The 250,537-nt window shown below is 40.3% G+C and overlaps 5 protein-coding genes across 10 annotated transcripts; 2 read left to right on the top strand and 3 right to left on the bottom strand.

Annotated features, from left to right (window-relative positions):
* Positions 1-11,986: 11,986 nt before the first annotated feature.
* On the top strand, positions 11,987-26,890 carry TARS1 (threonyl-tRNA synthetase 1). The gene is made up of 19 exons (XM_051804438.1): positions 11,987-12,052; positions 12,338-12,418; positions 13,284-13,474; positions 14,530-14,653; positions 15,692-15,813; positions 16,021-16,138; positions 16,941-17,005; positions 17,087-17,165; positions 17,724-17,870; positions 18,762-18,860; positions 19,616-19,782; positions 20,321-20,483; positions 20,575-20,712; positions 21,216-21,293; positions 22,834-22,934; positions 23,046-23,150; positions 23,817-23,889; positions 24,628-24,742; positions 25,681-26,890. Exons 1-19 carry the CDS (start codon positions 12,032-12,034, stop codon positions 25,827-25,829), a joined length of 2,136 nt encoding a protein of 711 aa, XP_051660398.1. The 5' UTR covers positions 11,987-12,031; the 3' UTR covers positions 25,830-26,890.
* Positions 26,891-43,955: 17,065 nt separating this feature from the next.
* On the bottom strand, positions 43,956-184,961 carry ADAMTS12 (ADAM metallopeptidase with thrombospondin type 1 motif 12). 2 transcript variants are annotated; one of them, XM_051804437.1, is made up of 24 exons: positions 184,776-184,961; positions 179,659-180,020; positions 134,528-134,702; positions 114,244-114,440; positions 112,302-112,385; positions 110,513-110,637; positions 109,011-109,160; positions 106,339-106,482; positions 105,528-105,672; positions 101,426-101,518; positions 101,045-101,190; positions 100,040-100,209; positions 90,447-90,580; positions 82,830-82,950; positions 77,169-77,413; positions 75,676-75,817; positions 70,414-70,540; positions 63,520-63,730; positions 59,779-60,927; positions 55,044-55,196; positions 52,331-52,504; positions 51,472-51,618; positions 49,592-49,745; positions 43,956-47,800 (listed from the first exon to the last, which is right to left on the bottom strand). In XM_051804437.1, exons 1-24 carry the CDS (start codon positions 184,903-184,905, stop codon positions 47,565-47,567), a joined length of 4,914 nt encoding a protein of 1,637 aa, XP_051660397.1. In that variant the 5' UTR covers positions 184,906-184,961; the 3' UTR covers positions 43,956-47,564. The 2 variants fall into 2 exon arrangements, with proteins under 2 accessions (XP_051660397.1, XP_051660396.1); XM_051804436.1 differs by lacking the exon at positions 184,776-184,961 and adding an exon at positions 184,467-184,739.
* An 8,461-nt stretch (positions 184,962-193,422) lies between these two features.
* Positions 193,423-197,960, top strand: RXFP3 (relaxin family peptide receptor 3). The gene has a single exon (XM_051804585.1). The coding sequence runs from the start codon at positions 193,610-193,612 to the stop codon at positions 194,945-194,947; it is 1,338 nt and encodes a 445-aa protein (XP_051660545.1). The 5' UTR covers positions 193,423-193,609; the 3' UTR covers positions 194,948-197,960.
* Positions 197,961-198,825: 865 nt separating this feature from the next.
* Positions 198,826-225,276, bottom strand: SLC45A2 (solute carrier family 45 member 2). 5 transcript variants are annotated; one of them, XM_051804583.1, is made up of 7 exons: positions 224,479-225,276; positions 223,236-223,412; positions 219,627-219,946; positions 215,690-215,833; positions 214,288-214,411; positions 212,856-213,061; positions 198,826-198,957 (listed from the first exon to the last, which is right to left on the bottom strand). In XM_051804583.1, the coding sequence occupies exons 1-7, from the start codon at positions 224,915-224,917 to the stop codon at positions 198,937-198,939; spliced, it is 1,431 nt and encodes a 476-aa protein (XP_051660543.1). In that variant the 5' UTR covers positions 224,918-225,276; the 3' UTR covers positions 198,826-198,936. The 5 variants fall into 5 exon arrangements, with proteins under 5 accessions (XP_051660543.1, XP_051660540.1, XP_051660541.1 ...); XM_051804580.1 differs by lacking the exon at positions 198,826-198,957 and adding an exon at positions 205,776-208,992; XM_051804581.1 differs by lacking the exon at positions 198,826-198,957 and adding an exon at positions 205,776-208,992 and having other exon boundaries at positions 219,627-219,841.
* A 1,341-nt stretch (positions 225,277-226,617) lies between these two features.
* AMACR (alpha-methylacyl-CoA racemase) lies at positions 226,618-245,825 on the bottom strand. Its single transcript, XM_051804451.1, has 5 exons — positions 245,525-245,825; positions 242,773-242,916; positions 240,335-240,495; positions 235,114-235,300; positions 226,618-227,408 (listed from the first exon to the last, which is right to left on the bottom strand). The coding sequence occupies exons 1-5, from the start codon at positions 245,802-245,804 to the stop codon at positions 226,999-227,001; spliced, it is 1,182 nt and encodes a 393-aa protein (XP_051660411.1). The 5' UTR covers positions 245,805-245,825; the 3' UTR covers positions 226,618-226,998.
* Between the last annotated feature and the right edge of the window lie 4,712 nt (positions 245,826-250,537).

Below are 250,537 nucleotides of genomic sequence, written 5' to 3'. Positions count from 1 at the left end.
GGAATAAAGTAATGTGAAATGTGCAGAATGCTTTGTGAAAGAGGCTTTGGAATACCTGATCCTTTTTGACAGCAAAATCCTGAGGGATGGCTCTCTGTGGAGTTTTCTGTGCCCTGTGACAGCACATATCCTCGAAGCCAGGAGCAGGGCTGCAGGTTTGATGTTTTATGGTTATTCAGACAGTGCCAGGTTTGCATTCGAAAGGTGAGCGAACTGCTTCTGGCTTTACAGAAGGGGGTTGTTTAGTTCAGCACAGAGGTCGTTGTCAGGGCAGAATGTGTAAACTCAACTTTTGTTGCTGCCTTCACTGTGCAAGCTATGAATGGGAAACCTGCACTCCTGGGATGACCATCTGCTCACCTTTAAGATGCCTCTATTAAATAAAGAAAAGCTGGAAGTGCTTTTGCAATTACAACCGAGAAGTGAAAACAGCAGATAACACGATGTACAGAAATAATCACTGGCATTTATCAAACAAGGCTCGGTAAAATAAAGAAGCTCAGAAATTCAAAGATGGGTTGTGTCTCTGAAAAATGTGCCTCTCATAGTTTTATTTGATTACTGAATCAAACTTCAGAGTGTTCTTGAAGATTACATAAACATCCACCCTGGTGAAGCTGGTTTTGTGTGTTCCTGTGCTGTAAGTTATGTCAGGCATTTTTTGTTGTAAATGACTCCGTATAACATAGCAGAGATTAAGCAGAATGTTACAATATACAACACGCCAGCCATCTTCACCACAAAGCTTACAAAAACATTTTCTTAAGACACATTTTGAAATGCTGACCTTTGTAGTCATTGCTTTATGGTGACCCTACAGATGTGTTTACAACACTGAAATCTGGTCAGATCTCTCTTGATTTCCTCCTTCCCCCACCAGAATATCTTTTTCATTTTACATGTGAGCTCCATACTCTCCTAGCTGTCTTATTTGAGCATAAGCTGTGTAAACACAACGGAAGAGATAGTAAGCCCATAAATCACAGGGCTGCTCTCCCTTCACACGAGCTGCTCCTTGTGAGGTAAAGTACTGCTGGGAATGAAGAAGAGTGGGAGAAGCAGGGCTAGTATGAGGCAAAAAAAAGAAACAAAAGGCATCTAGCCAGTACTGTGTAGCAGTACTAGCATCAAAGTCCAATTTCAGTGCTTTCATAAAAACATTTGGCCCACAGTATGTGGTCCTTACTTACCTGAGAAATTGCATTCAATGTTAGGAGAGTCACAGTGTTTCTGTGTGCTCAAAATGTCATGAACATTTCTGTTGTTCCACTTTATCCTAAGAGGTTTTAAAAGGAAGAATCCCAGCCTGTGATTGATTTATTTTTCTGAGCCAGGAAGTTGTGCATGAGAATTTACTTGTTAATCTCCAATCGAAATGTCACTTAATCTGCCTCATCGTTAGTTCACTTACAGTATTTTCCATAGTTATAAATTCAACATTTCTCCACAGACATTATTTTTTTCAGCTACATAAATGCTTTTTAATAGGAACAAATCCTGCAGTTGTGGATTTGTAGCAGGCAGAATGCCCATGGATTTCAGTGAGAACAGAGATCTCAGGCTAGTCCTTTAGGACTAAAGTAATTTCGGACACGGGCTATTTTTCCCCCAGAAATAACTTCAGCACAAGTCAAGAATCACTTGACTCACTCCAACTAGTGTTAGCAGCAGCCTGAGCTGCCGATGCACATTTGAATTTTTTTCACAGATAGGTTCACTGAAAACACAGTCCCACCTACAGGCTGAAAAGATGAAATACTTCAATATCATCTGTACTGCAAACACACCCTGCCACTCAGACTTGCAAATTCTTTCCCTGTTTTTCAAGAAATTTATTATCTTTTTATTTTAAGGAATCTATGCTCTTCTTGAACATATCTACGGGATTTGTAAATGCAACATGATGTATCTTGTGTTTCTTCTTGTGTTTTGTGACCCTACCTTCATATACTTAGGTTATGTAAAAATCAACACTGTTTTCAGGTGAAAATACTGCAGCATGAAAACTCAAGATGAGCCAATCTGATGCTAAAAAACAAATAAATGGAAAGGGGACATATTTACTCATTTTCCTTTTAAGTGACACAAACTTCTGTGGAGATATGTACATAAGAACAAGATCACAGAACTACACACAAAACTTGGGCATACACACATATATAGAATAATTGCACTTCACTATTCTTGCTGTCTTAACAGCTTCTACTTCACAGCACCAAGTATGGTAAAGACAGGCAGGTGGATGTCATTTTTATTTTACAAATGGGAAAACCAGGAGATGGTAGGATGAAAAGACTGCCCCCCACTCCTTTCTCTTCCATAAATAATTAAAATTAAAGTTCTTGTCATGACAGTTTAAGGAGGAATAATACTTCTTGTCTGCTGCCTGCCACCGCAGACAACATACAACATGGGCAAAAGACAGCTTTATGCACAGCAAATGTTATTTGCATTAGTCATTTGTGTTTTACAGCACATGCATGGCTCCACTGAAGCTTGTGGAAGAACATACCGATCACAACTGGACATCAAAACCTTCAAGATTTTATTTCTAAGATTTTATTTTTATTTCTAAGAAGAAAGATGTAATTGTTTTCACTTTGAACAAAGTATCACCACATTTCCTCTGGTTTTGCAAGTATTTTTAGTCATGAGAGCAATATTGAGAATGCAACTCTTGCATCCTTTTTAACAGTGTAACTTTATAAATAACCTTGGCTCATACTGCCTGTCTGCAAAATTTACTTTCCTCTTCTGCCTATATTACATCACAAAATATTCACTTTGTTTAGGCAACCAATTTCTGTAATTTTGGATAATATCTGGGTATAGAACAGACTGTTATGCTAACTAAATTAAATTAGGAGGATAAATCATCTTGGTTTGGATCCAAGCATTGCTGTGATTTTCACTTGTTTTTCATTTCCATGTCTTAGATAGTTCAGCCTTGGATAGTTACTGCAGTGCACGGGACAATGGCCACCTTGTTCCTCACATAAATCTGTCTCCATCAAACAACTATATCATAGTTTGAGATAAATAGCAAGTGGTGAAATACAAATGTCTGCTGTGCCTTACCAACATTATGGCACTTCTGTCCAGTGGACCCAAAAGGCTTTGGAGAGCAAAGAACATTTCTGCTTGAGATTAAGTAACTCTGCAGTAGGTACCCACATTGCTTGTAAAAGAAATGTTAGAAATTGGTGTTCCTCAAAAACAGCTAGGAGCAGACATCCCAGATCCACTGACAACCAAGGAACTGGATTGTTGTTATGTTGTGTGTAAACTCAAAACAGGAACTATCCCAAAGTGCTACTTTCAGATGTATTCCCATATAAATGAAACATTTAAATGAAACATATAAATTCTTACAATATAAAGAAACCAGACATCTATGCTTTGTCTGGATATTCAGCTCTACAGGCAGTGTCAGTTTACATAGTAATATCATCCCAGGAACTGACTGATCTCTAAGAATATTCTGAGGGGAAACATGGGTTATTTTTTAAGCCAGATCAGTTCTTTGATAAGGTTTGCAGTTGTGTTGGCGTGGCAGAGGAAGAGATCTGAAAGGACAGCAGAAAGATGCCAGAGACAAGAGGCAGGAACTCCTTAGAATAGAAATTAGTGCTGAAATCTCTGGCTGTCTTTTCTCTTGCATGTTAGTTGATGATTAAAATATGGGGAATGCATGGAAAAAACATTTTTAATAGTGTTGACAGATCTTATTCCAATTAGCTGATTTAAAAAATATTTTAAATATTTAATTCAATAAAAATATGTGCTTCAGGAGTTCTGTCATTTCCAGTTTATTAAAGCACTAATGCGATTAAAAAAGTGAATGTATGGACTTAGTGGAATACACATTTGTCACTTGTCATCACATCATTGGAATGGGAACAAATGAGATTACTGAGTGAGAAGGACAAAAGCTCCAGGAACAGATGGATGGATGGAGGAAGACAAAGCACAGAGCAAAGAGTGGGATGCCAGTAGTCTATAAAGGGTTATACAGCAAAGCAAGTCAAAAGAGGAGATCTTACTGTTAATGAGGAACTGGCCATTTCGCACAACAGTTAATGTCATTTAATTAGGCCAAGATGGATAAGGGCTCAGCAAACAAAATGGACAGAGGTTCACAGGTTCTAGTTCCTGATAAAAGGCGGGCACTCAGCAGTGATCACTTCAGGCTGCCAGAAGCAGAGGCAGAGGAAATAGAGGTGTCCTCTTGCTTTATGCAAAGACAGAGAGGCCTTTTGGAAGTGTGGCTTCTATTTGCACACTGACAACAGACACCTCTAGGAAGTGATATCTTTATGTGCAGTTTATCATGTATTTCTTAAGAGCCTGCTTGTTCTTTCTTTTAGATGTGTATTTTGCTTTTGCTGACAGGGTGTTTTTGTCACATACATACACACAAAAACCTGCTTGATAATATTTAACTCGTTCTCCTATATGTGCACTTATAGACTAAGGTCAAAAGAACAGAAACACTGCTTACATTTACAAAAAAAAAAATAAATCCTAATGTATTTTGCTGCCAAAACATACAGAAAGAGCAAACATATGCAGTTGTGGAAATGTTAGCAGGAATTAGACACCTTTTTGAAGAAGTAAGTAATTTTAAACTTCTTTTTTCCTCTCAGATTTTCCCAACAGTTTTCACATAGGAAAACAAGGACAGAAAATACCAGGTTCTAATTCTTTTTGTTTTCAACACTAATTGTTCCACTGTTCTTTTAATACCAGACAGATCTTTTTAGGCAGATGACTTTGGCCAACTTGTTTCTCTCAAAGGCAATCGAGAGCTGGTGCAATGTAGGGCAGAGCAGAGTAAGACCCCAATATAATTTGTAGCTGAAGTGGGACTGTTGGGTTCTTGTGCACAACTGTTCTTGCCAAAATCAATTGTACTGCTGTGAGTAAAAAAAAAAAAGAGGCCAAAAAAATGGCTTCAAGTCATGCCCATTCTGGCAGTAGCTGATGTAAAAGAAGGGGCTTTGGGAATGGGCCTCCAGCCCCTAACTGGCTGTCTGGCTGGGTTTTGCTGCCAGACTTTACTGCCCTTCCAGATATGTCAGAACAACTGCACGTGTAATTGCTACTTACCCTCATTCTGTCAGTATGATTTGAGTGTAAAAGGTGTTTCTGCTAAACTAGGTCATTGACAGAACCGAGCTAGGGAGCGGCTCCGCATGAAGAAATGCCAAGAGCCTGGAGGGGGTGATAATCTTTAGTGCAGAAAACAGCTCCAGGTGAGTTGCAGCTACAAGATGGCAGGTGACCTTGATGATAAAATACACACACACACACCCCCTATATATATAGGTATATGTGTGTAGAAAATATTTTTTTTTTTACCATCTTTCCTTCTCTTGTGGTTAACCCTTACTGCCTACATTGAGCAGTGCCATTGTTTAAAGGGGTGATTGACCCTATGATGTTTGTGAAGGAAAGCTTTATGTACACAGCCTAGCAGCACAGGCAATGTGCAATGAGCAATGCAGTACTTTTCAGGTATGAGAGAATCACAAGAAGACAAAGCCATAATCATGACAAACTAATGAGGAGACATCAGGGAGACATGAGAGCAGTGAGAAGTGCAGCCAGTTGTGATAATAATCACTTTATGGAGGCAAAACGGTCTGTATTAATATAGACTGCATTAATTACTGAACACTTGCATGACTAGATGAAACTGTGTTAAACCAGAGGGATATTTCAAGCTGATTATATCCTCTATTTTGTTCTTGTCCAAAAAGTCACTAGCTGTATGAGGGAGGACGGAGCACATGTTAAAAATCTCTGACCAACAAACTGGAGAGGTAGTTTGAAGTCAAAGAAGCAATTTGGTAGTGTCCAGTGCTTTTCCCTTCAGGAAAACAGTACAGAATGGAGCTGCTCATCCTAATGAGCCACAAACTGAAGAAGAGTGAGCGATACAATGCTGTTATACTAACTGAAGTGCTCTGCCTCAGCTCTGAGCAATAGTCTCTCTGCTCTGCAGGAGTACTACATTTTAAGTATTATTGTTTTGAGAGAATCACAAACTGGAGAGTTCAGAACGGAAGAACCAGCATTTGAAAGCATGTCCCCCTGAGACAGCTTCAAATATTAAGTTTGCTTAGTACAGAAAAGAGAAGACTGAAAAGACATATTGTTGTCCTTCCATATGAAGCAGATGTTTTAAAGATAGTGATCAGTTGGGTTTTTTTCTGTTCCATGCTATTGCAAAGACATCCCATCCCATTCGTCTAGGTAAACTGCAAATAAATAAAGCTTTGTATGTCCCCTGGGAATACCTTTTTCCTCTGATCAGCACCTAACAATGGAGTCCCTCAGGAATCCATCTTCCAGCAGCCACTGCTAACTAAGGAGTTTTCTGTCCTTTCTCCCTGTAGTTATAAAACTGTGAAACAATTTAGCAGTTTAGTATAATTTTTAGTAATATTCCAAATACTTCCAAGTGAAAAGGACACAAAGGAAAAAGCCTTTATATAACTTGTCACAAGAGCTTTGACAAAATTCACAGTTAAGATGTCCCTCTTTTCATCAGCTTTCATGTGTTTCTTTATTTGAAACAATGTTACTGGACTGTGTCCATGAAGCATCGTTAAAAAGGGATGTTAATGAGAAGATCACCAGAACATCTGAGTCATAGCTGAAAAGAGAAACTGAGAACAGACTTTTCAAGTAAAATAAGTTTCACTGGAAATGTGTGAAATTAGATTGTAATGTCAATGAAAAATATGGTCAAAGGAAACAAAATCCTAGAAAACAACTTCCATGTAGTCTGTCATTTCCCCTCAAAATTATCAGCTGGAGCATTAGCAGAAGAAGCTGATGCAAGAATTTTTTTGTCCTTTCTCCTGTATTTGGAGATCATTCCCAGTGCTATGGAGTAGTGATGGAGAATGCTTGGAATAAGAAATCGAATCCGGAACATTGAAAGTTATGGACTGTACCAAACAAATGATTAGGAAATGCATTTCTTGCCTCTAGTTACGCTACGTAAAAAAAATCTCCATGTGCCATGTCATGCCATGACAGATGAAGGAGCAGTTCAATCTCAGTATTGTGCAAATCACTACTTTTTGTGTAAGAGTATCAGGAGGATTCTCTGACCACCCTAATTTTATTTTTTTTTGGTGCTAATTATTTTCAGTTTCATAAATTGTGAAATTTAACCTTTAATTGTATTGGTATTATGTAAGTATATCCATTGTCTGCTGTTATAGGCACAGAGAATACTATTCTGAGGGGAAAAATATCAGAGGCATCTATAAGGAAAAAAGGGAATTCCATTATTACAAAAATATCTGACAAAACCCACACTCTTAGACTTTGAATTCTGAAATACACACTAAAATGAATGATGATACTTCTTTGTCAGGAAAAAGATTAACAAAAAACTGGTTTGTATTCTGGAAAATTCCATATATGGGCAAAAAAGTTTTATGTAGTACAATAGCTTGGTGATGCTCAGTTATAGTAAAAGCTAGTTTAAATTTAGTTACGAAATTCAAGGATGTGTCCAAGATCCAGAATTTTGGCAAAAAATGTATCAATGTGATATTTAACATTAGTTTGTTGTAGTAGTTTAAGTTGTGATTAATGACAGTCAAAGACGTGATTTTCATTTTTTTTTTTTTTAGTTTATCACTCCTCCTCCTCAGTATATGAAATCACTAACATTTTATTTCCCTTTTTAGATGACTGGTGCCTCACTGTTTTATCTTAAGCAAAGAACAGGAAATGGAAGGCAGGAGCTCTGGATCCACATCTCACAGCCCAGTCACAAGACTGAGAGTGGAGACCAGAGTGGGAGTCACAACTGCAGACAGCACATCTTTTTCTGAGATCAATATCCAAAAAAGGTCTTAAATGAAAAACAAACAATAGTTTCAAGTTTTGAAGTGCAAATCTTTCTGGAAAATTGGAGTAATCTGCTATAATACTGTGAAGCAGGGGTAGTTTATCCTGAAGGCAAAAGTTTGGAAAAGTATCTTAATCTTAGGTACATTAATAATGTATATAATTAATGTACAGTAATGTATAATTAATAATGGATTAATAATGTGCCCCTCCAACTGACATGTTGAACTCTATGAACTCTATGAACTCTATGAAAAGAACACAGGAAGATCTGAGTTAATTGAATGTATGCACACCTACTACTTTTGATGATGTGAGACAACAAAATATTATTGACTCAGCTAATAAGTATGCTAGAACATTTTAGCCAAGTGTATTAGGGGTAAAATTGACAAGCAGGGAAATGAGACATGAGTTATAATTGATATGTTTGTTACGAAGAAGCAGAAAGCCAAATCTAATTTTATTGGAGGAAGGGCGGGGAGAGGAGGGGAAATCACCCAGCATGTCACTTCTTTGAAAGGCCCAAGGATTCCTAGTATAAGTGTGCTGCTTATCTGATGAGAAGGAGTGAACCCTGGTTTAAAGTTCCACCCAGAATTTTTAACCTCTCATCTCAGCATCTCTAACTGTGAACAATGAAACTGGGTGTCTCCTACATTTGACAAATACAACTTTTATTGTGTTTTACTCAAAAACCCTGCCTGGTAGTGGAGAACAAACTGACGCTGAGTAATTTGAATGCATTATCTGCACTGCTGCAGGTATGAAGGGGGTAAGAGAGGCAAGTGAAGAGGACCTGCACCCCAGGGAACACAGGTGGGATGAGGCTGTCTGTGAAGTGCGCTTCTACAGTCTACAAAAGGTCAGCGAGATTTCTGCTATCAGTGAGGGTTTTCTCCCTAGCAAGCATGAGCATGCAGCTCTTTTGAAAAAGAAAAAAAAAGCGCCTGATATTTGGTAAACCTCGTGGTAGCATGAAGACTGAGGGACTATATACAGCAGAGAGTGTACACAAAGCCATCATGGATATGGAAAAATCAAAACTTGTCTCCTTCTTTGAGTGAAATATCAATTTTTTTTGGTCCTCCTAAAAATATAACTATTTTCTTTTAATAATGAGGCCCCAAAAGTTGAAAATATATCAAAAGTCACAGCTTAGATTCAGTTTTCCTAGCATGTTCCAGTTTGAATCAGGACTTCCGTTGTTTCCACGAATATTTAAATTTAATGTCAACTTAATTTTTTAATTTAACTTTACACATTTTTCAATTTCTGAATGTACACGTCTAAGATTGCTAAACTGGAATTCTAAGAAGTCTAATGCTTTGTTGTATCAGCCAAGGTGAAATTAATACAACAGGAAACTGCACAAAGATACTTCAATTCTCACACCTGAGATTGCCATATTTGTATGATTTTGTAATGGGAGCTGATAACTATTTGCTTGAAGTGGGCTTATGGAAATCCACTCAACTCTGAATTCAAATGGTATATTTTGAGCCCTGTATGTAAATGGGCGGTGTTCATACAGTTTGATTTTCAAATTAGATGTGAGTTTGAGAAGTTAGTATATACTCCGCAGTCAACAGTAGATAGATTTATATCTGTGATTAAATAGATTTAATGTACTCAAATATAAACAAATCCAGACACTTTACAGAAATTTCAGTGCTGTATCACAAGTTAGATGGTTTCCCTAGAGCAGTGGTGCAAATAAATGGTGTAAACATATTACAGATTGTGAAATACTTTTCTTAGAGTATCATCTCTTTCTCCTTCCTCAGTTCCATGTATGCTCATTTACCTTTTGTTTCACACTTTTTTTTTACTGTCTTCTCTTTTCAAAACTTCTCATTAGCTTTTTTATATATTTCTTTACTTATATTTTCATTTATTATTTTAAATTTTTATTTGCATTTTGATTTCATTTTAATTTTTACTTTTCCTAAATGAAATATAAGCCAAATGGCACTGCAATTCCAATCGGAATTTCTGACCACATTTTTCCCAAGAAACTTCACATGAAACAGCAACATCTATTCATTCGCTTGCTGATAATCATTAAAGCATACTGAAATCAATTTATACTATTCAACTATGGTTGAGTTCAGTCACATATCTTTAAATACGCTGCTTAAGAGTGAAGCCAATGAAGAGCTGTGAGCAGGGTCTTTCTCAGAATATGTCTTATTAGTTCACCATGTTTCGCTACTGCCATCTTCTGGCACAAGGGATAGTTCTCCTGCAGTTTCCCAATTGCTTTTGAAATACTTAATCGTTTTTTCTCTTTAGCAGTATCAGCATAGTTTTTTGTTCATTTTGGCCTTAGATAATTTATCTCTAATTTTGCAATGTCCTTTTAGCCACCTGTAATTCATCCACCCAAAAAAGATTGGAGATATTGCAAACATAAAAATTAGTATTATAGAACAAATATCCTTTGCATTACCAAACATTGTATTGCTACAGAAGATGTTACATATATTATTAAGTGTAGCTGTTTAATAAATATTTTTGCCAATATTTATGCTGCTCATATTTTACTTTCAGACAACAAATTAATTATTCAGATCTAGGCCTGATTCTGTCTTTAAATTCCTATTTACTACACCTTTCTATTTTCATATTTAAAATATAGATAAAAATATTTGCATTGTTTAAGCTCCTACATTTGTGATCAAATAGCACAGTGATGTTCTCTCAACCATCTTTCACCACTACATAATCAGTATTTGAAAGCTAAGCAAAACTTCCAGCACTTAAGTTCGTGGAGCCTGAGGTGCTCTGATGTCCATCTGAGAACATTTTCGCTGACTGAAACACTCTAAGCTCCCAGATCACTTCTGCAGATAAGAGAATGCTGCTATTCTGGGAGGCAGAAGTGGTGTTTGGATGCTCTGCAGGTGGCAGAAGTCCAAGCCAAGCCCTGACCTGTGATTTATCCTCTTCAAAGCAAGGATGCTATGCCAGGATTTCTTGAAAACATGAAATCTTGTAATGAACATCTTCCTCAAACTAGGCTACTAAGTGACTTCACCATTACACCTAATGTTACCAGACACACCTCAGGCCTTGGGACTGACCACTCTGGGTGTCTATAGCCACCATGAGAATGTGCTGAAAGAAAATAACCTTCCTAAATGAAAACATTGTTATTAGAGAAAAACAGCAGCAGGGAAAGGAGGGGAAGAAGGTTACAAACTAAATGCTTGAATATCACATCCTTTTCTCAGAAGCGTCTATAACTTCTAAGGCATTAAGCTGAGCCTTCCCTCAGGACAGCTGTGGACAGTCCTGCACTTCAGGTCTGACACAACCACCTCAGAATCATTTCCACTTCTTCTCTGCGCACCCCCACCCCCCTCCCCCAAAATCAGACATTGTTCAGTCCAATTTTTATTTTATTTTAGTCTCTTTTGCAAAGAGTACTTCCATTCACTGATCCATCCTTGATGAACTTCTGCCTCAGGGGAATGGTAGCCAGGTATCCCTGAGTGCTGGAGTGAGCTCAGGGAAGGGCAAAAGAGCTGGGAAGGAGACTAGAGCACAAGTCCTGTGAGGACCAGCTGAGGGAGCTGGGGATGTTTAGACTGAAGGAGGCTCAGGGGTGACCTCTCACTCTCTCCAACAAGGAGGTTGTAGCCAGGTGGGGGTCAGTCTCTTCTCCAAGGCAACCAGAGACAGGGCAGTGCTAAGCTGCACCAGGGGCGGTTTAGGTTGGACATTAGGAAGAATTTCTTCACAGAAAGGGTGATTAGACATAGGAATGCACTGCCGTCCCTGGAGTCACCGCCCCTGAGGGTGTTAAAGGAAAGACCGGAGGTAGCACTTCGTGCCATGGTTGTGCTGGGTCACAGGTTGGGCGCGATGCTCAGAGGACTTGTTCAACCTAATTCACTTTGCGATTCTCCCAGAGGCAGCGAGGGGAGCGGGGGTACGGAGACACGAGCCCCGCTCCCCGCTATCACGGGTGCGCACAGATCCTCTGCCATCCCGAGCTGCCGGAGCCCCTCACGGGCCGCCTTCCCCCTCCTACCCCCCGCCCAGGGCGGCCCCGCTCGGGCCGGGCCGGAGCGGCCGCCCCCGGTTGCATCAGCCGCGGGGCCGAGCGGCGCCTGCGCGCCCGCCCCTTCCCGGGGAGCTCTGCGCGGCCATGGCGGGAGGGGACGGGCAGGTGGGTCCCGCGTCCCCCTCGGGCTGAGCCGGGGCGGCCCCTCCGGCCCCGCGTCAGGGCTCGGGAGAGGGGCAGCCCTGTCAGGAGGGCGGGTGCTGGCGGCGGAGGGGGCTGGACCTCTTCTGTGGGGCTTCCACAGCGGTGGGATGTGCCCCAGGGAAAAGGAGCTGGGAGCGGGGATGGGGCTTCCCGGGGCGAGGGCGTTGGGTCTGTTCGCCGGATGGGGGGCTGAGGGGGCTTAAAGCGACTCCTGGAGAGTGAGGAAATGGTGCTCGCCCTCCGCAGGTGGGCAGTGGGGAAGAGAGGAAAGCAAACTGCGAGAAGAAGAAGATGAAGGACGGGGCCGGCGATGGAGGGCGGTCGGAGGTGAGCTGCCCCTCGGCCAGGGGGTGGGAGATGCCGTGTCCTGGGCGTGCTGGTGGCATTTGCTACAACTCGTCCTTCTAAAGTATTTTATCAGGCGATACAGTTACATCTTTCCCAGATTTTGGCCTGAAGTGACGTTGTCGGGTTCTGCACCAAGTTTCCTTGGGGTAATGGGAGGGCAGCTCAGATTGGCACAGCTGCGGCTCGGCGATGCTTTCCACCTGTGACCCTGTTTGCAGCGGGAGGCAGGAGGCAGATCTTTGGGATGAGGAAAGTCTGCATAAGGTGCTCTTGTCTTTTCCGTCTTTATGGTGGGTAAAACACACATCCTTCTGACTGCACAGAGGGCCAGCTGCGAGCCAGCAGCAGTCCTGAGCCAGCTGCGGAGCTGTGCAACCTTGGCTGTGCCCAGGCAGGTAGTCCTGACGTCAGTACACGTGTGTAAGCTGGAGTCAGTTCCTGTCTGGCTGGACAGAAACCGGCATTGCCGCAGTTTTTTGACTTAATAAGAAAAATCTGGTTTTACATTGCTCTTACACAGTCTTTTCAGGTTGATTTTTGCCCTTATTTAGGTTATTAAACAGGTGTTTAATAAGCTGTGTAGGTGGTTGGTAACATATGTGGTTTATTAAACAGGTGTACAATGGTATAGTTTTCATTCAACTGAAGCCTTATGACATTATGAATGATGTAACTAATACTACATAACCTGGAATAATGTTGATTATTTTTTAGATATAGTACGTATATAGATACCGTCACGTAGCTGCTTATGAAAAGTATAACTACTGTTTGCATTCTTGACATAACGTGCTATCAGATTAATAATCTATAAACCATTTTCCTTTCTCTTTATTCTGTGTAGCTGAATCCTTGGCCTGCATTTATCAATGAACGTTTAGAGATGTACAATAAACTTAAAGCTGAACATGATGCACTCCTTGCAGAAAGAGCGGCAAAGGATAGTAAACCCATTAAAGTTACACTACCTGATGGCAAGCAGGTTGATGCTGAATCTTGGAAGACTACTCCTTATCAAATTGCTTGTGGAATTAGGTACGGTTCTGTTCCGCGATACACACAATCAGGGTCAGAGAGTGGCTTTGAGGGGATGGGTAATGTATGATTTCTTAGTCATTTATCTCTTCTCAAAGCACCTTGTGTACGATGAACTGGAGGTAACCGGTTGGGTTTTAGTTTTGGAGTGAAATTTTTTTCTTCTTTATAAAGGTACAGTTTCTAAAATTAAATAAGAATAGAATTGAGGTCTTTTTGATACACATTACTTGCGGATTTTCTCCTGCAAGTACTGCTCTTGCATTAAGACCTGATTTGCTAGTAAATGATCAGATTGAATGTTAGCACTTGCAAACCAGCTTGCATTGGCCTGAGGAGGACAACTGCTGGGTGATGTTTCAATTGATTTCAGAGAAAGGTAACATATGAGTATCTCTCACTTAATTGTACTTTTACTTGCATGGGAGATACCTATCCAAAAGAGTATTGCACATCTACAGGTTACTCATACTGGCTGTGGGTCATTTTTGAATGATACACAGTGAACACCCTGACAGTTAAAATTACAAAAATTGGATGATTCCTAAAGGTGAGATGCCTTTTTTTGTTTTCTTTCTGTCCCATCCCCCCTCCCCGAAAGGTGCTATGACATTGGAATTTATTTACTTTTGTGATTTGGGATCAAGAAAAGGGTATTTTGCCTAGTGGATACAAACTATAAAGTTACTACATCAAAAATGGTACTGGATAATTTTTATGAGAGAAGTTCTGTGTTATATTGCAACAGGATTGGGAAGTCAGGTTAGTACCTTGAGGTGGCTGCCTCTAAGTCAAGTATGTTAAAAAATGTGTGAATGTTGGGTATATAACACAATTTACTTTCCATATCTCTGAAATATAAATAGGATTTTTCATGAGTGTTCAAGACTAGCTAAACTGCTTGTTTATTTGGAATTTATTTATGACATTGTGTCCACTCTGAGCACTCCTAATCTTATTCAACCTGGAGGGGAAAATCCAGGGGACTTCTACTGATTTCAAAATACTGTATACTTATTATGACTTATAATTGTACTTTTATGTTTATTCTGTAGTCAGGGATTAGCTGACAACACTGTTATTGCTAAAGTGAACAAGATGGTTTGGGATCTAGATCGTCCTTTGGAGGAGGATTGTACCTTGGAGCTGCTTAAATTTGAAGATGAAGAGGCTCAAGCAGTGAGTATCTTCTACCAAAACTTGTTTGCCCTTGGATTTACATGAAATTCAGCCTCTGGTAGTTATTTGCATATTTACTGTGTTCAGAAGATGAAGAGGAAGGGACAGGTTTGCAGTGTAGGTACATCTGCATTTCCTAATAGTTCCTTACAGAGTGGTTTCGGTACTACAGATAATGTACATTCTGCTGTGTATTTGTAGCCAATTCTGCTCACAGTTGCTGTAGATTATGTCAAGTTTATTCTTATTAAAATTTTACATTTACAACCTTTGTGTTCATATAAAGGAGGTCTTTTGAACTGACCTCTTCAGCACTGCCTTTGAGAACAAAACAGTACAAAAGTACTGTCTACGTACAATGATAAAAGTACTGAGTGGGCTCCTCTTTTTCTTTTTACATGCAGATGTACCTACTTTATTTTGCCTACTCCTTCAGATAAATGTGGATATCCAGTAAACTGATAAATACTATCTTTAGAAAAAATGAGTTGGTACAAGAAGCTGCCAGTCAAACTCATCACAAAAGTCTTGCATTCAAACTCAGAGTTTTCTTACTGGCTAAGTGAGGGCTCCTGATTTGTCTGTGCTAGTCAAGACAGACAAACTCTTACAGATTTAGTTTTGTCAAAACCTCAGATGTCCTAGAAGATGGAATGTGCAGGATTTCCCGTGCATAAAATCTTTGGACTAGGACAACAGCCTAATGTTGAAAGCACACCTTTTGGTCTTTATGCAGAGTTGACTGATTGAAGTTCTTAGGAAGAAAAGGTTTCTGAATTAGTTTCCAGACTTCTTAAAATAATTGAATAATTTCAACAGTAGTTGGAAATAAGAATTGTTTGCTACCACAGTCTAAACAGGTTTGTGGTGGAAATGCTACCTTTTGGAAACATTGGTGCTTGGGCTGAGAGCGTTGCTGGGCAGGTCACTTCTCTTCTCCTGACTGATCTAGTGTATCCTTAAAAGCAAGAGTTTCAGAAAAGGTTTTAAATAAAACAGTTGAAATGCACTAATTCCCTCTTTTTTTACTTCCACTAGGTGTACTGGCACTCAAGCGCTCACATAATGGGTGAAGCAATGGAACGGATCTATGGTGGCTGTTTGTGCTACGGCCCACCAATCGAAAATGGATTTTATTACGACATGTTCCTTGAGGAAGGGTATGTTTTGTATTTTTCTGGTTTTTTGGAGGTGTGGGGTGGCAGTCACAGCAAAATTTCTGTTACGTACTTGTTTCTGGGACATCATCTCTACTGCTGTAGATGACTTTGTCCTTTGTAATGCCTCCCATCCACAAGCTAGTGGATCACAAATTGCGAATGGAAGCAAAAATTATTCACTTCTGTGTGTGTGTGTGTTTATTTTAGGGGTGTATCAAGTAATGACTTCTCTGCTTTGGAAACATTATGCAAAAAGATAATGAAGGAAAAACAAGCCTTTGAGAGACTGGAAGTTAAGAAGGAAACACTACTTGAAATGTTTAAGGTAGGCTGTTTTAGAAGGTTGTTTCTAGCCTCATGCAATTAGTCTTTAAGTGTTTGTAACTTCAGTGTATGTTCTATTAGTGGTAGAGGAAAGCCTATCAAATTAACTTTTTAAAGTTCTTATAAACTCATTTGTGATATCTAACAAAAAAAGAATGAGCAAAGGTTTAATTCTTAGTTTCTTGAGAATGTAAGAACTATTTCTTCCCCTGAGTGACCTTCACAACATCTGTGAACTTGCATTCTTCATTTATTTCCCAGAGATACAAATTTGCAATGTATTATGTGCAGTTATGTTGTATTATCTTGGCTGTATGATACTGTAACTGTATGTGCTGCTGCATTCAGAAAGCTTCATAAAACGTTTTTTAAAATAAGGACTTCTGAGAAAGTCCAAGCAACACTAAAAGTTCATGCTTTCCCTTTAGTATCTAGCAGCAAATAGTTTTTTTGAATTCCTGAGGTAGACGTTACTGAGTTTTCACTGCTGGGACATCAGGAGGATCATAGTGTCATTCAGACCTACCTCTGTAGGTCTCCAGTCCAATATCATGCAGAGGGCATGGGACCAACACTGAAATCAGACCAGGCTTCCGGCTGGGCCTTCAAAATTTCTTAAGGACAGAGACTGCACAAACTGCTTTCTGGGCAGCTTGCTCTGCTACTGCTCTGTGCTTCTGTCTGTCTCTTCTACAGTCTTCTTTTGATGCAGCATAGCGTCAGGTTAGCAAATAATTTAAGCTGCTGGCCAGTTCTCCTGCTTAACAAAGACTTAACAAATATTTGTGCTGCTTTTTTCTCAGTATAATAAATTCAAGTGTCGCATCCTGAATGAGAAGGTCAATACTCCAACTACTACAGTATACAGGTAATTATATGTGGATCATAATATTACTGGATTTATGAATCTAGGGTTAAATATACCAAATAAATGCTTTCCTATTCTTAGGTGTGGTCCCTTGATAGATTTATGCAGAGGGCCTCATGTCAGACATACTGGCAAGATAAAGACCATAAAAATTCATAAGGTAAGTGCTAAAACTTCCTTAGACAAATGTTTTCACTGAAAATGTGTTGCTGTCTTTGGGCTGAGGCAAGAATGTACTGTGAAATGAGTAACCTGGCTAAAATCTCAGCGTTGCAAATTGTGGAAAGGTCGTGTGCTGGAATGATATTCACATGGTGTGAAGCCAGCTGTGTTTCCAGGGCTTGCACTTCCAGCACAGATAGGAACGCAAGTTTAGCTCAAGTTTTGACTGAGCTGTGTCAGTTAAAGTTTATAGTTTTTGCTCAGCTGATGGTTATAGCTATTTGTGACTAAACAGTTGGAAAAGGATGGCTACAAAGAGAGCAGATAGGCTTTGGAAGAAGACAGGAGAGAGCCCGAAACCATATTTGCTTAGTGTGTTCACCCCTTCTTTCTGGATTTTTCTGATCAGTGCTCTGAATTTACAATTAAAATTATCTATACGCTTTAATTGTTCCACATTAATGGTTTATTAATAATTATATGCCTTTTCATAGCAGGCTGTAGTAGTGGAGGCTCCTCCTTTTCTTCAGTGTTACATTTATTTTTTTGCATGCAGAATTCTTCTACCTATTGGGAAGGCAAGGCTGATATGGAATCCCTACAGCGGATCTATGGAATTTCATTCCCAGATGCAAAAATGCTGAAGGAATGGGAGAAATTCCAGGAGGAGGCTAAAAGCAGAGATCACAGGAAAATTGGGCGGGTGAGACAGTTTTTCTAAGTAATGCTATTTCAAAAACACTGTGGATTTAACCCCTTAACTAGAAGCCTCTTGAAGACAGTGTATTCTTTGCTGCCACAATCAAGATGTGACACAATTTTATTTTGAGTTGCAAAGTCAGTTACTTTTCTTTCAAGCATCAAAGTCCTAGAAAAATAACTTTTTGCTCTTTTAAATGGAATGACATCCTTATTACACAGATCAATCAGAACAGAACAGAAACACTTCCATCTGCAACACATCAATGCCCCACTCTGTGGGCAGTGCTCATTCCAACGCAGTTTGCTGTGGTCTGTTCACACAGTTCTTTTCTTCTGTGTGATTTCAGAATCTGTAATACAGAGCTATGTTTTTTGGTTGGTTGGTTTTTGGGTTTGTTTTTCTTCAGTAGATACCCCTGTCAGATAACTGATAGTTCTGAACAGCATTATAGTGTCTGCTGCTAGTACGTCATGAAAAAATACAGAAGAATTCACTGTGCAGACCTGAAGCATGTCCACAGTGTGTCACATTAGCCAACTGTAGTTCACACAATCATTTCATGTGCACATAATTAGCTGCAGAAGCAGAACTAAACATTTACTTGTCGATGTACAAAGGCAGCTGTGGGGGCACAGTTGAGAGTTAAGTGTGAAGTTTTGGAGCATCAGTAATGAAACACAAAACTGAACAATCCCCTTCCCCTTTAACTACTGATGGACATAAAAATACTAGTGAAAAGGCATCTGATCTATTGGATATTGTGGGGTTTTTTTCCAGGTTTTTCTTTTTGAAACTGATAGTGATGCCCAGTCAGTAGTAATTCATTTGTGAATGTTAAGTGAAAAAAGTAGGGTGCAAATACTGAGTTTTTCAAGTATTATTTTTCTGCAGGACCAAGAACTGTTTTTCTTCCATGAGCTTAGCCCTGGTAGCTGTTTTTTCTTGCCAAAAGGAGCTTACATTTATAATACATTAATTGAATTCATCCGGGTAAGTGCTGTCTTTTGGAAAGCCTATAGAAAAAGTTGCATGATTTTAGAAAAATGTGTAACAGCATGCTACATATAACAGTATTAATAGCCTTTCATTTCAAGTTATTTTAATCTCTTAATTCTATAAGGCACTAAAGAAACCTGATTTTTTTTAAATTGGTCTTGTCACAGTCTCTGCAAAATTACATTATATTATACAAGTGCTTTATATCTGCAGCTAAAGCTGTGATAAATGTGCTTTATAATATGAATTCGTTGACATCTAATAGTACAGCTAAGCTCACACTACTGCTGTTCCACTGATGCATATTGATTTATTTTAATAAACTTACTTAATTTGGCCCTGTAGACCTATTAACTTTGAAAATACATGAAAAAAAAAACCCCTGATCTTCCTGTTGTAATATTTGAAGTCTTTGTTTTTACTGTATATTTGGGCTGCAATGTACTATCAAGTATCATCGAGTAATTAGAGACTGCTGCTTTGCTTGCAGGGAAGAAACTTGTTCTTCTTGCTTACTACATGCCCAACTTGAATTTTTCTCTTCCCTGCCTCCTTCCCTAAGTTGTGGAGTTTTGTACCGCAGCATTTGTATATTGTTATGGCTGCGGATTGAAGTCTGTACTTTTGCTTTCTTTAATATTAGTTATTTTATAACAAATAAAGTTATAAAATAAACTAAATAAAACAACTGTAAACAAATAAAATAAATACTATAAACAATAAAATAAAACAACTAACTGTTGTTTTAGAGTGAGTATCGAAAACGTGGATTCCAGGAGGTTGTCACTCCAAATGTTTTCAACAGCAAACTGTGGATGACTTCAGGGCACTGGCAGCATTACAGTGACAACATGTTTTCCTTTGAAGTGGAGAAGGAGATCTTTGCTTTGAAGCCCATGAACTGCCCAGGACACTGGTAAATACATAGCAAATCCAGTTTAGCAAAGTTGTTGGGGAAAAAAAAAAGCAATACCACCCTCCTCCTTTTGCCTGTGTAATTGTAGAGATGGCTGTCTTCAGATGCTGTCAGGAATGCTGTAATTGTGAGTGTTGTTGCCTACATTCTCTCTTTACTTGAGACACTGAGAAGTGTCATTTTTCCACCATTATAGTGATAGTGTTTTAGACCTGAATCTTACCTTGATACTACAAAACCTAGATATACAAAATAAATACTGGGACATTGTCAATTTTGTGCTACTTTAGGCATTCAGCTTTTAATGCCCAGTTTTAGGACCTCTCGTATCTTCTCTCTGTGAGGTGGGGGAAGCCTGCCAGCTGTAAAAGGAGATGTGCATTTGTTTTCCTGACAAAACTAGATATGACTGATGGTTCTATCCAGATTACACCATTGGCTTAATGGGCATGTGCTTAGTCACTGGTAGCTTCTCACTGCCTGCAGTTTGCAGAATTTTGATTCTCAGTGGGCTCCCAGTAACAAACTTTTCCTTCAGCCTCATGTTTGATCATCGCCCGAGATCGTGGCGTGAGCTGCCGTTACGTTTGGCTGATTTTGGAGTCCTGCACCGCAACGAACTGTCAGGAGCTCTGACAGGGCTCACTCGAGTGCGCCGGTTCCAGCAGGACGATGCTCACATATTCTGTGCTATGGAGCAGGTATGGGCTGCTGTGAAAGGAAATCGGGCGTTAAAATCACATTAACTGATTTTTTTTCCATAATTGACACATTCTATCTCTTGTCATAAAGATCGAAGAGGAGATAAAGAGTTGTCTGCAGTTCTTGCGTACTGTGTATGATGTCTTTGGATTTTCCTTTAAACTGAATCTCTCCACTCGTCCTGAAAAGTACCTGGGAGATATTGAAGTGTGGAATCAGGCTGAAAAGGTAAACAGTAGTTTTATTAACTTTTTTTACAAAAGCAAGGCTGCAGCTGCAAGTTCTGTAAGAACTGCAAAGAGAACCAGTTCTGGCAGCCCCTATAGTAAGACTTAGATCTATCTCCTGAAAGGGAGGTTGGAAGGGATGGGGTTAGCCCGTGCAGGTGTGAGAAGATGGGGCGGAATAGACATTTGGTGTACCAGGGTGGATCTCATCTCAAAGTTATCTACAGACTTTGAATCTGGCATAAACAGTTCTTGCATCTTAGCTAATGCTTGTTCGGCCTCTTCTAAAATGATTGCATTAATTTTGTTTGTTTAAATTTGGACTAATTAATTATTTTTTTTAGTTGGCTCTCTTCTGAAACTTCCCTTTTTCAGTCAATAAATGAGTTTCAGCAGCAACTGAGAAGTACAGAGAATTTGGTAGGGTCACCTATCTGTAGTAGCAGGCTGACCTGATGCTGTAACATGGAGAGAAACACTGAGTGTGTGTCCTTTTATCTCCAGCAACTTGAAAACAGCCTCAATGCCTTTGGTGAGAAGTGGGAGTTAAACCCTGGTGATGGAGCTTTCTATGGACCTAAGGTTAGTATGTGCTAACCCCTATCTGGTTTCAGCTTTTAATTCTGTTTGGATAAGGCAAAAGGCCTTATCCAGGAATAAAGGGATTTTTTTTTGTTACAGTTATCTAATACCATTTTAAGATGCTGTCTGGCTAAAATCTTCTGGTTTTCCAGAAACAGAAACTCTGACATACTTGAAAGAGGGATAATACTCTGTCATCCTGGTGTTCACATAGTTGTAACGTGAGTTCTAACACTCATTTCATTAATTAAACCCAGTTTACATGAATCAACTATTTGTCCGCAGCTTAAACAGAGCTGACTGGTTTAGGACCAACATGAACAGAAGGTGGCACTGTAAGATCTGTTTTAGCAGAGCAGCTCCTGCATTAGAAAGTGAATCCTAGGTCACGAGAAGAACAAAAGTAAACTGCTTTTAAATCTTTCCGTAATACACCTACACTACATTTATGTAGTGTTCTCGTCTAGTAAACTTATTCTGATTACTCTATTTGTATGCTAATGATTCAGTTTCAGCTTATTGTGTTGTAGGTGAAATGTGTTATAGCAGCTAGTCATTCATAACATGAAATGCAAACAAGATTTAGTAATTTCCTCATTTGATTGAAAGAGGGCAAATATACAGGAACCTTTGTTAACATTAATTAACCTTACACTTGCTCCTAATAAAGTCTGAATTTGAAAAAGTAGATTGTAAAGAATGAAGCTCTATGGTAACTAGCTGAACTACGATAAATTCTGACTTCTGATTGCAAAGTTGAAAGATATTTAGGTCTTGAGTTGTTAAAACACTGATCTGGGTGTGTAATACGTAAATTAAAATAAGGGACACAGCCTCAACATATAGCCATACTGGTAAAACGATGAGTAAGTGAGCAATGTGATAAATAATAAGGTCAGGACACTATAAATCTACTGTTTTCTATCAGTCTTTTCTGTCTAACTTGTATCATAAATTTACTCAGGATTTAAGTGCCGGATGCAAAAGAAAGAATAGGCTTGACTCATAGGTCAGGATTAGTAACATTGATTACTATGACTCTCTACTGGTAAGTGGACTATTTAACAGTACCATTCTCATCCCACGTTCACGCCCTGAATTTGTAACATAGGCTACAAAGTATTCAAATACTGCATAATATAGAAGTGTAAGTTTGCCAGTTTGATGTTGAGGAAGTTTTATTTTTGTGCAGGCATGTTCAGTTCTGCACTTACAGGCTGCTTAATTCACTCAGTGAAAAGGCCCATGAGAGTACCAGATGGAAAAACACAAAATGTAATCTGAGATATCTAAGGTAGTTTCCCCCTGAAGTATTGTCTCTCTACTTACTCACTCTGGTTTTACTCTAACATTTTTTGCATCAGAACCTGCAAATCACTTAAATCCTAACACAGGCTGAAGTAAAACTATGCTGTCTAAAGGTACATATAGTTCCTCTGCATTGAATGAAACCTTCCATCTTAAAACAATGAGTTTGCTTTCAGAGGGGAATCCTTGTCTTTTAAGCTGTAGTAAAAGTTTGTATCTTTGTGTTTTTAAGATTGACATTCAGATTAAAGATGCCATTGGCCGCTACCACCAATGTGCTACAATTCAGCTTGACTTCCAGCTGCCAGTCAGATTTAACCTCACCTTTGTCAGGTAAGCACAGAGGCTGGTGGCTTTAAGTTCTGTATAATCTAGCTTCACTGATGCTTACAGGCATAAGTTTACTTCAAGTAAAAAAACCTTATGAAACCCTTTTCTTTACAGCCATGATGGTAATGACAAAACAAGACCAGTTATCATTCACCGGGCTATCTTGGGATCTGTGGAGAGAATGATTGCCATTCTAACTGAAAACTATGGAGGCAAATGGTAACATTGAAAAGTTATTATTCCAGTTTGAGCAAACACTTTAGGAGAGAAATTAGCCTCAAGCATCTAAGAGTCAAGAGGGTTTGTTTGTTCTTCTTGCTTGCTACAGGGACACACCATAGGAATACCACAAGGCAATTTCTTCTGAACCACCTGCCTTAAGTATTAAATAATTCAAGATATGGTAGATTCTATATGATACTGCTCATGCAGTTGCAGCATACAGCTGCTCTGCCCAAGGCATAAGTCTCCCAACTGCTTTTGCAGCTGGGCTGCCTTGTGAAGAGTTATTTATGTACATGACCTACTTTACCTGTGTAATATATGTATAATACCCACTGGGAATGACCCCTCTGATTATAACAAGGCTGTACTAAAGTAAATGTTTTCCTGTGCTTAGTTAGTAATATGATCAACAACTCAATTATGATTTGTTGTATATTGTAAAACCCAACATGAATCTTCTGGTCAGCGAGTGCTTTTGCCCACACTGAATTCTTTTAGACACTCAGCTCTTTTTAGGAGATAAGTTGTAATGAGTGTAGGGCTCTCATCACCGAATCTAACCAGATGGCTTGATGAGTCTCTTGTGTAGATTGTACTTCTATCTGTAAATAGGATTTCATACTGAAAGCTAAATAAACTTGTTTTGTTTGTTTATTGAAGGCCGCTCTGGCTGTCCCCACAGCAGGTAATGGTGGTACCAGTGGGACCAGCATGTGATGAGTATGCTCAAAAGGTGATGTACATGGTTTTGTGCTTCATTTTCAGTATATCGCATTTAGCTGAAATACCTGGTTATTCATGATTAGTAGTATTTATCTCAGACAAGTGTTCTAAGTCTTTACATATTGAGTCATTTTTATATTACAGTGATAGTTAGCTGATGAAGTTGTGTAGATCTGTCTTAAAGATAACCTGAGTTAGATTTTGGGTACATAAACAACAAATGTTGGTCTTTGTGAGACTTTTATCTTTGGAAAACTTAGTTTTTCGCTCTAGCTCAAAAGCTGTCTTACCCTTCAGGTTCAAGTCTCCCATGGCCACATGCATCTTGCAGAGCAGTAAGAAAGATGAAAATAAGTCTTTGCATATTTTGCTTCCAGCATCGATCTCCTATAGTTTTTTCAAGCACACTATATACGAGTAAAATAGTCTGCAAAATAAATTAAAAATAAAAATCTCTTCTAATCAGTAAGCTCCACCAGCCTGCTGCCTTTTACAGTATCAAACTCCAATCACTATTCAGCCCAAACATTAGATGTTCACATCACTGCCTATTTGTTGTGTGTATGTTGTTGCATGATAGCTGACTTAATTTTAATTTCTTGAACTGGGCTCATCTCTATCGCCTGAGCCCATGACAGTGTCTTTGTTTTAGGGGTCAGATAATCTTAACTGGCTTAAGTCTACATATCATAAATAGTTCATGATCATCAGTATCCTGTAGTGACAGTTTAAATACTTTTTCTCCTAGGTCCGGCAGGACTTCCATGATGCAGGATTTATGGCAGATGTTGATGTAGATCCTGGGTGCACACTGAACAAGAAGATCAGAAATGCTCAGCTTGCACAGTATAACTTTATTCTGGGTAACGTATTTCTTACCTTATCCTGGCTGACTTTCTTGTTTACAGGATTTGATCTTTGGTGAGCAGGGCAGGATCGTAATCAGTGTTTTAGGTCACTTTGTTCCTAAGGATCTCCATTGCAGAGAGTCTTTCCTGCCTACATGATAGCGTTTCTCACTTTACAGCTGTCACTGAAAGGTCACTGTGACCCAAGGCATTACTGTTGCTATCGAAAAAGGTTTTTGCTGTTCTTTCATCAGCCATGTGGAGACATGTATGAAGTCTCTTGTCCTTTGTCAGTCAGATCCTTCAGTTATTTTTCATTCTCCCAGTAATTTATGCTCTTGTTTCTAATGGAGCAAAACAAATGCCATGTTTTCACTGCATTCAGCTGGAGTGCACTTCTGAGCTGTGCATGCACAGGGTGAGCCACTTTTAGAGAGGGTGATGCAGGGACCATTAGAAACTGATCCTGAAGTCTTTGATTTGAAGGAGCACATTAGTCCTGTCATGTAAACTGGGGGTCCATCATTGACCTTAAAGTTATCTGGGATCCACTAGAGTTGAAAGAGCCTTTGACAGAGAAACTCTGCCCTCAGAGTAACTGACAGAACCATGAAAAAGTTCTATTGTTTAAAACTTTAAGCATTTGATACAAATAAGGCACAAGCACATTTCACTTTCAGGACCACAAACAAATAATCACCCTATTAAGGAAAAAAAAATCTCACTTTACATTCAGAGGTTGTTTCAAAGAGTTTAGATTGGGTACTGGAGAAACACAATCTCCAAGTGTGTTATATAAAATTTATTTTAGTTAGACACACACGTATTGTCTTGGTATCTGTAAGATTTTTAGAATTTTCGTTTAGTAAGCTTAAAGTTTTGCGGGGATGGGGGGTGGGAGAAGAGCTTGCTGAATTTTAAGTTCATTCCTTTTGTGCCTTGGTTTTTTCTAGTTGTTGGTGAAAAGGAGAAGGCGAGTGGAACAGTGAACATCCGCACCCGGGATAACAAGGTGCATGGAGAGAGAACCATTGCAGACACTGTGGAGAGGCTCCTGCAGCTGAAACGCTCTCGTTCCAGACAAGCCGAAGAAGAATTTTAACACCCACCTGCTCTACGTGACATTAAAAAAACAAACACATTCTAGTTTTCCTAGTTTAGTTAACCACAGAGCTTTTGTTCTGAGCCAGATTTCACATTTGGATCTCATGCTCATTTTAATGGGGATTTTTCTTTAGTCAGAAATGCTTCTTTTTGTAAAAAAAAAAAAATCAATTTTTCACAAACCTTGAAGTAAAATTTCCTGGCCTCTAACCAATGACAGATGAAGCAAGGTGAAATGGCTTTTTGTGACTGCAAGGGAAAATTGCAATGTTAATCAGGGATACCTATAGCATTCTAACTACCCTGTTAAGAATAAAATCCTTTTTAGTAACATGTTTTTCATGAAAGTTGTAACAAAAAACCTCAGGCTTAAGAAACCACCTAGTAAACATGCACAGCAGCAGCTTTTGGAATGTCTGCATGAGCAAGGATAGTGATATCTTGACATCCTGTCTCCCAGTCTTACATCAGTTGAATATACTGACTCTCAAGAATTCCCAGTCACATGAAAGGGGAAATGCTCTGCCACAGAGCACCGAGCTGCTCACCAAAGCTGCTAACCAAAGCCTACTGTGCCCTTTTCCAAAGGCAGTCTCTGAAATGTGCTGGCTCTGCAGGTCATGTCCTTGGAGCTGAAGAAAGGGGATAACACTGTCTGGAAAAGGCACGGCATAGTAGGGCCAAAGAAGCAGTTAAGAAAACCAGGATTCTTAGAAACAAAAGCTCTTTCTGTTCCTATCTCTGAACTGTCGTTACAGTAAGGTTGTATGACACACCAGAAACAAGAAAGTACTGAACAGAAGAGGATAGTGATTATTTGTTTAAGACAAATGCAATTTTCCAGTTTAATGAGTACAGTCCCCTCCCATGGAACACTTCCTTCCCAAGCCTCTAGTCCAGAGCATCACATACTTAATTAGCACCCCTTCTATCTTACAGCTGATGAATCTCATCAATTGTTTTTGGGTTTGGTTTGAGGCATTTTTGTACGTTTGGCTGACAAGAGGCAAATGTCTGTTACTGACAAAAAATAAAATCTTGGTCTGGGGTTTTTTTGCATCTATGTCTTGGTTTTTTTTTAAATCTTAACTAACCTTAGCAGCTTCCCAAGGTGATTGGTAACAGTTCCTTTAAAAAGAAAGCTATTGCTACAGCCCTAGCAAAGATCAGACAAATCTGAGGACGTGTTTGAACTATCTGATCTTTTCGAAACCTCATGAGTTTTGCCATTTCTATTACTGTATAGGCAGAAGCATTTCATGCTGCCTTTTCTCACCTACTCCCCTACTCAGGGGAGATGGTCACATTTTATCAGCACTTGAACCCATAGTGAATTCAGACTCAGACTGCAACCCCAGCAACTTTCAGCAAAATCTATTTTCTCCTCCTTCTGTTCATTCAGATTAAAGGTTCCACCTAAGTGCTGTGTGGGGGATAAAAAAAGAGGAAATTGATTTTCCACTGCCTTGCTGGTTTCAAACATTTTTGTAAGAGTTACTAACTTTTCTGTATTTTGCACCTGATTTAATTTCCTGTGAAGTGACTTGCCCATGCAGTCACTGCAATGGAATCAGACGTCAGCTACCCCTGGGGCAGAAGGACTACCAAATACTGAAGCAAAACAAGTCCCCCAGGGAAAACAAGCCACCAGCTCCGTTTCTCTCTATGAATCGTGCCTCAGTCTGGCTTTCACTGTGGTGGTGTATTTGTTGGTTTTCAGACAGCTCTGCTTTCTCTTTGTGGGGATTCTTGAGGCTGGGAGAATCCTTGCCACAACAGATTCTCAGCAAGCTTAGAAATCTTGGTTAAGTGATATAAAGAGTGGATGCACACATGTAATCCTTTAGACATAAACTGTTGTCCAAATCTGGGACTAAGTCTGGATCCAGCTCCACCTAGACTCCCCTCAGAAAGGAGTTCAGAATGCGAGGGGGCCCTTTCTGAACCTCATGACTCAATGGGAGGGTTTCCCTAACAATTTTGCCTGACTCCATCCTCTATGCAGTGACAATCAAGCACACCTTGCTATTGAATCTTTTTAAACCACTGTTGCATTTACTATCAAAAATTGTTAAATAGCTGTTTTATATCAATAAACATACTGCTATTACTGTTACAAAGGAAGTGCCTCACTTCATCTGCAAAACTTGCCTGGCCCAAGCAGCACATCTTCTCTCTTGGTTCAACCAACCTCTGAACAGCAGCTTTGGTCACTCTTGTAATCTTTGGTAGGACTAAACTTCCAACAAAGTACTGTGCTTGTCTCTTAAGGCAGGATGCAGATTTGGTGTCATAGATTATTGGTGGGACCACTTATCAAGCAGGAGAGAAGCCTCTGAGGCTTCAGAAGCCTCAGTTCTACAGAGCCTGCTCTCATTACCAGAATTAGGCAAGAGAAATACAAGTCCTTTGCTGTTCACTTTTCATACTGTATACCCCTAGGGAAATTTTCAAGGGCATTTCCTGTGGAGTAGCTGGTAAGGTGCAGTTCCAACTCTGCTTCACTGCAAAGCAAGTTCTGTTTCCTCACTCTTTAAAACAGATTTTAAAGCAAATTGCTGAAGGATGCACGCAGAATGAAAGGGAATGAAGATATCTAATCTGATAGATCATCCAAGCATAAACAAGTAATGTTTGGCAGTAATTTCTGTACCTGGCAGGAACGACTATGCCAGGATTCAGCTTTCTGTGAAGCTCCTCAGTTCTGCAAACTCCCCTGAAAGTTTCCCCTGGCCCAGAGCCATCTGAATGCTGCTACTACCAAGGGTAATTCCACTAAGGTGCTTCCTGTCACATCTTGGGATGAAATTCCCACAGCAGCTCATAATACTTACTCCATCACACCACTGACTCAGTCTGATGCAGTTTCAGTATTCAGATTCAGTCATGTCGTACCAACTCCTCTAGAAACAGTGCAGCACCACTTTTGGGGAGAGCCCAACTGTGAGATAAACTGTTAATTGCTGTAGGCACTTTTACTCAAGTCAGTCTTGCCTCACTACATTTTTCCCACTGTATCCAAATCCATTTCACACAGGATCCTTGATAAAAGAAAATCGTTTTGCGAATCTGACTTCTCCCTTGTGAGACAAGGCCAAAATTAAGGGGTCTTTGAAAACTCATTTCAAGTCTGCAGCTCATGTCCTGCGTAATTTCATGATTGCCTTCTCCACCATTTCTAAATTGCACAATCATCTCTGGCAAAGATCTAAGCAATTGACCCTCAAATCTGATAATTAGAAACTGATGCTATTAAACTTAAGAACTGCTAAACGCTATACTTACTGTAAAAAAAAAAAAAAAAACAGAACATAGTACTTGATGCTTAAAGAGCACTTCCAAAACAATTCAGCCTTTCTACATGGTAGAATTTTCCATCTGCTTTGGACAGGAATATTCTTTCACAGTTTTCTGGATGTGGCTGATGCCTTGTTAGCCACTGTGATTGAGAATGCTCATACAGAATGAGCTACATTTGGACTTGTACCAAAGTTAGTTTTTTTCATGTAGGAAAAACATCTTCTGATAAATTACTACAAGAACACGTGCTCAGATAAACTGGGGCAGCCAGAGACATTTTGTAGTGTTCTCAGACATTGAGGATAGTTCATCTGGGCTACACGTTTGGTTTCAATATATGAGATTTCTGTGTCCCACCCAAAACCACAGCCTTCAGCTGGATCACAAAGCTCTTCTGCAAACAGGAGAATGCTCCGAGTTGCACAGAAGGCATCTGTGAAAACTGGAAAAAAATGCCAACAACCAACCCAAAAGTATTCAGCATCCAAAAAAACCCCACAAGCCAATTAACCATTGACAGAGCCTCCACCAGGCAACTGTATGTCTCTGTACTAAAAGATAAGGTAGTGGGGACCACTAGAATGGAGACAAAACAGGTGAATCCACACTGCCATACGAGACATCCTTGTCTTCCTCAAAGCCTTTGGAATTGCCTCTCTAAGATCCCCACAGAGAGAAGCAGAAACAGGAACAAGAGAGTTGGTGGAAGGCAGCAGAGATGAGGCAAGAAATCACGGAACAAAGGCGTACAGTGCTCTCCCTGCTGACATCTAGACACAAAGTTAAGCTCCTTGGAGTCTGAATGTTCCACTATATGAAAGATTTATCTGACTAGCTTAGAAGAGAGTATGTTCACTCATGTCGGTTTGGGGTTGACACTTGGAGCACCTTTTACTATCTATCACAAGAAAAAGAAGGCTTATAAACCAGACTTTTATTGATTTTAGTGCACTCCTGAAACATGACTTAATACTTTACAGCACCTTAGATGCAGAATGACAATTTAATCGTGTTTGATATGTGGTTTTTCAATTGCACACTTCAGGGACAATCTGTAAGCTGTCTAAAGCACATTAGCTGTTACAGGAAAATTTCTCTGTAGTTTTGTTTAATGGGATACAGGCCTATAAGGATGTGAAATCTCTACACCTGAGTACCTGCAAGGATGTCAGGCTGCACACTGGAACAGCCTGGCTGTGCTGGGACTGAGGATTTCAAACACATTTCTACTTTATAGGAAGGAAATACTCTCTTACCACCACCAGCATATAAAGTTAGAATTTTTGGTTGCTATTTCTGGTTTGATGGATCTTGAACTCCTGGCAATTAATGCCTAGGTTTTCAAGATGCTCCATGTAGAGCTGATGGAGCACACATTGTAATACTGTGGTGTTCAACTTTGTATTCCCAACAGAATACTTTGCAAAGCATTACTTTGTTTACAGGACAATATGTTGTCTTCTAATTAATAAACTCATCAGAACACGTATCATAAACCCCTGAAAAAGTAATTTCAACCACCCTTATGCATGGGAGATAGTGCAGGGAGATTATGGTAAGCTGTCAGTCTTTGAGTAGCAGTGTTTCCAAGTGAATGTAAGTAGCAGCTCTGGTTTGTGACATCAGTCTGCATATGAACCAAGATACACCAAATAATGCAATTTTCCTTTCAGTCAATGAAGAAAATCAAGTATTGTTTTGCTTAGAAATATCTGTCTTGTATTACCCATTAAACATTTAGATGGAGAGAGATATCAGTACATACCTCATCTAGAGCACTAGTTTCATCACAGTAAGTGAGGAAACTGCTGGAGGTCAAAACACTGAAAGCATTCCTGTCCCATTCCATGCTGTAACCAGGATAAAGCACTGCTACTACTACTGGGAAACTGCCACAAAGCACATTTCAGCTTTCCTGAACAGCAAACAGGAGGCAATCAGGCAGCATTTAAATCACAGCTTGAGCTGAAGTGAGAAAAGGAAAAGGATTCAGGAACTGTGTAAGAAAAGGACAAGGAGGAGACAGCAGGGTACAGCAAACAAGGGAGTGCTTTTAGACTCAGGAATGGGAAAGGAGAGCTGTTACTTGCCTGTTTACATGTGTGTGCCACTCTGCAGGCAGCACAAGGCAAGGGTTCCGGCCACATGGTGAAGCCAAGCTCTCCGAAGCCAACTATGGTTTTCTTTCCTCTTCACTTTCCCTTCCACAAGCAGGCTTTGTCAAGCTGCTGCAGCAATTACACCTGAAATGACTAAGGCCTGTGCAAGGATGACCCAGGGAGGCTCTTTGAACACACAAACCCAGAGTCTACTGAGCAACTTCTGAAGATCAGCCCTGTTGCAATTCAGCCTTTATCTGGAGTCCCTGGCTAATGGAGAACCTCCTCCATGACAGCCTCACCTCTGCTACCAAATGAATATGTAAGGAATTGTTGTATCTCCAAGACCAAAACTCTCTTTTCCCTCCCCCAAGGGAACACACCATGCACACACTGCCTCCTCAGAGCAGAGGGCTAATGCTGGGCTGTGCTGAAGAGTATGCTGACCTCCAGACACTGTAGAGAGTTACGGACCAGAGCCTCAGCCAATGGGCTGAGCATGGGTTAATTACCACACACTCACAGCTAATCCCTCTGGCTTGTTCAGACTAGTGTTTATGGGCTTGCTATCCTGGGGGCTGCTAGGAAAACACACGCACTGTGCCAGAGCTCATGGGTGGTGGGTGTTTGCTGTCCCTCCTCTCCTAGAACAGATGCCATTGTAGATGACAAAGGAAGTGGCAGCATGAAGTTCAGCTGCATGTGTCAACCCAAAACAGGGACAGTGACACCCTTGCTCTCGTATAGGTCAAGAGTTGCTAAGCTGGTCTTCTCTATAACTCCCCCCTCTTCCCCACCTCAGCTAGGTAGCCTGTTCATTCTTAGTTTCAAACCCCTGGGACAGTACCATTTGGTTATGAGTGGTGACTTATATTGCCTTTGTTATGTAACCACTTTTTGAACATGATAACATGAGCTTAAATGGATTATCTGTGTCATGGTCAGAGACAAAATGCATCGTAATAGCAACAGAGCATCCATAGAGAATTTCTGCAAATCTTAGTTCACTGACAGCTGACCTGTGCAAGACGGGGGTTTATGCCAGTTGAAGGAATAAATGCTCAGCTTAAAATTAACAGAAAAACGGATTAGACATTTTAACTTTCCATCCTCAGGTCTGTCCCTCCATCACAGGGACAGTCTTCTTAAAAACTGCCCTGGTGATTTGGCAGTAAATCGTATAATATGTTTAATAAAATACTATTAATGTGGTGCCAAGGGACCCCAACAAGATCAAAACCTCATTGTTCAAAGCTATACACAAGCAGGCTCTGCTCTGAAGTGCCACCGATCTAATTACAGGGGGCACCAGGAGTGCAGAGCTCTGTGTCGACTTAACCCCTGTCACCCTGCAAAACCCTGGAAGGACTGGACCTTCAGGCTTGGAAACCAGCTCTCTGCTCCCCACACCACACTGCCTCTTCTGTTTGCTTTGCCAAGTAGCGTTTTTTTAATTAGATCACATTTGTTAGAAGAAAAGCAACCATGCACGTGTGCGTATGTAGGTGTGCAGAGATTGTCTGCATCACTGCAGACAGGCCTGGCACACCGACACTGCTGCTTCTTGCACCACACACTCTTAGCAGCTGCCAGTCTGCCCTCAGTTCTTTACATCAGAGCAGTAAGTGGATCACACCATCAGCCACAGGAAGAGAAAACAGACATGATCAAAACTTTTTTTTCATCTTGAAAAGTATGAAGTTCTCTGCTGTTTAAACTGCAGCCATAAAGAGGTCTGCTCTGAGTCACTGCATCATTCTATTTATGCCTTTAGATGGTCACTCCCTGTTCTCAGTGGCATTATTGTAACCTCAACTCTTTAAGACCTTTTTCCCCCAGATTTCAAGTGCTAGTTTGGCCCAGCAGCTGCCCAGCATTTGTAGAGAGGAGCCCTGGGAGCCCAGAGAGGTGCTACTTCAAAATTTGCAAAAGGAAAAATCAATCAATCAATCTGTCCTTCTCTGGTCTGCCGTGGCTTATGGTATGTCAGTCCCATTATTGATGCAGTGCTCAAAATATCACCACTGCTCTTAAACAGTTTTGATCAATAAAAGGTCTTCAGTTCTTCAGAAGACAATAATCTTCAGAAACTATCATGGATAAAAAAGTCTGGAAAAAACAAAATGTAGCTCACTGATTAATTCTTCTCCATGGTTCATCAGCAGGGCCTTCAATCCTTGTATACCCACCAAGCAGGCAGTTTTTATCACACATATTGACCAAGCACAATTTTAGAAGGAGACAAATGTGTGCTGAGGCTTTGCAGCCTGGTTTGGGGTTATTACTTGTAGATAACCTTGTGCAATGTTTAGGCACTCATTTTGTTTGTTGGAATATCTGTCTGAGCCATTCATAAAGTCTTGATCCCTCTCCCCAGTAATTTATCATAGAATCAAAGAATGGCTTGGGTTGAAGGGACCTTAAAGATTATCTAGTTCCAACCCCACTGCTGTGGCAGGGAACATTTCACTAGACCAGATTGCTCAGAGCTCCATTCAACTGGGAAGAGGATCCAACTACTTCCCTGGGCAACTTGTTTCAGTGCTTCACCACCCTCACAATAAATTTCTCTTCAACATCTAATCTAAACCTACTCTCTTTCAGCTTGAAGCCATTCCCCTTATCCTGTCACTGCATGTTCTTATAAATAGTCTGTCTCCATCTTCCTTGTAGGCTCCCTTCAGGTACTGGAAGGCTGCCATTAGGTCACCCCAAGGCCTTCTCTTCTCCAGGCTGAACAATCTCAATTGTCTTAGACTTTCCTCATAGGAGAGGTGTTCCATGCCTCTAATCAACTTGGTGGCTTCCTCTGGATTCACTCCAACAGGTCGATATTCTTCCTGTGCTGGGGACCCCAGAGCTGGATGCAGTGTGCCAGGGGTCTCACCAGAGCACAGCAGAGCACAGCAGAGCAGAGGGGCAGAATCATCTCCCTCAACCTGCTGGCCACACTGCTTTGAATGCAGCATCTTTACATTCTGTTCTGTTCTATTCTGTTCCGTAAGAGAAACTTCAGAAGTTGGGTGAGCAATGAAGATGTTGCTACACAATTCTGGGGTGTGCAGAAAGACCTATACAATCCTCTTGGAAAGGAAAAAACATCAAAAGCCTGATAGCTAGCAATTTACTGTTTCCCTCCCTCAAATGGCTTTCAGTTTCCATGGTGGAGGTAGGCAGATTTTTCTCTCCACAGCTTTGTATCATTGTTGGATTTCTGCACCATCATAACAAAAAGGCATTTATACTTGATAAGAAGCATTGCTCAAGACAGGGGAAGAGCCTGGAGGGGATGTGCTGGACAGGAAGGGCAGCATTCACCACCCTCAACAAGGATTACTGGCTGTAATAACAGCATATGAAAATTTCATAAAAATTAATCTCATTAAAGAACTGCAGCCCAATAGTTTTCATCTTCAGATATAACTCAGTGCAAGACAGGTTGGTTTTCTTCACCTCCATCTCTGCTGCAAAAAAAACACTAGGCTCTCAGTTACCCTTCCGTAAACACAGAGTGAGAAAACTGAGTATTGAATTATGACAAAACATTAGTTTTTTTCAGTCACACACACTCTGAAAAGGGCTGAGATTGTTGAGTATGTTTCTAGTCCATTCTTCCTTTTGACAGTCTTTTGCTGAGAAGGACCTGGGGATCTTGGTGGACAAAGGGAACATGAGCCACCAATGTGCCCTTGTAGCAAAGGCCAGCAGCATCCTGGGCTCCGTTAGGCAAAGCACTGCCAGAAAATCGAGGGAGGGGATCCTTCCCCTCTGCTCAGTCTGGTGAGACACATCAGCTGCACACCGTGCTGGGCTCCCCAGTAGAAATGACACAGATGCACTGGAGGGAGCCCCATGAAGGGACACAAAGATGATGAAGGAAGTCTATTAGGGAGAAATCACACGTGATGAGATGGAAATAGAATCTGCAGCAGGTGGCTAGAAGAGCTGAGCTGGAGACAGGAAAGGATGCTGTAAGAGGATGCAGACTTCTGTTCAAAAAAAACCCCTACATTGTTATCAGAACAGTTTTCAGCTTGGAAACTCAATAGTCATGCAAGTCTCATCCAAGGAATATTTGCTCAACACCTAAGATTCATTCAAAATTATCCAAAGCTTTGCAAAGCTTTTTTTTTTTTTTTTTTTTTGTGAACACAGATTAAATTTAAAGAAAAATAATGGTGTAAAGCAATTTTAGTTAAATTTCTCATTTAAAAAATGGGGAAAGAGTAAAGTCCTTGCCAATGAAAATCTTACGAATTGCTGTTCAGTTTTATTCTTCTGTTGCTTCTTCAAAGGTGCATGACTTAGTACTTGAGGTAAAAGTCATGTTTAATACGTCATTTTAGGACTGTCTTCAGATCTGAGAGCAATTTCATATGAATCATGGTTTGAAGTTGCATGTGTTAATAAATAACATCCAGTTATATAGCACAGAAAGGCTATTTAACAGTGAACAATAATAAAGAATGATAGCACAGTTCATCAGTTACCTGCAGTATCCCTCCAGTATTTATGGAGGGGAAATATAGGCACAGAAAGGAAATTAGACAGAACATTGGAGTTAACACCATAATTTCAGAAACATGTTAGGTGTAGTTGCTAGGATTGCACACAAGGTCAAACAAATAGGCACTGGTGAAGGTTTTCATTGCTTGTGAACTTTTCAGTAAGACCTATAGCTTTGCCACATCTTTTCTTTGAAAGGAAGAATCTAATGAGATGTCATTTGTTCTATAATACATAATTTTAAAAAATTAATTCTGGGCTTCCCGCAGTTGAACAAAATATTTTCAGTGAAGACTCTTTTCATCCATTAAAAAGTTCCTGACTAGCTCCAGTTTTGAAATGTCTAGAGATTCTGACTTGTTATTTTATAAGCTAGATAACACTGACATTTGAAATAATGTATTATTTTACGTAGAAAGAAGTATTCTCAGTCATAAATTGGCTAAACAGAGAGTGAGGTTAGACCATTGAAGATAAGCGTTCCCAAAATTGTTAATTCAGAGGCAAATTATTCCTTGTTCACAAGCTTATACAGTGGTGGCACAAGGGGAAAGTGGCAAGTCCTTCACTGGGACAATGAAATTCCTTACAAAAATTGCGCATATTTTCACTTCATTTTATCTATCAGTCATTAATAACTACCGCTGCCTTAGAGCTTTCCATGGACATTTTGCCTGACCACAAGCGCAAGGCTGAGCTTTTGGGATCCATCTGGAGGGGTCGCAGCTCAGCACTACAGATTCAAAGAGCACCTGGATTTGGAACAAGGTCACTGTGACGTACCTCTTCTCACAAGTTTCCAGAACTTCAAGTTGCCTTCTTTTCCCTCCAAACTAGCTGCAAATAAAACAATATACTTCCCCTTCTAAGGTGTTTCTGATCTAGACTAGTGTCCCTAGATCAAAAGCAGCTCTGTTCCTGGTTTCAGCTATACAGGTATTTGGGATGATTTGCTCAGTTATGGCAGTGACAAGGACAGCCAGCTCCCTTTCTACCTTTGCTTCCTTCCTCAATTTGGTTTTACTTTGTAGGAGCCATGACCCCTGGAGAAGAGCTGGAAGGCCATGAATAATACCTGCGTGCACCAAGGTAGCAGCCTGGGGTTGGGATGCACCTTTATCCAGCGTGAACCTGGAGCACTGCATCTTCTGTTGCAGGCTTCCCTGTTGATCAGATCTTCAGGCATATGGAAGTACTGGCTCAAGAAGAATTTTAAAACCGTCGAATCCCTATAGGGTAACCCCCTCAGCACGTCCTGCAATAGATCTCTATGAGTCTCTTATTTTGCTTTCTTTCCATTTTGAGTATTTAAGATAGCAACCAGCCATGTGACCCAAAGACATCTTAGTAGTTATGCTAGAGGAAATCTGGGATCAAAGACATTTCAAAGCTGTTGTTGAGCACGTTTTGAGTATGCCTTGAGGTTGAAACTTCAGTAAGACAAAGGTTAGGGCTGCGCTTATGCTAGCTTGGTTCTCCAACTTAGTAAAACCACAATGCTAACACAGCTTCTCTCCAACAGACAAGCTTGATTAGATCAGGTGAAAGAAAAATTTTGCCTTGTCCCGTGAGATATCTTGATTGTAAAAACTACCACTGTTATACTGTGTTTGTAAAAACACAAACATAATCAGAATTCACCATAAAAAATAATATACAAAGAAAATGTCAACCAAACGCTTTCACTCCTGTAGAAAGATATTCCACCATTAAATATCTTTACTGGTGATCTGGAAGAAAACAGAAAATCAGTGCTGAGACTGTTTTCAGATGAGACAAAAATTGGCGAGACAGTAAATGAGGGAGATTGGTTAGATAGGGTGAACTGGGTCACTCGCTAAAGTTGGTGGAATTTAAAAATCTGCTTTCATAAAAGAAGGAAAAGGAAAAGCAAAGATGAGAGATCATATATGAGGGAGGGCTGCATGCCAAACTTCATGACATTGGGAAATAGCAGCATAGTAATGGCAAACTACTATATGACTTTATGTTTATAACCTAATGCAAGATATGTAATAAGTAAAATTTGTCCCTGAAAAAGTAATAGAATACCAATGTTGTGTGCAGTGACAAGTCCAGATTTGCAATGTGCAGTGACAAGTCCAGATTTGCAATTTGCAAGTTTGTGTGTCTGTGCTTCAAAGCTACATTTTTAAGCATTCAAAAACAGCAGAAATAATGAAATCCATGGAATAAGCCTTGGAATAACTGAAGAAACTCAGTGTATTTATCTCATTTAAGGGAAGAGAGAAGTGATTTGACCAAAGTTTGAAAGCACATCTCTCTGCGGTAGATTTCTAATGGAGGCTGCACCTATTCCTGGTATGCAAAGAAAGAGCACCATCCTGAGCTTGGAAAAAGAAGGTACAAAAATGGCAGCTAGAAAAAGGCAAAAAGCTTGAAAAATCATTCACAGAATCACAGAATCATAGAATGGCATGGGTTGGAAGAGACCTTAGAGATCATCTAGTTTCAGTCTTCCTACTGTGGGCAGACAAGCCTTCCACTAGGCCAGGTTGCTTAGAGTCCTAACCAACCTGGCCTTGAACACTTCTCTGGAATCCAACAGCTTCTCTGGGCAACCTGTTGCAGCGCCTCACCACCCTCACAGTGAAGAACTTTTTCCTAGTATCTCAGTTTGGAGCTACTTCCCTTGTCCTGTCACTACATGGTCTTGTAAAAAGTCCTTCTTCATCTTTCTTGTAGGCTCCCTTCAGATACTGAAAGGCTGCATGTACATCACCACAGAGAAGGCTCTTATCCCAGGCTGAACAATCCTAGATCTCTCTGCCTTTCCTTGTAGGAGAGCCGCTCCATCCCTCTAATCAACTTGGTGGACTCCTCTGGACTTGCACAGGAAGGACAGGTCCACGTCCTTCCTGTGCTGACGACCCCAGAGCTGGATGCAGTGCTCCAGGTGGGTCTCACCAGAACAGAGCTGAGGGGCAGAATCCCCTCCCTCACCTGCTGCCCATCCTGCTTTGGATGCAGCCCAGGACAGGACTGGTTTCCTGGGCTGTGAGTGCACATGGCCAGGTCATGTCCAGCCTGCCATCCACCAGCACCCCCAAGTCCTTCTCAGTAGGGCTGCTCTTGGTGTAGGACCTTGCACTTGGCCTTCTTGAACCTTATGATGTTCCCAAAGGCCCAGTCCTTGAGCTTGTCCCCGTCCCTCTGGGACGCATCTCATTGTTCAGGCACGTCAAATGCACTCTCAGCTTCATGTCGTCTGCAAATTTGCTGAGAGTGCACTCAATCCCTTTGTCTATGTCATTAATGAAGATATTAAATAACACTGGTCTCAACATTGATCCCTGAGGGACACCACTTGTCACTGATGTCCATCAGGACTCTAAGCCATTGAGTACCCCCCTCTGGATGTGACTGTCCAACCACTTTCTTATCTAACAGTCCACTCATGAAATCCATCTCTCTGCCTAAATGAAACACGTCATCTGAGCTTGTCAACCAATAAAGATTTCTTGGTTTCACCAGGACACAACCTCTGCATAGCTCAAATTAAGAACATACTCTTCCTTTGATCAGAACAAGAACAGTCCTCTTACCAGCAACTTTTATTCACTAATCTAGGGCTAAATATTTACAGTCATTCTCTAAATAAATAAAGGTGATGAAAGAGGAGAAAGAAACCTGTTGCCCTTGTATCTCTAATCTATGGTGGGTTTTGCACTCCATATATGGCATATTTTCATCTCAGCAGGCAACTCTCATTTGAGAGGGATAGGTGTCATGGGCTATTGCAGAGCATACATGATGTTCTTTCCTCAGAGACTTGTTTTATTGCTTCTGCTATAAAAGGCTTGAGGACACGACAGCCCTGTCACGTAAGTTGGACATACCCTACAAATCGGTTTAGGGACTTCCAGTAATTGCTTGCTGGGCCAATTCAGTAACAACTTCCCAGCTAGTAAAATACACCCAGGGAAACCAACAGCTTTCAGCTATGTGCTCAGCATATTTCCTGTATCAAACCAGCACAATGTGTCTGGCCACCAGAAAAATACCAGCTTTTCCGGGTAACTCTTTCTTCTGTTGGAGCTTGCTGCATGCAAGATGAAAGGCTGTTTTTCTTGCATGACAGGATGGCAGTGCAAGGTGTGCTTGGTGAGTGGTTCTCTTCTTCCTCAACAATTCCTGGATCTCTTGATTGTTTTCATCAAACCAGTCCTTGTTCTTCTTGAAGGAGAACCCTTACTCAGCTGATTATTTGCTTTAAAAAACCCAAAAAAATCCCAGGGTCAAGGTGAAATGCAGATGTTTCTCTGTGCTCTGAAGGAGGGACTGCTCCTTGCTCTCATTTGCCAGCCCTAAATATCCCATTATGCTGTTTGCACTGCCGTAATTGGCACTATATAGTGGAAAACTCTGTCAAGAGGACAGGAAAGGGACCACTGCAGCGTCCTGCCCAGAACTGCATTTAAGGCACTCACACCACCTTGCAGCGAGGTACCTGACCCAAGTGTGAAGTACAAGGGAGTGGCAACTGATGGACAAACTGCCCAATAGAGTTTCTGTCCTGTGAAAAGCACCCACCAGCACCCCTCAACAGAAACACTTCATTTCAGAAATATTAGAATTATCAGGTTTGACACTGTTCATGATTACTCATGGAACCTGTATTAATGTGAAAAAGGTTTCAAACACTCCAATATGCCACTTTTTACAAACTAAACTTTCTAGCATAGTTTGTTTCCATTGCTGCTTAACAAAAACTTCACATTTACACAGACAAACTCATTCTTCATCTAGGGTAAGGGTGACTATCTGTAGCGGATGGAAAATTTCAACTCCAATTTTGATTAACTTTCTACAGTTTCAGACCCAATAAGGGTTATGGCCATGGCAGTCCCAGCAGCAGAATAAAAGCTCCCTAAACAAAGCTTCCATTGTATTAGTGGGCACTTTTTGCCTCCTCACATGCTCGTAACGACAGCAGTCAGTGAACCCTGAGACATGGGTTGCTCAAAGGATTTGTTGAGCTCGGCAGAGAACGTTTTTGTGTTCCACGTCTCACCACTCTTTTGGATACCATGAGTCCAACAAGGCATGAAAGACACATTTCCCATTTGGAGGGCAATTGCAGGTCAGACTGATGCTGAGTCCAAGGGGGTGTTGGGGAGGCAGAGGAGCAGCAGATCCAAAACCCGATCCTTGCACAGGCCAGCACTGCCTGCTCCCAGCAGAGTCCTCACATTAACAAAGGGTACCCTTGTCAATCAGACCATGTGTCCCTAGTGGGAGGGCAGGGGGAGCCATCAAGTTTACTGAACGTGTAACTACAATAATTACCAAGACCCATTTTTGCTTCCATCAACTACAGCAGGATCTGGCTGCTGCAACAACCCCTCTGCCTCCTTGCTCAAACACACATTTGGAAGACAGGTATGAACAGAAATTAAGTAACCCAGGAGCAACAGGGAACTGTCAGCTTCCAGGTGGCACACAGCACCTGCTAACAAGGGGGATATCTGCTGTAAGTAAACTCCTGCCTCATGCTGGAGCCTGAGGATGCTCATGGCCTCCCCTCAGCTCAGATGTAAAGTAAAACTTTCACTTCACATGGATGGGAAGCCAAGACCAACTGGGCTCAACATCTCATCAGATGGGCAGGAGGGTGAAGTTAGTTGCTTTTCTTCTAGGTTCACAGCTGCTGGTGCAGGCTCTGGCACAGCCCGCTTTTATCTAGGGGCAAAATCTCACTAGTCTTTCCGTGTGTTTAGTTATTCCAGTGATTTTCCACGACTGTAGAGAGCCAGGGCTGTGTCTCATGAAGGTTAGGATTAGGAACAGATACACACAGAAAAGAATTTGCAGCTTTCCTCTGGAGAAAAACACCATTCAATTTGCTTTCAGATAGTAGGCATTGCACCAAAGGGCAGTAATTTTATCAGCCAGCAGTTTGTTACGAGTCTGATTCATGCTCCCATGTATTTATAGCATGACAATATATTTTTATTTCCAGAGCCAAAAACCCAAGAAATATACTTCCAAGTGAACACAGTGGTAATTTAATCTCAAGTTTCATTAGTTCAGCTATCATATGAAACAGATAAAAGATATGGGACAATAAACTGGAAACATAATATCTCCATGCCTTCCATCTGTGTAAATAAGCATGTGGGGAGCTTGAAGCTTCACTGCACTTCTGTTCACAGCAAGTTCTCATGTATTTGCAATAAAGCATTCCCTCTCTGCTGCTTCATTAATCAGCTTCCCTCACACTGGAGCTTTCCTTACGGCGGTTTCCCATTAATGCCACATTTGCCATCGCTCCAGTATGGTAGTGTTCCCAGTGGGAGCTTTCCCTATCACCAGCACTATAGCAAACAGTAGTGCCCTTTGCCCAAGCAGTCCAAAAAACAGGACCACAGATTTGGCATTGAGAGGGCAACTCTAGGCATCTGTTCACATCCCAAGGGTTACCATAAAGCCACAGCCTGCCTTGAAATGCTCACATGGCAAGTGACCTTCACCTGCTTGGGATTTCCCTCATCACTTACAGGGAACTGGCTTGGCACCACATAAAGCCCTTTCTTGTTTCCAGATTCCACCAGCCTCTATGCACAGAGAATGAATGGTCTCTTTTGCTTGGAGATAGCACTTACTCAAATCCAAGACAATCTTTAAGTGTTCCGTATCCAAAGTTCACTCACCCCTTCTTTCAATTGTTGAGATTTCACACTACACAAGAGAAAGTTCAGGGTTTCTGTTCTTTCTGTTATGGTTTTATGGCATAGTAGGACTCTTGAAACATGTGTTTTGCTCTATTAATTGGGCACTGTATTGGCCTATTAATTATGAACCTGAGCTCAACCCCTTCCCTTTCAAATCTGGAGGAAAGTCTGTCTGCAGCCTCTCAAAACCCAGGCTTTGGAGTAGGTCTTTTTGACTCATCAGTGTTCAGGAGCCCCACTACTACTGTTCTCCACTGTCAGGGGTACACCACAATCAAAGGGAAAGAGTGCAGCGTCAGTATTTTTAGATGACACCAATCTGAGTGGTGCTGTTGACACACCTGAAGGACTGGATGACATCCAGAGGAACCTGGACACCATCCAGAGGGACTTGGACAAGCTTGAGCAGCGGGCATATGGGAATCACACGTGGTTTAACAAGACCAAGCGCGAAGTGCTGCACCTGCATCAGGGCAACCCCCGGTACCAACACAGGCTGGGGGATGAACAGATCAAGAGCAGCCCTGCTGGGAAGGACTTGGGGGTGCTGGTGGGTGAGAGGCTGGACATGACCCAGCCATGTGCACTCACAGCCCAGAAACCAATCCTGTCCTGGGCTGCATCCAAAGCAGGGTGGGCAGCAGGTCAAGGGAGTAGATCCTGCCCCTCTGCTACACACTGGTGTGACCCCACACTGCACTGCATCCAGCTCTGGGGTTCCAGCACAGGACAGACATGGATCTGTTTAAGTGAGGCCAGAGGAGGCCACCAAGTTGACTGGAGGGATGGAGCACCTCTCCTATGAGGAAAGACAAAGTGAAACCTAAGAAAAGTTAAGAGAAGTACAGAGAAGCTGTGGATGCCCCATTCCTGGAAGTGTTCAAGGCCAGGTTGAATGAGGCTCTGAGCAACCTGGTCTAGTGAAAGGTGTCCCTGCTTATGGCAGGGGGGTTGGAACAAGTTTCCTTCCTTTAAGTTTCCTTCCAATTCAAACCATTCAGTGATTCTATGATTTATTCAATGATGTCTCAGACCCAGCCAAAGCCACTGATTCACTGAATCCAGGCACCTTCTACCAGGGACCTTCTTCCACCTGCTTGTAACATGACAGAGACAGAGGTGACTCCAGAGGTCTGGCAAAAGACTGCCTCCCCAGAACACTGAGTGCAAACTAATGGTGCTCTCTACCCAAGCCTAACAGTGATGCCTGTGTTTCTGGGCAGCATGTCAGGGTACAGAGTTACTGAGATTAAGTTTCTGTGCATAAGCATCAGCAGTATCTGAAACTCAAGTGCTGAAAAGGTTTGGTGCAGTGGTAAGATTTCATCTATTTCATAAGAAATTACTAAGCCTATTAATGTATATTTTTACTTAGCACCACGCTTTAATCTTCTACTTTTCCCCCTCACCCTTTTTAATGATCTCCTTTATGTTAGAGTATCAAACATCAAAATAACTCAATGATGGGGATCCCCTGCATAGTAAATGTATTTTCTAAGCTTTTTTCTTTTTTTTTTCCCCTGGAAATTCCATCTTATGAGTCTTCTTGCACTGGAAAAATAAAATACCAGAGACATCAAACATAAGCAATGCCATTTATTGAAGCTTGAAACAAATATGTCATCATAGCTTGCTTTTTAAACCTTGAAATATTAGAACAAGCTGTGAATGTGCCAAATACACATTTTTCCTGAGCAATCTGTTGAAGCTGATGTGTCTCGGGCTAATATGATAATATAATGATAATATGCCTCTGCACTTTGTACTCTATTCAGTTTTGAGACTAATGACCATCTGGGTTTAGATCATAAATCCACCTTTACTTAAGAATAGTTGTCTCATAATAGCAGTGGCACTGCTCTGTTAAAAGAGTCCATGTTGTCACAATCTTTTCCCTAAAGTTTTAAGCTGAGCAAAGTGATGACTGTGCTTCCCTGGGTAGAAAGATTATTTTGATTAATGTCTATAATATAATTTATTCACTTTTTATTAATTTCAAATGAAATTACAGCTCCCTGAAGAAAACAATGAAGGCAGAAATGGTTTTTACTCCATGCTAGCCCTAAGGAGCACTGGAAAGGCCAACCCTCACAGGCATCCTTCCTCCCACCTGCACCATATCCACTCAGTCAGCTCCTTTTTCCTTAGCCCACATACCTGACAGCCCACTTCTGCTGACTGCTGTGGATAAAAAGTTGCAGGTACCTCTGAGCACAGAAGAGTCCAATCCTGAAGTGAACCTAACTCTGTCCTGCCCAAATCCTGTAAGATGCTTCTGGGAATACAAGAATCATCTGCACTTACCACCAATTTGGGTTGTTTGGCGATCAGAGAACTGCTCTACACAATGCAGCCTGAGGCCAAGCCCTGCCAAATGCTTCCTGAACCAGACAGGGCACCTCCATTTCCCCGCATGATACAATATTTCTCTGTTCAGTGGAATAACAACTGCCCAGGTTTTTATTGCTCAAAGGGTCAGCAGCCATTCAGGTCCTCAGAAGGACAAAAGCACACTGTGAAACTTAAAAAGCATCATGTCTGGCGTTGGCCAGCAACACCAGAGACATCCATTATCGTAAGAGTGCACACGCACCATTGTAAGTCATCCCCACATTATATAGCACCACATTTTTAACAGTGGATTTTATCAGCACCTATAACTGGCGTTATATTGCCAGCACAGAGGTTAATAAACCTAACCTTAACATGCTGCATATTTTGAACTCCCAGAGACTTCAAGTGGAGAAGTGAGCCTTAAGCCAAAGGTCACAAACCTTTGATAAAGGACAATGTGACTTGCGGCCATTATTAGGTTAATATATTACAGCCAGGCCAAGATATTTCTATTAACTTCATTAAGATCTGTCTAGAAAGAGGGTTACTGCTAGTCACAGTTCTGTAACCATAATGACACTTGGATTCATGGCTTTGTGTCTCAATCTGAACTGCATAAAACGTGACATTTCCACGTATTAAAATCTCAAACTGTCAGGTAACTAGGGAGTAAATCTGAGATTTTCTAAAAAGAGCGTAGAACCAAGGTGTCAAAATCCTACTGAATTCCAAAGGAATCTAAATGTCTGCTTTTGTCCAACTCTTTTGAAAATGCCCAGCTTTGTTCAAAGGGGCCAGTTGCAGCTCCCTGAAGTTTGTTCTGCCATTTTCTTCAATGGCAAAACAGATTTGGCTAGTGGTCTCCTAATGCCTGAGGCCTGACCCACGCAGACAATACTGTGGGTCATAAATTCCTGTCCCAGGTGCCCCTCAATCTCATTATGATCAAGGATTTGCACTAGGGGAAAAGTTTGCTGTGAGTGAGGTGATAGAGTGCTCTTGTGGACGTGAGCTTGCACTACTACTGGGAGATACTGGATTAAATGATAGTTCTATCACTGAATATTAGTGTGAACTACAAAGTTTCCAGTTGCAAGCTGGCCTTTATGCCAATGCTGTAAAATTTGTTTCAAAATGTAGTATGGGAATTTTCCAGTTGAAATTCTTGCATGCAACATTTGAAGCTGCAAGAAAGGTTTAAGTCTGTAAAGTTGAATTTTGTCATATGAGTTAACATGACATTTGCAAAACTGTTTAGCTGAGTCAGCTCACCACTCTTTCCTCTCTTTTTGTAGTTTGTAGAGGAACAGAAAGACTTTAGTCTTCAAACTCAAAAGGATCAACTTCAAACTGTCCTTACCTACACCAGTTTGAAGATCTTTTGCTCTCTCACTGCGTGACTCCTTTACTCTTTGTGCCATAAACAGTGGAAACCATTACAGGACCAGATTTCTCTGTTCAGCAGCAGTAATATTCTTGAACTAAATGGAGCTGACCACTAACATAACACTGGAGGAAGTGAGATGTCAATAGAGATAGAATACCACCAACATACCCTTTCCAAAGGATAAATGTTGGGGTTGAATTTTTGCTACAGAGCAATCTGGTACAACCTCTATGCTGCATCAGTTTCATGATAGCTTTATATGTCCTGCTGACTTGTACCATTCGTGTTTGAACATCTGCAGCTATGGAGATTGGTCACAGTTTTGACTTGGAAGGCTTGCTTTATCTGATTTCAAATCGCTTTGGATAGCTAATTTTGGAGAGGAACTACAGATGATACGTGAGACTTAAGAATGTTATTGCCTGTCTAGCAAAAGATTTGCCTGTCTAGCAAAACTATTTCTTTATACTGAAATTATTCTATCAAATGCACTGTATAAAACTGTCTGACAGATATTGCTGGTTTCTCTCCTAAATGTGTAAAAAACACACGTAGATGTGGCACTTAAGGACGTAATTTAGTGGTGGACTTGGCAGTGCTGGGTTAGACGTTGGACTTGTTGATCTTTTCCACCTAAATAATTCTATTACTCCATTAAGGTGATAGATACAAACAGCTTTGATGTTATAGTACCCAGAAATGTTGCTTAAAACATATTTGGGAACTTAACATCCTATATTTGATGGCCTTTTCGGGTTACTGCAAGGCATTTGCAGCAAAAGAGGAGTGGCGAGAACAGGCTATGGCTGAGGTATCCTTCAGAGGTTCAATCAAGCACTAAATGAAGATTTCTTTTCTTCTGAAAAATCCAATGTTTCAATTCAACCTATCACAAACAGTTATTATAAAACTTTTCTTTCAAATTTATGAAGTGAGCAATGACTTTAGAGAAACACTGCCACTTCACCCGGATTCCTAAGAAAGAAAGGCAAGTGGGTACAAAGACAACTGGGTCACGGTGCAAGTCTGTGTCTGCTGCCCAAGTGGCCTCCTTCACTGAGCACTCTTAAGTAAGCAGTACTGGTGTTTCAAGTCAGTTTCGGAAAGAGATGGAAGAAAGAACAAGTAAAACATTCAATTAAAACAATCAGAAAATTCTTGCAAGCTTGTTTCTAGCACCTATGCATGCCTAAGAATTACTAGCTGCTGGTATTTTGCAAATTATGTTACAATTTTTGGACTATTATAGAGAGAAAAAAAAAGAAGCAGTAACTTAGGAGTCATAATCCTAGGCAATGTGTTTTCCCAGTTTTGATCACAGATTTTCATTTATGTTGGATGGTTCACAAAAAAATAAGTAACATAAAGCCTGTAAACAGAAGCCCTACTCAAAGAAGAAAGATAGTGCCAAGCTAGTGCCAAGCTGCTTGGTTGTTGTTTTCTTGGGTTTGAGGTGATTTTCTTCTAGATTTAGTGTAATTTTGTTGTCTGAGGCCTCGCTGATCCCCATATCTTGCTTTGTTACGGATTCGGGGCTGACTACATGTGAAGCAGCACTGAGTCTGTATTGACGGCAGCAAGCACTTGCCAATGCCTTTCAGCCTCTGACAGAAGTGAACTGACAGCTGATCCTTGCTGCAGGGCAGTCCTATGGTGGAGAAGATAAGAAGAATTAGCTATATTTTGCTGACGCACTGTCTGTATTTCAAGAATTTTAAACTGCTTTATGACAGTGCTGTCTATCAAGGCTCTTATTTATGATGGCTTTCTCTTCCTCTGTATTACAGATCAGTTTGATCCCCCTGAAATTCTAGGATCTTTTAGTGAACATGTGACCTTCTGTCTTGGAAAATGCAGCACTTGTTGCTGTTCAGTTACACGTTACTTTTGCAGCAGACAGAGCTGATCTATGTTTTTCACTTGAACATTTCTGCCGACAAGGACTGCCAGGGAAAGCCTAGTAACAATGACTTGTGAGCCTGGTACTTTTGCATTCTTGTAACTGCATTTAAGACAGGTGCAGTGGGCTGGGAGGGTGATGCAGAGCAAGGCAGGCAGACAGGAGAGCACAGACAAAGCACATGCAACTACACATTCAGCTTGGCTACACTTCAATTTCTGCAGCACCAGGGACTGGTCCTGTGTGTACTATGGTGCTGATAGGTCTGTGGTAGCTTTAATAAACTGACATGTGCCAAACTGAGATATTAGAAACAGGAATCCTCAGCTGTGAGAAGACAAGGTGTGCAAAAGCAGGAAAACGGTGCATTAGCTGAATGCAAGACTGTTTTTCAGCAAATGCCCCAGCACTGGAACTAGGGAAACTCAATGAAAACTAGTATAAAGGCAGATCAAAACAGATAAAAGTGATTCTTTTCACACCAGGCTGTGCACCCAGTAGGGCATTTCTTGTGTTTCATGGGCCACTTGAGTTTTATTCACAGAAATACTCTAATAACTAGTACTAATCTGTGTAGGCAGTATCTATTAGATTCTGTCTTTCTGAACATGAGAGGGACAGGAAATAAGCAGACCAATTCAACTTTAGGGCAAAATGTGTGCTAAAGATCTATGAACAGCAGCAGGAGTGATGCATCACTCTCAAGGGTGTCAGATCTGCGCTGCCCTCAGGAGTCAAACCCTTGTCCCATTGCCAAATCAGACCCTTACCACTGACTTACTAAGAGGGAAGAATCATCCTCCAAAAGGCTTTTGAAGGCTTTTCGAGAAGGACTATGAGCTGTTGCTGCCCTTACCTGAGGGAACCAGTCAGATACTGCAGTACGCAGACTACAGACAAAGATTTGTACCCTTTTGTAAGCTTCTTCCTTCCCCTGATACCTCTTTTCTGGGCTATTAACCATCTACACCACCATGCTCCTGGGCCTTTGAACAAGAGAAGTACAGGACACCCTAAGTCACTTCTCCCCACCTCTTCATTTTGGACAGTCCCACCCTGTGGGACACTGATTTTTCCTACAGTGTCTCTCTGTAAGAATTTGCTTGCTTGCATTCACAGTCCAGAATCTGCACCTTCCACAGGGGGAATCTATCTTAAGAAATAGTCTCTGTTTGGACTCACACTGCATGTCCTTCCACAGTCCTCAACGCAGTCTAAGTTACCTAAAATAGGCCAACACGAGCAGGCCTGTTCATTTAGTTGTGGCATCATAAATTAGGCATGCATGCTCAGAGGACTGCACTCCCCATCATGCTCAGAGGACTGAACAAGGCCAGGAGAGCTGGAGAACACAACAGCATGGTTCTGCCAACAGAGGAGCTGAGCAGCAGCAGGTCAGGCTGACCTTTAAGTACTGAACTACAGTACTCAAAAGAAGTTGATAGATTGAGTAGATAGATTCAGTTCCCAGTTTTTGAAGAATCTCAGCACGAATGGAGAGCTTTTTGGAAACTGTCTCATGCAGGTGTATTACCATACCTGTACTTTTCCTGCACTCTTGCACATTGCATTTCTGATGCTCTGTTGGCTTGGCTTTGTCCACACACATACTGTCATCTTCAGTTTCATTAGTTTCTGTATTTATGCATTTCACAGTTCTTTGCTGAATGCCCCCTCCACAAGAAACAGTGCACTGAAAGAAAGAAATATTAACACATATAAAAGTATTTTTATATGGAAATTTTGTAATATGCCAATATCTGTGCTGTAATGTGACAGGAGGCTAAAAATGCCAGACGATCCAGAACCAATGACTTTACACTACTTTGTGTACTGTGTGCTCTACCCAGATACCTCCATGGTGTATTGTGGCCAGATTTGGTAGGATACAGTGGGAGAGTAAATAGCATAACTATAGCATTTTGGAATGTGTAACCAGGGGGAGAGGACTGTTTTCTACTGAGGAGGATGAGGATGATCAGTCCTACAAAATAAGAGAGTAGTAATCTAAATTAGTACAATTAGGACATTTTTTGCATCCCATTTTCTCGCTAAGTTAAACATATATAATCATTGCAATGTTACGTCTACAAATGACCAAGATAAGATTTATTAAAAAAGCTCAGTGAAATGTTGTTTCTTTCGTGACATTTACACAGCGGTTATCCTTTCTTTATGACCACAAAAGAACAGCCAGCTGCTTGTTCTGGCTGCAAAAAGACGGCCATAAAAAAGGAACACTTTTAAAATACATTCTTGTACTATTCCGTAAATGTATTTAATTCTTCAGACTTCCCAGAGCATCTGGGAATTCCAATTAATCATAAGTTCTTTTTCTCTTCAGATAAATAGTGCCCAGCAAGATAAATAATTCGACAGACAAAGAATGTCAGCTAATAAAACACCAGAGATGAAGACAGGACTGGTACCTCTGTAATTTTTTCTGCAAATTGTCCTTTCTCTGATGTATATATCTGTGCATAAGACACAACTGTACTGGTGTGAAGCACATTAAAAGGTCTTAGGTACTCTTGCAACAACTTTATATTGATGTTTAAAATCTTTCTAATAAAGTAAAATTAATAATTAATACATTAATATAGGATTGACAAATCAGTAAAATAATTGGTGTAATTTTTTGTATTCAGGTGCTGATTTTATGCATTTCACTTCCATATTTAAGTGTTACACTAACTTCACATTACATTATAGTCATGTCCCATCTAATGGCTTTGCGTCAAAACCAACTCATTACATTTTCTGTGTTACATGAGTCTCCATGGTTTCCTTATTCGTGGCTCCCGCTTTTAGCATTCCTTAGATATTCTATTCTGCTGTGAGGATATTTTTAATGTATGCTGTGTTTATTAAGGAAACTGAAGGGAAATGTTTATTAGAAATACCAGTTTCTTTATAAATAAATGTGTGTTGCAGATAATGGAAGGTTCCCCAAAGACATATCTTATATTTGTCAATTAGATTTCCAGGTGTCAAAGTAGAAGGCTATTGGTCAAAACTCAGATTTTCTCTTCATGTGGGCAAGTCCAGTATTCCACAAAATTGCTTTAAGGATCACCCAACCCCCTCTAATAGCTTGAACAGTGGAAAATTTCAGCTAAGCAATGGAAGAATGTAAATAGTATCTCCTTTTTATCAGACAAGTTAAAAACTCCAGCCCTTCAACACCACCTAATGCAGCAACAAAAAGCAGAAGCTACAATACCTGTCAGCTGAAGGAATGGAGATGGGCTGGCTATGAAACATTTAGTAATATTTTCAAAAGTTCTTCATTTGTAGCTTCGGCTGTGAATAAGAAGCTACCCTTGCCACAGGCACTGAGGTTCAAAGACAAGAGGATAATATGACCAAATATGGCCAACTCATGACAAAAGCTAAACCAAAAATGAACTGAATCCTACCGGGCTCCAGGTCTGGTTAATCCATTGTGTACAAGGCTGCCTGTTACATGGTGCAGTGGCATTAGGTCTTTTGGTCCAGTCACAGTGCCCTTCTTCTGGGCAGTAGATGCGTCGCTTTTGCTGGCCACCACCACAGGTTCTCGAACACTAACAAAAGAGGGGCACAACGAGAGGTGGGAATGGGTAACAACACAAAACCAGACCATGAAGACAGTTGGAAATGTTCATTCAGAAATGTGGATAACAAGAGTTATCACAATGTGTTAACAAGAGTTAAGAAGAACCCTGGGTCACTGACCCATGGGATTTGGAAAGATGTACAAGCTAGCCTGCATGTCAGCTCCTAAAGTCTAGGCACGAAGAAAAACTCTGCATTGAGACACTTACTTCATCATATGCTTGGAAGGAAACAGGAAATAAGCTGTTACTTGGGGAAAAGCTGCTCCTGACATGCATTATTGCAAGGACTATAGGACAGCATGGAAGTGGCAACACAGAACAGGTAACACAGAACTGCTGATCAGCATCACTGGCACCAGTAGCTTCTCTAACAAGAATGAGATTGGAAGTCACATGTCTGCAGGATTATTCTGTAATACTTACTGAAGACAGAACAAGTTCATGAGATGCAGCATCTCATTTTATGAGGTGGCTGGGGACATTAAAATTCATTCAGTCCACACAACAAATGAACTATTTGGCAATTCTTGCTGTAACCATACACAAGGACTGCGGAGTGGTACACACCAGCTGTGTGTCTTCCTTTGAGCACAAGTTTACCGAACAGCACAGGATCTGAGAGTCACTGTTACCTGACAGGTAATTGCTCATTCCAAAAGCTTCTTTTCAAGGACAATACCTTATTCCAGGGCTCCACATGCCACTGCAAACAAGGCTCTGTGTTACACCTAGTGCTGAGCTGTGGTTTATATCCCAGTAACTGGCAATGAAAAGGCCTGAGCAGTCGCTTTTCACGGACATCAATGCAGTGAGCATCTCGGGTCTTGAAGCCGCCGCTGCAGTTCGCAGAGCACTGCACACAAAACAGAAAGGGGCACAGCTCCAAATGATGCTCTGCTGAGGGGCTGTACCTTCCCCAGTCACAGAGGAGCAGGACAGCCTGAGCTCTGAGCATCCTGAACAGAGGAAATTTCCAGTTTACTGTAACAGCAACCTGTTGTAAGGCTTAAACACTGTGGGTCTCATCCCAGCAAACTGGAACACACCATGTAAGTACTTCCCTTCCTTCACTTCCATGTCCATTAATGACATGTGCGTGTATTTAATTGAGAAATCTTGACAACTATTTCCAAAAATGTCACAGTGAAAGAGTTATAATGCAACAAATACAAAAAATGAATTCTGTATGCAAGGAGATTGTCAGTTCCTCAGTTGTTTCAGAAGGAGGGAAAGGAGGGAGGGAGGGATGGAGGGAGTAGCAGTTCCCACCCTCATCTTCCTTGCTCCTCATGGCACCAGGAGGTTCCATACTCTGAGAGCAGCCTGAGCATGAGAATGGGAAAGAAGAGAGGCACCCTGAGCCTCATTCATAGCCTGTGAAATCACTTCTCAGCTTAGAGCTCTGCCAGTAAGCTAAGTGAGCTCTTCCAGCCTCCTATTTCTCTCTGAAGCTTGCTCCAAGGCCTCATGCAGCATCACCAGGTCCTGTCCCCAGACACCAAAGCTCAGGAACTCTCCTGCTGTCGAGGAAGAAGTGAATTTTCTACTCAAAGGATAAGGAAAAATACACATTTTGACTTCATCCAGAATTAAAGCCAATTCCAACTACACCACTGAGTAACCTCAGATCAGCTTTCACCTTTACCACCACGCTGCAACAGCAACTAATGCTGTTCTCCTTTGCATAAATAACCATTCTTCAGCTGAGCAAAGAATTTGAACATAATAATTCCCATGAGAGATGAAGAATGAATGGGGAGGGAATCCATACTCTTGTAGACAGGAGTTTTTGTCCCTCTGGATAAAAACAGTGAACAGAAGTGACTGCATAAAAAAATGAGTACAACAGCCCCAAAATATGTGCGAGTTATACCTAGTATTAAACTCAGACTGTAAGATCTAGTCTGAAGCACCTTTCTTTTAGGGAAGAGGAGAATTAGATGAGAGCAAAGGAACAGAAGAAGCTGTACTACACTAGCAGCGGAACATAGCCATCTTGCTATGATAAGGTGCCTTAAGAATGTTTGAAATGAGTAACAAAAAACAATTTCACTTGTAAAGCAAACAAATGTTAGTAATTTTTATATATTAAATTGTAATTAGGTTTGTCTGTCTAGTTCAATTTATGGAAAAAAGGGTGAGTAACACAATAGAAATCTGTTAGGAAAAGCCTTTTGCTTTAAATTGTTTTCACAATTGGACTGACACTTTTAAAAATTTGTGTCCCATAATATTTTACCATTAAGCCTTATTTCTAGTTACTTTTTTTGACATAACTATCATTCATTTCTTGCAAGAGCAATGACATTTATGAAGAAAAAGTGAAGGTAAAATATGCCCTACTGTAAATGGGACTGTGCAGTATCTATGTATCATTTAAAATGAATTTTGAAGGCTTAAATGTAGTTATGTAAAGCCTTGGCCTTTCCTGAACTTACTAAACAGGCATGTAATTCCTGTACAAATCAATTCTGTGTCAAAGAGCTTAATAATAGAGCACAGGTTTTGTAACTACAACCTTTTCTTTGTACGAATCTGCCCTCTAGCCCAATGGCAACAACACTGTCCACAAAAATGATATGTACTGAAAACGAGTATCTTTCTCTTTATTAAATCGACATTATTTCAATAGAATTCTGTAGGTTTTCTCTTTTGAGTCATAAAAAATAACCAGCTGTTTAAAACTCCATTTTTAGACTGCATGAAGACAAAATGTAATAGGTTTCAAGAAGTCACCAAAGTCCTTCCAGGTATCTATCATGCATCTTAAAATAACAAAACGTAAGTCAAACACAATTCCTTGGGCTCCACTTGCCACCCGGGACACTATTCTGTCCCTTGACCAAGCCATGTGTTCACAACTAGGATCAAACAGGACCCTATACATATCAGGCATTCTCCCCAGTACCATGCTCTTTCATTTTTTAAATGTAAAAGTAGAGATGAAATGGATGGGGAACAGATCGTGTCACATAAGAGATAACATATGGTGACAAGGGTGAATAGGAACATGACAACTTCTTCTTTCAAATTCCCACTGCTTCTTAAAATTAGGAGATGCCTCTGGAAGCAGAGATCAAAAAGATGCCACAACCAAATACGTACAGCTTTGCCCTACAAGCTCCATAGAACATGAACAGTGAGTCCTGCTTTGGCTTTAGATGCAAGAGTTAATGAGCACAACCCACGACAGGAAGAACAAAATTCACAGCAGATGTGTTTCTAGATATAACTTGGTCAGGAAATCAGAAAATTAGTGCTGAATAGTCAACTGGGAACCATGTATGCATTACCACTGAGTAAATAATTGCTTTAAAAATGAAGTACTTAGAATTTCCTACTCACTGAAATTTGCAAGCTTACTGTTCACACACAGCTCTGAATGAAGTTACCTTGCTCCAATTTCCTGTTTTCCAGCTAGCACATGGGCGGAGATAACATTTTCTTGCAGGATCAGGCTTTTTGATGTGCTGACAGTGAGATGTGTTCCTGCTGCTGCACTCCACCAGTCTCCAGAAAGCCCCCATTCCACAGGTGGTGGAGCACTGCAGAAGGGTAAGAGGAAAGCCCAGGGGCACACTCAACATTAGTACATCATTTGGAAACAATCCTGGAACCTAAATATAAATATCTAGAGCCATTTTAGATGACCTAGGTTATCTGAGAAACTCAAAAGAAGACTTCAAACTCACCTGAATTTTACTTAATGTTCTGAAAGAGGGCTTTCTATTGCTTTGTTAAGACAGTACCAATTTTGATTTATACTACGCAATTCTCTTCTTCAGCAAACTCCTGCTTATTGAGACACTCTAAATCTGTACCAGCTGTTCCACCGTTTTCTTCTGTTGTCTTTGGGGATCCAATGTAGGGTAAAATTGCATCCAATCTCCAGTATTGCTGCCTCTCTATCCCTAATATTCCTCATGAGACAGCCAGCAAATCAAGAGCAAATCTTAAATAAAATGTGAGAATCTTGGAAAAAATGTGCAGCAAAAAGATGTTTTAAAATTATTAATTCAAGAAGGGACTGAGTGTTTTCAACATTTGGGAGGATTTTGGTGTCTGAGGTAAGAGAAAACCGATTATTCCAGTCCAGATCCCAAGAATGCTCACTCCTTACAAAAAAGTCAAACACTGTCATTGTATTCTGAAGCAGGAAGGGGTGAAGATTGGCTGGAGATACCCATTTACCTTTTTCTCCCTTAAAAAGGGAGGGACAGTGAACAACTATACATATAGAATCAAATCCAACACACCAAGCAACCTGTAGCTGGCATGAAAAAGAGCATAAATAATCTTGGACTAAGTCAGCAAAAGGATGCAGAAAGCAACTGCTATTGTTTGGTTTGACTTCCTTTTGTGGAAGTGGGAAAGCTAAGTAAGTGTTCTTGGAAAAATAAGGAAACCTAAGCTGAAGATGAGGCCGGAAAAAAAATCAACATTGAAGACATGGAGATTCCTGGAACATGTGTACAAGGTTCCCGTTAAAGGGAAGTGCATACCACTGTTCAGTTTTGCCTAGTGACATATCTATCCAAGACAATTTCTCTGCCTGAGAGGATGGACTGCCTTTGTCTTGCTTGCTGACTTACAGCTTCCTCAGCTCTGCTATGCCTGTCTGACAACACCAAGACTTTACTGAAGGGGTGCTCAGTCTTTGACCAAAGGGCACACATTATGAGCACACGTGAGAAGATCAAAGCTGCAGGGATGGTGCTGGGTAGGTCATACTTATAAAAGCTTTATATTCCCGTCTGAGGAAGGTGAAACACAGCAGGCTTCTTTCAAAACCTGCTATGTGCAGATACAGAGTCAAGAGGGAAATGCATGATGCTGCAAACAGTGCAGCATAAAGCACACTCCAGCATAAAGCCTTAGCTTTCTCGACTGTTGTTTGATGCTACATAAAGGAGACAGATTGCTCTGAAGTTTGTGAAGACTTACTGCTTTTCCCTTTTGTCATTTGGGAACCAAGATTCCCTCTTGTCATAGCAGATGTCTATTACAGGGGGAGAAAGTGCAGGTGACTTTTCATGACCAATAGCAGAGGTGCAGAATGAGCAGGTCTAGTGGTAATGGGATATCTTTGATACCCAGAAAGCTCCTAGAAAGTGAAAAGTGACAGCCCAGAACAACTTGGGAAAGTCGTAGGAAAGAAAGCAGAAGTTACAGACAGAAGTATCAGTGGAATTGGGCACTGTTTTGCCCTACTCACATTAGTGTTTTCCCTTGGGAGGCAAGTGCCAGCACTGGTACAGGACATGTCACACTACTCCACCTCAGTGACTATCACTATTCTTGGGCACTATTTATTTACTAGTATAGATGTATCATAAAGAGCAAAGAAATGTCAGAATATTGGCAGCTACTAAAAGACAAAGAGAGAGAGTATAACAAGATGTTCATCTAGGTAGATGCACTGGTCTTGAAATAGCAATGCCTTGGACAGATGTCAGCTAAAAACACCCACAAAGTTTTACTAAGGACAAGTATATAGAAAGAACAAAAATAAAGTCAGAAAACTGTAGATTAAAAATTAGTTAAAGGTAATGAACAGAAAGAAAAGGCTCTGTGAATGTTAGAATCAAGGTATGTGTCTGAAATAGGTAACTTTTATTTCATGAGAAAGATAACAGCTGACTTTATTAACAGAATCACAGAATGGTTGAGGTTGGAAAGGACCTTTGCTCATGCAGGGCCACCTGGAGACAGCTGCTCAGAACCATGTCCAGATGGCTTCAGAATCTCCAGGGATGGAGATTCCACAAACTCTCTTTTTTCATCACTTTTCCTTCTTCAAATATGTAAAAAAAAAAAAAAAGGTAAACGTGACACACTTTCTATGAAGTTAATTTTAACAGATACAATAGTTTTCACAAGAATAGCAAAAGATTACCAAATCATTAAAGAAGAGCAAAGTTAGATACATTAAGTATCCTCAAACTGATTCCATCAATTCTGTAAAACCAAATATATTGACCTTATCTAAACATTCATTTAAGTATTCTTCAATAACTTTGAACTGTTAAGAATTATTTTTTCTATAGATTGGAAAAGTCTCAGAGGATTCGATAAGAATATCTTTCAAGTTATTTTTAGGAAAAGAAAAAGTCCTACCTGTGGTCTAACGGAATGCTTCACCCAACTTGACCTCACAAGAACATAAAAAACAACTTACTGAATAATGAAGATCAAAATGGCAAATACTAACAAAAATGATAAAGCAACAGAAAAGCCCACATGGACCTATCTAGAAAAAAATTATTCAATTGAGTCTAAAACCCTGCTTTGACAAGGATACATGGCTTAATGAAGAAAAGGAGCCAGCTGACATGATGCATTTTTACATGTCTGTATAAAGCATTCTTTTAGCAAATGATGGAAATATAGTCTAGGTGAAATAATTACAAGATCAGTGTTCAGCTAACTGAAAAACTGTGGTAAAGTGGTCCTCGTTGGTTCAGTGTCATAATGAACTGACACTTCAAACATAGTCCTGCAGGGCTCTGTTCAAAGCCAGGCTCTCTTCAGTATTTTCATTAGCTAACTGAATAATGAAAGACAGCATGCGCTTAAAATACTTGCAGATGATGACAAGTTGGGAGAGTTGCCAGGAATGTTGAAATCTGAACTCAAAGACACCTCACCACATTAAAAACTATAAGAAAACAGTGAAATTCAAAAATACATGCCAAATACTGCACTTAGGGAAAACTTTTTATGCATACATATATATACACACATACACATTCATATATATAGGTCTCAAACATAACTGAGAACATCTGACCTCTGCTGATCTAGAAATACTGTATTAAGGGATCCAGAGTTTACAACGGACCATAAATTCAATAAGTGAAAGCGAGATGGTTACAAAACAAGACAAATCTGATTCCAGCATTCACAAAGACAGTAATAAATAAAACAATAGCAATTATTCCATTTTATCTGCTATGTGTCAGCTGGGGCCACAATGAACGTCACTGATGAAGAAATATGTGATGAAACTGAAGCAAGTCCGGATGAGAACAACAAAGTCACCAGATATTTAGAAAACACAAGGAAAATCTGAAAAGAATTTAGAAATTGGACCTCAGAACATTAAGAAGAAAATTTTCCTTCACAGTCTTTATGTAAAAAAAGGGAATCTTCATTTTCAGTATAGAAGATTTTGGCTATGTATAAGGAAAATATTTCTAAGGTGGATAATGAATGACTAGGACAGACTGTAGCATCTCTGTGTTAGACCTCTGCTCAGGCTGTGGTGGGTTTGGGGGTACAACCTTTCCCCTGAAATTCTGTTGTAGACTCTTGCACCCAAGCAGATCTAAATGCAGGTATTCAGGCATGTGCAGGAGGAAATGCTTCACCTGTCTCACCAGAACATGGGAAGCTAAGGCCATTCTCACCTGGCCATGGGAAGACACGAGATGAAACTTCAAACTGCCATCAGGAACACACATCCTGAACAACCACTGATGTGGTGACAGAGCCTGCTCTTGCTCAGGGGTCTTACCCACTGGTTGCATCCAGACAGAGCACACCAACACGATCTCCGTGGTCTAGATGTGCCTTCACTGCCATGGGATACACTAAGTCATCTCTTGCTGTCCTTTTGGGCCCTACATTTCTGCAATTCTATAATAATTCCAGGTAGAGCCAAGGGCAAGCAGGTACAGAGAAACAGACCTTCTCCATCAATGCTGAGGCAGAGGCAGATCAGTTCAAGGAGGTTTCCAGATCTGACTCTGTTTAGCTTGGTAAAAAAGGCCTTAGAAGAATGAGATAATTAGTTCAGATACCAAACTCTTTCACTTTAGGTACTATGATTTCAAGCATATAAAATCCATTCACAGAAAAATAACCCTGTTTACATAAAAATAAAATTTTACAGTGGGAAGGACATTAAGTAAAAGTTTGTAATATATGGACAGGCCCCCTGATGACTATATTCACTTTATGTAAGCAACCTAGATACCCCAAGTTACCAACTCTTTTGTGTCAAGTATTTCATATGAATGTATGGTACTCATTTCAGATAATCATGACAAACTAAGAAGTTTCATTTCAGCAGTGGTTCAGTCAGCTGTTCACACTCTCCACCTCTACAAGCTAAAAACAACTTACCTCACTCCAGTTGCCTACTATCCAGTAGGCATCATCCGGCAAACTGTTGGGTGCTGTTATATGGCTGTTTTCAGTGACATTCACTAAAACACCCTCAGATGTTGCACTTTGGTTCCTCAGAGTGTGCTCGAGAGCTGAGGATTGCGTGCTGGTAGTTGCTGTGTCAGGCAGCTTTACTTCTTTTCTGTTGTCAGTCTGGTCTCTTGGTACATGTCCAAGCACTGTGGGCCTTTCTGCAACTGGTGCTTGTGGGGTAGTTACTTCTACAACTGGCACATCGACCTGCAGGTTGATATAGTTTGCTGTTGTTGGAAATGCCAGCCCTTGTGCTGCTCTGCTAACAGGAAGGAGCATAGAAGGGTCTTGGTGGTGAGATGCTGGTGGAGACTGGGGAGTCACGCTCTCATTTTGAAGGACAGGAGAGACAGTGTCTAGGGTTGTGCTTCTGGTTCTGATTTCAGAATTGAGTTCTGTGCTGTAAAAGAGATCAGTTGGTTTCTTGCTGACTCCAAGAGGCCCATCACTGTCATCAGATTCTTCGGTTAAGTAATCATAGCTGGAAGTTATTTCTGGATTACTAGTAAATGAGGAAACAGGAGTGTCCTCACTTCTGTGCATCTCACTCTCTTTAGTAGAAACTGGCTCACTTTCAGAAGTATTTTCAGAATGCCTTATAATTTTAGTACTTAAGCTGTTATAAATAGGCCATGAAGTAGTATTTTGATATGAACTGTTTTCAGTAGAAACAACTGGATAATTGTAAGCATCACTCGGTCCAGCAAAATTATTTTGTATTGTTCTATTGGCTGTTCCCTCTTTTTCTGAGACATCACCCAAACCAGAGGATGTAGGCAAACAGGGAGTTACGCTTTCAGGCCTGGGTGTTTTTGTTGTTGTGTGGGACCTTGGGCTTGGTCTGAGTATCCTGCGAGGAAGATCCCGTTCAGGATTAGTAGTTGTTTTTCTGATTATGATCTTGCCTCTTCTGGGTGCCAGTGGGGGCATCAGGAATCTTCCAGCAGAAGGGCATTGCTGAAGACCACACAAGGCCTTAGAGTTTGGTCTCTTGGAACTATCACATGGCTCATCACTATTTTTGGCACAAGTGACATTACGAGTCCTTATTCCACCACCACAGGTAACTGTGCACTGCAAGTGAAATAGAATTAATACACATCCCCTCTTCATTCTGCTGCACATATTGATAAGTATCAGATGGCATTGGTTTATAATACAGAAGCATCATTACAAATAACCATTTAAAAAGCTTTTCTTAAAGAACAAGCACTTCATTCTAGGATGTTCTGCTATCATGGAGTTCCTTCCAAATTCTAAGAACAATAAATGTCACCCTGAGGAAACAGCAGTGAAAAAAAGACTACACAATAAAGACAAAACACAAAAGTCATACAATAGATTTTGATTTCTTCATTGACTCACAATAGTCATCTAGCCAACACTTTTTCCACCAGGGTTATAAAACAACTGACTAAAAACCTGCAATCAAACCCACATCTGACTGGCTCGGTGCTGCTTACAGCGCCCCAAACCTGCTCTGATGATCCATGCAGCTCACACACCCTTGTTGACTTTATGAAATGGATTTTTCATTCAGTCATGGAGCAACCACCAAGTGCTGCCAGAGCTGCTAGCATGTCCCTCTTCAATTACAGACTACTGAAAATAATTAACCTATCTGGCTTCTATTTAAATAGGAGCACTGCTGTGTGTAAAGGGTGCCGGAAGCTAAAGAGACCCGGTTTTTCTGTGATGTTTTTCACTCTCAGGCCCACAGGCACAGCCATGCCTTCAGAAGCTGTTGCTCCACTAAGGACTTTGTGAAATCACACCTCTCTGGTCTGAGATACTAAGGCTGGATGACTGGCTGAGTACGAATGTAGAAGTTACAAACAACCTACCAGAGGAATTCTTCCTAGGATATGAGGGAGCCTGACCAGCCAACTCAGGGGGTTTATAACCAGGTGCCTGACAAGAAGTATGAACATTCCTTTTGCCAGCACTCTGATGCCCCTGACACATCTAATTTTTTTTAGAGCTAGGTCACAGGGCAGTAAAACACCAATGATCTTGTGTTACTGGGGCACTCTTTATTGTTCACACCTGTAAAATAACATCAGCTCTGCAGCAACAGGAGCAGGGAAGCAAGCAGAATAGCCTCACAGTAGGTAAGTCCATTAGCTATTCTGTCTGGCGACCTTGCACTTCCAGATGAATAGCATGTTCAGTTATTCAGAGCTGTGCAAATTCACCTCAGCTGCAATCTGGCCTCTGAAGTTATTCAGTAAAGGATTTTGCTTATTGAGGAAGATAACAACAATTAACACTATGCTGCTGCTTAAACAAAAACATAACTCACTAATTTTGTCAGACTTTGCTGCTTGCATGATCTGTACTAGCATTCGAGGGAGTTAAAAGGAATATTCAACCTTATTAACTTTTTGGGGTAATGCCTGTCTCCCAGAATAAGTTTTGAAAATCTCTGCTTTAGATTACAGCCATGTACGAAAAAGAGATTTCAGAATGGCTACAACACTCTATCCTCATTATGTGCCTAATTAAGTATGTTTAATTTATAAGACACAGAAGGATCTTCTAACAGACAGATAAGTTTCGAGCAACAGGAAGTTACACCTGTGTAAAATCTCTCTCTTGCATTCACCAATAAGGAACATTTTGGAGTTACAAGTTTCCTGACAATCCTGTCATTTGTGCAGGTGAAATAGTCTGTCCTACACTCCCTCTCCAGTTCCTACAGATGTAGAAATTTACTTTTGTCAGTAAATTGCAAATATAATCCAATGGCACACGAGTACCAGCAGCATGCTATTTCTATATAATTGTACTGCTAGTCATGTAATCCCACTCTAAGTTCTCTCAGGCATTTAAAACATGGTGGTTGCTCAGTTAACAAAACAATCAACATTCTCCGACGATGGTATGTGAGCAGCATAAACCAAACCAATACTGTCACAATATTTTATTGGCTCATTATGTGACTCTGTTCTCCCAGCAGTGAGTCTAGTGAAAAAAAAAGAGGAGAAAGAAGGAGAGAGAGAGGAGTTTTCAGAAAACGAAAATACTGTGTTTTCACTTGGAAAGGACCCACAATGATCATCTAGTCCGACTGCCTGACCACTTCATGGCTGACCAAAAATTAAAGCATACTGTTAAGGCCATTGTCCAAATTCCTCTTAAACACTGACAGGCTGGGGGCATCAAACACCTCTCTAAGAAGCCTGTTCCAGTGTTTGACCACCCTCCTAGTAGAGAAATGCTTCCCAGTGTACAGCCTGAATCTCCCCTGGCACAGCTTTGAACAATTCCCACATCTCCAAAGTTTGCAAGCTATGGGAAGAAAGGTAGAGTCATGAATGCAAAAGACAGAAATGGAGAGAATGTAAAAACACTTCTTTGTATTGTAGGTCTACAGATATGACGTATAGCCCCCCCCCCCAGTCTGGTCCACAACAGTCATGAGTGTCACACAGACTTTTTAGCACTCAACCATGTTCTACTGTCCCAAAAGCTCAGCAAGTCAAGAAACAGCAAGGAACACTTCCTGAGGTATTTAGCAAGCAGGGTAGCTTTTCTTCTTCTGCACCAAAAATTTGTGAAGATACGTTAAACAAACAAAACAATTATTTAAAAGAAGCGAAATAGCAGGTCGTTGGTCCCATCTGCTGACTATAATAGGTCATTTGGAAAAAAATATGAATTTACCTCAGTCCAGTTGCTCACTGTCCAGTCAGACGGGCACAAGACATCTCTGTTGCATGACAGATGGGTCTTTGGTTTAAGCAGGTGCTGGCACTCTGTGACAGCCAGTGCCTGCTCATCAGATCCCACTGTCTGGATGCAAAGTACAGTTCTCTTCTTCTGGCCTGTTGGGCCACATGTGGTTGAACATTTCTGCCATTCCCCTGCCCACCACCTGAAAATCAGGGGGGTGAGAAACATCAGTAAACCCATCACAAGCACATTAAGAAAAAGGTCAGAGACTACAAGAAAAAGAATCAGTGACTTAAAATCTGAGTGCAGATACAAGCTCTTCACATTAAGCCCAGATCATTCAAGCTTTCCCATTTCCCCTGTGCTCTAATACCAGCCAGTCACTGAAAGATAGAAGTAGGTAGGATTCCCAGACAGAAGTAGGCACTGACTATTGTTTCCTAAGTGTAAGAATCCACTGAGTAGATACTCTTTCAAATTCAAATTTGAGGAACTGCTAGCAAGTCTATTTAAGCAAGTAATCTATTAACTGTATCCTGTTGTTTATCTGTTTATTGTTACCTCAGTACAGAGGAGTTAACAAACAAGAATCACTGGAGGGTCTGTAATGACAGCACAGAGGTGGAGAAGATCCCCTTACACATCTATGCCTCCAGTGCTGCATAACTGCTCAAACTGGCCCATAAGAGGAAGCAGTGAGGCACACAACCCCAAAAACAGGTTAGTCAGAGCTATGCTGCCTGCTCCCACAAGGGATCAGTGCCCTGCAGTGCTCTCCCTCTGGGCCTAGTGTCCAGGTCTGCACTAGACTAGACTTTTCTCGACTTTGTTCCTTCATGAAGTGAAAAAAAAAACCCTTATGTGTCCCTCTCCTGATTAAAGTCAGTCTTCCATAGTGTAGAAGACATATGCAATGTTCCACCAAATTAAAGTTAACGGTTTCCTCTAGTGCAGTATTTTCCAATGCAAAATACCTTCCTGAAAAGAGCCATCCCCTTTGTATTTCGTTTACCTTAGTCTTTCTCCAGCTTCATCCACCTATTTTTTCTCATGCTGACCCAGAGTGGATCAAGTACCTGCTTATCTGTCTTCCATAAGAAAGGAGAGCAAAAAATTCCTGGGTTTTTACTATTTGAGAAGCATTGACATTAACTGCGTTTGCCTAAAGATTTACCTTTATACTTAAAAAAAAGGAAAAAAAAAATCAAACCAAGAAAAGTCTTTCTCCTTCCAGTTTAGAGTGCCCTGGGTGTGTACACAACTTCGAGCTGCTGTATAAAAAGCCTGTAAACTCTAAACCACAAAAGCTCCTAGACAATATTACTTCTTCCTGAGCTTTGAAGAAGGTCATGACAAAGCCTTACAATGAAAATAAAGCAGGGATATCTTTAGAAAATGCCTTTCTAGACAAAATGGCAGGAAAAATTGCTTCTGGTTTGCAACCAATACCATCATATTGGGAGTTTTTTTCTCCTTTTGAGGTCCATGAACTTAGAGAAAAAATAATCCCATTCTGATAAATCCATTGAAGTTCGACATCCAGATTTATAATAGTTTTTGCTCCTTGATTTGTCTCCCATCTTACTGCACTTCCGGTTTCTTCAGTTTGCTGATAATCCCTCTCCCCTTTCCACTCCAATTTCCATGTTCCTTAATTAATTTGTTCTTCAGTTGCAAGTGAGCTGTCACTGATTTGGAAGGCACTGATATCTATTCCTTATAATTAAAAAAAAAACAAAGACAACCAGGACTGAGAGCAATCAAGCCATGCTACAGCTTATTTGTGCAAACATCTCATCTTCTCTTCAGTACCTACACTTATTTTTCTTCTCTTTAGTTATCTGTACATACAGCACTTCCTTTTAAATTACCCTAGAAGGCCTTTGCTACATGCTCTAAAATGCAGCCCAGTGGCAAGGCTTCTGGACATTGCTGCAATTAAAAAAAGAAACCCAAAGAAAAACAAAACAACCAAAAAATTTTTGTCCTCCTCCTACCCTCCTTTGGATTGTTTCTTGCTCTTGCAGGCTTCTGCAAACAATAAAGAAAAACTAAAGTAGTTAAAGTACTTAAAGAGAAAAAATGAGCACACCTTAGCAGAACACAGCAATAAACAAGAGGAGAATATATTATCACCACCTAAATCAAGCCATTTCAGGGTTGTTTTCACCTCTTGCATCTTCTTTCCAATTTTATCTTTTCTACAATCTTGTAAATTGCTGACATTTCAGCACAAAGGAACTTAAAAATGTGTATTGCTCTATTAATTTTAATGGAACCAGATAACGTATTTCAAGCTGCAGACATCCTAAGCTGACATTCCTTATCCTCCTCACCATTTTCAAATGGCTGTGAGTAAGGGTTCAACAGTTTGCAGGTTTAAATATCAAACTCCTAGAAATAAATTATCAGAGCTCACTACAGAGCAGCAGTAATGGTGTGTGATTAACTATCACAGCAAACACTTTCTAAAAGTCATGGAAGAAAGTAAGGTGCTCCACAGTTAGAAAATTCCAGAAGTAAGATTTTATCCTATTGCATCTTCGTGGTCAAACTAAAGCTACATTTAGCCACGTAGCTTCCTTTGTAGAGTTCTTCCTCACTTGGTGCAGGTAACAGTACTGGTGAACCAAGCAGTTAATTGTCTGACACCACATTTACCACACACACTTCAAAACACTTGCTCTAACTGGAAGTTTATTCTTATCAGTAACTAGAATTTCTGATGTTGCATTTCCCTATTTTCATTCTAAGGTACATGCGCATGCCTTAAACAGTCAAGAATGAGAAAACTGACACGGAAGCATGTGCACTCTTGTCTCTTCTTGGTCGCTGGTGAGGACCTGAACTGTGGTGTCTCAGCCAAAGGGGAAGAAAGGCAAAGCCCAGAATGCAAAACATCTACCATCCACTTGTCAGAAAGAAGAAAAACAGCAGGTAGCTGTGCTGACTGTGGGACAAGCTGAGAGAAACTGAAGCCTGATGGAAGTCACCATCCAATACTCGTTCCTATCTCTGGTTTCTGATGGCATTTAGCACTACAGCAGCTGAGTCGTTCCTAAGTACTAATGCATCACCTGGTCCTTGCAAAGTGAAACAACATTATCTCCACAGGCAGGCATGGTGTGGAAAGATTGTGGTAACAAACACAAACAAACAAGCAAAATGCATGATTTGGGTAATTAATTTGCGTCAACACTAATTTTCCTGAGACTGTCAAAACACAGAGCAGCCTGTCTGGTGAAAACATAACCTCAGGTAGTTTTCAGCTGCAGCTGTGAGTGCTTCTGCACTCAAACCTGGGATAGACGTAGGAAGAAAATCGGATTCTTTCAGCAGGCATTCAGCTGCTTCAAATGAGACCTATCTCTTTTCCTCCCACACTGAGTTTCCAAGGTTTGTAACAAATTAGGCAGAGCCCAACAGCCTTGTCCATTACACAGTCCCAGTCTATGCCTAGATGATGTGTGCTGAATGAAGTGTGCAACATGTTGAAAAACTAGAAGCATGGGATTTTGGAACCAAATCATGACCATGGGGCTGAATGTTCCCTCCCTCCTGCCCTCCTTCCCTTTGTCATGTCACAGATAAAGAAAAAACATCTTCTTTCAGTATTTGTATAGCATCAGGCATGGCAGATACCAGCAGGGCGTGGATTCTCACTGTGTATTATAATAGAAATGAGATTTCCTATTCTTATTATGCTGTTGGAAGTCTACTAAGCAGTCTGGAAGAAGGACAATAGGTTAATAGCAGATAAAAAGCAGGAGATTCTACGTACTTGTGAAATTTAAGTTTACTCTGTTGAAGTGGGTAGGCAGAGTAAAAAGACTCCAGGCAATTTTCTACGCAGGGCAAAGCAAAACTTTTATTCACAACACTATAACTAGTTAAAATCTCACTCTTGTTCAAGTAGTATCTATTGACTTCTAACTTTAGCACCTACGGAACCAATACGTGCCTACCAAAGAAACATGTAATTGGAAACCATACTCCATACCTTAACATGGAAAAAACCATCCATTTAAGCTACAGTCTTGTCGTACTCCTACTGAGCAACATCACCCAAGTTGTACATTTTAACTCTCAGCTGTTCAGCCATCTTTATTTTGTTCCAAGTCAAAATGTGGCACACATGTATTGGGATAATTTAATATTTTATTCATTTTGCTCCAAATTATTTTAGTAGAAAGTGTAATAATAAATGTAATAATAAGTATAAAATAAATGCAGAGCAAGTCAGCTAACAAGCCAGAATGTTAAGACTTATCAGAAGCCTGTAATTCAAACAGTTTATAACTAATTTCCCGAAATGAATTAATGAGATAAGATCTGGTTTATGAGAGTCACAAACATCTTTGTCTGTAGCCGCTGCTTGATAAATTATCTATTTCTGGTTTCGTGGTCCAGTAGCTTGTTTCATGGTAGCACGTTTTCCACCAGTGGGATTTAGCAGATCATCAGACAGAAGCTTATGCAACAGAACAACCATCTTTTTTTAGACAGGATGTTACTATAAAGAATGAGGTTCACTGTTGGGAAGTGGGGTATCATCCAGTGGTTTCAGTTGTGTGGCTGCAGCACTTACCAAAGGTCTCCTGCAGTGTTGTGTTTAACAGCACTGTCCTCACCTCTAGTACAGAATTTACACCTCTCTACAGAACACTTGGTCTTCAGCAGCTTCATGTGGACTCTCAGTTATCCTGTATAATGCTGCGTGGGACAGTCACACCTTCCTCCAATATTCAGATTTCTTTAGAGCAATGAACCAAGAAACTGTACTAAACTGTCTTGCATTTCAAATGAAGATATGAACCATCTATCTAGATTAGAGGTGGCGCATATGCTATGGAAAGAAAATACCAACTAAATGCAATTCTGGGACTACAGCCTGGAACAGAGACCAGATCTGCAAAAGGAAGGGCTTGGGAAGGGCAAATAGTAATTCATTCTTCACTGCCATCACTTCCAACAGAGGAATTCAGTGCCACCAACAGAAGTTAGTGAGAGCCAGGTTCAAAATAGTTAAAATGAGGTGGTGCTTCACACAGGGATTAAAGCTGTGGAACTTCTTGCAAAGGAAGCTGTATATAATAGAATTTTTACAACATTGCACAGGGCGGCTGGACAAGTACTTGGAAGAGAGGTCCCTTGGAGGTTACTGATTAGAAAAGCCATAAAAAACACTGGAAATGCCTTGAACTAAAACCAGTTGGAAGCTGGAAGAGCATTAAAAAGAGATATAATTTATATTTGCCTTGCCTTTATTCTTCCTTAGGCATGTAGGTCCCTGCTGAGAGCCAGAACAGGGACTTAGACAGTCCCTTGGTCAAACTACTACAGTCACTCTTACGTTATTAAGAGAAAAATAAACACACAATATGATTCCAGAACTAAACATATGGTTTTCCTGCACTGCATTTTGTCATTATTTTAGTGCTTTCCTCTGCAGTGCAGAAGGAGCTTAAGAAGCATCAATCAGGGCTGTCAGCACACGAGAGCTTTTCTGCCTGGTCTGCGGAAGAGCTTGTTCACGTATTACATAATCCTACAACGTGCTCAACAAGGGACAAATTCTGCTCCCTCACTTTCAAGAGCAGGTCCAAATAACATTGTCACTTAGAACAAACGGGACAAATTGAGTTAATTTGGAAATTTGGAATTGATAGCACAGTTTATATGTGCCATAGAAAACACCCCGATGTATGTGTGTAGCCTCAGGTCTTAACTAGTCGACTAGTTAATAAGTTTATCAATTGATTAACCATATTGATTATCAATTGATTTTCCATAATTCTACAAGGAGTTATGAAATGCTGGTAGTCTAGGTTGCAAGCACAAAGATATAATTCCCAGGGGAGACATCATGTGCTGTTGTGAAGATACTTGGAAACAACTGGTAAAACCAACAGCTATGTAGAATTTTTTACATTAAAGTTTCATGAAATTCACTGCTGGCAAATGCAACAGAATGAGCTCTAAGGGACTCATGACTTCGGTTTATTCTGATTGAACTAGAATTACTAGGGAAAAAGTGGTATACCATTGTGAACAGCATGATAAACAACTTTCAAAGACAAAAAAGACAAAAGCAAGATGTTACAGTACCTAGAGCATGAAACTAAAACCAATATTGATTTCTTCCAGCAAATCTATGTCTGCTGTACAAGCCCACGGTTCTGCTGACACCTGGAATTTTTGCTGTGGTTAGTCTTCCTTACACTACTCGCTCAAATGGTAGAAGACAAAAACTTGAGATGAAGAGGAGTTAAGGTAGTGTTATGAGAATGGAAAAAATTATTCCTATGTGATCACATAATGAAGAAAGCTGCACTTCACTGAAAGTTAAAAATACAAATGGACATGATAAAAAGATGTCAAATAATGCGTTATAAAGAAAGTATAAAAATTAGTTTTAGAAGTGGGCATTTCTACCCATCATCTCTCACAAAAAGGGCAAAGGAGTATCAAAAAATACTGAAAAACAGCATCAAAAGGTCTCTCTGTAAGTTAGTTCTTGGACCACACAGGAATGCATTATCATTTGAGCTAAGACAGGAATACAATTTTTAAAATAAATAAGAATTTATACAGTCCTCAGGCCACCTGCACCCAAACTGAATAAAAATAGTATCTACACACATGAATGAGAGTGCAATCTCCACCATTTCCAGCACAGACTGCTCAGTAACTTGCCTTGGAAACCTCTCAGGGCTGCTCACTTCTGACTTGTTTATTATGGGGTTTCTATGGCTTGCTCTGTAGTGCATGGAAGCTCTCACTGTGGCAGGCTGTGGGTGCCACGTTAATCTGGTATCAGAAACAACATCTCCCTTTGAATAAGGCTGCTATTTACTACCCCAGAGCCCTCCCAGTACCCCTTACCTGGGTGGACAGTCCTTCTCGTAGCATTTCTTTTGCCGCCCGTTGGGCTGAGTCACTGGGTCACAGAAGGAGTTCTTGATTGCTCCACTCCCCTTCCACATGCAGTGGGCAACCTGGCGCTGCACCCCTGCCAGAGAAACACACAAAAAAAGGAAGAGTAACCCCTGTAGGCGGAGGATGAACTGCAGAAATCCTCCAAGAATATAGTAACTGCTGTGACAATTTGTTGTGCTGAACATGAGCTAAATCAGGTATGAGCATCCTTTAATCAAGCTGAAAAGAGGTTAAGCAGAGCTGTTTTGGATCAGATAGCTCAAGTCACACATTAGAAAGCGCTTTCTTTAATTTCAATGTAGTTGTCAGCCTCAGAAAGGGCTCCAGCAGGCTCTGAAGAAGGTTTAAAAGGCAATTACCCACAGAAAAGAGGTAACACAGCAGCATCAGGCTGTTCACAGCAAGCCTGCTTTTGCTGACCATTGCTTTGTACTTCTGGGAAGGCTGCTTAAGCAGAATACAAACTGGAGTGTATGAGCAAAACCATAACTTTGTGGCTCTTAATGCTGAATTCCACTTTTAAGAAGTTTTGGTACACATTTTGACCGAAAATGATGTTTTCTTAGCAACTAATACACAACACTCAGCTCAAGAGGCAAATCACAGTGATGAAGAGATACACAGAGATATTCCATACAAACAATCTGGGTTATTTCCTAACAGTTCCACTTACACAAAATCCCACTCATTTAACAGAAAGAAACATGAACCAAAATACTACATTACCCTAGTGTGAATCTAAAGAAAGCCAGTTTCGAGGGGCTGCTTTCCTCATAGTTCTGCAATAATTTGAGGCAGATCTCATGCTGCAACTGAATGTAAAAAAAGTATTGCAATATTGCAGTTTGAAAGGTTGTGGCTAGACTCATATAGAGATATTAAAATAGTTGTATTACATCCAAACAAATTCTAAGGACTAAAAAGACTGAAGAAACATTTATTAGCTCTCATTAAATTAACTGAGGTATTTATTCACAGCAATTAATATGCACATGGTAGGTCACTGTATCTCTATAACTTTTATCCTTCTTCTGGGAAGCAGGAGGGCCTAACAGCACTCTTATTATGGTGCCAAGGATAAATGTTAGGCTATTTTGCAGTAAGTTTAGAAAATAAGCTTTTCCTTGCCTCAGACCTCCTGGTAACTGGTGTGGGACACTATCTGGAAGATAAGAACAGTAACCCACAGAAAATACTTGGGAAATATGAAAATATTCTTCCATACAACATATAGACTCATAGAATCATAGAAACATTAAGGTTGGAAAAGACCTGTAAGACCATCAAGTCCAACTAGTAACCCCAAACTGCCTCAATAACACAGAAGGAACTTTTCTATGCATATCTAAGTCATTCCATAGAAGCCAATGGAAACCCATATCCCTTTTTTTACCACCATAGAATATCAGGTATGTGAGGATACGTTTTCACTTCTTGAGTACTTTCAGACTTGAGACTGAGAAGTACAAAACAATTATTGATTACAGTGCAGGATTTGATGACTGGTTCTCCTCAAGTCAGACATGGAGGTTGATTTTCTAGAACAGAATTAGTGTCACCTATAAGGGAAGATTAAGGGATTAAAGCATTCAAGCTCTAAGGTTTGGAAGTAGCTGCAAGGTTGCAGTATGCCTGGAGGTGTTGATCTCCTATTCCCAGGTGACTTCAAGCAGCAGAAAGCATTTTGGTTCAGCATAGGACTCCCAGGGAGCCACGTTCTCTTTTATGCTACAGTAAATGTAACTGGAATATTCAGCAACCTTCCTACTAGCTGTAAACAAAGCAGTTCATAGAAATATGTTTCTGTCCCTTTCAAAATCATGATATGCTGCTGCTGCAAACACAAATAAGAAGAAATCTTTTGCTTTGATAAAAGTTTTGTGTCATTTCAGATGCTGTAATTCACTTCATAACCACCACAGACCTTTGCAAAAGTTTTGCTTTGAAGCTGTACATTCTCATAAAACAACTGCAGATCACTGACATCAACAAACTAATTTATTCACACAAGCAATTTGTATTATGGAAGTTATGTGAATTCCCACTGTAGCTTCAAAACATTTGGATGCTCAGCTCCAAAGCTGGAGTGAATTCTATATGTATATATCAATACACATATGTATGAAGGTATATACATGTAATGAGATAATGGAGCAATTGCTTTTATCAGGTTGAGCAAGTTGAATTAGAAAACACTGCAGAAGTAGAAAACTAGTCACTCCACACTGATCCTACCCTAACAAGTGTTTACACAATTACATAACTTAAATGGGTAATATCCCATTTAAGTCACAGATTAAAAATTCTAAATCTACTTCAACCCCAGTAAAATTTGAAACCTAAACACTATTTCTATAAGGCTGTGAGAGGTAGCTGTTTTCCTCCCTTCATCACTTTTCCTTCTCTCTGACCTCAGTGCTAATTAGTTCACACTGACGTATACTATCTCAGCTCTGTAGAAAAAAAACCCTATAAATATTTCTGGTTAAAAAAAAGAGAAATTGATAATGACAATAACAGATCAAAGAATAACCTTCATTTCACTAAACCTGCTCTGAGATTACTTCTATTCTCTGTGATACTTCAACCCTCATGCAGAAATTTTTAGGTGCGAGCTTAACCTTCTCAGCTATTGATTTCTCACTTGGTTTGCAAAGAAAGGTGCCTGTTTAAAGTCATTTAGTTGTGGAAGGATTTTGAAACAGAGATTAGAAATCTGTTGGCTGCACAGCTCTCAGTTTGGGCAAAATAAAGGCTGAAAACAACAGAAATAGAGGACCAGAAGCAAGTGTATAAAAGGCATATGCAAAAGAGCACATTTGATCATAGAACTCATTTAAACATGTAACTGCCTCAGTTGTCCATTTAAATCAGATACTCTGCAAGGAGCTCACTTTATATTTGAATGAACAAATTACATTCTGTGCATGCACAAGTAATGTGCAGAATTCAAGAGCCAATCTTTACATTCTCAGTGTTACAAAACTCAGCCCCATAACAGTGAACGGAAATATAGTGACCTTTGTTTTCTAAAACCAATACTACAAGCTGAATACCACATTTCAGTTCAGGAACACCTGGTGATAATTTTGCAAAGCTGCCTTGATAGCAGTTGTGAAGGATTTAGAGGGCACATAACAATTAACCCCTGAACAAATCTTACAGTTAAGTCCTTTTGCAGAGCTTTGAAAATTTGCCAATTACTGATGCTATCTACGGAGAAATAAATTGTTGATGTTGCCTAATATCCTCCCTTTGTTGCAGCTGTGCTGTGTTATGCCTCATGTCTAATGCCACCTGAAGCTGGTTCTAAGAAATATGACTAAAGCCTTTAGGCAAGGAGGAAGGATTAATACCTGCAATTCCACCCTTACCCATTCTGTGATTCTGTAAAGAAAGAATAATAGGTAGTTGCCCTAGCAAAAAACCTCAGTGACACACTTAAATTAATCTGGCTATAAGAAAGCTTATGGGCTCTAGTTGCTATCTTGAGAGCAGGCTCTGGAGCGACAAGTTCTCAGCCAGAGGGTGCAGCAGTTGCAGGACACTGTCTGGTGTGCACACAGCCTGACTGCAAAGCAATTCCTTTCTGCATAAAGGAAATGGCAGGAAGAGGCCCAACCCGCACTGGACTGAGGACTGAGCAGAGCTTATGATTTTTACTACAAAAGATGGGGGAATATAAAGGCAATGAGGGAAGACATGGATCTTCTGTTTCTCCACTGCAATAGAGCCGGAAAAGGATGTGCTATCAGGGCATGGCGTGGTGCTGCCTTGAGGCCAAGAATCTTGTGGAAAAATATCTTTATGGAGCTGCCCTGGGTTCATTCTGTGAAGAGACAGCTTCACTCTACGAAGTCATAATTCATCATTCATTAGTCATCACTTGGACTTTTCCCAAATACATTTACCACGGACAAGCAGGTGTACCATTGGGCTAAAACTGTATTTTTTCTCTTACGGCAGATGAAACTTTTCTGCATGAGCCCATTCCCCCACCTGTAGTCCAATTTGTCATTCCCTAATGCAGCTTCACTTTCTCAGCTCCACAATGCATTTATTTGCATTTTCCTGATCTCTATAACTGTGAAAGGCCAAAGTGCCCTTGGATTTACTGCTATGTTGTTGACCAGTGGTGAAGAAAGGACCTTTGCCAAGTCTTTGGCAGGTTCAGGTTTGCCAGGAGAACAGAAGTCTCGGTAAGGACTCATTTCTCCCACTGACTACAGCTATCAAAGTCAGTTAACAGTTCACCTTTCTTGGCCCTTCCTTTTATCTTGAAAAACTATTGATTTACTGTTTACCAAATGATACCTGCAATAATCCTTGAGGGTTATTTACTACTAACCTTAGGCTAATTAAATACAGCTTTTCTTTTTTATCTATCTGTAGGCTGGTCTTCAATAAGACTTGTCATGCAGCACATCCATAGCAGAAGAGGAACCTGCCTACTTCAATACACTTTCATCATATAAACCTTGCAAAACACTTCAAATGCCAGCGATTCAGTACAACAGAAATAAATTTTGAATCTAAACAGAGTTAACACTCAGATAAAATCAATCTCATCATTCAAAGTCAGAAGTCAGAGAAGTGTTGTTTAATCCAGCAACACTGGCAATATTCAATTCTGCTCTTACTTTGCCTCCTGGTCCTTAACTGAACTCAGCAGGATCACACCACAATAATGTGTAGCCAAGTGAGGTAATTTGGTTCTAGGCAAACAGACTCTACTATGCCCATATTCCCTGCTAAGTGCAGCAAGACTTTAGCATTTCCAATTTCCATAATGATGGAGAGCTAACATCTTCCAAATACACCTTTCCTGTTGCTATGCCCCTTTTTTTTTTTTAATGCAGCAAAGCTTATTATTCCTAATGTGTTTGTGCTTTGATTACCTGGGCATAAACCTGTTCTATTAGTGCACCAGCATGCTGCTTAGGAGGGCCAGCTAGTTCAGATTCAGGGCCAGTCAGGTTTTTGAGAAAGAAACTTCACAGCCTTTCTGGGAAACCTGTTCCAGTGCTCTGTCATGCTCAAAGTAAACAAGTTTTTCCTCATATTATTTTTGTAACTGTGTGATCTGATTTCCCACCACATGCAGATTAAAGAACCTTACCTCTTTGAGGATTATGTTTGGATAATTTATAGATGAGATTTGCCAGTAGTGAAGACAAACAGTAATAGAAAAAGGAAGTGAGAAATTACCTCTTCCACAGGTAACACTGCAGGCCGTCCAGTCTCCATACTGCCAAAAATACTCTGGCTCTCCAATCTCATTCTCATTACTTTCTTCTTTACGTACAGTGTATTCGTACTTGATTCCAGGGTTAGTTTCTTGAAAAAGTAGCTGGAAAGTGTATGGCTTATTAATTATCTAATTAATAATCCACTGGCCAAAAGCTTTCAAAGTGTGAAACCGGAAGAATTAAATCAGCCCATTTTGGAACCTACTATCAGTTCAGAGAAGCAGAATTTCCATCTCTATGTTGACAGGTATCTTTCAAAGACACAGTTGTTTGCCATGCACTTTTGCAAGCACAAGTGGGAATAAGTGGGTCAGCATAATTTGTACCCTATTAACTGTAAGAAAAGATAATGTAAAGTCCACCCAAAGCATCCACATGCTGCTGATTAAGAGCCTATTGCCTATCCCCATTATAAATGACAATTTCCCTGCCTTCTGAAATAGCTGTTACAAAACAACCATTAGGTCAGAAAATTACAGACATTATTCAGATACCACTTTAATATTATTTTTCAGTGTTTCTGAATTAAGAAGCAAATTCCAATTGAGAAGGGCCACTCGAGAAATTTACCTGGAAGGAAGAAAATAAACATCATCATATGTTTATCACCTATCAAGGGATAAAAGATTTCAGCAATGAACTTCTACTCTTCCTCCCAATTGTACTAACAGTGAAGACTGAGCACCCATTATGAGTGCCTTCTCACCAGATAAAGTGTGAAAGTAGCTCCCATCACACGCCTAATATTTCTTTTAATTGCATGGTGGATACACGGGCAAACAAGCCATGAGAGATAATTTCAGAGAACAAAGGGTCAACTTAAAAATCTTTTCTTCAGAATTAATAGAAGCTGGTTATGTTTAAGCTAGCATCTATAAAGCAACATGAAAGAAACAAAAGAAAGCAGCCTCCGTGTATGCTAGATGGATTAATTTCACTTACCACAAGCTATTAATCCATCTATGTAATGCTGTATGCTTTTCTTGCTCAGTGTAAGCTGTCACTGCTGTCAGCCTTCCCAAGCTCTCACTGTTCACAGCCTGACATCAGCTCTCATTTTGTGATCATTTATTTTTCATCTTGGTCTGGTTCACATCACAGCCATGTATTGCTCTAAGTTGGTGCAAGAGCAACTTGCACGAGCAAGGAAGTTTGGGAAAAGGACTGACCAACTACAGGTGACAGGATCCCTGTCCTAGTGGCAGCACAGGATTATACTAGCCTTTAATAATCATCAGACTATGATACAGGACATGTATTTTTAGGCAAGATGAACAGTACTCAAGCAAGATGTTTATTTCTCCGCAAAACAGCTCAACTATTTTTTACAAGACAGCATGCTAATAGGGCGGTTTATATACCAATATATATTTTCCAGCCTCAGTTTCAGAGTCGCAGCACATTCTGCTGCCATCCAAATCCAGCAGGTGCTGCTTATGATCTCCTACTTACCTGAATCCATATTGATTCATTGGTGGGTCCTGGAGCAGTCAGATTTTCTAGATCCCCCGTTCTGTCGTATTGAAATACTGTGCCTGCCACTTTGTATTCACCATTCCACTGGATGATAAAGCCTCCATTCAGGTAGTATTTTTCTGGGTCTTTGCTTCGCACAGCAAGGAAATTTCCTGCTTCTGCAACTTCCATGACTTTGATTCCCCTCGCACCTTTTGGAATTAGCCCAATATCAACATATCCTAAGAGACAAGAAAAGTTCAACCTGAGGTGAACAACAAAATTGTCATTGCATTTTACTTCTGTAAGACTATTAAAACATTTTTTTTGTTTGAAAATATACACAAATGTGCTCTCTCAGAGCTTGTATTTCAATTTGTTAACAGTGTGATTTTCTAGTATGAATTGGGGAACCATGTTTTGGAAATGCCAGTGGCATTTAGAAGGCATATGGAGGTGAATGACTTTCTGAGCTGTACCGGGGGAAATCTACTCCACAGATGAGCATCAACATCTCCATAACCACACCCAAGGGCTCTGGCATAATGCAGTGTGAGCAATCTACAGTGAGAAATGCCGAGGTGTTCCAGCAAGTTAACAGTCCTTCTGGGAAACAAACCTTGTGGAAAAGGTTTTTTCAGTTTTCAAAGAACATTTTCATCTGTGGCCAGTGTACAGGTATGTGCATAATTCCATGTACTTTCTCTTAAGTTATTTAACTTCTCTGTGGCTGTTTGCCATAGATAGCCTTACAACAAAAAATGACATATTCAAATGCCTCAAATTACTACCATAAACTGAACTTATTTTTATCAACTACTGATTTTCATAATGAAGTACAAAGGCTCTTCATGTGTGAAGTTATCTGTTAAAAGATTTTCAGCCTGTGTGTCAAGAATGAACCCAGAGCACCTATTACAGAATTTTGTTTGTACCATAGCCAGTATATGACATCAGGCTCTGTGCTTCTCACCCTACAGGGAACTGCTACTGCTACTGAATTCTAAAAATAGGAATTTCACATAGATATTTGAACACAAACTCAGATAGCTTTCTTGTTAGTGCTCCTAGCTGGGCTTTAGAAATTGGATGGATGACATCTCTACCAGCTGGTCTACTGGAACTGTGAGGTGCATTTTGTGCTGGTTTCTTCAAGATGGGAACATGAGTGGTTCCTCAGTTCTCATTTCACACTACTGAGGTAATGAATTAAATTCTGAGACTCACATCTTTGTTTATGTTTCTTCTGAAACAAGTTTATCACCTTCGACTGCTCACTCACATGAGTGAGATAAACCACAGTGGGCATACTAAGCAATCTTCAGTATCAATGTTCTCCACCTACCAGAACTATTTATATGCTGTAGAACAACCTGCTGTTGTAAATAAGTGCCCCCAAAGTCCTTAACATCTGAATTTTCTTTGCAGTTCTTTTGTGGGGTAATAAATATTAGTTATGTTTCTTGCGGTACAAAACAGGATCTGTCTATTTCAGGTCCTTCCTAATTACATTAACATTATATAATTATGTATATAGATTCCCAGTGATTGATGTTTAAGAGGAAGAGTTTTCTGGATGCTACCTTGACTGACTGCAGAAATCCAAACATTTCAATGTTTCAGAAGTGAATGAAATAACAAAATCTGGAGACTCACTGAATAACTTCTATTATTCATGAAATCAGTGGTCTAGGTCTATTGTAAGTAACCAAGTCTAATGACTCTCCCAAATGTTCTGTTCATTCAGTACGGAGAAGACATGTTATGAACACAGTGTGTGATTATGTAACTAAAGATTTGAATAGAAGGCATACTTACAACTGGGCCAAATTAACACAGCATGGAAAATCTTAATTATGGCACGTCCTGACAGCTTGGCTTTGCAATGCTGGTGTCCTTTTACAGTAAGCTGTTTTTTTTCCAGATGTAATTAGAATAACATGTTCAAAACACAATGTATAAAACCAATAAAATGAAATTTTTGGTCTGTTGCAACATGAAAATCTGTATATCCTTTCTCCCTTCTGCGTAGTTGTTTTTGTCTGAATCATAAACATGATTTTAAATGTATTTCAGCCATTTGTTGATTGATGCTACCATTTGGTCAGTGTATCACACTGCCTTCTCCCTGGCCTTCCTTTTTTTCACCACTAAATTACCTCCTGATTTCCCAGAGCCTCTCACTGATTACCAATAAACATTATCTGATTTTGAAAGCAAAGCTAATCAGCAGCAAGCTTTTGATCTTGTCACTCAACATAATAAATTTTTGTTTAAAAATTACGTGGATGGTGTTTATGTAATTGTTCCTGCTTATGTGGTTTCATCTGATAAGGACTAGAGATCCCAGATTCAATAACAGTCCAAATGTCAGCTGTCTTACCTACATGCTGTGCTCATTAAATCCTGGAGCAACCCTATTGTGGGTGCTTCTGCACACCTGTGAATTGGCAACTCTCAGATGCTATTAATACTTCCCTTTTTAATTAAAATTAAATCTATATGCTCCTAACACAGACGAATAAAGTCATGAAACCATTGTTGTAGGCACAGCTCTACAAGGACTGAAGAGATTGTTTCTCTTTTCCCACTGCTGTGAGAAAGGAGTAGTTTTACTCAGGCTGCTAACACAGCAGGGCAGATCAGATGATAATTAGATCCGACTATTTCTCCTTATCACAACAGCTCACATTCTTGCTCTCCAGTCTGTTATATCTGCAAGCCTCTCTCTCTTTAAAGTATACCTTCCTGAGGCACAGTTTTTCTCTATGCCAAGCTCTAGACACTACCATAAGGACATTACATGGAAAACAGCACAGGCTCCCAGTGTCATATTGGCTTTGCAAGTCCATGTATGGTTGCACAGAACCTTTCATTGGAATAGAGGTGTTGTAGTGTGTGACAGGAATGGAAAAAGAATTTATAGTGTAGAGACAGTATTGCTAGTGAGGATCAAAGAGACCTTCCAGTCTCTCAGATCAGTGTTTGCATCATGGTTATGTCCAGATTCCATCTCAGGGTTCAGGGTGAGCTTTAGGAATATACCAGATCTCTGTCTGCACTTCGATTGCATGAAAAGGAAACTGGGATAGCAGGCAGTGCATGGCATATGTCTGTTCAGTCCCAGTCAAGTCAGGAGGCAACAGAATCTGGATAAATCTCCAGGTTAGGGTGAGCACAACAAGTTTCCTTGTTTGCCCACCACTTTGCCAAAATGCAGCCCTTCACAGCAGTGCATGCACCTTATTTTGCCTTCAGACTGGCTGAGTAAAACACCCCCACCCCTATTGTACAATTCCTCACTTCCTACTTTTTATAAATTTAAATGTCTTGTCCCCTTACTACTAAAAGTTGGAAAAGTCATTTCCCATTACACATGGAAAAGGGTGAAGACAGCACAATTAACCATCCCTATGACCACCACTTGTTTTGTAGACACACCTCCACCATGGGCAGATTCCTTTGCCTGATGTTGACAACCTCATTCCCCCTATTGGTTATCCATTTACTCCACACTCCCTGCAATTAACACAGTCCTAAGGCCCTGCTCCTTGTTCCTCAGTCTTTCTCTATTCCAGTGCTTCTCCTGAACCAGCAGTGCAGTTTACTGTCATTCCAAAGAGCTTGCACACCTTGCAAATGTCCTGCTATACATAGTTATACTCCTTTACAGTCATCACAACACCACCAGTAAAAACAAGGATTTTGACTTTTACATACTCTACCTTCAAACTTTTCTTTCTGAACAAGAGGCAGTAAGACTTCAGGTAAAATTGATCACCCTGCCCTGCAAGGAAAGCCTGAATTACTAAAACTCTTTCCTAGCATTTCATTAATCTGACTTAGTTGGCTTGCAGACAACACATACTGCTGCAGAATTAGACCCAGGAAGGGCCCTGCTGGACTTAGGCTCTGAACAGAGATTTAAGTTAGAATATAGTAGCTTTGATTTTGTATTTTTCTGTGCCATTGAATATGGAAAAACTCCTCAAAATCTTCTTTGCCAGTGACTGGCATCATGCTTCAGTACAGTTTTGTTACTTATACTGAATTTATGAGCCTAAAGTTTTTCTGTTTATATAAATTGTTCAGCAGCCACTCTGCTATAAATCTGACAGAACGCCACAGTATCTGTCAGAGACAAAAAGAAGCCATATATTGTGAACAAAAAAAAATATTTTTCTATTCCCAGTTTAACACCTGTGAACACCATTGAGATCCACACATTGTCTTGAAGAGCCCACCAACCTCTGCCTTGCCTGACACTTTTCCCCTTATTTTGTCTGCAGTGGAGTCAATGTCTATAGAAGGGAGAGAATCTGCAGAATCTACATTTTTCACTGTATTTAAAGAAAGCGATAATACTTAACACTTAGTATTCCTGACCAGTACCTGTCAGTGAATCTTGAGGCAAGCAAAAACTAAATGAAGATATAACACAAAACGAGTTTAAACAAAATAAGAGGCACTTAACCTTCCATATGTTACAGTACTGGACCTTTTCAGTAAAACTGTTATTTGAAAATGAAGTTTGCATCATCTGTAGCCTTGGAAAACTCACACACAGTCAAAGGCAGAGTGAATTTTAGATTCACAGAAGGAAAAGATCAGAGGTTGGAGGATTACTGTAGTATTGGAAGAGAGGGAGCTCTAGATTTTCCTTTGTAAGTGTCACATACACATGCAACCTCCTGCAGGATTTCAGGCATCTTCACAGTTCACCTTTGGGGAACAGAGAGAAGGAAAGCAAACCCAAGTACACAGTATAGAGAAAAATCCTGAAGTATTTAATGTACTTTTACCCTGAATTTTGGAAAATCTTATCAAACTAGCTTTAAATTAGTAGCAAAAATCATTCTTGTGCAACCCAGAACTATTTTATTTAAAAAACCCCACGAACCCAAAAGCGAGCCAAAGGCACACTCTCACTGCAATTTTTCCCTCCTCACTAGCACAGTACCAGTTACTGATCTTGAGACTTCTCAAGATCAAGGCACCAGCCTCTTTCTTCAGCCACACACCTCACTTTAAGCTTGCTCTCCAGTGCCTCATCTTCTCATCTCTCCCCCTCCTGTCCTGGTTTCTCATTCAAAGCTGTTCATCCTGGCTGTCTCTTCCACTTCCAGCTCATCGCTACAGTTCTTATTCAGGTTTAGTCTCCCACTCCTGCTCCCAGACTCTATGTCTCGGACTCTTCCTACTTAAGTCAGCTTAAGGCCTGAATGTCTCACCACTGTCAGTGAAGAAAGGCTCAGTACTTCACGTGCTTATTCAGACACCTGAACCATGAAGAGAGTTGCTCTTAAGCTCCCCTTTATGACACATAAAAATGAATCCTCAAACCACTCACTTTACATCCAGATTTTCTGAGATGGCAAATTACATTCATTTTGTAAATGCACTTGCTATTTTGGATTTTATTATTATCTGCCTAACTTGCACAGGACCTGTTGGTCTCTGACAATTTTTTAAAAGACAAGGCGAACTTAAAAAGCACAGATCACGGATTTTTTCTGGCAGAAGCATGATTCACTGAAACATCCATTTATTATTTCCCACGCAGATGATCACTCAGTTTGCAACAAGAAGCTCTTAATCCTTTTTATGTAGAGAAATTACTTCACCAGCGGAAGAATTTAAAAGAAGAACCCATATTACCAAATCCTTCACTTTGATTAAACATCATCTTCACTGTATGACAAGCAGAGCCGTCTCCCAGGCAAACTCCACACTGGTCTTCTGTTGCATTGGAATTTATCTCATAATCACAGCCAACAGTCTAGAAGGAAAAATATTTTCAGAATAAATGTGGCCTCCACAATGAATTACCGAAAACTGCTATATCACTGCACTTTTAAGAAGTGTGGAATAGTATATATCCTATATATAGGGGAATATATATCTATATAAACATATATAGATATATATCTATATAAATATATATCTATATAAACAAATATATATCCTATATAAACAAACTAATAGTAGAGATTGCTATATGTAGGTCAAACTTGAGTATTATACCAATGTGAAAAACAAACTAACAAACAGTAACCATCACCATGCCATGAAACATACAGCAGTCACCAGTTACTTGAGATAGAAATGTGCCACTCAAATGGCCTCAATATCTGAGATTGGCCAGTATATCTAGGATGTGTGTCCACTCTCTTATGTCACAGAGCCATCCACAGATTCCCAGGAATACAATGCAGAAAACAGAATTGAAATCTCTGTCAGTTTTTTGTGGCCATCTGACAGTGCCGAACCTCTACTGCAGTCAAACTCCCTGGTAAAGAGAAACTCTTCAGCAGGCATGAATTTTTATACCCGTGACAGCTGCTTCTCAAGCTTGTCAACATCAGGGCATGGGTCAAGATAAAGTTCTGGTAAAGACTAATTTTCCAGCTCATGCTTGCTGCAGGGAGAAAGTGAGAGAAAAATTTATTCACACCTAGTCAGGAAAAAACTTCCTTGCCCAACCCAAAAATTCTGTGCTCCAATGTCTTTAAACTTCAACAAAATTTTCATTTGTTTTGGGATTTTTTTTCTGCCTCTCTTCAAACCCAAGCAAGATTGCAGAACACAACCTAATGTCTGACACTGAATGGTTGTTAATAGTAGCTAAGATACCTGGAGGCCTGTGATATAGATGAATAGCCGTAAGTCTTGTGGTATGTAAAGGTTTTCTCAGATGAATTCTCTCAAAATAAGCTTTCAGGTGCTATACCAGCCAACTTCTCTAACACCCTCTTGATGTATGAAAATCTGGGTATTATGTCTTCTGATTCTGATTTTATTTTACCTTCAGGACCTCAGATACTATAATCTGTAAGCTTCTGACAGGAAAATCAATCTGTTAGACTAATCTAGGTACACAGGTTTCCACATTCTCTAATATTTCTCTATCATTTTCAGCTTAAGAAATATCTGAACTTTTGTCTAAGTGCCAGTGTTTGAATGAACAATTAGAGAAACTGCAAAAAACAGAAGCAAGGAAAGGCCTCAAGATATAGATGGTGTCACACTTTGTTACTTTAGAGAAGATTCAAAAAAAAGATTCATCCATCACTTAATGCCAGTACATAGCCAGCACATTTGACACCTACTCTAAAAAACAACAGCCAGGCCAAAATGTTCTGCAGCAGCCTTAGCTTCTCTCTCCTTTCAGCGAAGGCCAGTTTCAAAAAATGGAAGGTTTTATAATGTCTTGCACACAGACACATCCTGGCACCAAGGACCATGCTTACAAGCAGTACACAATGTTACAGAGATAAGCATATGTTAAGAAGGTGAATAAATTTTTGCCTCCAAGCACATAGCTTGTTCATCCAAGGATGGATTTAATCAAGTATTAAGAATACACAGACACCACTGCTATATGTACAGGATGTTTCTTTATCTTGCCAAGAGTTCAGATCTGTCTCTTCCCCAGCTATCTAGAGAGGCACTGGAGTTTATATTTAGCACTTCATAATAATTTAAAGAGGTTGGTGAGTTGCTGTTTCTCAAAGTGATGCATTCACTATAAACAGTAAAGTCATAGTTATCGGGTTTATTATTACACTAGAGGAGAAACCACCTACTCTGGAGAGTCATAGAAGTGGAAGTTTATTTTCTTTCTATGCACATATACACTATTAAACAGAAAGCTGGTGAAAATCTGGAAATGGAACCCTTGTACTTTATGCTTTGCTATTAGAAAACAGAACTGATTATTAATTACTGTTTTGCAGCTCCTCTTTTGAACATCTTAAAATAATGATTTGTCTTCAACCTATATCATTTTTGCCATTTCTAGTAGAAAATGCATGTTCTTGAAAAGATTCCTATTCATCTTTATTTACTGTCCATGCTTGTTTGAGAGGCTGAACACAGAAATAATTTATCTAGTTCACATTGTCAATCAGACACCTGGAAATCAACATCAGCGAGCATATTTCCCTTCTGAGTACTGTGTAGTGTAAAAATTCCCAAAGGGTGAACAAATCAGTTCTGAACTGTAGCAGCACTGGCTCTAACTGAAGTGGCAGCACCACTTTACTGCCTTTGGGTTGCCAATTAGTGTCTCTGCATGAGCTGCACTCCATCAGCTCAGTCAGAATCAGCTCAGGCCTTTTCCGCTTGGCCATACATTTGTTTTAGCAACACATTTGTGGCATCAAAATATGACATTGCTCTGATATGAAGGGAATCCCTTTGTCCCTTACAGTTATAACCATAGAAATTTGTATTGCATTTTTCCTCTTCACAGAACAGTTTGAAACAGTTTTTATCTAATCAGATATCAGCCCTACCTATACGTGCAATATTCCCATACATTCCTGAGTTGCTGGGATACCCAAACCACTGTGGCAGGGCAGACAATTCACTGTGCCTTCATTTTGTTCCCTAGCTCTGGAGTGCTGATGGTGCTGCAAAGACCTTCATATCTAGCAACAGGACCTCATCTTACAAAGCCATGAAGAACCATGACAAAACAATATTCTCATGTGTCAGAATAAACAGCATTTTATTTACTCTAAATACATTTCCATGAACGTTAATTTCCAGACCATGTTTTACTTTATCACTCCAGTGAATACCACATTACTTTTGTCATCCGTTAGAATAATTTCTAGACGCTTTCTTCTCCCTTTTGTTTGCTTTCCTCATTATTCTGATTCTTCTACATGGATTGGTCACGCTTTCTAAAAGTGCCTCAAATTTTTCAGAAAGTCAGCATCACCCAGCAATGTACACTCACAGCCCAGACATCCAATCTTGTCCTGGGCTGCATCCAAAGCACTGTGGCCAGCAGGGCGAGGGAGATGATTCTGTCCTTCTACTCTGGTGAGACCCTACTTGGAGAACTGCATCCAGCTCTGGGGTCCACAACATAAGAAAGAAATGGACATGTTGGAGCCAGTCCAGAGGAGGCCACGAAGGTGATCAGAGGGCAGAAGCACTTCTCCTACGGGTTGAGAGAGTTGGGGTTCTTCAGCCCAGAGAAAAGGCAGCTCTAGGGAGATCTCAGTGTAGCCTTTTCGTGCCTAAAAGGGTTACAAGAGAGCTGGAGGGGGACTTCTCACAAGAGCATGTAGTGATAGGACAAGGGGGAATGCCTTTAAACTGAAAGAGGGCAGGTTTATATTGGATATCAGGAAGAAATTCTTTACTTCTGGTGAGGCATTGGCACAGTTTGCACAGAGAATGTGTAGATGCCTCATCAGTGGGAATGCTCAAGGACAGGTTGGATGAAGCTCTGAGCAACTTGGAAACAGAAGATGCCCCTGCCCATGACAGGGGAGTTTGAACCACGTGATATATAAGGTCCATTCCAACTTGAACCATGCTGCAGCAATTAGGCTGTGATTCTTTTACACACATACGTCCTTTTGCACCCTCTCCCAGTGAAACATGCTGCGCTACACTGTGTGCCATGGCATTTGCAACACAAACCATCATCCCTCCGTGCAGCCCTTTGCTGCTGCTCCACTCACCAAGAGCCTTTCCGATGCCCCTGAGACAGAGGTCACAGCATGCAGTGCAGAGGCAGACATAATGACCTGAACAGCCTGGCTGCATTACAGGAAGGAGAAACAATTTATTTCCTGCTGCTCAGTGACTAAAGGGAAAACAGCCAGAGATATTGCCCTTTTTCCATTTCCAGAGGGAGAGGTTTTTGTGTCATATTGGCAGCGGGAGGCAGACACAAAAAGTCCTTGCTGGCACTCAAGGGTATGGCCTGGATGTACTGCCTGAATATCTGTTATGTGAACAGTACATTGCACTTCAATAAGGTCTTTTTTCCATTTGTCTCCCCCGCTGGTCTTCAAATAAAGAAATGATATTCAATTTACATTGGCCATGACATTGCCCTGAATGGGGAGAAATGTGTCCTGATGTCACTAATTTACCTTGTAATTTGTCCATATGGGTCTGAATCAATGTCCCCACGGGCTAGCAATGGGAAAAGAAAGCTGAACCACAGCGAAAGGCAGTAAAGCTACTACATAGAAATCCAAGCTCTGCAATCTGCTCTTCAGCAAGGGAAAAAGGCTGATTCCCTCCCTAGGACTACACAGCTGTGTAATTCTCCAACAAAATATCAGTCTCTCAACACAGCAACTGTGAATTATCACAGAGAATAGGTCACAGATTTGCATGATTGAAGGTCACTTAAGCCTATCAGAATTCTTTTCAGGAGATGAATAGTTGCCAGAAACATCAGAGATGCCGGTTCATGCACTTGCAAGCCTTCATTTTTAGATGATGCTATGGCTTGTATTTAACCAAAAGTCCCTGTTATGTATATATCACTAAAATAAATAAACTCTAAAAAACAAACTGTGGTGGTAGTGTCTTTGCTCTCTAATACTGGGGGAGTGGCTGACTGATCCAGTAAGAATTAGAGTGCATTTGTGATGTATAATTTAAAACACATGCAAACAGACTATGTGCTTTAAAGATCTTATAAATAAAGGGGGGAAAGTGACAATTAAAAGATGAGTGTGGAGGACTACAGTAAAAAAACCAAACTAGTCATAATATAGGTTGATGATTTGAGAGTAAATTATTGAAAGATCTTGGCAGATCTCCTCTTGGCAGAACTCCTCTTTTGTGTAAGCTGAGAGAGGACCCAACTATTTCATATGCCAGACCCTCAAATGAGTTAACAATTTTAGCTTGTCTTTGAATTGACAAGGCAAGTTCTAAAGGAATACCATACTCACACCTCAGCTGTGCCTTCCTTCTGCACTGAGGTGCAGGCAGCACTTCTAAAAGATTAGGACTGACATACTGGACAAACTGCAAGGACCAAATGAATCAACACTAGTGTCTGTCTGTAGTTACTTCTCACTTGAAGATGTACATTATAGCTTTGTCAGTCTGGTTAGGAAAGCACCCAGCATATCTCGGGTAGCTAAAATGAGACACCTCAAACCATATTTAGCCATCAAAGTAATACCTGTTTCTCTGATTGCTCTGAACAAAATCATGGCAAACTGCAAAAATCAAACAGAAATCAGATGAACTTAGAAGATTAAATTCTCAATTTAATATGATTCTATCTACCTTTCTTTGGCATACCTACCAGGAAAACTCTGAAACCTCGGTTGATAAAAAGTAGCTACCCTACACCAAATACACGTGAGAAATATAGACAATGGATCTAACATCTCAGCAATCTAATGTTTTGCTCAATTTCAGACCAAAGTGTAGTGTTATTTTAGTACTCAGAACAAATGTGAAGTGGTTTTTTGAGATATAGTTTTGAAAACCAGAACAGCGCTTTAATAGACTAATGTTTGTGAATGTCTTTTCCACATCATTAGCACCATTCTGCAATCAGACTACAAGAATGATGTACCAGACTAATTATATTAAACTAATTCTCCATGACCTGCAATGTATGTATTGTGTATAACTAGCTGGTCTAAAATACTGGTGAATTAGATGAAAATACATGAAAAAGCTTCTTCTCAAGTGTTAAGCTGGGTACCTATTTCAGATAGCTTTCAATAATATGAGCTATTTGGGTTACCTATTCATCATTTGGTCTCATTTGTGGTAGTTGCATGGTTATATTGTTTATTTTGTGATCCTGATTCCAATTAAATCTGTTTGTCAGGAGATGTGAAGCAGCAGTCAGCATGTGAAATGGTGACAAAACCAGTACCTTGGAGGGCATTTTTCAGAAAACCTTCAAGTCCACAGAATGCTAATGTATATCTAGGATCTACAAACTGCAATTAGATTAGCTTTACTTTCACCCTTGATCTATCAATTCTAATGAATTAAGCTTTGCTATGTATAAAATATGTATAAATTTTAAAAGTCGTAGGTAAAGCTCAATACAGAAAGCATATGGAAACTAAAATTAATCATAGTGATCCCAGCCTACCTGAGCTGGAAATCAGAAAATTAACATATCACAGACAATCTTCTGAGTTTAGCAACTGGCCTCTTCCAAATGAAGGTCAAAAGCACTGATATGGTAAGCCAGATTTACTACATGTTTCAAAATGCTAAAGGTGGGATTCATTCTGGCTTGAACTGCTCAAAGCCAGGTCAGATTTTCACCATCATAGTTCAAAGGCCCGCTCTGGCTCTCAGCAAAGTAAGCTAAGCAGATCTCTTCAGTGTGGACTTGAGCAGGGTTTTGGTAATTCCCTTTCACAAAGCAGCTCTTGCAAGGAAAACTTAAACCAAATCTTTTATTACTGTTCTCTGAAGCCCCGTCATTGTACCAAAATAAAAAATTTAAAGGGAGGGTATATGAATCACCCATTGAGAATGTGGAGTTTCCATCATTGGAAGTCCTTAAGAAAAGAATGTGAAAAACATCAAATAGGAATATAATTTGCAAAGGGATAAAACAGATGACTTCTTGAAGTCCCATCTAGTTGCATTTTTATATGATTCAATGGCGTAGGATATACAGTCCCAAGACTGGATATGCTAATGCAGTTTCCACAAGCCACAACGTCCTGCTTTTGTTTCCAAAGATGTTAAAAGCAAAAAGGCTATCAGGCTTCAAGAGGGCAGAAGACACAAAAACTCAATTTGAAGAAATAAACCGTAGCTGTAAATACACTTCCTAGAAGTACTCATTTTATTTATAAGAAATTCACTAAAACCAGTGTTAAGACTGTGGATGTCACAGAATGTACAGATGTTCAGATGCCACACACAGAGACCATCCTGGAAACAAACCTACTACCAACATGCAGAATATGCACAGTTCATCATACTTATTCTTCAATACACAGAACATTACTGAGCCATATATTCTGTTTACCTGTTATCTCATTGTACAGTGTTATTCAATATGTTGTAAACTAAAGTCATTTTTACAGTGCAAATGTCTGATCCCAAGATTACAAGATGGTTCAGAACTGCTACATGTGTACTGTTGCACTGCCTTTTCATAAAAAAAAACATGGACAATGGTGGAACCAATTAAAACCCTAGAGGTACAACCCCTTGTGAAAACATCTCATCAGAAAAAACAGATTTTTTTACACTGATGTTTTAAAATAATGGAAAAGAAGAGAGGAGCTAAAAGGTACCAAAAGTAATTAGCATGCAATCTAATGCATTCATTAAAAAGTGTGTAAACGACTCTTATGTCTACTTGGAAATCTTTTTATAAACTTGCTTCCATGGTCATTAAAAATGTGATAAAATGGAGTACTTTGCCTTGATCCTACAAAAAGAATTGTTAAGCATTTTCCCATAACTTTGTAAAATAAAGTTGTAGAGAAAGAAACATGCAAACATACCCAATACCTTACACATGCCATTAATACAGATATCTCGGCTGTGCCTTCCTTCAAAGCAAGGAGTACCGTCAGTGACTGCATCAAGCATCTTCTCTGAGAAATGGCCATCTATTGGGCGACAGTGGAGCTCACAGGGGTTTGCTGAAAGGAAAACAAAGATACTTTCTCAGACAATACTTCAGGACATTGCACTGCACAGGGAGTGACAGTATGCCTTTACTGAACCATCTGCTCACTTTCCCTGGCATTTGGCAGAACTGACCTAATTAGAAGAAGTGAGCAGAGACAAGTCATATTGCTAAGAGTGACACAGGCCTGATAAATACCATTTGTGGATTTGTAGGAAGCAGCTGGAGGCAGGTACCCTCATACCTGCATGCTCTTCATCGCTGCTGGGTTAGGCAGTGATGAGCCTGTCAGCTGTGATGGAGAAAGGGAGGGGAAACCAACAAAGCCACTTGTCATTAGTGAGGGAGTGGGAATGCCAAGGACATTGACAAGAAACAGTTTTTCATTAACTGATGACTCAGTAATTTCAGAGATAATTTAGACTTTTCATCACTGCTGTCAGTTTCTCTCAGAGAGCAGTCAAATTGTTGCTTCTGATCTGCTGCACATCACTGATCGTTTTCACCTACCTCTGGGTACTTAACAAATCATTCGAGCACTGCTTGGCAACTTATGAAATAGGGATGATATTGGTGAGTCTAACAGACCCAGGCTGTTCTTGTATAGATGCCCCATGGAAGCAACAGAGAGGAGAAAAGCAAGTAGTGGTCTCTGAAACAAGACTTTCTGTGATGGATCAGAACCCTAATCTATTCCACCCATGGAGTAAGAAGAGCCAAACACACACCACCCTGCCTCACAGACACTGGTTCTTGGGAATGGGAAATTTTGAAACTCAGATATCAGAGAGCCAAGTTTGACAAATAAATTGTGTACATGGAAGATGAGTTAGAGCTGGAACTAGGACAAAGCAAAGAGAGATGTGTCCACTCCCTGAAAGAGAGATGTATCCACTCCCTTGTATCCAATCCCTGAAAACTCTCCAGCAGAACCAGATTTATATTAAAAATTGATGAGGGGCAGCAACAGAGGACCTGTCTTCTAGTTTTGGTCTATTCCAAGACCCCAGTCTAGCCCGGTGCTAAAGCAAATTGTTCATGCTCAGCAAGCTGAAATGCTTTGCTGAGCAAAGCAGTGGGCCTTAAAACCACCAGTCAGTAGGGACTTGAAGGTACCATTATTGAGTCATTTTAAAAAAATCTCTTTTTGTGCTGCAGAGGAGCTACTGGTCAGTGACAGCTTTATCCTGTGCCTGATAGAGTTGACAGAAACCACTCCCTTGGTCTTAGAGGGATGCAGGGTTACTATAAGCCTTCCACATAGTGGCAGATGAATTTTTCTTCCTCCTTTGTTGGCCTTGTTTGTGTCATATGAAGAAGAGTGTTTAAAGAAATTTCTAGTAATGAGAGAAACTGAAACTTCTGGTAATGCAAATAAACTAAATAATTCGCTACAAAAGGATTTATTGTTTTGGAGGAGAAAAATTTGCTCTCATTGCACCGGTTTGTGCAGCACCAACATACATACACCACCACACAGTACACAAAGGTGACTGCAGCTCCTGCCCTCAAAGGGCTTGAAGCTTAAGAACTGAATCCTAAAGAGCCTGAGCTTTAATACTATGAACTTCATTCATGTAAACAAAAACTCTGCAAAACTGGGATAAAAAAAAAAATTAATGAAAGGATGGTAAAGGAAATCCAAAACCTTAATGAGAAGTTTTGTTTTTTCCCTCATCAGTAGAGCTAAGATGGCATCTTAGGACTGTCAACAGTGTTGTGCTTGTGGCTTCTCAAACAAAAATGCCTTCGTAAAGTGCAATAGAGTGATCAGACCCAGAGGACACGTGTGGACCAAGGTCATACAATTGGTGGAATTCAAGGTGATGTGAGTTGTGTTCAAGAATATTGATGGAAATGGAGCTACAAAAGATTCTCAAGCAAGAACATAAAGTTTGTGATCCTTACCAGCCCTCAGCCCCTCTGTGAAAATGGCCAGCCATAATACCTATCCATCAATTGTTTTCATAAGAGCCATCATGATAAAGGATACAAGTAATTTTACTTCTACCTGGAGAAATCTTTTTCAGACCATGTGATTATTTGGATTGCTTTAGTGCTCTAAATTTAGTTTCACTTTGCCTACCTTCTCAATGCAGCATTTTTTAAACAAGAAGAAAAATACCCTTGCGACAAGAATTCCAGAATTCCAGGTACCCTGTTATCTGCTCAGAATCACCCCTGACAGACACAGAAACTCATTTCAGCTTTTACATTGTTTGTAATGAAACATATAGAGCAGCAGTTTGATATCTGTACTTCCTCCCTAGTTGTGTGTTGATGTAACAAGAAATTTCATTTCAGAAATCACTAAGCAAGAAGCAGCAGACAGTATTGACTGCTCACACATTCCTATCATAACTATGATGCTGTAAATATATAACTCAAAATCAGTTTGGAGAGAGATAACTCTCCTACAAAGTCAAAATAAAAAGTAAAAATAAATAACACACAAACTTTCAGACTTGCATAGGTTTTCTAGGCATTAAAGCTTCCCCGGTTTTCCTAATTGTAGTAACTGATCTGAAATAGATCCTACCCACAAATTTTGCATTGCTTTTCTTTCTATACGTTTTCTACTGAGCCCCACTGGAAATGAGAGAGCATTTCTCCCTCCACACAAACTTAGTTCTATCCAGTATTTATTTGATTTTTCATCTGCAGAAAGGCTGGTTAGGGGACCTAATTATACTAGCACTGCATTTGCCATTCATTTTCTAAAATTATTTACTTATCTATCGTTATTATTTATTATGGTTTAAGTCAGGGACCTTGGGTCTATTATTCCAGGACTATAAATAAACTGTATCAGAATCAGCCACTGTCCTCTAAAAGTCTGATGTTTTAAACCCAGAACAGATGCAAAAAGGACTTTCATCTATTTTCAGAAAGCAAACACACACAAGGAAAACAAATACATTTCCTGAAATGTAAACAAATACATTTGCTGAAATGATGGAAGGCTGGCATTGAATTCAGACTCTTTTCTTATTTCAGTCCTGAAAAGTCTAAACTGAGATGAATATGAGCACCATGGTTGTTCAGAAGGAACTCATTAAAGCAGCTGGTTAAGTTTCAGTTACTTCAGAAATTACTAATGCATGCTGACACTTTAACAAAAAGGCTGTCATCTTTGTAACTTTTAGGCCAAAATATACATAAATTCTTGCAATACAGCATACACATGAAACACTAGATCCAATCTGTGAACACTCAGTAATGACCACATTCACAAAGTCCTTGTTCAAAGAAAGCACACCAAGTTCCTGTACAGAGATGATTTCTCCTTGCCTAAAACCTACAGAATTTTACTCATCCTTCCACACCAAAGCAGAATCAAAACCACTTAGACTGCTCCTGCTTAGATTGTATTTATATCTAGAACAATAATATTAATTCCTCAAACCCTACAGGTAATTGCTCTTAACACTTAACCACCAATAGTTAGATTGGTGAAGATTTCTTAATGTGTAACCTAAAGTTCCCACCTACTGTTTTGGCTGTTTCTGCTTGTCATACCTTTCATGGACAGGAAGAACTGCTGGATCTGTTTCTCTCTGGGGTTTCCTGTACTGTTTGAGTGGAGGGGATGGGAAGCTGAAATATGAGGTACAGTGACAGAAAACTTGATGTCAAATCCAAGTTTAAAAGCAGAGGAACTACATTCAAACTGAGTTGGTAAGATCAGGGTGTCCAGCTTTGTGAAGTCAGTTAACAAGGCCACAGAACTGCTTGGATCTCAAGAGTTTCTTCCAGACTTGAGCACAACACTGCACAGAGACATGCAGTCTTGCTAGCCTGTATCTCTACTACTCAGGGATGTGCCTGCTAAATAGTCTTTGAAATTTTCTCTGAGTAGTTGGCATTTAACTGTCTCCTTCTCCTCCTTTCCAGAGTAAAAGGTGCTTTTCTCAATCTATGTTTTTCTAATCACACAATCACAGCATGCTTTGGGTTGGAAGAGACCTTAAAGATCATCCATCCCTTCTACCAAAGGACAACTTCCACTAGACCACATTGTTCAAGGTCCCATTCAATCTGGCCTTGAACAGGGATGTGGCATCCACAACTTCTCTGGGCAACCTGTTCTGGTGCCTCACCACCCTCACAGTCAAGATTTTCTTCCTTATTTCTAATCTAAACCTGCACTCTGTCAGTTTAAAGCCATTCCCTTTGTCCTATCTCTACATCCTATCCTTGAGAAAAGTCCCTCAGTGACTTTTTGACTTCCACGTTGCTCTCCTGTAAACCTCCTCCAGTTGGCTGCATCCTTCTGCCAGTACTTTGTTCCTATCTGGACATAAGATTTCAGCTGAGGTGCCACCAACAGTTAGGAGCCTAGAAAAATTCCATCTATTCTTTTACGTAGTGCCCACGTCCTTCACCAAGATTATACTGCTAATTTGACCAGAGACAAGATCAATCCTCTGATGCAAGGGAGAAACACAGATGTAATGGAATCCCAAGCCACAGAGTTCCCATAAGTGCCCAGTGACTTATCTGTAATCAGAATGGACTGAGGAAGCAAGCCAGCAAAGCTGGCATGTGATTTTTTTCCCCCCTATCTATACTATAACAAAGTTCAGATTCACCGTGTGCAAACAGAACAGCATGAAGATAACTAGAAAGGAATGTATTTCCTTCCCAATTTAAATTTGTTTACCTCGTAGCTGACTCCCATGAGCTCCCATGCAAAAAGGATCCAGCTTAACCTGACTAAGAAGGATGTAATTAATGTGTCTGTCAGCAGAAGATAAGGCTTCAATGTTTTTCCCTCCTTCACAAGGAAGAAAAGAGGTGGGCCTCTTCTCTTCAAACTCTCACCTCTATGAGAACTCAGAATTAGCTGTGGAAATCCAAACCAAAGAAAATTAGAAAAGACAATTAATTACCAAACATGGACAAAATGGGGGGAAAGAAGCTCAGGTGAAGCTACTTGATCACTTTAACCAAGTTTGGAACTCCAAAAGAAACTACTTTTATTTTAAAACAGTGACAGCAGAAACATTATTAGCTCAGCCCCTGTGACTGTATGAGAACTGATCTTACTTGATACACAGACATATTTTGAAATAAATACGAAATTTAAAACAGTTTAACCACACAACCCCTATCTGACAGTATATTAAATGATCCTGGTACCGATTGAGAAAATAAAGGTTGTTACAGAATACTAAAGTTACATGATAATAAGGTTAGTCACATGGTCTTGTACATGGAAGTTAAACCCTGAGAAGCTATCAGATTCATATAAATGGAATTTGTCAATGGTATGAAATAAACAAATGTGGGGTCAGCCTGATGGCAAGAGAAGTAGATTAGCCCCAAAGTCTGACTAAACTGACAGAATAGGGGCCTGGGTCATGAAAAAAATTCAGCAAATATCCTGCTTAGAGCTGCTGGATGGTTTAGTCACCCTTGAACTTGAAAGTCCTCATCATTTTAAGGCTCCCAGAGATACTCAAAGGTTCCAGCTTGAGCACATATGTTTCTGCAATCCACAGCAATTCCATAAAAGGACTATGTGAGTTTCCCAACAGGCACAAAGTCATTTAAAACAGAAAATTCTGTACTGGAACCTTAAACATAGGCACCCTAGGTAATAGCAAGATATAATTTACTACTTCTCTGCCAGGCTGCTTATTAAAGCTGTTTGTTGCATCATTGTATACTAAATCATAAGCTATTCAAAAAAAGTCTTCGTCCTCTTGTGAAGGTACAATTTACAAAACAGAAAAGACTGTTTAGTTATGTGACATTTACTATAACTGCTTTACGTAAACTACGAAATTAAAGCCAGAAGATGGAGTTGTGACCATCCAGATAATTTACTGTTTTTTCCAGCAGGATGAAGGAACACAGAATATCTAAAATGTCACAGAATGTCTAGCTCAGGAATTCATCTCCTCAGCTTGACACATCCACGCAAAATCTGTATGTGTACTCAGGGTTTAGGAAAGCTTACTTTTCTTTTCCCCTTATATCCCATGTGCAGCATGACAGGATTTAAAATGACTGGCACTAAAACACAAGCTGTATTGGGTTTGCGTGGCAAGATTCTGGTAGTGGGGAGGGCTGCAGGGGAGGCTTCTGTGAGAAGCTGCCAGAAGCTTCCCCCATGTCTGACAGAGCCAATGCCACACAGATACAAGATGGTCCTGCTGCTGGTCAAGGCCAAACCCACCAGTGAGGGTGGCAGCACTTCTGGGATAATGTATTTAAGAAACGGAAAAAAACTGCTGCACAACTGCTGTTAGGAGAGAGGAGTGAGAATGTGTGAGAGGAACTGCTCTGCAGGCACCAAGGTCAGTGAAGGAGGAGGGGGAGAAAGTGTTCCAGGTGCCAGAGCTGAAGTTCCATTCTACATCCTACTACTCTGCTGTGGGGGAAGAGATAGACAAAATTAAGAGTCAAGTTAAGCCTGGGAAGAAGAGAGGAGTGGATGGAAGGTGTTTTAGAGTTTGGTTTTTATTTCTCATTACTCTTCTCTGATTTGATTGGTAATACATTAAACTAATTTCCCCAAGTCGAGCCTGTTTTGCCCATGACAGTAGCCAGAGAGTGATCTCTCCTTGCTCTTATCTTGACCACCAAGCCTTTTGTTATATTCTCTCTCCCCTGTCCAGCCTAGGAAGGGAGTGACACACTGGCTTTAGTTGGTGTCTGGTGTCCAGCCAGGATTAACCCAGCAGAAAAGCCAAAACCTTCTTGGCAGCAAGCTAAAGTATTGACAGAATACTGTTAAAAATCTTTAATATTGGATCGCACAAGTAAAGGGAGAAAGTAAGGGAAACTGGTATACACTGACAGTGTGTACTCACAACATGGTGGACATTGTAGGTAAGTCTCAAAACCAGCTTAGTTTTGTGGGGGAAGTGTGCCCATAAGAACCATCCACCCTCAGCTATACAATTATGATGTCAGATGAAGGACCAGCACAGAATTTATCCAACTCTCTGCTTATACGAGTGTTACTAGGAGAGCCTGACTGTGTGAGGAAGCCAGTATTATTTTAAGTTTAGAGTTTAGCAGCAAGAAAACACTTCAAATGCTGTTAATAGAGTGTAAGACTGAAAGTGCAAATATTAAGGACCTCATAGATAATGGGGAAAACACATAGGCTGAAATTCTGGCTGCTGAGAAAATAGGCGAAAACAGCTGAAAAGCTTTTTAAGTCACAGAAAAAGACGTTTTCTTGGTACTTGAAGGATTTTGCAAAGGATGTTCCAGATGAAATATATCAGACTCATTAGGAAGCATTTACTTTTAAAATGCTATGCCTTACAGTGTGCAGGAAGCATTTGTTTCATGATTCTTAATGCCCTTTAAAAACAGACCTTCTGCATCTAGTGCACACGCAGAACTACCACTTCTGTAGCACTGCCCAAGAGAGGACATGAACAAAGCCAAGGCTGTACCCTGCAGTGGTACATCCTGATTAAGAGAGGTCTGGAACTCTAATTTCAATGGCAGGTGACTGCAGAAAATGTTTTAAGAGTTTGGTTTTGGTCTCGACCTTAGGCTGTTATCATTTGCCAGGGTTCTAATGGGAGTCCTTCCAAAAAAAAAAAAAAGCTTTTTCTATTAACCATATTTTCTTTCATTGGAAATTTTCCTAGAAGTCTGTCTGCTCTGGGTTCATCTGCAGTTTTTTAGATGAAATTGAAAGATGAAATTAGATTTCAGTAAGCTGAAATATAGGAAACCAATTCAAAACTCCCAATAACTGAAAATGCAATGAACATGGTGAAAAATACTATTGACAAATGAAACTGGAACTTTAACCCTGATCTTCACTACCTTAACCGGCTTATTTTTTCATAAAAAGTACACTGCTAGCAAGTTTGGTGATGATATGAAGCTGGGGAGAGTGACTGATACACCTGAAGGCTGTGCTGCCATTCAGTGGGACTTCTGTAGGCTGAAAAGCTGGCTGGAGAAAATTCTAATGAGGTTCAACAAGGGCAAGTGTAGAGTCCTGCACTTGGGTAGGAATAATCCCAAGTACCAGCCCAGGCTGGGGTCTGTAGAGCAGCTCTGCAGAGAAGGACTTGGGACTTTTGGTGGATGTGGCAAGCTGACCACGAGCCAGTAAGTGTGGCTTTGCTGCCAGGAGGGCCAGTGGTATCCTGGGGTGCACTGGGAAGAGTGTGGCCAGCAGATCAAGCGAGGTGATCCTCTCCTTCCTACTAGGCCCTGGTGAGGCCACATCTGGAGTACTGAGTTCAGTTCTTGGCTCCTCAGTACCAGAAAGACAAGGAACTACTGGATAGAGTCCAGTGGAGGCCACAGAGATGATTAAGGGTCTCAAGCATCTCTCTTACGAGGAGAGACTGCAGGAGCTGGGCCTGATTAGCCTAGAGAAGACCTAGAGGAGATCTCATTAATTCATGTAAGTATTTCAAAGGCAGGTGCCAAGAAGACAGTGTCAGACTCTTTTCAGTGGTGCCCAGCAACAGGACAAGGAGCAAAGGCCAAAGAACTAAAACACAAGAAGTCTTACCTCAACCTCTTTAGGTTGAAGGTGGCACAGAACTGGAATAGGAATAGGAATAAGGAAATAGGAATAGAAAAAGAAAATAGGAATAAAAATAGGAATAGGAATGTCCAAGAGCATCTCTCTGGAGACATTCAAACCCCACTTGTTCCTGTGTTCAAGTGTTCCTGTGTAACCTGCTCTAGGTAACCCTGCCTTGGCAGGGGGGTTGGTCTGGATGAGCTCCAGAGGTCCCTTTCAACCCTAACAATTCTACTTTATCCAATGATTATCCAGTGATTCTACTGGATAATCTACACCTTACATTTATGTACACACCAAGAATCAAACTGCATATATAATATACTGCATATAATATATATAATATACTGCATATAATAACTATTATGCTTGTATTTCTTAACTAGCTGTTACAAAGCAAGTTATAAGGTAGAGTCATCAACTCTGTCTCTACAATACACAGCAGCATGATACTGAACCAGTTGAGATATTACTTCTTCAGTGTGGTGCCAGGTACACCTACCATGCAGATCTGAGTTTGGAAATAGTAAAGACACATTTGTGCAGTGGAACAGTTCTGCATAGTGGGTACGGTGATGCCTGCAGGCCCAAACATGCAGCTCTACACTCCGCTACCCCTTGTTCAGTGGTTGACACTGGAAAAGATGGGTTAGGCCTACCACAAACAACGAGCACAGACATGATTTCAACAGCTTTTCTTAGTGCTCAGTTCTTCCCAGGAACTGGACTAGTTACAGCCATTATCGCCAGAGCTCTGAAAAAACACCTACGTGTAGAGAACCACTGCCTTTGTGTACAAACAAAAAGTACAATTGCACACAAAGGCACACCAGATTTTTCTAATTAATTAAAAGACATACAATTTAGTGACTTCTTGCCCTCAAAATGGTTTCTCATGGTCTGTAACTTTGAATTTTTATATAAAACATTAAAAAAATATTTGTAGCTTCATACCTGTGTTATAAACGGGAACCCAGTGGTAGAATTCATTCTGGTAGGGAACTGTGTCAAATTCACTGCATTGCATCTGACGAAAGGTTGGCAAGTCTTTGGGACAGGGGTTGATGTTACACATGCGATAGCGTTTCCTTTCTCCAGTGCAGTAGTCTCCTCCAAACTGTGGTCTACAAAAGGAACAATGAGATTGGGACCTCAGACTCTGTGTAAAAAAATAATTTTAAACAAAGAATATATTTCAGGTTCCAATGGCACAGCAAGGTGAATCTGAATCCTTTACAGCACAGAGATACTGTTCACATGTTTAAGTACTCAAACACCTCATTATGGAGCACAAAAATCTATGTATCCCAAAGTAGTGTTTGGCACTACCTGGCTGAGCTCACAAGAAATTAACTTATCAAAGGGACCCCCTAAAATCCCATACTTTCCAGAACATTTGACAGTTTGCTCAGAAAAGACAAATTATTTCTGCTGTTAGGCACCCTTTTAGTAATTTCTGAAAATGAGATGTAGAGTCATTAACTCAGATATGTATCCGCTAATTCTGCCTTTCATGTTCTGTACCTGACAACTCACGTATCTGAAGCTCAAACAAAGCTGTTGACTAAAACAAAACATGAAAGATGAGTTCTCAGGGTCAGATTGGATAGATATTGCTCTCAGCTGGTGCTTGAGGACATTTATTTACTCATTGCAGTACTAATAAAATAGTATTTACATAATTTCTGCAAAGCCTGAATGCTAAACAATAGGGTTTGGGGGTTTTGATTTTGTGTAGAAATAAGGTCCACGGAGGGTGAGGATTAAAGAACAAGATGACTATTGCAAAAGATGAGCCAGCTGAATTTCACAGAGGTATGCTTAACTGGGAAGGAGGTTTCATGGTCTGTGTTGGTGTGGCACCTGCCAGTAAGAGTCTCATACAAAAGAGCTTACAGTGTCCTAAGTACCTGAAGGATGTTGAATAAAAGGTAAGAAAAGCCTGTGCACTCAGCTTACTCTGGGTTATCGCAGGGTCTCTCTGCGCTTTGAACTCCTGCTCCACAGGTTCTTGTGCAATGGGACCAGGATGACCAAATCCCCCATCCGCCATGGATTACTTCGGGAGTCTTGCCTACTGTAATACACTCACCAGAGAAGCACCACTGAGGAGAGAAGAGAAAGCACAAGCAGCTTAAGATCATTATCACAGGAAATGTTACTGTGAATTATTCGTCATTTCGGTTCTGAAGGTTATTTCAGTTCCTCTTAAGTGGAAATGTGAATGGAGATGTCACAGGATGACCTTCTTTCACTCTGAACAATGGCAGAGCTATTCATGACTCCTCAGCCGCCCTTTTGCAGGCAGCACAGCTTGCCAGCAGCGTGGCTCACAGTCACCTTGTTTTCTCCACACCGAGTGCCATCCGCAGCTGCATCCAGTTTGGAGCGGCAGGAGCCTTTCACCGAGCACCAGAGTGTTTGGCAAAGGTTCTGAAAAAGAAAGAAAATCGCAGCAATCTGAAGCAGGGCTGAACTCCTCTGGCCAGGATTTTTGAAAGTCTCCTTCAGTTTTGTACAACCACTTACAAATCCTTGTAAGGGTTGTATTTCCAGAGGAAAACGTTTGGGGCTTTCCACAAGTTAGGACCCACCAAGGGTCCAAATTTAGGTAGTTGTTCTTACTGTACAAGGAGAGAGTATTTGACAAATAATGGTAAATACTATCAAGTGCATTCTCTGAGCTATGTAAGTACAAATATTCTCCTCATTGGCTGCTCAGCTCCCAGCTGCTCCCAGCAATGGCTTAACTGACTTTGGCCACTTCTTTTTATAGCTCAGGTGAACAGAAGATTGTACTTTTTCATTTGATGAGTACTAACAAATACAATGTTCAATTTTGCATTGCTCTCTGCCTGAAAATACACAGCAAAATCAAAGAAAGTTACAGCAGCCAGCCGGGTAAGTATACAAACAATATCATGTCTCCAAGTACAACAGCCAGCTAATATTAATGGAGGTCCCAAAACTAGATGAGGAAAAAGTGATCAGGTCTCTTAAAACATCAGCTAAGCAGATGGCAGGGAAATTATCTTAAAAAAAACAGTCCAGGCTATCTGGCAGAGAAAAAAGCATAATGGGCTGTGTAGAGTAAGGTCTCTGATTAGCGGACATCGACATCTACATATTAAGCAACTCAGAAACTGGTGCCAGTTCTGTACAATTGATTGCCAGTAAAGCACAAGATTCTAGCTGCTGCTCCATGTGCAGTGGTCAACTCCACAGAAGAGACAGAAACTCCTGAGAGTCAACAAAGCAAGCAGGGCAAGAAACATTACATCTACCATATATCAAATCAGCTGCACTCAATCAGAACTATTCTCTAGAGAGTAAGGATAGACAGTGAGGGCTATTTCTCCCTCTTCAGTTCCCATGTATACCAGCTTCTCTCGTTTGACACACAGGAGCCCCCCATGTTTGGGAATTCCTGAATGATCAGGGGCTTTGTGTGAAAAACCACTTCCAAGCTAGAGAAACCAAGGCTCTCGGGGAGACTGTGCATTCCCAACTGAAACAACAGAAGAAAAAGCCCAGGGGCTCTGGGCCAGGTCTTGACTGAGGCTATTTGGACTGCAGAGTCCCTCACTGGAAAGGGAACAGAGCTGGCTGCATGAACCAGTGAAGCAGGGGCAGCTGTGTCATTAGAAAAAGGAGTTGATAAGAAGGATGCCATTAGCATCTCCCCTTGGGATTCTCAGAGCAAGTCACATTCCAGATTTGGGAGCCAACATATAAACTGGGCACTTGCAAAAATGCAGCCCCAAAGAGCTAGCAGAAATGTTTGGCCAAGTGGGAATGCAAAACCTGGCTGCTCATTTCTGATTTGCTTCTATCTAAAATAGCTAAGTTTGGGCTTTCAGAGAGTTCCTTTTATTTACTTTCTCCATTGTGTGTTCACCCTGTTCATCTAGAGCACCGAAAAAAAGTTGATAGCCCAGAAAATCTCAAAGCACTCCAAATCTCCAGTTGAAATACATCTGGGGCACTGAATCTTGGCTCTCTTAGCTGTTTTAAGGCAATGTACACAAGTCAAACTTTGTTTTGCAGTTCAAAGGTGGCATCACTAACTTTTTGTGAAGCCACTATTGTCAGGTTCTTAAGGCAGAGCTACTCAAGTGTTCCAGCTGATGAACTTCTCTCATTATGAAGTTCATCTTTTACTCTTGTATATAGAACATGTTTTAAGTTTTTAATGTATAAAGTGTACTCTTGCACTGTGCCTCAGACACCCAAGAAACTGGCACAGAAACTGAACACAGCTTTCCACTGGCAGTTACTTTTTTATGAGGTGTACCCATAGACTTCAAAGTCAAGAGTTTACAGAGGAAATTCTTCAGCTTTGCAAGGATTTTTCCATATTGATCTCCATGTATCAGAGCTTCTCTCCATCCTTAAGAATACCGAAATAACAACAGTATGAGATAATGACCCATTTACTGTGTGCCTTTGGAGGTAACAGGCAGAAATTCATGACTACCATGGACTCACTGTAATGCAAGTGTTTTTTTATTCCTCAGTAGCATGAATATACACTTTACACCCAATCTATCAGATTACAGTCTGAATCCAAATAAACCTGGTGTCACAGAAGTCATTGCAAGTTTTGGATATAAAGAGAGGATAATAAGATGAGGAATTTGAGCTCCTACAGACCATTCTATAGGAAGCCATGGATCTAGCTATGACTTGGAAAATTCCTCCACCTAATATTTATTTTGTTTTTCTTTACCTTATTAGAAGGACATTATTTATCTACTTCAGGATGAGGCTTAGAGAATTTTCCATGAACCTAAATGGTTTGTGGAAAACACTATCTGAATTATAAACATTATTTTTGCTAAGTGTAATCACTGACCCCTAGGGCATCTTCAGCTAAATGCAGATTCTTCACTCAAAAAGAACGTGTGGATCAAATTCAGCCAGACATTAAATGTTATAAAACAAAAGTAGCCTTGTCAGTGAGCAAGATTAAGTGAATAGAGGAAAGGCAAACAACAGTCAGACCTCATAGAAAAAAGGACAATACTGATGATTCAACATTCCAGGTAGACTGTACTATTCACAATTCCATCTCTTGCCAGTGCAGCTGCCAGCAAAATACAGGCCTCTCAGTAAAACGCAAAATGAGATGATACCACTTTATTTTGTGACATATGTCTAGCTGTAAAATTGGTTAATCAGGAGATGTCGAATGTAAAGGCCTATTAGGTTCAAACTCAAGTAGAGACAGACTGAACCAATACTGCAAAATTACATCTTAATTTTCTATCTGTACCAACAGACAAATTACAGTAACTGAGGAAACTGGAACAGCAGGTAATGAAAGCAATCTTTCAATACCTGCTTCAGATTCAGTAGTTGCAGTTCAAGACTGGTAATCACGTTATCTATTAAGGTTGAAAAGATTAATCAGAAATAATTTCCCTAATAGAACGGTAGATGAAGATACACATAATTATCTGAATGGAATAAACAGTCAACATGAGCAGTCCCCAGTCCATAGCTGTGCTCATACCAGCACTGCTGAGAGCCAAAGCACCCCTTCTCTGTCTAATAGGACGAGCAAGCTGGATGCTATCTCCAATATTTACTGCACATTGCTGCAAAATTTAGTGATCTCTTAGCTAGGCTAGCACTTGAAAACACTGTTTCTGAACTGCTCTACGTAGGAAAATGCTGTTACAGACCCAAAGAGCTCTGGACATGCCAGGTACAGGTAAAATAGCATACCACTGCACCTTAGCTAATATAATCTGTTACTCTGCAGTGGCTCCTAGATCTTTTGAGAGTTGCATTGCTGTGACTATACTGCTCTCTTGCATCTTCAAACAACACTGTTTTGCTGTTCTGTGAGACAGACCCCAGGGTGGGTACACTGCAAACTATGCATTTCTGCATAAAAAACCTAATGTTTGATGGGAAAATAAAGATTTTACAAAATAAATATTTTTCACATGGGCTAAAATATTCTTTTATTTTTAGACCATTGAAAGTGTGAAAAATCAGAGAGCACAACCCTGATTTCTTCAGAAAACTCTTCCTGGAATTAACAATTTGTTTCCAGAGTGATTTGGTCAGTTGGAAGCTGTAGAGTTGAAGAATTTTTTTAAAATGAGATTTAATCTGCATTGGTAATTTACAAAAGATCAGTATTATAAGTTCGAAAACAAAATTACTCCACTGCTAAAGGACAAGCATTTAACAATTGATATGGCTCAGATTTCGTAGAGATGAAATACAAGGCAAAAAGTGCTACAACTCACTTCCAGAATCTGCAGAGCAGAATTAAAACAGTGTTAGGCAATCCCAGTACATCTAGCCTATGAGATTCTGAACATGCTGCATTTGTAGTTAGTGGCTGAGGTTCACTGACTGCACTTCCATGCCACTCAAGAAATTTAAATTTTTATTAGGAGAATGAAGAAAAACATAGAGCACTTACGTCCACATCTTCACAGAAGGTAGCATTGGAACCATACTGAAGCTGGCATTGGTGGTGCACGTCATAAATCACTCCAGGAGCAATGACTGGGGACTTTAAAACTTCTTTTTGGGGGATATCATCCAGACAGAATCCCCACCCTCGGCTAAAAGCCAAAAACTGCATATTAAAAAAAAAACCCCTACCACCACGCTTTTATTACACTTCTATACAGACTTACAACATCTAACTCTTAAAGGTAATCTTGCTTATGGCCTTTGGAAATAATACTTCCAGATTCCAGCTAAGTTATGCTGGAGTGCTGCTAACAAATTAGTTACTTCATCTAGTAAGGGATGGTTTACAAAGGCAAAATACAGCTTGTCAAAGCGGAAATATCATGAGATCATTATGGCTTGCAAAGTGGTTTCAGAGAATGTTAACTGGTATAACATTCCAGGTAAAGTTATACCATACTGCTGCCCTTAAAAAGAACATGTCATTGAAGCCAAGCACATGTCGTTGTGGCCAAAGGCAAACTCTATAAAGTTTTGTCAAGTGTTGCTGGAAAGGCTCCTTTCTTCCTGGTAACTGCAAAAAGCTGTAGATTGCACCAAACCTGAGCCAATATGACAGACTTGAGCTCACTTCCAGACAACAGGACTATAACAGAACTTGTGCTATGCCTTCCATAGTAATTAACTCAAGCATACTAAACCGCTCCCCCGCCCATTTATCAATATAATAGTACAAGATTTACTTTAAACTCCACATAAACATTTCATACTAAGCTGTACTCAATTCAGGCAAATGCTACCACCTGCTCACTCACTCTAGGAAACGCGTGATGTACTCCTTGCTGCACTGCGACCAGGTGAGTGGAGTAGGATCATATTGCAACTGTCGGGACATAATATACGGGCGTTTTCCAACAGGCTCACAGTCATTCTCTTTTCCATCATGTTGGATTCCAAAACTGGAGATAAAAAACAACATCTAATCACTCCAGCTGATTGGTTGTACCACAACACCTAACTATGGGTTCCACGTTGTGTTTAAAAAGACACTTACGTTGCTGCCTCCCCTGCTGAGCTGTAGATACCTGTTTGCTAAAAAAAAAATATACAGAGCTTATGACCCAAAACTGTGAAAAATCTACACTCCCACAGTGTATCAAACATCTGTTACGCACAGCAATATTGTTCTGCACAAAAAAGAACAGACTGTCACAGACTTTACTCGGGTACCTTTAAGGGAGTGCAAACACTAGTGCAAAGTAGGGCCGGGAGCCACAGTTTAAACCTAAAAGCTGTGTTACAGTTGCTATGGCTAAGACCACTTCCTAGCTCTTGGTGCAAACCTGCACAACTTTAATTAAAGGTCAGGCTTTGTTACATTCTGTCTTAGATTCTCGCATAATCATGTTTCTATTGCTTGTTTCCTTTTAAAACGCTTTTGATAGATTGCAACACAGATACTGTTTACAAAATTATTGAATGTTCAGTGAATTTCTCTCCAACCTCTACTCCATCTTCCTGTTTAGCTTTCTCAACCTGTGCGTTACTAACAGATCTCCATAGCAGGTTCTCTCCAGCTTCTCTGACTTACTGAAAAGTTTTTTTATTCAACAGCTTGTAGAAGTCATAAACATAAAAAACTTTGGATGGGTTGCAACTATTCAACTATACCTCTATGTCACCTCAGCATGAAGATAATCTGAAATAATAACATATGAAGATATTGATATATGAAGACATTGACACCTACACTGTTAACAGCTGAAGGTGTCTAAGTCTTAAGAGCAGTGACAACTTTCTCAAGCTATGATTCAGTCACGAATCAGACAAAGTGAGTTCAAAACACTTAAGACTAAGTTTCTGGAAAATGTAATCATACCATGACTCAAAAGTTCCAAAAGCAGAGCACAATTACAGTCAGAATCGACTCCAGTAATGAGTCAGAGACATAAAAGCAAGTATGTCCTCTTGCTAACAGGATCTCTTCCATGAACAGCGTCTGCTGAATCAGAAGGCTGCAAACATCTAGAGGGACGGTACAGCGAAGAGCTGAGTTCTCGTATGCATCTAAGGAATGTGCATATCTGTCTTCTCATTTTTTGTTCATCTCTTCTTACAGACTTCATCCAAACTGAACTTTTCAGTGTACGAACTCTAACCTAGCTTGAGGTTAAGGTAACAACAAAACCTACGGTATTCCATGCCATTTATGGAGACAATCCTTAAACCCTGCACTGCTCCTGCAAGGGCAAGTATAGCAGTGCTCAGTCTCACAGCATCCAAAGGACAGAGAGTTACCAGCCACCCAGGCTAGACCGGGAGAAGGTCACACATAGATCTATGGGGAAAAAGTGTCTTCAGATTACTATTGCTAATGAAAAAAGCTCACTGTCAACAGCAGGCTGTGGGGACCAAGTAACTAAGCCCACAGCACCCAGATCAAATTGCAGTGATTTCAGCGTTATTTACCTATATTATTTCCTTTCTGGCAATGGAGAGGTTGAATAAAGAAAGGCCAGTTAATGGGTGACAGGGTCATTACCATCATGATAATTATTACATCCTATCAGGAAACACAGAACTTCATCCTGATCAGTGGCTGGGTGCACAATGAAATTAATGTGACTGTAGATACAGCAATGAACATGTGACCTGGCCAAGCAACACAATTCAGTTGAAAAGCAGAGGCATTACAGTCAAACCAGGATACCCATGAGATAACGCTTTTCCCCCAGGAAAACAGCTGTGTCAAAACAGATTCAAAAATCAAAATTTTTTCAGATGAGTTAATAAGCCAACTAACAAACCAAAACACCCCCAGAAATTCAAAATTCTGAGAAATCCAGTTCAAGCAAAAGTACCCAATCATAAAAAATGGTTTAACCATGTGTGAAACTAAATGTCCAGGAACTTTAGTTACCTTAACCTAAGTGTACCTAAAATAGCAATATTATCATACAGAAGATATCGCTTATTAAGAAATGCCAAAAAGCAAATTTATTCGTTCATCAGAAAGGAGAAAAAAATACTAAATATAAGATTTAATATAGGAATTCGACTACTTGAGTTAAAATGTTTTCTAGCTAATCTGCAATATTGAAATACCTTGACATAATGAAACAGGTGTGTTTTCTGTAAATGTTTTGGATTGATCTGGAGATCATCTAAAGTAATAGCATGGAAATTTAGCTACGTTTGGAAAAATTAGCATGATTAAATCATGCTTTTTTGTAGCTTATTTATTTCATCCTGATGTACTGCCCTAACAGACACTGTTAAAAGCAGCAGACTGAATAGTTGCTTATGTAAATACAGGTCCAAGGCTTAAGAATTTTTCTTATTCCTTTGCTTTGAAAAAACCAACATAGTCTTGACTTTATTAATAGAAACGTTAACTCACTTCTTTTTTTGTGTCTATCTGGCAATCTGAGTATTAACATGCAAATACTAAGCTCAGATAGGTCCCCCCCTTCACTGTCTGCTATACCTGTGTCCAAGTTCATGAGCAATAGTGAAAGCCAACGGAAGGCCAGAATCTTCATTGATGTTGCAGCTTCTGTGAGGTTGACACATGCCTGACAGGTGAGACAAACCTAAGGTTTCACATGGACGATTCATGCCAGCACAAATGTCCTTTCTAGAATCACAAAAGAGATGTGTCATTTAAAGTGCTTAAAACCAGCTGTGGAGTGTCACTGTCATTGGGTGACAAGTCTCCACCTTGTAATGTACCAGTGTGAATTTGCATTTTAAGCAGAGCGTAGTGATAACATTTTACAAACATATATGCAACAACATACACTTGCTCTATTACTATCATCATACTGCTACAATTTGTAGCCAATTGTAGTGTCTAAATACATACACTTACTGTCAACCCACATAAGAAAAAGTTTTAGAACCTCCAACTCTAACAGGATTTTGAAGTACTGTTTATTAAAGTCATCATGCCTCAGGTTCATTCAAGTGAACTGTTTGAAGCCTTTTTATTTGGTAAATCATGCATCTTTGTGAGATCTTATTTCGCATTCTTATTCTAAAATTTTTGACCAAAAATAATGCTGACAAGGTGGAGATCGGTCAGAGGTTGGACTTGTCAATCTTGGAGGTCTTTTCCAACCTAAATGATTCTGTGATTCTCTTTTTTTTGCTGAATCACTTGAGATTTTTTGTTTGTTTGTTTGTTTTTTGCCTGGCAGATTTTAACTTAGGACTATTTTTTTCAGACCATAGCCCCAATCTCTTCTGTCAGTTGTGTGCAGACTTAATCCATTTTTACAGACCTGCAAAAGTCCCATTTCATGCCATGACACAAACTCCCATTGTAATCTCAGACATCACCTTAGGTTTTCTGTTCCTCCCTTGCTCACACATAAAAAATATTTTGTTTCTCCTTATATATGGAGATATTTAAAAAGCATATATTTTAAAGTTTAAAAATAAAGTACACCATTTTTGCAAAATACTATTCCATTCTGAGCTGCACTTGTATATTACTTGAGGAGTTGTTCGTCTACGTTCTACTTTGTTTTGGTACATTGCCTCAAAGAAGAATAGAGAAGTCAATGAGCACAAAATGAGATAGAACCAGGTAGGGGAAATGACCTCTGCACATTGCTCATTTCTCAGGACATACAGATCTCAATTTTGTGACTAAGATGCACCTCCAACCCATATGCAAACGTAGTGTTAGAAGTATTTTGAAAACAAATTAAAAATTATCCCTTTAAGAAGTACATTAGGCCTAACTTCAACCATGTTTGTAAAATACGACTCGCATCCTCTGCTCTATCAGCGTCAGACTCGCTCACCCTGTGCTACTGCTGCATTACCATTGTGCTTCAGGAACAACGTGTCTTCACTGGACCACTTCACTGAGTTCTATGCAGGATGAACTAACTGATGCCATAAGCTTACAAAAACACATATCATCACCAAAAAAATGCAACTGAACAACAGTCAGGGGCTGATGGCAAAGGGGTGTCATACCTGGTGAGGAGGACGGCCACATCGTGGTGCGTGGGGTTGACATCACTCTTCGGATTGACGTTCTTCTGCCATTTGCAGAAGCTGGCTAATGTCTTATCAGCATGGTGTACTATCTTCAAGCCTTGCTAATGGGAAATGAAGGAAAATATAATTGTAAAGACCATACTGCATTGTAATAACATCTCAGTGAACTCAGCTGTGAAAATGGGTAATCACTGAAATGTAATTGATTGTGCTTTTGCCTGAAGTTAGAGCCATGATTAGGAGCAATGACATCTATTTATCTAACATTGAATATTAAGTTAAAATGTTGAAATTTCTGTAATTGGTGCAGCTAAAGGAAGAATTACATGTAGAAATGTATGTATTTTTTGGTAAGTGAGCTTCGTAAGATCCAGTACTGAATTGAAACTTTCAAACATATTATATTGTCCTGAAATCAAGTTTTCCTCTAAAGAGGAGGTGAAGCCTACTTAATGTGGGCCTTCGTGCTTGAGTTTGTCCCTAAATGTTATGTGAACACTGTCACGCTCAGGGAACAACTATGCTCCTCACAGTGTATTTATTTCACAATATTTTTCTATTCCAAAGAGAAACAATGGAGTCATAACGTTTCTTACTCAACTTATTATTATACAGTTTACATGCAGATGACTGAAAATTCTGAAATGAAAAGTATGCAAAATAAATTAATTCAAAAAACGAATTTTCTAATTTCTGGTCTTGGACATTCACTTTATCTTGCTTCAGTTCCCTTCATTTTTTATGAAGCATCTAAGTATACATTGTTACCAGATAGGAATTTCTGGGTAACTTAAAACAAAAGTTTGAAAGATATCCAACATTGTTACCTCCAACATTGCCATCCTCAACTGAACAGTATCGGTGTGTATCAAAACAACCATGAAATTCAGCAAGTTAACTTAGTTGGAGTTCACCATGGACCTCAGGTCCTCATTGTCCTGTTCAGACGCAAATCAGAGGGTTTGGGCCATATATACTTACATTTTAACTGATGATTGTTGGCTATAAGGACAGACTCCATTACAATAAATTTTTTTGAAGACATAATCTGGCCCTGTGGGTTGGTTTACCACCTTCAATAACACTGGGACCACCTGGCTTGTGGTTATAAATCATAAGCCACTGAGAAAATCCATTTAAGGTGTTCCTGCAGTGACAGCTAGCTATGTCATGCACAGTATTTTAAAAATAACTATAAAATTATTACAATCAGCATTTTTTTTAGGCATGTAGCAACATATTTGTGAAAGAAAGACAGTGGAAACTACCAATATATAGCTATCTTACAGGAATTAACATCTACTCAGTCCTCAATTTTTTGCTTCAAAAGAGATTTTAAAAGAAAAATGTGTGTTTGAACACTGCACAGTAAGAGATTTAATTCTTCAGAGACCTGCAAATACTCTAGCACTACACTTTACAATACATTTCGGGCAGCGTTAGATAATTAGATCCTGAATGTTGATGTGTAATTTCTGCTTCTCGTCTAGTCTTCCATGGCATCTTACGTTCTTTTGATGCTGGGCAGACTCCACTTCCCCATTCCTAACTTGCCTGTTTTAATTATATTTTCCCAGGCAATTCTGTGCAGAAATACCCGAAGTCATCACTGCTATACAGGGTAGCATTTATTCTAAAACCAGACATGTCAAATATTATCAACAGAGTAAAATTAACACATTATTTTAAGCAAATATGATTACAGCTCAATACGTTGAACTCAGAAGTTTTATAAGCGATATTTCAAGGTAAATAAAAACCTTACCTCCTCCTCCTCAAAGAGGATGAGCCGGACCAGCACAATGTGAATTGCATTGCCAATGCTTGGATCATGGAACAACCCTGTGACCTGTGCCAGAGCCAGGAGGTATGAGATTAACTGATTCCTCTATAGCAGAACACGACTTCAGAGAGAAAATATGACATTTACTTCTAGTATACTGTTCATCAGGGGGTGGGGATGTTGTTTTGCTTTTTAAATCCTCAATGCATTTCACTGAGAGTTTACTGAAATGCAATAAATGCTGGAACTACTGCAAAGGTTAGCTCTGCCAAATAAGTGATAATACAAAAGTTACTAAGCTAGAGAGCAAAAGCCCAGAGAAGATTATATTGTGTCCATTTCCATTTCAAAAACTTCAGAGTTCTTAAAAAACTCTAGCAGAAAAGAACACAACATCTACAGTCACATAACACTGATGGAGAGGTCCCTTCAGGGTCTAAATAAACCAGTACATCAAATTGTTCTGTTTTAAATCAACAGGAATCAGATTCTGTCGCAAAAACAAAGGCAAAATTTAGAGAGTACAAATAAAGAGAAACAGTCTTGTGTTTTCAGAGCACAGGAGAGGATGATAAGAACAAAAGCCAGGATAATGACTCCATTAAAAAAAGACTACACATAAAACCGTACAAGAACTGAACTCAGCAAAAATGTGATCCAATTGCCATAAACATCCTTACAATGTTGAATTAGGCAGGAGGAATGATGATACTCACAACCTATCTACATGTGACCTATGCCATCTATCACAGGAGATACGAATGAACAAAATGGATTGCCTTTGGATCAAAACTATTATGGAGAAGAACACTAAAGAAGAAATTATCAAAATAAAGTGGAAATTATGTTCACAAAGGTCTGATTTGGATATGGGTCTTTTTCAAGGTACTTTATGGGGAATACTGAAACATTTTAAGTAACCCTAACATCTAAGGTCAGACCACAGAGAAAATGTTGAGACTTGTTTGTTCCAGAACCTGATAATGACTGGCTTTTATTCCACGCATTTTTCCCTGTGTGGACAAAACCTCATGGGCTCAAACAACCTTTGTACCTGTTTAATCAGACTCACTGCCTCAGTAGCTAGTCAGATTCATTGGGGCACAGTTAGGAACACACTGTATAAACATAAGGGACAGATCAGTTAACATGGCTAAAATTATACTGTGATATACTGTGATAACTTAGCATTTATTACATATCTGCCATGATAACCACATAGAACACATCCCCAGTAGACTCTCAAGGTCAATATTTACCATACAGATAATAACAGAAGACATATCTGTAGGTAGTTTCACAAAATGCTACGGCTTTTCTCAGAACAAATCATATTTTGAAACTTGCCACACAGGAAAGCACGCAAAGTTCAACTTTTCTTTTCTCCAATGTGAACTTTACACTCTAGGCAAGATACTTACCTGGGAAAACAATTGTACTTGTTTTAACTGGGATAGGGTTAACTTGTTTCATAATAGCTCCTACACTGCTGGTTGGATTTGTGACCAGTACAGTAACAAACTCTTATTTTAGCTCTTGCTAAAATACCAGTGTGCTCCTGAGTGCCTTTCTCATGCACAGATATATGCTTAAAACTTGTAGAATTGCTCTCTACTGCTGTAGCAAAAAAATCTGAAATCACCACTGAGCAACAGATTCCAGGGGAGACAGAGAATATCAGTGGAAAGTGCTGGCTTTTATAGTTGTGAGACTTCTCTTGCTTAAAATCCAGTGAAAAATCGTGTTTACACAAAATACAAGGTAAAAGATACTTTAAAATACAGACTTTCAATAATATATACATGAATTATATCACATTTCTCTGTGAACAATGTTACAGACCTACTTCAAGGAGATCAGCAACATAATCAAATTCAGGTTTGTTTCATTTGTCTATCTAAAGGCCTCAAAATGTTGTACATACCATATTCATTATAGTGAGGATATATGATTCCACGTGGTCACTTCCATGGTACTCAACCATTTTACTGTCTGCAACCACAAGCGTCTCCACCCACCGCTCCTTGCTGACAGAGCGCCGAGAAACCTTTCTGGCAGCTTTGTGATTTTGTTCCCACCTCTCCCTTCGAAGCTGCTGCTGTTTCAAAAAGCTGGGGGTATCTGGAAGAGTGAGAAGCAACACTGTCTTGAACAAATTTTCAAGCTTGATTTGAAGTGTATGGCCGTAACACTTGCAGACAGAATGGCAGCATCACAGGACTTCTGGCTACACCTACCTGACCCACTGTAAGGCCAACTCTGAAGTGACACCAGACTGCTAAGGGCCCTGTTCAGCAGAGTTCTGAATCTCCCCAGATGGATTAAACATCCATCCAAAAGTTAACATTATTCAAATGCTAGGGATTACGCTGTGAGACAGAGATAAGCTAAAAAAAAAAAAGAAAATTTGAATAGGGGATGCTATTTTCAAGGAGTTCTTTCCTGATGGTTTGGCTCTAAGTTCTCTAATGACACAAGTTGATAGTTTAAGATAGAGATATCCTTTCTTCACAGGCAGCCTTTTTCTCATCAGGATGGCACATTAAGCTCAGTGCTATGACACATCCAAGACTGCCTTGTTCTGTGTGTGGAAAATATCTTCAATGACTGGGGACACTTGACCAGCAGGTGTCATCTAAATACCAGGAGGGCAGGCAGCCACGGGCTCCTCGGCTGCTGTCATCCTGCCTGACTGACAGGCAAGACACTTACTGCTTCCACTTTAATTTTGGGATCTGTGCATCTAAATCTTTTCTGGAAGAAGTCTTGGCTGTGTAGAGTTGTTAGCAACCTTGCACTGTGCTCCGTGGGGCTAATTAGTCTCCACTCAGTCTAGGCTTTGAATGTTACCAGGGAAATACCAGGGATGTAAATACCTCCATGCCCGAAAAATAAATGAGATGCCAGTTCAACAGCAGCTGCTGGCATTTTTCCAACCCATAATCCACAGAAACACTTCTACAGTGCAGGGATTTCCTGAGTCCTAAGAAGGATCAGGAAGAACTGTTTCTATTACATATATTGCAGTAGTACCTTGGCATCTCACTCTTGGAAGAGCATGTCCTTGTTCCAGATGGAGCACATCCACAGGTCAGAAAGACAGCTCCTGCCTCAAAGTGCTTCCAGCCTTTCCAGCATCATCCCCACTGCTGTTTGGCAGAGGACAGTTATCCAGCATTACTACTTCCTCCTCCCAGCAATACCAAGTGTTGAGGAACAGTTACCCAGACCACTCTTCCCTTGAGGAATGGATGACCCGGCAGCTAGGCCCCAAATCTTTTGTTCACATCAGTAGATCTGCTACACCCTTGTCATGAATACATTGTTTGCCTTTTAGAAGACCCAAGTGCAGACAGAAGATGGCACCTTGCTTTTCTGCAAAATGAGGCAGCATTGAACTATTAGTGATGCGTATAATGTATCTCTCAGTGTAAAATGTGATTAGTATCTTGGTTTATCCTATATGTTAAGGTCAGTCTGAAAGATGCCTAGAGAAAGAAGTGCTGGTACTCAAAACACATTTACGTAAAATTGAAATATGCCACTTTAATAAACAAAATAGCATCAGCCACTTCGCACTTTTAGAACTGAGCCACAGTGCACAAGTGTGCTGTACACAGCAGCAATGAACTATTGCTGCTATGACCTCTACCCTAACCCCACTAACCCACAATGCAGCATCACTCCAGCTGTCTCCCTCAATCTTTGTTCAGCTACAGCAATCTCTACCTCAATGAGGGGCTATTTATGAGCTATATTCATTAGTCTCTTTCGTACATTTGCATGGTTTTCAGCATTCTTATTTCTGTGAAGCACAGTTCTCATTATCTGCGTTTTTAAGGGGTTTGTGCTGAGAAAAACCTTTCCTGCAACTACCTGAACAAAAAAACTCTGTTCAGACTGCTGGTTAAGTGACTTGTTTATGGCCAAATAAACGTTAGGCCAGCTGTCAGGCTTTGTGTTTACAGCTAGCAGAAAGTATTGCTAATTGTGTGGGCAGCTGATAGCACTGGAGTTAAAAATGTTTAAAGTCACAGAGGCTGTAATGGCGAACAACCCCCATGGAAAAAACTGGAGTCCTGGTTAAACGTGAGGTTCTGTACTGCAGGAAAGACTCAGAAGAGATTCAAATTGTGAAAATCAGTGCCAGATAGCCACAGGATTCTGCAGACAAACGTCTTTCCTCAGTGATGGATATCCTCCTGTGCAGGGTATGTTGCCTGGACAGGTGACATCTAAGGACTGGATCCCTGCTGTGTTAAGTCTCCTGGCAGCTTTCTTAGCCAGATGAAGCATAGAGAGGGAACCTCTTAGACCTACACTAACAAACAGGCGGCTACAAAGTATAGTTATACTTCTGCTTTTATGTCTCCAAATTTTGATTGTTAAGCTTTTAATTTTGAAGTTCAATAACTACCTTGCTTTTCCCACGAATTAGTAAAGTGTTACAAGTGATTTCAGATTTGCTGAGAAATCCCAGGCAGCCTGTTGTCCAGAAATGGAAGTCTTGACTAGGAGCCCACCACTTCAGAAATACCCAAGAAGTGTTGAAAAGTCTGAGACCTAGTAACATCCAGTGCTCTCTGAGAAAAGTCTGCCTCCCCATGTTCTTCCATCATAACTGCTGAGCAGAGCACATTCCACAAGTAACAGAAGAGAGAAAGGGGGTACTCATACTCTGAGTGTTCCAATGTATTTCTGAGGAAGTGATATAACACAGGCAGGAACAGTGCTGGAGTCCTTAGGAATAGAAGTAAAGGTAGTGTTGAGAGTATATCCAGGACAGTCTAACAGTAAATAAAAGAAGGTTGGTAAGAGATTCAGGTAACAAAGTGCATGAAATTCAAGCAGCAACACTCAGAAGTTTATAGCTGTCATGGGACAAAAATTTGCAAATGCAAAGCTTTTATCAGGAAAACTGATTCAGCCAAATGAGTAACATTCCAACTGGATATGTGATATCCAGCCATGTGACTGCATAACTAGAGGAAATGGTGTAGATTACAAAATTTCATCAGCTTCTACTTAGAAATGGCTGATTAATTTCTGTCAAAGGGTTGCTTTTAAAAATCAAATTCTGAGTTGTTTTTAGTGAAAAGTAAAAATGTCCCCTGAAACTACCCACACAAATCCTACTTGACTAACAACAACATAAAGGACCCTTAACTTTCAGTTACAAGGAAAGATTTTAAGTTCTCTGTAAGACTCAATTATACATGAAAAAACAATATTGTACAAACTTCTTCAGTACAGTTTAAAACTGCATGATCTCTGTGAAGAAAACAAAAGTTATACTCTCTCTTTTAGCATAGCAGTTTAATTTTTCATCAGGTGACAACATACTTTGCCAAACCCTTTGCCAATCTTTCTTTCCCCAAGAAAGAACTTTCTAATCTTTAGCCATCAATGTTCTCACTATTAAAAAAAAAATCCACTGAAGTTCTTCTCTACTTGGAACAGCTCACCCTCTCAAAATGTTGCTTGATTTTGTTTGATTATTAAGCAGTTAATTTTTGCTTGCCCTCCCCTGCCCCAAAGGGGTATTAAAGAACAAACCTGACACACCTCTCTTAAGGGCATTATGTGAGATTTCCATTAAAAAGGGGTTTTTTTTCCCCCCAGGCTTGCTCAAGGAAGAGTGCAGCACACAGTGCAACACAAGGGGACCTCAAGGTCCAGCTTTCAACACCTTTGGAGGCACACAGGGCTTTGAAGAAGCAAGGTGAAATTGTCTGGAAATTCCCAGAAAAGGAGAATGTACCCTACCACCAAAGGCTGTCAGACAAAACATAGTAGTACTGATTCATGTCTTCACTTTCTATCCCTTTGCACAAGAGCTCTTTCATTTTTACCACTCTATGTTGTTCACAGTCAAAATGCTACAACTCCAGATAGGAGGCGTGAACAGGAGGGATGCTAGACGAATAAATTTCACACTGTTCATAACTTGCTACATTATGATTCTTCCAAGAAAACTTCACTTTGTCCTAAGATGTGCCTTTAGGTTAAGTATTAACAAAATGACTACGGTTTTGCGGTGAGTTTTTCAAGAGGTCAATAAACTCTGTTGAAACAGTCATTGTACAAAGGACATCTCCCTCTTTCATTCATGAAGAAAGAGAGCAACTTTGGCAGTTGACTTACTGCGAGAACTTATTAATTATTTATAAAATAAATGCAGTAGGAGATCCCCATCCCCTGTTCTAACTAGCTCTTCTAAAACAGACAAGGAAGTTTTGTACAGATGGTTTCTGCTTATAAACAGCCATAACAAAACTAAGTCTGGATGCTGACAGTGGGAGAATAAGGACTCACAGGCTATAATGGGAAAACTGTTGTAACGCAAGAAAGTGAGCATTTGAATTTAAAATTGCAGAGATAACCAAACCAGCTCTTTTCATAAGCATTTCTAAAACAGGCTAAGCTAAATCACACAAATGCTTTCTGAGCATGGAGTGTTCACACAGGAAACTATTACAACAATTTAATCACATACAAGCCCATGCTGACAACCACCAAGTCCCAGTAAAAACAAGCACAGAGAAAGAAAGCTTACAACTCTGCAAGGTTTGTTTAACTTTGACATTCCTGCTGTCAGAAACGTGACGTATCAACCAGTGGAGACACACCACTTTAGTGCAGAATGAAGCTAAAATTGGACCTGTGTTGACTGATGCACTTAATCAGATACTGCTGCTCAGTGTGTCTGCCGCTCATTAGTACTTGGGCTGGAAGGAAGGAATGATACATGTGCTGGGCCACCGGCATCAGAAGGTACATAGAGAATAACATTGTGAGAGACAGCTATGCCTGAAGCTTCCAATGTTTTGCAATGACTATCCTTCTGCCTCTATGTTCTTATTTTTTTACTCAGGAATTAAACCCAAGTCAATAAAGGACAGTTAAAAATTGAAAAAAGTATCATCTAAAACAGAATATATCTCACTGTAAAAGAATTTTCAAATTAAAAACTCACAGTAAATTATTTTTATGTTAGAATGTCTCTTACCAAGTAATTTAAGAACTGTTAACCAAAGAATGACAGAGAAATGCAGTTTTTGGGAACTGTGATTATGAAAATGCAAATTTTAACATATTAATAATTTTATAATGAATAATAATTTTACAATTAATAATTTAACAATTAATTTTTCTTCTTTTTTCATATCTGTATGAAAACTCATTCACACAAAATTAATGCAAAAAAAATGAAAGTTGAAGTAGTTATCTTGCATCTTGAAGTAGTTATCTCTGCATTGTCAAGGTTGATCTGATTTCCAGTTTGGTTAACCAAATAGTATCCAGAAGCTCATGAATCAGAGTCCAAAAGTTTCTGGTAATGTTCCATAAATTTAATTCACATAATAATGAAGAAAAACCAAACTGGTTATATGTTGGCAATGAGAGGTCACCAACCTCCTGCAGTCAGGAACAAGAATAAAGCTAAAAGTGTAAAAGGACCTTATTCATTACAAGAAAGACACTGAGGTGCTGGAATGTATCTAGAGAAGGACAACAGAGCTGGTGAAGGGTCTGGAGCACAAGTCTGATGAGAAGTCACCGAGAGAGCTGGTGGTATTTAGTCTGAAGAAAAAGAGGATGAGGAGAGACTTTATCACTCTACAGTTACCTGAAAGGAGGTTGTAGCCAGGTGGGGGTTGGTCTCTTCTCCCAGGTAACATGCAATAAGACAAGAAGAACTGGCCTCAAGTTGTGCCAGGGGAGGTTCGGTTTGGAAATTAAGAATAACTTCTTCACCGAAAGTGTTGTCAGCACTGCAACAGGTTGTAGTATCACCACCATGACAAAACCAATATGTTGTAAGGACTTAAAGAGCAGAGTTGCCTGTCTCAAACACTGTCTAGGCCACAGGAGGAACTTACTTCTTTCTATCTCTGTACCTAACATTCATTGTTAAATAAAATCCATATTGCTGAGTTTGGCACATGGTCTCTTTTGAGTCTTAATTTGGGCAGAGGCATCTCTCACTAACCAGATCCTTAAATATGCCTAGTACTGTTTTGCCTGTTTATACTTCCCCATGAAAAGTCAGAAATGTCAACTGGGTTTAAGGGCCTGGGTTTTCAAGAGCCAAGCAGTGCACCACAGGAACTCCTCACTGGGTCATCACTTCCCTTCAGTTAATACAGCAAAATCAACCACTTGCATCTCTCAGTCCTTGCAAATGACCAGTACAGAACCAGCTGGGACCAGCTACTCCTGCCTCCTCTCAAGGAGGGATAGGAGGGAAGTCAGAGGCAAACATACACAGGCAGTACAGCAGAGCCATGAGATGCTACCACTCCTGTGTTTACCCAGGCTGCTGGGTGGTCCCAAAACAGGATGCAGCCCCCCTGCAGGACCTAGACCCTGCTCCAGCTTATAGCTTCACCCTCACAAAGAAACTCCAATGCTAACAAAAACTGAACCTCCACGGTTTGGTTTGCAACTGTCTGTGAAAGGCATGGATCATGAACTAAAGGTATTTCACATCATCTCACCACTGTACTACTCCTTGTCTTGATCCTACTGCATTCTTCTGCACTTCCTTCCCTAACTGCACCTCTTCTCTTCCCAAGACACAAAAAAAACTACCCTCACTGACTACTAGGTAAGGTTCCAGCTCAGCTGTGACTCCCAGGAGTGAGCCCAGGGACCTGAACCCCTCAGGCCATTTTCAAGCCAACTCTCTTTCAGATGTCAGCACTCTCTGCCCTGATGCCTCCACTCTACTTGGACTTGTTCTGGGTCAAAGACAGCTCAGAAAGTGCTGTTCAACTCATCCCCCGGCAATCTCCAAATGGCTCTAACAGTCACAACCAGCAAACAGAGGGTTGCTTCTGTAAGACCTGCTTTGACCATGTGAATTACCATGGCACAGGAGTGGAAACAGGCCAGCCATTCCTCTCAGTAGTCAGGATCTGGCCACTGACCAAGAGGCTGAGAAAATTTAATGTATGCACGCAGACTGTTGTGTGCTACTTGGCAGCAATGTCAAAGAATACTGGAGTATTTCATTTCTTGACACAAAAATGATCTCATTGTATGGGAATAGTGGTGGACATGAATATCTACAGAGTTACACTTCGAGAGCAACTTATCTTACCTTATATATACAGAATATATGGTGCAGAGAATACCACAGGAATCTTTTAAACAGGATTTTTCAAGCAAAGTTATTAAAGACAATCTCGTTTATGTTCATTATGTAAACTGCCTGCCTTTGCAGCTATTCTACTCATTTACAATGTCAGTTTTCTGTTACACATTCTGCCACTGGATTTGCATTTTCAGGGTATTTTATCATTTAGTTACTCAAATATCCTCACACATATAAGGAAATAATAGTTTCTAGTTCAGTCTTCAAAAAGTACTCCTTAAACTGTGACATGTTTAAAACAATCTCTTTCAAGATATCAACAGAAAGGTTATTGAACATGCATATGCACAGGAACTGAGGAGCTTAGTTGAAATTACACCCCCTTATTCTTTGGAACTTCCACCACAAAAACACTGGGTAGACTTCAAGAATACAGATTTGCCTACTTTAACTCTTTCTTATGTAAAAATCAGTCAAGAATTCAGTTTAAAACATAGTTTCAAGACTGGATTTGAGAGAGTTCTCCATTTGGAAGATGGTAGTCCAGTTATAAAGCACTAGACAGAAATAGATGATTTCAAGTCTAAGCATAAAAGAGATAAAATTAATTTTTAAAAAATTGGTTCTAGACAGAATTTTATCTTTGTATTTGTAGAATTGACTGGTTAAGAAATAATTTGAGCTCAGATCCTAAATATTTAAGTAAAAATGTATGAGGATGCATTTTCTTACATAAATTAATGGAGCACTCATTAATTGAGCACTGACAATGAGAATTTTCCTGGTCTTATAATCATAGTTTGAAAAACTGTCTCTTAGCTGCCTTGAAATTCTGATTTATAACACAAAAGGACAGGAGAACGTTAAGAAAATAATCTAGATTAAACTTTCCCTTTTTTTTCTCTACATCTTATCTTAAATTCATTAATGTAGAAGACAGATCCCTGCTTCTTTCAGAACTTATTAGAACGTATCCTCTGTGTGAGCCATAGAACTACCTACTGTAGGTTGTAGTGACATCAAAGAAAATATATCACAAAATTTGTTAGCAAAACACTCAGAGGGACAAGGAGGTGGAAGAAACATACTCTAAAACCAAATATAAATCATTTTCAATACTCCTCATAACTTTTAAACAGAACTTTTTCAAATCATCCAAGTAGCTATACAGAAGGTCCATTAGTGTTCCCTGTACAAATTGCCAGGTTTTACTTTAGCACTACATTTTAGCATTTTATTTAGCTTATCGATTTAAACACATTCCTCTTCACTTCTATTTTTCTCTGAAATAGTTTCTCAAAGTTAATAGATAGTGTGCACTGAAAGGACTGGAAAGTGGTTTTAAAAGCTGGAAAGCCAGACAGTAATCATTGCTTTCCAAATGCTCTAAAATCCTACTGAAAAACACTGGCTTTTAGTAAATTGAAGATGAAACCCTAATTTGGTACTTACATTAGCTATTTTATGTGTTATTGACATTCCTAGGAATTCTCCACTGACCTCATTCTACAAACTGTACCTGCTCATTAATTCAGCAAAATATAAGTTTATACAGGACAAACAAGAACTTGTTAGAGCACACTGGACGTGGTACAGCAAACGGGCTGCAACTCAACAAAATTCAGGTCATGGTGCCAGATCTGCCTGAGAATCAAGAAAAAATAGCCTATTTTTAGACTCCCTTATTGTCATGGCCAATTTAGCAGTGTTCCCAGCAGCCTTCACCACCAGCAGCTTTTGCATCCCATTGCAACCCCTTCTACCCACAGGATGCTCAGCTTTCTCCTCTATTTTCTTTGTGCCAAGCAGTAAGCTAGTAACTATTTGCAAACCCAGGAAATTCTGCAGATCTAGAAGGAACAGCAACCTCCATGCCTTTCCCTGCGAGGGGATATAAGACATACTGTGCTGGATCACACAGAGTGATTAGAGAGCAAATAAAACAGACCTGTGCTTCCAACATGAAGGGTAATCCAACACTGTCTGGCAAACACAGCTTGACTGACAGTTATCCCTGCTTCAGCCCTTCCACTCTGCCACTGTCACTGTCCTGCTCTCATCTTGGGATCCTAGAAACAGGGAAGTCTCAAAGCAGTTTCTGCCAAAAACCCAGGCCTATGAGAAAATTGAGAAGCATCTCTAACCATTCCACCTGCTGCCACTGAGTTTTACTATGTAAAAGCTTTAAAATGACAAATCAGTCTGAAGATGTCAACAGACAGTAATATTCAGAAATCATTGATCTCAACTAGCGAACAAATAGGTAATACCATTAATTTTAAAACAGACCTAATTAGCTATTGTAATGAGCTGCATGTTCACACTGATGTTTGCCTTCTAACATTACATTTACAGGATTTAAATTTCAACTGCTTTTTTCCCTTGCTTCCTCTGAAATGATGAAGAAAACAGTACTTTTTTCTGATATCAGTCAAAGCTATCATGACTTACTTTCATCATGAAAGGACTGCAAGAAGCAGGATGAGCATGAGCCGTTATGTGTAAACAAGGGTGAAAGAGAATGCCTGGATCCTATTCCTTTCCTCATCAGCCATCCTTAGAAACACCCAAAGTAAACACCCAATTCCCTAAAATACCATAGGCCACTCAGTCTTTGTGGCATCATCGTGTGAGATGAAATTTGAAAGGAAGATAGGGGAGGGGACAGAGCTGGGTGACAGGTGTCAAGTCAGCAAAATTCTGTGCTTCATTTTCTCCATCTCCCAATCTTCACGCACCTGCCTGAAGACCTTCATGCTGGAGGTTTGTTGCAGATGGAGAGGCCGGGTGCTCATAAATGCACCATCTATCCGCAAGTAAACATTCCTCGAACCAAAGTTCGTTACACGTGGAAAACAGCAACTACAGTTAACTCATAATTCCAGAAACTTACAGTCTCAGTACTAAACATTTGAAAGACAGTTTAAGAAGTGTAAAGTATTCCAACTAAATTAATGTATAATGTCTGTGATGTAAAAGAAAAAAAGCTACTCAGTGAATAGTTCTTTGAAGTGGTAGCTAAATGATGCCTTTTAATTAGTTTGTTTAAAATTTAGATTACTGAAGGAAAGAAGAGAAAGACAATCTGGAATTAACCTTGAAATCAAATGTTATTCTTTCCAGCTTTGGTATGATATCATTAAGAAATGCTGCATATGCTATAACCTTCTTATCTCTGGGCTTACACAACAGTTTATTTGGCCTTTCTCTGGACCAGCTGTTGTTTTTTCCATTCCATTTCTCCACTAGCATGCTCAGAGGAAAAAGCACATGCTAGCATTTTGAGGGGCCTCCCTGTCCTTGGCTGAGGCCAAATGTCTTGTATTTCAGATGATGTTACTAAGCAGTACAGTCTTCAAAGCCTCTGCCCCAACCCTGCTGTGCTTCTGCAACAAACATCAGCAGTGAAAGCATAGCTCTTACAGATGAGGACTCCCCCTGAGCCTGGACCTGTGAAGGGGTTGGTCACTCTGAAATGAATTATGCTAATACGACATCTTGAAAGTCTCAGACATATATGGCTTTTAATGTTTTCTATTCTTAGAAGCAAGTCCTGATAACAACATTTTCCAGCTTTGTGACATTTTGAGAGATGGTTGTTGAGGTTCTCCTGCTCCAACTCAGCACACAAGATCTCATTTTGCCTGATTAAGCCACTGAAGAGGAACCTATACACAGACAACAGACACTGAAACAGCAAAGCAGGGACAGACTCCATCCTGCAGCTGGGGTGAGCTGACAGAGGTGCCTGTAAAGTGCTAGAAGGAGAAAGGGGAAGAACAACATAGATGACATCAAGACATCTCAGGGGAGGCAGCCAATAGCATCTTTGCATACGAGAGGTTAATAATTCCTGCCACCAGGCATCTTGCATGAGCAATCCTCTCAAGATAACATCAGTTTCGGGTGACCTGTGTCATACTCAGCTCTTCATGAGCACTGGTGTACGGGTTAAAGGATGTTTCCAGTTTTAGCCAGAGTTTTAAGAGTGACCTTTTTCATTTGATTCCAGTTTCCTATTAAAGACTGATTGTCAGGGGCACTATAACCTGTTGGATGTCACAATCCAATTAATTCACTTCTATTTCTGTCATGCACAGGATGGAGGTTCACCGGTAACACCAGCTTTAATTAACTGAACTCCCTGTGGTTCACTGCCTACAGAAAACTATGCCAGAGTCCTTCACAGACAGAAGTTTTGGGGCTCCCACACTAAAATGCCAAGGACTTTGAACATGTTTGCTTAGAACTGAGTTTGAGCTTTGAAATTTGCACTCCTGTGGAAAGAGAATCAAACAAAGCCTTGCCAACAGACTGAGCCTCTTTTTTTTTTTTTAATTTCAATTTTCCTTTGCAAAAAGCCCCTGGTTCCACTTCTCTCCAGGAAGCCTTAAGACAATAAAGGTATGTAAATGCATGGGATCAGAAAGAGGGGAAAATGCAGGTTTGGCTGAAAGAAACATGCAGCTTACATTCATCATAAACCAGTATGATTAATTATAGCCTAAGGAGAGAAAAATATCCAAAAATTTGACAATGATGTATAAAACCAAGCTATACCCATCTGCTGAGGAAGGGGTTGTTCAGTAATCAGTGTAAAACCTATCTCTGTCTGGACAACTTTCAGCTGCCTACCGATGTTACCAGTCTGGGCTTTGCCTTCTTTTACTGCCTTCTTCCCTATGACCTCCCTGACAGGTGAAATTTCAAGCTGCTCATCATCTTCCATTTCTACTGATGAAGACCTGGCTGACAGAAGTACCTCATCATGGGCAACGGATGCAACTGGGACACTGAAAATACTATAAAGCAGTGAGTAGTTCAGTGAATATTTTATCTGGAGAATGTCAGGCAAATAATGTCAGGCAAATAATACAGAAAATTACAGGAATGATCCCTTGTTGAAACTCGAGTATCTGAAAGAAGACTGATTCAAATCCAAACCTCCACAGAGCTGAGCAGAACCCAGACTGTGGGCTCAACCAACAAAAGTGCAGATTAGAGAGGAAGGAACTTGATTTATCTTGTTTTAGAGTTTGGGCAGGTAAGATACTTGCTGCTAATTCCAACATGGGCAGAATGGGAGACAGGCTGAGATGGTGTTTTAACTGTATTTAAAAAGTATTTAAAGTATAAAAATCTATCTCTCTGCAGTTTCAACTCAGATGCTGTTTGGCAGCTGAGCAAAATATTAGACATTTTTTAAAAGAAAGAAGAAATCAATAGTATTTTTTGGGCAGTGTTTCTTGACACTGATTGGAACAACTTAAAAGTGACTTTCTGTAACAATCTAATTTATATGCAATTTATATATCATTGTTGTTTAAAGAGGACAGGAATACCTATTTTTTTCAGCTAAGACACCTGATTACATGCTGTCTGCTAAAGTATGTTTAGGTTAAATATTTGCAAGAGAAGACAAGTGGTAAGTGTAGATGAGATCCTGGAAAACAATAATCAATACTGTCTCTTATTCTTTTTCATATAGAAACCTTGACATGGAAGAAATAGTTGCACAAAGTCTTCAAACAAGTGTAGGATTTAAGGGCAACAACTAAAAACATTTGCTACGCCTCTTAACATAGCAATCTTCTGGCCACCTCTTTTTTTGCATAAAGATGGACGTCTATTTGTTGTGGATAATTCCTTTTTGTAGAAAAAAAACCACCTTATATAATCTGTATGATCTTTAACTGAATCGTGTTCCTCCAGTCTGTTTTTTATGTACAGTTTTTTCAAGACAGTTCAGAAACTGCACACAGTAAAGAGTAAATATTCCAAAAATACCCTCCAACATGCAGTCTTCACATATGCACAGTGAAAACAAGCAACAAACCTCACTCTACTAGGAGTCTTCCACAACAAATCAAATACAGCTAGCAAGTCAAGTAGGTCACTAAAACTGTCTTGAGGCAGATCTTTGTTTTAAGTAATCAAACGTGAAACCAGTTCAGACATAAAGACCTGTGTCAATCAATTACTTTCTGAACTCCAAAAGATGCCTTTCTGCAGACAGCTGACTAGTGAAAATCTGTCTACTAAACACAAAGTTCTGAGTTACTCAGTATTACCAGAGTTCATTATGAGAATGGTTCCCACAGCAGTGGGGCTGAGAACTCCATCCTACCCCCAGCAGATAATCAGGAGAGCAGAATATCTGTGCAGCCTGAGTAATTGTGCACGGTGTGGGATAAGTCCAGCTGTGGCCCCACTTTTCCCTAAAAAGAAGAGATCTTACAAAGTGACTGAAGTACTGGTGGATAGAAAAAATAACCTCGCAAGTTATACAGTTCCCCTTATTCCCAGCTAATCTGTGCTTAGAGGAGAATTACGATTGCCTTTCAAGTACAATTCATCCAAAGGCATCTCTCCAATTACATGAAATGCATCCAAGTTTAAGAAGCTGTTGGGACATGAAGAGTGAAGAACACAGCCACAAACAAGGACAAGCTTCAAGGACACTCTGTTTCATGCAGAAAAACTGTGCTCAGACACCTGTTTAAAGTGGGTCGTGTATGACAAGAGGCTGCCAGAGGCTCTTCAAGGACATGCAGACCTTGGAGAAACTGATTGAGAATGCTGAGCCCATATCAGTACATTAGCTCCAAAGAACAAGTCCAGCACTTCTCAGAAGAATTAGAAATCTGTAATCTGCCCAGAAATAATATGGCAATTGTAGTTACTTATTAGAAGGTTCACAGAAAGTTCAGTATGACTGAGAAATCTGGCCCTAACCAGACTGAAGCCTGAACATCTCTGCCAATACTACTCCATTAATGGGTCAAGTGTTTTGAGCAAATTTTCAAACTCCTGCACCAAAAAGTATTTACCAAAGGCAGCTAAGCTTTCTGCATTTGCTATTTCACCTGTGGAAATACAGCTTACATTATTCAAGGCCAGTGTTATCCTGTAAAAGAGGATGGCATGTGATGTGTAACAGTTTAATTTTAAAGCGTGCTATTGCTCTCCAAATCAATACTGCAGCAATTTAACATTTACATTACCAAGGCATTTGTTTACCCAATCAATTGCAATACTCAAGAAGTGCAGTAGTATCACACGCAGTTTGATAAGGAAAACTGTAGGCATAGAGCAAGTGCACCCTATATTCATCTATGACAGTACACAGTTAAAAATGCTGAACTAAGTTTAGTTTGGATGCAGACTGAGACTCCTCAATCTGATGAGTAGTTAAGTAAAATGTTTCAATGAAGATATGGAAGAGACCACAGTCTATCCTTTAAAGTGCAGGAATGCAAGTGCAGTAAGCAAGTATGGTGTAGCAAACACTACTTTTTTCCAGTGGCAGAGTGACTGGACAGAAAGGTTACTCAATCACAGTGAAGGAGATTTTTCCCTCCTTATAGTTTTGACTCGTATTATTTGGAAAATGGCCTGTCACAGAACTTTTAAATTTATTCAGTCATTGAGTGAGGTAGTGTATCACTTTTCTGATGCCTTTTGGTGGCAACAAGTGACAATTATCACCTTATAACATTAATCTCACGTTTCCACATTTTTCTCCCTCACCTTCTGTAAAACACAAACACTTAGGGAAAGCACCCTGCTTCAGTTAGTAGGACCAAGTGAAATACTGACTGTAAAATTCCAATCAGAAAAGAGAAGAACATAAGAAAACAATCATGGATTGGGAAAGCAGGTGCCACCACTCTGTCAGCGCTGATCTTTCTCTGGCCCCTATTCAGCACAGACTTTGGATCCACTTCGGTAAAGCTCTAGTTTTGACTCTTCACTCATTTAACTGGAGAAGAAGAATTGCACTAAATACAGTATTTTATTCCTTTCTCCTCTACCTGTACTGAGAGCAAGAAAAAAAAAAAAAATCTAATGTATTCTTGAACCCTGAAATTTAGGGTTTTTTGCCTTCATTCCATGAGGTTTATTGGGGAGGGGGGAAATCTTCTGATACCAATTAGAAGCAGTTGTTTCATTGACTGCTAGAACAAACTGGTTATGATGTCTTTGTTTCCGAAGTACTCCACCTCTGAAAAGCTAAATCTCTTGCTGCCTGCACAAGCAGACAGTCACTGTTTTCAGTTCAGTGCAAACTCTTTCAGAGGTTAGAGATACTGCATGTACTCCTACAGGCTATTTGTTTTCTTGGTCTTGCTTTAAAAGAGAGGTCATTCTACTGAATGTACCTATTTGCTCTTTTTTTAATGCCAAGCATCTTATAAACACCTTAGTAGAGCCTGTTTGTAGAAAGAATAGGGATGCAGGGATAAAGATGCTCTTTCCTCAGCTGAGGTTGAATTCATCTCAGTTACTTAAATTCAATGTGCGAACTTCTCATCCTAAGATGTGCTTTGGAGAAACTAAGAAAATTAAGCTGAATTGTAATTGATGTGGTAAACACAGGAAAAACAAATACTGGAAAAATGTCAGTATCATTCTTTAAAAAGAGAGAGAAGCCACAAAGCTTGTAGCAGGGTTTATGGCAACAAGCAAAGCTGCTTACACTGGACACAATGTTCTTCTAAAAAAAAAGATAGGTTATTATTTGAGAATAAAACATTGTCTTGGGCTTTTTTCCCCTTCCTCTTTCAAGTGATTAAACAAAAGGCTTTAGGGTCAAAAGCCAGGACTAACAATTTATGCTGTACACTTGCAGACATAAAACCAGAAAAGAATCCTTTGACAGCATCAAGTTAATCAGCAAAAAGCAAGACTGTGATTGAATGAAGTCCTGCAGTCAGATGTAATCCTTAGGAAGAACAGGTAACTGTTGTCTGAAACAGCTTAATGGCATTCTAATAATCTGTTAAATGAACTGTGGCAACTTCTGTACACCTAAAGCTCCAATGAAGTATTCTGAGAGATATATTTTATAAACACCCTAAATCTTTCTTTCATTAGCTATATATTACAGCTGACTGCAGCAATCACTGGGTTGCAGTCTGAATAAACTCAGCTGCCCTCCCTCTAAACGGCTGGAATCTCTCCATCTCACCAGCCCAAGAAAAAGAAGTCCATCTGCTCCTATTGCATTCCTCTCCTCTGTAGCACCTGGTCAGGAAGAGTTCTATTATATCACAGCATTTTCATTCACAACTTCACAAAATTTCTCTATTTTGCAGACCACAAACAAAATCCATACCTATTGACAGACTGCATGAAAACAAGCAGAAGAAGTGGGATGAGACCTTCTCTTATTCTGTGGAAGGGAGAATAATTCCTTTTCTCTTGGATTATATCTCAGAGCACTGCTAAGTTTTTAAGACAGCCTATTTAGAAAAACAAAACAAATTCCCAGATCCTTAGTTTCCTCTCCTACAGGCACAAAGGATTAGAGAAGTTCTTTATAAGGCTTGTGGCGACTTTTCATTTGTCATTTCTGTCAGTTCTCATGCATATTTCAAATGGTACAGTAAGACAGCTGCTACTAATGTACAATATCATAATGCTACTTTCAAGATAAACAATTCAGTTTTGCATGCAGGTAATGACTGAGTCATCTGGCAGTTTCCTAAGCAGCAGCGGAAGTGTACAGCACAAACCTGTTTTAATTTGTGTCATTTATCACAGTGATTTTTCTCTGGATATCTGAAACTGTTAAAGACATTACCAATTATAAATTAATTAGTATAATCATTGCAAGAGCACAGGAATATGACTGGTGCTAATAAATTAGACAGATGAGCAATCACCAACCATATGAAATTTCACAAGGGCAAGTGCTGAATTCTGGATTCTGGAGATTCATGTGGTTGTTGCCACAGTAAAAATTGTAAGTGTGCTGCACAGGGGCTTCTTCCAAGAGACATGGTCCTTTCACTAAAAAAAACTGTATAAAATCTGCACAGGAGATCAGCATCCTCTACCTAATCCCCCTCCCAAAATAATTCCTTTACTTTGATTTTGTCTATACAACTAGTCTTTATATTCCTTGCCTGACGGACAGGTTGGTTTTTGACTAACAGATTTCTATTATCAGCACTCAGTTTTGTGCACTGACTTGTAAGCACACAGTTGATTCAACTTTTCCAAGCAAAAATCACCACTACATTTTAACCTGGACATACACCAAGCTTAAGTCATAGAAATAACTCAACTGGCTTAGTTTAATTAAAAAACAAACAGAATCAGAGCTGAAATAAACAAATGCAGACAGTCTGTGATGAATCTCAGCCCACAAAGTTAAAATATTTGATTCTGAACACCATTTCCTACAAGAGATACACTAAGCACTTCTTAATCAGTCAAGCCCCAACCCAGTGGGGACAAAGCTAGGGCAGAGAACACAAAATGAAGTTAAATCTGTAAAATAGAATTAGTTTTTACAATTAATTGTGAATTGTAAATTGAAAATGTTTTGCTTTAATGTGATCCCAAAAGGCATTACTCTGGGCTATCTGTGATAATCATGTGGGTGGACCAGCTTTCTGGTATCAAACTCAAAAGCAAGAAGTACAGGAGACCCTGAAAAAGTGGAAGAGTCATCTTACTACTTTTAAAATTCATTTACATGCCAAGTATTCACCAAAGTCTGTGCAGTCAATATATTTTGCATACAAAGCAAGAATTATCTCACTTTCTCTTTTTGTTCTGTATTTCACTTCTAACAAGAGCAATTGCTCTGACAATGCATAGAGCAAACAGGAGACTACACTGAATTCTTTCTTTCTTCTATCCCTATTGAAGAACTGGTTACAGCACAGAGTTGGAAGGGACCTGAAACATCATCTAGTTCCAGCCATTCCATGGGCAAGGACACTTTCCAGGTTCCTCCAAGTCCCAGCCAGTCTGGCCTTGAACAATTTCAGGAACGGGGCATCCACAGCTTCTCTGGGCAACCTGTGCCAATGCCTCACCTCACAGTAAGAATTTTTTTTTTAATGTCCAATATAAACCTACTCTCTTTCAGTTTGAAGCCATTTCCCCTTGTCCCGTCATTCCATGCCCTCATAAAAAGCCTCTCTCCATCTTTCTAGCACCCTTCAGGACACAGCACTCCCAGTGGGGTCTCACCAGAGCAGAGTAGAGGGGCAGAATCACCTCCCTCGACCTGCTGGCCAGGCTGCTTTGGGTGCAGGCCAGGATACATAACACACAACTTAAAAGGTAAGGCCTTTAGAGGAAACAATGATTGTTATATCCTGTCACACAAAGGGCAAAAATACAATGAAGAAAATGCTTTCTCCCCCATGCACATTTTCACACCGATTACTTAACTTTTACGACAGGCAAAAGATTACTACTTGACTGAAGGCAGACATTACCTCTAAGGGCTGACAGAGTTGGTTAAAAACAGAAATACAAATGGCAGTATATTGCTTTGTTAGTTCATAAGACACTAACTTTGTTTGCCTGCAATATCATGAACATATTATCACCAGAAAGAGTTCTGTCACATTATAATGAATAACATCAGACAGGAAGTTTAAATTGAAAACCCTATTGGAGCAGATTTAGCTAATCTAAGAGATTAAACCTCAGGGAAGCTATGCTCATTTTTTTCCAATGTCCAGGTACAGCCAGTCTTTCTCTTTCTCATTCTGCATGATTTTGAGGAAAGATACAGGAGGCTAAAAGTGAGAGGCAGAAAGAAGATAAGCAGACCCCACAAAGCAAATACACAGCATGATCCCTGGTATCTCCTATCTTCTCTCCATACTTAAAATCACTACGTACAGATGTTATTTCATCCATGAAAGAAACCTGGAAGACAGTAGGCAAGAACAATTCCCTCATTCTTCATGGCAAATCTAAATTAATTCCTCTTGTTTATCCCAGCAGTCAGCAGAAGAAATGGAAAATCAGGGAGCTATTTTAAATATACGCCAAAATAAATATCACCTTTAGATGCTTATGGCTTTTCAACTCCAGGTTTATTTTCTAATATATAGATATATTTTTACTTGATGAAAAATAAAATGGCAGAGCATTCATATTAATTCTTCTGGCTCCTCTTATCTTTACTTTTCCACTATCACAGAAGATTGAACAACCCCCACCGTCAGCTTTCTAGTTTCCCCCTGCTACCTTTTCACACTACTCTTGGCCAGCAAGTGAGAAGTGTAGTGAAGGCCTATGACCAGAAATATAGTGGAATTGAGTTGTTGTTTGCTTCTTTAATTTATCAATTCATATTACACTGCAGTAAAACTTTAGCAGCAACCATGACTGAGGATTAAAAATTCCTACATTCCTCCTTTTATTTCCCGCTCCTGGAAAAGAACCACCTTCTCTTAAACCACTGACCTGTGAAAGACAAAAACACATTCCTGTGTATTCTGCAGCTCTGTTTGTACAAAACTTGGGCTTTACGTCATGTAAGTTACTTTTCATTCATCCCTACCAATACCATACCTTTTTAAAGTTTGGTGCAGGCTCAGTTTCAAGGCCTCCAACATCAGAGAACCAATACAAGATCTGTACATTTTTGGCATGAAATCAATCACGTAAATGATTTTACTAGATAAAGGAACTCATTTTGTAATTATGAGATATCAACTACCCTCTATATACACTATGCTGGAACGACAGAGTGTATTAGTTTGTTTTCCCAAAAGATATGATGCTGAGTATTACTGCCCCAACATTTAAGTTATTTTTACTTACACTTCTAAGCAAAAAAACCTTGATGTTGATGTCCTGCATTTCACTTTTAGAACAACCAAATAAAAGTCTTTAAATATTCTGATAACTATCACAGAGAATTTAGAAATTTTAAGTTTAAACCATGGATTAAAGGGGAGATATTTTATGTTGTGCACAGCATTCGCATGGAGTGAGAACATTTTATTAAAAATAATTCTGACTGCAAATCTTGTAATTCCAAAACTACTCAAGAATGCAAGTTTCAAACTCACTAAACAGTTCTGGTTGGAGAAAAAAGTGAGGGGTAGAAAGCATCAACAGTGTGAAAAACATATCCCAGCAGTCATAAGGAGGATTTAAGTTTTCAGAAAGGAACCCAGATGGGTGGCTCCTGAGGCATTTTGACTGACATGCTCCCATTTTGCGTAATCTCTTCTTGCAGAATTACAAAAAGCCTGGCAGAAAGAAAGGTATACAGCACTAGAAAATATAAGATGTTTGAAGAGATTCAGAAAGCAGATAAGCAGAAATCCAGCAAAATTTGTACCATTCAATCCACATGCTTGTTCGCTTTCCATTGGGGTGGCCCGTCTTCTCCTCAAAGCATTTCGAAGGTTATTTGCCCCATATATAATATGGGGATGGGGTGTTCCCTCCTTCTGTGGATGCTTTTTAATAGGCTCAATGAAGTAATCCCCATGGGGCAGATGGAAATATCCAGTCTGAAAATAAGCACAAAAGAGTTAATCTCTACTGTCCAGTACTGGAAGTCAAAAATAAATACTCTTTTCATATCATCATCCCTGAGCTTTTCTCGTAAGCCAGTCATTACAATGAAGAAATATGAACACAATGGGTTTTCAGCATTTATTTGGCTGCATACATTGAGGTTGTTTCACACCTCACAAAGACGTAACAGTCCAAAGGGTAACAGAAAAAATATCTTTCTCCTAATAACCTGAAATCCTGAGGCAAAGGCTCTCATATTTTTACAAAGCCACAAAAAGGTCGAAAGTTAATTTGCCAAACATGATGCACTAGAAGGAGTTGCATCTTGTTCTTCTGGTGTTTTGCATTCATTCCCTGGAGAACAAGACTGGAATAGAAGCTGTTTCATCAGTGCAAATCGAAATTCTGCTCCTAGCTGCTATTCCACAGTCAATTACCCAACCCATCAGACGGGTTGGACTGTGTGGTTTACTCTTGACTCAGACTACAAACGCTTTCTGGCCCCAAGGCATGCAATGGAAGAAATAAACCGTCTTTCATGAATTAGCAAGTCATTAGGATCGTACAGTAGACGAACTGAAAAAGGCCGTAACATTTCTCATGCTATAACTTTCATATCAACCTCCCTGCTTTCCCTGAGTTACAGGGCATTGGATCCCCATCTGGACTACACAGGATTAGTTTACGCTTCCACAGGATTAGTTTACACCTCCCTCTGCCATGATCTAGATCCATGCAAACAGACACGGCCTTGGTCCCTCGTGTCTCAGCATTTTTGCAGGGATTGCGAACATTGCAAAACCATTGCACAGCCCTTTCGCTTCAAGACATAAGGAACAGTAAAGCTCTAAATCAAAAGCAAAGGATCTACTGACATCCTAGCCCACACTGGGGATGTGACAGGAGGCTAAGATATTCCACTGCTATGGCTTTTTTCCCCCCTCCACTTTCTTGCTGTGGTCAGTGCAGCCTTCTTAACTTGTTCAGGAGCAGGAAAAAATGCTGTAACCCTCTGTTCCTGCAGCTGCTGTACTGAAATTTACAAGGACACACAAACTAAAAACCCTTTTCAAACACTCCAAAGTCTTACAGTTTCTCTGGACAGTTGTGAAAGCCAGTATGAGGGTAAGAATATGAAGGAAATCATATGAATGAAATGAAAGTATTCTTATAAAACTGTAAAATAACCATGTACAAGAAGACCAAAGGCAGCTCAGTGAGATCACTTAAGTCCCCCCTACCAGACACCTTCTGTCTCCACACTGATTGCCACAGGCCCAATACATCCCACTGCAAACCTGTGCAAATAAATAACTGTGAGTGTAATTTCACAGTTTGCCCAACAGTGCTGAGAAGCAGAAACTCTTTCTTTCCAATAAAAGTCAAAGTTTTAAAGTCAGAGGCTGGCCTTTGTTTGAAACCTTGTTTACATCCATAAAGTTTCAAAGGTTCAGAACTCAAAGTCACATATATTTGTTCATCTGGGATTACAGCTAATGCCTCTACGGTTTCTGTTTCATTTTTAAGAAAAAAGAAACAGGACTTCTGATTCTTAAAAATGACATACAAAAAATGCTCAGGTTTCTGTTTAAGTTATAAATCAGAATATAGGACTTAAGACACACTACAAAAGCAGTAAGTCCCATGGTTATATTGGATAAAAATGTCAGGTAAAATTCCCTTTGCTGATTAAATATGTCTTCACCTTCGCTCTTTATAGTTGTTCTTTTCTTACTAACAAATACAACAGCAAGAATTTCTCATTTAAAGTCCATCAGATTTCAAGCTATGTAAATACAATATACGCTTTTTCTGAGCTGTTTGTAGCATCACCTCCCTTTGAATGCATTCACACGCTCAGAAGATACAAAGGAGTCCTGTTATGAAAGCCTCCTTGGAAATAAGCCAGTCATATTTACATTTATTACAGAGTTTAGTTATCATCACAGAAAAAAAATAACTGCAGACAAGTTTTGCACATTTAACCTTCTCTATGAAAAGCTACCACGTAATACAGTAATAGAAATGGCCAGAAAATAGGGGCGGGGTGTGGGTGTGTGTTTGTTTGGGGGTGAAGAGTGTGTGTGGGCAGGGTGTGGGTGTTTCCCTCAATGCCTACAGATCAAAATCTAAAAGTCCACCACAGAATTTTTTTCTTAATTGTTGTTCTCCCTTCCTTCAAATCTCACCCTTCACCCTCAAATTCTGACATCCTGTGGCTGGAAGTGTTTACCATACTGTATGTGGAAGTGGTGCTACATTACCTAATGGGATTATTAATTCACGTGCTTAATTACTTTGACACAAACAGTTTCCTGAACACACCACATCTCCTGCATTGCATATTGCTTGCCAGGAGGACATGGTGATCCTGGGACAAAGTTTTCAAATAACTTTCTTGAATTTCAGTAGAATTAGCATTTTCCAGTGGAAGGCACATATTTTCCACATATTTCTTCTGGTCAAAAGTTTGGGGAGTTTGTCAAAATACATTTGCTGGCAGAATCTTTTCAATCAGTTCCATGTGGGAAGCTGAAGCTGAGTCCTGTGGGAAGGGAAAGAGCAGCTTTAGCCTTGGCTATGGTTTTGCAGCTGCAGTGATATTCCAGACAGGAGGGGCTAGTATTAGTGGGTGTATGTCAGGAGAAAAAGGAAGGGAAAACCCAACAATTTGCAGTTTAAAGCTACAATAACTGAGTATGCTGACAATAATGCCAAAAAAATAACATCTGTAGTGGGAACAGTGTGTAGCTCACTGAAAGCAAACAATATTTCTGGCAATATATTTCAGAAAATTTTTCTGACAATGGGGCAGTGACAGACTCTGAAAACACATTGACTTTTAGAAGCAACACGAAATAAAAATAAGAAGAAAAGGTTCTGGTTTTGCCTTTAGGTACTTTGCTCCAGGTGCTTACTACAACTGTAATGCGTGGTAAGTGAAATTAAGTTTGACTAAAAGAATTACAGAAAAAATTGTGCCATAGGAAACATGAATTACCAGAGAACTGTAGCTGCATATAATCTTAACTGAGCTGGTGAAATAAATTATCTGTTAACACTACACATGCTAAATTTATTTCAGCTAATCACTTAGTTCCTTTCTGTGTGTCACTTTTTTTTTCCCCCCAAGGATCTTTCTCTTTGAGTTTGTCATATGTTCCTATCTCAGCCAAAACAAAACCTAAACATTCAAATGAGATTTTCACCTCCATCCTCAGATAGAGCTAATAAAAATGGACCAGTCATGCTGTTGCTCATGCAGAAAGAGGTTGATTTTTTTTTTTTTTATGTTCTGAGTAATTTGACAGAAGATTTTATGAACATCACCCACTGAAAAGGACAGCACTCTACCTCTTATATAGGAATACAGAAAAAAACTATGCTTTCGTCAGGATTTGGTAAAGAAGGTGCTACTGGAATTCAGCCTTATAGTTTAACATATCTTTGCACCAAAATTAAAATATCTTATTTTTAAGACAACAAGATGACTAAAAGAACAGGATACAATCATACCACAAGATTTAATATTCTTTTGTCACAGATTGTAGATTTTAGAAGCTGCCAGAAATCTGACCAGAGATCCAGACATAGGCCCTGCACATTGTGGGCTCAGAAAGTTCAGACACAGAGGATAGGAAACAACATATCAATTCATAGCCAAATTTACAGCAGGTTGGATTTTCGTGGAAGAAAATAAGATATCAAGAGAGGAAGAAGTGTCTTGACAACCTCCAGATCTCAGGTTCTTAAGGGACAGACATCAGTTCTGGATGTTTCAGAGGTGCAGGTCTTTCTGGCTGGGGACATACACTCAGCAAAGGAGAAAAGTCATGTCTCTAGGGTCATGTATATCAGCTACCACTTACAATACATGATCACTCAGCTGAGAGACTTGACAGAGAGTCAGTTCTCTGGATGCATCAACTTGTTGGTGACCACACTAGACTTCATTTCCTCTTTTCACTGTTATTGAGCAGGACAGATTCATCCCTTTTCCCACAGTTTAGTGGAGATGGGGACTTGGATGAAGGTTATCTAGGATATGATTTAAGAAACTAAGGCATTAAAAAACTTTTCTAGAAATGGGTAAGAGAAGCAAACAGTCCAAATCCTGTCTTCATTTACTCCTCTGCTGTGCTACGGAAACAGTTCAGGAATAATTTCTATAGATCTCCAACTCACTGAGAGCTTTGCATCTCATACAGAATCTGAAGCAGCCTGGCTACATTCATTTCTACTCAAGGAAATTATCTGTGGAATTAATCTTGCATGGAGATTTGAGCATGAAAATGTACAACTTGGAACACATAATTTTAAAAGACATCTCTGTTCACACTTCAGGTCACGCCATCCTCCACAATCATCCTTATTGCCTATCCTAAAAGCATTCATTATTTCTTCCAAGTATTCTGTGATTTTCCTTAGAAGAAACAGTCCAGGTGTCTTATTCCCACGTTCACTTTTGGGTGCCCTGTTGCCTGCAGCAGCTTTATTTGCATTGTAGAAATATCTTACTTCTTTTCTTAAAACAGAAGATCCACAAATGACTGATGATCACTGTGTGACCATGAAGCTGTTTAGAGCCTCATTAGTCTCTCTGTAGGGTTCTGCTTTAAAATCTCCAGCAGCTCATGAAGAACATGAAGCCATGTTCCCAGAGCTTCTACATCTCTTACATACATGTATTACAGGGCCCAGCAGCAGTCATTTCATGTTGTCCATTTCTAAAAGGGCCTTTCAGCTTCCTCCCACATTCTCACTTTCTACTTTTCCAAATATGTCCCATTTGATCTGCATAAGCCCAAACTTTGCTGCTCTGAAGCTCAGATATATAATTAAATTCCAACAGGGTAAAAATTTATTGTCCACTAGAGAATTAGTAACCGAACATTTTTATGGTCTTAAAAAAGAGCAAAGATAGTACTTAATAAATTTTACACAACTTTCAGTGTTGGTTATACTAAGCTGAAACAAGCCTGTGTTTGCCACATGCTAAGCATCCAGCAGGTAGATGGTACGACACAGCTGACTCGTAATTCATTAACTCAAACACAGTTTGAACTCCTATTCTATTTACTAGCGTGATTTCCACACAGCAGTGAGAGACAGGCTGCTAAAGGCTGTCTGAAGTCCAGAGCACTCCGAAGACCTGGGGGCTCCTTTGGTCAATATTTCATTGTCGCTCAGTTGCTGCTAAGTCTGTTGTGCCTTTGATGAAGACAAGGTTGCAGCTCTTCGGGCTGCCCAGTCTGCCCAAAGTGTGTGAGGTGACACCCCACTGGGACAGCTGAGTGGATGGTGCCCTGTCAGTGCTCTGAGCCTCATCACATAGCAAGTTACAACACTCTCAAGGACAAAACACACCCAAGAGTTGTTTCTCCAAGTGCAAGAGGCTTACTTTGACTACAGTCATGAGTTGGCGAGACCAGCAAGTTTTGACTTCATTTGGGATCCAAAATCAACTCAGCAAGTATTACTGTTCTGAGACAGAACAAAAAGTTTGCCCAATTCCTCCGAAGACTGTTAGGGGGAGGAGGAAAGAGCAACAGCTGTTTTACTCCTGGAAAATACTCTTGGAATATCTAATTCATATATTTCTAATAAACTTGTTCAGAAAGCACTGTATCCAGGAGGCTTACAATGTAGAAACTAGTTGGGTTTTTTTCTCATTAATATCAGAACAGCCTCTCAGGAAAATGAAAATAAACAATGCAAAAATGGTTCGTACTTCTCAGCATTTGAAATCCCCTCAGAGACTTTCAATGTGAAGTTCTGAAGCTTTGATTTGGAAGCCAGTAAATTTTTACAGATTGCAAAGCAGATCACATTTGATGATTTAAAGCCTATGTAATGCTGAAGAGTGAAGATTTAACACTGGATTGGTAAGAGGTTCCTTGCCTAAACAGTGCTTTGTATTTGGAATAAAAAGACAAGGAAGAGGATCCACAAAGCAAACATGATTTCTAATCACAGAGACAGAAAGTACTACAGCTGTTTTGGCTTCCTGCTCACTTACATTCTAAAACTAATTGCAAACTAGTGAGCATGACAATGTTAATACTGTGGAGTTCAAACTTTATTAGAGAATAACTAAATGCAAACATTTGATCAAATGACAAGTGGCATTGTTTCTATTGACAAGTATTGTTTGTATTACTGTGACCTACAGGAACCCTAGTCAACAGCCAGAAAGCAGAGACACAAATGATGACAGCTGCCACAACGTGTGCAGATAGATGGAAGAAAGCACAATTATCCCATTTTACAGTGGATGAAAGTCTGTCAGGAGCTTTACTCTTCTGGAGAGCAGAGCAAGAGAAGGTCACAGCCCAGCTTCTTCCTCTCCCCAGAAATTATTTTGCTTGATGAAACAGAACTCTATGAGGGAAAGCAATATCAGGCAGGACTACAATGACCCACCTCACAACACTCTTCTCTTAGCTTCATTCTGTCCAGCCCAAAACTAAGCAGAAGTATCAAGAGCAAACAGTATGTTGTAGGTCTGCATTCATCATAGATGTGTTGGGAGAGGCTTCTGCCTCCCTTTTCCCCAAACTCATGAAGTCTGTGGCTGCACAGCACAGACAGGACTTAGGAATGAATTTCAACATGCCTCACAAGAGTCATGTCACCACTTATCGTGGAAGTGTCATTTCAAGGTGACTTAAAAGGCAGCCCATACTGATGCTCTCAACCTCTTCTTTACTTACCATTTATTGTTTCCAACGAGTTTCCAAAAAGTGACTCCCTCATACTGAAGGATAAGCTCAGAGCAGTATTGTGACATGAAGTTTCTGCTCAGTGCCTACATGAGGAATCATGGATTCTGCTCAACAACTGCAGCTTGAAATACACTGCCCTCGTTTCCATGGGTGGTGTGAGAAAGCAGCTGCTCTGTTTGCTATGCACAGCCTTGGAACAGGCTGTGAGCCATGCTCAAGCTGCAGCTTGTTGTGCTATCACTGGGGAGGAATGAAGGGGGAGGGAGCTTATCAAAACCAAATACCTTACAAAACAGGAAAATTCAGTCCCTGGCTGAGGGCAGCTCTGGCATGTTAAGACAGCAGTGTGAGTGACATGCTACACCAAAAAAGTTATTCTGTGTCACAAATCAGTGTCTGTGTTAGAAAAGGACTGAGAGTGAGAAATAGGAAGTGGAAGGAGACGAGAAAAGAAATTAAAGGAAACCGTAAGAACAAGATTCAAATGGAGATCCAGAACTTGCAGGTCAAACTGCATCTCTAGTACACAGCTGATGCTTAGCACATGGCAATCTGGGAACCAGCATGACAATAACTGGCAATCACAACAGTTACACAGAATCATAACTTCTTCTGGCCTCAGTCAAATTACATGCCACTCATTTGACTTTCCCAGGTATTTCTGCCTGTCTGAGAAAGGAGACCAATGTGCTTTTACAACTGCATCTGGAATACCACCATAAATGTTTTTACAAACCCAGGACGAGTCCCAGCTCCCATGTATGCCAAAGCTGAAGGCTGATCAGATTCAGCATTGGGTTCAGGTCAGTTTAAAAGCACAAAACACTTGAGTTAGCTCTGAACGTGCCTCAAATTCAGTCTTGAAGCTTGAACTCTGACTGAAAGCCATTTCCATTGATATGAGAGGTGCAGTGCATGCACAAATTTACCTGTGCATTCAAGACACTACATCTAACAGGCAGAAAATTAACTTCTCTCTCAGATCTACAGAGAGATGACCTATACTCTGAAATAAGAACAAAAGCCTGCAAGACAAGCCAATACTCCTCAATCTACTAACAATCAAGTTTCTGCTCAAAACTTAGAAGGACATGCACTCAATAAAAAGCAAATCAAATTCAGTACAAAACCAGTAACTGAGTAAACCACTTAACTAAGACTAGCACAACATCTCTGCTAATTTCCAGGCCCCTTCTGCTAGGAGTTTGATCTGATGAAATATCAACTGCCTTCTCTGTGATGATGAATACTTCAAAGTACTTCTGAAGCTGATGGGAAATCAACAAGTTTAACTTCTTCCAGAGTAAGACTGTGTATAATGAGCACCTGAAAAGGCTGGAAAACAGACAACCTGGGGAAGCAGCAAGTGGCACAGACAATCTAGAGAGTTCCTGCATGTTTACTATCTTCCCTGGCAAAAAAGGTAGAGAACTTCAAAAGAAGCTGGCAGGCAATAAAATATTTTTTTTACCCAATACAGACTTAAACTGAAAGAGCAATTATTAGAAGCATAGAATGGTTTGGGTTGGAAGGGACCTTCCAACCCCTCCCACCATGGGCAGAATGCCATCCAGTACACCAGGGCTCAATGCCCCATTCAACCTGGCCTTGAACACTTTCAGGGATGGGGCACACGCAACTCTCACTGTCAAGAATTTCTTGCTAATATCTGTTCTAAACCTGTCCTCTGTCAGTTTAAAGCCTGATGTTCTATCACCACATGCCTTTGTAAAAAGTCCCTCTCCAGCTTTCTTGTAGCCGCTCTAGGTACTGTAAACTGTCAGAAGGTCTCCCAAAATCACTCTCTTCTCCAGGTTGAACAGCCCCAACTCTCCCAGCCTGTCCTTATAGCAGAGGTGATCTACCCTTTGATCATCTTCGTGATCCTCCTCTAGACTCACACTGGCAGGTTCACATCCCTCCTATGCTGGGGGCCCCAGAGCTGGATGAAGAGCTCCAGGACGGGTCTCACCCGAGCGCAGCAGAGGGGCAGAATCACCTCCCTCAACCTGCTGCCCACACTGCTCTGGATGCAGCCATGCAGCCCCAGAGATGATTGGCTTCCAGGCCAAACGTGTCTCTCTAGATTAGAAACAAAGATGTCGTGTGGCACAGTGTCCTGGTAGATGCCACAGAAAATTGCAAATCAGAAATGGTACAGAGAAGTACCAGAAACCACTGGATAAATCAGTGTAGGGAAGATTAGTCTCTCATTTTTAAATGGCAAAAGAGCACCTGCAGCTCAGAAACAGGTGTATGTCAATGAGACATCCCTATTTTCCAGCCTATTCTTACGCCTCTTGCCAGAAATCTGCTATTGACCATTATCTCCTCCTGAAAATCAGTCATATGCCAAGGGTCAGGCAAATTAAATCCCTCCATCAACATGCAACACCCATAAGTTCGAAGAATCTAAAGGTTAGATTTCAGTTTAAATATTATTAATTTAGAATTTCCATTTTAAACTGTTTTCATACATGTGTTTGTTTTCTTTGTAGACTATTTCTATTAAAAAAATAGTGTTTCTCTGTTGAAAAAATTATTGGTGTTATTTCAAACTGACACTTTCCATCAAAATCATTCTTTTGTCTGCAAAGAGATTGCTTTAGCTGTTTTGGAAATACAGCACTTTTTGCAAGAAAAGTATTTCATTTGGTCTGCTTAAAAGCAGCAGTCAGTCGTTTAGGTTTGAATGCAATAGTCTGTACCATAATAGAAAAAAAAAAAGGCAAAATAGAAAAGAATTGAGCTATTTATCTGGGGAAAAAATGCAGTAAAATATTCTTTGGAACCATGAGGAAAAATACTTTGCTATAATAATAAAAGGACTCATTTTCTTTCTGTTCTTCTGTCATGTCTTCTTTTGCTCACAGGATGTTAAGTTTTGTCTTTAAAACTGGCATGTTTTGAAATCCTCATGATGTAACTCCCAGGAATTCCGAAACAATGAAAATCCCCTAAAACTCAAAAAGAGGCACAGATGTTCAGCTTTTCTAATAATTCAGCATTTAGTTTCCTTAAGATGTTCAACACTTTTTATGTGACAGTGATACAGTGAGATGTAGGAAAATATGAGAATAAGAAAATACTTTTTGTACAGATAAGACAGATGTTGTCTGCAAATGAAACATCTTCCTGAAGACATGCTCACAGTTCTGTACGATAAAATATTTCACTGAAAAAGTTTACTCAAACCTAAAAGACATTAAGTATCTTCAGCTAATACTTGGCATAATTCTTGCTAATTTAAGAACACTGAAAATTCAAAAACTTAACATCAATGGAGACAAATAGAAGATACTAAATATTAGATCATACACAGTCCTGACAGAATTCCAGTGGACTTAAGAATTCTTTAAAAAGAGGTATATTTGACACATAAACCTCTAATAAGCTTTTGTGTGGTGAGAAAACTGTTAACAAACAAATTTATGAGGGAATTCTGGACTGAATCAATAATTCACAATTTACCTCTTTCATATGTGAACTTAGAAAAACAGTATGTACAATAAACAATTCATTCTGCTCTTACTATTGACCAGAGCTGCTCAGCTAAATGCTGAAATTTTACTGCAGAAATCTTTTCAACCAAGACATGAAATCAGGACTTTTTCACAGACATTTTCAAACAAATATTTTTGTACAGGATGATGCCAGATCATGACAGATCCACTGAAGTACCAGTAATGGAAAAGCTATCATTAAAAAACAATGGTTTTGCACAAGGTAAGCAAAAGGTTTTTTTGTTGTTGTTCCTCTCCAAAACAATTCAGGCGAGATTGCCTTGAGTTGATGTGTTCCTTTGTCAGTGTTAGGTCTTTTCTTCCCTCTCACAATGAAAATCAGAAAATAAACAAATACATCCCTGGCTAAACCTCATTGATTTTTTTGCAGCAGGAATGGATCTGACAGTCTACATTACGACAAACCATATGTGGATTCCAAAGGCAATAAATAATCCTCTCTAGGCTCAGATGCAAAACATATGCATTGTTCCCATCCCCTTTTGTCACTTTAAAATATGCTTGACCATACTCTATGCTCAGTACTCAACAAGTGAAGGCACTTATGGATCCCAAACTCACATTTTGCATGAGAAGACTCTCAAGACAGATCCTGCCAGAGCAGAGCTGAAAACACAGGGGTGGTTTAGTACAACTGGCTCTTAAAAATCACTTTCAGCAGGCTTATTTGCCCAGTGCTGCTGGCTGTTTTCCAATAGCTACACCACCCACTCCTAGTCCAGGATACACTTTCTCCTTTCCTTCCACAGCCTAGGTCTTCCCCACCCTCTGAAAAGGTTGTTCTTTGGCAAGACATCTCTGGGTTCTGCCTAACTTTCTTAAAAACATCAAGACTCGCACTTATATTTCTGCAGTTTCAGCAGGTCTGCCCAGTGCTGCTGAGAGGACAACAGCTGCCCTGCCCAGTGCCTGCCTATCCAGGGTTCAGCTACCCTCCTCTTTTGGCTGGAGACCTCCTTATTAAGTTACTCCCCAAACTATCCAAAACCCTGTGTTTAACTTCCTGTGATTCCATTAATTTGACACAGTCTTTGACTAAGTTTCACTGAGAGGCATTTGAGAATATTTAAAGACAAAATGCTTCTATCTTCAGTCTCCTTACTTTTCAGACAATCTTTTCTGAAAGTTTTTTCCACAGATCAACACTCAGCCATTATTTTGTGAGGGTCCAGGGAAGCTGTTGGGATTTGATTGTCTGCTGTCCTGAAACAATAATTCTGCTAATTCAGGAAGACTGTGACACAGAAATGAGCATTTGAAATCATGTCCAGCTCTGTCACAGCAGTATATAGTGGAGACAGAAGCAAATGAAGGATAAGCAAAAGACGTAGTTACACACACACAGATTAAAACCAAGCACACGTGAAACAAGAGTTACAACAGGGATCACAGTTGGATCCCTACAATTACAGAAGATTTGAGCAACTGTGCACTACAGCTATACTAGAACTGAGAAAAGAACTCTTAGCACAGGAATTTTTAATGAATCCTCGACTTGCAACAAACCTTCAGACCTCTGTCTCATTCTATTAGGAATGCATAAACAAAAATAAGTTATTTTAATTACATTTGCAGTCCTAGATGGAACATTTGTTAAATATATATACATATATATATGTTAGCCCTTTTAAAATGATATATAAATTACTTTCCTCTACAGCCACAAATCTTCTAGAAATATCATACTCCTGCTTGCATGTGTGCCTGTATATGAAAAAGACAAGGAGACAGAAATATGGAGCATATGAGCTCATATGATTGATCCCCCATCACAGACACTTCACACGTGAGGAATCCACAAGGATTTTTGGACAAAAATCCTTTTTGTGAAAGGCACAACTCAGAATTACCTGTAGGACTAACAACCAACAACTAACAACTAACAAATGATAGATTCTGTCACTAATCTTAGTGACATTAATACTGACACTAATATTGCTGTCAGGCCTGGTGACACTAATACCCAGGGCCAAACACTGCCTTGCTGGTGACACACACCTTGTGCACCACATTAGGAACACTCAAAGAATTACTGGGATTTGCCAGTTTCAGAACTGAAAAGCTCAGCAAACTCTGAAAATCAAACAGAAAACTTCATTCTCTTTGCTGAAAGGAAAAGGTGGAACAGCAAAATGTACGCCTAACACACCATTTTCCAAGGAAAAACATCCCTTTCCAGTCTGCATTCATCCTGCTGCCTTTTGTTCTACACTCACAGTCTCATAGCAATTTTTGGTGATATATATGCAGAACCTACCACAATGCCTGTGACTCAGACACACAGCACTCCCGCCATGTGAATTAGTACTCTTTATAATAATAACAATAAAAATGAGTAATTCCCAACAGGAGGAAAGTTTACTTTACTGTTTGGGCTCCCTACAGAGATACAGCTTGAGAAACTATCCAACAAACAATACTATGTACACTCATTTGCCACAATGAGATGCATGTGTGGGTTTACAGACCTCCCTATGAGACTCAGCAACAAAAATCATCCATGTTACAGCCAAAGCTGAAAAATGTCATGCTTTATCTCCTGAGGTACCTAGCAAACCCTTTGTGTGGTAGCCAAGGCAGAGTTCATCATAAAAACATGCTTCCCGTGAATCTCTATGACTGGCCGCTAATTAAGTCTTTTTTTTTTCCCCGATGTCTGACAGAGTCCAGAATCTGTTAAAAATACACAAAATACAGAGGAATCAGAAGCACATCAGAAAGCCAATCTATAACGGAGACAATTGCCTGTGTGCCCAAGTTTGTCTGTTTCTGCTTTTACAAATGCATTGATCCAGGCCACTTCTGGTCCTCCAAGAATAGCAATTTATTAGTCTCCTTTCAAATCATAACAAAGTCTGGGGTAAATTTTTCATTTTTATTTTGGAACATTTACTACTTTTCAAACACAGAATTTTCATATCCCAGAAAAGCTTCCCAATCCCTATGCTTCAAGTTAAACATAATCTTTTCCTGGGTAATTAACATCATGTCTGCTAAGAGTGAAAGAATAAGGATTTCATCACAGTCCTCTGCTTTTGTGGTCTGATTTTTAATAGGAAACCCCAAATGGAAACAAAAATCTGAAAGCAGGATGGTGAAATGAACATAAGAAATGCATTTGGATTAATTTCCATTAGATCTTTATACAAGTTCAAACCTGTCCACTTAGGCCACAGCATGCTTCTACCATCATCTGGAATTCGGAAAACACATTCATTTAATAAATGGCACATTTTGCAATTCACTATCAAAGAAGAAAATCATATGCTTTAAAACATTTTGGAGGAACACACAGAAAACTTTTCAAAGATCCTGTTTATAAAAATGCCATAGTGTTTTCATTCCTCTGTTCAGGTGAGTACTGCTGTGACTGCTTCCTCATGGTGTAATTACCTCCTGCCATCCTTCCACCTGCACTGGCTGCAGTCGTCCATTGACTAAATGAGTGAAACAGTTCAGGCAGTCGAGGTTATTGCCATCACTGTGTTCTGCTTCCACAGGCTATAGGCATGAACTAAGTAACAAAGTTTGTGATTCTGCTCAACTTGCTTTGAAGGTTGGTGTTGCAGAATTCTACCTCTGAGTCTGCCACCCAAGAATCAACCTCAAAATATCTGCTGAACTAAACCTCAGTCATATATTTTGTAAGGACAAGGACAGATTCTGATGATTGACAGCCTGATCTGATAAAGCTGTGAAAGCCTTCACAGAAGAAGAGTTGTAGGCATCAGAGTGATTTAAGGTGTTGTTCAAGCAGGTCACCCCATGACAAATATCTGATGGTAGAGATCTGGACTCTTTAGTGGGACAGACTCTACCACAGAGGCTCTACTATGTTGTTCAGGCACATATTCTGGACATCCTTACATCTCTGGTATATTCCCCAAATACTTCTGGAGTCAGCGCTCTGTGTGGAATTGCAGACTGAATTGCTCTGGGGTGGAAAAAGGTGAGTAGAGCTGGAGAAAAGCCAGAACCTTTCTAAAAGGCCAATATTTTAGCCATGTTGATGCAAGAAATAACCTTAAAATATTCCTTCTTTTCTTCATGCTTACCTTGCTCCTTCTAAAACTGAACACTGCAGAATGATATGGCAGCTTTAGCAGAACTCAGCCCTTTCCTCACTGAGACACCAAAGCATCTTTGAAGATTCGGAGATTAGAAGAGTTGGTCAAACCCACACAGAGGGCTGGGGAGCAGGAAGGGCTACTACACAGAGTCCTCGATCTCAAGTGAAGTTCTGGTGCTTGTTCCCCGAAGAAAACCCAGGGCGGGAATTGCAAGCTGCGGTGAATAAACAAACCCGTGTCATGGCGTAGCACTGGAGGGCAGCAGGATGTTTTGTCAAGAAGGTCTTTTTCTAACCACAGGCTACAATCTCCTGGCTTACTGTGACAGTGACTACTAACTGGAATAAACACTACCACCTTGAAAGCACCGTCAGAGCCTTTGATCTCATGTTTAAATCATCACACAAGCAACTCTGGGTTGTGCTTTTATAACTTTGTCTGTGGAAAAAAATAAGCATCTCCACAGGATGGAATCCAACCACGGACTAGAGAAGTACCACAGATTAAGGAGGTATCAAATTTAAAATCTCATTTTGCTGGGTGGGAAGGCTCTAGAGCGAGGTATTCAGGGTAACATTAGGTGGTAAAAAGAACAGGAATCAGCTGAAGTAGGCAGCAGAAATCAAAGCTGACACTGAACTGTTAGCATTGCCTAATTCCATATTTGGTACTAGTTTGAGCTGAGATCTTTCAGCAAGGCCAATGGGATAGAATAACCAAGTCCCCTGTAGCACTGCTGTCCTACAGTCCCTTGTGAATATGGAAAGACACAACTGGTAACATAAGCAGGGAATTTAAGCAGACAGGATTTGACAGTAAAGAGCAAAGATTTTTCTCTGATCTTTGAAACACTATTGAATCTTACAAGCAGAATGTTCTCCCTCTTCGGAGTTTGAGAGCATGATTTGAAAGACACTTAACACATTGAGCTCCAGTGCTGACTCCAGACAGAAAAACAATTTAGCTTGATAGAAAAAGTTACCTCAAAATTATTTTATTTAAATACAGGATTCAGTCAACAGACAAGAGGAAAAAGAGTCTGACACCCTTTCATGGTAGCTCGATGCACCAGTACCCAGTTGCTTGCATCTCTGTGGAATACTAAATCATAAAGGTTCAAGCAATGGACTGGCTTTTTCTTTTTGAACTAGAAAGGAGCAATTTTCCTCCCCAGACAAGAACAGCCAGGCCAATCTGCCTGTGGGCAGTTTAATTAAATATCTCTAATTTCCTGACATTGAGTAGCCGTGTTTGCCCATCCGTATTCTTCACTGGTAAATCATTTGTTACCATCGCGATCAGAAGCATCTGCTCTCTGAGGGAAAAACACTATTCTTTTTTAACTGGCAACACACAGAATGCAATACTGGAAGTGCCTGTTTTTTATTCTGACTTATGCAAGTTGGGCTGACTTGCATTATGATGAAATATGTGCAGTAATGAAAAACAGAACAGAGTTAAAATAAAAATCAATTGCTCATATGCCATATTACCAAGGTTCTAGTAATGGCATGAAACAGAAAGGAATTTTAAAAAAAAGCAAGAACAGCATGAAGAGTCACTGTGTAGCACCACAGAAGGAGAAGAAGAAAGTATGTTCCCCATTTCCAGCTGGTCACCAGTTCAAATCCTGACCAAACAGACGCAGCTACTGCGCAATAAAGGTCTTGTTTATGCTCTGATTCTGGTCTAAACTATGCTGTGCAGTAAATTTGTGGGAGTTTACTGTAAATCTAATTGAGTACAAAAATTCACAGCAGTGAGAACTGGACTATGGTGAATGGAGCAGTGACTGAAAAGACTCCTGACTATATTCTGAGGGTCAATGATCCCAAACTGAAACACACGTCAGAAGCACAAGTTTAAACTGGAAGAGAGAAACCAGATTACTAGTTTCAAAAGCGAAATCATGCCATCACCAGCCCCCATCACTGCAGAAATGCATCTGCAGATGACTGCAGAGTCTTCAAAAGCACCCCTGAAGAAAGTCAGAGGACCCTATTCAGTAGAGCCAAGGAGCATCTACAGATTTTGTGTCTACATGATATTTGACTATAGAACAGCTACCAAGGAAACTGTTACTTTAATCAGTCTTACATTAGCAAATAGGCCACATATTGACTTGTTTTTAGAGAGACTTCTCATTGTTGCTTTTACTCATTTTTATTCCCTCCCTGCACCCCCAGTGTCTTGTCTCTGGCAAACCCAGTAAAAATGAATCCCAGATGTTAAATTTATTCTTACAGGCTGAAACAAAGAAAAAAAAATTAATTACCACCCTAGTGCTGGGCAAATTGGACCCAATGAGCTCCATCCATAATTTAGTAATTTTCAAGGCCAAAATCAAACTCCAGACATGGCATTCATCAGCCCAAATAAAATATAAACCTATGCGTTTGTGTCGCAGGATCTCTGTCATAATCAGCAAAGAACAGGGAAGTTCATCTAATCTGAACCATCAATCTTGGGATGAGATAAACTGCACCCAACTGAATGTCCTAGAACTGTCCTCTTCATTGGCCCTGTAGAAGATGTGGAAAAGCAGAGAAGTGGACACAGTCATCTCTAGTCCCATACATCATTTACATTGACCTGGGATACCATTAGACTATTCTGTGTTCCACTGCAGTTTTCTCTCTGCCACACTGGTGAACACCAAATAGCAATACTGAGTTGTAAAAAACTGACTGCTGCCAAGTCTGTATTGCTGTGTGAAGTTCAGATACCTGGAGCATAATATCTTCATCTAACTTACGTAAAATCTGGCATGTGTACATAACACTGCAGCCCAACAAGCAGTATTGAGGATATTATCCACTGCACAGAGATATTTCTAATCACCACAGGAGGAATGCATAAAGATATTGGAATATAAATAATGCCAATAAAGCTGTTATACACTCTGTGGTGTGGCAGATAAAAATCATTCTGCTCTAATGTAGTAGCTTCTGCAGTGCTATAATAAGATACTTTGGATCTGAGCACCATTTCCCCAAAACCTTGCTTGCAGGTCCTCATTTTCCTGCAGGATCTTTTTGTAGACATTTGTAAGAGCACAGCCAGAATTTCTTGTTGATTCATCCACTGGAAACCCTTTCCCTCACTCTTTGCTAATGCTCTGTACCAGCTTTCTAGTAATTGCAAACTAGAATTAGCAAGCAGCAGCTAAACTGGGATTACTGCAGCACCCCATACACTGCTATGTTTGCCTTGAATTTCTGGCTGCTCCTGGAGCTGAAGTGCTGATTTGACAAATGGGACATTTGCTGGCTATTTAGGAATTCTTAACTGGTTTTAAAAGAGCAATATATGTAAAACTGTACACACACAGTGACAAAGTCTTAACAGCCACTTACATGCAACAGACTTTTCAGGATACTACCTAAGTTCTTCCCCTTAATTCCACAGCTCTATTAGTCAAAATTGTGAGCTTTTATCAGAGAATAGCATTATTTTTAATGCAAATTATGTCAGCTTTGCTCAGGCAGTGCAACAACTTCACAGGCTGATGATGCAAGATACCAGGAGAGTGTTAGAAACCCTGTTAATATGAAGGAGTTTGTCCAAACAATTAAGTACTAAATAACAACTAGAATGGCATTTTTGTGCTAATAACTCTGTTCATATTCCAAATTCCAGTCCTCATGTGTAATCATTCCAACAAAATTGCAACTGATTGCAGCTATACCTAATATGGCATTGAGTTTCAGATTTTGGACCACAGCACTACAATATGGGCTATTTCTGAATAAAATCCACCTCATCAGCCAAGTTATAAAATGAACAGAAAGAGTAGGGGCACATTCCACTTCAGCTTTTGCAATAACTCCATTTTTCTCCAATACAATCAACTGTTTCTTAAGCCCCGTGCAAGTATTTTACTAACATTTCTTTAAACATCAATATGCAATTCATGACCTAGCTGTTAAGGGTTTGGCAGAGGTTGATTTTTACATTTGTGTCTCCCAAAGCCAACATAACTACTGTCTGATTCCCCTGCTAATGTCTAGTGGTGCAGCCACAGGACAATGGACAAATCCAGATTCTCCTGTCTCCTTTGCTGCTCTACCCTTTTACAGCAACTCACCATATTTAAGAATGAGGAAGGTTGTACAATCAGACCAACATTTGCTTCTATGTGTGACCATAAGCTGGAAGAGAATAAAGGACCTATTACTAAAGCAAACTCTGATAATTTAATTCTGCCACTGCATCTGTTATAGCTTCATATTTGTCACGGGGTACATCACTAACACAAAGCCTCATAAGCAAGCTCTGGTAACATTAGTTTTTTTGCTTGTTTGTTTTTATATCCAAACTGCAGTGGAAGCTGGTGGGAACTGAACATCCAAACACTTGTGATTTTACATTGTCAAGTAAAGAACAAAGAACTTTCTAATACTTTATAATAAATATTTTAAAGCAGTGAGCACATCTGATTTTGACCTCTCTGTATTCAGAGTTAAAATATATAGAAGGTAATAATACTATCACGTTAACCATTTTAGTTTTATGAAAAATGCCTGCATTTTCTGTATCACAGTGATGATCACATAAAAACTCAGAAAGAGCTACATAAGTCTGTTCACGTAATAAAAAAAAAAAACAACCCAAACATGTTCTCATTAAACAAAACATGGGTCCACATGGCAAGCAATGAGACGCAGCTGAATTGGCAACAGTTAAGTGCCATTAGGAACATTTGAAAGAAATCAACACGGAAAGAATTTATGACCAAGTGTTTGAAACCTCTCATACCACATGCACCCTTGATTCAGTGACATGACATTGTAACAGCAACACTGCACCATTTCTCAGCCTTAATTATCAGCTGTAATGCTGCTAAAGTGGATTCCTTCAATACGAACCTTTTTTTGTTTTATTTGCTGTATATTCTTTCCCATACATTGCCACCTTTTGCAGGAATGATACATTTGACAAGTACACCATGCTCACTGCTCCAAAGCACCTTCTCACAGAATGGCCACCAAAAATAAAGAGCACAGAGCAGGATGTATTTTATAAGATAGCATAGAGTGGTAACTGTTTAAAAAAAAAAAAAAGACAGAAAGACAAGATACACAAACCCACCAATGACAGTGCTTTAATGCAACTGTTTCTAATCCTCCATAATAGAATTACAGGACTGTAAAAAAGACCATACATACGGCTTGCCAGTATCTGCTACTCTCACACATATGAAATCAACAAAATCTTATTTTTAAAAGCTCAGAGGGATGCACGAGACTGAGCCTGTCTCCTAGAGACCGAGCTTTACTTGAATGAACATCCAGACATAACCAGGCATTCACGGTCTCAAACAAACTTCCGGATACAATAATCCTTTTTTGTTGCTATCTGTTCTTCTCTTATTTTGCATGTAATCAGCAACCTATTCCTGGAACCTGAAGAGAGGGGGTTTTTTCCTTAAGTTTTTCTAGGGCAACTATCAGCTTTCAAAAACACCTCTCCTAAAGAGGGAAAACGATGCAGTTTCATCAAATTCATCTACAGTTCATTAATTCAGTTTGCTTTGAAACAATAGGAACAAAGAAAGTCCTAAATAAGAACATCAAGCAAATAAAAGCTGATCTAAAAGAAAGAGATTTACCCACTGTAGTATTGTTCATGCCATTCCCCATACTATTTGTTTGTACACAATTTTTCAGTGTTCAGACACACACAACATCCAAACCTTGGTCCCAGACACCTCTCCTCTCCCAGTAACACTATTGACTGGCTGGGAGACTCAGGAGAGCCACTTCTGTACAAATATACCACCTGTAAGAAGGAGGAGCACTTCTCAACCTCACCAAAATAAAATTATAAACAGCAGAGAGGGATAAGGTGTCCTTAGTGAAAGAAACAGAGTGTCTGAGTATCTTCAGATTTCAGATGCAATTCTAAACTCTGACTGCTGACACTGGGGATGAGTCAGGTGCAAATGCAACCTAGTTTAAAGACTGGAAAAAACACTTTTTTTAAACATCTTTCAGCAGCAGTCTAACCAATTTTTAGATGCACGTAGTTGTGGGAAAAGCCTAGAGAAACCGCCTTCAATGAAAATTTGCCTTTGGCAAAGAAAGATACAAGCTCAGAGGGATAAAACACATCTAGTTCACTCATTTAAACACTGCAGAAGCAGTCAGAATATCTGCACAGAACTGCCACCTTGCACCTACAGCAAAAATAAAGTTGCAAAGGCCATTGAAAATGAGACATTACTCATTTCTAATGGTCTTCCTAAAGAAGAAATGGTTACATTTTGCAACAGTGGAGATTTCTTATCAATCCTAACCAGTGGAAATGAAAGAACATGTTTCAGTCAGCAGCATAATCATCCAACAGATTATTATAACCAGCTACCACAGATACAGAAACCCCAGATTTGCCAGGGAAACGACGTAGCTTTGGTCTATCCTGTTGTATGGCCAGCATATTTGGGATTGTAATCTAAATATCTGTCTAGAAATAACAGAACTCTGAAGAAAGAATGAATATAATCTGTGCCAAGCAAACATTATTTTTAGATGTCCAACTGAAACACTGAAGACTAAACTAAACCCTAACTGTGGGATTAAGATACATCTTCCTGACATCAAACCATCAGAGACTAGCTGAAAGGAACCTGCACCACTTTCTGCAACACAGCAAATTTACTTACCAGAATCCTCTGGATATACCAAACAATTTCCTGCACTTATGGGACTTCAGACATTTAAGGTTTTATTTGACCTCCTTCTGCCATTCATGTATGTCAAAAACCTTTATCAAGTCTAGCACACTAGGTACTTAAACCATTAAGAAAAAATACAAGAATCTGCACATCCTCCATTTTGGTTTAATTACTACACTGCCTCACACTGCTTTTCCTCAGCATGCACAGCATCAGGTATTTTTGATCAGAGATTTTTTGTTGTGGGTTTTAATTTGATTTTTGGAGGGCGTTGGAGTTGGTTTTTTTAGATGACTATGCCTCCACCTTCATTTCCACAGAGCAGGTGCCTTCCCCAAAAAAGAAAGAGCAGGAACTGAATGCTATACCATCTTCATTGAGTGCAGTTAAAAAAAAGAGCAAAACCTTCCTGTTCATTCCCCTGCTCTGGTTTCCCACCTCTCTGTGTTTTTAAGGATCATAATCCACATAATCCAAAGGAATCCACAGTCAATACCAGAAAAACAGTCTTATTTCCTAATTTGATTACATCTGTACAGCTGCTGATTTTGTAGGTTCAGATAAAAACTGGAGTCGAAGGCTCAAAAATAAAGTTCTTTACCTCTGGGATGTTAATACCATGTTTACATTCAGAAAGATTGGAGGTCTTCCTTGAAAAGCAAATCAAAAAAGCAAACAGGATTAAGTTTAAGATCCATGTGGTCTATGTCAGGGAAGGGCTGTACAATGAAGCTCTCAGTGCTTCATTACTCTCAGAGCTCTCTCTGAGCTCAGTGGTTTGAATACTTCAGAAGGAATCAATTTAGTCACCTACTTATGCAGATACACCACAGATTTAAGCATTGAATTCCAGATGGTTAAGATCTAAGGCTAAAGTAAGTCCTGCATTTTCTGGATATGGCAGGGAGAAATGAAAATCTCTTGAGTTGAACCTTGACATGGCTTGCCTCTTTACTGATCACAATATTCTTCCAAGTAGGTTGGAACACAAAAGATGAATATTATTTCCCAAAATCATCACCAGGACTACAGTTAACTTTGTGTTGCCTTCACTAGAACCTGTGTCTGCAGCCAAGCTGCAGGTGAGATGTTAGTGTGTGGGATCTTTCAGGGTTGGTTAGATCCAGAAAGCAAGCAGACTAAATCCTTCTGTGGAACTGTGGTAGGATTTTATACCTGTCTTAACAACTAAACAAGGCTTCAGACAGACAAGTTTTACTAAGTTCAGCACATACAACAAGAGGACTATGACTGGGGGGAAAAGATATCCAAACTAGCAACTATGAGATGCAATCTATAAAAATGCTTGAGAGGTTAGGGTTTCTCCAGATTAATTTTTACTTCTTTTACCACAAGAAAAATAATAAAGAAGAGCTTCTTTGAAGAGGATACGCAGGAAGGCCAGCTGTGTCAGTCACGCACATCCCTCCACCTCCTCTAAAAAGAAGAGTTATGATTTCAAAGACATTCCTATGTACAGCCAGGTGTGAAAAGTCTTATAGCCCAGAGCCACAATGAAAAAGCCATTTCAATTTCATTTATTACCTTCGCGCACCAGAGCTGCCAAACAGGCAAAAACACAGAGGGAAAACTCTGGATTTTATTAAGTTTTTGAACAGAAATATTGATTCAAGCCAAGCTCGTGTAGAACTAAAAGTCTACACCGTCTTTAAAATTCAACTAAGTGATAGCACTTAAGCAACCAGATTCTTGAGATGACAATTTAGCAGCTGCTGGTAACAAGAATAAATCTTGATACACGGTTACTTAATATACTTTCAGATTTCAATAAACTGCCTCTCATTTAAGACATGTAATAGGTCCTGGATTTAGTTATAGCAACGCACAAAGGGTGCACTAACACCAGTGGGTTAAAACACAGCAGCAGATGCTGAATTCTCCTAATCCAGGACAGGAGACGTCTGTCTGGACTGCTGGCAGGAGGTGGAGTTTGCTGGAGCTGGATCTTTCCAGGACCTGGTCTGATCCTTGCTCTTGCATCTTCATATTCCACCGCATTACCAAGTGCAGATGTGAGTGCACACAGATGAGTACCCAGGCAAGCCTGGCCACAGGTGAGCTGCTACATAATCTCTTTGCTACTCTCCTTCAGTTACCCCATACTTAACAGAAGGCCACTTGTCCAACCAAGCAGCAGCTAAACAATCCTGCTGACTGTCATCCCTGTCCAATTCTTCATTCTTGGAATATCATTAGAGAGTCCATTCCCTTCACTACAGCAAGATGACAAGAAATAGTCTTTGAACACAGCAGATTTAGGAACACTTGGCCTTCAATTATGAAATCCAGTGTTTTCTACTACACATTCAGAGACAGTTTACTCTCTATTAAAATTTAAAAAAAAAAATCCTAACATAAAGGCAGGAATATAAATGGTTTCTAAAAAAATAAAAGTATTTAAAAATGGAGCAGGAAGTCATACTTCTAGTTATTTGATACCCATTTCGTGAATCTGTGGATATCTCCACACCATACCTATTAAACTAAAGTGTAGGAGACATTGCTGGAAACATCAAAACCACAAAAAAAATGAAAACAAAAACAAAAACAAACACAGTCCTTACATATAATAACATAATTTGAGATAAGGAACAACAAGTTCACTTAACATTTTACAGGATAATAGAGGGCAGTGAGAGACAAGAGTATTCCAAAACTCTCATTTTTGCTGTTAGCTATTGCTGAGTTTGATTGCCACAGATCATTAACAAGTTCCTTGACGAATTCAAAAGCAGTAAGAAATCAAACGAGAAAAAACAACCCCGGGGTTATAGTTGAAATGAGGAAAATGCACATATTTTTAACCAGATGGTTTTCCCTCTGAGTTAAAAGCTTTTATAACATGAAATCATTACTCCATATAATAAGTATTGCTACTCTCTTGCTTGCACATGTTTTTAAACTCTAAGAAACCCTAACTGTTGCATCACCTGCAGCAGAGACTCTCATAAAATGTTAAGAATCAGGATACTAGTCCTTCTAGTGTCAACCTGTCTATTGATCATCACCCCAGAGCTGAAAACCCCACTGACTGTGCCACAGTCTCAAGCATACCCAATGAGGTCAAATATTTGTCAAGATAATTTGCTTTGTCTAAAATGAAGTAAGGAAAACTGTGAGAAAAAGGCAAAAAGACACAGTTTTGTTGAGAGATAATATTAAGTTATGGAGCCTCAGTTAAACAAAATATCTCACTAAAACAGTCAATGGGTAAGGATTTGGAGTACACTTTTAAGAGCCTCTGGGTATGACATAAAACTGAAGTAAGAGCAGACAGGCCAATGCAAAAATCCTGGCCGTAGCAACTTCATTCCTTTCTTATGTGCAGACTTAACCCCTGCTTAAGTCAGGAATAACACCATAGATTCCCTCTACCCAACTACCTATGGAAGTTATTAATGAAAAATAAATATGATAGACAAGGCCTTTTCAAAGCTATGAAGCACCAACAACCGCAGTGCAGAGCTCAGCTGCTGAAGGACCCTTTTAGTGGTCTTCATAAGTCATTCATAAGAATGACTCTGACTCTAGCAGGCTAGACCACCATCCCCACCAAATATGATCCCATCTCAAGATCCTCTGGTAAGCATTTAAAATAAACCCATATAAGTGTCTGAAATAAACCCACATAAATCCAAACAGTGCTCCCAAGAGCACTGGTTTGAAGCATCAAAAACCCCTAAAACCGGTATCCATACATCTCTCCAAATGTACCTGGTTTTGTTCAGCCTCTCTTTAAAATGCTGCCAACCAAATCAGCAATATAAAACCATCAGACAGCTACCCACCCTACTTAACAGTCCACAGGAAAGCACAGTTAACATCTGTGACTTGATTTCTTTCACAACAAAGACAGGACATCAGCCCTCGTCAAAATGCTGTATCTTGGAGTCAACCTGTGTTTCATGTCTTTCTGAGAACCGGTTTCTCAGAAACAAGGGAGCACAAATGTTTGGCCTTCTAATTCATAGCAAAGAATTATTTTATGAGACGTTTCAGTAAATGAGAGTAGCATATCAAATACCGTTTCTAAAAAGAACAGGATCAAGTTGCTATGTATTTTTCAGCAATAATTAACTTCGCAAATGCCACTTACTTTCTTTCATATGACAACAGTTCTACCTCTCGTTTCAATATGCAACAGCCTGACAGAACACAACTGCAAACAGCTTTCCAGATCATTGTCTTTGGACTCAAATACAAGCTGTATTAATGTTCTTTCCTCCAGTGTTAAATGTTTTTGATAGCTAAGAAAAAGGCTCCACAGTGTAAGAGTTAGTTGCTGGATGAGGGCATCCCACTGTGGGCTGTATTTGGCATTTCTTTCCTATAATGTGAAAGCATGAAACCCATTAGTGTAATTGGGATTTACAAGCCTGCACAATGAAGCAAAACTTATAAAAGACTCAAGAGAGTGAACATAAGCTATCATCAACAGGGGTGAATTTGATGTGTAAGCCATAATGCCGCTACTAGAGCAGCTCTAGTTTTCATGAAAAAAACAAAATTTTTTGTAATGTTTGGTATTCATACAGTTTATCTATTTTGTGTTTTTATCTCACACTAGTTTTTAAAAGTAAAAGTAAAAAGCCAAAGCAAACAAAGTCATCCTAAAGCATGATACAGTCACACATTAATAAAGTAAAAAAAAAAAAATCTCTGAAAGGAAGAAACTGATAAAATAAAACCTTCAGATAGACAGATGTGCAGGTCTTCATTTCTTCTGCCTTTTTTTTAGGTATTTTAAAGGATCAAGCTTATGCAGATGGAACAGTTTGACTAAATTCATTTGCTCTGAACTACATTTGTGAAAGGACTTTTTTTTAAAGAGTCTATTTCTTTTAATGCTGCTCAAATTGCAATTAAACCTGGTAAAACTAAGCTATGGTCCTACATTTTTCCACTAGAACCTGGCTACTCTCATGTCCAAACTGAGTTCAAACACAATGACTTACCTGCCTGAAAAGCTGTTCACATGCTACTGTATTATTTTAACTGATACTGTCCTTGCAATCTCATCTTAATAAACTGTACCTACCTTACATTCATTTACATCCATTTACATCATGCTCCCTGGCTCAAAAGCAAGGACTAGTATTTAAAAATTTTCCTAAAAGTATCCTCAAGAAAAATGACCAGGTCAGCAGAGAGGAAGAATTAATAAATTCAATTGAGGTAGATATGAACCTTGTCTACATTCTTTCTACCCCTCAGACAGCGACTACACAGGCAGCAAAACACAAATATAAAATACCTACCGGGAATGAAACTACAAATATAACTTCTGTTATTAATTGAGATGACTGAATTGTTGACACACAAAAACCCAAACAAACAGAAAAAATCCCTCAAAACAAAACACAAAACCAGAATTGTTTATCCAAATGTTCTTGTTTTGTACATGGGAAGACAGTCCTTCAATTATTTCTACTCAGAGAATAACTAAAGAAAGTGTTAAAGAGCAAGGCCTGCCCCTAAAACTTGACACTTTTAGGGCAGCAAATTTTGATAACTTGTATCCAAGAGTTGTAAGACAAAAGGTCAAGAATTTTGTGAGAACTTCAAAGTTTTGTTCAATGAGTTTTGGAACAAGAAGAATTTTTCCAAGAACTGACAAAAGTCAGTGCTGCCATAGTATCTACTGAAGGCACATAGCACATCACAGAACATCAAAGTCATGTCAGCTTGACATGATTCAGGTTGGGTAGGAAGGGAAGGAAGGAAGGACAGCTGATTTTAACCAGACTGGTAAAGAATTAACAGCAGGAAATATGGCCAAAGCCAACTTTATAAACAACAGATCCTATCTAACGAGATTACATTTTTTACATTTTCTAATCATATTTCCTAATTAGACTGCAAGTTTGACCAGAAAAAACACAGTATATTTATGACACATTTAGGCTTTCTAAGGCATTTATCTTGGCACATATTGATGAAGAATGATTTAAAAGAAAATCAGTGCTAAACACATTCTTCTGATTTAAAACCTGATAACTGAGAGAGCTGAAGTTACAATTATAAATGAGGAGCCATTATCAAGCAGGTACATTTCTACCAAAACCCTCTGGGGGTATAATTTTGTCCCTCTGGCACTGAACATTCTTAAAAAGATGTGAAAGACAACATGAAAACATCTGTGGTCCCATCTGTAGATAATACAAACCTCGCAGAAATGCATCTTTGTCAGGAGGACAGGTGACAGACATACAACCACCACTGCCATTTGTAATCTGAGCTACAGGGAGGAGCATGAATTTCTATGTTTAAACAAAAATTCATGCAACAGAGAAATTAATCCTCTGGAAACATGGCTGTAGTCCGCAAAGCAGCCACTCTGAGACTCTTGGTGTCAACCTTAGAATGGCTGAAAACTGCTCTTAACATACGTCTGCAGTCCAAAAGGTTTACAGAACCCTAGGAGATACACAACACATCTGGGAATCTCTCCTGGCACTGCCATCTATTGCTGCAAGTGCCTGCTTTACATCTCTGCCAGTTCTGCTTTGCTTAAGCAAATTTACTGCATTTTCACCAATGTCCAGGATTTTCTCAGCACAGAAAAGCTTTGCTAAAGAGCAGGTACCAGACTAGAATTGTTTCCTTTTTTCAGAGACACCACACCAAATTGAAGTACACGCTTCAAAATTGCACACTGCTACCTACTTACTTACTACAGTAAGTAGTGCCACATTTCATATTATTCTCCATGGACTTCTTGTCCTCAGCTGCCTGTATACTTAGACTGTAACTTATGCAAGATGTACTTACTAGCATTCAGAAAGAAGCAAAAATACATCTTTCTCTGTGGCACAGTGACTGCCACCGCTTTACACTTCTCTCCAGACTTTATATTTTGGCAAATCCAATGCAGCATTTATCTTTCTTTGCAAAGGCACACACAGCTCCCAAAAATCAATGATCCAAACTGTTTAAACCTGTCCCCACTATCAGCCCTTCAATTACTATTCATTGATTTGTGTTTCTGAAGGGAAATGCACAGAGTGTTTTCAGGACAGTGTATAGAGTAAGAGGAAGGGACATTTGGCAGTGAAGTAGAATATCCTATGAGTTTCAATTCAGGCTCAAGTCAGTCCAGTCTTAAGGACACGAACTTGCTGTAAGCTCAAAAGCATTATCATGCAACCAGGAACAACACATTAAAAAGACCAATTGCTTGAAAATTAACTTTGATTATATTACCAGGAGATCCTTTCCAACTGCCTGCACTCTTTCTTATGAGCTTGTTATTTCAATAAATATCATCTGTGGCCTGCTGTAGTTTTCTGTATGCAATGAGACTGTTTTCCACTTTAAACTGAAAAATATATTAAATTAAAAAAACAAGCAACAACAACACCAAAAAAAAAAAAAGACTAAAAGGAAAAACAATGGTGGATGTCTTCAAGCTGTTCTAATAACAGAAGTACAGAAATGAAGAGTGTGCTTGTCTTGCATTCTCATGTCAGACATTCTATTTCCACAGCTACATACACCTCATGAACCATGGCAATACAGAACAGTCTGAACAGCAGCAAGCAGACTTCCAGCACTCACGGGTACCTCCTTCACTGGTAATTTTCACCCCTCACTACTGCCCACAGCATCAAGATGCTATTCACAAATATCCCACTTTCTGCTCCACTCCATGTTTCTGCTCCATTCAGTTACTCTCCTGCCTGTCTCTTCTAGTTCCTTACAAAGTTTATCAGACATGGTTCTTGATTCCTCTAATGGGTTTGAAAACTTTCCTGTACCCTTATTTCTATTCCTAGCAGTTACACAGACAAGTAGTTCACTTCAAACTTTCTACTAAGCATCAACTCCAGTTTCAAACGGTACTGAACTATATTTAATAGGGCCCACTAGATAGCTACACTACTTCTGCATAAAGTTCTCGACAAGACCACACAAGTAACCTGAGTTACACTGAAAATGTTGACATTATACTCTTCAGTAAAACAGTCAGATTGTAGATCCTGCCCTTGTGTGACAGTTGTGTTGTCTAATAATCCTGCAAAAATGGAAACATTATTTAGAAGCACTACATTCTTGCTTCATTATATGCAATAAAATCTGTATCAACATACGCAAAGATCTCAAGCATATGAAAACATTCAACATCACACTCTGGGGTTATCCTTTTCTTGGCTATGCAACAAGAGCAAAACTTTGCCCTTAGCTGTGACCAACTTTTGCAAATAATCTTATCAGGTTTTATGGCTCAGAAAATGTTTTTCTTTCAACAAAAATCCCTGTTCTTCTCATACTCCAAAACTCCCTGGAGATATCATGCCAGTCTGCTGCCGTATAATTAGACCTGTTACTGTAAATTCAAGTGCAAAACCAAATGCTTTGCATTTAAACACTGCCTTTAATTTGTACCCCACAACTGGATTGGGTAGACAGCTACTGGGCTGGCTGGGCAGAGGAGCCAGCTGGCCAGTTTGTGGGAGCCAGGAAACCTTTCAGTGAGTGACAAGACTCACCACTTGCTTCTGCCCTCAGAGGCAGACAAGCAAATGCAGCAGGGTCTCCAGCAGCCATGGGCACCCACCACTTTAACTCGCCCTACTGCCCAGATATCACTATCACACCCTTCCCAGCCCTGACCCCAGCATCTCTTCTCAGCCCTAGTAGTTTTATCCATTTTCCAGATTTAAAAAAATCTGCTACAGTCAATGAGTGAAAAATAATGCAGTATATAACCTGGAAGTACTCTCTTTTCTCCTACTGTACCCACAGCATGAAACTGCCCCTCTGGGTAACCTTTGCTCTAGTAACACACAATACAACACCAAGAGCTGTGTTACAAGTCAGCCACTAAGTTTACACTGCTGCAGAACACAGAGAGAACAAATTTCATTCTTCAACATCAGAGTAAAACAGAAAACCAGAGCTGGTTTCTGCCTCAGCCTCTGTACAAGACAGATCTGGAGGTATTTTCTGTGATGTTGTCCAACACTTATGCAGAGCCAAACAATTAGAATTTCTCATTGTTCACATCAGATTCACATCTCTCTGTTTTTACTACAGCTGCTGGAGCACAAATTGACCTGTCAGAGACCAAAAAAAAGCAGAGACTAAAGAGTAAGCACCGTGTCTGCTGTCTAACTAAAACCTATGCAAGTCTATGCAGAACAGAATCCAAGCCAGAAAGTAAATAGTTTGCTGCCTCACATACTTGCTCAGTAATTTCTTAAAGTGAAAGACGACACCAAAAGCCTTTCCAACCCTGGAAAACTCCTCAGAAAATAATTCTCTAAAGAGTTAATCTGGCTCCCATCCTGCAGAATTTAGCATGCAAGTACAGAATGCCCAGGCTTCTCCCTCTACAACTCCAGTGTACTGTGATCATGTAACAAACCAATGCAAGATACATTATCTTACTTCAGCCACAGAAAGTAATGAATTTGAATGCTTAGTGAAACCAACACCAAAAAGACACATGATAGTCCTAGAAACTGTAGTACTATTAAGTCTTTTGGACAAAGGCTTACTGAGCTTCAGTGCACTCTGGTCAGGACCTATAGTCACTCCCAGGTATTCCTGCTCTTGCTGACAAGCAGGGATATGGCCCAAAGAGGCACCAACAAAAGATGGTAGGCAGTAATTGAAGCCTCTCTAATTACAAAAGTCAGGGGCTGCACTGAGAGTACACTCCCTCAATATGTGAGACCTCTGCTCTCAACCAGCCTTCTGCTACAACCAAACATTTCTGATGCTGCCCAAAGGCACCACAGCACTTTGCTGAACAGAAAAAAAAGGATGCCATTAAGGGGAAGAGGGTGCCCAGACTACCTCCAAATCCAACACCCTCCAATTTTGGACTGGAGAGGTCATGCAAGCAGCTGGCCCCAGCTGTAAGCAGGGGTCAGAGGGAGCAACAAAAGCCAGAGCTAGGAAGGACAGCAGAGGGCTGGGACACACCACACAGAGCAGTGTCACAGTCACATCTAAAAGCTCCTATTACACTAAAGAATTGCATTCAAAAAGCAACACGGTGTCAATGTGTCATCCATGAGGGAACAAAAGGGGTCTCATAACAAAGTTATGTGAAGACAGAGATGTTAACTTGCTTTAGACATCATATACTCTAACACATGACTAAGGTATACAAAATACCATAGCAACTATAGTAGGACCAAAGCAAAAGGAAAATTTTTCTTGTTTGATTTTGGTCAAATAAAGATGTCATGAGAACATCCTAAGCCTGTCTGGATCTCATGCTTGCCTCCTCCCTTCCACTTCATGAAATGCCAAAGCACTTGCTTGTTGTGGGCGCTGCACATTTCACATACCAATATACTGAGATGCTCTTTCTTGCTTTTCTGAGCTAGACAATGTAGTAACCCATCCTTGATTCCCCTAAAGGAAAGAAGTTGGGCAAAATTATAGAAGAGAATGATATTAGACCAGGTCCAGACTACAGAGTGCTATGCAACCCCTGTTTTCAGAATCCATTTCTTCTTCTCTTGCTGTATATCTGTTCTGATCAGTAGAGAAATACTTAATAGGAAGAGAAATGCCTCAGATGGGAAGGCAGACAGGACACTCTGAAATAATCCATTTGTAAACATGATTTTTGCCCAGAACTTTTTCTGTCGCAAACAGCATGAAAGAGGTTAATGCTGTGCCAGATTCCCCAGCTGCAAAGCTGTTATACCACTGCAAAATGGCTCCTGACACAAGCCCTACAGCAATATTGCTGTGCTGACCCTCCCTTAGAGGTATACATGCTGCACTGCCTCAGCTTCTGTTTATAACAGTTCACAGACAACTGAACTTGGGCTAAGATCTTTTCTCTGCAATCAACTGCGTGAACAACACCCTATCCTTCTTCTTTTTTTCCCCTTTCCTTAAAGTTCTGTCTCTCCTTTACTTCTTGTCTCCTCTATCTTCCTGTATCACCCACAAATGTGTTAATTTAGCTCGTATTAGTTATCTCACTTGGTTCAGAAGCCTTTGAATATTTGGGATGCAATACTTGGGAAAGGTGCTGGTTTTAATTATTTGTATCAGTTGCATTATCTGGACCTATACAAATATAGGTACACTTGCCCTGAAGAATTACCTTCACTTTAGCTTTTATATTCTTACAAGAAAGATAAGGCTGAAGTCAACAAAAGCCACTTCTGAAGGACACAAGATTTTTCTCAATCAGATTTCAGAGTAGTGCAAAAGAGGGGATGTCTTGACTTCTTGAAATCTCACCTTCAGATAGGTCCAAGAATGCCTAAATTATCTGCCACAGTTACCTTATGTCTTATGCTCCAATTTCAATCTCTGTGCACTTTTTCTAAGTTTTCCAGATCTTCCCAAGAATGCCAGCCTGCTTCTTGCAAGAAGAGACTGTGAATTCTCACAAACCACTCTGGTCTCTGCATTCAAAATAGTACTCAGGCAGTTAGAAACAGGACACAAAGGGAAACCCTAAATCCACAGATCCAGTTGCCAGTTCTCCCTTGCAAAAACTAAACCTCACATATGAAGAGAGGACTGGCTCACAGCAACATCTTCAATCCCATTGCCCAAAACTGCCAAATGCAGACACACCCAGGGAATAGTAAAATAAGATGTGATACTTCCCACAAGTTCTTTTTCAAGCTGAATGATGAGAAATGCCTTCTGTATTCTGAGTGAATCTTTAGTCATATTTTCCCATATTATTCTAATCTCTGCTTGGATCTTGGGATTTTTTTTCTTTTTTTTCTCCCAAAGTAACATCCTGCTAGTAATAAACTACAAACCCCTCCACAAATAAAAAAGCAAATACACTCAAGTGGTTGTCTTAATGCTTCTAACAGATGAGCTTTTAAAAGTAGAAATTTCTATTATTTGCTAAAGTTATGACTCCACACTTCCCCCCTGCAACCTGAAGTCTAACATTACCTATTTTAGCGATACAACATCCCAGTCCCTCCTCGTACAGATGATACTTGTTAGATTCAAGTCTTGAGCAAAGTTTATCACACGTTACTTATTCTTGTCCCACATGTACCAATGGAAATTTTAAATAAATGTAGCCCCAGAACAGGGACTTAAGGGACTACATGAACAGTCTTACTTTTCACAGTAATAACCACTGAACTGCAACCTGTCATCCCAAGCAACAGTTCTGAACTGAAGAGTTATCATTAGCCTTGATCTATTCCAAAAATTGAAGAGTAAATGCTACATACAAATACATACATAATAATTTTGACACTAAGTACCATTAGCCCACTTACCAGGATGGAACTGAGTGGGTAAAAAGGATGATGGGCAATCCCCAAATGTCCAACATGACTCCTATTAGTTGTGTCACAGTGGTGCTTCTCCAGTGGTAAATGTATCATGCAAGTAAAAATTGGTGACCTGATTTGATTCTACACTGGACAAAGGACAGTGAAGAATACTACTCAGTTCTCTGTGGCATTGCTAAAGATCTAATACAGATAAACAGCTCAATCTACTGCCATGATCAGGTTAAACTCCTAAAGAGACCTTCTCTTGTAATCAGTTTAAAAAAAAAAAAAAAACACAAAAGGAGAGGCCCTAAGCACACTCGTTTAATTTTAAGGGTTTGGGGGGGAGGGCATGGGTTAGTGGAGGTTTTCTGGTTTGATTTTTTGGGGTTTTATTTATTTTTAAATCAGATCAGTCTGATCTCCTGACTTGTACACAAAAATAGCCTGTATGAGGGCTAAGAGTCTGGAATGCCAGTGGCAGACTGACAGTTCACATTCCTACACTTCACAGAAGTCCATCCACTGTGAGAATCTGAGCTATTATGCCTCATGTGCTCTTCTGATTTGGACTTTTAATTCCCACAGCATTTATCCACTCACAGACTTGGTACATTACTGTACCTCTACATTCTGCATCTTCAGTCTTCATACTGTAGTGTCTGGATGAATAATGACTTTCCATTCATATGCTGGTTGGGACTTTATAGGTCACAGAATAGAAATTTTTAGTAATGGGGAAACACAAAACATTTGTCAAAGGATGAAAAATGTAACTCAGTTTATCTAGCTTCAGTCTCCGTAAAGAACCTCGACATAAACAAACTTGGCTGGTTTATGTTTTAAAATACCTAATTGTCATTCAGCTCTTTACAAACACATTTCTTGAGAAGTGTTATGATAATCAACTTAACTAGAAATAGTACCATATAAAGCAACATTCACAGCCATAACACGGAGAGACTGCCAAAAGCTGCTCCGCTGTCTTGCCAGAAGATGATGTGTCCTAATTACAAGAAAATGGCCCAAAGGATAACACAACTGGGCTGGAGATAATATTCCTTTCTAATGACCAGAGCAGTTCACAGCACTGCTACAAAATAAATTCGACAGCCTAAAACCTCACCTCTGAAAATCAGCGTAGCTGACAATCTGGCATCATATTTAATTAATTTAATGTTTATTATTTCTATTTTATCTTACTAAGATATTCATATTTAATATTACACTCTTTCAATAGACAGTTACTACTTTTCCTGGAAGACAGTGATTACTACTGCTGGCAGGGGCCTTGTGGTTAGTCAAAGCTAATTTACGCTCTCCAGTTTCATTCCCTCCTTAGGTTTGGATCGCCTTCCACAGAAGCAGTAATGGTCATTTAACTTTATAACTCTCCTTGGCATCTCTCTCTTTAACTGCTACTATTCTCAGACTTTTGATCTCTTCTCCAAAGACAAGTGAAATCCATTTCCTGATTTGAAAGAGAACACTTAATTGGATAAACAAGTGGCATGCTGTCTCTGTAGCTTTCCTAGCAATAAAATAAGAAACATGCAGTTCTCTGTGTAAGGAGAAACCTGTACTTTTCTAATTTGTCCTTTTTTTTTTCTGACTACTGGGACTGGGGTCCTACTTTGAAGAAACAGTAGTAGCTTTCGCTGTGCATTTAGATGAAAAGAAGGTTATATGCACCTGTCATTTTTTGAAAAGCATCTGCTACCAGTTGTAATTTAACTAGACTATCTAAAGATACATCAAAAACTCTCAGGAAGTACTGAGCCATTCTGGACTGATATGATGTAAAAATCTGTTCAGGGAAGAACTGCAGTTTCTCCCTTTGACTATGAGTTATTAGGAAAAACACAACAGCTGTTGTGAAATACGCAGGCAATGCACTTCAAACTCTTTGGTTTCATCTATAGACATGGCAAAGACGGTTTAATGAACATGAGGATCTACGAAGGCTCTTGGAGCACAAAGAGCCACAAAGGACTTCCAGATTCCATATGGAAAATAAAGCCAGAAAGAACCTATTTTAAAAAGAATTACTCATGCCTCATGGCAGCAACAGCAGCCAATTCTTGTTTTCTACTCAATGCACAACTTTCAATAGAAGGTCACCTATATTAACAAACAGATATTGCAAAAATACCCTGGATTGGTGAAAACCCATTACATACCCTGTGCCATAAGGACAGAGCAATGACCAGACTGGATTAAAATAAAGATCCTTTCAACTCAGTAACCTTTGGCAGCAGACAAGAGCAGGTTCGGATGGAAAGCTTGCAAGAACAGTACAAAGATCAAAGGACACAACCACTGACCTCCAGATGTTCTGACAACATTCCAGTTAGGGACATCTTGAGTTAAAGGTTGCTTTCTCATCACTTTGCTGGAATTCTTCTCCATCAGTTGCTCATTTTATCAATTTACTTTCCTGCTATTTGAGATATCTCATTGTCTACAAATTTGCCCCTTCTAGGGTGAATTTAAATGACAGATTATATCTCACAGTTAGTAATTCAGCAATTTTATAGTAATTACTCTGCAAAAGCACCTCATTTTTTGGTGTGTTTTTTATTAATAATGAAGTTTCTCTGCTACGGCCTTGTCTCCTTCAATCAATTTCCTTGTGTTTACATTTGGATTAAAAATTAGTTTACAGTCTGTTATACAGGATACAGCAAAATTGCAAGAGGTAATTCAGGAGAGTAAGGACAAAGGAGAACCAATGAACTTCAGAAAACTCCTGAGACTGAGCAGCGGGACAAGAAGCAATAAAAATGTAATTCACTGTAGAATACTGAAAATTGATAAAGCATTGCACTGTGAAGGGAAAAAGGCAGCAGATGGGCTCTCACCTACCTGCTACTGTGCACAAATAGGAACTTGAACAGCTGTTTTCACAGGGAAAAAAATTGGAACTATATAAAAAACCAATCTCAACAACTGTCCAAGTCTTTGGAATTACCAAGAAACAAAAAATGATTAAGAATACAGTATGCCACTGAGTAAACCTTCTCAAACACTGTGCTCAGTGTTTGGCTGTTCACTGTCTCCTCCAAGATAATACTTTCAGGAAGCATCAGATGATAAAAAACTAGTGAAAAAGAAATTAACATACAACTAAATCCATTTTTAATTGTTAGAATTCATAGTAAAGATTCCCATTTCTAACACAAAATGAGTCACGGGATACCCAGAAAATATGTGAAACGTGAATTCATCAACAGATTCTCATCAAGAAATTTTATCTGAATTGAAAATATAAGCAAGGATGAACAAAGGGGAGATGTCCTACTGCCATGTTCTTCTCTTTCCTTGATATTTATTTAGTCACTGCTGGACAGAGGATGTCTGGTAAAACAGACATTCACCCTATTCACAGTCTCTGTTTTTATGATTTTGACCATATTTGGCCCATGACTGTTCTAGATAAGGAAACAGACAGAGTTAACATTGCACATAAATAAAGAGATATTCAAGTTTGGATTGGGCATTTAGAATTATCTTTGTTTCAAATATATACATTTTAAAAAGGGGGGAAAGGAGTGAAATTTAACAAAAGAAAACTTCAAATCAAAACCTATATCTGCATGAGCCTTTTACTGTGAGTTGCAACAACAATAGGTTTAAATCTGCTCCTGGGATTTCCGTGCATCAACAAGCAGTTTATTAAGGACTTGCTGTTTGCCCTGAGAATTGGAACACACAATGAATGCATTTAAACACAGGCACCGTTTAGCCAAGACAATCAGCTTTTTCATGACTACTTATTTATTTTTAATACTTGAAATTTCAGATGAGTCCTTCTCCAAAGCACGCCATGAAGCCAGTGTGGATAAAAAGCACATAAACATCCCAGACTAAATCACTAAATACCTAAATTCTGTTGCAATTTAAAATGGGTTAGGAAAGTCCATTGTTAAGCACCAGATTCTTAAAACAAACAAACAATTTGCTGCCTCAGCACACCATGTAGATCTTAACCCAGGAGCTTTAGCTGCAGTGTGACAGACCTACATATATGTATACAAATTTGCATATCTGTGTGTCTGATATATCTGTACATATAACCATGTCCTGATGCTGATATTGTTCAGAGACTGCAACTGCTCCTCTCTGACAGACAAAGAGAATTGAAAAGGCAGGATCTGATCTTCAGGCTGCTGGTTTTGAGCTGGTGTCAGAAGCCAGGCTCACACAGCTGCTGTAAAAGTACCACTTGCATATCTATCCTCTAACTGCAAGAAGTAGACAGAGATATTTGAATCTGTTGTTGAATCTGCTGCTCATCATCAAACAGCTTGCTAGCGTTTGTCTGCTCAGAAGTAAGGCAGGCTTTTCTTCGTAATTTCCTTTTCTCTGAAGAACTAGAAAATAAGGCATGCAGTTGGCAAGATTTGTCCCTATTAATGTCACATTATATGCATCACTGACCGGGTATGTAGAAAAGCTTCAGCTCTTCCCCCCTCTTCAGCTCATTATTAATGATTACACACAAAATACGCGCTGTGATGGGCAGCAGGTACAGCATGTTTTTAATATGGCAACCAGGGCAAACAATGCTATTTACTTCTGAGCTGGACCACTCCTTTCAACATCATGAAAATGGATTAAAGAAAAAAAAATTCTGTGAACAGCATAACAGTCAAAGCCTTGTTCCCCCACAGATTTAGTTCTCGCATGTGCTCCATTTTTTTCACATAAGGTAATTTTCTCCAATCTCTCCTGAATCCTCCAGCACTCCTCACCATCAGCAGGGCCATGGGTAGCACTGCACCCTGTTCTGTAACAACTTACAACTGTGCTAAGCCATTGGTCACTCTGCATGTGCCTGACCATCATTTCACTGATCAGAAGTTCCCACTTTTACCTGTAAAATTCATAGGAATTTAATGGCTTTGATACCTCCATTTCTCTTTCAGATTGGGCTGAATTTGGCCAACAACTTCCAAAGATACTAGAAGAGACAAAGAACAGACCATATTACAAACCTCATATTATTAAGTATCAAGGCAAAATAGATGTTATGCACATTTTTTACTTCTGCATCCTGAGTCTTTATACTGAAGTCACAATCTCACAGTTTTCCCTCAGTAATCATATGCTTTTTACAAAAAACACCACAGTCATGAAATCATGAGTGAAGACTTTCAGAAAAAAAAAAATGCACACACATAGCAGATTGATTAAAAAGACTCACTCATGGAATCTGGAAATATGATTGACAGCTCTATACACTAACAATATTCCAAAATAATTAGGAAATATGTAGATACATATTTAAACAAGAGAATAAGAGTTCTTAAAACTGCATTAAAAAAAAAGAATCAACTTTTCATATTCCAAGAAAAACATTATCTTAAAGGAGAATTCTAATCCTGGGTACTTCATTCAAATCAGTTCATACTGACTAATCCTTATTTTAACCTACCACATCAGTGACTCTTCCACTTAAACATAATGACTACGTTATGAAAACTCCAGTCATACCCAGTTTCTGGGCTAACAACTTCATATTGGTTAAAGGTGACAAGGCCAAAAGCAGGAGCCACAGACACAGCCAGATTCTCATGTATTGAGATCACTGATGAGATTCGTTTGACCTGTCAATTAGAGTATTTTTGCAGACAAAAGACTGGGGGAAGGGAGCTGGCAGATGGATAGTTGAAGTTCAAACACAAAGAAAATGGATGGGTGTTAAAGTACTGCAGCAAATACTAATCAAAGTTTGAAGGATTAATCTGTTGGGGGATGGGGGAAAAAAAAGAAACCACACACACCACCACACATCCTGTCTTTTGATCATCTTCAAAAATAAAAACAACACCACACAACACAACCACATAACACAACCATAACACTAGTCAATCAAGGAAAATATCCAGATATTTATTACTATTATGGAAAAAAACAGGCAAACCAAGTATAATACAGAAGAGATGCATAGAAGACACTGCATTGATTTTCAGTATACATTTTTCTACTCGGAGTATTTTCCATGCTACTGCATATGAGAAGACACAGCCAAGTTACTTAGCAGGTCTTTCCCTCTTTACACTTGCCAGAACAAGCCAACTTGCAAAAATTAGACTTTCAAAGCTCCATTGTATCCAACCACAGAGCAATTCCCATAGCCAAGGAAAGGGCTGGCAGCTTGCCTTCATTCCTGGCATTCTCCAAACACCTTACTCCTGCATTTTTGTTCCAGCAGATTATCACCAGCGGAGATGTCACTGACATCTGAGAAGACATGACAGGGCAGATAGGACTGCATGTCCAACCGCAAGCAGAACCCACCAGGTGCAACAAGACAGTGAAAAGACAAACAAAGGGAGCAAGAGGCTGTCTTAGAGGAAGAAAGAGATGAATGAAAAGGAAGAGACCCCTGAAGAACTTGCGCATTTGTCTCCCAGTAGCTGTGTTCCCAGAATCAAATTCAGTTATTTGAGGTAGCACTACAGAATACAGTCCAACTCAACTCTTAAAATAACAGCCACCAAACCAGCACATGTGCCCAAATGTGTTGTGGGGCTATACAATCACAGGTCAGGGATCAGGGCTGGATCCAGTTTCAGATGGTCACAAGTTCAAGTGAAGAAAAGGTTACACATGTACCCTTTCCTTAACTTTCTCACCACTTTTAATAATCAAAAGACACTTCCATTTGAAGAGAAACTATTTTTGTTGGTTGAAAGTATAACACAGTAGAATAGAAAGATATGGTTATTTTTCTGGGCTGTAGGAGTGAAGTGGGTAATACAGTTGCTCTGCAAAGCTCTGGTAACTACCTTTACCAACAGATTAACAAACAAATTGTAATAATCAAACAACTTCACACATTAGGACATACGGAAGCAGATAAACATACCTATTATAAGCTTAGCAACGCATTTTAATTTTCCTTTACTTTAAAACAAATATTATAAAACTGTTTAAAGATTCCTTTATTCTTAAACCTCATCTAAGGAAAACAAGTCCAACATGCTGATGTGTGCTTTCCATATCTTTAGGAGAGGAAAATCTAAACAGCTGTATTAGACCACTGTCATAGGACATACTACTCCTGAAATACTGTTATGGCACCTGCACAGAACTGTTCAACTTAGGACAGATCATAAGACAATAAGATGTGGATCAGCATCAAAAAAGCATCTCACACGAACTAGAAAAGCTTCTTGGCATGTAGCAGGAGAACAGAGATCGTGCTGAATTCCCCAAAACAGATGAAAAAAAAAAAAAAATTCTGTTGGTAGATTTTATGCTCCACTGAGTGGACCAGATTAAGAGCATAGGGGACACTGCATGAGTACCAGAGCTCAGTCTTAGGCTTCACATAATGGTGATATTCTGCAATAAGGAGAATGGTTACATTCAAGCAGTATTCAGCCACCATTCCACTTGGGTGACAACCTTGTCACACATGTCAGGGCAGGCAAGATATGCCCAGAGAGGTCCCACTTGGAGCATCTCCTACCAGCTGCTACATAAACAGTCACGCAGCCACCAATTAAAGGTTCACAAAGGACTGGCCTGACTGTGGCTTGGCACAGAAGGAAGAACTGAGGCAGACCAAACCTTTCAAAAATCCTGGGCAAAGGCACCCAGTTTTCAAAGGCATCCAGAACTTCTTGAAAACGCTGATGCCCATCAGGACAGAGAGCCCCTGATGAGCTGGAGAGAGCCAAAGCTCGATCTGTCCACAGGCCCTGTATGGCCAGGAGCTTACCAGGTACAAGTGCACAGATCGTTCTCAATCTCCATACTAACGTCCTTTCATTCTTCTGCCTTTTCCCTGCTAATGCTTGCATAGCCTTTGAAGAAAAACGTAGTATTACCAGAAGCAACTGTCCATTAACAGCTCTACACTGTAAACAAGTGTCAAGGAAACAAAGCCTTAATGATGCTCTGTCATCTAAAAATACTATAAACAATGTCTGTGTTACTGATGGATAAAGGAGGGCTTTGTTCTTAATGAAGGGGATAGACTATCAGAGAAAAATTCACTTCCCAGCTCTATAGGACTCAGTGCATAAACTTAGGGTATTCATTCAACTTCACTGGGCTTTGCTCCCTCCCAATCCTACTGAGGGGACAAGTTGACACTACTGCTGCAACACAAGGGATCTCAGGACTAAGACACAACTGACAATTAAGGCATTAGTATTTGGAAAAGTTCATTATAGCCTTCTGTGGAAAGGTATTGTGGAAACTTGAAGCGTTACTAGAAGTGTGCCCTAAACAGCCTGGCAAGATAGCCAAACCAAATATTATTTTCAAAGATAAAAAAACTAATCTATTTTCTCCCTTTACTTCATCTTGGAAATTTTCCTGTATCTAAGTGATTTCACGTCTGCTCTCCTTCCAAGTGCCACAGTTTGATGTTTCTTGTGTTCTAGTAGTGACTCCCTCTCTGGGGTTCCCTCCTCCAACTGTGACCCTAAATAAACAGCAAGGTCTCTCCCACTCTTTCCATGTTAATAGTCTCATACATTATTCAACAAGGCTCAGAAGTGCAAAAAGACTTTACTAAACAACTGACCCAGAGAGGAAGAGGTAGAGTTTACAGCATCAATTCTTCAACCTGTTAAGAAGGTCATGATCTATTTAGCATGAACAGGAAACTAAGATTTCACAAAGCATTAGAAAAAAGAGAATTTGGAAAAGACAACTTTGTTCCTCCAGATCTCTGCTAGTTTATTCTCTGTACTCTTATCCAGCTCTGCCCAAATCCCTTTATGAATCACATTTATTCCATCTTTACTTCTGAAAAATGGGAGACACAGTTACATTTTTAAAAAAGAGCAAAGTCATACAATGGCTGGCCCACCCATTCATACATCTCAAATCTGTCACTGTTATTTCCCCTGCAGGCCATTTTGGGAACATACAAATACATTAGCGATTCCTATGTAATGGTCAATGGAAGTAGGAACACATTTAGAGGTGAAAATGTAAGGGAGATGAAAATACATTTCTAGATTTTCAGTGGTTTCAGTGCAGTGTGTGAGCGATTTTTTATGAAAAACACAAACCTACACCACACATCTTTGTTTTGTTCTTATACACTGCTAATATCCTGGAAATTATGAAAGTGTCAAATACAAACCAGAACAGACTTGACATGAGAGGAAGTAACTCCAGAAAGAGGACTAAAACTAGTATTCTCTTCCCAAAGGCATATTTAGATTTTTATTTTAAAATAAAATTTTTTCCCAGTTTAGGTCATCATTTTTAAATGGGCGTGGGGGGCAACAGCATTGAAAAATATGACAAAAGCAATTCACTTGGACAAAATTACAAAATAATAATGCAACCATTTCACACTAAAAATGTCAACAAAAGGGATATTCCATAAAACATACTTATTTAATCAAATCAGTATTTTCCAGTATTACAATTTTTTATCAGTTCCTATTGCTAAGAAAGCCAAAAATTGGAAGCTTAGGGATCACACAGTTTCCTGTGTCACTCATTACCACGGTAAACTGGTGCTTCATTGAGCCTATTAAAGACTATCTCAACAAAAAAAAAGCACAGTATGTTTTTCGTTTTATATATTTGGTCCTCTATTATATTTGGCTCTCAAACCAAAACAGCGTCAGGGAAGGAGCATCACTAATGTTCCTGATCCCTTTATTTGAAAGCTAAGATATTGGTTTTCACCAATTATGAGCACACCAGCACTCTTCCAGCTTGCAGTGGTGGAATGAGGAGCTAAGTTTTACTGAGGACCCCTTTGCCAAGGCACACACAGACTGTGGTCCTGACCCAGGCGGTCACAGGTGCAGCAGCCACTGCTGCCATAGCATATTCCATGAAGCTGGCACCTTTCACACTGTTTTATCTTCCCATCTCAGCCCCAAGGATCCTTATCAGCATGCCCTGTGCAATTTGTTACTTCATACAACTCTTTTTATCAAGTACTTTAATCTTCTACAGTAAACGAGCTTATCATTTCTCCTCATGGGATACGCGTTTAGTATCTCAAAAAAATTGCTCTAATTCCGTGGTGTTTACTATTCTCAGTTCTCCTTCCCCCCCTCATAAGAATAAAGAGAAAAAAGTTTTTTCAGTGCGAAAAACCACAAAGCATTCCAGACGGAGGGGGGAAAAAAAGTAAAAGTGGAATTGATGCTGAAGAGGAAAAAAGTTTGGGATCACCAGGATGAATATAAATCACTACTAGAGCTTAGAAAGCAGGAGACCACCACAAAAAAGTTTCAGAAATGTCATGTTTTTATTCTAAAAACCAGATTGCATTATTCAGTGCTGGCAAAACTATTCATTAATAAACATTTTCAGATGTAAAAAACTCAATACATTTGCAACCCAAGTGTGAAAGAATCACTTCTAAGGATATTGCCAAGTTGAATTTAAATGCAATTTGAGTTTTGGTTTTTTTAATCCTTGTTGCAGACTAAGTACTTCAGAAGGCATAATGAAGATCTAGCAGCTCATTTTCAAGTTCTCATCCTAATGCAAAATAACAAAGACATTCTGGTAGAGCACAAGACAAACTAACCAAAGGAATTACTTGTTGTCCTTTTCCTTACTGACCTTGTATGACCGTAACATGTATCAGGAAAATTTTGATAAGTTAGTCCCCACTGGAAATACTACTTAGAAAATTCCTGATCTTCATGCCTGTGGGACTGAAGCTTCTGACCTCAAGAAATGGTCTGTTTCTCCTGGCAACGTGCCAGAAGTGTTATCAGCACTTGTGTAAGACTCCAAAGGTTCCCATTTCATTTATATCAGAGGTGTCTTCATATTGCTTTTTGTACACTGCCAGAATACTGATTTTCCATAGTTTCTGAAAGCTTCATACAGCTCAACAGCAAGGAACATGCTTTGATACTGACAGGTTGGCAGAGAAAGGCTGTACTTTAAACACACTGACCTTGGTGTTCAGACTCAAAAATGAGCCATCAGTCCCTAGCCTGTCTCTTCTTCCCCTGCTTGACAAGACATACTTAGCCTTATGCTCTAGAAACAGAAACTTAATCTAGGGCTGTGACAAAAAAAAACAAACAAAACAAAGCTTGGAAACAAATAAGGTTTCCATCCTCTTGTCTCAATGTGAACAACAGGATATTGAGAAATGTTGGACTTCAAGTTCCAGACTTCGAAGTGCTCTTTGAAGTGAGAGATGCCTAGCAGTGCTTCAGGCTTGAATTTGAAGCTCTGGCTAAGGTTGCATCTAACCTACCATTTGTATCTGAAGTTGCAGCGCAGTTCTGAAGCAGGTCATTGAGTTTTCCCATCATACCATCAGTTGATTTGATTCACAGAGCAGTTTAAGTGCACCTGAGCTGCATTTCTTTTAGAGGGAAAGGGAACAGAAGGTCATATCCAGATGCATTGTAAAGGCATTTCAGCTACTAATGGAATCAAAGCAATGACTCGATATTTGTATGGCTTTAAGCTGTACGACTGACAGAGATGTTCAGTCCAGACCACCAAAAAGAAAAAAAAAAACTAACTAAAAGTAAATGCTAAAGGGCCTCAGTATTGACTTCTGACCTGATTCTCTCTTCCAAAAATCCAAATGACATCCATAGAATTATACTGATTATGTCAGTAAGGTATCACACTGGCTCATCCAGCTTCTTAACTGATGTATTCATACACTAGTGCCCTAGCTGAGTTGTAATGACACCAGAATTAGCCCAGAACCCCAGTAAAGGTCATACCACTTACCAGGCCATTGCAAGTGCTGATTGCTGCTGTCCCACTCCCGGAACCTGGCTGCCATGCTGTGCCAAGGAAGTGGCAAGGAACTCCTGAGCGAGTTGTAATCTTCGCACTAGTGTGGTTGCCACATCTCCTTTCTACTATGTAGTTATGGGAAAGAAATTCCACGTTGACGGTCAAGTTAAAAAACAGATCCTTCTCCTCATGATTAATTTTGTAATATACGACATTTTCATTTTTTCCGAGATCTCTCTTCTTCCTTGTGTTTGAGATGTGATGGTGTAGATTAAAAGAAAGAAAATGTCCACTTGCATCTACTCTTGCTGGATCAACCACATGGTAATCTGGCAATGTCTTCACAAATTGCCCTGAGAGAAAGGGGGGGGAAAAGGAAGCAAAACTAGGGTGAGTACTGGTCTGTTCAGATTTCGCATAATTTAAAGGGAAACCCAAAAGTGAGTGCAATTCACCACAACATCCAAGTGACACAAAGGCAGGCAGTGCACAGATTACCGTGCAACACAGTCCTCATTTGGGCTTTCTATTATCCCATTATAACACTCAATCTGGAAGCTAAACATTCTTCTTTTCAAATAATTTGTTACCAATTACAGAAAAAACTGACTGTTACACACATGCCCCTTCCCAGCACCACAAGGGTTGGTAACCCTCCCTGTCCTAGGTCTCCAGCACATGATGCTCTCTGATCAAGGAGGTCATATTCACACATTCAAAAAGCTGAAGACCTGAAGTAGGAGACAGAACCTTACAAACACACATAGGCAAAGAGAACACTAACTGGCTTGATAGTTTGTAGTAATAGCATCTCAGCATCAGCTTGAGCAGCTGTTGCAGCAGAGGAGGGAGTTTTAAAGAAGGGTTTGAAGAGAACGAAGTAATCATGATCTTTTGTACGAGAAGTTTCAACCAGGGTAAAATTGGACATCTTATCACTTGTCCAGATCTAGCAAGGGAAGAGAGTGTTATTGGCAGTCTTGTCCCCTCTATGATCCAGAACAAACACCACCTGTTTCCAATTTTTTTTTTTAATTACTGTGAAACTCGAAAGCCCCAAGAAAATAACATAAATCCACATAAAAAATAGTCCATAAGAACTCATAACCTAGGGGTCAGATCTTCCACTGGTGTACTTGAATTCTGCCCAAGAAATCACAGTCTGAACATATTTAGTTGAAAAGACATTGTGACGACACGTCATTCCAGTTCTTCTTTCCCCAGAGTTGCTCTTCATTCCCAAGGTCCCAGCCACTTATACATGAAGTGACTACATTTCATTCATTAATTAAGATGCTTAACAAAGCAATTAGCCTGTTCCAGCTACTTCCAGAGTAGGTCTGGTTCAGCAATCCTTCTAGAGGCAATCCTTCTCCCTCCACTGCCTGCACCTTTAAAGCCACAGAGGAGAAATCATGCCTAAGCAGACAGCTGTCTGGATTCATCCCCTTCAGGAAGGAACATATCTCATTTGTCCTCATTAGTGCAGTATGAGAAGTGGCACGTGGCCGCTTGTGTTTCCTCAGGCCATGGACCCTTGAGACACATAACTGAAACACTTCCAACTGAAAAGAAAACTAAACAAAACACACAAAAACCCCACTTCCCAGCACATATATAAAGCTACACAAGAAATTTGGCCTTCTCTCTGCAACATCTCTATTTCAGAAGCAAGATTATTCTCTTACACAACAGATTTCTTCACACACAAGCCTTTCCACCAGTCTACAGTGACCTGGAGCCTCTGTAGGACAAGGCACAGTAGTGGGCTTTTAGGCCCCAACAGTCTTGACAGGTCTTGACAACACGGTGACTAATGCCTACCACAAGTTCTGAGAGACATCTGCTCTTGTCCACATAAGGGGACTGAAACACTGGAAACTCAGTCCACACCTTCATGCCTGCAGTCTATATAGCCTCTAGGTAGCACAAAAGGTGCCAGCTACCAAAAAATTTAGCAGCTGAAGCTAAACCAAGGTCTCCCCTTCCTCACACGCCAGAGTGAAGCAAAAAGCGGGCAGGTAGAAGAGATAAAAAACACCCAAAAATACAGCTTAACTGCAGATGTTGAATTACAAGACTTCTGGGAAGTCCCACATCCCATATCGTGCTAGCAAAGACAGGCTAACAGAGAATGCTGCAAGACCAGGCCCCCATTTCTGCAGTTTTCAGCACAACTCATTAAATAATCAAATTCAATGCCTGAAGGAAAACTTACTCATTTGCTGTCACTGTGTGATTTGCCTCTGCCTGATGTCTTGAACTTAATTTGTTGTGGCTTAACTGTTAAGCTCCATGCAAGGCCAAAGACTTGTGGTTTTGGACTTCAAACTATACAAGGAAGTTTTTATCTCATCACTACAGCCATTAGTGCATAGAGGTTAAGGCAAATTAGACACCATCATCAGTAAATGGAAGAAAATGGTGAAGAATTGGGTGGCAACAGGATTAATCAAAGCAGAGAAATCCAACTTCTTCCACCAACTCCTTAAATACTCATTTAGTCACTGGAGAGGGGAATTATGCTGCAATAATAATAATAACTGTAATATAACTGTAGAAATGAATTATTATTAAGCTTTCAAAAGACCAGAGAGAATAAGATTATTACAACAAAAAATTTAACAGGATGAGGCTTAAGATATTTCTGCAAGTAATCATTATCAGTTTTGTCTAGACAGTTAGGTAGAAGTTAGCAAAGGCAATCCTACCATTAACAGAACAATTTATTGAGCTCCATATTAAGCCTAAAACACTGCTTGACCTTTTGAGCTGGAGAAGAATCTAAAACAAAGACAAGAGGTATGATTTTGGTGATACCTTTCTGCTCTTCTAAGAAAGAATAACTAAACACATGCAACCCAAACTGCACAAAAATAAGGGCTGCATCCTTCAACACTGAATGTCTCAATTTTTCTAAAGTAACATGAATTCCTATTAAAACACCACAGGTTCCCATAAAACTTAGCAGCAGCAAACATAAATGGAGGGAATCCACATCAGTGCCACTGACAAGCCTTAGGGCTGACACGTCACAGCATCTCCCTTGGACACCTAGTATACCCTCTATTCCAGGGAAGTCCTGCCAATGAAGTGGGCACTGCTCAGGATATTAAGGCCAGGAAAGGTCAGAGAATGTTTGTTGTGTTTCCAGAACTGCAGCCTGAGCATGCTGGCTTGCATCTGTGCTGCAAACAAGACCAAATCATCACACTGAGCAGCACACTCTCAAGTCAGTACTTTGCCATGCAATCATGCTGACTGCTCAGGCCCTCTGGGCACGTAGGACAAGCAAGGTTCAGGCCCCTCATGCTTGTTTGACTAGTCTAAGTATTGTTTAAGTTGTCAGAGAAATCTTCCCTGCAGACCTTCCTAATTCTGAATCATTGAAAACATCTGATAATATTCAAAACCACTGCTGTCTGTTCTGCTCCTCTGTGGATACAAATTCAGCACACATGGCAGAGAACTGCCTTATTAAGAATGGCTGTACACAAAGTGAATAAATTAGAATAAAGAAAAAAACATACACAATCTGTCCCACATAACAGGAACACCACAATTACTTTCAGACAGATAACACATTTCCTGACAAAAGTCCTTTAAAATGTTATACATCATCATTTGCCATTGTTTCATCTTGATCTTTGTAGTTCATCTACATCTGCCCCAAAAATCATCTGGCTTCTTTTCAAACAATTCCTTGGGATAGGAAATAGTGTGGCTCATCTTGTGAGAAATCATCTTTGCAAGCCAAAGAACAGCTCTGTACCCAGCAAACATCCCAAGTTCCAAAGCCCTACGGCAGGGAAAAGGCCTTCAACACTCAGCAAGGGCATCCTTAACTGTCCCATCTGCCACACTCTTTATGGATGGGGAGGGAGCAGAACACTTCAGCTATTCCAGATTTAAATTTTAGTCCTTCACACTTCCCACTGCAATAAACCTTACTCTGAAAAAAAAAAAAAAAACCAACAATAAAACAATTAACCACATTTTGAACTGCCTCTTTACTCAATGCTATTTGAAAAGCCTAGATTTTGCATGCCTAGAAAGTTAAATTAATTCTACATTCATTTCCTAACGCCTGACAACTAAACAGCTACTACATGCTAACACAGCCATATCCCTCTTCTGTTCCATTTAGAGTCACAGGAGTGTAATGACTGTGACATTTACTTTAAATGAATCCAGCAGGACCTGACTTCAGGATAACTGTTCACTTTTCAAGCATCTTACTTAAACACTTTTCCTTTCCACAATCTCTGAGGGGTGAGAAAATTTTCTGCTCTGTGTTCAAGCTCTCCTACTGACAGCACCACAGATGTTAATTGCATCAGAAAGATTTTCAGGAAGCAAAATTTCCTCCTACACTTTCTTCTACAACCAGGCAGAGTCCTCCAGCTAATCATAATTCTTCTCCCTTAGGAGCCACTTCTCCGATTTTCCTTAAACAGGCAACAGGATAAAATTCCCGAGTTACACCCCTCCAAGACCAAAGGAGTCGAAAACTTGACCCACCTGCGAGGGCAGCCTCAAAGACCCCTCCCGCAGATAAAGTCTGACTTGCAATTACCACCCTCACTGAACGTGAATAGCTCACAGTGGGTGTTAAACCCCGGTAACACCAATCCTTCTGTAGCGTCCGCTGCTTTAGTGCAGAAGCGAGCGTTTGTTTAAAAATAAATAAATAATCAGGACAGCAAACTTTCTCAGCTTAGCAGTACAAAACGATTCTGGCATTTACAGAGTTGCCCCTAAACGAGGAAGACCAGCAAAAAAGCGGGGTTCCGTGATACCTTCATTTACACAGCGGAATTCGGTGACTGCCAAGGAGCCGCAGGAAGGCGCAGCCGAGAGCGCTGAGCCCTCGGTGCACAACTTTGGGCGCGGAGCAGCCCGTCCCGGCTGGCGCCCAGGGCAGCGCTGCCAGCGGGAGGGAGCCCGGGCAGCACCGGGGGCCGGCACGGCGCTGCTCGGGCAGGAGGGGAGGCGAGGCGAGCAGCGCCGCGGAGCCGCGGCTCCACCGGCTGGAAGCCGGGAAGGCTGGAAGCACATCCGCGACGGGACCCGCTCCCCCCGCGCACCCAAGACCCGCCGGCACTGACCTTGCCTGCCGTCGGGGAAGGGCGAGCCGCCGGCCGGCGGGGCCCTGCCCAGGCAGAGCGCTTGGGCGCGCAGGACGAGCAGCCAGAGGGAGACCATGCGCGCCGCCCGGCTCCGCGGGACACATGGCATGGTGCGGGCGGGCGGCTCCGAGCGGGGCCCGCCGGCGCCTACCGGGGCCGCGGCATGGCCGGGGCGGCTCCCGGCGCCGCCGGACACAGGCGCCGCTCCCCACAAGGGCTGCGCGGGGCCGTCCCGGTGTCTGGTTTCTGCCGGCGGAGGAAGGAGGGCTGTGGGGAAGGAGCCGCTCCCGAGAGCCCCCGCCTCGGAGCCGCAGGGGTTAACGCGCTGGGGCGAACCGGGCCGGGCCGGCGGGGAGGGGAGGGGAGGAGAGGCCGCCAACAGGGGCTGCCGCCCCCCCTCCGCCCTCCACCGCGGCCAAAGTGGGGCGTTCGCCCCGGCAGCTCTCGGGAGGGCCGCCCCGCACAGGGCAGCATCCCCTCCCCGGTCACACGCCGGTGGTCTCCGCTGAAGGGCGCGGGGAAGGCGCAGCCCCCGCACCCGCCCTGGCAGAGGTTCCCCCGGCCGCTGAGAAAGTGCTCGAAGCGCTTGGGAGTTTAAAGTGTTTTCCACCACGTTCCGCTGCAGCGGGAAGGGACGGCGCGGATCTCGCCCCGCCTGAGGCGCCCGGAACCCACGGTCCCTCGGGGTTGGGCAGCCAAAGCCCAGCCTTCAGACTGCCTCACAGAATCACAGAGTCAATTAGGTTGGAAGAGACCTCTGAGATCATCGAGTGACAGAACACCACCTTGTCAACAAGACCATGGCACCAAGTGCCACGTCCAGTTTTAACTTAAACGCCTCCAGGGACGGCGACTCCACTGCCTCCCTGGGCAGTCCATTCCAATGTCTAATCAGCTTTTTTGTGAAACTATTCTTCCCAATGTCCAACCCAAACTTCCCCTGATGCAGCCTAAGACTCTTCAGAGTGTCAAGGCCATTGCGTGTTTTAGCTGTCGCATTGGGGTTACTTCTGAATGTCTTCCCTTTGTAAGGAAAGTTCCTAACAGCCTTGGCACCTACGTTTTTAAGTGCATGCCGTGTTCTCTCTGCCAAGGATCCCCTGACATGGCCTCTGATGAGGTTGCTGCCAGGCTGACGCTCCACAGATGGGTGCCCACTTCAGTACTGTGCCATGCTTACAGCTTGGGCTGAATTCCACATCTACTTCAAAAGCCTCCTGCCCAAAGGTGACTCCACCATGGGTTTCTTGTATAGTTTTGTGGCAAACTATGCTTATTTGTGCCTGTTCCTCTGCTCAGACTTTCCCCAAGGTGAATGGCTGCCGCAGTTCAACTGCCTTATCTGTGAGAACTGTGAACCCCAGGCTCCAAAGCAGAAAAAATGCAAAAAAGAGTTAAAGCTCCAAAGGTTTCTAAATCTGGTAGAAATGTGGCTTCCCCCAGGACTGAGACAAGATAACTCTGGAAACAGAGAATATTTGTAAAAGAGTGATACTTGATTTGGGAGTCATCATGTGCTCTCTTCTAGCTAATGGAAGGACATAGACCACGCAAAAGATACCAGACAGCACTTGCCAAGAGAAGATTTGTTCATTGCAAGGTATTTAATATACTTGTCCATATATTCTGCATATCAATAACATTATCTCTTACAGCAACATGTTTCCTGGTGTGCTTGCCATCAGGATTCTTAATCTATTCAGAGAGTGGGCACTAAACTGTTTTGTGAGATTGGGTATTATACCTGATTAGCTCTTTCTCAGTACTTCCCTGAGACTAATTTAAACCTTAGTGTGACCTGAAACTGATATTATATATACGTAATATTTAACATTTAAAAACACTTGACAATTGTTGCAAAGAACGAGTTACACAATTTGCCATGAACAGTTTAAAATAATTAAATTGGTGAATAAGGAAGTATCTACAGTAAATGGAATAAAAAGGAAAAAGACTATAAAACAAAGAGAATAGGCTAGGAGCATTGGAAAGAAGGGGTGACTGTCCAAGGGATGGCCATATATTTACAAAGTATTGGGTTAACGTATTTCTTGAAGGTAATCAGAAAAGTAGTCCTTCTGTGAGAGACATTTAACTATTTGCTTCAGTTTCCAGTAATCTTTTTGGGTAGGTGTTCATTGAGTCTGACATGAGGCAACAGTATTTCATGAAAGTTTCCATCTTGGATTCTTCCTCATCAGGAAAAGTTAATTCCTTTTACCTATAATTCTCTCCAACCCTGGAAATGATGGAGAACTAAAAGCTTTAGGAACTCAAGAGGGTTTGTGGGAATGTGGGGGTTTTCTGTTTGTTTGGTTGGTTTGGTTGGTTGTTTTAAGGACAAAAAATTGCAGATGCAAAAGTCATATGGAGTGGACAAAGAGTACTGTGAGAATCTGGCCTAAAACATCTATAACTCCCTGGGCTTTGTGCCAGCATGTACGTACACAGAAGAAATGATTCACTGGGTGTAGTATCAGAAAATACCCTGGGGGACAGTAGAGTTCCTACTTAAGGGATGTTGTGCCTGTAGCTGGCACAGTCACAGTGTCCAAAACACAGCACTTTACCAGCTACTAAGAGGAAAACTATCTCTACCCCTGCTAAAACCAGGACATACATTCAGTCAAAATGTGAAGAAATGGCACAAGTAGAAAGCACTTTCCTGCTGTGAGTACATACTGAGGCCAGCTATTTAAGTGAACGGAATTTATGGCACTGTCTCTTCCCAGCAGTTTCCTGTTCCAAAGAGGCATTACCAGAGGTTTGGCGCCTTTTTTGAAAGTATTTGAATTTTTTTTCCAACTTAACCTCAACTGTAAAAGGAAAAAGAATACAGTACTATATCAGCTCTGTTCTTTTGGCAACAAAGTTATTGCAGTACAGTAACTGCATCTCCACACAGAAAAACCTGTACATTTATTGAAAGGTCACAATCAAGAGACACAGTCAAGCCTGGATTGGCAAACCAGACACAATATCTGGATTCTTTTAAATTTAAGTAGACTTCCAAGACAGCAGTAAAATAAATGTGTGTGTAGCAATTTATATGTATGTAGAAATGTACAGAGAAACAGAAAAACTGAGGTTGTGAGCAGCGACGAACTGAAACACAAATTGTATGATTTCACATAGAGGAATTGCTACAAAATGAAGCCCACTGAAGACAGTCAGGAAATATGCTTTACTAGGAATGAGAGTCTCCTAAAAGTTATCTAGTACACACTTGCTTGCCTGCTCCTCCGATCAGCAGGGAGAGAAGATACCTCTGGAGGATGACACATCCCTTTCTGTCACATGCAAGGTGAAACACTGTCCAGACCTGATTATCTGTTAACTATACAGGCAGCTTAACAGTTTGCTTGGACTAGAAGTGTTAAGAAGATGAATCACACCTGATGTGGTGGGCCATGTTAAAGGTGTATTGAGTATTGGTAGACGTGAATTGAAAGAGAATTAGTCTGAATCCCAAAGACTCTGTGGAGTGTGCTGGGTAATTATTGTTGCATCCATTGATCTATTGTTCTCAGGCAGATTTAGATGGAAGTTTGTAAGTACCTTTTTTTTTAATTCTTATTCCCACTTTCTCATTTAGAGATGCAGCCTCCTACCATAGCTAACTATTGGTAAATGACCTAGAGATTGCTGGATCCCTCAACTTCCAATTCATTATAAAGATTTTTGGAATTTCGTAAGTTACTCATGCAAAAAAAAATATTTGCTGACATTCCACTCATAGTATGTTTGTCGGCAGATCCAAGTAACAGAATGAAGCAAACTCTATAGTCAGTGATTCTATGACATGAAAGTTTTTGGGATGCTCACACTCAAATTCCTGATCAGTCTTCAAACACTGATTGTTATTTTTAATTAATAAGCTAATTCACAGAATTATAATTTTGTGCTTAGTCTATGTGAATTTAAAATTCATTCATTCATCATACTACCCATGTTAATTGTTTAAAAGCATATTTCTGGAGCAACAGGACACATTGAAATTAGCTTTGCATGAAAATTAATGCCAGAAAAATATATTCTCAGTGCTCTGTATAGAAAGCCAATGATGGGAGAAGATGAACATGATTAAAGTGATTTGGAGATTTCTTGAATTAAAATTTACTTCTGTGTCCAAATAATAATTTCTTGAGGATATGTCTATGGTCCATGAAGCATACCATGAAGCACCGTATGATCATTTTGTTATCTACCTGAAATGAAAACCTCTATACATTTCCCACTACATTTTTAAGAAAAGAACTGCCATGAAAATCTTCCCATGGTGGATATATACTAAGTCACACCAAACCTGCACTCTCAGAATGGAGAAAGTAGAGTTGTAAAATGCAGCTCAAACTGTAACAGTTATTGTCTGAATTTAGTCAAAAGCATGAGATTGTAGCCTTGAGCTCATAAAAAGCCAAAGGGAGACCATATGCTTTCCAGAAATTGGAACTGAGAAAATAAACAAATATGAAATTTCCTTTTCCTGTTTCCTTCTCCTCCTCCAGACTTTTGTTTTAATGAGAAGAAAATGCCACAAAAAGAATTATTAATAAACGGAATACAATTGCAAGAACGCAACATTTGAGAATAATGTAAAACCCATTGAAGTTACATATATTACTAACTCTTTTTAATGAAATCTGTTCAAGAGCTTTACTATTACTACATTTTACTTCAGCATCGAAATAGAAAAAAAAATTAAACATCTCTTATTGCTATAAAAAGAACCCAAGAAATAGTCCCATGTTTCTGTGTTAAGTGATATATTCAACATTTCAATAATTTGTTAAAGCTACAAAAATTACTTTCATTTTGAAAACAGAACCCCATCTCCCTTCCCAAAACATTTCAGAAGAGCGTACAGTTGGTTCAGTCACTGTTGTAATTGTAGTAAATCTTTTGTTTGTGTACCAGGTCTGTAAAAGGAGTGAAAAATTACAGGAATTCTTTAGGGTGAATTGGAGGAAAGTTATAATTTTCAGCAAATGTTGAAAGTTTTTTTGCATGTTTATCTGAAACATTTTTAAATGCTATTTGAGAAACACCTGCAGGGACACTTTTATCTGTGATACAGTATAGTCAGAATCAATGGGCAGCTTCTGTTGGTGGTCTGAACTGGTGAAAGCTTCTTAAGTTTGCTGTACTGATGGATCCTGTCTGCAGGCAATCTAGCAACCTCAGTCCTATGGATTATTTTAGCATAATACTACATATACGCCAAAAAACCTCTTACAAAACCCTACAGGATCTGTTTGAGATCTCCAAAATAAACAAATCAGCCATTTTTTCACGATTATCACCAGAATACATCACAAAAGCCTATGCCTATCAAGTTTATTTCAGTTTTCATAAAGTTTGAGTCAGTAACACCACTTCCACTGGCACTTTGATAAAAAGAAGGCTCTGAAAAGTTACGTATTAGCAACAAGCCTTTGGCAGCATTGGTGAAATGAATAGGGAACAAACAGAAGACAATATTTTCCAGAACAATGACCCTTGGGTATTATGTTTGCTGAATTTGGCAATACTTTTTGAAAGTAGCGGATGGCTTTTTTAACATTTTTCCAGCCATGGAAGTGTTCTAACAGTGTGTTAAATTATTCAGCAAATATTTCTTTTATTATTTATCTAGGTGTAGCAAGTTTCCTTATCTGCCTCTAAAATTTCTCTAAGGTGAAGAATGACAAAAGAAAAGTACAGTCCACCCAAGGCTAAAAAGGAATTTTGCTGGTGTTCAAAATATGAGCAAAACCCTTGGGTAAATATTTCACACTTGCAGCCCTGAGTTCAAAGTTCACTACCAGTGTGTTCCTGTGAGATACCTCAGTTCACACTTTGTGGCTTTCTCTGGGTGACGAAGAGAAAAAGCAATATATCTTTGGACATTGTTTCCCACCTCCTCACCTTTCTGAATCACTATTACTGTTCAGCCCCTGTTATGTATCAACAAGATGTGCCAAGCAGAAGAAATGGTAGAAGAAATAATTCTATGTAAGACATGCTTGCTGCTATTTTTCCAGTAAAATATTTAAAACTGGGTGTGGAGCTAGCAATGTGATGAGAACGGGGGCAGAATTCAATGTGGAAAAAATCCACTTCTGCACTGTCAGTCTCACTAATGATTTACCAAGTGAACAAATCATAGCCTCTGTATGACTCGATTCCAGATTATTTTTTTCCTTGTGAGCTGATAGTAGCAGGTCCAAGTAGAGAGGTAAAATTGAATAAGAACTTGCTTGTTGCAAATAAATTACCAACCCTGGTTTTGGATAAGTGCTGACACTAGTGCCAAGGCAGCTATCACTGCTGAGGGCTGGCGGGCACCAGCACTGTTTACAGAGCCTCTGCAGTGTTGCAGCTCTGATTGAAACTCAGTGTTTTCACTTTGTTTTTTTATATGGTTGTTCCACTGCCATTGAAGGATCCTTGGCTTTCTCTTCGGCGTGCACGGTTTTACAGTTGACTGCAGCACTGGTGGAACTGATGGGATTGTCAAGTTTCACTGCAAGGATGGTTTCCTCTGCATGAGAGAATTTGAGAAACTGTGGCCATTCAGCAGGCTAAGAAATGCAACTTAACACCCTACTATTGAATGGCATCTCAGTGCAACTCTAGTCAGTGATTAAGAGCTATGGGATCCTAGGAAAAAATCCATGATTTGGAGAAAATATGTTGGATTTGGTTGGGGTAGAGTCAGTTTTCTTCACAGTGGCTAGAATGTATATCTGGTTTGTGCTTAACACAGGGTTGATAATATTGAGATGTTTTTGTAATGACAGAGCAATGTTTACACAGAGCCAAGGCCTTTTCTGCTTTTCGCAGTGCCACGCTGGCAAGGAGGTTGGAGGTGCATGGGAAGCTGGGAGAAGACACAACTGGGACAGGTGACTCAAACTGACCAAAGGGATGTTCCAGACCACATGACATCATGCTCAGTAAATAAAGTGGCAGGAAGAAGGAGGAAGAGGGTGATCTTTGGAGTGATGGAGTTTGTCTTCCCAAGTAACTGTCACACATGATGGAGCTCCGCTCTCCTGGAAATGGCTGAAAACCTGCCTGCCCATGGGAAACTGTGAATTAATTCCTTGTTTTGCTCTGTTTTCCCTATTAAACCATCTTTGTCTCAACCCACGAGTTTTCTAGCTTTTATCCATCCAGTTCTCTTCCCCATGCCTCTGGTGGGGAAGCGAGTGAGTATCTATGTGGTGCTTGGCTGCTGGCTGGGGTTAAACCACAACCAGAAGAAATGTCAGGAGTCCATTTTTCAAGGGCTTCTGCAGTCAGCCTTCTGAAGGCTCTGTTGGTTTTTTTGTTTGTTTGTTTGTGTGTTTTTTGTGGTTTTTGTTTTTAATTTAATACATCTTTCCAGTACCAATATATTTAGTATAGCAAGTAATCTGGAGTCTAAGTCTTTCCAGGGCATTGCATTGCTAATTCAGGAATTATATTCGTTATATGCAATATGAATGATGTATAAAACTTCCTAATTACTCTTGTTCCCCTTTAAAATTCCCATACCACGATCTGGCAGATACTTTTACAGGGTTTCTGTAGATATAAACCAAAGTGATGAGTGGACTGCTGGCAACAAATGGCGCATACAACAATGTGTGCAGGAAGTTCAGTGAGATAAATCAATGGAGAAATAATTTACTTGTTAAATGTTCCGTTAATCTTCCCCTGATGGCTGATTCACAGTGCTTTATTTAGATATATTTAGAATCTATTTGGTTTTCAAAATGCGCAGTTATCTTGGTTTATTTAAAAGCAGGAGGGGAGAAGGAAAACCTCCGTTCCTTATTCCCATCGGTTGCGTTATCTTCCTGCTGCAGACTTGGTGGGGAAGTGAGTTTCGGGCCCCAGGCACGGCAGGGATGGGGCCGGGGCCGGCTGCCTCCGCTTCCCGGCGCGACGGAGCCCCCTGCGGGAGGCATTCCGCGGCCGCCCCTCCACCTCCATCCCGGCGAACCGGCTGCTCCCGCTCTTCCTTTTGCCCAAGCACTGCGTGCCACCGCCAGCCGGACTTTACAGCTTCGTCGTACGCGCGGTTCGTCTTAAAACTAGGGAGAGCCACCGTCTCCCGACGTTCCCAAAAGCGGGAGAAGCTTTTGTCAGCCGCTGTCCGCAACGTGGTCGTTTTGGGGACGGCGAACCGCGTCCCGTCTTAGTGCCGAGGTTTCTCAGGCGTGAGAGCTCAGCTTGTTTCGTGCTCACCGTGCGGCTCGGCGGAGCTGCGACTCGCCCCCAGCGCTTGATCCCGCGCGGGGGACGGGAGGCGGGGGGTTTCTGTGGGAGGTGGCCCGCGGGGCGCACATCGGGGGTATCACATCGAGGGGAGTGGGAATCGCCTCTGGCCGGGCGCTTGCCGAGCTCAGCCCGCGGGAACGCGCCGCCCGGCTGGTTCACAGGCGCCTTTCCGCTCAGGTAGGCGGGACGGGACGGGGGCGATCCGTGGGGAGCAGCCACAGGGATAGGGGAGCCCGGGAGCGCGGGAGCCGCGCTCAGCACCCGGGAGAGCTCCACGCCCACCGCGCATGCCCCGGCCGTGCCAGCGCGGATATAAGCGCGGCGCGGGAGCGGCGCCAGCAGTGCCGTCCTTCCAGCCGGGAACAGCCGTGCCAGCCAGCCAGCCAGCCAGCCAGCCAGCCAGCCAGCCAGCCAGCCAGCCAGCCAGCCAGCCACCTACCCAGCTAGGAACAGCTGTGCCGTCCATCCAGCCGGGAACAACCCGTGCCCTGTCCCCACTGCCGCTGCCGGTCTGCTTCTGGGAAACAAAGCTCCTGCGGACCCGTCCTTCACCCTAGCATGGGATGGGTGAGCCCTGCGAACGCGGTGCCTGCTCGCCGGCAGCTGGCATGAAGGAAGGAGCGGACCAGGAGTCCTGGGACGCGCCGCTGGGTTTCCTGGAGGGCGTTCAGATGGACAACAGGAGCAACATGTCCTTCCTGCAGTTGTTAAAGAACATCAACCTGGAGCGAGCTGACGGGATGCAGGGGGACAGCTCTGACGTGGTGAGGATTGTCATCTCGCTGGTGTACTCCGTAGTGTGTGCCCTGGGGCTGGTGGGCAACCTACTGGTGCTCTACCTGATGAAAAGCAAACAAGGCTGGAGAAAATCCTCCATCAACCTCTTTGTGACCAGCCTGGCAGTGACTGACTTCCAGTTTGTGCTGACCTTGCCATTCTGGGCAGTGGAGAACGCGCTGGACTTCAACTGGCTCTTTGGCAAGGCAATGTGTAAGATTGTCTCATACGTGACAGCCATGAATATGTATGCCAGTGTATTCTTTCTCACTGCCATGAGTGTGGCTCGGTACCGCTCTGTGGCTTCAGCCTTGAAGAATCAGCGTCGAGGAGACCCCCTGAGTGGCTGCTGCTCTGCCAAGTGGCTTTGTGCACTCATCTGGCTGTCAGCTGTCCTGGCTTCCCTGCCCCATGCCATTTTTTCCACCACTGCCACTGTCTTTGATGATGTTCTCTGCCTTGTCAAGTTCCCAGAAGGCCGAGGCAGCAATGGCCAATTCTGGCTGGGTCTGTACCACATCCAGAAGGTGTTGCTGGGCTTTGTGGTGCCGCTGGTCATCATTAGTCTCTGCTACTTGCTCCTGGTGCGCTTCATCACTGACAAGCATGTTGGCAGCACTTGCAGCGGTCCCAGCACCAGGCGCCGCTCCAAAGTGACTCGGTCAGTGTCCATCGTGGTGTTGTCTTTTTTCTTGTGCTGGCTGCCTAATCAAGCACTTACCACATGGGGGATACTCATCAAACTCAACGTGGTGCACTTCAGCAATGAGTACTTCCTCTCCCAAGTGTACCTCTTTCCCATCAGCGTGTGCCTGGCACACTCAAACAGCTGCCTCAATCCCATCCTCTACTGCCTCATGCGCAGGGAGTTTCGCAAGGCACTGAAAAGCCTCCTCTGGAGGATCACCTCACCTTCCCTCACCACCATGCGCCCTTTCACTGACACCACCAAGCCTGAGAAGGAGGAGCAGGCTCTGCATGCCTTGGTGCCTGTCCACCCTGTCACTGCTGCTTCCCCTGCTGCCGCCATCCAGCCGGAGGTGGCTTATTACCCGCCCGGGGTGGTGATGTACAGCAGCCGCTGTGACCTGCTGCCTGCCAGCTCCATGGAGCATCGCTGCTGAGACGGGCAGGGGGCTCTGGGGGGTGGGACTGTGGGCTCTGTGCAAGGACTGTGGCCCTGGGATATTGAATACCTGTCAGGGACAAGGGGAGGAGGAATGGGTAAAGGAGGACTTCTGTGTGAGAGATGCTCTTTTGCAGTTGTGTCTGCCCTTGGATGCTTGATGAAAATGCCCCCCGAGCTGGAGAACAGGAGTAGGAGGAGGCAGAAGTGGGGTATCTCTAGGAGATGCCTTTTAGTGCTTGTTCTGGGTCACAGGAACTGGGGAGGGTGATGGGACTCCAGCCAGGGAGGATGCAGAATGTGCTAAGTACCATAGGAAGGAGAATGGCTGGGTGGGGTGGAGTGAGGCTGGGAGGCCTTGACTGTGTCCCCCCAGCTTGGAGCTGTAAGCAGCAAGAGGCCAGCAGCTCTCCCACCCTGTTTGTCTGTGGCAGGGAGAGGGAGCTGAGCTCCTTTCTCACTGCTGCAGGACATTGTAAAAGGTGCCAGCCTGACTGTGGTCGCTGTTCCCTGGGCTCCAGTGCTGGCACAGGGATCAGACAGCCTATGTCCTATTTCAAACCTGCCCTAAGGGAAACAGCCAGGACAAGTGGGTACAAGACTCTTAGTGTTCAGGCTTGGCCCCTTTCTCCTCTTTTAGAGACCTATGAAAGAGAGGGGACAAGGGGCACTGTGCTCCCCTCCAGATTTTGCAGGATATGTTTTTCTAGCTACCCCCATCCCCTCAGCTGCTACCAGGATATAGAGCAACCCAGACAGCCAAGGGGAAACCCAAGGACAGAACTTGAATCTTGATGGGGAGGTGTTGCTTTGCCTGGGTTTGGAGGGGAGGATGTGAGCCCCCTGACATTGTGTTCCCCATACTCTCTCCAGGCTGCTGGGGGGAAAACCTCACTGCCCGAGACCATGTGGAGCAAGGCAGCATCTTTCCCAGGGTGCTGAAGCTGCAGGCTTTATTCTTGCTGCACTTCAGACAGTTTGTATTTCACTTCAGGAAACCAGCACAACTGTAAATAAAATAATAAAAAAAAAAAAAAGGGGGAAAAAGAAACAATCTTAGACACTTCACATCACTTGCTCTGGGATACTTCTGGGTTCAGTTAAAACCAAGTACAATGGCTTTTGTTCTGCTAAGGGTCTGCACTGATGCTTGCCAGTGTTTCAGTTAACTCCAATTCAGCTCCTCTAGGTTGACCAGCCCTAGGGCCTGCAGGTCAGCACTTTTGTAGCCTAGAGAATGTCGGGGACAATGCCTGACACAGCCTGTGTTCCAGAGGAACACCCAGCAAATAATTTGAGGTTGATCTGAAATGAACTTTCCTGGGGATGAAAAAGTGTATTTTTAAGCTGTGAAAGTTTTTATGGTAAGGCTATATATTTACTTTTTAAAATTTTGTTTTTAATTACAAGGAAAAAATTATTTAAAATGTAAAGGTCACAGTATTTGTTTTAAAATATGGAAAAATGCAACAGTTATTGTTTTGTTTACAGAACACAAGTTCATTAGTTCCCTATACTATGTGTGAGATGATTATTTAAATACAATATTCAAAACTCCTTTCTATTTCCAGTCCCTTTCCTTGCAGCCTAACTCCAACATCTGCCTGACTCTGCTAAAAAAGCATTTATGCAGAGGGTTGTTTTAGTACTGATGTGGAGGAAACTTGCTATTTCTGTCCAGAGAAAACTGCAATGACATTAGTGGCAATTATGCTTTTCAGACTCTGTTTACTGTACATGTTGGTAACTCCTGTTGTAAAATTTGGGTTTGGTCTGAAAGCAGCTGGTTCTGCTACTTGCAAGGAGAAGCTTTTTTTCAAGGCAGAAGAGACTTCTACAGCCTTGTGCACTTGCTAACTGGGAAGATACTGATTTCCAAGGTGTCTGGAGAAGAACAGCAGAAATGAGCTGCCAGCTAATGGGCATACTTAGACAGATGCAAAGACTCTGAAGAAAGATATATCCACAGAAGAACTTGAGCATCTGAGTACTGTACAACTTGGCTGCCAGTGTAAGTCTATAGGTACTTAAAGCTTTTTTCTAGTGAAATTTTTCGTGCCTAGAAATCTGCTCTTGAGCATGCCTAAATCAGTTTAATTCTGTAGCACTTATCTCTGTGCTTGTACAGATATGGGGATATCTCTGTTGGGACTGGGCATACTGTATATCCTGCGAGGGAGGCAACTCTGCATCCCGACACAGGAGACCCTGTGCCAGGCCACGCTAAGTCAGCAGAGGCTGTAAACTTAACTCATTCCCTCCATCCCTTTGAGTCTGTGTCTAGATGTGCTTCTTTGGTCCCACCTTCAGTGTGTGTGCAGATTATGCTCTTTCCTCTGCCTGTTTGAAATGCTTAATTAGGGGGCATAGCTCTCACCCGCAGGCTGAGAGATCAAGCTTCCCCTCTTTCACATCCCAGGGGAATGACTGAACCTCTGGGCTGCTTTGTGAACGTGCTCAAACTCTCTGGCTTGAAACAGTTTCCTGTTTGTATGACTTGCTCACTGTTGCTGGATCAGAAGAGGAAAGCAAGCCCTCAACGCTACTTGCAGCACAGGGTGAAACCTCCAAAGAGGAATTGTCTAGATATTTTTTCACTGTAAGCACAGAAGAGAAATTGAATCCAGGTCTGGATTTTAGGTCTCCACTTTCCAAGAACAATGCTTACCTTGCTGGTAGGTCCTGGTCCAATTAAAGTTTCAGTATGCTGTGCAAGTGTTTGAGGCCTTTCCGCAGGTATAGCATCCTAGTGAGTTGAAGAATTTGCAAAAAAATTCACTTGGGTCTCACGTGTTCTGGGAGAAGGCTCTAATGTCTGTGCTGCAGATGAAGAAAGCTGCACAGTTGGATAAGAAAAGGATACGAGGAACTCTTAAGTCCAGAATTCAGAGACATATAATGTGTCTCTATAGGCCAGGAGAAAGTATCTAAATTAAGGAGACAGAAGGAATCTCACAGCCAGATGCTCTTCTTACTGTTTGCTTTTGAACAGCATAATTTCTTGCTTAACTTGCTGGGAATTTATTCTCTATCTGATGCTTAAATGTTCTTGTGCATTAAATAAAGAACTATCCAAGTGTCTAAAGCATGACTGTGAATTTCAGTAGATATCAAACTACCTAAAACACATCCACTGAGGTGCTCAGTATGGCAAAACATGTGCTTTTGGGGACATCAATGAAGACATAATTTTATGCCAGCAAAACAACACAGTAAAATAGACGGTGTTCAGAACAACCCATAGTTACCCCAGAATATTAGCAAGGTACCATTCCCCAAGGAAGTCCCAGGTGTCTGAGCATTACAGACATAAAAACGTTACATTTGGAAAATCACCTAAACAGGAAAATACCTTGGGTGTGTAGGGAGTTAGGGGCAGCTCTCTCTCAGGCCACTGATCCACCAGGCCATGAATCTGCTGCTTGAAAGAGGCACAACCCATCCACACCAAATGCTGGTTTAGGCCAGACCAGCAGCTCAGGCTGTGCAGGTCAGTGTGTGTGCAGCATTGAGAAAGAGCACTGCTCTAGCTGTGCACGAGCAGAGGGAAGTTTCACTTCACATGTGCTGTGAATCCCAGCTAACAGAGCATGAAATCTGGGCTCTCAGTTGCACAGGCAGAGCCACTAACCTGGCCCTTGAGAGGAAGGTACTCTGAGTGTGCACAAGGCATCAGGTGTGTGGTCTCAGCAGAGGGTCTTCCCAGCTCAAGAACAGCAAATCCTACTGGATATCCAGTGGCTTCCTAAGTAACAGCACAACATGCTTCAAAAACGCACCTGTTTCCATGTTCATGTCTTCATTTGTAACAGTCACCTTTTCATGAACTGAAATAAATACGGCTGAAGGATACAAAACAATACTTAGGGAGTCCTTGAAGAGGGTTTCATGACTGGTCTCCTCCCGTATACAGACTGCTGGTGGGACGCAGGTAGAGAGATGCACGTCGTTATAGAACAATAGGGACCCGAAGGTGCAGGCTGACATCTAGTGACAAACTGAAAGAAACTGTAAAGACAGGATATTCTCATTAGGCAAAAACTTTGATTGCTGAAGGACTTTTTAAATGCCTCAGCCCCTTAAATAACTAACCAAGCTCTTAATGTAATAACAACCTCCATTGCACTTCCAGGTTTCCCTCCTCAGTAGAAATATCCTTTCGCTTTCTCAGTGAGTTATTCTGGCACTCACTTTAGCAGTAAAAAAAAAAAACATCCAGTTTCCTTCATTCTTATTCACGACTGTCTACTCTAAAACTTGATTATTCAATTGAGTAGCTCTGATCTAATTCGTATCCCTGAGCTTAAGCAGACATAGCTATGGGTGTGGTGCAGCTCAAGGACTTGAGAGCTTGGATCTCCTTTTATAGTGAGGGTTATTTCTCTGCTACTTCAAAAGAAATTTCTTATTTTTCCATTCAAAGAAGGTTATTGAAAATACCTTTTTATCATGATTAGGCAGTTAAAAGAATCTCAGTTAAAACTTAGTCCTGTGCTAAAATGTGGCTGCTAAAACACATAAGCAGGCTTGTCAGCCTATGTTCGTGCATAGCCTCAGAGTCCTTCCCAAAATCTTACCTGTAAAATATAGACTTATAGGATGGCTGTGCAAACTGGGCCAAAAAATAAGCTGGAGACAGAAGCAGTTTCTTGAGTTTACAGATTTTTGAAAACCTTGGTCTACCTGCTTTGGAAGGACTGCTTACTATTCATTGTGGGAAATAATAAAGTAAAGGTAGATTACTCAGATACCAACTCTCTCCCTTACTCATCCATTCCTTGGGACAATGAAATACTGTTTCTCCACCTGTGTTTCTTTTTCTTCTTGCAGAGAGCAGCTGAATTAGTATGGCCAATTGCACAACGATCGAATTAAGTATTCAACACTTTCTTCTAGAGTCATTGTTCAATGAACATTTTCACTTTCATTCAGCAGTCACATCTAACTGCATGCTGGATAAAACCAGAATCTTATAGAAAAACAACTTGTTTCTGTACTTGTGTAAAAGTCTGATCATCTTAGAAAAGGCATCTGAAAATAAAATACTTTCAATTTTCTTTTCAGGCCAAATAGTAAAACTGAGATAATAAATTTGTTATCAATTCATTGCTACCAACAATGATCCTAGAGTTGAGATGATGGAGAAATCACATATGACTAAGGTGGTAAACCTCTGATTAGACAACTGGCTTAGTGGTTGAGGGGACAGCAGCTGATTTATATTGACATAAATAAGACTTTTGATGATTTATCTCACGACATCCTCATAGACAAACTGATCAAGTCTGGACCAGTGAGTGGAAAGTGAGTTGGATTGAAATTGACTGAACCGATAGGTGTAAAGTGTTGTGATTAATAGCACGAAGTCCAGCTGGAGGGCAGTGACTGCCACTGTGCCCTGGAGATCAAGATTGAGGCCGGTCCTGTTCAACATCTTCATTAAAGGTGTGGATGATGAGACAGGGTGCACCCTTGGCATGTTTGCACTGGGAGGACTGGCTGGTGCACCACAGGGCTGTGCCTCCATTCAGAGGGTCCTCAGTGTGCTGGACAAATGGGCTGACAGGAACCCCAGGGAGTTCAACAAAGTGCAAAGTCCTGCACCAGGGGAAGGGATGAATAACTTCCTGCACCAGTACAGGCTGGAGTCTGACTGAAAAGCAGCTTAGCAGAGAAGGATCTGGGGTTCCTGGTGGACAAGGGGAACATGAGCCAGCAAATGCCCTTGCAGCAAAGGCCAACAGCATCCTGGGCTCCATCGGGGAGAGCACTGCCAGCAGATCAAGGGAGGGGATCCTTCCCCTCTGCTCAGGCTGGTGAGGCCATATTTGAGATGCTGTGTCCAGTTCTGGGCAAGTTACCCTGTTCTGGTTTACTTACCAGAGAAGTTTCAGTATGACGGAGGGCTTGGAGCATTTGCCATGTGAGGAAAGGCTGATGGAGCTGGAATTATTCAGTCTGGACCTGAGAAGGCTTGGGAATTTTATCAATGTGCATATATCAATACCTAATGTGGGTGGGGATTAAAGAAGCTGGAATCAGACTCTTCTAAGTGTTGTCCAGGGAATGGACAAGAGGCAATAGGCACAAATCCCATAAATATTTAAATGTAAGGAAAAAACCTCAACTTTCTAGTAGTGAGTGTGGTCAAGCACTGGAACAGGTTGCCTGGAGAGGTTGTGGAGTCTCCAACTTCGGAGTTGCTCAAAATCTGACTCGGCACTGACTGGCCTGCTTTAGCAACTCTGCACTGAGCAGGGGGCTTGGACTGGGCCATCTCCAGAGGCAACCCCAACTATTTTGTGCTTTTGTGTGATTCTGTGATGGCAAATAAATTGCTCTTTATGCCTGTTCCAAAATAGTAGAATTAGCATGTGTCTGTCTTGCTTGATGTTTATTCTGAAAAACTCCTAAAAATTTTATGCCCCCAAGTCACCTACTACTATGTATTTCAAACCATCTATTAAATGATTTCAAATACATTTTTATTGCTCTTTATTTCTGCCAAAACTCTGAAGAGGGCTCAGAGGAAATATAGGCCTCTTGCCCATCACAAGTAATTTCCTGCTGAATTCCATTTCCTTATTCATAGGCAAATCCAGTGATGCAGATAGAGGTAGAGAATAACCATGAGCTCCTGAATTGAAGATAGTAGAGATCCAACAGTACTGTATTAAATAACTGCTCAACCTGTACAGTCAATCATAAATGGTGAAAAGAAGAATATAGTTTAAATTCCACATTTGGGGTTACATTTTCAGAGATGTAGACTGAAACCTTGAATTTTGAGCACACGACATAAATTCATTTCAAGCAAAATATTCCAAAATGCAAAGTTTCTTTTCAGGAAAGAACACTACCCTTTAATAAAGTGCCATCTTTCTCTCAGAGAGAATCATAATTCTAACAGCTTTATTTTATGTTTTATTGCCATGCTTTGCAATATTATGTCAATATTTGGGTCTTAAAGGTCTACTTATTGGTATTGGTTGTTTTGTTGGAATTTCAGCATTCATTAAAGAAACAAGTACTTCAGCCCTCAAAATCTCTGTGAACTGAGTAAATTGGAAATTGTATTGCAAGATAGCATTAATTTTATTTTTAAAAAATACATCTGAGTGTTGAAAAATCCCAAATCATTTCAGGTACATCTGCACTTCTATGGTGATCTGCCAGCCACGCAATTCCAGGCTAGTGTTGGATGCCTTTAACAAAAGGCATCTCTGCCAGAAACTTTTCCTTACCCTCTTGTCTTGCCTTAGACTCCACAATTCTGAAGTTTTCGTGTCTCCTCCTCACCACCTAACAAGCAGAGGGTCCCTGAAAACAGAGGTGTCAAAACCCTGATGCTGCCTCTCTGTGTGCTGTGACCAATGCCCCTGCCTCCTGATGCACGTCACCTGCTGGGAACCAATGCAACAAAAATTCATCTACCAAAAATGTGGGGGACGGCTGCACTACAGGACTGACCCTTGTCATTAGCACTGAAGGCTGCAAAGGCCAGATTCTGCCAGGAGTTTGATGCTAAGCATGTCCTTGGTGCGGAGGGGCTCCTACCACCACGTGTCCACAGGGCAGTGCCTTCACTGCACTAGGCAGCTGGGTTATAGCTGGTAGCAAGCGGCTTTCCTTTGTTGTCTGCGCACAAAAAAAGACTAGAACTGAACTGCAGCAGTGCACCACTATGGAGAAACTCCAGAGTAAGGTGGAAAAAGTAGGGGCAGGACCTCTCGCTCTGGAGAGGTGCTATAATGTCATTGAACACGAGGGGGCACCCAAGGACCCCTCGGTGGAGGGAGCGCGGCGGCGGCTCCTCCTTGGAGCAGGCGCAGCCTTTGGGAATTATCCTTGCTAAAAAGCAGGATAATTCCATTTTTCAGAAATCATCACAGATATCTCTCCCCGAAACCATCGGACAGGATCGGCTTATCTCAGTCTACTCTGCAACCACGAGTGGAAAGCACTGAATTTTGTCCTCCTACGACTGCAAGCCCTTACCTGGAGCAACATATGGCAACAGTCTCTGGTTTGAAGTCTCTGCATGATGTGAAGTCACTATCTTTAATATATAGGTAAAATATTAATACATGGGAGGTAAAATTTTCATTTCCAATAAGAAAATTTAGGAAATGCAACTGCTTAACACATCTTGCATGTCTAAAAGAGCAATGTATGAAACTGAATAGAAGGCAACAGAATTCACACAATCAAACAGGTCAGGCTGGAAGGCACCACAGTGGGTCATCTGATCCAACCTCCCTGCTCAAGCAGGGTCATCCCAGAGCACAATGCACAGGATTGTGTCCAGACAGTTCTTCAGTATCTCCATTGAGGAAGACTCCACAGCCTCTCTGGGCAACTTGTTTCAGTGCTCCGTCACTGGCACAGTAAAGAAGTTCTTCCTCATATTCAAGTGGAACTTCCTCTGCATCAGGTTCTGCCCACAGTCTCTTGTCCTATTGCTCAGCACCACTGAGCAGAGCCTGGCTCTGTCCTCTTGACACCCTCTTTTTAGGTAGTTATAGACACTGATGAAGTCCCCTCTCAGTTGTCTCTTCTCAAGGCTGAACAGGCCCAGCTCCCTCAGCCTTTCCTCATGAGAGAGACGCTCCAGTCCTTTGATTGACTTTGTAGCCCTCCACTGGACCTGCTCCAGGAACTCTGTGTTTCTCTTGTACTGAGGAGCCCAGAACTGGACACAGCACTCCAGATGTGGCGTCACCAGGCTGAGTAGAGAGGAAGGATCACCTCCCTTAGCCTGCTGGCAATGGTCTTGCTAACGCACCCCACAATTCCATTGGCCCTCTTGGCCACAGTGGCACACCGCTGGCTCAGGGTGCACCACAGCCCCCAGGTTCTTCTCTGCAGAGCTGCTTTCCAGCAGGTCAGGCCCCAGCTTGCACTGGTGTGGGGGTTATTCCTCCCCAGGTGCAGGACCCTGAACTTGCCTTTGTTCAACTTCGATGGCTCTTCTCTGCCCATCTCTCCGGCTTGTCGAGGTCCTTCCAAAGGGCTGCACAGCCCTCTGGGATATTGGCCCCTCCTCCAGTTTTGTGTCATCACTGAACTTGCTGAGGAGGCATCTGCCCCTTCATCCAAGTCATTGATGAATAAGTTAAAAAAATACTGGGTCCTGTATAGAATCCTGGGGGACACCAGTAGTGACTGTCCTCCAAATAGACCCTGTGCCCTTACAAATCCTCTGGGATCTGGCACTCAGTTAGTTCAATCCACCTCATTATCCACTCATCCAGTCCACACTTCTTGAGTTTGCCTATGAGAATGTTGCAAGAAACAGTGTCAAAGCCTTACTCAAGTCAAGGTTAACAATATCCACTGCTCTCCCTTCATCGGTCCAGGTAGTTGTTTCATCCTAGAAGGCAATCAGGTTGGTCAAATATGATTTATCTTTAGTGAACCCATGCTGACTGCTCCTGATCACCTTTTTATTCTCCATGTGGGTAGAGATGGCCTCCAGGATGAGGAGCTCCATATCTGTCCAGGGATTGAGGTTGTCACTGGCCAGTAGTTCCCTGGGTTCTCCTTCTTGCCCTTTTTGAAAACCAGGGTGACATTTACTTTCTCCCAGTCCTTGGGCATCTATCCTGATCTCCATGACCTTTCAAAGATGATCATGAGCAGCCTGGCTAGAATGTCTGCCAGCTCGCTCAGCACTCATGGATGCATCCCATCTGGTCCTGTAAATATTGCAAATCACTTTTCACAGCTTAGTCTTGAATAAGTGGCCTCGAACATTGCCTCGAATAAATAAGAAGGAGCAGCCAGAGAATGAGAAATGAATGCTGGAAACTTAGAGAGGAAAAGTTTGTTTTATAGAACACTTTTTATAGCTTTATCATGCCCAAAATCCTTTAAAGACATTTTACAGCAGATGCTTCCACCATCTTCTTCCATGAAGCAATCCCTCTACAATTCAGAAATATCAAATGTCACCATTGCCACATTCACTTACACCACTCTTCCTATCTTTTGACATGCTGCAGGGAGTAATAGTGATTCATGGGCACCAATGTGAAAGCTGTGATTTCTCCCAAAGCAAAGACATTTATGATTCATCCTGACTTGTGTAGTTTATGTGGAAGAAAAAATTATCTGCCACAAGCCACCTGAGTTGTTTGTTTTCAAGTAAGTCAAAGAAACTCAATGGGATCACTGTGAAAGACAGAATGAACTTGGGGGGGGAGGGGGAAGAACAAACAAAACCCAAACAATTTTCACATTACTAATACTCCAAGTCCTCTAAAGGGAAGCAAAAGTTCCTTGGAGGCTTTGCTTGCATGACATGACTGCTTGTTAAATGTGAATAAGAGGCAGATGTTCATAGGAGAAATAAAAAGGCAAATGCCATGGAGATAAGATGGTAGGCTTGGTTCCTGCTTCATTTTGTTCAGCCGTGACTACTTTAGTCAAAATGGGAGGGAGGAGTGGTTGGTTATCACAAGACATCTCGTCTTTTAGCAGGTCCATCAAAAGGATACAAGGACAATTAAGAGACAGGAGCGTCTCTCTTATGAGGAAAAGCTGAGGGAACCTGGTGTGTTCTGCCTCACAAAGAGATGACTGAGAGGTTGTGGAGTCTTCTTCACTGGAGATATTCAAAACAAATATTCAAACAATATTCAAAAATCTGGCATGCAATCCTGTGCCATGTGCTCTAGGGTGGTCCTGCTTGAGCAGGGAGGTTGGGACAAATGACCCACTGTGGTCCCTTCCAACCTGACCCATTCTGTGATTCTGTGTGTTTCATCTAAGTGTATCATGATACAGAGAAAATCTTATTGATTTGATTTTATGTATATGGAAATAAAACCAGATGGGGAAGACCAGACACAGGGTACTCGCAACTTTATACTCACATCATTGCAACAAAAGTCGATACTAAGTACAATAAATGATCATATTGATAGCTCAAGTCCAGAACTAATGTAAAAGCACAGAAAAGGTAGAACTTCTTCAATTAGTAGCACACGGCACAATTCTTCAATACCTTTAATATTTTAACATTTTAGCATTTCTATTGCTGAAATAAATAGTTATTTTATCCCCTTTCATTTATTAGTAATGTATTATATTAGTAACATATATTAGTAACATTTCTATTGCTAAAAGAAATACTTATTATATCCCCTTTTATGAATTACTAGCATTTTATATTGTTTTCATTAAAACTTGAAATTCAACTTCAGAATGAGCACCATCATAATCCTTTTTTTGTTTGAGCACAGTTTTCCAAATTGTACATAATTTTTGTCTGCTTGCTATTTTTGACAAATATTCATAAAGAAAGATATTATTTTGAAGTCTTAGAAGCAATACAGGGCATTTTTATGAAGAGACTTCCAAAGAAAAACTGACTCTAATCTATTCTGTCTTCTGTAGCATGCAGTGGATTTTAAAGGGAAAGATCATAAAAAAGATGACAATATGAATTCCTGAAACAGTTTTCTCTAAATACATTTATAAATAAAAGCATTGGTATACATTATGGGCACCTCTCTCTTCTGTCTGCAGGTTCACAACCTTTCTTACATTGTTAGAGATCTACAGTCACTTTGTGGGCCTGAACCAATGCCAGCATTCTCTTTGTGCAACAGAGCAGAGATAACACTGACCATTTAAATGTTAATGTTCTGATGGCATTAAAACTCACAGAAAATATTGACAAAGACATAGGTAAACATTGCAAAATTTCTTTCCCAGCCTCACCGTAGAATCAGAGCTTTATGACCTCAGCTCCTGGTGCACAGTTTTACATGGTGCTGCCCTATAAAACCAGATCACCTGTATTTTTATGGCTCCATAGAAGCCTCATTTTTCTCATAAATATTTTTCCTCCCAGGAGATACTGAGTTAATGGAAGTTAGTGAGCTAATGGTGGCATAAAGCGAATGGAGAAGACAACGATCCTTCATTTTTTGGCTTTCTCCTCATTGTCCTCATTGAGACGCTTGTGCTCCAGCCATCTCAGCACCTACAAAGTGTTTCAAGCACAGTTCAGGGACTCAGTCTTCCTCAGTCTTTTCTCTTCCATGGGTGTGACATGAAGAGCCACAAAACAAAAGAAAACTGTAAAACATAGTTTCTTCATAAGGCAGGATGAAGATTCGGTAGTGAGACTTGCCATGCACTGACCCTCTTTTTGGGCCTACAGTGGGGACACTGTAGGGGACACTTTCAGTGATCAACAAGAAAATGTAGCTGAGGCTTCCATAGGCTTGTTATAATTAATAAGAATTTAACTAGGGGAAGACTGGTTTTCCTGAGAATAAATGACTCACTCTACTCTTGAAAACATAGAAAAACGATGAAGTTGATGCATCTCTGGAAGTACTTGATGCTCAAATCTAACCATTTATTTGTGGTGTTGCAAGTTCATATCTTGCAGAGCTTCTAAGACTTGGTCAGCTCAACACTGCATTTGACTGAACAGTGTTGATTATACATGTGCAACATTAAAAAAAAAAAGAAAAAAACACAACCAATGATAAACACCATATTTGGCAGTAGTCTCTCAGTGTTCACTAACAATATTGCATTAGCAGATCTCTTCATGTGGCTTAACATATAACATAGTGAGTGGATATGACCGTTTTCAGGCCAGAGGAAGCACAGCATAAATACAGTGTATAACTTTCACAAATACAGGATTTCCAAAACTCTGGCAATATTATAAAAATAAGAATGAAGCTTCATAAGCAATTAAATACAAACAACTGGGCTTATGTATTTACTGTACAGTAATTCCTGATAGTGCTTTGCAGAACTGAATTTATTTACAATATTCTGTGAAGAGCAAATGCCATTTCACTCAAAGCTAGATGCATGAAGAAAATAGAGATGCTACTTTAAGGTAAATACTTCTCATATCTAATGTCAAGATTTAAGCAGCTTTCAACCATTCATCAGATTCTTACTTTGGCCAAGTTTATTTTTTCAATTATTTATTTTTTCAATTTCTCAATTTTTCAAAATAAGGAGGCCAGTTTTTAAAAAGTTTATTTTTTCAATTACAGTATCAAAATTGAGAGACCAGTTTTTAAAAAAGGAAGAAATGGCAGTTGTTCCCCATAGACAGATTTTTTAGGTGCCTACACATGGACTTGCAGAACAGACTTAGGCAGACTTTCCTGATAAGCCTAGCTAGTAGTTCCATGTCATTTATACAGAAGCAGCAGGATCCAGTATTTAATTACTTTACAATTATGTTTTTAAACAATTGGCTTCAATCTTTTTGATATTCCAAACATTTTTCACACTCAAACCTGCTTTTAACCATGGCTCATAATTAACTGATCCCCTTTAGCAGTACTACTAATCATAACACAGATGCACCCTGCTTGCCCTTCGACACCTGCTTGATTCTCTTGCAGGTTTTGACTACAGGAGGGAACAGCCCCAAACTTAAAATACCTGAAAAACAAGATAAATAATAACTTTCTTCCCAGCTCTGTTCTTTTACATTACTTCAATTTATCACATACTTCATCTATTAACTTCCACAAATTGGTAATGAGCAGTTTCGTAATGACTCCTCATGTAGGGCATCAAAATACCACTGGCAGACACGCTGTCACATGTCACAGCATGTGAATACACTGGGTGTGTGTACGCATCTGAGGCATTAGGCAACCAGTTTTATCAAGTCTCTGTTTCATAAAGCTCTGGAATTGCAACCGATCCAAGGAGGTAAGAGAGGAGGATGTGCCAGCAGTATCAGCACAGCAACAGCACCAGCGCTCCGGACCCAGAAAGAAAACACTCCCCTGGGGAGATTTCTTCCAGTCACTTCTCACAGTCCTACTCCACATAACGAACACAGAAAGCAACGAAGCAGCAGCCGACCAGAGCCACCGTGGACGCCGAAATCACAGTGACAGCACTGCCAGCAACACTAACCAAGAGCCCCAGGCCCACACCAAGGATGATCTGGGCGAGCTGGACCATGCAAGTGAGAGCAGCACAGTCAATGCCCTTCCCTCGTCCGTGCTCTCCTGCTTGTTCTCCATCCTGCAGCTTCAGGGTCTGCAAATAAGAACAAAACAAACCCCAGTGAGACGGGATGGTTTTGACAACATGCAGCTCTTGGCCAGTGCATTGGTACAACCCCGAGGTACAGCAGGGCAGGCCGATAGCTCCCTGCTTCCCTTATTCTATCACAGAGATTATGGAACACAAACAGAGATTTCACAAGTAACAATGAGTTGCCCAAGGTTCCACTGAATTGTCCGGTTTTTCTCATCTGCAGTTTTTCCCTCTGTCCCTCCTCTCAAGGAAGCAATTGAAACTTGACCAAAAAAATTAGACATTTCTTTCAAATTCAGGTCAATGTGAGCTCTGTCAAACTTACACTTAACAGTACAGGACTGTCATGGATAATTTAGCTCTAACTCATGGCTGAAGGAGAGCCTCAAAGGGATATCATACTATCAAAGAATCATCATAGAATCACAGGATGGTTTGGGTTGGAAGGCACCTTAAAGAACATCTAGCTCCAACCCTGCTGCCATGGGCAGGGACATTGCTCAGAGCCCCATCCAACCTGGCTTTCAACACCTTCAGGGAAGGGGCATCCACAGCTTCTCTTGGAAACTTATTCCAGTGCTAACAGTAAATGATTTTTTCCTAATATCTAATTTAAACCTACTTTCAGTTTGAAGCCATTGCTCCTCATCCTGTCACTACATGCCCTTGTAAAAGGTCCCTCTCCATCTGTCTTGCAGGCCCCCTTCAGGTACTGGAAGGCCACAGTTAGGTCACACTGAAGCCTTCTCCAGGCTGAACAATCCCAAATCTCTCAGCCTGTCCTCATAAAAGAGATACTCCTCCCTCCTAATCAATTTGGTGGCTTCCTCTGAACTCAGTCCAACAGGTTGATGTCCATCCTGGTGTGCACCCATCCACAAGAGCTGGATGCAGTGCTCCAGGGGGGTCTCACCAGAGAGAAGCTGAGAGGCAGAATCCCCTCCCTCACCTGCTGCCCACCCTGCTTTGGATGCAGCCCAGGACAGGATTGGTTTCTGGGCTGTGAGTGCACATGGCCGGGCCATGTCCAGTTTCTCACCCACCAGCACCCCAAGTCCTTCCCAGCAGGGCTGCTCTTGATCTGTTCATCCCCCAGCCTGTGTTGGTACTGGGGATTGCCCCAACCCAGGTGCAGCACCTTGCACTTGGTCTTGTTAAACCATGTGTGATTCCCATATGCCCACATCTCGAGCTTGTCCAGGCCCCTCTGGATCGCATCCTGTCCTTCAGGTGTGTCAACAGCAGCACTCAGCTTGGTGTCATCTACAAATTTGCTGAGGAGGCACTTGAGCCCTTTGTCTATGTAATTAATGAAGATATTAAATAACACTGGTCCCAGAAAGGACCCCTGATGGACATCACTTCTCACTGACATCCACTGGGACTCTGAGCCATTGGCCACTACTCTCTGGATGTGACTGTCCGACTACTTTCTTATCCATCTAACAGTCCACCCATCAAATCCATCCCTTACCAATCTACAGAGAAGGATGTTGTCAAAGACTTTATAGAATTGTAGAAAAATCCCCCCACACATACAGGAGCAATGTGCTCTGAAGTTATGGTTTAAAGTGCGTAAAGGTATTCAGTACCAAAATCTAAATGTAATGCTTTTCTTGCTGGGGAAAAAAGCAACCTGAAAACAAACATCTAGACTAGGATTCTTGTACACTACTGAGGACCATTGTTACCTACTAATTACCTGTGTATCTGCTATGATGCACATAGCAGAGCAAAAGCCTTCATTTATTCTGTATAAGTATCTTGCACATTAGCACCCTGTGAGGCTGGTGAATCACTGGAACAGGTTGACCAGAGGGGTTGTGGAGTCTCCATCCTTGGAATTATTCAAACCAAACCCAGGGCAGCCTGCTCCAGGTGGCCCTCCTTGAGCAGGTTGGACTAAATGATCTCTGGTGGTCCCTTCTAACTTCCAGCTGTTCTGCAATTCCCTCCAGGAAGGAATTATTCTGGGTTTTTTTGAAATTATGTGGTATTTTCATATTTATTTTTCTTCTTGCATAGAGGTTGTATTGTAGCAAACAAGAGGTTTCCACACTATAGGCTAGCTGCACTGCTGTCTTCTGGTAGACAAATGCTCATGGTCATTAAGATGCTTTTTGGTTTTTGCAAAACCTATTATCTTGCCTTTGAGCTATTCCACTCAAGGCTCACAAGTACTGGAAACAAACAGTCTTTTCCTAATCCAGTAGAAAAAACTGAATTTGGATCCTAGGGAACAGCAGCACAGAACAGGAGTTGAAATAGCAACGTTGTTAAACCCAGCATATGATTTTGGAAGAATGCATAGTGAGAGAAAATATCTGCTCTTTGTTCTGGAATGATACAATCCCAATTTCAGACACTTTTTTTTTAATAAATTATATCTGTTTTGCTAGACTGTTCCCAAGGTTCCTATGTGCCAGTGGTTCTGACCACAAACACATGAATGTGTAAATATATGCAATTTTGTGCTTGATGTTTCCTCTTTATTTTTTCCTAACCATCTTGTACATTATAGAAGATTTGAGCTAAACCTCAATCCATTAGTATCAAATCTAACATAGAATTATACATCATTTAACATCTATCATAGCAAGTACCATACACCAAACAAGAAACAATTGGTTGCCTTACAAGCAACATCCGAATATACTGGCTGATTAACTATAAGTTCATGCACACATCAGTATGTTTTATTTCACTTCTGTCTTGGAACTGCTCTGAATCAGAGCTAGACTAAAATTTTGCCTTTATTCCCTCTCTCTGAGGTGGCTGGCCTGAGGTTAGAATTGTGATCTCGCCCTAAACTGGGTTCATTCCCTGTCCTTTCTTATATCTTTATAACTCTACATCATGATCATTCTCTGTTGGAAGGAACAAAGAAATAAACTGAAAAATTAGGAATTAGATATGTGAAATATTTAACCCCATTAAGACATCATCCTCCTAGGATTCAATAGAATAGAATAATTAAAGAGTTTTGTTGTGTTCATCATTCAGAGGGTGTGCCAAACAGTAGGACAAGTTCCCCAGCACTTGGTCTAGCCCTATCCTGGTCTCAACTGTGTTTCTGTGTGGTTTTTCAATGGTTCAAATTTTCCTTTATTAATTTTTTCCAATGTCCCAAGATATACCGAAAACTTTTCCTAAGTCCTCCCAACTCTTCTTAATCCTTCTTGTTCCCAGCTGTCTACTAACTTGAAGACTTGAGAGAACTTTACACATTACAATACATGAAGATCCTGCTGTGCTCAGTAACAACGTACAAGATGTGCAAGCTCTTCCAAATTTTCCTTGGAAACAGTATTTTATGCTATGGAGGACAAAAACCCAACCACAGACATTTAGAAAGATAACGAGAACGTGGTATACAATTAAATACTGAACTATGTAAAGATGTTTCTCCTTGAATTTCATATGTTTATTAGCTAAGAGCTTCCACAACACTCTGCAGTTAACTAAAACTTCTGCCAGTCTTTATAGGATTTCTGTCAACCTCAGACACTCGTAAGTCAAATCCTCTGCTAATGCAGCTGCAAGGAACAATGTAAGGAAGGTAACACATGAAGGCAATGCAAGTGGAACCCTGTCATCTGCTTACTGCCTGAACACATAACTGTGATTTGCTTTGTTTCAGTTCATCAGAGACAAATAATTATATGTCTCATTGTAGGACTGTTTGGAGAGTTTGGAGCTGGGACATTAACTCTCTCTGTCAGAATTCATAATATGTCATCATTAATAGTTTTGAAATTAAAATTAAAAGATGTTTATCATTATTTCTACCCAGTTTACCCCCAAAATAGACTGAACAGACACAGACAGACATAAAGTTACACTTCTTTAGACATTGCACTCACCTCTTCTTCCCTGTGGTACTCTGCAATGAGGTGGAATGGCACTGTGTACAGTGTGCTGGACATGACTCCAAAGAGTGAACACAGAGCCAGAGTGGAATAGACATTGGGAAACAAGCCAATTAATCCAGTACCCAGTCCAAAAAGGAGGTATCCGATGAAATAAAGTCCTTTTAATCCTATGTATGGTAGAAGAACTTTCTGCACGTCTGTGAAAAGGAAGTGAAAATGCTGGTAAGACTAAAACAAAACAGGCCACATTCCATCAGAGAGTTCATTAAGGGGTTTTATTTTGTAAAATGAAGTGAAGGAGATGATTTTGGAAGTTGCCTCAAATTACTGTAGGTGTAAGTTTGACAAAGTATACTTGCTCTCTCTGGGGATATTCTGTCATAGCCAGCTCCAGAGAAGAAGTAGTTAACAACCATTCTGGAAGAACTGCCCTCATTGACCTTAGAAACATTAAGGAAACTTCCCTGTCTGACCATCCAGGAGCCACTCTGGCAGTCACACTCTGCACCACTTGAGCTGGGACTGAGGTCTCTTCATAGCAGGGAACTCCAGTGAATGGACAGGTCCCCAGTTGATTCCTTACACAGCCCACACTTGCACAATCAGTCCAGGTTTCCTTTCAGGCTCCATTCCAGTTTTCCCACGGCAGAGTCTCAGACATCTGGATCCTTAAAATAATTTAATCATGGTGCAACAACAGGATAAGAGCTTGAACTGGTGCCTTCAAGGAGGGACCCTGAACAAAGGAAACCCTGGGCTCTTATACACTCACAGTCTAAGTGCACGAAAGTTTGGGGTCATTGTCTCCTGCTGTGACTCTGGGTGTCCAGTCCCCTGTCTGGGCCACAGGGCTCTTTTGTTGTGTTCCAAAGGGGAAAAGATTTCCCTTAAGACTCATTTAGATGCTCAGTTCAGCCCCTAAAATGTTATTTACTTGAGTTTTCGGATCACAAATAGTTTTTTTAATCCCTGGAAAGCATTACAGTGAAATCTATCCGGGGAGTTGTGCTAGCATGTTTACGTGTAGTTTTGGACAGCAAGACTCAAGCTTCTGGCAAGAATTTCTGCATAGGGAATGCAAATGGGGAGACGGCACCTTCAAGAGCCTACAGCTACAGCATTGCTGGGTGAAAGATCATCTCAGAATTTAGTCTGGCATTTAACTCCAGGACAATTTTCAGTGTTCATGGTCAGTTCACATGCAGAACAATGTCTTACTCCCAAAGTGACCCTTCATCATGTGGTCAGGAACTGGTCGTGTAAAGATACGAGTTTCTAACAATGCTGAGAATGTAACATTTCTTAAAGTTTTAATGTGGAAAAAAACCCCAGTTAATTTGGCATCATTTTATGTTTTTTAAACAGTGGCAAACAGCAAACAGCTTCAAAAACACAGTGTTGGAGTTCATTTGTGGGCACTTACAAGAATAGACTGATGAAGAAATTGCATTGATGCACAGTCCCCAGCATCCCATCTCTACTCCTGCTTTGTAGGAAAGGTAAAGTGTGGAGTTGTGAGGTGCATAAGGATTACCCTGGTATACAACCTGAAAGAGACCACAGGGATCACAGAAGGTAAGGATGACTGCAGGTAGAGAATGCTTCCCTCTTACAGGAACAAGTACACAACACAGGGCCTCATCCCTGGTAGGGAGCACCTGGAGAATCTGTTAAGCAGTGTCCTAACCACCCCTCTATAATTCTGCAGGTTTCACACTCACTTCTCCCTGATTATCACATCCCAGGCTCCTCCTTATTTATTACCCTCTGCCTTTTCCTGAACTGTGCATTCTACATTGATTAATTTGCTTTTTTTCCTTTGGGTGTCTCACTCCCCACTCTCCTTCTCTCTTCATGTCTGCCTTCTTGTCTTAGCCTATCTTTCCCTAATTTATCTACAAATAATTTTTTTGTTTTCTCTTTCAGGCTTACCTCAACACACTAATTTTTCTACACAGTAACTGTCTTACTCAGTTCCATATCTAGACAAGAAAAACTTTTTTCTTTCAGTCGTTCATATATACTACAGGGAAAAAAAACCCTTCCTCTTGCCTTGCCTATGAAGACAAAAATGGTAAGGAAATGGAAATACTGCATGGAAACCACAGAAAAAAAGGAAGTGGCAGTGAGTGGATTTGTGCTGGGGGCCTATTAGTACTCTGGAAGAAAGGAGGCAGACAGGTTCATATAGGCAAGAATAGCTGTTAAGGGCATACAGTCCTTCTGCCTGAGAATGACATGGAAAAGGGAGCACTGGGTGTTATGAAGGCAAATAGTTGCCGGCCAAAGGGCCTCAGGGCCTCAGGGAAAGATTTACGGAGGTATGGAGGGACAGACGAACTCAAGAAGACAAGAGCTTTCTGCTACCAAGTATCTCAGTGTGTGCAAAGAGCTGCACAGCCTGAGGCCGAGGAGGCTGCAGTGCAGGGGAATGGCTTTGTGTGGACAGTGCCCATGCACTAGGATAAGGCCAGCTGCATCCAAGCATTGCTCCAGTTAGGAAGCCTGCCCATCTCAGAGAAGCTCTGAAGCCAATGCAGAAAATGCGTGTTTGGACAAGCTCTGGGAGCTTCATTTGGAACAGTTAAATAGACACAAACAGCCTTACAAATGATGAAAGGTTTTTCCCGACAATTCAACAGACTGGCTCAGAACAAGGGCCTGACCTCAATTTGCTGTTTTACAAAACCCTTGTTGAGCCATCCAGATACAAATGCATCTGACACCAATCTCATTTCTGCAGGATCATAACATCATTTAATTTCTTTTTGACGGAGGAGGAGATGCTATTAGGAAGGAGAAGCGAGAGGATTTTACAGTTTTACCTGTCCCATGAAATCCGTGAAGAAGAGCATGTTGGACAGGAAAGCCATCCATCCAAAGAGGTGGCTCACGCACAGACAGCGATAGTGGGATGGCATACTTGAAAGTGTCTTCAAGAGGGATTTAAGGGTCATCTGCCTTTGATCCTAAAAGCATATATTTAAGAATAATTACTGTATTATTGCCCCAAAGGCTAATAAAACAGCTGATAGCAAATGAAGAAGGCCTTAGTATCTTTTCAGTGTTAGGCTTCCAAAGTTTTTTACTTTTTGCTAGGAAAGAGTTGCTTGTACACTAAATGTCCTTCATAAAATCCACAGAAACTCTAGGAGAGCTGGGGTATACCAACAAGGAAGTAACATTTCTTGCTGTTATAATTAGTAGGATTATTATTTATGTGTAGTACCACAGAAAAATTTTCTGCCAAAACAGATTCAGGGAGTTTAAAAAAAAACCAAAACCCAACAACAATAACAACAAAAACAACAAACCAAAACCCAAAACCAACCAAACAACAGCGAAAACCCAAAAATTATTTCTTTATGGAGACAATCAGCTTTACATTGAAAATTTAAAGCTGCCACAGAAAAAAAAGACGCTTAAAATACATTTTGGTATCGGTTGTGGATTTCTAAGCATTTCTGAGACCTCATTCCTATTACATTTTATGTGCTAAATTCCCTAGAAATATTCTTTTTCTGGGGAAACTTCTACCTCTTGAGGCATATCACGGGACTTCCACTATGTACTGTCCCCCCTTGTATGAAGCAGGGTAAGCTATGATTCACCACAGGAGATGCAGCACCACTCCCAATCCTGGCACCCATAGAATGTGAGTTCCAGCATCTGAACACCTCATACCATTGGAGAAATAACTGAAAATCAAAACATTACTGGCGCTAGTTAACCAATGTCACTGATGTGGAAAGCCCACATTTCTCACCACCTCCAAAGCCTCACATTATCTCCCTCCTCTTTGTCTCAGCCCTGTGCCCCAAAATTTTCAGGTTTTTTCCAGTCACATTCATCAGATCACTTATATAATTTTAATATTTCTTTTAGCACTGTAGGTGTGCTTGATGAGGTATTTTGACATGTAATTCTTCCTACATTAAAGCTCCTGAATGGTTCTTTGCTTTTAAATTTAAAAAATACTATTTTATCTGTGCACAACGGAACACTTTCAATTTTCTTTTGTATTTTTTGTAGACAACAGTGTGGGGAGAGATGGTAAGGGAAGCTGTATGGTCACAAAATGTGGAAGAACTGTAAAAGTTATGTTAATTACTGAAAATTACTGGACTAAATTTTGTCTTCACTTTGCTCTAAGATGTCATTTTTTCCTTTCTTCTTTCAATGTCATAGTTACTTTTTACAATTCTTCTTTCATTTGAACTGGGTTATGCTGCAAGCTACTCTATGAATAATCACCACATTTAAAGTTGGAAAATACTTTGCTTCAGTGGGAGGTTTTTAATCCTCATAGGAATGCCAAAATTCAAGTTGCTGACTTTCACCTTGAACTACATATTGTCTGAATCCCTTGGAATTTCTCTTGGCATCACTGTCTCTTTTAAACAGGGTAAGCTTTATATTCTTTTACAATTCTAAAAAAACAAACTAAAAATTCCACATTGACTCATTACTGTTATTTCAAGGATACTATCTTTTGACTTGGCTTATTGAGTTTGTTAATTCTTTCTCACAGTTCTTTAAAACTGCCTTTCCAATCAAAGTGTTAAAGCAAGGTCATGGAACTACAAAGGACACTGCTGTGATTACAAACAATAATTTGACAGCTAGATAGAAATGCTTTATTTCTATTTAGATGTTTTAGAGACTGGAAATGGAAACTAAAGTCTTTAATGTGCACATTCAATACGCACCAACACACAAATCACATGATAACTTAAATAATGTGCTGAAGTTTGGCTCTGTTTAAATGATTTATCCCGCAAAAACTCACAATACCAAATAATCTTCTCTGTAAATTCACTACAATTCAAGCCACAAGATGATTTATAAGGATACAGAAGAATCAATATGACTTGGGTATTATGCCAGTGGACCCTGAGTAATTTGGCACCATGCAGAAGAACACAAGGCTAATCGCTTTGGATGTCTGTTCATACTGCAACAGGTCAAATCTTATTAATAATCATGTTAGCTATTAGCATGTGAGAGCACAGTCCTTAATTTAGAAGATAGAGGGCTGTGATGCCTGCAATAATGAAAAAAAGAGTCAGAAAAACAGGAAGCCAAAACATTTCTTTAAGGAAGCAATTACAGTAATGAATGAATCAGAAAACATGTGCCACAAGAGACAGACAATTAAGGCAGTGAGTGTCTAGAATTTATACACACTCAGGCACATCAAAGAAACATGAGACAGATCAAAGCTCTGTGAGACTCTAACAGGCTGCCCAGCCTAATCAGAGAGGAGGGCAATGGCACAAGCTTGCTCACAGACACCAGAGCTTCCCCTCAGGTCTCAGATGTTATTGATTCTGTGGAATTAGTTCTTGCCAAGGCAGAGGCTACCCCAATCCACAGTCTGCTCCCCATACTTCCACTGCATTGCTCTCTCTTCTTCATTTGCTTTCCTTTCTTCAGAGCCCACATGGTCCAAGCAATCAATGATGCTCAGCATCTCCAACAATTTGGAGGACGCTCAGAGAGAACAGTGCTGGTGCAGGATGCTGGCTGCTCAAGCTGGCCTACAGTGAGGAAGCTCAGACAGCATCATGGTGTGCTGGTCATATTGTCCAGACAACTGTTACCTTGCTGTCTGCCTCTCTCTGTGTTTGCCTGGCATTCTCATCAGGCAACATTCACCTTATATACGTTTGTTTTGTATCTGGTGTAATAATATTTTTCTTCAGGTTAGAAATACCAAGTGCTATTATAAAAAGAATTACAAAAAGATAATAAATCCTTTATAGCTCAAACATGAGTATAGGTCTCTAATTTATTACCATCTGCACATGCTCAGTACTTTTAACCTGATTTAACAAACTTTTATCAGGGATGGATATACATAATGCCAAGAGATCAAAGGTGAAATTAAACCAAAAAGCAACTCTCTCATCCATTCAAGGAACTGGTTTTGTTATCCATGGCTTACTAAGGGTACCATGAGAGAGCCATGAGAATTCCTAGCACTAAAATCTGTCAACAAAATATTAAAAACTGTTCCCAAGACCATTCTAGAAATGTGCTCCCCAAGTATTTCTCCTAGTTCCTGAGATTGAATCAGCCTCTCATAAAAATGCAGCAGAATCAAAATAACAGCAAGGATTTGAAAGTACTCACTATTCTCTCCCACCTTAAAGTTCTGCCAAAGACACAGCTACAACATCACTTCAAAGTAAAACTAAAACTCTGGTAGCAAGGTAGCGTTGCTGTAGAACTAGGAATTTTAAACACACTCATACTCTGAATAAATCCTCAATGAAATGTTGTCCAGCAGCAAACCCAAATGTTTACTAGACCAGGGAACACACACTTTATATGTACTAAATATGAAAGTGTTTGGACTTCAGTGGGAATTACAGACCTATATCAAAGATCAGTGATCTGTAATCCTTGTTCAAAATTTGATATTAATTATATCAGGACTAAAGGACAGAATAGATCCTCTTATCAAAATTCACGTGGGGAGCATATCAAGAGACTGACACAGAGCAAAAAACTGAACCTGGTTCTCCCTTGTCCCTTCCAACTGACCAAAGCATCAGAACTAGCCTGTCTCATCCCTCTTGCTGGCAATTCTTTCTAAATAAAAAAAAAAAAGAAAGCAGGCTTTCTCACTCTGTATCCTGGTGAATGATTCTTTTTCTGTGCATTTCAAAGGGCTCCATTACAAATAGTCAGCATTAGCTAATTAAAGGGTCTCCAAGGATGCAACGATATGTCCCACAAAATTACCTCTGCACTTACCTGTGACACAACTGTGCATTTCCCTGGTTTAGCTGCAGCCTTTATTTCAGTGCATGTTGATTTTAAGTAACCATTCTTGATTTCCTCCTCTGTGGAGTTATATTTATGGGGTTCAGTCACTTCCAACAAGAACTTTGCCTCTTCATTTTTGTATCTGAGTGGGACTTCAGGAATACTGCACAGATGCATGGTAAGGCAGATTATGAAAACCAAGGCTGCGAAGAGGAAAATCACTTGGAATTCTGATGCCAAGGAATATCCTAGTACAGTCTGACCCCAGTCCATAGCACCTGTCAGGTAACCCAGGGCTCCTCCCAAACCTACAATGGTGGAGAAAAAAATAAAATCTACTGGCATTGATAAAATAAACAGAGTACCCAATACCCCCAACATGTGATCCTCTCTAGAAATGACAGAATAATCACTCTTCAGATATTAATTACATGAAGTAGGAATAGCAAGCTAACCACAAACACGAGCAGTTACTAAAACATCTCTTGAAAAATCTCCTCAGATCTGGTAGACTGAGCTCTCCCGAAAATGCCTGAACATACAGCAACATAGGCCCCCATCTCTTTTCTTGCCTTTTTGAAGCTCTATTTTCTTTGAAACAGTAGAGTAATACAAGTAAAGCAAAACAGAATTATACTGAAATTTATGGTTTGTGTTTTTTAAATTTCACAGAACAAACAAATATTTTTAAAATTATATCAAGACTATCTATAGTTTTGACTTTGTAAAATGCGTTTTGTATTGCTTCATCTAAACAGAAATACTGCTTCCATGTGAAATTTTTTAAAAAACAAAATAAACTCAAAAGCATTGATTTGGAGTCGTACAAATCCAAGTCTCTCACCACTTGGAACAGAAAACAAAAAGGATCAAATGTTTAATTCCATGTACTAATTTTCTCAGAAGAGGTAGACCAAAAGGTAAAATGAGAGTGCTACCTTGTGCCTTGAAGTTAATAAACTCAGTGTTCAATTATTTATTTTTTTTTTTAATTTCTTCTTTTTGCTATGACTGCACACAGAGGTGCACAAGAAAGTGCAGGCTGTTACATTCAGTACAGTGCTCTGGCAGGGGCAGCAGCTTCGTAGAGTCCTGACACCTTGTTAACCAGCTGGCTCTTCAGGATGTGTGGCAGTCCCACAGGCTTTTAAAGGACTTGCAAGCATTTCTACTCTTCTGCCTAGGAGACCTGATGACAGTGTACAGCAAAACAACTCTAACACAAAGTAACAGCACCTACAAAACATGGGACTTTGATTTCATTCTGGGCTTTCTGTACTTTTTTTCCCCCCTCCTGAGTCTGGTTATGGCCCTTCTTCATTGTGTCCTATAGCATTTCTCAGGGGACTGTATCCTTGCTTGTTTAATGAAAAACAATTAAGTTGTTAATAGCTTTTTTGAAGAAAATTTCACTACATGTTTGCAGTGTATGTTTGCAGAGAGAATTTTTGACATTTGAGGTTGTCTTTGCATACTGTTTGAAAAAAAAGAATCATGATATTGGAATGCAGCCTGAATGTTGCATGTTGGATATGTGAATTCTTCCTTCCACTTGTCTCAGTGGCCATAAGTTTCATAACTACAAAGCTATCAAGTTTCATGTTCAAACCTTAAACTGAAGACCAACTGGAGAGTAAAATCTTAAAGATATTTAGTATAAAGGGAAGGAACCAAAGTGGAGAAACAAAGTAATATCTCAGACAGAAACTAGAAAAGAAATGGGAAGATTGCTGTCTATGTCTAATTGGGATAAAAAAAGGAATGATAAACATACACTGTACAGAATGGATGTCAAGATTAGATTTTAGGGAAAACTGTCTAATACTGAGGCCGGTGAAGTGTTGGAACAGATTGCTTAGGGAGGGTTGTAGAACCCCTCTCAAAGGAGATTTCAAGAACAGACAAGGTAATTCCCATTTAGGAAGGGTTAAGATACAAATGAACTTGCTACAGAGGGCACAGGTGTTGGATCTAGCCATGCAATCTGCCCTAGTTTTATTTGATATTATTTATCCCCCATGCCTTTTCACAGCTTAGTACACAAATGAATCAGATCCAAATTTGGAGCCTCCAAATGTGGAGCCAAGGAAAAATTGCAACCAGATTTCTGCTGAAGGCAAGAATATACATACAGACTCATTTCTCTCTCTGTTCAAACAAGTGATTCTTTAAAATTTTATCTGTCAGTTTGTAATGGATAATACTGATTTCACTTCCATGTGGCTTTAAGGTTCCCTTAAAATTTGTGTTCCTGGACACAGGTATTACATATGTCCAAAATCAGCCCATTGTCAATAGCTACTATAGCTCCCTCCTTGAGCAGAGTAACCGCTACTGAATCTACACGGCTCTGCTTTTGGTGTGGCTCTGCAGACACAAACATCTGCTTTAACACAGATTGCATGACTTCTCAGGAAGTCTGCTTTTTGTCTAGTCCTTTCACAGTCACTCAGCTCCTCCCAATGCACTTCACATGTACACAGCCTTACGTGTCTTCCCTGTGCATTGTCTCAACACAGGGCTCATGTACTGCAGATGATTTCATAGAATCACAGAATGTTAAGGAGTTGGAATGGACCTTAAAGTTCACCCAGTCCCAACACCTCCCGTTAGACCAGGTTGCTCAAGGCCTTATCCAACCTGGCCTTGAACACTGCCAGGGTTGGGGCGTCCACAGCTTCCCTGGGCAACCTGTGCCAGTGCCTCACCACCCTTACAGTAAAAAATTTCTTCCTAATATCTAACTTAAATTTCTCCTCTTTCAATTTGTACCAATTATTCCCTGTCCCATCTCGATTAAGAGTCCCTCTCCAGCTTCCCTGTAGGCCCCTTCAGATACTGGAAGTTTGCTGGGAGGTCTCCACACAGCCTTCTCTTCTCCAGACTGAACAGCCCCAAGTTTCTCAGCCTGTCTTCATACGGGAGGTGCTCCAGTCCTGTTATTAACTTTGTGGACCTCCTCTGGACTTGCTCCAACAGTTCCATGTCCTTCTGTAAATCAGCAGCATTCCAAACATGTACAAAGACAAATGAAACTGTTAACTTTAGTTGCAAGAGCCTGGACTGAACCACTTGGATCTATTTTGTGGAGGTTGTGAAGTTCAGAATTTAACACAGAACTTCCATTTTTATATAGCACGTACTGGAGCACTGCTGAAGAAGAGGAATCAACTAGTCTGGTTTGTGCAGCTCTTGCTTTCCGTCACATGCCGAGTTAAAAATGTTCTTTCTATGTGCAATAGCAAGGAAACAAGTTACATTCATTAATTTTTGCTTCACCAAAAACTTGAAAAAAAATCAAGCCAATCTGAATAAACAGTACTCCATTTTTTAAAATAATTAACTGCTCTCAGTTAAATCATGGCTATGTTGCTATAATTGTTTATGCCAGCAGCCTTCTGCAGCAGAATTCTTGCAGCAGTAATCACAAGCTGCTGTTCCCTGGAGTAGTGAAAACCCAGCAACAAAAGACTCGTGACTGAAGTGCAGGATCAGATGATCAGTTCATTCAAGAGTAGAAACACAGTGAGGATAAAATCCATGCAATCACCTTCCCCTCCTTGGAAAGGAAGGGAGGAAAAGAAGGGATCTGAGTACCTGTAAAGAGGGCGTGGTAATGCAGACCCTTCTCTTTATCCTGATGACAGCAGACATCAAATAAATACGCTTTGATGGGGCAATCAATAAAATCAGCTGCAAAATCAAAAAGCACTACTCCCAGCATGGTAATGACTATTGCCCACGTCCGCCGCTTTTCATTCTCATCGATGAAAGCTACAAAAAGAGAAACACCCTCATTCTGACAGCAACAGTGCCATGTTCTGCAAAACCACATTTTACCTTTCCTGATACCTCCAAATCTAAACAATGACTGGTTATGCAAGAGAGAACAGTGACACCAGAATCAGATCAGAGAAGCAAGAGAACTGAGTCTGTGTAGCCCTGAGATGTGCTAGGTTGACTTACTGCCTTGAATCAGCACATGCTCAGGGTGCTCCAAGCTCCACAACCAAGAGAATCACTATCCTTAATCTACTCCTTTACACCTTCATGGCGTGCTCTGGTAGACCAACATATGCACTTTGTTGTACTTTTTGGTTTTTTCTATTTGTCCCACCCTTCCATTGTTTTAGATAATCAAGAGTTGACTGCAACATCTCTTTCTGGGCAAACGAAATCAAGTATATTCAACATCAAATCAATCCCTAAAAACACACACCTCCCCCCTCTGCCAAGTCATATATTAGCAACACCTTTTCATCAAGACTTTAAGAAGTTACATCCCAAGCTGAAATATAACAGTATCTGGGCATGTCATTCCTATTTAATTTTGCATATTCCAGGTGCAACAGGGTTTCCAAGGAGTTAAAGACTTCTGTTGTTCACCAGCATGACAAAGCCTCCAGTGCTGCAATAACTAAAGATATATATTTTTGAATGCTAATCCACCTAAAATAGGGATGAACAGATAGATATTCAGTTTGGATGTGTATTACATCGCAAAACCAATATTATCATTTAAGCTAATAAGGTAGATCTTAGTTCGTAAAAGCTTCTATGGGGCTAAGCAAATCTTTACTTGTACAAGCTTGTCAGGCAACGGAAGGTTGTAATCACACACACAAATTACAGAACACTATAGATACGGTACATAACATGCAGCATTAGGATTGAATGTATATGAAGATTTCAGTGCTCCCCAGCTCCTTCAATGCAGCTGAGTCACATTATACTCAATTTTAACAGTCCATTCTAAGAAGGAAAAGAGGAACCTCTCTCTTTCTTGTGATTCAAAAGGCTAAGGATGAGTTTTGTCTGTCAGTGCATGCCCCTCACTCACCTGAGATCATCACGTCCCCATTGAGGTACAAAGCCATGCCTACCAGCATTAGGATGCCTAGACCCAGAATGTAAGGTCGCCTCCTGCCCCAGCTACAGGTGCAGTGATCACTGGCTGAACCTACCACGGGCTGCAGCACGAAGCCCAGGATAGGGCTGATGAGCCACACCAGGCTGTAGAGGTTCTTGGGCAGCCCTACACTGAGCAGCACCGGCGTGACAAAGGCGGCCTCCACGGCATAGCAGAACTCCCGGCCAAACATCACCATGCTGTGCATGACCAGCCTTCCCACCGCTCGCTTCCCAGGCACCACTGCTCCAGTCCTCAGCACTGACTGCCCCAGAGCCTCCTCCTTCTCTCCGGTGCAGTCCATATCAGCCTTGGCCACTTCAGAAGCGGGTGGAGGAACCCTGTGGAAGCTCTCTTTCGTTAAGGTCATTGCTCCGGCTGCGCGCGGCGCTGTGGCAGGTCGGTGCTGCCTGCTCCGGCTGACATGGGGCCCAGATCATATGCCGGGTGGGATCGGTCTGTGCTGGGGGAGGGACTCACATACTTTCATGGCTCTGCGATCACAAGTTATGCCAGGAAGGGGGCGGGGAAGTGTGTGTTAACATTAGCAGATCTGAGCTCTTTGGCGTCTGCACAGCTCCCAACTATCCACAACTAAGGAATTACTGTTTACGCATGAAGCACACATATAACGGGAACATACATCACATGGTCAAGGCGCAGCATTAGCCTGACACAAAGCTATTCCTCTTGCTGCTCTAAGACAGCAGTGATACCAGGAATCTAGAGCCCTCATCTTTCAATTCAGCAAATATGAACATCAAAGTGCTGATTTGCTGCTGATTGAACAGGGAGAAAAAAAATCTGTATGTGTCCAGAAAAGGATTTCAATGCACTTCATGAAGATGAGTAAGTGAACCTTCCCATTGCCCTTGAGCGATAATGGCAGATAAAAAGCTTGACAGAAGTCCATCAAACAGCAACTGGTAAGTATATTTTTGCATCTGCTGTCTACCACCCTGAGAAGAACTGATTATTTTCTCGGCCTCTGAAAACAAAGGTGTGCTGGTTTTGGCTGGGATATCAGGATCACTTAGTTGAGTTCCCTCACGTGCCAATAGAAGGCCCCACAAGAAATCTCTAGTGACACACCAAACTGTACCTTTCAGATTAGCCACCCAAGAGAGGCAACTGATCCAACCTGTGCTGAAGTAACATGAATTTTCAAATTGACGTCAGCAATTTTGGGGTCAAAACTTACATGCAATGGAGATTACATTTGACAACCTTGACTTTTCTCCACCATGATCAGATGCACCTGGGACTAAGAAAACTGTTGAATCCTACCATAAAGGTGTATAATATTCAGTAATTCACATTAGAGTGATTATCAGCTGGAAACATAAGTTGGTTTTGCTCGTTGTTCAGAAAATTTGTCAGAAACCTACTAGACAATTCTTGCTTTCAGGAAAGTGTTCATGTAATAGGATGCAAAGGGGTTTTTTATGGTAATAATGCTGACATTTTTGCCATGACAGATACAAAATGAGCTGAAGCATATCTCAGTTTTGGAAGCCTTTGTAAGCAACAAACTAATCTTCAGCAAAACGCAGACGAAATTATGAAAAAGCCCCAACACCCTTCATGTCATAATTTCTCACACGCCGGAGTAGAGAATACTGTATTAAGGCCATATAACTAATTCTTCTTAAAAGCATATTTTCCTTTGCCTTGAAAAAGATGGTTTCAAATGACGGTTTAATTTTGAAGGAAATTAAAACCAATACAGAATAACCACCGTTTAAAACCTGTGCAGCTAAGTCACCAGGCACTTTTCTTTAAAGAAAGGAAAGGAATAATAATTGGCAGGTATTTTAAAAATAAAAAAAAATTCATTCTGAAGTGAGTTTCTAGCCAAATTGAAATTCCAAATGTAGTATAATCAGGAGACTCCACTGAGAAAATGTAGCCAGGCTATTAAACAGATTAAATTTATGGTAATAGCTCTGCAGCAGCACATAAGCAAACAGCATTAATTCGACCATAGTTTTGGCATGATAAAGCAAATTAATTAATATGATAAAATATAGGAAAAAATCCCTTCTAATCTATGAGTAAACAACAAACTCATTTACAAAGAATATAATTAAATTTTATTAAAAGTATTGCCTTCATGTAATTACAACATATATTACAAAGCAATGGTGTAACTAAGAATTAAAAGAAACAAGCCACAGGATTCAATATTTAAACAAAAATTCTGAGAATGTACAGGTGCTTACTAAACAGCCTGTGTAGATCTTCAGAACACAATTATGGTATCATTCTGGACAGCAGATGATTCATGTACATAACTCTCACTGTTTTCAATTACATTTAAAATTTAAATAATTTAAAAATATATATATTATTTAAAAGCAATATCATGCAAACATTTATTTGTCATATAATTCAATTTTAATGCATAAAAAATTATCAGTCTTAAATTTGTATGAGATGCACAGTCAGAGATTATAAATTAGCTTTGGGTTTACCAAATCCTATTATTTTATCAGAATGAAGTTTAGCAATCTCTTCCTTAGTAAACCCATTTTCTAGAAGTATCTCTTCCGTGTGTTCTCCTATAAAAGGATCTCTTTTACACGATGGAACAGCAGGAGTCCTTGATAAAAGAGGAGCAGGTCTAGGACTTATCTCTCCCTGATCATTTTTGATAAAAGAACTTCTTTGTTTGTTATGCTGATGTGAGGCAACATCATCGAAGGATAAAACAGGGGTCACACAGGCATCAGTACCATCAAATATGCTGCACCACTCAGCTTGTGTCTTCTGTGCAAATATAGATGCAAATTTTTTCTTCATTTCGGGCCAGTTGGAGTAACTAGACTGAATGGGAAGTTCATCTGAATCTAACCCAAGACCTGAAAGGAGAAAAGCAGAGGTTAACTATAGTATACCTTAGATTAATTATTAAGTGCTCCCTACAACTAGTATGTTTCTCAAGAAGGTAGTATTTTTCAGGCAGTACTGAAAGTCACTTTAAACTTTATTCAGGCATCTGTGCAGGGCAGGGAGCAGAGGAATAAAATGTTCTATGATGCTTGCAATTAGACTAAACTGCATCACTACAGCCTTTTAACGAAGTATATATAATAAACACTAATCTGTATAAACACTTCACAAAAGCAGCAGCTGCCTAGAGATAATAATGTCCTGAGAACAGCTTCTATAATAGGTACTGTATTCTCTACCTGGCAGTAGCAACACAGAAGTCTGCTGAATGAGTCCTGGACACATTATCTCACAGAAGCCAGCACATCTGCCAGAGCTAGACACTCAGCAAGGCTGCAGTGTTTGAAGTTCAACACCATCGGGTTATTTCTGTGCCCCAGATGTGGAGATGGTGTGGATGGATGTTCCCAGGCTCAGCGCCTGTAGCCTGACCTGCTTCTTCTCTCTCTCAGTCCAAACAGTCTCCAGCAGTGTCTCCCGCTCTCTCTTCTTCAGCACACCTCCCAGGTTCCAATTCTCCACTGCCACTCCCTGGGAAAAGTGAAGCCCATAGTCCTTTCACTCACTAACTGCCTAAGAACTTTGCCTTCCATGTCAGTCACAAGGACCACCCAGGTATGCAATATGCACGTTCCTTCTGAGACAGAAGAGCAAAGCATGGACACACAGGCTTTGTACTGAAAACTTCCTGAACTAGCAAGTACCAGGTCCTTCCCTAAATTAGCACCACATTCCCTCCCATGCGGGAGCTTACATCTTTTCTGTACTGCCAGTTTTCAATCTCTGTTTCTGTTCTCATGGATTCTGCTCTCGGCGCTCCCTACTCTTCCATTCTGCTATTCAAGAAGATGTAAGAATTTTTATCACTTCTTGTAGGGTTTATCTCAAAAAAGAGGTAAAAAACAAGAGAAAAGGTAAGTAAACTACACTTCAAAAAGGGAGATAATACGGAGGTATCATAAGCAGACCTTGTGATACCAAATAGAAATCAGAAGTGGTATATTGAAGGCTGTCCAAATAGTTCCATCTTGAAATTCAGGAGCATGAACACAGCAGGAAAAATTCAGAAAAAGCAGGGATAAGAAAGAAGTTCATTTGAGAAATAAGAAAGACTAGAGAACAACTCTCATCACAATGCTTCAAAAGTAACAAAAAAAGGGAGCTGCTTACGAAACAACGGTTCTGTGTCAAAGGCATTGAAAATACAGAGCTCTGCAAACATTTAATTTTGAACATTCTTTCTAGTATCTTTGGATATCTGTTGATCAACAAGTGTTAACAGGCTTGGGTACTAGACAGCTGTTTGCAGGCAGAATTTACATGAAACTCCTCTAATCTTTAGCTGTAGATAGGCAGAAAAAACTTATGATGTCTTCTATTTCTACAGATTCCTTATCACTGAGAGAGGTAGACATATAGCTATTGAAACATAAAGGGGAGAAGAAAGAAAGAAAATGTCTATTCTTCTGCTCTTTATGTTCTTTCTCTCCACTCATAATTCCTACAAGATGCACTTCCTGGGGCCTGCAGTTCCCCCGAGCTTAACATAATATTTGAGAATGTCACTGTTGAGCACAGGATTCTTAATAGCTTTAAAAATTAATACATGCTTTGAAATTATACTTTGGTATTTCAAAGAAAAACACACAGAAATTGCCAGTCTCCAGACCCAGAAATACAGCCTTGCAGTTGTTCACTTTTAGAAGACATTTGTCACAAAGACAAAATAAGCATTTTCAGATCTTATCAGAGATGCCTACAGATATCAAGATGAATGTTACTACAAAGTAAATATCAGTCCTTACGGTGTTACCAAGTTATGGGTACCTTAAATTACTAAACCTACAATCTAGTGCTCATAACAATTCATGCCATCCTACAAAGAGATCAGCTGAAGATTACTCACAGTGGTTGAACATCCATAAATAAATAAAAGTTAGCAATACTTCAAAAATTAATTGCATTATTAATTTCCAAAGTATACTACTAAAGATGAACAGTTGTGGTACAATTTACTTACAAACTATGAGGTGAGACAAATTTATCTTCCATAATATGTACAGCTAAGTAACAACACACTGCCTGAGATTGTCTCAGTGCATGAAATCTTGTCAGCTGGAAACCTTTTTTCATAAGTACTTATTTGCTTATTAATTATACTTTGGGTCCTAGCAGCCAGTCCAACATGAACAGAGCTCTACCATTATCCCATTACAGAGTTATATTCAACGGCCGTGGCAGATGGAAAGTTGGCTGAACACAACCACACACACTCTGGCAGAGCAGAACAACGTGCAGAACCTGGAATTTAATATTACATGCTCATTTTCCGTTTACCATTGAAGACTTCAAATTCAAATAGCATGAACCAACAGCCTTTAAGCACTGCAGCTTCCCATTTTCCAGCTTGTGCTAACCATTTGCGGTGCAGATGAGCAGAATCACAGCAGGAGTGACTGACTCAACAAGGAAACAATTACACAGCACAGAATTGTCTGGGATACCACAGGATGACAGATTTCACTCAGTGTAATCAAAAGCAAAGTATCTTTTACACAGAATATCTTGTAAAGCAATCAAAACTTACTTCCAAGTTTTTTAGTTCGAATTTTCATCTAGGATTTTTTTGTTTAGAAAAGCCCAGTTAACTCATGCCAGAACAGCTCTGAAATGGCTTTTGAAAAATGAAGAATTGTCTACTTATAATGCTATAGCTTTAGATCTCCTTCAAATGCTATAGCTTTTTTGACCTCTATCTGCATGTCATTATTGATGCAACGAACTGAAATCTGTATTTCTGAGATAGATTGCAGTAGAATCAGGCACCTATTTCAAGAAAGAGGAAACAGTAAAATTCATTAGATAAATCAGCAAAGCTGCTTTACTCTGGTTTACAGTTTCTTACAGTATTTCAGCCACACTGTTACAAAAGCAGAGCTTTGTTCAGGCTTTTCTTAGTTTAACTTACTAATTTTCTTTTCAAAATTGCATGGTCATAGCAATTTTGAAATTATCTTGCCACAACAATTGAATGGAACCATCTAGTTGGGAATCCATAATTTTGGCCCAAATGACAGCCATTAGGTGCATGCCATTGCACACTCTCTCTAAACAGAAGTCATTCTCACTCTGAGAGGGAACTGAACTTCAGAATATTCAAAGACGGTAGCAAATTTTCATTAAACTTTTTTCTCTGCTCAAAGTTTCTGAAACTAAATAATCTTTTAGAAAGTGACAGCTCAGCAAAAGGCTGATCAGGCCCCGAGTACTACTGAGCATTGCTGCAAATATATCCATGGCTGTAGTACGAGGTGAGATGCTTAATTATCACAATTGCAAATGTTTTGGTGCAGCAAGAACCTGGCCCTAGAGTATTTGTACAATGTTTAAGACTTATGTTTTATTTGAATTTATTTATTATTATAACATTATGTGTAACTGAGTCTAAAATGTCTGTCCCCTTTGCACGTCTTAATAACAACATGGTACTGAATTCAGTATATCAGCACATTTTTAATACAGTACACAAAACTTCACAATCCCAAAATGGAGAGTCCCATGGAAATCCATCATAATGATGTCAACTGTGTTTTTCAAGTGCTTTCCTTCTTTTTGAACATAAGTCACACAGTTTAGGACTATCAAAGTAGTATGAAAGGAGTACTATTGAGTATATGTTCAGGATTTTAGTAACTGTCAGTGGTTTTCACATCAATGTGAGTGGATACTAAGTTCACCTTGTGGAACTGACTTTACACCACATGATAAGGCAGAACCAGACCTTTACTTTCACCTGAAACACAATATTTACTGTTTCTTCATGCCTCTTGTAGCCTGGCTGCAGCAATATCAAGCACCTATTGCTAAAAATCAAGACAAACCTGCAAAAGCAATTCACAGGTCAGCTGGAAGACATTCTGCCTCTTTCTGTCAAAAGATTAAGACTTAACATTAGCAGTACGTGTTTTTTACATCAGATTTTTCATAAGATGCAATAGCCATTTTAGCCAAATGCTAAGGCATTTTAGCTATTTATTGTCTGACTTTTGCAGTAATAAAATTATATCTGCAAAAGGACTACGGCTGGCTTGTTAACAGCCAAAAGTCTATAGTGAGCCCAGAATAGTACAGATAACAATATAGCTACTGCAGTAATTATTTACTATATCTATTTTATATAGATTCAGTTTCTCATACAGCCTGGTTTTCTTTAATTCATAAATTTCTGGTAAGCAGAAATTTAATTTTCCCCAATGAGCATGATCTACAAAGCCAATGATATTCTCAAACTAATCTATTTTCTTAGGTTTCCCTCTGCAGACCCCTCAAGAACTTTCCTTGCCATGTCATTAACTGCACTCCAGTCCAGCACTGGGTTCCCAATTCTGCAAGGGAAACACTGAAATGAACCGAAACCAAAAGGAAATCAGTTCCGCTTTGGCTCATCAGAATTCTGTGAACAGGGACAAATGGTTCAGAAATCATTTTCCTATCTCCACTCTGAAATCTTTAAATCTCCAACTGACACCTGCAACACCCATATCCTTGTGTTCTCACCCTACAGGAGTGGCAAAAGTATCCTCCTCTCTGAATATGGAGCAAGAGACATCAAGTGGTTTTTGAATATATTTTATCTGGAACAGCACCAAATTGTCCACCAGCAGAACTGACCAGAATTATGGGGAAAAGCTATGAAATGAAATTATGGAAATTGTAACTGGAACATACCATTCTAAAATCACTTCAAAGCTGGAATTAGTGCCTGGAACAGATAACTTAGCCTAAGTTAAAGCTCCTCAGGTTTGTGAAAGAGCAATACAATTTTCACAGGCAGCTTTTTCTTCCCTATAACATTCAAAGGCTTAAATTCTGAATTTAATTTCTGCAATAGATATCCCAGAAAGGAAATAATCCCTAATCCACAAGAGGGATCTGCTGTTCTAATTTAGCACACTATTGCTTCAGAAAGATTGAAACCAGAAGTACTGAAAAGAATAAATATTTCCTATGTGAAAGTCTGAACAATTCATGATATGCACCTAAAATACAATGACAAAAGACCAATTACTTTAAATGCAATGTTGTGTGAAAATCCTGAGTTTGGTCAGATACTTTAAACAATGCACTTTCAAAAATAAACAAAGAAAATTCACTGAGTGTAGACAAGCAAAAATTGTTATACAAATAAAGGCAAAAAGCAAAATTTCCTGTAGATTGTAGTCTGTATGTTGGATTTTTTAAAACACAACAGAAACAGACTGACACACAGGCAACTATGATTGCAGTTGTTGTGTACTTACGAATGGATATACACCAGTTCTTTATTGCTGCAATAAGTATTTTTTAAACTTTAGCTGTTAAAATCAAGCAATTTCTCTGCATTTTAAGTGTAAGGAATACTTTCAAAGATGAAAATAAAGTAGTCCAATGCAGGTGCCCCTACACAGGCAGAAGAATTCACAGTTGCTCCTCCAACTTTATGCTCTAAATTTCTGAGAAACAACTAAAAGAAAAGCAGAATTTTAACATTTTCCTCAGTAAAGAGTTATCTAAATAAGACACAGAGACCACTCAATAACCCTGCAGCACCATCTGGCCGCTGGATTCATCCATGAGAAGCTTCTATCTAGGTAAGATGGTTGAGAGAGAAAAGCACGAGTCTTGCCCTATAGCAGTGATCAATACAAGAAGGTAGGACTGTTCAGAAAAGGTTCACTGAGAAAAAGAGTCACAAACAGAACCAGACGCCATTACAGAATTTGGAGGTTTTTTGAACAGATTTCATCTCATTTCTGTAGCTTAAAAGTATGTGTGATTCAACTTAATCTCCAGAGAAGAATAAAATACTGCAGCCATGAATGCTGCAAGTCAGTGTTTGATCACTTTAAGCCAAACATATGGGTATTTGAGTAAGCAGCTTTATTTCTTTCTTGTTTTCTTTGTATTTAATACAAGCATTCTCCCTGAAGATATTTACTGGAATCCCAAATTCCCTAACCTCCAGAAAAAGGGTTTACATCTTACTTTGATACAGTTTCATATTTTTCTTTGTTCTCCAACTCTGATTTCTTGCAAGAAAGAAAATCGCAGGGGATTGGATGAGAAAAACATTTCAAAGAACTGCAAAGCGTGGAATAATCAGCAGTACTTTCCTTTTCAAGATCAAGTTGCTTACAGCTTGAGTTCACAAGTTATTCTCAGGACAATCAGAGACAAAGCACCTTTTTCTTCAGCCAAGAACACAGCACTTCCATACTTGACATCTGATCTGTTCAACATAATGCTGGACATGTCCATGGGTCACTCCAGGAACCTCTTTTTTGCATTTCACATATCAGCATGTACTACTGACTGGGATATTCCACACAATTGCATGGACATTTTTAAGCTACAAGAGAAGCAGCCACTTACAGCCACAGATATGTAAGAATTTGGGCAGCACCACAGGCTGCGAGAGAACAAAGGCTGTATGGAACAAGATCTCTCTTTGGGATCCTGGTCACCAAAGGCATACCCCACACCTTACAATCCCATACCTTCATTTCATCTTACCACAATCCCGAATTTCAAAAATCCCTGGAAGAGAAGGCCCTGGCAATGACTACACTCTTGTTAGCATAATGTAGCTGGCTCGGGCAGAGCTGGCAGTGAATGCCCTTGTGAGGAGCTGTCACGGTTTAACCCCAGCCAGCAGCCAAGAACAACACAGCCACTTACTCCCTTTCCCCCTGGTAACATGAGGGGGAATTGGAAGGGTAAAAGTGAGAAAGAAACTCATGGGTCCAGATAAAAAGTTTAATAACTAGAAACAATAATTTAAAAAAAAAAAAATTAAGGGAAAGAGGGGAAAAACCAGTAACAGAGAGGAAAATAAAACACAAGAAAGATGAGAAAAAACAACCATCAACCGCCTGGTGCCCCTGCAAACCACTGTTTTAACTTCACACAACTACTTTGCATAAACCATTCTAAATTCTTTAACAGATAAATCACACTTTATTGTCATATTTAAAGAGTCTTCAGTCAAATATAAAACTTTTATCCATAGCTGGACACTAAAAGTACTCTGAAATTGTGAGGAGAAAATTAATAATTTATAAAGCAGAATTTGCTTCTACAAAAATTTTGTTCCACTGAGAAATACTACGAACTACTTCCAATGAATATTCCTTTCTGAAACCATTTAAATAGTTATTTAAAAAAAAAATTGCACAAATTACTGAGTTTGCTTGAAATTTTATTTGCAATATCAAAGAATTAGGTCTCATTTTTTTTAAGTATATTCACAATCATTTGAAAAAAGCAACTCCCAAAAAATAGTTTTTTAGTGCTCCAGTCACATCACAGAATTCCATTACTGTAACTCCAGAAAAAAATCTGCAGTTTAAGTGTATTTTCTGAGGGCAAGGTGAAGAGCGGATGAAAAAGAAAGAAATTAATTGCTAGAAGAAAAAAGTCAATTGAACTGCTACACAACAACCCAACTGGCTTCACAAAGCGTTTCACATTTACAAAGAAATCACATAACCATAAATCATGAATCAAAATGGAATTACTGAAGAATTCATTCAATCATGCTTTCCTGATGTGAAGCAACTGCTCCAAGCTACTTACCCTTTATTAACTGCTCATAGAATTGAGGCTCAAGGGCACCAACAGCCATGAATTTTCCATCGGAGGTCCTGTAGATTTCGTAAAAAGGCGCACCACCATCTAGCAGGTTTTCACCTCGAGGTCTGCTCCAAATTCCTATATTTTGCGATTTCCACAGGAAAGAACTTAGGTATGCTACTCCTTCTACCTTGAAGATTTACAGGAAAAAATAACAGCTTCAGTAAATTAGCTGGCATGTTACCTAAATTCTATACAGAACAAAATAGCAAAAAGCTACTACTAGTTAAGATTTTTAATGATGAAACTTCTGGTAAGCAATTTCATTTCTTAAAATTTTCAACTACTGCTTACAGTGCATCTAGAATTAAAGAATAAAAAAGAGCATAAACGTAATAATGCAGCCTCAGATGGATTACACACTTTCAATGCACAAAGTTTCCTCGTTTAGGAAGTTTATAATCATTAGGAGGTCACAATGGGAATGTAAGTAGTTTCAGGTGACAGGACAATCTTCTTGGTTCTATACAACCTTAAGTATGACAGCTGTGAAAGCCTTCAAAACCTCTAGAAAACAAGATGCTTGTACCAGTCCTGTAAAGTATCAGATTTTTATCTCAACATTACCTTTTTTAAATATACTGATTATAAGAAGACTGCTATTTCTAGAAGAAAAAATGAAGGAAATCAAAGGTTAATGCTCTCTTATACCATGGGAACTAGAAGCTTATCTCTATCACTAAGCTGAAAATTATTCTCCCACTCTCATCACTAGCAGGTACCTAGACATAGCAAGGTAATCTCTAAATAAGCAAATGTCTGATGAATACAGCACTAGAAAACAAGATTAATCCTGCTTCAACTTGCTCCTCAAAATTTTGGCTATGTGGAGTACAATCAGGTGAAAATTCAGTTTGTTCAGCCTTTCAATAATTATCAGTCTTGTACCAGTCTTTCAAGCAAAATCACATCCTACAGTTTTGCTCACCAGCACAATCCATTTTCTCCCGACTGCATTAGAAAAACTGTAAGCAAAGATGAAGCAGTTAACAATGTATGGCCAGAAAAACTTCACTGGAACAGATTAAAACCTGAGTTGTATCATTCTGAGTATCATTTTGATTCATGCATTTTCAACTGTGTAATATTAACCTAGTATTAACAGAGAAAACCAAAGATCCTGTACCAAAATAAAAAGCTACTAAATTTTCATGGGGAAAGATCTACTAGTTTCCACCTTTCTAAGCAAGACTTTAACACATGCAAATCTCTGAAGTATGCAGTCAAGAAGGTTTCTTCATTTAAATTGTGTTATTTGCCTCAAGGACAAGGATACTTCTGCCCTACTTGCCACACGTTAAAGTCAATTAAAGTACTTCCATGCGAGAAAATACTGTATACCTTCATCTACATGTTCATAAAATGATTGCAAGGATATTAAAACACAGTTTGCTTTACTGATGATCTGATCTTGCATTGGTCATATTAACAAAAAATACACAAAACCCACTGAAAGTAAGGAAAATAAAAGAGAGGAAAAATATCAGAATCAGCTCTGACAACTAGATTTTAGTGCTGACAAAACTCTTATAGTCAGCACCTGTACAATACTTATGTACAGTGCTACTTACCCTGAAAACACTTAAAATAAAACAGCACATCTGTTTTATGCTGGCATAGGGACTTTGGAAATATCCCTGGCTGGGCAACTGGACAGCTAACTTCTGCCTGAGGCCCACTGGAATTCAGAGACAAGTAAAAAAGTGTCTAATGTCTGCACCAGACCTCCAAAGGCAAGCTCAAATAACACCACACACTCACTAATGTAATCACCATCTTTTAAAACATGAAAAGCACAACGTAGACAGACCACACTTTATCCTAATTGCAGAATGATTACAGCAACAGTTATGTGCTTCACTTAATGGTCCTTAAAACAAAAGCACCAGCAGTATCTGAAGCAGGCACAAGAATCCAGAGGCACCACTTCACTAGGTGACCTGTCTGCTCCACAAGCCTTCTGTTCCTTCTGTAGACTGAAACAGTTCAAAATGCGAATTAATCCACACCAACCTAACCTTTATCCTCATGACTGATGAAGGCCTCTAGGATGTGGGAGTTTTGGTTTTGAATACCTCCAGGCTGAGAAAAACCTGGAACCTCAGTCATCTGTTGGACAGCTAAATGCTCCTGCCATGAGACTATTATGCAAGTGCTCATTACCAGCACCCTTTCCTCTGGCTGTCCTTTCACAAAGAGTGAGTCATGCTCAGTCAGATGCCTACCATCAGCAGAAGGTTCTGTGGCTGAATTTGGAGTGAACCTCAAGTGTGGCTCTGACTCACATGCCTCTGATCCAGTGTAGTGCAAGACTGCAGATGCACAATTGTGCCTACTGTGCCATACAGCAGAGTCCACTCCACATCCTACTCACTCAGCACATGGCAACTCTCCGGCTTACTGTAAGATACCTTATGATCCTACAAGTCAGTGGGAAGAGACAGCAACCAACATGAATCAATCCAGACCAGGCACTTAACTCTTCTGAGGCAGACAGATGAAACACAGGACAGTGTTTACTTTTTACTCAGCACAGCAATAACACTGGACACTGAGAATAGGAGATGCAAGTCCAGCTCTTGGCCTGAACCTCTTTACCCTCTTTTTGAATCAGTTTAGATTCACTAACTACAGCAGTTCCTCATGTTTATATTACTGATAATAAGAACTCTCCCAATCCACTTTTCACCCTTCAGCACAGTAATTAGAAGCAAGAGAAAAATAACAATTTCTTTCATCACAAAAATTCTGATCTCAGTCTAAATTACTAACCCAAAAGACAAGAAATAATTTATTTCTTTAGATTACATCAGAAAAATAGACATTGCAATAAAATGAGAAAACCCTGTCAGCATATCCATGAAGTAGCATGAAAACTTAGTAAAAGTAATCCTGATGACACAAAGCTGCAAAAAAAAGAAATTAATTTTCCCTCTTCTGCTGTAGAAAATTCTACCATGTGTCAGAGTCATGAGCATACTCAGACTCCTTAAACTATAAAATAACTTAAGTAATGGTTCTATCAAACAAAATATAATGTTAAAACGAAATGACAGCCGAAATTCTGTGGTACTGTGATTTTAAAAATATCTACCTCCATGAAAAAAGCTTAGGCGTAAAAACAGGCTCATCCACCCAGTCTATTTAACTATCTTTGCTGATGATGATGATGCATGTGTGTTTTTCATCAACCGTGTCACTGAAAGTCTATTCAAGTAAAAGGAAAATAACAAAATGCCACGTAAAGTACATCCAGTGATACTGAACGTTATTCCACCCATTTCACAGATCACCAGGCACATCAACAGAGAACCATAAATTCTGCAATTTTAATAAGGCAAGAAAAAATTGAAAGAGACTTTTTAGGGGCTTAAAACCCCTCAATAAAAACACACAACACATCCCATTCCAAATGAGCTACAAATTTCATTAGAACATTAGCAGACTTACACTGATTCTTCTAACAATTTTTTTTTTACTTCTTTTAAGTATGATAAGGAAAATAAGGTAATACTACAAAAAACAAGAAGTATCTTTTTCCGCATTTGAAAGCTTGTCAAAATTCTCCACAGTTTCACAAAACTATGAAACAAACTGTGTTTGTTTAACACAAACTCCTTCAATTTTATTTTGTAGGTCACGCTTTCAGAGTCATAATTTTTGTCGTGCTTATTGGGGCTTTCTCAAATTTTTTTGAAAGATGGTGGTCAGCATCAGAACCAGTATTTTCCTGAATCTTCATAAACACTGAATAGGTTAGACTAATTGCTTCAGAATGTTTGCTGGTTCTATTTCCTGTTTGTACATCCTAATACAGTGTGTATGTGTTGTGCAACAGGATGGTATTGTTGACTCATGTTCAGCTTGTGACTACTACAAACCCCCAGGATTGTACTTTAGCCAATTGTTCTCATACTGCATTTGTGCAGTTAATTCTTTCTTCCTAAAGAGGACTGCAGAGCAGTGCTATCCATGAATTGCAGCCAATTTTTTCCAGGTCATTTCTCCAATTTGAAAAGGTCATTCTGAATTCTAATCCAAGTGTCCAACATAGTCCGCCTCATACACATATTATCTTTAAATTTACTAAACACAGTCGCTCATCCACCATTCAGCTTGTTGGAGAAAACACTGAAAAAGACTCCAAAAAACATCTGTAGAACTCCACTTAATAAGCTTTTCATTTTGACAATCAACCACTAATAACTACTATTACAGTAAAAACATTAATCCTGTCTTGCCCTGTTCCCACAGAATTTTCATCTAGACCTAATGCCATGGCCTGCTCCTGGAAATGATGCATGAATTTGTCAAAAACTTACTCAATTCAAGAGATCAAACATCACTTTCTATTCTCCCATCCTCAAGACCACTTCAACAAGGGCATTTTTTTCAATTAATGTAATTTTTTTTCCAATTTATATTTCAGCCTAAACCATAGCCTTCACTGTACTACAACACCTGAAAGAAAGGTCCAATTTTAATTGCAAAGCTCTTTAAAAACAGAAAAAAAGAGAGACCAAGAGAGAAAAAACACTTGCAGATAACATGGATTTCAAGGATAAACAGAAATAAGTATTTTTCCTCTGTGTGTAAGTGGGTGGCCTTCCAGTGGCAAAAATCCAGAGTAGTCTTTATTAGGCTAATTGAGCCTTTAATTTATTTTGCAGCACATTCACAAAGTGTTTGAAATAGACTTCTTGGCAATGACCCATGGCAGTGTAACTATCTGAGGGAACAGTGTCTCTAATAAGATATGACGTGTCACCAATTCGAAAGAAGATGTATCTTGAATAAAGCTAATGCAAGTCTCTATTTTATTAGTATTAACCTTTTTTCTGTTATGCATTATGTTAATTCTTTATTACACACCCTATCCACATACAGCAAACTTACTCATCAAATATATACAGCTAGTATTTCGTGAAGAAGGCAGACAGGTAAAAAGAGAGAGAGGAGGGAAAGTCACATAGTGTGTTCCATGTCATAAGGATGTTATGGCAGCAGTGAGTAATATGTGAAAACTGCTTGTCTATGAGGTTGCTTTCCCATTCTCAAGTTCTCAGTTTTAAACCTTACATTTATCCAGTTTCTTCCCTTTTACAGATTTAGAGTAGGAAAAAGCAAACATACAAAACCCCACCTTCCTTGAGACCTTACTTACCATACTTGCATCAATGATCTGCCCTCTGCCAGATGTGGCACGTTCATAAAGGGCTATAACAATGCCCAAAGCACACATGACACCTCCACCAGCAAAATCTGCCAGAAGATTTATGGGTGCGTAAGGGTTTTCACCTTTTCTACCGAGCTTTGACAGCACACCTGACAGGAGGGCAAACAAAGGAAGCATAATCATAAAATTAATTATAAACACTCATTCCTACATTTCTACAATTAAAGTTTCATTCTTTTCAATCTATGCAAATAAACAAGGGATAAAGCAATCTTCTACCAACAGTTTTTTGTCTTTACTTGTCTGTGTCTTAGCAAATAGTTACTCTTTAATTCACAAAAGAATAAAATAAAATACATGAAATTGATTAGTGAAGATGCATTTAATTAAAGATACTAATAAAAGTCTCACAGATAAACCACTGATATTTTGTCTACAGGGACATTAAAAAAACTCTTGTGTGCAATAATTGTTAGCACTATGGTACTATTAGTACTATATTAGTACTTCATACACGCATAGAACCTCCCCCATAACAGGCATTACGAACATGTTTCAAAGCAACTTCGGTAAACTGTTCTTCTTTGAATCTTTTAAAGTAAAAATGCAGGTGTACAGTCTTATGTGCACATAATCAATGAATTAATAATCATAACAAAGGATCTCACAGTGACAACTGTGCTTCAGTCCTATTCTCCCTCTTCAACTACCTTTGGACAAAAAAGAAAAAAGGTTGTGTATAAGAGGAACCAGTGAATAGAACAGGAAGATTATCTCCGATTGCATGCAATGTAAACACAGGGAACTTATGCTTATGCCAGCAATTATGCAGAAATTAAAGGAATTAGAGCAAAGGCTAAGCCAGTTTACTTCAGACAGAGCTTTGAATGTTTTAACACTTCTCTGCCATCCTGATCCTCTTTACTGTGACCTTACTCTTTCTAGTTTCCTCACAGTGATTCCCTTCGGGCAAGCAAGAAACTCCAGTGTGATCACCTCTCTCCTCTGTCTGTAGCTTAAAGTCTGAGGCTTGCAGAATACCTGGTCAAAAATGCCTGAGAACTGCATGGTTCTAACGCACTCTTTAGTTAGCTAATGGTCTAATGCATTTCCTAAGTGCAAGCAACTTGAGTGCACAGTATAAAAAAAGTTTCCAAATCCTGTAGTGCAAGTGTAAAGCCCTGTCACTCACTAAAACCTTCTTTTAATAGTCTAAAGGTTGTCACAGGCACCAGCAGATTAACATGCTAACTTCTCTCTCGAGTTCCTAACACAAGCCATTTTTTTAGTTAGGGAAAGCCAAAGCTCATCAGGAAAATACTGAGAATATGAGATCTCATTTTTGAACAATGACGCCTCTCAAACACCGTGTTTTATTTCCTTTAAATAGGCAGAAAAACTCGATCTGTGAAATTTCAAGTAAAGTGATTTTAGGAAGATAAAACTAACTAAAATACTACAGATACAATCATCTCCAGAGGAAAAAATCCCTCTATTTGTAAAACAGAAAGTACTACATTCTATGGGAAGAGATGGACTACACTATTTCTGTACTGACTCCTTCCCTACACTAATAACAAATAAAAATACCCTAATACTTTGAAATCATCTTGACATGAAGTCAAAAGTGTTTCAAATGAGGCATCCTTTCTTAAATCTTTTTTATTCTCATACAATTTTACATAACGAGAAAGGACTGAATCCACTCCTAAAGAAACTTAATTCCACCTAACAGTTACTCCTTATGGTAGGTGATAGCAGATCACTGCATTTGCAGCGCCTCTGCTCCGGCCCTTTGCTGACTCTAAAAGAAATGCTCTGTCCAGTGGAAATCCAAGAAGTTTTGGGCCACTTTCTCTCCTCCCTCACAGGCTTGGAGAAGCAGTAGAGACAGAAGCAGTGTGAAGAGCAGGAGGTAGGGCCATGCATGGATTGCCATCATCAGAGGTGGGTAATTTTGTTACTGTTTGCTACTGCATACTTTTAGCATCATGACACTTAAGAACAGCACAATGCGTACAACCCCTTAATGAAACAGAGCACTGCCACTTTATTTTAAGCCTACTGTGTTTCAGTTGGTGTCTGCAGAGACACATCTACAAGCAGAAAAGCACAAGAACCAGTTGTCTTAGGCTGCCTGGTTTCCCTTTGCTCAAAAAAAGCTCACAAGCCTGCAAAATAATCCGCAGGTCTTTCAGGATTATAAGCATACAAATTTTCCAGGAGAGAGGCCCTAAGAAAAACTTCTGTCCTCCCTTCAAAGAGAAAAGGTTTATTCTGATACAATAGCACAAAAAAAGAAAAATAATGTACAGCCTGAGACGATGTGCTGATCCAGCCTAATAGCTATCTGCTTTCAACAGATTCCTGAGTTTTGATTTAAGGGGGAAAAAAACCCTTAATTTAACAGAAATTTTACAGCCTACCTGATAAAGCCAAATAATTGATGTCATGACCTGCAGACTTGGCATATTTTCCTGTCTGGCCAAATCCAGTAAGTCTAGCATAGATGAGGCTGGGATTCTCCTGCAGAAGGACCTCTGGACCAAGCCCAAGTTTTTCCATGACACCTCAAAAAGACATAACCAAGGGATTCTAATTCACATTTACTTATAACAATACTTAAAATATACATGGTTCAAAGTCAGATTATACAACAACAGAACTCAACTGTACTTTGTAAAGAAATACGTTCTACTTCAGTATCCATATTACAATGTGAACATTATAAATTACTGACTTACTGAATAAATTTTTATACAAACCAAGTGGAAATCAAGCTTTAGGGTTCTTTCTCTTTTTTTCCCCTGTTTTACTTCTCCAAAGGAAAGACAGATAGTTTCCTGTACTGCTGGATGAGCAAAAAAGCTAAAAAGGCTTGCAAAACAAGAAAAAAAGAGGAAGGGCAAATTCTTATATTTTCCACATTAAAACTACTTGAAATTTCTTCCACATCTCACTGCAATACATTTTCCTCACCGTTTTAGTTTCTCAGTGCCCCATGTGTTCCTGTACCTTTTAACTCGCTGATATGAATGGACCATGTCACTATTTCACAAAGGATCTGCAACAACCACACAAAACTAAATGTGTTCTTTTGTAATACAGAGAGTAAGGAGCTTTTAGAAATCACTGCAATGTAAGTTTGGTCAGCATGGGTCTACAGAAATCAGGGTTAAAAATTTGATATTGCAGTTCTAAGTGATTTTAAAAGAAGCAAATTTGAGTTGCAAGTAAATTATACTGTCTTACTGTCTCAATGCAGCTTGGTCAGACTATGACATGATCAATACTGGCATTGCAGAGAGACACATTTTGGAAGGGAAAGGGTAAGGTAATTTCAATGCCTGCTCCACCTCAGAATATTACTCCAGCTTGTTTCACAGACTAATCCATAACGTTACTACACCTTCAACTTTGTTAAGATCCATTTCTGTTGCATTAGTTACTGGGCAGTGGCAGGTGATTCGTGAGAAGGAGAAAGCCATGAAATTTGGTAAAGTGCATGATTTCCCAAGGCACAAGTGAGAACTGTGCCTTGGGAAACCCACCTGATGTCACAAAGTCATTGTTATAAGGTCGACAGTACATATGCCTTTTACGAAGCTCTCCTGTCACTTGGGCCCTCACCTTCTCACTCTCTCACACCAGCTTCACAACGGGTCACAGATTTGCCTAGTTCACTTACAGGCCCATAAAATCTAGTATCTAGTTACAGAATTGCCTGCACTTTCAGCTTAAAAAGAAAAGCAAGTGCCTATAAAACCAAGAAAAACCAAATTTCATAAGAAAAAAAAATCTGCTAGAAAACAGGAGGCTAGCTACAAAGAAAAAGTGGAATTTAATGTCTTCATATTGTCTGCACAGCTTCTGGGGAGGGAATAAACAAAAAAATTTTAAGGTAAGAAACATAAAAATTATAAAACCCTGTTTTCAAAATGAAAAGAGTTACTTGTGACATATGATCTGTGCATCTGTCTGTGATGTGTGATGTTTAACTGATATAGCCTTATATTTCTAAACTGGCTGTAGAAACCCTAAAACATTTCAGCTCCTCACCGAAGCATCATCATAGAATCACAGAATAGTCTGGGTTGGAAGGAACCTGTAAAGGTCACCTAGTCCAATCCCACTGGCAAGGAGCAGAGACATCTTCAATTCGATCTGTGTGCACAGAGCCCTGTCCTATCTGACTCCGATGACACTGCTTCATAACAGAACAGCATCCTCAAGGAACAGTGGGGATATGGAAATAACCATCAAGTATGGCTTATGAACATTTTAGATCTGAAAAGTCAATATTTGAAACTCAGGATCTTAAAACAGTGTAAACTTTGCTATTGACAAGCAGATATTAAGTGCCCCTAAATACGGTAAATCAGTAACTATGCATACTGTAATTAAAAGATGAACCAAAAAATCTTTTTAAAAGACGATTTTCAAAAATTGAATAATTCCATACTTGAATATGTGAAGAATTTTGTTTTCTATTTAACCTAATGTTAAAAATGTAAAATAATACAAAAAAAAGGAAGGTTTTCAAAAACTGGACTTAAGACTGGTAGGAAATAATGAGTTTGTGAAAAGCAACTTCCTGAAATCACATATGACTTTTGAAGACTTGTAGTTCATAACCTGGTTTTGATCCTAAATCAGAGTTACCTTTTATAAGGGAATCACACTACGCTATTGAATACTTAACACGTTCTTATATTCATCTCCCTGGAATACATATTTTATAAATGCATAACTGTATAAATGCATAATGTCAGATCTTCAGAGGAACTGTAAGCTCCGAGACCTCTGACCCACTGGGCAACCTTACAGATGTGAGCTGGACGGTATCAGCAGGCCAGGTGTGACCCTCGGCTGGGACATCCTCCCAAAACCAGGAGTGAGCCCTGGTCTCTGAAATCCTTCAGCTTGTCCAGAGCCCCGGCCGGGGGGGTACGGCCCTGGCTGAGCGCTCCTTCCCCGCGCTGTCACAGCGATGCTGCACTGCACAGAGCGCAGAGCACTCGCCGCCCAGTCACAGCAAATAAACCCCAAACTCCGTGCCCTCCCCTTCCCGCTCAGCATTCCAGAGCTCACAGGCTGGCCGGCGGCAGCACAGTGGCCCCGCAGCCCCGACCTCCCGCTGCCCCCACACGGCCTCCCTCAGGCTCCCCCGGCCCTCACCGTGGCGGAAGGGCTCGATGAGCACGTCCGCCCCGCGGCACAGCCGCCTCAGGGCCGCGGCTCCCTGCGGCCGCTTCAGGTCGAGCGCCAGGGAGAGCTTGCCACGGCCCTGCACGTCGGAGGTCACGGGGGAGAGGGACGGGCGGTCGACCCGCACCACTCGCGCCCCAAAGTCGGCGAGGATCATCCCGCAGAGCGGCGCCGGGGCCAGCCCGGCGAGCTCCAGCACCCGCACCCCGCTGAGCGCCATGGCCGCCGCCGCCTGCGAGCGCCGACACATCGATCCGGGGGCCGCCCCGCCCGCCCTGGCGCGGGCACGGGGCTGAGGCGGGATCCTGCTCTCGGTGCCCGCCGCTGTTTTTTATCCCGAGCCCGTGTCACGCCTCGTTAGCTGCGCACCGGCTCGTAGTGAGGAGTGGGCGTTCTCCCGCCGAACTCTTGAAGAAGCTTCCCTGTCTGACCATCCAGGGGTCACTGTGAGAGTCACGCCCGCCCCACCTGAGCTCGGACGGGGGCTCCTTCGCAACTACCCCCGCTATACTCACACCGACAGACCGGGTTTTCTTACTGGCTTGGCCCCAGGTTTCCCATAGCAGAGTCTCAGGCATCCAGATCCTTAATTTAATCATGGAATAAATAAACTAAATTATAAAATAACAAAATAACAGATCGAGCTTGTGCCTCTGAGTAGGGACCCGTAACAAAGGGAACCCTGGGCTTTTGTATCCTCAAAGTCTAAGCGCGGGAAGTCACAGGATGACAGAATCAGTCAGTGGAAAAGGCCTCCTAGGTCATCCAGTCCAAACCTTGAAGTCTGAATCTGGGGGTCGTGGGCTCCTGTGTCTCAGTGTCAGGTCCCCTGGCCGGGCCACAGCTCCCTGTGCCCATTTTTAGGCAAAGGGTCGTCAGTTCATGGCCCTTGTCTCGCGCTGGAGCTCCTGCCCCTCGGAGCTCAACCTGCAGCTCGCTGTGCAGTAAGCGTATTCCTCAGCACAAAGAATGTGAAAATAAGCACCCTGTTTTCGGAAAACCTCCTCAGCTTCTGCCCTCGTGTTTGGTACGGTGGCTGACAGCACTGCCAGCTGATCACCCTGGCCCCAGGCACCCCAGACCGCCTGGTTACACACTGGGATATTAAAACTGTTTGGTTTTTTTCACCAGATGTTCCTTTAAACAGGGCTGTCTGACCTTGTTGTTCTTGTGGCATCAGCTACTTACAAAACAGACATAATTCCAGGAAAGGCAATGAAATCTTTGTCATTGGATTAACCAATTGGTTTTTCAAACCTACACCCTGCTCCCAGTATTTCAGGTTACCAGCTAGCAGAAAGAACAAAGAAGCCCTTACAAACAGTTCTACGCTCATTTCATATATTTCTTTAAGTTGGTTGGACTACAAAAATATGTAAAGGCCATAAATATGAATGCAGAATTTTTTCTACCTCTACAATAGCAGAAGAGTTGCCAGAATACCCTTTATTTTCCAGGTAGACACCAGCTCCTGTAATCCAGGCACTGATTGTATCCACTGCTGTGAAAGGACCAGGAGAAAAGTATCTGCATTTTCATTCAAATGCAGCTGCCTCGTTTTGTTTGTTATCCATCTCCCTTAGATACACTATTCCATATAAAGGTTTGTTTTCACAGACATTATCATGTTGTTGTAGCACTGTGTTTCTCTAAATACTTTTCAGTTTCATTTGTCCCGTCACACCTTGGAGTTTGTATTGAATACAAACAGGCAATTTCGATTGTGTCACCTTCTTTCATTTCACCTGATGCTGTTTAGTTTATCACACCCAAATAATACCATAATCACACACTGGATAATGTCTGGATTGTGCTGTGGTTTAAGTGAGCAGTCCTTTGCACCTGCTAATTTGTTGTCATCCGCAATTACAGTGGGTACTCTGTGGCAGAAGCATTCAAGTCAGGACCTTATTGAATTATTTCAGTTTAAGAGAGGTGAGGGCAGCATTTTCTAAGCATTAAATCCTATTTGAAAAATTGAATTTTAAGAAACTAAGAAATACACAGGCATGAGAGAGAAACAGATATTCTAATTAACTATGAGATGAAGGCTAGTGATTTGAGTCCAGCAAACTCTCCTGAAGCAGCAAGTTGGCCAGCACAAAATATATGTTAAAAACAAGGAGTCCTCCTCTAGCATGGACTTCCAGTGAAAACAATGCAGTATTTTATTTATGCAATACCATTTAATATTCATCATTAATATGCAGGAGCAAATAGGAAGCTGTATGAATTCATCACTGCCAAGGCAATGAGTGCAGGAAAGGAAATTGTTTTGGGGTTAAATCTGCACTATGGGTGCAAGACCCCTTGTCATGGTGCTTTTGTGTGCTTTATTGAATTATATCAGTGAATTGCTGTCTATATCAGTGTTAAAAAATGAAATTATATATACTGTGTGCTATATAAACATTTCTTGCAGAGGTACAGGCACTTCTACAATACAGGCTGGCTACAATGCATGCCAGACTTTTACAGATGGTCTCAGATTTTTTGGTTAAAATTACTCTTAGTTTTCAGTCCTTCGAAAAAATACCAAGGCAGCAATGTGAAGTTATAGCTGTACACAAAACCTTGATTCTCCCCTTTTATGTGTTTACGGTTTCAAATTTAGTCCATCCTAATACATGTTCAAAGAAATACTGGTATCTGTAGAGTTTGGGTTTTTTTTGTTAAATGCAAAAGCAAGAATTGCTCACATCTGTTATAATATTCCAAGTCTTGATAATTATGTAATTGCTTAAAAATGTAACTAGTAAGTCATGACGTAAGGTGAACCTTTTCTAGTAAATTCAAACATATCAGCATTAAACTGAATTTGAGACCTTCAAAGATTCTCATGGAATTTATGATGGTATTTTTCTGTCCCAAGTTTATCAAAGCTTTCAGGTATGTTTGTTCTATCCCAAAGCCTACATTTATGCCTTGCCTGAATAGAAGCTGTGCTCCATTCATAACACTTTTTGATATCCACAAAGATGTTGCAGGTGGTACTCCACATTTCTGACCTCATATTGCGTACTGTTGTGACACACTGTCCCCTGTACAATGTGCTTGTCAAATCCAGCACCTTAATCTCTGCAATTTCAATAAACTCTTCTGTTTCAAGCATCTCTTTGCCTTTCTGTGTTTCTCTGCTTCTGTGTGAGTGTGGATTTGCACATCACTGCTCACTCTCTTAAGTGTACATCCCATCTCACACAGTCAAAAAATCTATCCTGAGGTCATCATACTCTTCTAAAGTAGCTGTGAATCCATGCTGCTTGCAAATCTGTCTCTGTGTATCTGAGATTATGAATTATAGATTTAGAAATACAAACTCCGTCTCATCCACAGAAAGTGATTGTATAAGCTGCCTTGTCGTTAAAATTGACATATCCTAGAAAAAGTACTGTTTGTGAGTAGTTTATTCTAGTCAGTCATGGAGGTGATGATCTGGCCTTGCTGCAGTGAACAAGCTTTGCCATTAACTTTCGCAGTGCCCGAAATTTGCCCCTTGATACTCTTAAAAGTAGGAGAACAAATTACTGATGCCTGTGACTATGTTTTCTGTACTTTGAACCTTAACCCTTGTACCTGAAGCTAAATACTCTTCTTTCCTTTGATTCACAGCTGTGACTGTACTTCCATGATTTAGATGAAGAGAATGGCAAGTAGCTTTATGTAGATAATCCTTATATTGGATAATCAGGAGAAAATAAATATTTTCCTGTGAGTTTATTATTAGCCACTGTTGTACAGACTGGAAAATCTAGTGTTATTCGCAATTTTTTTTCCCTGTATACTGAGCTTTAGGTCTGTGCTGGGCACCACATGTACTACTGCTTGGCTACTCTGCCCTAAACTTACTTCCAGGGAGCCATTCTTGACGGATAATGATGTCTGCCACATTCATCAAAGACAGTTTCTCCTGCGTTGGTGGGGCAATGGATTGAGAAACCCTTATTTTTATGAACTTGTTCCATCATCTTGCCCCTGAGCCATTTATGTGTGCCTTATGGCACACATATAATACCTGTTGGCACACACATAATACCTGTTCTTTATTTTGTGAGCCTTTAATAATTTGAGAAAGCAAACATTCTGAGAAGCAGGTAGTCTTGAAGGGAAGAAAGCATTGATCTGAAATGGTGCAGTATCTGAAAGATTTTACTCAAAACAACCGTACTTCTACTATTTTCTAGTTTAAAAAATGATCAGGAGAGAAATTAAATTTCATCCTGCACTTTCAAGCCATGAACCAGGACTTTCAACATGGGAGAATGGTACAAACTCTGAGTTCCAATATCCTGGCCTGAAATTCTAGTCCTTATGGACTTCCTTGATTTTCATCAACTTTACTACACTGTGAGAACCTGCAGTGTTTTTTTAGTCAAAAAATGACTAAGATTGGAAAACAAAGCTCTTAGAAACTATTGTAAAATGGAGGTTACTGCTGTTAATTTAATTCTGCTGATCTTTCTTACATATTAGTGTGCTCTGTTTTCTGTAGTTATTGTGCTTCGTTAACTGTACATGTGGATGTAGTTACTGAATGAAGATTTTCTATATATTCATGTCTTGCTATCACATGGCAGTGTATGGGCAATTCCATATTCAGCAAGCATCCTATACCTGCTGCTGCACAAGGCCAAGAAGCAGCATGTGACTGGATGAGGGAAGGAACACACTGTGAGGCACATTCACAGGAAATGGAAGCTAAGATGTCAAAGATAATTTTAACATGGATATTTCCATTCTTGGTGTTGTAGCAATGTAATTCTTTTAAAACAATACTTTTTTGGATTTTTTTTTTTATGTCTGATGGATTGTTTTCAAAAAAGCAGAAGAATATCATTCCATTTCTTCAATTTTTCACTGGTTAACACAAAGAGTCTCTTTGTTCAATAAAACCTTGCCCCACTTGGGTTTTACTGTTCTGTGAATGTGTTCATGGAGGATGGTCTGTCCCATTCCACATGGAGATGCACAGCACTGAGCCTC

The sequence above is a fragment of the Manacus candei genome, unplaced genomic scaffold, assembly GCF_025592945.1.
Source record: "Manacus candei isolate 608988 ecotype Guabito, Panama unplaced genomic scaffold, ASM2559294v1 h1tg000061l, whole genome shotgun sequence".
NCBI lineage: Eukaryota > Metazoa > Chordata > Aves > Passeriformes > Pipridae > Manacus > Manacus candei.
The sequence above is the reverse complement of the archived record's forward strand: the minus strand, read 5'-3'. Positions and strand labels throughout refer to the sequence as shown.

Coding starts and splice junctions, on each gene's coding strand:
- TARS1 (XM_051804438.1), top strand. CDS start 12,032: ATGGCGGGAGGGGACGGGCAG. Junction 23,151..23,816: donor GAAAACTATGGAGGCAAATG/GTAACATTGAAA, acceptor TGTTTATTGAAG/GCCGCTCTGGCTGTCCCCAC. Junction 23,890..24,627: donor GTGATGAGTATGCTCAAAAG/GTGATGTACATG, acceptor TTTTTCTCCTAG/GTCCGGCAGGACTTCCATGA.
- ADAMTS12 (XM_051804436.1), bottom strand. CDS start 184,725: ATGTGCTTCCAGCCTTCCCGGCTTCCAGCCGGTGGAGCCGCGGCTCCG. Junction 51,619..52,330: donor ATGTGGAGCCCTGGAATAAG/GTATTGTCCTTG, acceptor CTCTTTTGTTAG/TGTTCGAGAACCTGTGGTGG. Junction 47,801..49,591: donor AGAGTGCAGGAAAAGTACAG/GTATGGTAATAC, acceptor TCTCCACCATAG/GACTGCCCTGCAGCAAGGAT.
- RXFP3 (XM_051804585.1), top strand. CDS start 193,610: ATGGGTGAGCCCTGCGAACGCGGTGCCTGCTCGCCGGCAGCTGGCATG.
- SLC45A2 (XM_051804580.1), bottom strand. CDS start 224,917: ATGACCTTAACGAAAGAGAGCTTCCACAGGGTTCCTCCACCCGCTTCT. Junction 213,062..214,287: donor TTCTTCATCAGTCTATTCTT/GTAAGTGCCCAC, acceptor TCCTTTTCACAG/ACGTGCAGAAAGTTCTTCTA. Junction 208,993..212,855: donor AGTACCACAGGGAAGAAGAG/GTGAGTGCAATG, acceptor TCTTATTTGCAG/ACCCTGAAGCTGCAGGATGG.
- AMACR (XM_051804451.1), bottom strand. CDS start 245,804: ATGTGTCGGCGCTCGCAGGCGGCGGCGGCCATGGCGCTCAGCGGGGTG. Junction 235,301..240,334: donor AGATCATTGATGCAAGTATG/GTAAGTAAGGTC, acceptor TAAATCTTCAAG/GTAGAAGGAGTAGCATACCT. Junction 227,409..235,113: donor CTATGAGCAGTTAATAAAGG/GTAAGTAGCTTG, acceptor TTCTCCTTTCAG/GTCTTGGGTTAGATTCAGAT.